Genomic DNA, 288358 nt, shown 5'->3' with positions numbered 1-288358 from the left:
TGCTTTCTGAAAACTAGTATTAAATATTTAGTATTAAATCCACAAAATTAAAAACTAGTATTAAATCCACAAAAAAACCTAATATTGAAAGCTTAGTATTAAATACACAACTACTTTAGAGCCTCCTTTAATTTAACAGTTGAATTGTAGTTTTACTTTAAATAAAATTTATAGGTATTTTCTTCTAATCTGGTGGTAAACTGCATGCTTCAGTAATAAAATCCAAGATTTTTGCCATGCAGACTGCACAGTAAGGGATAATTTCCCCAAAAAGCCATCAACACATTATATGCTAGAATTTAAATGCACATTAAGATCTGTATTATTAAATGCAAGAAACACACAAGATGACAGTTGAACCATTATGTCTCATACAGATACATGTTTACATGAAAACATTAAGACACAGTGCCATTGTAAGATGAATAGGAACACGAATTTGTTTTGCCTTCATGTTTATATGCAAATACAGCACTGCTCAATTATGACAGTGGTTTGACTTGACAACTTGGAAGCCTGCTATGTATCCCACTTCAAGTCACTGACCCCCAAAAATCATCCCCTTCAGCTTAATTACAGGACTTAGTGATTGATTTCAACCTCCACTTGTTACAAAGCGCTCACAAAATCCTTCTCCTACTGATAAAGTGGGCTGTATTTTTTAATACTGCACATTTCTGCACTGCTCTTTTCTAGAGGGTCATTTTCTGTTTTCATGCAAAAAATGTCTTTCCAAAGACTAAGCTTTCAACAACTGTGCTATCTTAACAACAGGCTATCTTTATTTGTCAGCTCATCACAAAACATTCTGTGAATATAGCTACTGTATGCTATATGATTTTTACAGTACTTGCTAAAACCTGCAATAGCCATTTGTATCAAGAAACACCACTATCAGACTGTCAAATAAGTATTACTTGCCATGGAAAGAATTCTTGTTTCCAAATCCAGCACTTTAATCTGATGATTATTTGTGTCTGCGACATACATCAAGCGGCCATTTTCTTCAACACACAAACCTCCTGGTTCATTAAATGTGGACTGCGTAAAGCTGGAACCAATGACGTTGCTTGCTTCTCCCGTGCCTGCCAGTGTAGCACAGTTCTTCATCTTGGGATCTACAATCTTAATCTAGGAGAAAAACAGCAAAAAAAACTTCTCTGAAAAAAAAACCACCAGGATTTAGTTTTGCATTATCTTATGCCCCACATTTTCAGAAGCCAGCATTAACTTTCAGTACCAACAGTGTGTCCTAGAAGCTAAATTATCATACTTTATCAAATGACATGTCCCATCACCTTGCCCCCAGTTCCCTGCTGGACTCTGCTTCTTCTTTGGTCTTCACTGAGTGCTCCCTTTCATAATATCGAAAGCAAATAATCCCCTGCTATAAAAGTACGCTGAATGGCGCGTTCTTCCAAGGTGTATTGCCTTTCTGGAATCATTTCCACAAGAGTAAGAACATAACAAAACTGGCATGCTATTTTTTAACCCCTAAAAATAGGTGATTTTTTTCCTTAAAACAATAGCAAAAAAGTTAATAATGCTTTATACAACACCTGAAACAAAAATTCATTTGCCATGTCGTTTTCAATAAGCATTCAGGGTTACATACTTTATTCTTCAAATTAAACCAGATCACTTTTCTTTCAATGCATTTAATGAATATACAGTTAACCTGTCATGGTTTAAGGACACAACCTTCTAAGCATGAAAGCTTATACAACACAGCAGAACAATCATGCAAAACAATCTCAATTATCTCAGAGTTCCACGGAGGCAACCCACAACACATCTTCTCAAAACTTGGCTGGCTTTCTTAAGGGAAAAGCAAGTCCTCTTGTTCTGGTTTTATCAAACCTGCAGTATTCCTGACTAAGCACTTCTAGTTCTTTTCCTCTAGGTCAGCATCTTCAGGAGGAGGTATGTAAAGGGTCTTTGGTCCAAACTGTAACTTGAAATTCACCTTCCCCAAGAGACCATCATATCAATACAAAAGCATGTGACAGCAAAATGATGGTAAAGAGAGGAACCCACAAGTGAAGGAAGAAAAGAAAAAGAACCCCCAAAGCAACTCATATTCACATTGTATGAGGCATTTCTGCCCATGGCAGGGGGTTGGAACTAGATGATCTTAAGGTCCTTTCCAACCGAAACCATTCCATGATTCTATGACTTGTTTCCTCAGCTTAACTGAACCAAGCACAATCTTTGTATGTTCCTAAAATAATCCTTTGTACTGTTAAAAACACGAGCTCCTATATGCTTACCTTATGATTGTAGGAATCTGCCACATACAACAGTTTTCTTTTCTTGTCCCATGTTACTCCTAAGGGATGCTGCAGCTTTGCATTTATGCCTGCTCCATCCACATCACCAAAGGCAAACAAATTCTAAAAGAGCGTTATTTTATTAAATTAATACAGTTGCTTACTCAACATTGACATGATTTAAATGATTGTAATTAAATGGAAATTCACTGACTTAAAAAAAAAATATCAAGACAACTTCAAAACAAGGATACTGAAAGCTGGGAAGTGTGGATGCTAACCATGAAAATGGAAACTCTCACATTTAAATTTGCAGTATGAATGCAGCTGGCTTTAGTGACCACACAATGCTGAACTGAGCTGGCTGTTTAAAAATAAGTGATTTGTTATCTGAGGAGCATCAATCTGCACTACAACCTGAGTGTCACAACTGGCACACATTTGCATTCCAAGCAGTGAAGTTAAGAAATTGATGGCCATGGAAACTGATGTACCCTCTCACCCCAAAAGTGGGTCCTCCAGGTCAGGCTTGAGGAATATTAGTAGGGCAGTGTAGGGAAGTTTGAAGTGATTACCAATGGATCTCTCTCTCCTCCTACAAGGTGCTTCACTGCTCCATCTTTCAGGGAGATGGTTCGCACAGTGCTGCTCTCGCTGTCTGCTACAAAAAGGCAGTTCCATGGTTCCTCAGAAGCCAGAGAGAGACCAGAAGGCTGTGCAAAGCCTGCCTTATGTGGGTATGCGTTGTTTCTGTTCTCCTCATTCCCACTTCCAGCGAATCGAAGGCAGACTCCTTTCTTTAAATCACTAGAGGAAAACAGTACCCAAGATCAGGAATGAGTCTGAACTACTTCAGACGTTATGCATAAACAGAAGCTACAGGACAAGCACTTGTGAGTTATGAAACCAACTTTACTGCAGCACAGGGAATTATTCAGTGCCTTTCTGCTAACTTGTATTTCATCTCAGTATATCATTCCTCACTAGATAATTCAGCAAATGCAATGAAAAGTACCATTCAATTATATGAATGTATTCTACCAAGTCATAGTTTCATAGCAAAAGTAGCATCTTTAATTCCATCTAGCAGATGTGGGGAAAAAACAGGCAGACTTTAAAGGCCACACAACTTTTAAGTCTAAACAGAAGCAGCAAGCTTCAAGCTACACACAGTCAAGAAAAATTACTTTTAATTTGATTATCTCTCTCTTTGGGATTTGAAAGCCGTTTATCAAGACAAACAGCAGCTTCACCTGTCTCTTATTAGTTGCTTACCTTCCTTTTGGTAGTTTTCCATCTTCCAGCATCAGTGCCCATATCTGGTGAGTGCCTGCCATTGCTATCCATAAAACATCATCTTCCTGGGTCCCTGAAACTTTAAAATGGATGTGTAAAAATAGAGAAAAAAAACCCAACAAACACTTTGGGAATGCTTTGTAAGACAAATCAACAAATCAATCCTGCTATCCCCTCTACTCCAGCTCTCCTTTTCCCATGGGAAAGATTAAAAAAACCACCCTCAACCAAAAAAACAGAGCAAGAGAAGGAGAGAAAATGTCATTCTATCACAAATTCTACTTTATTTCTGCTCTCTTTCCAAGATATAAAAATAATATTTTTAATATCCCTACCTACAGACAATACTTCAAATGGGATTTGCTCTTCACAACATTTTGCTATTGAGTCCATGTTTCACCTACGATTTTTGGATTCATACTAGCCAACAAATATGTACTTATCTTTGCTAAGCATGGTTTGGGCAGTGGGGGATGTATGTTTTGGGTTTTTTTACTATGTTAGTCAGAAAATTAGATATTCCAAAAAGCTACTGGCAGTTGTTTACAGGCTTGGAGAGAAATAACTGTGGCAGTACATTACATACAGAGTACATAATGTTTTTAAGATAAGGGTAACTGATGCTTGTGCATCATGTAGATTTACGCTCTGGAGCACAACTGCTGCTGTCTATTCAAACATTAGATGTGATGTGGGCAATTACTCATTTCCCCTTCCACTGTCCATCCAGTTTCCAAGTTGTTCTCCCTATGCACATGTACAGGTATTACCACAAATAAAAGACACAGATCTGCGCAACAGTGACCTTTTATCAAGAAGTGTTCAACTATGCTTCAAGCAGCTATTTTTTTCAACTCAAAGTATAAAAGTAGTATTCACCAATCCAAATCTATAAATTACATGAAGCTTGCCCAGATAATACTTCACAAATGATACAAAAGGAAAGTGAAGAACATTGTAAGTGCTCTATAGCTTTAAACACAACACATTCCAGTATAAGGAAGAATACATGAAGACAAATTGTGAAAGAGCATTAAAAACCAAGAAACCCCAAAGAAATTTACTTATCTTAGCCTCTTCTGAAAAGGAACAGAAAGTTGACATTTAAAAACTGCATTAAAATGCGGACACTTATCTTTCTAAGTGTAGACAGTGTATTAGCCTACACACACTGTATACAATTGCCTGGTCTAGTCAGAGACAAGATACGTTCATTTCTGAATAAATGTATCAGGTATTGGAATAACTATTAGCCACTCAAAAGAAAAACACCTTCAAATTGCTCACAGAAACTTTATTCACGTGAACTTTTAAAACATCTCATAGGCATTTATGCAAATAATCTAGTGGATACCTCCCCCCCCCCCACCCTATTTTGGGAGCTTCAAAATAAAAGCAATTCTATGTAATACACTTGCCAGCGTTTTAAACCTGAGAAGTTAGTCCAAATCAATCTTCCTAAAATGAAATTACCACCATTCCCCCAACAGAGATCCTGCTGTTTTTCTTTTAATCCTAAACCTTTCTCACTTCACACACTGCAAGAGGGGAAAAAACCATCCTTCTTTCTCCAGAATTAATTTCCTCATACTGTGAGCTCTCTTCAGAATAGTACTGGTATGATTTTAACACTGTTTATCTTTAGCCCTTTCTATTCCCTGGATCAAGACACAAGTTTCTAAGACTGTGGACAAAGGAACCTGTTGACTCTCTCCTGCACCTATACGTGGCTCCATTTTTTATGTAAACTAGAGCTCCAAGAATAAAACTCCAACTTCCAAAGCATCTAAAAGTTTTTTGTTGAGCAGAAAGGTTTGCAAAATGAGTTGGAAAACACACATTTTATGAGTCAGTCACCACAGATGTTACTGAAGTCCTGGGGATGCCAAAACCAACCCAATAAAAAAACAAAACCAAAACACGCACCCCCTCACAGTACCACCTTTTATTAGAGGCTGTTTCTAAGAGATCTAAATTGAGAAGATGGCCTACGAAATCATTTCACTACTTCCTATATAGTACATGTTCAACTTCAACATTTTATGTCTCCATGATGCACGCCTTGCACTCTTCAGATGCTACTATTTCAAGCATCACAGAATGAACAATGCTAAAATCACTAGTCAATTCAGAAAGTGAGTTTTTAAACTTGCTATGCTGTTCAGTTCATTATGAGGGATGTCAAAAAGTGCTTTGTTAATTATTTAATATTCACTTCACCCACCAAAGAAACAAAGGAGTAAGGCCTGAACTGAGCACTTTAGAAAGATCTATTCTATTCATCTATCCGAGTCTCTAATTCCATCCACTGAAAACTCCCTTGTGACAGCTATATGTTGAAAAATGGAAAAGGTTTCTTACTTTAGTTCTGCACACTAAAAAGCTTAAATATGAGGCATAGCAAGAAAGTATCAATATTAATTCCAAACTTTACTGAAAATGGAAGATCAATAGAGAGAAAATTATTTCTTCAACTAGAGAACAAGGCAGTAAAAATAAGAGCTCCATAACCATAACAGATTTTAATGCAACTTAAGTATTTTCTTCTGGCTGGCCATTAGAACAAAGAGAACAGATGCAAACATGGAAACAGCACAAGCGTAGTGACTTGTGGGAAATATGTCAGGACTTTAATAAAAAAAATTATACAAACCCCCAAAAAAATGCCTGTAGTTCCACAGCTAAGGTATTTTATCACGCAATGGGCCTGACACTACAGAGTTTAATGCGCTATGTTCTGAAGCATAAGACAGAAAATCCTCTTCTTTCAGGATACAACACTTCGAGGACATGCCACCACTGTCATCCTTGCACTGTTCTCACAGGAGAAGTGGGCCAGCATCCTAAAATTATGCTAGTGCCATCATTATCATAACTCCTTATCATCCTTGAATGGAAAGAATTTATTTTTAAAGAATTTATTATAAAACAACATAAAAGAACAAAGCAATTATTTTACATTCATTCAATTAAGCATCACATTCCAAACTATCTTGAGCTGTTTCAAAAATCCAGTGTAGTTTCTCCTTATTAGGGTATGTGCTTTCTTATCTTTAGTGCTGCCCCTATCAAAGTATGGCTTGCAAATGTGACATACTTATGTTATAAAGATTCACTAATAATGAACTAGGCCTTCCATATTATACAACACTTCAGTTATTACACAACAATTCAGTCCTTCAGTCTATGTATCTGTTGTAAGACTTAACAGACCTATACACAACTTTAAACAGTTCATTAACACTGCTGACTGTTAACTGTGAGTCAATCTGGACACACAGAAAAGAGTTTATTTCATAACAGCCAAAGGCAGTATCTGTTCGAAGAGATTCCATTCCCAGGACTATCCACTCTTCCAGCTTCCCTGGCTGGGGACTGCATGCTTACTTCCAGTCTGGGAATTAAAAGCCTGGGAATCAGTTAGATTTTGCGGTTGGCACCACTGACATTTTCTAAATAGACTGATGTTTGAAAATATTATTCTTGTCTACTAACTATAAAAAAAAAAATAACAAGGAAGAAGTCTGTTGGTACACTCATCCTCTGCAAAATCACAAGTGGCAAAAAGGGCTCCACAAAACACCTTCCAGTTTACAGACAGGCACACTGCCTATGTGAATTTGTGAGTGCAAGTCGCGCCTACGCTACAAATCTGACTGACAGAACAACTACAGAATTGTTCTTCAGTGAGACAGAGATAGCAAAGCCCCAAAGGAATGCTTGAGCGTTGTCAGTTTGGACTGTTACAAGTACACATCATCCTTTTTGGAGGAGTAAAAATTCATTTTCTTCTTTTTCCTGCACTCCCTCTTTCACATAGTGTTCCATCATGCAAACAGCATTACCCTTTATGAAACAAAATGCTTCTGGAGTTTTCCTCCTGAGTTAACATACCTGTCTTCTCATCAGGGGAAATCCCCGGACACAGTAGATGCCAAGGGGATGTCATACAATGGGAAGTAACAGGGAGCTAAAAACGGTTACTGTAATTAAATATTTTCTCTTTCTAACTCTGGCCTTCTGACTGTAATGTCAGTAAATACTTCAGAAAAAATCCAAAGTAGAAATGACAGTATCTGTTAACATGAAAGAATGGATTTAGATTATTTAGTGTTGGGATACATCACTGTAAGTACAGACAAAGCTAAGTCTGGTTATGCATTTTATTCATTCCTACTTAAGCACAGCAAACATGTACACATGAGGGTACTTCAATACTGCAGTCTCCCATGATCCCCAACACACACATTCCGTATTCAAAAGCTCTTCCAGCATCAAACGAGAACAGTTAAAAACTGTGTCTCATTCTGAGCCCTGCATGTCTCTGTAAGACTTGTAAAGGATGTTTATTGACAGCAGCCCTGCATCTGGAATTTTGCATTAAAACCAGTATCTGATACCTCAACTAATATTCAGAATCCTGATTTGTACTTTTAACTTATCATGAGCACAGATTTAATTCACAGAACAAGACCTACAGACTGTGGAACAAAGAGAATGAGAAATCATGATTTCAAGTACAAATAACATAACTGAGGACAGTTTCAAGTTATGGACTTCAAAATGTTACTAAGTTTGACATCTGTTAAGATGGTAACTGCTAATTCAAATGTTTTTTTTTTACTGCAGAAAGTAATCATCACCATCCATTCTGTCAAGATGTAGAGAAGTCCAATTTACTAGAAGAGTAATCTGTCAAACTAAATTGTGTGGGATTACTGTTGGATATTCAGTCACAACTCTCATTACATCCTTATGTTAAGACTTTAGTCTTCATATGTTTCTGTCAAAGGCATGTTTGTAGTAAATTACTAACATAAATAACTAATTTCTTGACCTAATCCTATAGCAAACATGTGAAATAATAATAACTTCTGTTGCTATTGCTATTTGGAAAGACAATAAACTCCTTCATTGCTCAGCTTTCGCTTAGAATTACAGAATTTGAGCATCCAGTCAACAGTTTAACAAGAACAAGGTTCCTGTAGAGATAAAATCTGTTGGGCTGATTGCACAAAAAGCTACTAGTTCTGAAAGTTTATCCCTCCTCAGTTTTCTCTCAAATGTTTAAAGCAAAAAATGCCAGGTTAGGAGCAGTAATGAAAGCTGCTGAGGGTTCACAGAACCCATACCTAGATTGCGCTAGCACATGTGGAAACTTCAGTCACATTTATTTGTCCCTCTCCATGATTCTGCCCACAGTATGAAGATGGTTGACCCACTCAGACAGCATCTAGAATTAAACAGTGTGCTTCAGAAGTCCTCCCAGAGCAAGACTGGGTAATGTCTTGCTTCACTGCAGTCCTTTGCTGTAACTTCTTAATGTCACATTACTCAAAAGACTTTTTCTCCTCAAACAGTTCTCACACAGGAATAAAATAATCAGTTTTTCATTTTACTTCAGGCCTATCGTCAATGAAGAAGATACTTTTTCTTTGAAATGCCAAATATTTAAAATAAAAATAATTACCATTTACAAATAAATTTAAGATCTAGTTCACTACGAGAAGTCAGGCCATGCTGTTTCATGTCAGTTATGTCTCTAACACAATTTTCTGTGGAAGTGAACTTCAAGGGAGATGCAGCCCAAAGCTGAATGGGGTATTTCTGAGTTCATACTTTGCATAGGAAACTTCTAAAGAGATGCAAAGGCTTTTTGCATTCAAATTCTCTATATTGCTATACCATGCAGCCATATTACACAGCACACATTTAGAGTAACTCAAAGTTTTGAGCTGGCCACAAAAAAATGATACATAACTAATCTCTGATGATTACAAGAGCAGTTCTTTAATTTTCAGCTATTACCAAGGAAAATTCCTTTCACAGGATAGTGAAGGCCAGAGCCTCAATGCCAGAATGAGACCAACCCAGACGGTGAAAGAAAGGCAACATGTAGAAAGCATACTCTTAAGATACAGACAGTTCAGACATAAACAGTTCATATATGGTGTGAGCTCATCCAGGAGGTGGGAACTGCTTATTGCTGAAGTAATTATTGCTTTATTCCTTTGCAAAATTGAGGAAGAATCACCATAAGTAATTCAGAAAAAGAAGTGTTTTCCTCTGGAATGCGGTGGTACCAAATAACCCTCAAGCAGAGACACTCGGAGAGAAAAAAATAATCTTACATACTTTTGCCTTTTAAGGGCTATAAAAATTGTAGCAGTATGATAAGATACAGTACTTTCATTTAAATAATAACTATGTAAAACCTAAATTGACGTAAAAATTTCCAACACGTTTACTGAAAGCATGGTCAACACTGTTCTTGGGAGTTGCTATAAATAGATTACAATCATGCAATTTAAGACCAGATTTTGGAATGTGGATCACACAGTTGTGTCACCAAGAGCAGGCCATTGTCCTGTTCCTACCAGCAAGAATGCAGCTATCAAGAACATTTCACGCTCAGATCAACTGTGCATTTAAATATCACTTGCTTTCAACACCCACTGAATAAAAATAGAAAGGGACAACAGAGAAAGCTAAAAAAGCAGAGAGTAATTTAATGATGTATTTTTAAGCTGCTGGCCCTCCCCTGTATTTCCTGCACAATCTGTATCAGTGCAAACTTCAGCACCAACTTCAACAAATCCACAGAGTTCATTCAAGAATTTTAAAAGTGAAGGGTAAAACGCAAGCTCAGTGGCCACAACTAAAGAAATAAATAACAAGGAAGAATACTGTCTGCCTGAATCCTAGCATGTGTTTTATCTCCATTAACTCCCCTACCTTAAAGAGACTTGTGCCAACTTTCTTTTAAAGGGTAATTCACAGTCACTTAACCTCTTTGCCTCAGACTTCAGCATCTGTATAAAATGGGGAAACAAAAGCCTATTATCTCATGGAAATAATATAAGGATGCTTAAAAGCATGCTACTTAGTAGTATCTGTTCTGCATATTAACTTATATGTGCCTTCATAAACTTTTTCCCCTTCAATATTTTTAATTTCACAACAAACTATAAATTCACATTTTAAAATGTCTCCTCCCTGGAGATATTCAAAGCTGTCTGGAGACAACGCTGGAGACTAATGTGCTCTGGGTGACCCTGCTTGAGCAGGGAGGTTGTACCAGATGATCCCCAGCCTCAACCATTTTGTGATACTGTAACACATAGTCTAAACTGTGTTAGGAGCAAATACAAGAAATGTCAAGAAATATAAATGATACTGAATTTTCTCTTAAGAGGTAACCTTTCCCTTTGAGACTTTGAGGAAGGTAGTATGAACTGTTCAAGACTACCTAGTGTAGTACATAAACAGCTTAAACATTTAAACTCCTTTTTTTCTCCCCTTCATGTTCTGGATAGCATGGCTTTTGGATGTTGAAAGGAAACTCACAAAAGCATCACTTGTTTAAAATGTATAAAATCCATACATCTATCTTCTGAAAAGAAAAATATGCTTCTTGTACACTGTGTAAACTACACAGCTCTAAGGAAAACAGGAAAGTATAGTGTTATTTCCCATATGCCACACCAGTTAACACAGAAGTCAAACTTACTGCAATAACACACCTGTGTTGCTGAAGTGTCCACTACACTTTGTAACTTGCACAGAGACACATATAAACACATGTAAAAAATGTGTGCTATGTGGATCTGAACCAAAGCAATTTCTGAAACTCTCATCAATTATTTCATCCATCCATATGCACACACAGACAACTGGCATGCCAGTTTTAGCATATGACAGCAGGGTATCTACTTGTAAGCCAGCACACTGAGAATCACCAACAGAAGGCTGGGTGTGTGCCCAGGAGAGTGAAGATTTCCTATAAAACTGAAGATTTTCTACATTTACTGAACAACTAATGCATACTATCCATAGTATAAGGGATAGTAACAGAAGACGCTACTAGGTTCAAGCAATCTGCAGTAACAACACAACTTTGACAAACTCTGCTGCAGTGTTGACAAACTATTTTGATGGCTGGCAAAACACTTAAAGAAGGCACTGCAGCTCATGACAGGATGTATGCTGTAAGACAAATCCATTGCAGATTACAAAACACAGCTTTGGCTCCTCATACTCTGCAACACACTCCTGTCAGCATTTTAATCAGTATAATCCCCTGTTTTGACATATCTCTCTGGTTATAGTTTTTTAAGGAATTTTATATAGCTAATACAGATATTTACATTTTTCCTTGCTTATTTTACCCACACAAAACCATATTAAAAAAAGTCTTAAAAAGAATCTGGGAACACACAACCCAGCCCCATTTCATCTCTTTGGCCTATTACCCTCTCAAAAAAGGAATTTACATTGATTTAATCTCTTTGTAAGTGACAGGTTATATTTTGTAGAGCTCTAAATAGACAATTCACTGGTAGGTTATTGGAAAAGATTTTACTGGTCTGAAGAGAGTGTGTTCAGAAGATCAGATTTTTACGTAAATGCTGATAAAAATTCAGTAGTGTTGAAGAGTGCAGATGACTAATCCTCTACAGGTGAATCATTCAGTGATTACTATGCTCATGTTGATAACAATCCTATCAATTAACATTTAACAAGCAGAGCTCTCAAAAACAGAAAGTATCAACAGAAATTAAACTACTGGCAAAAGCAGAAGAAAGCATCATGAAAAGTAAAATTACAGGCTATTTTGAATAGTTCTGTTAACCAGTTGAGGTTTCTGAAGCACTGATGAGTTACTCGTTTCCTCCTTTGCTGATCTGCGAAAGAGCTCTGCATAACATCTCATAGAAATCAGCTTGCTGGTTCAAGACACCCTGAAAACTATACCAGCTAGTCAAACAACAGTCTACTGGCTGACAAAAGGAAAATCAGATTGGATAAAATTCAGGTAAACTCATGCCTTCATTAATACCAACCCACATCCAGTGAAATTCAGGTACTCCTACTTCCTCTTGCAAGTAGAAATCCATATGCTCAACACAAATTGTAAGGGTCATTGGCAAAGAATTTGGGATAAAGTGCCCTTTGTAAAATTTAATTTATTTTCATTTCACTTTTATGTGGAAGACATGTTATTAAAAGTTTTAAATCTAAAAATTAATGACAGATGCTTATTTAAGTAGTCAAGGCTGCTGGTGGCACAATGCCTATACTGACAAGCTATATGAGAAGACATCTGTATCAGCTAGCCTCATGTTTCCTTAAACTTGAGTGTGTTTTCCTCTCTTATAACTGACCCAAGATTATAACAAATGCTTCCAGGTCAGTAAAATATTCTCATTTACTGATTTTGCAAAGCATTTCTAATTTAAAACTATTTAACTTAAATCATGATACTTCCCCAACCCATTATCTGCGATTCGAGAAATCCCAATTTTGGAAGTCAATTTTTATGTTTGAAATAGTGACCTAAGGGTTTTATTTCACACTAAAGCACTGCACTGTCATTGTTCAAAACTGATGTCTGCAACCCCTGATTTATAGTTAAATGGAAACATGAAAAAAGAAAGAATCAACTCACAGTTAGTTGAAACATGGCAGTTATGTGATGTCAAGCTCAGGTGTGTGCTATGTGAATCAGGAAAGCAAGCTACTTAAACCTTCAGAAGCTGATTCTTGCATCCCATTATGCAAGATTTCACTCCTACCATTGATGCTTGCAAGGTTTTTTTTGAGGTATTCCTCTCCTACCTGATTGACTCTATCATCATCTTGAATCTAATGATTTTATGTCACCTAAACAGGAATAAACAGAGGCCTCGAACTAAAATTACTTTTATTTCCTAAACTCAAATATTTACAAGTGGTCAAACATGTCTGTATAGTCAAGGAAAGGAACTTCTAGACAATGCTCACTTCCTGTAAAATGTAGCTGCTTAAGTGATCCTGGCATAAAAAGCACTGGCTTAACAAAAGCAATCACAATTTCCTCCTGTATTTGGACCCAGTAACCATATAGCTCACTACAAAAGAATTTTTCTGCCATCAAGTAACAGCTCATGTTCCTTCAGGATCCAAAGTAGAACTGCAAGTCTTACTTGCAAATGAAACCAGTGTTTTTCAGACTCAGTTGTAAGGTGAATTTTTACTTTTTCCTATCTCAGATTATTACCAAAACAGGTAAATATTTAGCAAACAGACATGCATGTGTAAATATGAGATGTTAACAGCTCAAGTGATACAGTACTTGAATTTCCAAAGACCACATCCCATGGAGAGCTGATAGGCTGTTCTTCTCCTTTTGCTCCACCTTCCTTATCGACACCTTGTATCCCAATGCCTGCTACAGTGGTCACCATCTCTAACTCCAGGTCAATCTACAAGGAACAAAATTACACGCACTGAATGTACAAAATTAACTTGACAGAAGTTACAATTTGAGCTAGATGTCAAAACCAGAGATTTTGCTGACAAATAAAAAAAAATCCTAACAAATGTAGGAAGATAATGAATTTTACCACAATGCTAGCTGATGGGGGCAGGAAGCAGCAGGAAAACCAGAAGCCTGGAATTCTCTTCAACAAAAATTAACACTGTTTTGTCAAGGTTTGCCCCGCAGTTGCAGAAGCAAGCACCAAAATTTTCTAAAGAAATACTCAGACGATGGATGTGGATGTTTTAATTTAAACTTCTATAGGACTATGACACAGAAATTCAGATACTGTAACAGTATCTCCTATCTCATTTAATTTGTACAAAGCAAATTATTTTTACAGTTCATTTCATGCCTTAGGGGAAAAAAGATTTAATTCCTGCAGCTTAAATCCCTTTATTTTTCTTTCCCTTTTGCTTATTTTCGAAGTGACTTCCAATAGTGCTCATGCATTTATCATGATGATCATGTAAAAAAGGAGTCTTTCACACACAGAATCTTCTAACTTTTGTAGCAGTAAATGCACTTTCTGCAAGGCCCATGGCTTGCACAAGCATTTGAATGCATGGCCTATTGCTGTTTATTCTATTAAGTCACGGATACCCTCATGGCACATTTAGATGAAAGGGAAAAGCTAATTATCACCAAAAATGCAGATGCGGTATGATACTGATCTTCAGATGTTTCTGTGCTGTCTTTGCTACCTGCAACAGTTCATATCCTGTGGTCACCATGCTACAGTGATGAGTGTCTGTAAGATGAGGACGCTGGAGCAAACTGCTCATTTTTAATACACAATGTTTCTCTAGCAACTGGGAGCCTTGGTCATTTTCAGAATAAAACCTGGTAGCCAACTCCAATGAATACTTTACAAGGAGCTAGTGGACAAGTGCTTTGGAAGTGAAACACACAATGAGCCTGCTTAACAGTACAAAGGCACTTCAAACTGAGTAAGGATGTACCTCCTCTGATCATTATCAGACACATTAGTGAGGATCTTCTCAGAGCAGAAGATCTTCTGAGATGAATAAAATACTTTTCATAATAAGGTAATATTACATTGCTTCAACAAATTTAACTTCTTATTACTCTAAAATTGACCTAACCAAATGTAATATCCAATGACTATATACAGAAAGTATCATTCCTACATCCTAAATCAAGCTAAAATAAGTGTTTAATAAAACAAAAATTCCACATGCAGACAATTCTGGTATTACAGCAGTTACCTGTATGTACTTTAGAGACCCAAACAGCTAATTGAAGTTTAGATACTCAGTGAACCACAGTAGTACAATAACTTTAGATAAGAATCAGATACTACTGGAAGTGAAATAAAAACTATTTTGTTGTAGTACTAAGAATAGATGTTTCTCGTAACAGGAAAGCAAGAGTCACTAGGAAAAACAAAATCAAATATGTTGCAGCAAGTAATGTATACCATCTTCATTTGGAAGGAAGCACAAAAGTATATGTAGCCTTTAAACAACAAACTGCACAGCAGCATTTATTTATAAGATACTGTGCTGAATTTCCTTCCCAATGTTGAGGGAATTCAAAGAGTAAATAATCAGAGTAAGTAATTTAGTGTAAATATTCACCTCTGTAAGTAGAATAAGGGATGAGAGATTAAATTTTGAATTTCCTTGCAGAAAATTTACCTTTCTAATGAGGTGATTTTCTGTATCAGCTACATAAATAATATCTTTTTTTATAGCAATCCCTTGTGGCGAGTTGAAAGCTGCCTCTGAAAATCTTCCATCTCTTCTTCCACTGTCTGGACCTATAAATGAAACAAAGCAAACTCAAATGTAATTTTATAAAAAATAAAACAAAACAACCAACCAACCAAACCCAAAGTTTATACATTTAAACTTGTAAAAAAATTACACATTCTAAGAGGTGCTTTCACAGCATCATGTACAGTTCACATTACTCGCCCACTGCAGGAGAGGATCAGGTTTGAGATAATCTTAGGAACCTGAATGTGCACAAGCCCATGGGACCTGATGAAATCCATCCAGGGGTCCTGAAGGAGCTGGGAAATGAAGTTGCAAAGCGCTGGCCACCATATTTGAAAAATCATGGCAGTCAGGTGAAGTTCCCAATGACTGGAAAAAGGGAAATATAACCCCCATTTTCAAGAAGGGGAAAATGGATGACCCAGGGAATTATAGACCAGTCAGTCTCACCTCTGTGCCTGGCAAAATCTTGGAGCAGATTCTCCTGGAAGGCATGCTAAGGCACAACAAAAACAGCAAGGTGCTTGGTGACAGCCAGCATGGCTTCACTAAGGGGAAATCGTGCCTGACCAATTTAGTGGCCTTCTATGATGGGGCTACAGGACTGATGGACAGGGGTAGAGCAGTTGATGTCATCTACCTGGACTTGTGTAAAGCGTTTGACACTGTCCCACACAACATCCTTGTCTATAAATTGGAGAGACATCAATTTGATGGATGGACCACTCGGTGGATAAAGAACTGGCTGGATGGCCACACACAAAGAGTTGTGGTCAATGGCTCAATGTCTGCCTGGAGACCAGTAACGAGTGGTGTCCCTCAGGGATCGGGGTTGGGACCGATCTTGCTCAATATCTTTGTCAGCAACACGGACAGTGTGATTGAGTGCGCCCTCAGTAAGTTTGCTGATGACACCAAGCTGTGTGGAGCAGTTCATGTGCCGGGGGAAGGAATGCCATCCAGAGGAACCTTGATATGCTTGTGAGTTGGGCCGATGCCAACCTCATGAAGTTCAACCAAGCCAAGTGCAAGGTCCTGCACCTGGTTCGGGGCAATCCCAGGCACAGCTACAGGTTGGGTGGAGAAGAGATTCAGAGCAGCCCTGCAGAGAAGGACTTGGGGGTGTTGGTTGATGAGAAAATGAACATGAGCCGGCTTCAGTGTGTGCTCACATCCCAGAAAGCCAACCATATCCTGGGCTGCATCAAAAGAGCATGACCAAAAGGAGCCAAAAGAGAAGTCTTGAGAGGGGTTTAAGTTGTTCCTGTTCTCTTGCACTAAAGGATAATAGCAACAACACAAGACAGAAGAACTACCTCTTTTTTCATTCCCAACTACATCAAATCAAGTCAGCAGGGAAAACTTTAATTTCCCAAACTCAACTCATTTTCAGTGGTTTAGATTTTGGTGTTATCATAAATGAAACTAATATTTGATTAGCAGCATTTTCTCATTAGCAACAATTAGGAAAAAGATACGATGGAACAGACTACATAAAAGAATAGTAAGAATGATGGAGTGACAGTGTTCTACACAGAACCGTCAAGAAATAGAAAGGACCTTGACCTGAATATAACAGTATGAAGTTAAGCACTGTGTATCAGCGGGAGTAACACTTAAAGTGCATTAGCAGTATGTCTCAGCAGAAGACATTTAGGTATTGAGTTATGTGTGCATCATGATTTATGATGCAAATATACTAATTTCAACCTTTGTGCTTGCCCACATTTGTTACTGTATTATCAACTTTGTTACATTATTTTCTGCCCACTGAATCATTTAACTGAGTCACTGAAATAAACTTCCAGAACCTACTGTCAGAAGACAATTTAGACCTTAACAGACACAAAGGACTGAGGTACTGGCGTGGTCAGATTCCAGCAGTTACTCTTCTAAGCGTCAGGGTGCACACCCCCAGGGAAGGGAAAAGTACAGAGTGCCACATGAAGCGGGGGTACCAGTTCAGAGGTTAGGATACTTCCCTCTGAACTGCTATTTCATGACTATCCCAGAACACTAAAGGGTAGCTTGTTGCTGGAGACTTATCTCACATATGAAACAGAAACCAAATTCTCTCACTTTTGTCATAGAAATCCTGTTGGTACTTCCCATAGGAGAAGGGTATTAAGACTAACGCCTTTATCAGGTTAACTTGGGTAACTCCTCTGCTTATCCAATACACTGTTACTTCAAATAGAAAGAGATTTTATTCCTTTCTTTAAGCAGCAGTGCTACTGGTTATTTTTATGAGGTTTTCAGTATGCTGCCACAGAACAGGCATTAGTCAATACCAAACTCAGTAATATAAGACCTATCAGATCCTGATTCTGAGACATAAATGAATCACTGTTGTCAATTATCTGGGGATTCAACCACTTCCTACATTTGTCTGTTATGGTTGTTCATAACTGGACTGTCCTGACAGCTATGTAGTTGGTGCATTAAGATGTAACTTCTACCACTGTAATAGATTCTGAAAAGGAACAAATCTGAATGTTTCATTTCTGAAAGAGTAAAGCGTACGAAGAATGTAAAGTAGATAGTAATATTATAAAATCAGTTAAAGAGATTAAGTTTTTAAAGCTGAAATGTTACCAATATAAACTTGGTAACAAATGTAGCTAAATGCAAATACTTCCACTATTTTCATACTTGTTTCTATGTTACACCTCAGTTTTGGTGACAAAACAGGTCTTGTCACATACGCTAAAGCAACTTCATTTTCAGGTGCCTATGTATTAGCGCAGTGTCACTGCCCTTAGTAATTCTCCCTTCCTCCAAAATCCTATACAGGAATGCTCTTCATTTAAAGAAAAACAACAACCAACCTAAAAACACACACCAAAAACTTCCCCACACACCACCACCACCACAACTGAGCATTCATGTCCTCTACTGGAAAGGGACACATTACTCTTCTCTTTTCCCTACCTTGCTGCTGGTTGTGGATGTATGTCACTCTAAACCCACCTGCAACACTTTCATAAGAATACAAAATGTATTTTTTGTAATTCATATTATGCTATATATGTAATTATACTAGTAGGCCCAGCAAACATCCTCTACTCCTAAACTAAAATTACTGTGAGAAACGTATACACCCTTACCTCCAATAGTGTGTAGAATTTGTCCATTTTTTCGAGTAACCAATATCCTATGATGTCCAGTATCTGCTATGACCAGCCTTTCTCCCGAATGATCCACGGTCACTTTGCCAGGAAACAGCAGGGGAGAAGGTGGGAGTGAGTCTCTATATAGCTTTATTCCAATCTTGTTATCTTTGATTTGTCTTCTTTCCTTGTAGAATTTCAGTGTTACAGAAGTAAATAAAAACAATTTCTCTCTGTGTCCCTCTCCAACAAGTGAAAAGAGCATATTTCCACGAGGTCCCAAAATAACCAGAGTTGGCCAGCAGGACACTTCAAGTTCATGCCACAGGGTTGCATCTGCATCATTTACTACAGGGTGGACAATATTGTACCTCAGAATGGCACTTTTAATGTTATCCAGAACTTTTTCATTTGGGAATTTTGCCGAATGGACTCCAACAATAATAAGACCATCTGAAAGGAAAAATAAAGTCGTGCACTGAAACATAGAATCATAGAATCATAGAATCGTTAAGGCTGGAAAGGACCTTAAGATCATCTAGTTCCAACCCCCCTGCCGTGGGCAGGGACACCTTACGCTAAATCGTATCACCCAAGGCCTCATCCAACCTGGTCTTGAACACTGCCAGGGATGGAGCATTCACAACATATTTGTAGTTGAATAAAAAGTAAAACTGAAGCACAGTTATCTCACAATGTGACTGATTGCTTTCCAGAATAAAAGGGTTTGAACAAACAAAAAGCAATTACATCTCAGTAGGACTATAAATAGCTGTGTAGACAAAATACTGAAACTCAGAAATAACATCTCAGTAAAATGACTGAACTTTAGGACCATTACTTCCCCAGCTGGTTGACATTTAATGTCAGAAATTGTTCTTAGTTCTGAACCTCTACTTACTAAGGTAGAAAATACTTTCAAAATAATTATGAGAAGGTTGTAGCAGTTAACATACTTTGGGGTTTTTCAGATGTTTATGACATCTCTTTGCCTTTCGATGCCTATATACAACTACGGTGTTTTAGAAAATGAATTCTTTTCCACAGTTAACTAGGAATCACAAATGTAACACTGAACTCTGAAGCCCAGAGTTACCCTGGTGTATCTAACTCAAACAATAACAAAAATGCATAGGCTTCTGAAAGCATATTTTCTATTTCAAATAGCAGCATTGACAGCTGTGACAAAATGATAAATAGCACTTGGTAGAAACCTGGAAGGCTTGAATCTTTTCCTTTAAAACACAATTAAAAAAGCAGCAAAAGAGGATTAAATCATTGACTTTTGCACCTCCCCTTAAAATGTTTAACTTACTTCTATATGTGGTTAATAAAGACAATGAAGAGTTTAGATTTTCCAATATCAGGGTAACAGCACTTAAAATCCTGGTATGAAGGCGTTCCATACGCATGAAGTAATGTAAGTCTGCTTCTATACACTGCATACATATTAGCAATCCTTTGCTTATTTTCTTAGTTTTATGAAATTTGAACACAGAAATAAAAATCTATGGCTCAGACTTGAGCTGCTTTTCCCTTGTAATGAGAAATAAATCTGCTTCCACCCCAATGTAAACAATTATGTAAGCAGCCCCAGATTTTCCACTCCCCCTTCCTACCCCACAGAAAAAGAATTAAGAGCCTTTCTTCAGTCACAAGACATTTTTCAGTACCTTCTAGGAGCTAAAAAAGAGGAAAATAAACAAAACCAAAACCCACTACAACCTTTTTCAGGGCTTTAAATTATGTTTTACTAGCATAATCTCCACCAAATGAAGTAAACTGTGCATATGACATCAATACCATACTTTCTCACTTTGTACTTGAAGAACACTACTAGCTGTAAGCATAGTTATAGTAGAAGTAACTTGTCAATTCTACCTGAACTAAGAATTTACCTTCTAAGTAAGGAAGGTAACAATAGTAACCATGAAGTTGTAGAAAGATGCAGTACAATCATTTTAAACCAGAACTGTCAATCTAGTGGAAATGCTTAGACATTAACCTTACTACTTATCCAAATATTACTCATGTTTCTGGAAAATGCAAGCATTTTGTAACCACAAATAACAATTGGCATATTTCTATTTCTTTGTGCAAGTAAAAGTTTCAAATTTTCATGTGATCTTTTTTGTTATTTGGAGGAGAGGACTGAAATTAAATGGGAAGGGAAAATGTCCCTAGAGTTGATACCCAAATTGAGTTATATTTTACCATAGTGTAAGAAATTGTATAGTCTATAACATCATTTAGCACTTGTAAACACTTTTATCAGTACCATTCAAGTATCTGTGGTGTTTCCTTCCTTCACACAGTCACAAATGTCTATAGGTGGATTTCTTACAGTACTGCATTTTTCAGTCATACAAGTAATTCCAGAAAACAAAGACTTGGAGTCCATACAAAGTGGCATGGAGGAGGAACAGCCATTATCCAATCTGATCCAATTCTCATGATGCTTATACTCTGAAATATGACTGTAGAACCTTGAAGAACTTCATAAGGTTCTTAGACTAATTTGTGCTCATACACATACTCACTGCAATTGAAAATGTTGTATTGTGCTACAACAGACAAAATAGATTTGGCTGAACAGCTATTACATTTAGATAAGCAGGATATAATTCGGTTATAACGGATAAAGGCAGATATGCAATGCGCATCTCTAAGTAAGCAAGTTTTGTCACTTTGTGCTTACTCTAATATTGTTATATTTATCCTGAACAGCAGCCAACAGAAACAGCCTTCCTGAAAGGACACTCATCTGGAGAAGACTAGTTTTAAAATAAATGTTTTCTCAGAAAGGTTTTAAGAAGACTTGGGAGTAAGTTTCAGTTACCTGAATTTTTAGAAGGCAACTTTTCTCTCATTCAAATATAACCATTTCTTACAACAGGAAAATAGTCTAACCAGAACACAAACTGAATATTTGCAATCACCTTGCTAACACATTTATTTCGCATCTTCTAGCTTCATACAGTTCCTAGCATATTACCCCTCCTTCCCAGTTTTCATCTCTTCATTCTTCCAGTTGCAACTGTAGATACCAAAATCTAGTAATTAGTGCTCTCAGAACGAAAGCCACACACAAACTTTTTCAGCTTGCATAATTCAACTTTCTCCTTATCAAATAATTTTATTTATTTAGCATTCTAGCATTTTAATTTTTAATCCATCAGAAGTGTGCTTTTCTTTCTGCGATAACTCACCTATCTAATACATTTTATTCATTTGGCATCAACTGTTATGTGTCGCACACGTCATTCTAAACTGGAAATTTACGTATCAGATCACTACTGTTATTTGGCATTTACTACCTGATCCATTAAAGGGCTTCACTGTTTAGAAAACTTCAAGCAAATACGTCAAAATAAAATGCTTTTGTAAAACAGTCCTCTAAAAGCTCTGCAATTAAGACTAAGTGGAGTTTGACACTGCAAGAATAGTGAAACCAGTCCTGTGACCAGAGAGTGCCCGAACCAGGGCCCAAAAACTTACAATTGCAAATAATTGCATCCACGGACATGGTTTGGAACAGAATGTTGTATTTACCTTTATGCTTGTCTCCTATCTTTAAAGTAGAGGTGCAATCTGGCCAGCTGGACATCTCTGTTCTACCCTCAGCTCTGCTTTTGTGTCAGAAATGGAAGAAAGGCAATTATTACAGGTCTTAAACAGTTGTATTATTTAAGCTCAGATGAGTTTGTTTCCTTCCAGAAAACCTAACTTAATCTCAAGTTGGCTTTTTATTCAGTTACAAATAAATGGAAAATTATTTTTCTCTTTTAGCTCTCCTCCCCAACCATAAAACAGTGTTAATGGAGAAGAACATAAACTTCAATGTGACAATAGGATAAACTGCTGCACAATAAAAGACTTAACTGAATATAAGAATTTCACAGATATAGAATTATAAGACCATTATATAGTCTTTATCAATCCTATATGCACAGCATGTTGCAGTATCAGATAGATGAAGTTGTAGTATCATGAACTGCTGTACTTCAAAGAGCAGGTCAAATATTTAAACTGTAACAGGATCAGCAGCGGCATTTGTATTTGTCCTTCAACAACACCATTAAAACTAGAAAGGGAATTCTATACCGAACACCTGAACAGGACAAACAAGTTATAACATCCTCTACTGAAGAAAGCTCTTCTGGAAACTGATGGATGATAAGCTGAGATGCAAGAATATGCACACCATTTAAAACACTTTATTCAAAGGATTATAACAGAGCACAACACTGGATTTAGGCCAAGCTATTTCTGAATATTAAAAAGTACTCCCTCTTATAGAAGTCATTTCTGGACTGCTGATAACATGAACTGAATATGCACTGGAGTTTAAAATAACTTCCTGAATGCCACTTGAAAAACAAGAATAGCACCACTGAAGATAGCAGCGAGAACATATCTGATAAAGATGCTAGGTGACATTTAATCCTATGGAAAGCAGTCTTCATTTTGAAGCAATCTCCTGAAGTTCCAGACAACAGAACTATGTGCATATGTACAATGACATATATATATACACACACACATATATATAATGGTTTAGGATCACCCTAAAAATAGAGCTTCTTGTGTTCAGACTTCTCATGTCTGATGATCACACTTGAAATGTCAACATATTCCACATAAGAGGGTATTTGAACAGCATGAAAAACAATGTAATCAGAGTATCAGAAATGAACATACACAATGTACAATCAAAAAATGATATTACATCAGTATTGAGGTTTGTTCTTAGTTATGCAGCAAATAAAGGCAACATTCCTTTAGATAGTCAAACAGGCCAAATGCATTATGAGATAGATGCTTTGTCAGATGCTTGTTTTCATTCTGACTAACATTGTGTGATAGGTCAGAACCCACTGCCACTTCTATAGCATGGTAAATATATACATGAAATGGGTAAATAAATGCCATATTTACAGATCTGAAGTTCAGGAAAGCTGCAGTTTCACTATATATTTCATTGACTCGCTGCTTCCAAAATAAATCATCTTTTGATGAGCCAAAATCAGTTTTATTATCACAAAAAGGTGGTTAAGATTTCAGAACTAACCCAACCAAAAGTGAAGGGACTTCCATTAAATAAAGAACAGAATAAAATAGAATGAAACTCCAGAATAAGGCTGAAGACATTCTTAAAATACTTCCTGTTATGTCCAATATCCTCTCTACTTTTGTTTTATTCTTTCAACTTTCATCTTTCTCGAGTTTCTCAAGCCAACAACTCTTCCCTCCTTTCTCCTAGTAACTGGCAAATGATGTTTACCTTTGGTGTAGAAGATGCATGTTAATATAATACCACCTGCTGAAGTATTTTCCTATTGCTTAAAACCCCACAACTCTTACTACCTTGATGTATTTATGCATATTACTGTAATGTTAAAATTCACATACTTAGCACAGCAAAGAAAGATTAAATAATCCTGAAATTGCTGAGAATCAAAACATGAAAAGAGCAGAAAACAATCAAAAGGGAGATCTATAGTGAAAAAAAAACAATGTACCTTTTTGTTTTAACCTTCAAGCACCTTAATCTCTTCCTGAATCCAACTACTATCCTCTGTTTCCTAATGGATTAAATTAAAGATTAATGTTCCACACACCTGCTCTTCTTTCCTATTACCTCCACCTTCATCCCAAGTATCTTTTTTTTCTCACTCTGGTTCCTGTAGGAACAGGATAGCTCAAATGCAAGAAGAATTTATCACCTATCAGCAAAGTACTTTCCTCAAGTAATAACTCCTGTGACAGGAAGTTTAATACAAGTCAAACAAAAAAAAAATGTGTCTCCAAGTGGAGCTTCAGTTCAGTTCACAGTGCTACAGCCTCTTCTGCACCAGGAAAGAGATGCTCAAACACTTTAAAGAGAAAGCTTGTGGGGACAGGTTGTTATGAGTATTTTGTTATCAACTGATTTAAAAAAACAGGTTAAGGATATGACAGCTATACTAATACAGTAACACTATGCTACAAATTGTTTGTAATTTAATGATATTCTTTATGATGTGATCAATATCATCTTCTGAAATCTACACCTTCTTCCCAGCACAGCTGGTATCCACTGTAGTCTATTTATAATTTGCAAATCACCTTCTACTTAAAAATGCCTCCCTCCCAAAAAAATGCCATGAGTTTTCCTTATTAAAGTTTCGTATATCTGAAACATTATACCTGATCTCCAGTTTCTCCAAAGCAAACAGCTAAGCTTTCCAAGGCAGAAAATTTAGTTTGAGTCTTCTGTCAAGCACTATGTAATCCTACAGCACATAAGTGAACTACTTAAAGAACTTGAAATTTCAAAGACATTTTAATTTCTTTTTCTAGTGAAAGAAGGCAGCAATAATAAATGCTGCCAAAATTAAAACCAATCAGAAACACCAATGGAGGATCAGAAATTTAACTGCATATATATGTTATATTTAATACAGTATTTTTAGTCTGAAAGCAACACTGTTCATCTCACTGTTCAGTCTATTAAAATATCCAAGATAAGCAAGCAGCTGACACATTCTGTGTAAGACCACAGCTTATCTCTGTCAAGTCATCATGATGACAACAGACTGCATTCTAATTACCCTATATTTTTATTCACTCAAAGAGAGAGATAAGATTTCATTTCAGATGTGACTTTCGAAAGCTTAATTCCCTCTCCAGAACACAGGACTACTAATAATACATAACTTGATGCCAATGCAAAAAAAACTCTTTCTAAACCAAGCTTACATATTTTGTTATTTCCGTTAGAATGGAAAAAACCTCTAAGTGATCTTAACTGCATCCATTCTGCCATCTATATTCTTCTCAGAGTTAGTCCTTAAGTCAAGTGCAGAGGGTTATATACTCGTATTAACTTTGAACCCACATCTTACATCCTTGTGTAGCTTTTTGCGAAGAGCCTTATTTATGAGGATATCAGATTTGGGGGTTGAGCACATATCCTGTTTCTTTAATTATACAGACACAACAGATACCTTATTTAACCCCATTTAAAAATGTAATGGGAGTACACACAGTCACCTTTTTTAGGCTACTTAAAAGATTAGAAGACATTTTTAGGCACCCCTGAAATTTTGCCAGCTGTTCAGTAACCAGCAACAAAGTGACTCAGCTACTCCACCGTCAACAGTGCCAGGAAATTCTATTCCAAGCAAGCCAAAGCACTTTTACCTTTATCAGAGAACTGGCGCTCTAATGCGTGGAGATCGGGCAGCAGGTGCAAGCAGTTGATGCAGCAATAAGTAAAGAAATCCAACACCACAACTTTTCCACAAAGGTCTTTGTGAAGAGAGATAGGACCTTCAGTATTTAACCATTGTAGATCTGGAATTCAGGGAACAGTGATAGCCAGTTAGGGGAAGGGTAGGGAAAGGCAGACAATTATAGCGAATTTGCACACCACCACACAACACTCCTGGTGCACTTAACCTTAGAGAAATGAAAAAGTTCAACATCCCTTTCTACACAGGTAGAAAAGCAAACCAAAGGTCCTATATTTATCCAACTCATCTGTATGTTCCATGATTCTTCATAGAGTAGTTTGAGCTGGAAAGGACCTTAAGCTCAACCAGTTCCAACCCCCTGCCATGGGCAGGGATACCTTCCACTAGACCAGGTTGCTCCAAGCCCCATGAACACTGCCAGGGATGGGGCAGCCACACCTTCTCTGGGCAACCTGTGACAGTGTCTCACCACCCTCATAGTGAAGAATTAGAAGTTTTACTATTAATGAGATTTAATGTAATACATTAAATGTATTAAATGTATAAAATTAATGTAATTAATGAAAGTGCAGTGTATATATTTTAATAGATACCTTTAAAGTGAAAGAACATGCAAGCCTCAGAACCATTTTTATATATTTAAAAACATGATCTATTTTATTTAACCCCTAATAATGTCATATGGGTAACAATTATTTAAAACCCACATAAATGGTAGTAAACTGAAGAACTGTTAAACTCTTAGTTATTTTCCAACATGTTTGTAAAGGACTCCAGAAAGAGATGACTGAAATATTTTTGTGGTTACAGTTTTGATCTTGATTTTCAAAGTCTGAGGTGACAGGTATAAATGAATCCCTTTACATGGGAAGAAATACAGCCTTTTCAGATACACCTGGCAGCAATCTGGATCATTTATTTTAACCACTTGATCTGAAGCATGAAACCATTCTTTTCTCACAGGTAACTGCTATTACTCTGATCGCATTAGAAACTGATCTCAACCAAAGAAATAAATATCCTGTAATACAGTCTGCCATTTTTATCACTTAACACTTCTGAAAATAAAGGGCATAGGGAAAGACAGATGTGATGTAAGCCAAAGCTGAACTAAATTTCTGAAGGCCTATTTAAAAAAAATGTATGCTGGCTAATCTAAAAACCCTCAAAACTTTCACTCTGACAGTTTCAGCACATGAAGTTCTTACTGTCCCAGGAGAGGTTATTGCTGATGAAGCCAGCAGGAGGCTTGTTTTCAGTTTCACTAGGAGGAGGATTGAGCTCTATCTCCGTATGTTTATAAACAGAAACGGATGCACACACTTTCAGATTTAGTGGCTGTAACAATTAGCAATTATATGCATTACTTCCACGGTATTAGGGTTCTGCTGCTTACATTTTAAAAGAGTGGGGTATTTATTTTCTGGCATTGTTCCTCTTTTCACTAAAATTAAAATACCTTTCATGAAATATACTGAAAGTAAAAAGCATCGACTACCTATGTGAGCTCTTTTCAGAGGAGAAAATAAGCTTTGGCAGAACACAGAAAGTGAAACAGTGCAAAATACAAAAGTGAAAATTCAACCCGGAGGTCCAAATCTAGACAGAAAGCATTCATTTTGCTCTAATGTTTACAAGTCAGAATTTGTTCCCATGACACAAGCTTACCCTCTGAGATCTATGCTTTGCAGACAGATGTGAGCAGAGCTGCAGAGAGCCTCACTGAGGTTAAAAGAACCTGAGCAGGACTTGCAAGATCTTACAAGACTTAACCTCTGATTTCATATTTAGCAGAAGAAAAGATACAGAAATGTGTGAAAGGGAAATGGGCACAACTGTGAAGGATGACATCTCAAGAACAGTTTGTGTTAACAGGGACACAAAACCTGACAAGCACAGGTAAGTCATGGGGAGAGAGAGCTGGGAAACCCAACTGGCTGCAGTGAGACCAAGGGAACTCGAGATAAGGCTGTGAGAGTTGATAAGGTTCTTGCTATGACCAGAGAAGACAGATATCAACATACTGTCCAGAAGGCTTTATTAAAAAAGAAAAAGGAATGTAAATTAACAAAACTAGCAGAGGTTTAGAAGAGAGACTTTAAAGAACAGGTTTTTGCAAACAGTAACAGGGGGAGCATGTATAAAGGGATTCTTTTTTCTCGTCCTCTGCTCCTGGTGCTTTCAGGAGTGACATTTCCTGTAACCAGAAGTGCCTTAAAAAAAAAAAAAAAAAAACCAACAAAGTGGCTAACGGGGCCGTAATTAAACGGCCCTCACAAGCAGCGGGACTTGACAGAAAACGGCCACACGGTGAGCACCAGAACTCAGCCACCTCTGCTGAGGGGCCCTGCAGCCGAACCGCGCTCCGCCGCGGGGCCTGCCCTGCCACCCACCTCCGCCGAGCTCGGGCACCGTCAGGTCCCGCTCCCGGCTGTCCATCTTCTTCAGGTACTGGTAGACCAAGTTTTCCTTCTCCTGGGAAGTGTCGGCGTCCAGCAGGGCGTACTCCAGTTGGGTCTGGGCGGGCAAAAGCCCCGCCAGCCCCTCCGCCGCCATGACAGCTTCTGGGCGAGCCCAGACCGGTCGCTGTTTACCAGCCTGCTATTTCACCGCCGCATATTCGTCACGTCTCTCAAAGCCAGAGACGGAAGTTGTAAATAATAATAATAATAATAATACAATAATAAAACCTAAGCACAAACAAGCAATACCTCGTTTATTAAAGTGGGACCTTCTCATTCATGGCGTGTTCTTACATAGCTTTGATGTTCACAGAAGCATATTCGTGAAGAGAATCCCCAGCGGTGATTCCAGCTCCGCAGATTCCACACAGCCCGCTTTTCCCTCCCTGTTCCTTTTTTTATTTGTAAGTGGAATAGCTATGAAGATCGAGGAATATCGCGACAAATTCCAAGCAAGGCACCAATAATTTAAACTGTGGGATTTTTTTTTTTAGAGGGAGGTTATTATGAAATATGAGGAAGGCTGAGCGACAGTACCCGTGACGAAGCTGCGGAAGCGAATGTGTTGCCGCGGCGGGAAGGGTTGAGGAGGTGCGGCCGCCCGCGATCCCGGTAGCGGCGGGAAGCTGAGGGGAGGCGGCGGGAGGCGGCAGCTGCCCTAGGTACCCACGGGAGACTCCGGGCAGGCGGCAGCCACTCGCGGTGGGACCTCAGTGCAGGAGGGGAGAGCAGCCCGACCGGCAGGCGGTGTTGGCCTTCTCCGTCCTGTGACTCCCGACAGTGATCCTGCAGCTGAACGCTTCGTCGTTTCCGTTTAAAATCACCCCTCTTCGGGGAGCGAGGTGGCACTCAGGGAGCGGGTCTGGAGGGGCTTCACCTTCCTAGGGCCGGGCCTGGCTGGGCGCTTACGTGGGGGACGCTGAGGAAAATGGCTCACCCTGCGAATCGTGCTGTATCTTATTTAAGCTTCTGTTTAAAAGGAGTAATTTCAAGTACTCAAAGAGACGCTCATTAAATGATTTTTAGGATTCGCCATGCTTCAGTCCCATCACGGACTGCTGTGTGGTTTGTTCCATTTTCAAAATGAATTTAGGTGCTTTTCTTAAGATAGTGAAGAGGGGACAGAAGAGAAAACATATTAGTGGAGGGAATGGTACATTTGTGAACTGTTGCTTAAAAGAAAGGAAAATAATTCCTGTGTTGCCATGTCTGATGATACCTCACTGGAAGCAGACATTTGGGAGTACAAATCCATTAGGAAGGAAAAGCATCCGAGTAATGCCGAAAGCATCTCTACACCTGTGCAGACAGTAAGTGATGGCAAGTGCAGGCCAAAAAGGAAAACAAATAGAAAAAGAAAAAAGACTGTAGAAAAAACTGATACCCTTCAGAAGACCGAGCAGGTATCAAGGCCAAATGAGGATGCAGATCCATGTAAAGATGACAGTAGTGTGCACTCCCAGGAAAGCACGAGCAGCCTCACGGACCACAGCTCACAAAATGCAAAGCCTGTTTATGATGGATACTGCCCAAGCTGCCAGATGCCTTTTTCTTTGCTATTGGTCCAGACACCTCGATGGCACGTTGCTGAGTGTTTGGATACTCCAGGATCCAATGAAAAAGGTATGCACAGAGTAAGAAAAAAGCTTCAGGGAAAAGTTAAAAGGCTTCTCACGTAATGTTGCTGTAAAACTTGCGTTTGTGTATTTAGTTCAAAGTCTGAGAGGGTTGTTGGTATGGTGTTCAGAATGTTGTTACTGATCATTTATCAGTACTTTTTTTGCATGAGATTCTCTGTTGTTTGTGAAGAACATGGAAGTCAGACATGAATATCTCACATCATAACCTAATCTCTGTAGAGTAGTGACAAAGATGGTTGTTCAGCAAGCTCAGGTTTGAATAGTTTATGTAAGAAATTGAAGGTGCATACCATTTCAATTACTAAGTCAGTGCCAGCAAAACCTCTCCTTCAGTTAAGAGGGTTCTACTTCTGCCTGTGAATTTCTTTCTTTTTAGGTATAAATCTTAATATCCTCTATCCATGTTGCTGTATAATTTGTCCAGTTGTGTATGGATGGTTGGAAGCTGAAACCTGTCTGTTATGCTAATTTACTGGTCTATTTACCAGTATATTGCTAAAATATATATTTTAGTATATTTTAGAAATTTTGTACAGAATTATACATGATCATTCCTGTATCATATGACAACACAATTTTGTTCTGAGTTCTGTTCAAGAGGAATAAAACTGATGCATTCCAGTTGCTAGTTTCCTGTGGGGAAATACCAGGTCCAAACAGATACAGGTATCCAATTTAAGTGTAGATGAGGCCCTCAATGATATGGTTAAGTAGTGGTGTTGGTAGTCTCTGGAGTAAATGGTTGGAGTTAATGATCTTAAAGGTCTTTTCCAACCTGGTTGATTTATATGATTCTATGTTCTTAGCAACCTTGTAGCTTTTGAAACAGCATCCAGCCTGGAAACTTGAGTAAGGGCTCTTTTAGGTAACAGAATCACCTTGCTTTTTATATCTTCGTAAGTTTCATTGAAGTTTCTTCAAGAATGAAGAGAACTTAAATTCACTTCAGTGTGAGAACTTTAATCCTGATTTTGGCAGCAGTTTAAGATAAGGCAGATGGTTAACACCTCTTTTCCATCTCTTACTCCCATAATTAACAGATGTAAAATCCCTCTGATTGACTGACATATTCACCTTAAAATCCTCTCACAATAGGCCAGCAAACTCTCAACAAAAAAGGCCTAGGGAATAGCGACAGATATTTTGCTGAATACTTTTTTCACTGAAGTAAAACCATGAGCTTTTTTTTTTTCTTTAATGTGTGAACCAGCAGGCAATTTGAAATTGAATTTCAGGCTGACTCAGGACCAAGATTTGGTTTATTTTGAAACATGTCTACTGGCCTTTTCTGGTGCTACTACTCTGAGCTTATTGCTTGCATATGGGACAATTCAAAACTAGAAGCCATATGATTACATTAGCACAATATTGAAACAGGGTTAGGTATTCATATTGTTAGAGGGCTGTATTAATTCAGGCATAGTGCTGTATTAACAGCAGCTGTTTGGTTTTAGGTTGGAAGCATTCTCCCTTCTACCCAGCTCAGGGCAGGAGGTCATTACTTGTGCATTCTGTTCTCCTATAGCTGCATTTATAAGAATCAGCTTTAAAATTGTCTCATGTGATTTTTAATTTTAATAATTATGCCAACTATAGTTGCAAAGATACTAAAATTACTTCTCTGTGTAACTCTTTTCGTAGAGTGTCCTGATGGTTTACTGTGCAATTCCACCATTCCATCTCACTACAAGCGTTACAGCCATTTTCTACTTGCAGCAAGCAGGGCCGGAGATTATCTTGTAAACTCTTTGTCAGACACTTTGGAGAGGAAGATGACATGTTCTGCTGCTCCAAAGCTCAGCTGCTCCCCAGGTCAAGTAGAGCAAATCTCACAGAGTGAGAAACCGTCTAAGAACATGAAAAATACCCCAAATGATGACTGTACGTTGAGGGTTCAGAGTTCACCACAAATAAAGTCTCTAAATTTAATCAGTGAAAGTACTTCCTCTTTTGCACGTGTTCAGACCCCTCAAGAGCCATTTCAGCATACAGAGACAACAGATAATAGTTGTGATTTTGAATTTTATGACTTTGTATCCGCTCAGGAAAGTGGAACAGGAGAGGATCTGTGTAGTGAGAAAGACACAAGTCAGCTCAGTTTACTACAATCAAAAGCAGACTTCAGTGAATGTGAAATTTCTTATTCTCCACTGAGCACTTTTGAGGAAAGTGAAGAGGAAACTGAGGAAGAGAAGGTGAAAATATCACAAAAGAAATTATTCAGAGATTGTAACTCTGAAGATGAAGACTGTAATTCTATGATGTTTAAAACATTTGATGGACTTCTCTTACAGCAGAAGCCTCAGTATGAGCATACCAAACCAAGACATTCTGTAATTAAAAACAAACACTGTGAGGAAGTTAAGCCATTGGACCATCTAGATCATGGTGTAAAAACTGTTTCTCAGAGTCACAAGAACAGGAAGTTTTGTAATTCAACATGTGTAGATAATCAGAATCAGCAAGAGGCACTAGCCAGTGGATCCTCTTCTCCTTTTAACTGGGAGGAGTCTGAAGAGCCTGAATTGATTTCCTCTGCTGCTAAATCAGGTGATACAGAGTCAGAAGATACTGGTACTTGTGCTTTGGATTCTGCATACCTGAGTTTTACTGAAACGTCGCCACTGCTAGCCAGAGAAGGTGCTAGGTCTCTTCTGACTCAGAAGAGTAATGCTTTGAGGGAGTCAAGTAACATTTTAACTAATGCAGATAAAATGCCTTCCAATGCAGTTGAAAAAACCTCTTGCCAGGAGAGTTTGCAGTCAGTAGTGAAGAAGGAAAGAAACTTTAATACAGCTGCTGTGTGCTTTCCTAGCCCCAATTCTAAAACAGTAACATCTCTTTCTTTAGCAAGTACAAATGCCAAATCCAGTCCTGCCAAAGAACTCAAACAAATGGACATTGGTGTTTTTTTTGGGTTAAAACCCAAAGTAAAAGAGGAAAGCAAAGAAGAAATGTGTTTGAGTGAGGGAAAGCAGATACCAATTTCAGTAACTCCCAATGGAAAGAGGCCTAGACAGGCAAAAAGGAAAGCTGAAGGGTCTGTGGAAGATGTAGAAACAGTTACTGGAAGTTCAACAACAAATGGAGCCTTTGCAGGTGTAAGTTCTGGTGGCCAGCAAAGGTGGAATAAAAAATTTAAAGTATTATCTACTGCAGGTGAAGAAACAAGAAAAAAGCACTGCCCTTTCTACAAGAAGATTCCAGGTGAGAGAGAGCTGTTGGTTTTTGTAGAGGTTAATTTTGGCTTGAGTGTTGAGTTGTTTTTTTTTCTAAATTTAGACTTCCGTATTCTACACTCTTCATAACCATTTAGATTGCAACTCATAATGAACTTTCTTTCCTCCATCTGAGTTGATAAAATCTGGCATAGGTGCAGATCTCCAGAAGAAGGTGTTTGCAGTTAGCAATGGCTGAAAACAGTGAAATAGTTATCTCACCAAAATGAGTTCAAGGATTGACTTCTGAATGTTTTTGCGATAGCAAAAAGCAGTTTGGAAAGATGGATCTACTTTCTTAAATAATTTTGAATATATAATATTCACTCCTAATGCCTGAATTTAATCTTTCGCATTGCTTCAGTTGTTCCTGAAAACAGGGCTGTCAATAGCAATTATTTCCTTACACTAACTTAAGAGAATGGAGTTCAATTTTGTAGTTGAAATTCAGTAGTGTTAGAAATATGATTTACTACAACTGTGAAAGCAAAGAAATGAAAACCAAGCAGACAAGTTTAGTTAAGGAAACAGAGAAGAATTTATCAGAATCCTCTCAAGCAGTTACATAAATTACATGCTGATGGATCAGTGACTTAAAGAGCTTCAAATTCTCACAGTTCTGTTTACCACCAAAGGATTGTCTTAGTCATAGGGAGATACTTGAGGAAGCCAAATAGAAATATATTAGTGATCCCAAGTGCAAAGCTGCTTCTTGAAAACTGATATGCAAGTCTTTCTGGGGCTACACCAGTATCATGGCTCCTACAGGCTTAGAGGATTTTCCGTATATAACTTTCAGGAGCGTGCTCCTATGCCTACAATGCAATTTTAAAGTTCTTTTGTTATAAACGGTATTATCTTTGATCTGAATTTTGTTGCTCCATTTGAAGTCTATTTGACTGTGTTTTCTCTGTTGCTAAGGGTACATATTTATCCCAATGGCATAGGATAGTTCAGCCTCCCTGAGGTTGGTACCTCTCAAACACTTGGGCATTTTTTGGTTTGTGATTTTTAATTAGCAGACTGCTATGTTGTTTTTGGAGTTGCAAATCCGTGAAGCTCTAACCTCAAGTAAGTAGAGCTTTTGCTAGTTCTAGAAGATCTAGAAAAATTATGTTACATAAAATGAAAAAATATTTGAGCGCCGCCAGATGAATTAGTTCCATGTGCTATTTGGTGGGCTTAAGAAGGTGTGAAAGGACCATCTGTCAGTATGTTTGCATTCAAAACAAATATATTTGCAGAGAAAAGGTCTGTCTTCTATCCAGCTCTCTTTATGCAGCATCTTTAATAAACAACCTCACTGAAAGCATACAATGGCAAATCAGTCACGTTTCATCTCAGCAGATAGATTGGAAGCCCCCACATTGCCTGCTTCATAATTACATTGGTCGATGGGAAACTGAACATGAGCCACTTCAGTGTGTGCTCACAGCTCAGAAACCAGCAGTGTCCTGGGCTGCATCAAACGAAGCATGACCAGCAGGTCAAAGGAGGTGATCCTGCCCTTCTGTTCCTGTGAGACCCCACTTGGAATACTGTGTGTACTTCTGGTGTTCTCAGCATAAGAAGGACATGGAGCTGTTGGAGCAAGTCCAGAGAAGGGCCATGAGGATGATCAGGGGGCTGGAGCACCTCCTGTATGAAGACAGGCTGAGAAAGTTGGGGCTGTTCAGCCTGGAGAAGAGAAGCTGCGTGGAGACCTCATAGCAGCCTCCCAGTATCTGAAGGGGGCCTATAGGGATGCTGGAGAGGGACTCTTCATTGGGGACTGTAGTGACAGGACAAGGGATAACGGGTTAAAACTTAAACAGGGGAAGTTTAGATTGGATATAAGGAGGAAGTTCTTTACTGTGAGGGTGGTGAGCCACTGGGATGGGTTGCCCAGGGAAGTTGTAAATGCTTTGTCCCTGGCAGTGTTCAAGGCCAGGATGGACAGAGCCTTGGGTGACATGGTTTAGTGTGAGGTGTCCCTTCCCATGGCAGGGGGGTTGGAAATGGATCATGTTAGGTTGGAAATAGATGATGTTAAGATTCTTTCCAACCCAAACCATTCTATGATTCTACATGCTAACACGTTTTAAGAGGATTATTAAATGTGGAGTAATTGAATGATTGCAATTTGATTGCAAAATGTATTTTGTTAACCTGCAGTTACCTATTTTATTTTGTGTGAAGGTACTGGTATTAGATTTTAATCTACATGAACTTTCAGAAATACTAGTAGAATGCGGGTAAATATGTTTCATTTTCTTCAGCAGTTGCCATCTGTGTAGGGTGCCAGCTGAACAACAGGTATTTGGGAGGCTTGTGAAAGTCTGTGTGTGGACACTTTGTTAAATTTTTATTTAGTCAGTGAAAATCTTTTTTGTGACTGACTCATACACAAACCATGCTCATGCTTAAATGGCTTCCTCAAGTGCGTGCAATGTAGCTGTGTTACCTTTTCATTTGGAAGAAAAAGAAAAAAATAACATGTAGTTAGAAACTAGTTCTGAACTGTGCAAGTTTGCTGACTGGCTTCACTTCCCATTTTGCTTTAGGAACTGGTTTTACAGTTGATGCCTTCCAGTATGGAGAAATTGAAGGCTGCACAGCTTATTTCCTTACTCATTTTCACTCCGATCACTATTGTGGGCTGACAAAAAACTTCATGTTTCCAATCTACTGTAACAAGGTAAGATTTTCCAAGATTACTGGGTATTATGAAATCCCTATGCAACTATAAGCACTTTTATACTGGTGAAAGTAAACGGGTCAGAGGTTCCTGTGTGTCCTGTGCTTCAGGCTGCTGAATGGCCAAGACTGCTGTTAGCTGTCATATGTCCAACCAACTCTTCTTTAGTTTTAACATGGTAGGGCACCTTGCCTCATCAGCCTATCCAGAACACGGATCAAAAAACTGTTTCTGATTTACTTTGGAAGTCTCCTGGAATGCTTGTGTTCTGTGTTGCCCTTCCAGTAGGTGTTGGGGTGACCGCAGTCCTCTGCGATAAGATCCAGGGCCTGTGACATGGAAACTTCTGTTTAAAGAAGGCTTTACCCAGCCCCTCTTTTTGACTTGGCAGTCTGTAACAGATGTTATTCTCCCTTGTTTGCCTCCTTTCTGATTCCAGTCCATAACCTGTTGGTGGGCTTTTAAAATTTTCCTTTTTTTAAGACAAGCTTTCTTTCAGTTTGCTTTTTGAGAGGTGAAATGCTGCTGAAAGGCTTGATTATACCCAGGATCTCATAGCTTCTCATAGTTTCTCTGTAAGCCAAACAGTCTGGCTTTGAGAGCTTTTGTTTCTAAAATAAACAAAGGCTTTTTTTAGATTTTGCTCCTATTCCATATTAAATCCTTTCCCTGTTGCAGATAACTGGCAATCTGGTGAAGAGCAAACTTCGAGTCAAAGAGGAGTACGTCCACATACTGCCAATGGACACGGAATGTGTAGTGGATGGGATCAAAGTGGTGCTGCTCGATGCCAATCAGTATGTATTATTTCATTTGTTGTGCAATATTTGTATGTATAGAATATTAAAGAGCCATACAGGCAGTTTATATTTTTAGGATTTTTAGGGTTTAGGGGATTTGGAAAAATAAGGGTGAAAATACTTCACATTTCTGAGTTGACTTACTAACATGCATTTTCACTTCAGAAATGAATTAGGCATGTAGGAGCCTAAATTTCTTGCAAGTAATTAGCTTCTGAAAGAGGTGAACTTTGAAGGAGAATAGGCTTTTTTGATCATTTTAGTTTAACTTCATTTTGTTTGCTTGTAATGAGTACCTAGTATTAACCACACATAGCTCCATAACCGTTAAGTTTGTTGAGAGGTTGAATGATTTTTCTAGTGGTCTGCATGCTTTAATTTTTGGTCTCTACTTGGAAGCATCCTACATTTGATTATCAGATAGGTTTCTGTAGCTTCAACTGAATATAGTGAAATCCTCAGCAAAAGAAAAATGAGGTACTTTGGAATCCCAGGAGAGACAAAACCTAACCAGCATTTTGAAAATTGAACTTTAAAGGTAAACGTGTTTAAATCTGGAGCAAAATTTCTCCTGGATTTGGTGATAAAGGGTGAGATTTTTGTCCATTATGCTGGTAGTGTGTGGTTCAGTAGCACCAGACTTACAGCTCTGTGCTGTTGCTGTGCTGCCTTTTGGCACCTTATTTGCCTATGGGTTAGGGGAAGAGTCCTTTCCCTAAAGTATATATTGTCACACAGGACTGCATCACGGCTTATTGTATGATTTGTTTATAGTTAGAGAGATAAGATTCCATGAAGTCCTTTGTAAACTGTTTCTTGGAATTGCGGAAGCCTTGTTGCTTATGTAATTTGGACACTTCTCATTTTTCCTGTTTGTGTCTCTGATCCTCTGCTTCAATTTAAAAGGCATATAAACCCTAGGTACAAAGTTCAGCTTCTTGGAGCGGTCACCAGTTCTGTCATTTGAGCGCTGATTCATGCCATTTTTTTTGAGATTTCATTTATCCTTTACAGATGATTCATGTTCAGAATAGTCCCACTCTGGTTTTCCAGTCTGAACTCTTGCCCTTCAGACAGCTTTGGCAAGGAACTGCAAAAGGTGCAGTGGATGCACTGTGACCAGTAACAAAATTGCATTTATAACCAGGGAATTCTGAATGGTGGATAGTGTTTAAAATCTGCAGATAGAATTTAAAAGGAAATGGTTCAGGAAGTCCTGCACTGAAGATGTATCTGCAACAATACAATTCTCTTTCTCCTGAATAAGAATGCTCTTTGCCCTTTGAATCAAGTATAGAACCTCAGGGATTGCAACAGAGGCTGCATCTTTGTTGTACTTAGAAGACAGAGGATCCCAAAAGGGCAGTTAGTGCTTGATTACTGTTGGTGTGATTTTTCCTTTTTTCCATTTCAGCTGAGAACTCAAGTCCAGCTTATCTATGGCCATAAGATTAACTTCAGAATTCCTTTAGAAACCAGAAACTTCTAGTTAAATTAGGCTGCATAGTAGGTGTAATTTAAAATGCTGTTCTGCACAGCTTCCTGCTAGTGAATGTAGTGTGGTATATTTCTCATGGTGGTTTATCAGTCTAGACAACTAATACAATTTGTATGGGTTTTTTTTGTCTGTTACAGTTGTCCAGGTGCAACAATGATCCTTTTCTGCCTACCCAGTGGAACTGTTATTCTGCACACAGGAGACTTCAGGGCAGATCCATCTATGGAGCGCTATCGTGCTTTGAGTGATCAGCAGGTTCACACCCTTTACCTTGATACCACGTAAGTTGTGTTGAATTCCTAGGTTTTGTTGTTTTTTTTTTTCAGTATAACCCTCTTTTCAATTTAATAAGACTTTATATGAACCAAATAAATGTAAGTGTAAATGACTGACATAACTGTTTTAACCTTTGTTAGCTCTATTTAGTGTTGAATAAAATGAGGGTTTTATTTAAAGTCCTTGTATGTCTAGCTTGTTCATCTGTTATGCTGTTATATGAGAGAATAGAAGTGGGTAGTAGAAAAGATGTTAAAGCATTTACTGAAATGACATTGAGTGGTATAAATTCTGGGTGGCAAAACTCAGAGCTGAACATTTCGTGTATGAAATACGAGGTTCATGGAGCACTGTTTTTATGTGGATTCAACTCCATTGTGAAAAAGAGTGTGGGGGAATTCAAGTGAAAGAATGCCAAATGATTCAATCAGTTGTCCAAGTTTTCATTAGACCTTTCTCTGACTCATATATATATATAAAATTGTTTTTCTGTGCATGGTGACTAAAGCCCAGCTGCAGACTTTCATTTCAGCTCCATATGTTTCTGCCAATGAATAATGCCTTATGGTATGGTTTGTGTGCATGACAAAAAATAGGCATGAGGATGTAATTAGTAAGTGATACAAATATCTAACTTGAAAGAGCAGTTGGTATTTATAGAGAAAAAAACTGCAGAATTGAGTGTCAGTGGCAGACAAGTGAATAGTTATAAAGACTGATACACTCAATGTGGATTTTATTGCAGCAATTTCATCTGAGCTCCTCAGTTTCTAATAAATAGATTGCACGTAGACTGAAATGCTGTAGAAGGTAACATCTTTCTCATTACTTTGTTACTGTATGCATACCGTTTTCAGAACCTTCTTGGTGAATTCACATCGTTTATTTTGTGTAATGAAGTGGTGTTTCTTGTTTCCATGCTCCAGATACTGTAGTCCCGAATACACTTTTCCTTCTCAACAAGAGGTTATCCAGTTTGCTGTTAATACTGCCTTTGAGACAGTGACTTTAAACCCACGTACTCTAGTTGTCTGTGGCACCTATTCCATTGGAAAAGAAAAAGTTTTTTTAGGTATGTAAAAAAGTGTACTGGATCCAAAAACTAAATATCTAAGTGTTAAAAGATATTTTCTTGAAGATATAAAGGGTCTTTTAGTCGTGATGATCAGGTATTGTGTAAAGGCATTAAATATATTTAATAATCCTACTGCTAGTATTTTAGTTTTCTAATCAGTAAGTTTTAGCTTTCTGAAAGAAATCTTTCTGCCATGTTTACAGCCCCCCTTGAATATACACAAGGCCAGTCTGGAACCTATTTGATCGTGAAGAGAAAAATGCTAATGGAAATTAAATAATAATAATAAAAAAAAAAACAGAAAACGAGGTCTTTATGACACTTCTGTTGTTAATAATTTCATGTAGTCAAGAAAAAGCAAAAGGATATAATTATTCTTAAACTTCTGTTTTGATAACAGTTTCTCCTTCTAGTTTTCTATTACATATTTTCCTGTTTATTTAGAGTCATCAGTTTAATGAAAAACATTTTAACAAAGCATTCCCTAAACCAAAGCACATATTTTCTGATTTAATGAAAACCTTGTGTACTATGCTTCTCTTGGTTACAGAATTACAGAATCATAGAATCATAGAATGGTTTGGGTTGCAAAGGACAGTAAGATAATCTAGTTCCAAGCACCCCTGCCGTGAGCAGGGATGCCTCACCCTAGACCTTGTCACCCAAGGCTCTGTCCAGCCTGGCCTTGAACACTGCCAGGGATGGAGCATTCACAACTTCTCTGGGCAACCCATTCCAGTGCCTCACCACCCTTGCAGTAAAGAACCTCCTTTTTATATCCAATCTAAACTTCCCCTGTTTTAGTTTAAACCCATCACCCCGTATCCTGTCACTACAGTCCCTGATGAAGAGTCCCTCTCCAGCATCCATTAGGAACCAGCATGATTGCCCAAGTGTGTACTCAAGAGCAGGCAGGTATTTTTCAGTAGTAAAAGTGATCCAGTGATCCAAGCAAAAAAGTTAACTCTTGCAATTTTCTATATCTGATTTCTTCCCAATTAATCTCAAAGCAATTGCTGAAGTTCTGGGCACAAAAGCAAGCATGTCCCGTGACAAGTACAAAACACTGCAGTGCTTGGAGTCAGCGACTGTGAATTCCCTCATCAGTGTGGACTGGGATGGAACTTTGCTTCATATCCTTCCCATGATGCAAATTAATTTTAAGGTAAGTTCAGAACATATACTCTGTGGATTATCCTGGTGGTTAATCTTATTCTTGGTTCCTCTCAACCAGTGTTGTTTGGTGCTTCACAACCTCTTGTCAGATTGTATTTATTTAGCAGAGTTTTGACATGTAGCAATACATTGAAAATGAAATACAATTAAACATTAATAACTGTCTCCAAACATGATGCACAGAAAGTGTAATTTCACTTCAGTGAGGTGTTTGTACAAGATAAGACGAGGGTTGTTCAAAGGCTTGCTCTTTGCGGGCCTTTTTGAAGTAGATTTATGTAATGACTGCAGGATCTGTCCTATTAGCAATTAATATGTTGTCACATGGAGTCCCTGTTTTCAGCCTGTCTTTTACATGGTATGATGTAGGAAAAGACTAAAAGGATTTTCTGCCTGTCAGTCTCTGTTTCGAGGCAGCCTCTGAACATGGCCACCTTTGTCTGGTGTTTCATAAAGGAATAAGGTTCTTCATGTTCTTCTCAGTTCAATTTCCATGTATTTATAATCATATTTTCATCTTCTAAAGGAATAATTCTCTCTTCTTATCCTAGAATGACAGAATGCTTTGGGTTAGAAAGGATCTTAACATCATCTGTTTCCAACCCCCTGCCATGGGCAGGGATGCCTCTCACTAGACCATGCCAGCCAAGGCTCTATCCAACCTGGCCTCGAACACTGATAGGGATGGAGCATTTACCACTTCTTTGTGCAGCCTGTTCCAGTCCCTCACCACCCTCACTGTGAAGAACTTCTTTCCTTATAGGAAAGTATTTCTTCCTTTTTCTTCTAAACGAGTAATTCTCTCTCCTTCTGTGCTGATGGTTCACATGGGACTAAGGATACTTGAAAATCGGTGTAAACTTACACATAAACAAATGCACACATTGAGTGAGTTGAAGGACACTTCATATAAACACACATGCTTTAGCTTTTTCTACACACAGTCTTCTCTGATATTTGTAGCAAGAGCAAGTAAATCAGTTTATTTTAAGGCATTGTTTCATGTAAGTTGACTTCAAATGCACATTTCAGTTGAGATTTGAGACAGCGGCTTTTTGGTGAGATTTTTTTGTGGGAATTTCTTCCCACAAAAGTAAGTAAGTAGTTAGGAAAGGTGACTAATTCCTGGGGGGGGGGGGGAGTTTTTCTGTAAACTGCAAAATACAGAATGGCATTAAGGCAAAGCAGGAGGCTGGAGATTAAAGGTAACCTGAAAGAAAAACAATGGTTGCTTACACCTTATGGACTTGGATTAATTTTCCTGCTTTGCTTCAGGCCTGCTGTGCCATCTCAAGCAAATCCTTCAGAGCAAGATGGTATTTAGCTGCAGGACTAGTCAATGTCAGAGCTGACCTAAAAAGGAGAAAAAGAGGCTTTATGATTTGGATGGGAGCTGCAGGAGATGGAACTTAATATCTTAATGTTTTAACATTGTTCTATAATCTTTTCCATGGTGGGGCAGAAAATGAGTAATGGCAACGTGTATGGATTTATTTTTAACTTGTTGTCTTAAACAGGAATATATTTGAGTTTCTTCTGCAGATTTTGGGTTTACGTGATTCTGCTGTCATGTGTTCCACCACATATGATGTACTCACATAGCTGGGCTTTTATGCAGAGGGTGTGATTATGCCATGAGGATGTCTGGACAGCCTGGCTTCTCAGAGGCAATTTTGTCATGCAGGGTCTTATGTCAGAGAATAGGAGGCTGTAGACAAACCTAGAGCATGCTGGAGGTGATACCTGGACCACAGAAAGGGCCAGGAAAGACTAAAAGGCACAGTCATCTAGTGGACAATGTGGAGAATGTTGAATGCTTAAAGATGAGTTCCTATCTTACTTCTACTCAGCATCAGTAAATAGGGATGCAGAAAAGGCAATATTTTTAAGAATACATTATCTGATCTCTTGCAATCTCATTCTAGTTAAGGAATGAGGAATGATATCCTGTCTGTACAGACCATGTAATTTTTGGTGCCAGTTCCATGGAATCCAGCAGTTCCATGGAACTGGCTGGATTACACCGGGTGTTTTTTCTTGAATTACTGGCTTATTACTGGGAAAGGCAGAATTTTTTAGTGATCCTCATTAGTAAATGCCAATAGCTTCATTATCCTCTGGGTCTCTCCTACCTCTTCTGTTTTATTTGATCCCATAGCCCTCTTCAAAACCACAATTTACTTCTTAATTTGGGCTAATTTCCTGTCTGTGTAGATTTGCAGCCGAAACTACAAATCCATTAAATCCTTATGGGAAGATTCTCCATCAAAAGCTCAGATTCAGTCCTTATTTAGTAAACTGAGTACATCTGTGATCCTGTAGAATGCAAATAGCCAACCCCTGATGGTATATTATATTCTCCCCCAGAAGCCACAGTTTTATGCCCTGTTTTTCTTTGTCATGCTCTTTACAAATGGAAATCCCCCCAAACCTGTCTGTGTTCCATGTTTGACAGTTCTAATAACTACAAACATGATTGTACCAACATTGAGGTGAGGTTTTCAGAGATGCCTGTGATTGAAATGCACAAATCAATTTTTTATGGCATTGAAATTGCATCCTTAACATATATGTTGCACACTCAATTTATAGCAAAATGTGAAAGCAGATCAGCATTGGTTAATATAATAATCATAGTATTTGAAGTGCTGTATTTAGATTTCATTAGAGCAAGGGGAGCAAATACTTCAGTTATTACCTGAAGTTATGTTAATCTTCCAAAAATGAAGTGTGAAGGAGAATTTGACTGCTGCAGTTGCATCTGTCATCTAGTGAGGGCTGAACATTTTCAGTGTATTGGGAGTCGTGGCAGACAGCCACAATTCCTGCTGCTGAATGAAACGCATTGTGGTTGGGTCTTTTTTGGTTTATGTGCCTGGTTGGATGGATTCTTTATGTTGCTACTGGATGTTGTACTGAAGGTGCCATCAAATGTGGCAGTGTTACAGGCAGTGTTCTGCTTCCCTGCTTAAGTTTTCAAGTGTCTGGCAGGTCAGTGACATGGTTTAGGGGTGGTCTTGGCAGTGCTGGGGTAATGGTTGGACTTGATGACCTTAAAGAACTTTTTCACCCTAGTTGGTTCTATGATTCTGTGACTCTATCACAGGCTGCCTATCCCCACCTTTTGTTAACCAGTCTTTATTTTGTATTCCTCTTCTGCCTGCTGATATAAAGTTTATGATTTTGAGTTCTGTAATCTTGTAGGGCTTTCAGATGGAGGCTGTGCCTTTAAGGTTTTGTACAGGACACATGCAACTGATTTTCTCTTTTTATAATAATACTGAAATAATACTGTTTGAAATAATACTGACCTCACTTTATCCAGGAATAGGACTGTGCATTCCTTATGCTTCTCTTTCATCCTTTTCCAATCCTAGCTTAACATTGAAGGCTAACTTAACCAATTTGGAAACTTTAAAGTCCACTTTTTTTTAGAGGTAGTTTTGTTCTTACACTGAATGGAGATGTGGTAAAACATGGTTGAGTGTTCAGAGCCATGCACTGCATTCAACTAATGCACAGCTTGCTGTGATTTTTTGGGGTAGCTTAATTAACTCTGAGCACTTCTGGGCATAAGCAGATGTCAGGATCTCTGTGGTGCTTTAACTAGATGGTTCTGCACTGAAGCAGACTTTCACCATCTTTTATCACCACTCAGCTGCCAGAGTGCTGACCTCCAGTTGAGAGGAAGAAATGCACAATCTGTAAGAGGATGTTATTATGCCTTACATATTCTGATCTGTAATACATGGCTGTTAACATGGGCTTATTCAGATGAAGCAGTTGAGATCCTAAGGTACAAGGTGCTCTGCAGGTGTAAGCATTTATCACTAATAATTCCAAAGTAGATGACATTTATGTTAAAACAAGAAAATAAAGTTTAGCCTGAAGTCTCTCTATCATGAAATTTCCAACCTTTAGACTAAAGAGCTATTTAATGGCATTCAGTTTATGCTGTGTTCTGTTCACAGGGCTTGCGAGATCACTTAAGTAAGTTTTCTGAGAATTTTGATCACATTCTGGCTTTCAAACCTACTGGATGGACCTACTCTGATTCATGCCTTTCTCTGGTGGATATCAAACCTCAGACAAGAGGAAACATCACCATATATGGTATAAGTGTGGTAAAGATTCACTTTGTGTGGCTGCTTTTTGTATTTTTATTCTGGAAGCTCCAACTGTTCTTTGTAATCAATGCTTTTTCTGATAACTCCTTAGGAAATTGAAAAGATGGTCTCTCCAGGAGAGAGCCATAAATGGATTAATAGAGAATGCAGTAAATGTAGCTTTTTACATATATTTTGCTCCTGTCCTTCTCATGCAGATAAAGGTTATCTGACATAGGTAGAGACTTTCAGGTGTAAAGTCTTGGTCTGGCTGATGCTGGTGGCAGTGCAGTTCCAGAGCCAAGATTTCATTTGTGGGAGGCTGTGGGTCTTCCTCTCAAGATCACCCACCTCTCGGTGAGTGGAGTTAAATGACAGTCATTTAACTAAGTGCATTTGGTGTCGCTCAGTTTGCACTGATAAACAACTCAGTAACTTAATGCAGGGTAGGTTTTCCAGAAGGAAAATCTGAGGTTTCATTTTACTTCAGCTATAAACTTTAAATCTCAAATAGGAATTAATATATATATATATTATCTAAAGTATTTCTTAGCTGGAAATCTTGCAACAGTATTCTGGCAAGGAGCTAAGCAGACTGACAGATTGCTGTGTTATGTTTCATTTCAGGGATTCCTTACAGTGAGCACAGCAGTTACCTGGAAATGAAGCGATTTGTGCAATGGCTGAAGCCACAGAAAATCATCCCCACTGTAAATGTTGGTGACTGGAGAGCAAGAAGCTTGATGCAGAAGTATTTTAGAGACTGGATGGTTGAGGACAGTGGGCATGAATAGATATAAGGAAGAATGTGTATTTCAGAGGAGGTGGGCTGGAGTGGGAGCTGTGAGTTCCTGTGTGTTTTATTTAACTCTTTTTTCCATGGAGCTTTCTTTAGGGAGGATGAAGCTGCCATTCTTCTGAGAAAGCTGAATTTGCATTAAAAAAGAGAAACGCACTTTGCTTCCTCATGTACCTACTACTTATTTTTAATATAACTTCATAACTTTTTTACAACTACATTTTTCAGGTTAGTTTTATTTTACTCTCTTCTCCCAATTCTTCATTTTCCTCACATTTTGGAAATGCTCAGATGAAAATGCTTGGGAAGAAACCACCTCCAGGTTAATCATTCCTGGAAAGGTGTGATTGTAATAAATGAGACTGTATTAAGCTTATGCCACATGCTGTCAGTTCAGGCTTCAGAGAAGCTGGTTTCATGAGGCAGAACTAGCTATTGCAATTCAAATCTTGTAAACAAACTGTACCTTGTGGAAGGACTGGCTCAGCTTTTGCAGCGTATGTACTTCAGAGAATGCTGAAAGATACTGGTACCTACTCAAGATTTTCTGATCTTATTTAATAAAAGAACTCCCATGAAGCTTGTGTGTTCTTTCTGAGTGAAATGCATTTCTTTTCAGTTGCTACTCTTGAGAAGCCTGTCCTGTGGTATCTGGTGGAAGTACTGTATGTGTCGCTCTTGCATCCTGGTAGTACTAGTTCTCAGCACGTGCTCCAAGCACAGACAAGGTTCTTCTCTGTGTAAGTGCCAGTGGTGCATTTGGGTTTGCAGGGCTGCATACACAGGTTTGTTCCTCACATTCTAAAGAAACAAGAAAGGTAAATACCAGTTTGGCAGCAGAAAGGTAAGTTTCACTTTGTCTTTTTTTTCCTCCTAAATCCTACCAGATAATCAGTGCAACTCCTTCTGTATCTTATCAGTATTTATGATGCTGAAGTATGTGGTTGCTTGAAGGCATACTAGTGTAATTTGAAACACTAAATAACTGCCCCAAACTTCCAGGACTTAGAAAAGTTCCATCATGCATAAAGTCATCCCCAGCCCCCAGGAGCAGTTCATCCAAAGTCTACAATGCCATTTTTTGTTGGGAAAACATTTCTTTCATGGTCAGTGTGAGTCTAAACAGTTCCTTTTCTCTGCATGATGAGCTCTGTAATGTGAAGTCTCTTTGGGGTTTTTCTATCTTCTCAGAGAAAGAGCTGCGAAACTCTGATGGGAAAAAGTTCTTACACTGATTCATAATTCTTCCAGTGCATTCGCTCAGCTATGGCATTGTTAAATGCTTCTGTTTAAATTAAGCAGTTAAAGGAATCTGAAGTTTTTCTTTTCCATAAGGCATTATACTAGTTAGCTGTCACAAGAACTGTTGGCTGTCGTGGACTGGCATGCTAATTCCTAGGATTCCACTCTTTTTTGGAAGAGATTTGTGAAAAACTATCTTTTACAGCCCTTGCAAATACCAAACCTGAATTAATGCCTTGTATGAGTCGGAGCAAATTTGGGGATTATGTTTGGCAGGCAAAAGCTTTTAGCAGTTGAATCATTAAGGAGTTATGGGGGGGTCTGGCCTTCCAAGTCTTTATCCTGACTAACTTTGCACTGAGTATGAGGGCCTGGAATAAGCACCTTGAAGTCAAAACCTTAATCACAGCTCTGGTATCAGCTTGCTTCCTTCCATAGGTGTATTTTCAAGAATGAGTATTCCTGCAGGGGGTGAGCATGTGTATGGGATCCCAATGTGCTGCTGCTGTTGCTGGTTTAGTAGGTAGGTGCAGGACACCTGCTGCCTCTATGGCTCTTTACTTTGTGCTGTTGGTTTCTATCCTGTTACTACCCTTGAAGGGTTGGTTGGTTTTTTATTTCTTCTAAAAGCAAACTTATTTCTGCAGCTAACCACAGAAATGATGTATCTTGGCAGACACTGACATTGGCATCTGCTGGAGTGACCCAGTTAATCCTGCCCTGATGTGGAGCAGATGGTGATAGGCTTACTTCAGCCAGCAAAGCAGAATGGCTTTTATGCTGAGGTCTGTTTCCAGTTGCCTGCTCTGCTGTAGGTATTCCTGCATGAGTCCGCTGGTTCCTTTCATTCTTCCCTCCTTCTGGTTTGTATTTGCACTTCTACCAGCTGTTTTTTTTTCTGTGGGCAGGCTTAAATTCTGCAGCTTCATGTTAGGAGATCTCCATGTTACCCAGGAACTTGGCCTCCTTTGTGTGGAAAAAGTCTTTTCAGAATCCAAACCCAGGAAGATATTACTATTTTTGTTTTCTTTATTGTAAAGGAAGAAGCTCAGTAACATGATTAGATTGCTTAGATTGCCTAGGATGACATGTAAACAGATGTGGAAAACGATTTAACTGAACAAGGAGTTTGTGTGCAGATCTGTAGCAGAACCTTTCCTGTTCACTTGCCTGGGCTGTTCCAAGGGAGGGCTCTCTGATCACAGAAGGTTAAGCCTTTTAGGGAACACAGATCTATGATCTTAGAACCATAGAATGGCTTAAGTTGGAAAGGACCTTAAAGCTCATCCAGTTCCAACCCCCTGCCACAGGCAGGAACAGCTTCCACTAAAGCATGTTGCTCCAAGCCCCGTCCAGGGATGGGGCAGCCACAGCTTCTCTGGGCAACCTGTGCCAGCACCCCAGCACCCTCACAGGGAAGAATTCCCAACCAATATCTAGTCTAAATCTCCCCTCTTTCTGTTTAAACCCACTCCCTATCACTGTTCTGTCCCTGCAGGCCCTTGTCCAAAGCCCCTCTCCAGGTTTCTTGTAGCGCCTTTAGGCACTGGAGCTGCTCTAAGGTCTTCCTGGAGTCTTCTCTTCTCCAGGCTGAATCGGCCCAGCTCTCTCAGCCTGATTCCAGGGCAGAGCTGCTCCAGCCCTCAGACCATCTTCTTTGCTAAAGCAGGTCCTAAAGCAGGATGCAGTACTCTACACGGATAAATCCGATTTCAGCATTACTGCTCAGGTGTAATTAACTGGGACCTGGGGAGTGACTCCGCTTTTCCTAAGGAATGAATATTTTTTCAGTCTTGGCACTGTTGGCACTATAGCTGCATGTGTGAAAGCATTTGTGACTTTGATTCAGCAGAGTGGCTCTAACTACAGCAAAAGTACCATTTTTGTCAGTCAATAGACAGGAATTACTGGTCTCTCTTCAGAGAATCAGAATAGTTTGGGTTGGAAGGGACCTTCAAAGGTCATCTAGTCCAATCCCCTTGCAATGAGCAGGGACGTTTTGAGATAGATCAGATTGCTCAGAACCACATCCAGCCTGGCCTTGAAAGCGGACTAGACCAGAGGTCTTTGGACAGCGGGCTCAGGAGTCAGTCTGTGTCCTTACCTTCACATCAAACGGGAGTCACATACTGACAAAAATAATACCAGGTTTTACTAAAGCAAGATGGGCCTCTGAACATCCGAGTTTGTCTGGTGCTGACAGAGTCGGGGCAGAAGGCAAATGAAAGGGGCAGCTGTAACACTCGCTTGATCAGTGCACAGAACGGTTTTCAAAGCCAACCACTCCAAAGAATCACTTTGTATTTCCCATCAGGGCTCCTGCTCTGATTACATATCGCCCCAATAGGCAGATAAATGAGCTAAAAGCAACCCCACTTGAAAAGGGGGGGGGGAATATGGGGAGAGGAGGAAAGCAGCTCACTCGCTGTGCTGATTCAGGCAGTGGGTTTCAGGCTGACTGCAGTAAGTGAAAGCAGCTTCTTGCACCCATGGCCTGCAATCACCCCTGAGGAGGCTTCTGGGAAGGGATCTTCAAGGTGTTGGGCATCTTTTTAAACCGTGATGTGAAGTAAGGATTGACAGTAGCTTGGAGTGGAGAAAGGAGCTGAGATGTCATGGGGATGGTTAAAGTATTTATCTGATCTCATCAAACCCATCTACTACATGCTTCATAAAGGCTGCTGAGATAAACTGCCATTCAAGTTTAAGAGCGTGTGATTTCAGATGCACCCTTCAAGCACTCAGAGTCTGATTTTTACTGAGCCTGTGTTTTGAATTTGACAACTGTTTCAGGGGATTACGTGGGAGACCTGTTACCATGTCAGGGTGAAGACGCAGTGTTTTGCATCTTTTGCAATGCCTTGCTGTATTTTTCTGTCTGGTGAGTTTCTTTGGTAGGGGAAAAACAGGGGAGTTCTGAGAACAAGAGAATGCAACCCAAACTTTCCCATCCTCCCTTAGCTACAGCATTCATTTCAGCAAGTGGAGTCAATAGCGGAGATTCATTTCAGAACCAGAACAAGAACGTATCTTGTGGGGCGAGACCAGGCTGCTTCATGTCTTTAGGATTTACAATAAGGTGATGCAATCTGAAATTCTATTCAACAGCCACCATTCCAACTCACCTGTGTTTGCAGAACTCTCAGGGTGTGTAAACCACACAGTATCTAGGGGGAAATAGGACAGGGATCAATGAAACCCACAGGAGCCTCGGCAGAGCTGCAGCCACAGAGCAGAGCCCTGCCCCGCCTGAATGCCGCCTCCATTTCCCCTCTGCTCTGAACCTTTACCCACTGCTGTACAACAGCACCTTGTTATCAAACCTCCAGCAAATGCTTTGGCAGGGAAGAAGCTTTTCCACTCTGTCACATCTGCGCTGGTATCTCAGAGCAGATAGTGACTTGTTTGTGCCAGTTTCCAATGGGTACTTACATAAACCAAACAGTTTTTAAAGGCTCTAAGCTTTCCCATTTGGCATTTGAATTTAACTTTATTCTCCTCCCCTTCTGTACATTGTACTGGTTGTTAAGGATGGAAGAGGAAAAAGTTCACTGTCTCAGGGAAGAAGATACCAACAGGGCACCCGAGGTAAAGGTGACACGAGGACACAAAGGTGAAAGGGTGACTTTGGAGCTGAGTTCCGCAAGATCAGAGCTGGCTGTGAGGTTCTCCATGTCCTGACTCTGCTGCTGCCCACCCCTCCCTGCTGCCCATCACCTTCCTCCGTGTACAGAGAGTGATTTCAGTGAACTGTTGTAAGAAACAAGATTTATTTCTTCTGATCCCTCCAGTCATCTGTCACCAAGCAGAGCTCTCCCCAAAAGCAGCACTGGCAGCAGCAAGATCTAACCCACTTGTCAGCTCCTCTTTTAGAGAAGAGATGGATTGAGGCATTTATCACAGCAGAGCTTCCTCAATCAGAGAAAGACGGGTTTGGATTTCACTCCTTACTGAAGCTGTGGTGGTTGCTTGGCTCTTGGCCCGCTCTTGGTCGCGTCTATTGCCTGTGCAACAGAGGCAGAGCTGAAATTCAGCTATTCGTGCTGCTACCCAGCGACCGAATGGGGAACTGAGCTCTGCAGCACAGCAGGTGCCTGGTTTTGATCCAGCACCTTCATGGTCAGCCACAGCACAGCTCATTCCTCCCATGTGCTACTTACTGGTGCTTGTCTGATGCTGGATTTTAGGGAGGGGTTTGTGTTTTAGGTGGTTTTGTGTGTATGCGTTATTTCTCCTGTTCTCAGGTTCATTGAAGACAGGCCTGCACCACATCATTGTGATTCCAGGTAAATGTTGTATAGAGCTGAGCTACAACAGAACAGGGCTCCCAGGAAAGCCTGTCTCCATCTCTAGCTATTTGGCTGATCCAACTTTAATGCTGCTGAAAGAGGCAGCAGCATCTTTGGTGTTCATGGCAGCAGCTGCTTCAGAGTTTCAGCCTACAATTACAAACTGTATAATTATCTACAGCACTGCCTGGGATTATGTGTGCTTAAAACTACTATGCAGCAGCAGTTTGTCTGGCACGATTAGTGTTGATGGCCTCTGTTGCTGGAAGTGGCAGGACCAGAGGTGGAGCTGTCTTGTGGGCTGCTCATCTGCTCGCTGGCCACCGAGGAACTGCTTGGTGGGCTTTGGTCTTGCTTCTTATTTTCTTTAATCAGCTTGGCTAACAGCATTTCCTTGCCATGATGGAAGAACTAAACCAAACTGGGCAGGGGAGTAGTAGGAGAGCTAAGCTCTGGTCTCATGCAGAGGGGTTGCTTGCTTTGTTGGCAGAGGTTGTTGAATTCTTCATAGCAGAGACCCCTGGACTGGCAGCCTGCAACTAGGGCTCTGGATCAGCACTTGGATGATGGTAACTCCAGTCATTCAGCATTTTAAAACATGAGCGCTGCTGATGGTCGTGGTCTCAGGACCCCCAGCAACTGCTTAACTTCTGCACCCTCTACTGTTGATCCCTGGGAAACAAACCGAAACATCTCAGCACAGCTCTGGTCATGCTGTCAGCTCCCCAGACCTGAAGGTAGACAGTCCTGTGGTTAAGGCTTTCTGCTGAGGTATCACTACACTGATCTGCACTGCCAAGGTGAGCACTGAGGAATTTCCCTTGTAAGTATTAGTATGTCCACTAATGAGACCTGAAATGCTGAATAAGATTTCCATAGCCCCTGCTCAGTGCAGCCCTCCATAAGCAGCACCAGTTCGGAATGAGCCAGTTCCCTGCAGGGGAACTGAGAGCATCACCTAATGTTCTCTTGTGGTGGTGCTGTCTCAAGGGTGACAGGGTGAGACACGTTCCTGCAGGACATGCAGGATGGCTCCAAACGGGCACATCAGTATCCTTCCATATAATGGGACTACAGCCCCCTGCATACAGGTCTGATGGAGGTGTTTTCAGCAGATGTTCTGAAAGGGAAAGCAATCCACAGTGTTGAATGTGATGCTGGAGATTGCATGCATTGATAAAAGAGAGCGTGATGTGCGTGTGCATCTGAAATCACTTCCTGAATTTTACTGAGTGTGTGCAAGGAAATTTATGAGGTCACCAGAAAATATGGGGGAAAACATAGACTAAGTGTCCCCAGATCACCACGCATGTGGTGTGCAAGGTGACATCACTCTCCTTCATTGCAGCTACTCCTCTATTAACTCCACTTGCTGGAAGTCCAGCTGTGAAAGACATCTGGTTGGGTACCCCAGGCTGGAGGGACTCTGAGTAACACATTGCATCCAGACACTGCACTACACAGAGCGTGTCTCTGGCTCAGTTCAGAATGGACACGGACACAGACAGCATGGATAACCTTTACTGGCTAGAGTTGTCCTGCAGCAGGACCTGTGCTCTCTTGGTCAGTACATGACTCCAACCCCAGTTCTTGATAGTGTGGCCCTTGAGAGGAAGTGCTGAGGTTGTGTCATCTCGTTTGTGCCTCCTGTACAATGGGCTTTTTATTTTTCTTAACTTCAATGACCTCACACCAATTTGGAGACTTCTCTTACCATCACTTTCTCTGTTCAGGAACAGAGTGAAAGTGTTGGAACTTTCCTGCTGGAGAAGAGTGCTAGAGTGGCAGAGAGAACAAGATTCATATCTGGGAATTCAGGGGGGAAATTCAGCACCAGTAATGAGTGACTGCAGCATGGGAATGTGCCACGAATTAACAGTCAGGGAAACAACCTAAAGGCACTGGCTGTATTCAGTAGCAGGTACTAAAGGAGTTAGTGAGGAGCATGTTAACTGTGAGCAAATCATGTAATCCGCATTGCAGGCAGTTGGGTTTTGTCTCTTGTATACCCAGTCTGCAGATGTTGAGCGATTCCAGGTGGTGTGTGTTGCAGCCAGCAATGGCCCTTGCTCCTAAGCAGGTTACTTTGGGGTCAGCAGTGCAAGGATTCAGGATCCGCAGCCTTCTTCCAGCTCTGTTATTACACAGATTCACTAGTCTGTGGATTCAGTGAATTTCAGCTCATAACAATTTAATCATCTGTGTCAAGAACCTCCACCACCCAAGAGACTGGCTAAGAAAAGATTCTGATGCCACATAGCATTCTGCAATGAGAAGCTGCAATGTCACCTATTTCTTTAAGAGCGTATGCTGACAGGACACATTTAAAATGCCTGAAGGTGATCTAAAACATTACCAGCTACCCCTCAGACAGCATGGGTTTAAAGACATTCCCTTCAGGTCTTCCAGGACCAAACGTGAGCACCGGGTAATACATGGATGTAGGCATCTCCCTTGGCTGTTGCTTTTAGAAGCAGCCCACAATTTAACAGAATTTGCTCATTTGAAGAAAGGTGACATTTTCACATGGGGACAAATGTGACAGAGGGAGACTGATCTTGGTTTTTCAGGGTAGCACCTTAAAAAGGGCTGTTTGGTGGTTCAGCTCCAGGTACTGGGAAGTTACAGGCAGTCTTTAGAGGGCAAGGAGGGGCTGTGTCAGGAGAAAGCCACGTATCTGCAGAATACAATGTGTTGTAAAGTCTTAATGCATGTGGGCAGACACCCTCCCACAATTTACTGTACCAATGTCATTTCCACATTGTAAGTGCTATGAATCAGCCAATATGTGACATCAATCTGCATTTATTACTGTGCAAACTGACATAATGACCAGTTATGGGCTAACACATCAGGGACTGTTTAGTGAAGTACAGAAGTAACCCCCCAGTTTTCTGAAGCACCCTGGAATTATCCTGAGTGTGCTGTAAATCCTAATGTCCAACAGGCACATTCTTCCATGGCTGAGAGGTGCAGCATGCATTGCTCAACACCTCCAGCAGCAGTGCCACGTGCAGGTTCCATGGCAGTGGATCTCCTCCTACCATCATGTACGGTTCACAGCTTCTTCTCTAGGTCACCTCTTTCCGGCAATGTTTCTTCATGAAGTTCCAGGAACCTGCTTCACAGCTGCCTCACCTCCTTTGTTCACCCATAACCGGGAACACAAGGTGTTTGTCTTGCAGTTCTGTGGCATATGACCACTTACTTTCAGGAAGTCTTGGGAAAAATGCTGAAAGAATGAGAAACTGAACATGAGCCGGCTTCAGTGTGCGCTCGCTGCCCAGAAAGCCAACCCTATCCTGGGCTGCATCAAAAGGAGCGTGACCAGCAGGTCGAAGGAGGTGATCCTGCCCCTCTACTCTGCTCTCATGAGACCTCACCTGGAGTATTGTGTGCAGTTCTGGTGTCCTCAACATAAAAAGGACATGGAACTGTTGGAACAAGTCCAGGGGAGGGCCACGAGGATGATCAGGGGACTGGAGCACCTCCTGTATGAAGACAGGCTGAGGAAGTTGGGGCTGTTCAGCCTGGAGAAGAGAAGGCTGCAGGGAGACCTCATAGCAGCCTTCCAGTATCTGAAGGGGGCCTACAGGGATGTTGGGGAGGGACTCTTCATCAGGGACTGTAGTGACAGGACAATGGGTAACGGGTTAAAACTTAAACAGGGGAAGTTTAGGTTGGATATAAGGAGGAAGTTCTTTACTGTGAGGGTGGTAAGGCACTGGAATGAGTTGTCCAGGGAGGTTTTGAATGCTCCATCCCTGGTGGTGTTCAAGGCCAGGTTGGACAGAGCCCTGGGTGCCATGGTTTAGTGTGAGGTGTCCCTGCCCATGGCAGGGGGTTGGAACTTGATGATCTTAAGGCCCTTTCCAACCCTAACTGTTCTATGATTCTAATGTAGTCTATTTGGCCTAAAAAAAAAAGGAATCAGAAGAAACACCTTCTAGAATGAAGATTTCTCTGGAGACAGTGGAAGTCCCCATTCCCTGTGCCCACTGCAAACAGGGCAAGAGAAAAATCCTCTGGTGTAAATATTAGTAAAATCTTCCTGATTACACAGAGAGACGAGTCGGAACAGCGCAGGAAGGTTTGTACTTTCCTTTTCTAAAGTTCAAAAGGCTTAGGCAAGCCTTGGGCAGGAAAGGGTGAGGGTGCATATTCTTGAACTAGATGATCTGTGATTTCAGGATTCGGGTCTAGAGTCTATCCTGGCAGAATGACACAGTTACAGAGCTGGGAGAAGCCCTGTATGGTGACAGCCCGGCATCCCATCCCTCAGAGACTCCTTAGCCAGAAATGGATTTGTTGTGCTCAAAGAGATGGTGCAGAGTGATGGAATCCCACAGCAGCTTTGGAGAAGAGCTTCCAGGGAATGTCTTTTCTTCCATTTTCAGCCTCTGTAGCTCCAGAACTGGGGTTTCCCTCTGTCTTTATGCAGAATTCAGGCCTTTGAACACCACTGAAACAGAAATAGGAAAAGGTGATGCTTTCCCACCTTGAGAAATAAGCACGTCCCAAACACTCTTATCTCAAAAGCAGAAGAGACAGGCTGTGGAAACATGCAGGCTGGAAATTAAGCTTTTGAATAGGAGCTGAGTCAGAAGAGATTGTATAAATATTTATGTTGGTTCATTTTGAGTTACTGATGCTGATTTCATCTTTCGTTACATAAAATTTTATAATGATTGTTTAAAAGTCCAGACTGGATTTTAAAAGCGATATACAAAGCATATTTGTCAAATTTACTACTGGAGTAAGTTTGCTCTAATGATGATTTTAGTGAGTCTAGTTTCTTACTGTAGTAGCTGGCTTGGCCTAATTCAATTGGAAGCTGGACAAATACCTCCTTTGGGTCAAATCCACCTTAATCAGATCTCTCAGTATCAATAATCCTATGCCTGGTAAACCCATTAGTTATTTTGTTGTGTCTGGCAAGATAAAACTCTCTGTATTCAAAACCAGTGATTGAGTTTGTTCCACATCACTGTATATTAATGCAATCTACCTCACGGGGGGGTTGGAAATATAAGATCCTTAAGGTCCCTTCCAACCCCAACTATTCTGTGATTCTATAATAGAGGTATGTAAATACACCTGCACACAAACATGTATGTACAAATGTGTACATATCCGTATAGAGAACAGGTATGTGTCCTGCCTACACACCTCATCACTTCTGTAAGCAACAGAGGTCACTGTAGTACAGAACAAAGCTTCCCTTTTGGCATCCACTTAAAGGCACCCCTGCAGGCAGGTCCATATCAAGCACCAACACCTTTTAAGTGTGGTATTAGCTGAAAATCAGTCATGTTTCTATGACAGCAATGGAAGCAAGATGTATTCACAAATAAATGTTTGCAGAAAATGTCCTTGTTTGGGAAACAAATGAGCACTTGGTCTGGAAATGCTGTGGTACCAGTGACATCCCTGTGGTACTTGGTGGCATCAAAACTCTTCCAGTGAGCTCTGTTTGCACTGGGATGAGTGCACATGCCTTTGTATGCATCATTTCTCTCTCTCTTTTTCCCAGCTGTCTTTACCAGTAACACTTTCACAGAGCAGGCCAGCCCTCCTCTCTCCCAAATCCATTCATTTATTCATCACTTAGGGCTTGTTTTGGTTGCCAATGAACCCAAAGGTGTTCCAGACACATTCTTCTTCTCCAACCAGCTCCTTCTCCTGTCATTCCTTGAATGTATTTTTGTGGCTGTAACATAAGAGGGGCATAACACAAAAGGAGGCCCCACTGAATCACTGCACCACACTTTTTTCACCAGCCAACAGTACAGCTCTCAGCTTGCCTTTGCCTTTCTGTAGCTATGGGAAAACATGGCTTTGTTCCAAATGGAGGTTGTTTCCACGCCCCTAACTCATCAGGAGTTTGGTATAAAACAATGTAATTCAGTGTAAAGAGGTGAGCAGAGGTGTGAACCAGCACTTACTATTGAAGTACAAAGTACACATAATGCAGAGGTTTCATAAATGATTTGACACTCAGGTTTTTTCATGTAACTCAGTTGCATGCTAACATGAAATACAAACCGAACACATAGCATCCATGTCACCAAAATAAGTTATTGGGACATAAAATGAAAATGAAATCCACATTCCAAGTTCTTTGTACTTCAGCAACAGAAGATGTCTGGCAGCTTTAGAAGACAGAGATTATCTCCATATTCTATGTATCACATTCTTCTCCCTGATATGTTGCCTTAAACTTTGGCACTTACTTAATCATTGAGGTCTTTTTTCAGGAACATGAGCAGCCTTTAACATGGAAGATATCTGAATGTGGAATCCTACAAACAGTAAGTTTCACCTAAAAAAAAGAGAGATTTTTATAGCTTGTTACATCTGGTCAACATCTGTGCTACTACCTGACTTGTATTTTAACCAGCTAAGTGAAAATGCCCTATTCAGACAGATGAGTGTTTTTTCATTGCTGAGACTGGCTTTCTTCTCTTTAGATGGCAACAGCATCTGATAACCTCAACTTTCTCAGCAAATTCAAATATGAATGAGTTCAGGTGTGGGTCAGAGAACCTGGATACTGAAATACGAGTCCAACTGAGAGGCACATAGGTATTAACATGTAGTAGATCACAGTGGTATTAAAGCACCCCTTAGAAATCTCCCACACTCTTCCAAAAGGTGGTATCACACAAGCAGATGTGTAGTGCTTGATAACCGACAGGGGGTAAGAGTCTATGGCTCTGCCCTCAGTACCCAAAACCACTACAAGCAACAGCATTGCATTGTTTATTTCCCAAAGTTTGCAAATCACAGGCCTCAGGCAAAAAAAAAAAACCAAGTAACTTTAATTTACTAATTGCTCAGTAGCACCTCTGGGGATTGCTCAGACTCCTTGAGATCAAGTCCTCAGACACAGCAGTGCTGACCCTGCACTCCCCAAATAGCCCAGGAATGAGTGACGCTACATCAGAATGATGCTGGTGAGCTATTTGGTACTGAAGTTGTTCATGCCAAACTTAGAGTAAAGTGGTTTGATTGGAGCCACTAGAAATGCAAAAGACAACTTCCTTTCTCATTTGGCTTGATTCATTTGACTCTCACCTTCAGGTTAGTTAAGCCTACCTCCTTTCTTGTGGACCTGCTGATGAAGAAGTAAGCCTCCTCCACGTTCTGGGGTTGCAGATCATTCACAGCCACTATATGGTCTCCGTGGTTAAACAAGCAACCCACTTGGTGAGGACCAGTCCACTGGGAGACACTAGGGCATTTGGAGAACAGACAATAAAGGAAATATATGGGGTACCCAGTCACTGCTAACAGAATGGCAATGGATGAACAGGACTGCGTTTATGGTACTGCCCTCTGGAAATAACACACAGGTTCAACGACTTTGCAACTTTATGATCTGTTTCTAGCTGAAACCAAGCTGCTTCATCCATCCCAACAGCTTCTCCTAAACCAGCGCATGACACTGACACTGCAGCACGTTAACAAGTGAGACTGGTGCTAGCAAGTTCATCAGTGAAAGTCAGGGATTGCAGTCCAAAAGACTTGCTGTAGATGTTTTAGCCCAATGTTTGCCTGAGATGGTTTCTGAAGTCATTCCAAAAGAACGAAATTAAAACTTATTAACATATGTTTTATCTATGATATAACTGCAAGAGATCCATTGCTGTCCTGATGGGACCTTTTTGAGACCTCACTTAAAGTATTGTGTACAGTTCTGGTGTCCTCAACATAGAAGGGACATGGAACTGTTGGAACAAGTCCAGAGAAGGGCCACGAGGATGATCAGGGGACTGGAGCACCTCCTGTATGAAGACAGGCTGAGAAAGTTGGGGCTGTTCAGCCTGGAGAAGAGAAGGCTGCGTGGAGACCTCACAGCAGCCTTCCAATGTCTGAAGGGGGCTATAGGGATGCTGGAGAGGGACTCTTCATTAGGGACTGTAGTGACAGGACAAGGGGTAACGGGTTAAAACTTAAACAGGGGAAGTTTAGATTGGATAGAAGGAGGAAATTCTTTCCTGTGAGGGTGGTGAGGCACTGGAATGGGTTGCCCAGGGAAGCTGTGAATGCTCCATCCCTGGCAGTGTTCAAGGCCAGGTTGGACAGAGCCTTGGGTGAGGTGGTTTAGTGTGAGGTGTCCCTGCCCATGGCAGGGGGGTTGGAACTGAATGATCTTAAGGTCCTTTCCAACCCTAACTATTCTATGATTCTATGGAAATTCCAGTTTCTCTTCCCTGCTGTTCTCTGACAGACTCTCCATGAGAGAGAGAGCTACTTAGGATTAACTGACCTGACAGCCACTCATTCACATCTGACAGGCACCACCACAAGACATCCAGAACTCACCATATTTGTCCTGCTGCTTCGGTAAGCTTTAGGTAACTGTCAATATCAGCCAGGGGGACCAAAACATCCAACTTCTGCAGCTGGGTCTCATCTTTAATTTGACTGTGAGGGAAAACATCAGAGACCATAGAAGCACAGGACATCTCAAGTTGGAAGGGATCCATAAGGATCATCAAGTTCAACTCCCTGCTCCTCACAGGACTACCTAAAACTAAATCATATGACTGAAAGTGTCATACAGATGCTCCTTGAACTCTGAAAGGCTTGACATGCTCTACCAGTGCCTCAGCTGAAAACCATGAACATGCCTATGTTCTCTGCAATGAAAACGGAGAAGACACTCACCCGAGCAGTATAGACAACTGAACCACTGACAGTGGTGATGAATTTTGCCTTCTCTGGAGGGTTGGCTGCTGGCTGGTGCTGTTTTCTGGGAATTGTAGGTCTCTGTTTGCTTCCAAGTCTCTTGGACACGTGCTGTCGTGCTGGCATTTGGGAAGAGATGGGAGCCTATCATGTCTGCATGTAAGCTGGCAGCTCTCATCCAGCAACCTACTGAAGAGGCACAGTGATAAAAAATGAAGTGGTTTGACCATTCCAGGCACTCTTGCTGTGTTTGAAGCTGATCAAATAGCCATCAGTGAAGCAAAGAATAACAAGTTCTTGTAGAATATCCAGTGGACAAAATTACAGCTAAATAAAATAAACAGTCCTTCTAAAAATGGACCATAAATCCCAAAATAAACCTTTTCAGTATTTAAAGACTATTCATTAAGCCCGAAAACATTCCAGCTAACAACATGCCTGGATAAAGAAACTGAGTGCAGAGTGTTGGCCTTGGCTGTACTGGCTTCTGAAGGGATTTAACACTGTCCCCTGGGAGATAAGGGGACATAACTCCGACATGCTTGAACTCATTTTAGGTTTATTTGATGAGCCTTACAGTGCCTAGAGCCAGATCCCCTCCGCACCCCAAACAAGACTGGGGTTCATAGCAAAAGCTGGTAGAGTTTGGTATATTTTAACTTGAATGGCATTGACCAGTGAGAGTTTTATAGTAATTCCCTCCAGGGGCTGCCAAAGACACAGAAGAGCTTGAACAGATCTATTGGAATCAACTGGTTCATGTGTCTGCACTTCCGATTGCCTCCCACTATGTGGCATAAGACCTGACTGTCAGTAGGCAGGCTACAGCTAAAAGGTAATGACGAGTCCTCTGGGTCAGGAGGTGTGGTTTTATTGTGAAGGCACACGTCAGTGGACGTTGTAAAGTTTCCTTGTGGCATTAATGCTGTGTTACAAAGTTCAGGTCTGTCTTTGTGACATGCCAAAACACTGTAGTCAGCATCAGACCTGCTCTTTGAAGAGAAACTGGAAGGAAGGAAGGAAACAACCTACTCAGGATCACAGAACTTCCTTCTGCGAAAGCTTGGAGCTTTTCCAGTAAGTTTTTCCAGCTTTTCCCCAAGTCTCTTTCTCTTTTAACCACTAGATAATGCTGCCTGTTTGGAAAGTACCTGTCCAAAGGGTTGCTGGGCCTTAGCTACAGTACCTGAGTGAAGCAGTGGGTTGTTATGTCATGAAAACCCAGGCAAAGTATGAGTCAACAAAAAGTGCTGCATTGTATAGCCAGAGCACATCCAAATGCATGAGTCTGCAACGTGAGTTTCAATTTCACCTTGATGAGTTTGAGTTTCACTCTGGTATTGCCACAAATTCTCAACTTTCTGAACCAAGACCAAAGAAGGATTCACTCAAACAAGATGCAGCCTCTAGATATTGTTATGTAAATACCACAGAGGACAGCTCTATCTGTACCACTTTGTCACTTGATTCACAAACCTTAATGAAGTTGTGACTTACAGTGATTTCATTGGCATATAAATGTTCTCCTGTACTGGGTTCATCTGCACTGCTTTCTCTTGCACATCAAATCCAGCTGTAGGGTCAGGCTTTGATACCTCAGTAGTCCACTGTTTAAAACACATAACATAAGACATTAATATCATTGCTCTGCCTAGAGAGAAAATCTTAATTTCCTTGTTTGGTTCAGAGCTCATGTTGTTTAAACACATCAGCTAATATAGCTTGGCTGTACAGTCCTGGGAGAGAGGCTGGGACTTCTGCAGTGTAGCTTCTCCTGGCCACTAACTACATGGGAAGCCTGGAGGAATGAGCCTCCCAAATCAGGGGCAAAATTTGTTTAAATTACCAGTATGATTTCTCCTGCTCCCTTGTTTCACAGTAAAATGTAGGCACCAAAATATTTTACAGTGTTTTTAAAGCACTGGTTTGTTTTATGCAGCTTTTCTACCAGAAGGCTCCTTTGAAATAAGTCCAGTGTATTTTTTTCTTGTGCAAATGAAATCTCTGTTGCCTTCTTCTTTATCTATGTATTTCTTTTGCAAGGTACTAGTGGCTCCTTATACAAGTTCCTCTTTGGCTCATTAAATGTCTTCCGTCTCCTTGGAGATGCTAACAAACCAACAGAAAAAGCAACTGACAAACTACCTGCGCTAAAATATTGCGGGGACTTTGGTAATAATCTTCTTCATCCAGTTTGATGTCTTCATCTGTATCTGACGACAGCAGATTTTCCTCACACGTTCCCAGAGTTTCATCCTGTTAAAAGAACGGGTTTGTATTTAACAGGTCCAGTTACACAGCTTGTTTAAGATGTATTTTTTTAATCTATCTGGAGAAGTAATAGCACCGGCAAGCATCCACAGAAAACATGGAAAAACATGGTTCTCTTTAAAGTGAGATATGCTCAGAGCCAGTCTGGTTTAGAAACAAGGTTTCTATGTTTGTATTTTTGAGATCCACTGCACACAGACAAAACTGGCTACTGGTATTATCACATTAGTACTTCTCATAGATGGGTTTGTGGTAACCAGGCAATTGAAATGGTTTGTGTGTTCACAACCTGTTGTTTTGTTTCAAAATCAAGTGAGTTGAACACTTCAGGTATGAACCTGCAGGCATTTAAGGTCACTTGAGTTCTAAAGTCTTTGCACCTGGAAAAAAAAACTGTGGAAAACCTAGACGTGGATCATGATGCATTTGTCCTTTTTAAGCACCTTTTAATTGCTATCAAGTAAAGAGTGAATTTGGGACTTCCTTGACTAATGAGAAGTCTAATAGCTCATACTTCTCCATGCACTAGAACATACACTGGAGGCCTGCAGATCTGACACGGAATCCTTTGTGTCCTGACTGATTCTGCTTTCATAGATACTTGAAATTCTAAGTTTGTGGCAATTTGGTAAATCAAGAAGAAATTAATCCCTCCACCACATTTACCTTTCTAAGTCACAAAGATAAATGATTGATTTTCATATCTCCTGGTTGACTTCACTGTAGTGAAGACTGGTAATTAGTATTTAGCTGCCTCCCAATGCAATTCTTCACGCCATGTCTGTGATTCAACCCCTTTTTATCTCTTCACTTACATTCTTGGTTTCCATGGTGATCGCTTTAATAATTGCTAAATATGCCACAGAATATATTACTGTTTTCAAGGTAAATGAAACTAATTACTCTCTTACATGTAAAGAGAGGAAACTGGCATCGAATAGATATTAAAGATTATGAAGGTATTTTTGTTCCTTGTTGGTATAAACAACATACAAAGCAACTCATGCAGTAGGAGTCAGAGCAAACCTGCAAAGATCCTTCAAGAAGTGCATAACAAAACCACAGCAGGAGCAAAGCTGGCTCTGCAGTCATGATCCAAAGTCATGAATGAGTTTCCTAGTGGCTTTTCAGGGGCTATGGATCAATCAAACAAGTAACACTTCAGGAGAAGGGGGAAGAGGAGGTGATTTTATGAAGTCTTGAGATCCTCCAGCTCCTAGGAAATCTCAGAGAGCTGACAGCATTCATCAGCTTCCCAAACTGAGCCTTCAATCACGGACAGTAGCTATCTTTTGCTAAATGCTTAGTGTTTCTCCTTGGTACCATTGCAGATTACAGGGAAAGTGGGAAGAAGGTTAAGCTGCAGCAGCACTGCATTGCCACGAAGCAGTTTATGGACATCCCTGTTCCTCCAGGTTTTACCACCAGAGAAGTGCAGTTAACTTCAGTGTATAGTTATTATCAATTGAACAGCTAAACAAGACATTTATGCCTCTGTTGAACCATGATCTGTTGGAACAAGTCCAGGGGAGGGCCACGAGGATGATCAGGGGACTGGAGCACCTCCCGTATGAAGACAGGCTGAGGAAGTTGGGGCTGTTCAGCCTGGAGAAGAGAAGGTTGTGTGGAGACCTCACAGCAGCCTTCCAGTATCTGAAGGGGGCCTATAGGGATGCTGGGGAGGGACTCTTCATCAGGGACTGTAGTGACAGGACAAGGGGTAACGGGTTAAAACTTAAAGGGGAAGTTTAGATTGGATGTAAGGAGGAAGTTCTTTACTGCAAGGGTGGTGAGGCACTGGAATGGGTTGCCCAGGGAGGTTGTGAATGCTCCATCCCTGGCAGTGTTCAAGACCAGGTTGGACAAAGCCTTGGGTGAGGTGGTTTAGTGTGAGGTGTCCCTGCCCATGGCAGGGGGGTTGGAAATAGATGATCTTAAGGTCCTTTCCAACCTGAACTATTCTATGATTCTATCATTCTATGATGTGGACTTACATTAGAGAGAAAGTAGACTATGGAGAAAAATTGCTGTAGCACAAGATGGACATGATACCTGGATAACAACTGAGTAATTGTTAACTATAGGCTCCTCAGGGAAAGTTACATGTTGCACTTGGGCAGAGGAACTGATCAAAATCTCTGTCTGTGTCTAAAATGTCCTGACAAGGATGCCTAGCTGCCTTCAACACAGTAATGCTCAGTGTAGGGTGATGCAAGTCAGGGCTCCTTACTTTGATGTATTTCAGGTATTTAAAGCTGTGTATCAAAATAGCTGATACTGAATTGCTGAGTCAGATTTGGTTTGGTAGGCCAAAAAGTGAACTGAAAGGGAGGCAGGTCCCCAGGCCTCTGCAGGGTCCTTGCCTGTGTGACTAGACTTGACTGACATTGAAAGGCCTGTGTGTGCATGAGTAATGGCTACTGAACAAGATCTGGGCCTGGATGAGGGAACCACCAGTAAAAAGCAAAACCCATCAGATGCTAGAAATGTGGAGTCATACTTCTGAAAGGAAGTAAATACACGGGATTAATGTAGAAATCAGCTGTCTAGACATCATTGAGCAGAGAATAGATCTGGAGATGTTAGCAGATGCTGAACTTATGAGGCAACTGAAGTATTTTTATCGAATGGACGAATACTTTTGTTTCTTGTTAGCTGCATGGCAAGGTCAGTTATTTTCACACATGCTGAAACAGAAAGACGAGCTTCCTGCTATTGCCTCTGCTTCAGGCTAAAAAGGTAAAATGCAGATTCCTTGTATTTTAACCCTCATGGTCAGTCCGTCTTGTGTCTAGACAGCTGCATGTAATACATATAATACACGCTCTCTGAGGCATCGTAAGTATGAGGAGAATTAACGAATGAGACAGAAAAAGCATGCATAAGGAAGAGACAGAAAGACAACCTTGCTTTGCATCCAGAGGAGCAATACTTAAAGTCAGACTAAGGGTCAACCCTATGCATTTCAGAGCTCAGACTCACAGTTGAATTATTGCAGGTTCATAAAGCACTGTGTATCAGCTTAGCTTTGCTAACAGCCCATGGCATTCCAATGTTGTTTCAACTATTTTCACTTCTTTACACTAAATTTAGCTGTATTATCTCATACATGCTGCCAGCCCATATACATGAATGGTGACTGCAGCACGCGAGTTACCACACTGTTAGCTATGAGAGTAGAAATTCTCTAGATCATAGCCCAATGCATAAACTGCCAATAAATATTTGGGTTTAAACTTGGCTGCCAAACTGCATTCTGGTGTGGTAGACCTTTGGTTGTGCCTTCTGTTCTGTTGACTCTGCTGCGAAGGGAGGGGATGGGTGAGAACCACCTGATTGCTGCAGGACTTCGCTCAGGAAACGCAGGTCAGAACGTTCAGGCAGTAATACATTCATCACTGTGCCTTTTTGGATCATCCCTGCCAGATATGGAAGCTACATTACCTGAAATCATATTAATGCTGACAGAAGGTCAGCCCTGAGGTGTGCCTTGATTTAACAAGTCTGTGTTCTGTAGTTCAGCAGTTCAGTTTGATTGATTGAATTGCTACTGCAGAAAGAAAGCATTTGGGAAGATTGTGGCACGGAGGAGAAATGCAATGGAAGGAGCAAATCCTCAAGCAGAGCAACCTGAGAGTTTTTAAACAAGTTCTGAGAAAGTTATTTTCACTGCTAAACAAGACAACAGGCAAAATATTTAGGAACCTCTCACGGTGAAAACCAATTCAGTGTGCTGGGAAAGTATCATCTATAGCTACGGATACTCAGGCGAGACAAGAGCCGACAGTCACTTCCACAGACTGAAGAAGTAAAGAGCTGTTCAATTCGTTCTGCTCACCAGACTTGGAAAAATTCCTCTTGCTGAGTCACACTGAGCCTGATGAGGGCCAGGATCTGAGTTAGGCCTGTTCTTGTCTTCTGAGGAACCATTCTCCTATATACAAAAGGAAAGAAGTTGACTCCTAAAGGTACACTGGATGTGCTTCACCTGCTCTCAGCTTCCTCTAGCTAGGCCATGTGCATACAGCTTTGTGACTAGAGAAAACCCAACAATTCCTTGGCTGCTGTTCAGCCTGTCACCAGAGGATGAGGACTGCAATTGCTTTGGGACAGAAGCAATGCTTTCCTTCCTGTCTATTTAAATACTGAGGGGGAAGATCTGATCTGGAAGGCACAGAGAAACTGAATCTGAACTCCCCTCTAAGTGTTACAGCCTGAAGAGAGAGACAGAGAAAAGCACAGTCACAAAACAGGAGGAACGTGGCTAGCAGCTGCCAAAACAATCATCACACAGCTTTGCCAAGGCATGTCAAAGCGAATCTTCAGGGGCTTATTTCATGCCTGCTAATCTTTGCCAGTCAGTTGAGACAGCAAGCGAGTATCATTTCTCATCACCATCAACACCTGCCTTTACTTACATGCAGACTTTCCTCAAGAGTCTTTCCTTTCTGGGCCCTTTCTGACGTTATCATCTAGCTCCTACTCAGGAACCTCATCAGAGAGCAGAACAGACCACCTGGGCACCCACGGCACAAGCTCTGAAGAACTTGTGGTGGAAAAAGTCAACTACACAACTCAAATATCACAGTCACCCCTCAGAACAAGCTCATTATAAGCATGGCTCATCTGTTTACCTTCTGGTAGCTCTGCCTTTCTAGGAAACTGGTCGTATCTATAGAATTTAAGAACAGTGGCAAAGAGGAAGGCCGGCTTCTGACTTCTGAATTTGGAAGACCTTGGCTCTAGAAGTAAGATAACAGCAGTGTAAAAAGACAGGTACCTGTTGGGCATGGGCTACAATATACCAACACATCCCACCAGTCCAAATCTTTACTTCTAATGGCTCAGAGTGCTTGTCTACGTGACATTTTTCAGTCAATAGATTTGCTCTGCTTGCACTTTGAGCTGACTGAAAGCTGCAGGGATGTAAGTAGCTTAGTGCTGAGTCTGAATAGCAGGCCTGGCTGGCTGACAAGGTGAAGAAACTTGAGACTGATCTTGAACTAATAATAGGGCTTCAGCTGGTTCATAACACAGACAGAGTAGATGTGGGTTGGCTTGTAAAACCAACATAAATATAACTAAAAAGCATGCAGTAAGATAGCCCACAGACTTGCATTCTGACTCATCAAGGTGCAATTCACTGCGGCATAATGTCAATCATCTCCTAATTTCCGTGTAGCTTACTCTTCAAAGAGATTCTTTCAATGTCAAATCAATCCCAGCAGACAGACTGTGCAGCACCTGCTTAATGCATAAAATCAGGGTACAGGATTTATATGGAAAACGAATTTCTGATTAAGCAAGGCAAGGGCCAACTTGCAAAGCCAAAATCAGGTTTCTAATGACATTACAAACTTCCTTCTTTCTAAAACCAAGTGCAGAAACGTGTCACCTGAGGGCAGCATCCACCTCTTTTGGCCTCCTTGCAGACTGAAGATATCACAGTGACCCAGTCCTCTGTTTCCTGCCTGTAGTTTGGAACAATAGAAGTGAAAACCTATTCACAGGTAAAACACAAGGAAAGCTTATTTGCCTACCTACTTCTTCCTATGGGGCCGAAAACAAGGCTTCCTGAAACCAACGGGGAAAATGTGCACTTCCCTTTCAAAAGAGAGTGCTGGGTTTGACTTCAGAGAGATGCAGCCCAATATTGGGAGCTAAAAGGTATTCAGGAGGGAGTAGTATGTGTGTGTGCACGAGACATGGAGATGGGGAGGTGGGATGGTGCTTTCTGCTTCATTTTCTGTGTGTAATGCTGCCCTGTTGAGTCCTGCCTTAAACACAGCTAGGAAGGCTTGGGAATGCATTTGGGCTAGCAGGATGAGAAACATGCCACGAAAGGACCCGGGAAGCCCTGTTTCATGCTTGTGGTGGATTTAGCTGGATTAATTCCAGACCACTTCCCACCAGTCATAGGCTGTGAGAGCAGTGCCCTGGGGGAAAGCATGAGGTGGCATGCTGAGGTGGCACACAGGTATGTGTTTGCCTTCGGCACTTACCAGCATTTCATACATCAGCTGCTCTTCCGCGTGAGGGCAGAAACCCCTCTGACACGCCTGTGGCTGGGAAACTGAAGAGGAAAAGCAGGAAGCAGCAGCAGAGGAGCCCTGTGCCAAATGTCTTCCATCACCTAACCAAGCTTTGGCTGATCACCTCGACAGCAGCAGTTTCTGCCCCTGCTGAGGACTGGACTGCAGCCTGGGAAAGCAGGGAGCACACCATCCTGCTGCAGTAAAGGTCCCAGGCATTCCTCTTAGGATCTGTTTTCACTTGGGGGAATTTTCCAGTAATTTATCCACAAGGAGCAGAAGCTTTCCTAACTCCCAGCAGCCACTGAGTGAGAAGACAAAGCTCTCTGCTCTTCCTTGACCCTTAATAGTACAGTTTGATGTGGCACTGCCACACTGATGTGCTGCCACCATCCCCATGCTCCTGCTACTTCCTTGTGTTGGACATTGTAAGCGTGGGAATGATACAGGAAAGAGCAGTTTCCCATTTAATGAACCATTGATCAACCATCCCAGAGCTAAGCAGTCACTAGCTAAGACACAAGAAGGGGTGGAAGCGGCTGGAAAGGAGCTGGACCTTGCCTTGGGCCAGCGGCTCAGTGTTACATTATCTTAACTGTAATGTCTGTATTTGCACATCTTTCTATGCCTACCGGCTGCTCCCAATGAGGTAGTAACACCTGTTTCCAGTGCTGATGGACATCACCTGCTCAGGAAGGCATTTAAACATCTTCCTCACCATCTCCATCATTTTGGATTTGCTGATGCCAACTTCAATATTTATGATTCTGTTAAGAGAACCATATAGAACATCTTATATAACTATACATACATAGACAAAAACATACACATATGTGTGTATGTGCGTATATTACTCTAAGCACAGCATAATATGGTGGGTTCTGCATGGGAAAAGGTAAACAAAAAAATATCCTTAAAGTAATAAGCACACACAATCAAAAGACATGGTCATTCAGTGAAGAGAGCTTCCAAGCAGAAGAATAAAATTGACTTTAGCAAAGACTTGTGTCCAGACTTTGGATCTATAAAAGGGGCTGTTGGTCTAACACAGTCTTGAAAAGAAATGGTAGTAAGAAAAACTGCTGGCAGATGTCTTTGAACCACTGCAGAACAATACATTTGATTTGAAATGAATTGTGTATTAACAGTGTTTCAATGGAGGGGAAGAGGAACAGAATGTTCCTCTTAACGGGTCCTTAAATGTAAGCACTACTTCCATTAACTCCCAAGAAGTTAAATGAGTAAAAATAACAACAACAATGCTGATGGTAATAATGTAACCACATCACACTGAGCAAATTGGAATTTCTTTGAAAGCTTCACAATGTAAATCCTTTTAATGGAAACAGCACAATAGCAATGGGAGTACAGTGACCTCCATGCCTAACAGTTCCAAAAGCCTGGAGTATTAAGCTCCAGGTCTAACTGGTAAAATCCTTAACTTTACATTTCCCTTTACATTTACTGTTTCCTTTCCAAGTATTTCATACCATATGTAACATGGTGAAGGGTGCTAGTACAAGACCAATGACACCCAGCCTTGCTGCAGTGCGCACAGTGCTGAGGGGGAATGAATGTTCCGTTGATACCCTGGAGGGAAGGAATGCCATCCAGAGGGACCTTGACACACTTGTAAGTGTGGGCTGATGCCAACCTCATGAAGTTTAACCATGCCAAGTGCAAGGTCCTACACCTGGGTTGGAGCAATCCCAGGCACAGCTACAGGTTGGGCAGAGAAGAGATTCAGAGCAGCCCTGCGGAGAAGGACTTGGGGGTGTTGGTCAATGAGAAAATGAACATGAGCCAGCTTCAGTGTGCGCTTGCAGCCCAGAAAGCGCATCAAAAGGAGCTGCATCAAAAGGAGCGTGACCAGCAGGTTGAAGGAGGTGATCCTGCCCCTCTACTCTGCTCTTGTGAGACCTCACCTGGAGTATTGTGTGCAGTTCTGGTGTCCTCAACATAAAAAGGACATGGAACTGTTGGAACAAGTCCAGAGGAGGGCCACGAGGATGATCAGGGGACTGGAGCACCTCCCGTATGGAGACAGGCTGAGGAAGTTGGGGCTGTTCAGCCTGGAGAAGAGAAGCTGCGTGGAGACCTCATAGCAGCCTTCCAGTATCTGAAGGGGGCCTATAGGGATGCTGGGGAGGGACTCTTCATTAGGGACTGTAGTGGCAGGACAAGGGGTAACGGGTTAAAACTTAAACAGGGGAAGTTTGGATAGAAGGAGGAAGTTGTTTACTGTGAGGGTGGTGAGGCACTGGAATGGGTTGCCCAGGGAAGCTGTGAATGCTCCATCCCTGGCAGTGTTCAAGGCCAGGTTGGACAGAGCCTTGGGTGACATGGTTTAGTGTGAGGTGTCCCTGCCCATGGCAGGGGGCTTGGAACTAGATGATCTTAAGGCCCTTTCCAACCCTAACTACTCTATGATTCGAAATTTCTAACCCAAACAGGCAAAGCAGAGCAATTTCTTGGTGGGGTAAGAGCAGCCAGCATCAGCCCAAAGGTCTATGTGAAAGCTAGAAAGCCTCTGCATAACTTGCAAAATACTTTGTAAAGCCATAAGGTTTTATATATATATGTGTGTGTGTATGTGTATAAATATGTATATAAAGGTTGCACACCCCGGTTCAGAGTGGCATAGCCCATCCTTACTTGCATGTGAGTGCATAACACTGTCCTCACAGGAGATAAAATATCTTCTGTTATAGGAATCCTTTGGGATCACAGAGCCAGGATGTCTGCTTTGCACATACCACATCACCACAATCACTCACACAAATGTATCATGTTTCATCAAAGCAATCTAGGATTTCTACTTCTATATATACCATACACTGTAAGTTGCACCCAAAGCCTGTAAAAGCCAAAAGGACACTCTTCTGGACTTCAGTGGGATTTGGATCAATAACCTCTATCAGCAACAAGTGTCTGTACAATCAATGCCCATTTAAGAGTGTTGATACATGAAAAAGTGATGCATTTAGTTACATACTGATCAACATCTATGGAGCCTTTTATGTTCTGGCCTTTCAGATACTTCAGAATGTAATTGCCCTTGCTGGATTTGGACAAGATGAAAAAACGCCTTTTCCAGGAATTCTGTCAAAGAGAAAGTAATTTGTGTCTTGTTAGATTCCAGGATAGCAAAAATAACAGATGCTTGCTGAGAGATTGCTGGAATATGACTAATCTGTGCTAGTTTACCTGTGAGCTGAAAAGTTGAAGAGGTGGTGATTTGATGAGGAATCCGTGCTTGCACACTCCACCTTCAGGGCAAAATGTATTTGGAGTTCTCACTAACCAAAGGGAAATGAACAGCACCATTACCTATTTTGTTGGCAATTAACCTCTTACAAAGACCTGGAAATTGTTGCTGAGCACTGGGCTTCTGTGCTTAAATGCACATAAACTACATTACAATTAGAGAAGACAAACAGAAGTCAAGGCTATAAAATATAAGGCCAGACCAGGCTTCCCTGATGTCAGTGTTACTGCTGGCCACTGTCCCAGACTGTAAACAAGTGATAGTGACAATGTAGGGAAGATATCATGGAAGGTATCATGAGCCTCTGTCTTATTTAACTGGTCTTACTTAACTTCTGGAGTCTGGTCTTACTTAACTTCATAATTAGGGATCTGAAAGACAGTAAGCAGCCCCTAATGAAATCTGTAGGTGGCATTCACTTTGGACAGGTTGCAGACACAGCTAAGGATAGATCATCTTACATTGTAAATCATGTTGTGACAACAGGAAAAGTCTTTAAAAGTAAAATATGAGGGGGGGTGGGAAATGCCTGAATGTATCCATGTGTACTCTGTAGCCAGTTGTAGGTTTAGGATTCGTGTTTTCCAATCACTGATCAAAATCTCGTTTTTATTAATGCACCTTAACTTCCAGTGAAAGGACTGGCAGTATCATTCAATTTTTTAAGCTATAAACCATGTATGGGAAATAAAGATTTCTGAAGAATCCAGTGCCTGAAAGGCGCAGAGACAACCTCATTTTAGAACTTTCAGTAAGAGAAGATACATAATATGGATAAGTTCTAGGAAATACAACATGACCAAACTTTGTAGTGGTGCAAGAAACACTTGGTTTTGAAATCCCATTTACTACTGACTTCAGTGGAGGTTAAGGCTTCATCACCAGTGTACCTTCCAGTTCCCAGTGAATGTGATAGGGACAATAGAAACTTCTGCTATAAAGGGGAATACTGTATTTAGGCCAGATTCTTTAAGGAAGGAAGCAGAGGGCAGAATTAATACACAGTGTAAGTCCAGGTGAGGTCTCCATATTTTCAGTATGCTGTTTTCACCTGTTTTTCACCTACTGTTTACCACAAAATCCTTGGCAGGCAGAGGGCAAAGAGAATGGTACCATATGCTGATAAGAACGGATTGAAACCTGATTCAACCTTACCACCAACAAACCTTAGGAAACAACATTTTGTACCTGCAGAATTTCTTTTAGCTGTAGAAGCCATCCTGATCGTTTCTTCCACCCGATAGTAAGCAGAGCAAGAACATTGAAGCTAATTCCTTTGGCTTTACCTGCTGCTGAGCAGCACTTCACTGCATGCACGCTTGCCTAAGAAAATAACAAATACCTCACGAGTGGGTGTTTTTTTCATAGTGATGATAAAACTATGTAAAATAAGCACAGAAAATCTATAAAAAGCTATATAATATAAATAATAAACTATATAATCTATAATAAATGATATAAATAATTTCATATAAGCATAATACATCATAGTATTTTATATTACAAAGTAAATTATACCTTTTATGCTCCAATATTATATTCACTTTGTTACAATATAATTATAAAATTACAAACAATAAGACATTATAAATTTCTATAAGCCAAAGATGGTTTGCCTAGGACATGGTGTGACCTGTCAGGAGAACCTCATTTTGCCCCTTCCTCTGCACTAGATGGAACACCTATAACCTGGGAACATCACATCCCATTTATGTTGCTGACTCTGTCTTAGCAGTGTGATCAGCCCTGTATAAAATAAGTACATCTTCGCCTAAAGAACTGAAAATCTATCCAGAAAATCTAGTCATAGTACCATGGTAATTATAATAATTTGCAAGTCTGTAGCATTCTTAATGCAATGCCCTCTGAGTAATTTATAAACAGCGATGAAATAAACTTCACAGCTTTCAAAGAGGTGGATTAATATTGTGATTTTTCAGAGGGGTGAACAGAACGTATCTGGTTTTATTTACACCAGTTTAGTTTTGCAGTGTCTCCTCCAGTATTACCAGGGAAATGGGAATCTCACTGTAAACCTGAGAAGATAAATAACCTGCTCATTGGCACAGCCAGGCTCTGACAGAGATGAGAACAGAGGCTGGCAGAGAGGCAGAAAGCACTGATGTCTTTCCATGGATTTCTCCAAAGTTTTGTTAAATCACCCTTTAACAAAACATGTAGGCAGTGGTCTTAGGATTTGGTAAGTGCTCTAGAGATGGAAGTATTTAGAAGGTAAATGGTGAGTTTGGTTAATGGGCTTCCATTAGGTTTTTTATTGGAGCTAATTTGCCTTTTGTCATTTTCCTTTGGGAAGAACAATGGATGTCAGGATAAGAGAGCCAGACCTCCAAAGCACTGCTATTTCTTTGCAATGCATTTGTGAGCTCTGCGCTCCTTCCCATCAACTGCACACACACATCACTACATTTTGCACACTGGAGAGTTTTTTATTATCTCACAATTCCTTCTTTGTCCATCTAAAATCAGATCTAGTTTCTCTCATACATCTCCAATGGGTAACAGCATGTCTGTAACATCGTTTAGGAAACTTAAGTTTCCATTTGCCTTATCTCAAAGCTCTCATTTATTGCAAAATCAAATCCTTTCCTGTTAGTAACTTGGTTTGAAGTTGTTTGTTAGCTGCAATGAGGTTACAATCTCCAGCATGCAGAGCCTCTTCTGGGAAAATGTGAAGGGCTGTAAGCGCTGTTCTCTCATCCTCTGCTGAGCTCCCTGGCTGGACTGAGAGATCTAAGGGGTTTCTTTTGTTTCTGTTTCTTCAGTAATTGCCTCCATGGTGCCAGAACTAAACATGGTATGGTCAGGAGTGGTGGTCAGAAAGGGCTGGCTATTTTCTGGCCTCGCTCATCTGACATGGGGTTGATGACACACAAATTTCTACCTCTGACACACAACTAAAGCTATAGCCTTCCTCATCGCATTAGGCAATACCATGCTGTAGATGAGAATGACCCACTGCAAACTTAGGTCCACTGCAGATCTCTGCACAGCATTTCTACCTGTATTCTTTTGTGGGTTTTTGGTTCGGTGGTTTCAGGGAAACCTTTGTGATTTGCCTTTTAGGGGGAAACTTCTGTTGTACAAATTTACTGCTAGGGTTTTCATCTCTTTCCTCCCCCCCAAAAAAGGACAAAAAAGTGTCTTCCAAACCTAAAATTAACTGCACACCAAGTCAGACTGTTAGTGTCAACAGTGGCATTGCAATGAAAGACAATGTAATACTCTTCTCTACACGACCAACAGAGTCACTGTGACAGGCAAACTAAGCAAATCTTGCAAAACAATGTCCCAAGAGCCTATGATAGGAAGAAAGTCTCTTCTAGGTCTCAGCAAAGGTCAAGATTTACAGGGAGAAAGAGAGAAACCCACGAGGTTATAGCTGTGCTATCTCACTCTGCATTTTGGAAACAAGTTTTTAGTTGCTGCATTTAATTGCCTTTTCAATGGAAAGCAACATTTTAAACAGCTTATGTCTAAATCAGAAGAGTCAACTCCAATTCTATGACTATTCCCCCTCACACTTTTGTGTGCCTGGCATTAGGAGATTCGATCGCTTTCAACCCTTTGAAATGCAATGAGGCACTTCAGTTAAAATGCAAATAAAATGCTTCAAATTATTAAGATGTAGGCTATTATAAAGCCTCCAAAATATAATACCATGATAAGGAAAACAAACTGTGGTAATACTTACAGGTAAAATGTCTTTATGGGGCAGAAGGTCTTAGAATACACCTTTAAGCATTTCCAAATTCCTTGTATTGCCTCCTGGAGCAAAGCAGGTGTGTCCTTGCCCTGCATTGTGACAGCGTTCTTATAGTCCATGTGCAAATACAAACACCCTGAAATTTGACCCACAGGGAAATTTCTGCCATTGCCATGGGAAGCAAATTAAAGGCTGTTCTGAAAGGGGAAGTCCAAAAGATTAATATTCACTTAGAAGCAATGACAAAATACAGACATTTGAGGCAGCTATAAACATCGCCCATGCAGAAAAAAAGCCTGGAGACAGCTCGTATTTGTTGTTTCAGCTTTCTGAAGTCCCTTCATTTCCCCTGAGTTGTATCTAAAACATAGTATCCACCCATGACTGAAAGATAAAGCAACAGTTAGACCCTAAAAGATCATAAAGTACAATAAAATGTAACCAAGTTCAGATTTAAAGAACATCATTTACTGGAACACAAAACAGTGAAGCTACTTCTTATGCTACTTACATAACTGTAAAGGCATTTTATGCTTGGTGCAAGAGTAAGTGCTGGTAGGTCAGGATATTTCCTTTAAAGCACTTTCATCTTTTACTTTCTTCATGGTTTACCCACTGTAAAACTTACCTTAGAATCATAGAATCAGAATAGTTAGGGTTGGAAAGGTCCTTAAGATCATTCAGTTGCAACCCCCCTGCCATGGGCAGGGACACCTCACACTAAACCATGTCACCCAAGGCTTTGTTCAACCTGCCCTTGGACACCACCAGGGACTGAGTATTCACAACTTCCCTGGGGAACTCATTCCAGTGCCTCACCACCCTCACAGTAAAGAACTTCTTCCTTATATCCAATCTTAACTTCCCCTGTTTAAGTTTTAACCCGTTACCCCTTGTCCTATCACTACAGTGCCTAATGATGAGTCCCTCCCCAATATCCTTATAAACTCCCTGCAGATACTGGAATGCTGCTATGAGGTCTCCACGCAGCCTTCTCCTCTTGAAACATGTCAAAGCTCTTCTGCATTCCTGGCTGAGAAAGGCATTGGGATGTATTGTGTCTGGTTTTCACTTCACCAGAGAGAGTGACAAACATGCAGATATTAACAGGATTTTTTAAAAAGGCCTTTATTGATTTCATGCTCAAGACATCCATAAAACAATCACTGCTTTTAATTCAAAGAACTGTAGATTTGACTTAGGAAAATATAAATATGCCTCACTATGTCACAGTATTTGTAAGAAAATAAACTTAATCATTTGGTAACTTGGCTTTAACAATATGCACTTACTTTCGAAGAAGATTGCAAAGAATACATTAACCAGGAAAAGGGAGAACAACTGATCATTTATCAGTTTAACCATCATTAAACTTACTTTTTTTGAGCTAGCTACCAATTTTAAAGAGTATATAAAAAGTAGGAATACCAATATCACCGATATAGCCCCAAAATACAAAATCAAGACCCTAAAAAGGCACTTCTAGTTTCTGCTTCAAGTAAGTATTTCAAGTGTTGGCAAAATTCCTCACAAATAGAAGCTATACCTGAATATCCGTTTGTTACTGGAACATATAATTCTATCATTTCAACATTAAATGTTAATGCTTTATATCAAATCTGTGGCATTAACTTTCTGTTGGTTCAAACCTTCTGAATCAACAAGCAGACATTTTTATTTCTGCAAGCAGAAACACTGCAGTACCACTGTTTCAGGCTGCTTTATCAGTTAGCTGTCATTTGCAAGGCAGAAATCTTTACAATGGCACGTTCATAAGGCATCACCCAATTACAGTTTGCCAATCATTTCCAAGGAGTTTAATTCTGAATTTTCTACTATATTTTCATACTATTCAGGTAAATCATTGACAAAACCCCATTTTTTGTTTATTCATTTATGCTAGAGTGACAACTAAATAAATTGACTTCCAGAAGCACAGAACAACCATTAGTCTTCATTAATAGTGCTCATGTAAGGGAAATTAATGTAATAGACTAAGAAGCATCCTTTTAAATAGCTACAAACTGTTTCATCATTGGACATACCCATAATATGATGGTCTCTGGAAATTTCCAAGGAAGTTATGGTTCCATGAGTTCACAGTGAATGAAAAGAGAGTCTCACAATTTAATTTGTTTCTTCTTAATTTACAATCTGTTTCCTGGAATAAACCTTTACGGGTCAGGTAGCTTACTCCCAGAATGTCATCAGTAGCCATAAATCATGACAACCATACTAAGGGAAATTAAGATACAGTCATTAGTATTAGCTGTCAGGTTGGCCCACAGCATTTATTTCTTCCTTAAAGTCTTGCATATTGGCCAGCCATCAGATACCCCATCTTATACAATATAAAAATCTAGTGTAATTACATTTCTGTTATTAAAAATGTATTACTCCAGTTTATAATCAAATCTCCACCCAAAACCATATCCTGATTTTTCATCACTGGCTGCATTAAAGTACACTTTCAGAAGTAAAGTTCCTTGGTGAGCATAGAGACCACACAGGGAATCTGCTTCTTCTCACTGAAGCGTGGATCATCAGACTGTGATTCAAAATTGGTGGCAACCACATAGTTGACCCGTGTGAGGATCTGCATGATCTCAAGTTGTTTTCCATGCTCATTTAGCACAGAGCACAGGGACTGCACAAACCAGGAGCCTCTTCCAGGATTCCTCCAGGAGTAATAACCTTACAGGAAAGACAGACAAGAAAGTATATTTTTCCTCTTTTTTTTCTTACTATATTGAAGATATGAAATGCCAGAGAATATCTGAAGAATGGAATGGCAGAGAATATGTCTAATTTGTGTGAAAGACTGGGCAAAGAGTGATAATGCACACACAGAAAGATTAAATCTTATCATTTGTGTCACATATCCTATTTCATTAAACTGGAGAATAATGTGTATTAGCTCTCCTAACCTCACACTACTAAAGTACCGATCTATATTTTTGCATTTGGGAAACTGCCCTGCCCATGGCAAGGGAGTTGGTACTAGATGATCTTAAGGTCCTTTCCCAACCCAAACCATCCTATGATTCTATGCTTTTCCTCTCCAAGTTTCATGCTGTAACTATTTCTCTTCCTGCCTCAATCAAGTATTCAACATACTCACTAAACTGGGACATGGACAGGCATGATTCCCAAAAAACTGTATTGCCTCCTCCATTTGTCTACGTCTTCTCACCTTCTCAGATTGGGGCTTTCTCCTGTTTCCATGACAGCTAGTGTAAAAAGTAGTGCATACAACACAGTGGCCTAACATACAGTAGGCCTTAGTGTTTTGTCCATCGATGTACAAGACGTTATGAATAAGGGTAAGTTTAGCATCAAATCAATGTGAGTGATGAGTTGTTAGGCTTCTACCCCCACCCTGACCCGCTTTTCTTTACCTGGCACTGTGGAATACGCAAACAGAAAATCTGCTTCTACTGGAATTTTGTATCTTGGATTGGCATCTGTCTCCAGAGTGTCATTTGCAGGGCCAGAGTCAGTTTGTATGCCTTCATCAAATTCAGAGCCTCTGCATGCCTGACAGCAGTGAAGGCAAAGAGAACTTGTCCAATAAGGTGAAACAAGGTGTTATAAAACTGAGTATTCGTTAACATTTTTTAATGTATATAGTTTTAAACAGTACTTTGCATGTATTAGAAGCAGAAATTAAATTCCATGGGATGTCTCATTGTCCAGTGATAAAATTACTAGCCTGCCCATTTTAAAATATACATCCCTGAAGGGAGGGAATAGTGTTGCAGGCTCTGGATTTCAGTGGATTGTCAAAGTGCCAAGTCAGCATTAGTTTACTATATAAGATTATTATATATAATAGTCAGCAATTAACAAGTGTAATTAGCACATCATTAACAAGTGCAATGTATAACCACATTCTGTACTCAGCTCTGTCTGCAGAGAGGGAGTTTATCTTTCTGCTTTGCAGCTCATGTATTACCAAGCACAAAGAGACACCATGTACAAAATTACAGTGACAATATATTCTTTACATCTGTGAATGCTGTATATAAATTATCTTTTAAAAACAAACCAATCTCCCAACTTCTCTCAACACGGTTTTTCACAAAACCGCCACTACAATTCAGTAAGTTAACACATATTGCAGAGCAAACAACCAACATATCATGTTTTCTCCACTGCAGCAGTAGGATACTGTATTTACCTTAGGGCTATTACCTGAATGAAGAATAATTTGGGTTTGCCTATAAGGCTTTTACACTTGTCTCCTCTGAATAGCGCAGTCAAACTCTTGATAGCCATGGGTCCATCAGTGCCATAGATGAGGCCTTCTTCTCCATGGCTTAGCAGGATACAGGCAAAACAAGCGGCATCACTGTGATTCTCCTCAGCAGCTACAAATCAAATACTTCTTAGCCAAAAGGAAGCAACATTCTAAATAAAAATTATATTTAGCAAACACATTTTTCTGAGACTAAATATACACTGGGCCTCTACTAGAAGGCACAAGAGGGAATGGATAAAAATGACACAACCTACTTTTTAGTACTGTGATGTGTATCTTGAATACATAAATGCATCCTTCACTTGACTCCAAGTCTAGCCCACTGGAGTCAACAGGCTGGATTCTGTATCTATTATGACAAGGCTCTTCACTTAATACAAAGGACAGATGCTTCAGATTCCTAATATAACAAGAAAACTGTATTTCTGAATTGATGTTGGAAGAAGAGGTGGGGAATTAAGTCTAATCCATTCAGAAACCAAATCCTTCTATACAGAAAATAGCATGTAACAGGGCTCAAGCAATCTGTTTTAATTTGACTTGCTTTGAGCAGGGGGTAGATTCAGTCACTTCCAAAGGTCTTTTCCACTCTAAATTATTCTATGATTCTAATTTTTTACCTTGCTTCAGTAATTTTTCCATATCACCCCGGCTTCGGTCATTGTATGTGCAAACCTCAAACCCCAAGTTCTGAAAACTCTTAGCTAAATCTCCAGCATCTTTATCAGTGCCATTGCGTGTACCCATTCCTGGCAGAAAACAAAGAGTATGGTTGATTGCACATTACACAATTCAAAATTAATCACATGCTCGAAGGTACATTTTTAGGTTTATAATTAATAAAACTAACCGGTGTCATGGTGACATGATTTTAAAACAATCCTTTTAACAACATTCTCAGCACTGAGAACAAACTGTGAGGTTTGTTTTCATGCAAGGTTCAGCGTTAACACGGATCTTATCCTGAAAAATGTTGGCATGTCTCCAGCATCTTGCAACACTGGACCACTATGGATGATTCTGTCTCCTTTTGGTTATGCAGTGTAACTGAGAAACAGCGGAAAAGAGCACCTATAATACCCATCTAAAAGAAACTGATATAAATTCTTTGGAATAAACACTTGATTTAGTGTGTATGCCAAGTATATAGGAAAAGACCTATAAGTTGACTATAACACAAGTATCTGTTTTGAAACTCTACATGGTCTGAAAAGTTAAATGCAGGAGTGTGGACAGAGCACAGCTACAGCTTTTAGTTTCTGTAGGTCATAGCTGTAGCTCAGGGACAGAGGAGTTATAATATGGGTCACAGATGCCAAAGTTCAAATTTTAACAACACAGCCTTAACCTCTGGGACAAAGGGTTAGTTTGAAGTTGGTAGAGCAAGGTGACATGCCCTTTGAAACATGAGCTGCAAAGAGCTGCTTTAATACGAGTGAGAAAGAACAGGAATAAATTGTAGGAATAACTGTTTCTCAAAAAAGACAAATATAATCATTAAAATTCCATGTCCTAAAAAGAAAATGCTTACTGATTAACTAAAGTATAAGAATTCTAAGGTCTGTAATGACTATCATCAGAAGAAGAGCAATACCTGTTTTGTCTTCAAAATTTTTGTTGTTTATAATAATACATTTGCCAACTTTCTTGTAGTCCATATTATACTGGAATGTGGGTGTAACAATTCGGTACTGATTACTGAGAGAGGACTTTGGCTGTTCTTCTTCTCCATTCTTCTTTTTCCTGGGTGAACCAAATGGAACTACTGTTAGGGCCCAGTCACATGCGGTGTGCCTATTTACCTTAATTCAAATCATCCAGGCAGCCCCACCCAATGTTTTTTCTTCTCTGGTATTTGTTTTCTTCCTTCATATTTTAAATAGAGGCGCAAAGATCGTGTGATTTCTATGAAGCGATTACTGTATGCGGTTGGATACTGATGATGGTAAAGTGACTCTAAGTGCACTGCAGCCAACAGTAATATATGCAGATCCTGACCCACAGATAAAACAAATACCTAAATATGAAGTCAGGCTGGTGATAGCCTTTTGCAAACTATGGTTCTGGACGTATTTTACTTTTACTATAAATAATTCATGGAAGGACAAAAAAATCTCCCTTAATAACTATTTTAAATACAAGAAGATTACCCGATGGAGTGATAGGATTTGTTTACTAAATCATCATCACCCGTAAGTTCTCTGAAGATAAGGCCAAGCATTAGGCAGTTCCTACTGACAAAGGTTATAGATGTGGACAGGCCATGCATTAATTTGATCTGCCAAACAGCAGTCTGATCCTATGCAAAAAACCAAGCACATTTGAATGTAATTATCAATACCTGAACCTCACTTAAAACCAAACAGGAAACCCACAACAAAACAAAACAGGCATTTATAGTTCTCTGTTAATGACTACATACTGACCATTGCAGCCAGCATGTGCATCTGAAGTATAAGCACAAGGAACTCAGCAGTACTTCCTTTTAGAGGTGGGTATTCTGGTCCAAGCAGGTGGTTTCAGATATTGGTAAGATTTCCTCCAGCAGAACTGAAGCCAGTGAGAGCCTATGAAGGCTCTGATTCAACCTCAGAACTATGAACAAACTTTGGAGCAAGCCCAGTTAGAAACAATGCTCACAGAAGGCCAGAAGAGGTTATCAGAACCTCTCTTATTTGGTCCAGCATCCTGCTTCCAATAGTATTTATTGATGATGTCTGAGAGCAAAACATAACCTGTTTTCACAGCACAAATAACTGTATAACACAGTTCGTTATTAACAAAACTAGATTTTCCCCATAATCTCAATTAATTTAAGTACTTTCACTATTCCCACTCTTACATCTTTCTAAAGAATTACTAAGCTATTTGGTTCAATAATAGCCTGTAGACATGAGATCGCTGCCAACTGATTAAATGTTTTTAGTAATCTACTCTCTTACCTTCCTGATTTAACAACTGCTATCTTTTAGCATAAGTGCCCCCTTTTTTATTACTAAAGGACAAACCTATTTGGAAACTATAACAAACCCTGTCTGGATGATTCACTGTGTTTAAATGCTAATACGACTCAATTTTACAACAGCTTCTTCTTCTTTTTGAGTGTCATCATGTTTTATTATAAAAGGCCAAATTAAATAGCTGCACCTGGCAGGCTTTCTCTATGCTCTTTCTACATGTGACCATCCTAATATCCTCTCTTCTCCTAGACTTCTCTTAGAGATGACAAAACATGATATTGAATTAAACTTACTTGAGGATTCCGTCTGATACTCTGGTACATTCTTTTCCTGGCAAATGACAAGTATTGGTATTCTCTTTGCATACTGCTTCTTGAGGGCTCTGGGAGCCATAATTAAATATGCTTTGCCTCAAGAAGAGATTTTAACCTTTTTAAAGAATTATCCACAACTGTATGATGTTAATATTACATTTGACTTTCAAAGAGATCTTGGATTCTTATTTTAGCCTAAAATTCCCCCTGGTCCTAGATCACTTCGACAGCTCTTTGGCAAAGAGAGAAAAAGTAATTTCAGAACAACAAATAACCGTTCAGGTCGATGAAGAGGCTAATTTCCTCAGTCCACACTGGAATCAGGTTTCTGCAGGTTTATCTGGCTTCAGTGATTTCCTGAACAAAGCTATGCCTAACAGGGGCTGTTACACACAATAGGATATTTTCAAGGTGATTGTACACAAACTTCTGTTTATGTCCAACCCATGAGCAGTTGTGAACACTTGGGACAGATCCACATGAGCAGTACTCTATCATGTTTGCACTGTCTGCTCTCCTAAAATGCTGGAAGTGATCTAATTCTAGTCCAGAAATCACGCAGCCACATTACCCTATAAAAAGCCTCAATGTAAACAGAAGCTAGGTTAAGGGGCATAGTAACATAGCCACACAACTTCTCTGAAATCACCTCACTTCTGAGTTCAATAGTTCGCACTCATTCATACAGAAATACTTGGGAGTTTCAGAGATGTGACTATTACTGCTGCTATTCCCAAAGTACACAAATTAGATTCTGCACAAAGTAGAATCTTTATCCCGCTCAATGTCAAGTGTCACAGAGAACCCTCATCAGTAGCACACATTCCCTATTCCTTTATAGAGGATAGTATGGTTTTGTTCTAATGATTCCTTCCAAGCTGAACAGGCTAACAAGATACTAAGCAACGACAGCATGCTTTGTAGGGCTATGCCCATCATTTCTTTACTGGCAGACAACAAACAGTTCCAGGAATCTTTTAGTACCTATCCAAACTGAATAAATAAGGAAGCAAAGATTGTGGAGTATAAATATCCTGAGCCTGCAGTCCAGGGAGAAATTGTTTTTTGAAGATTCTATTTTCTGTGCCAACATGGAGCAATAGGGGAATTGCCCGACTTGACCTGCACTAAACTGACAGCGTAAGAGCCAACGTTTCAGTTTCAACAAGCTAAATCAGACCTTGTAATAATGACTAATAAACATGTAATACTGAGTCCTTAAGGGGAATGCCCTGTCACTGACAGGTTGTTTTATGACTGAAAGCCTCAAGCTTCCTTGATAAATTTTTGTTTTCTAAGCTTTGAACTAGACACATGCTAAATATTTACCGCTGTAGTTCTTACTAACCCTTCTAATCAATGTTTTCTGATGGGGTTTTCACAGGTTAGTTATGTGCTGTTATAAAATGTTTTAAGCTATTTCCCCTCAGTTTTATCTCATTCTGCTTCTCTGACATCCAGTGTCTTTAGCTTCCCTCTTTTGGGATTCAAACTTGTCCAGACTAAATAGAAACTTGAATTTTAAGACTGTTTACTCTTTCTTCAGCTTTTAATTACAACTGTGCCGTAATTTCTCACTCCACTAGTGGTCACTGATTTTTCCCTGAGACAGAAATACTGTTCTGGCCAGTGCTCTCATGTATTCCATGTTCTCTCCCTCCAATCAAGGGTTCAGGAAAACTGAAACTCCACCCTGGCACCCTGAGAGCCTGACTCATTTTCACCCTTAATTTGTTTCTAAATCTAGGCTTTAGGTTTGACAACTGAAAGCAGTGTCTCTTAGAAGCTGAGATTTCCTCTCCTTTGGCTTCCTTTCTACTGCAATCTTTCTGCATTTTCTTCGCTACCATGTATTAATATGACATACCAACAAAGTAAGAATCCATGTGCAGGAGAATGGCTTCCTTGAGTGTTGCAGCCTCTTACCATCTTTCCCACCTGCTATAGCCAGGCTCCTGGGCTCAGCTCTACCAGTCCTCCAGCGTAACGTGTTTCAGTGAAAGCCAGATGCTTAACTTAAGTGTAGTGTGATATATTTCCACAGGGAGAGTCTTCACTTTCCATCACATCACGTAATGTCAGTTGTGTAGTCTGGTATTGCCTAATTTGCTCAAGGTGTAAAGGCCAGTGACTGTAAAAGACCCTTCTGCTCTAAGAAAGCTGGTCTGCTCTAACTATATGGACTCCACTTGGAACAGCACCAGCACAACACGAGGAAAGTTCTCAAGAACTGTTAACACCACTTCATTTACTAAACCTCAGCATTAAGAATGATTAAAAATAGGATGATAATAATTGACAGACAAGAGAACTCTTCTGAAAACATGAGCTGCTTGGCCTAAGAAGCAATGTGACACCAGCACACAGAAAGAAGAAACAGCTCTCCCTGGAGAAGAAGTCACTTCAATAGCCTTATGGACAGAGGATTAGATGAACAGAGACAAGTTTCACAATCATTGCTTCCCAGTCACACAATGGAAGGAGTTTTCTGCTTGCTTTTTTCCCTATTTGTTCACTTTTCTAAGAGGAAATTAATGTGTTAATAAAAATGAACTCTAAAAACAGTATTACAGAGAGATATCCTGGCTTTGAAAACAGCTATAGTATCCTTCTCTTCCAGGAAAGTTGGGGATTTTTGTTGCTGTAAGCCGATGTAAAATAAAAAACGTCAAATAATCTGTGTAAACAGATTAAAAATTAAGTCTACAATAACGATACTATTCAATTTCAGGAAGTTGACTTTAGCGGTAGGTGGGAAAGGCTAAACTAATTACGTTCATTTCTATGTGAAGTACACACACACAAGAGAACACTTTCTCTATGAACTTCAGTAGGTTTGGGCTTTACTTGACAGTGAATATCACAAAACATTGTGACAGTTTTTTACTCTTTCATGCTTCTTTAATACAATATGTATCAGTTTTGAATGACTGATAACAGGTTTCTGTTAAAATCTGCCTTAAAAAACATGCTACCTTTACAGAACACACCATCTCAGGATCCTTTCTGAAGTCCCCACGCTTTTTAGCATCTTCTCAGGTAATCAACCAACATCCACCAGAACTTTCATACACGTAACATTGTGGGATGCAATAGATCTTAAAAATGCAATGCTCTTTATTCCATTACAAACAGCTGAGATGATTCCTGCATGGCTTTTACATTTGGGGACCTCTTTAAAAGCTTCATCTGAATAAATTCCCCATCGAATTACAGTACTGTGGAGTAAGTGAACATAATACATTAGTTTTAAGATCTCTAAAGACACTTACGTAGCCTATATTGCTGATTTAATTTGATGCAGTTTGTGTGGTTCTATGCCGCTATTTCTGTCTAAAAAACCGCATTTCTGCCATTACTGCATGCACAGTATAAATGATATTTGCGACTGCTGCCCATCACAAAGCACCACCAAACTATGTGTAGTATAACTGAGTGTGCCAGAGACTACTTCAGTTATTCTTCCAAACGAAATTAACAAGAAACAGAATTCATAAATTAGACAAACCAAGGCTCAATATTTTGTCTGTTTCTACCTTAAACTCAGTAATTAGTGGCTATTCATACGGCTGATGCTTTCTGATGATCATACATTAATATGCCTTACTCCTACATAACCTTGCCTTCAAACTGCCAGCGTTAATACTTTTATCCAGTCTAATTTCACCGTATTTAGTACACCTCTAATTACTGTACACTCTCCCCTCTTTGAATTTTTTTCTCTTGAAACCTATTGGCAATAACAAGCCAAAGACACTTGTAAAACATGACTAGAGCTTTTTAGATCTTAAGTTCTTTAAGGCAGACTCTTTGTTCTTTGTCAGATCCGTTTTGGTAGACTGTCACACAGATTTAGAGCTGCATGCAAATAATAGATTATCCTGTTGCCTCTTCCCATTAATATTTCATCATATTGGCAGAGCAGCAACATTTCTGGACAAGAAGAATGTGTTACTACTTGAATAGTCTTTTATAAAAATTAATATTCCTTTACTGTTAAAAATCAGAAAGCAGAAATTACACAGGATAAGGACTAACCATAAGGGCTGGAACAAACAGGATCATAGAATGATTTGAGTTGGAAGTGACCTTAAAGCTCATCCAGTTCCAACCCCCCTGCCTTGGGCAGGGGTACCTTCTGCTAGACCAGGTTGCTCCAAGCCCCATCGACCCTGGCCTTGAACACTGTCAGGTACGGGGCAGCTACAACTTCCTGTGAAAACTCTAAGGAATGTTTTACTACATTTGCTGCATTTAAACACGGATAAATACTAAAACTGTATTACGGTGCATTTGATGGTGTGATCCTGGGTCACAGGCCAAGAAGGTATCATGCTAGAATACTAAGTGAAGCCAGCAGTAAACATTAACAGGAGCCACTGCAGAAGATACTGGCCTCTGGGAGATGTCAACTGTTTCCAACCTGTTACACACTATGGGTTCAGAAAACTTTTCTTCTCAATACATTCCAATGGCAGATGCAATTTCCATTTCTCTCTTTTCAGACAGATAACACCTTACCAAGGACTTTTTTGAAAGCAGTTAAATATAATCGTGAATCAAAAAAACACACACTATCCCTCACAATCTCTGTTTAAACAAAGGTTACTTGGGCTTCCAAAGTACATGCCAGTAGAGAAACTTAAAACCAGCTTAAAAAGCTGAAGGGAAAATCTCCTCAGGAAAAAGGGACAATACTAATTATGCAGGAGGAAGTTCAAGTAAATACTGCATGCTTTCACTTTCCCTATTGAAAGTATCAGCAAATGACTGTTGACTTTGACAGACTAGCACAAACAAAGTATCTGGTCTTTAGAAGGCTATTTTTATATATGCCCCAGATAAATGTCAAAAGAAAATGTTTAAAAAAATTCTAATATTAAAGTCAGAATCTCTTCAACATAATAGAAAGTCTTCGTTTAGAAGAGAGAAGAAAAACGGTCTTACAAAACTGAACATAAAAGTCCCCCCAAAAGCATCTAAACATTACTTCACCTATACTGCTAACTATGGCAAAGAGATGTCTTATACAAAGGCATGAAAACTGACAGCTGCAATTTAGAACAACAAACATGAACAGCACAAAAAAAAAACCAAAACCCTGGAACACTAAAACACAAACCCAATCAAATGGTACTAGATTTCTGTTCCCTCTAATAACCTTGTTTTGCCTGTTGAAGTAATTGTAAATTATAGTGAAACATGGCAAACTGAGAATATTGGAGTCTAAAGTTCATATTCACCAATGACACATAAAGTCTATGCAACCCTTTCATCTTCATGTACTACTCTGCTGAAGTGCCTAAGCCTTGAAAGTTTCTTCTTGGAAAGGGGTAGGATAAAGAGAAATGGCAAGTGTGTTTGCTCAAACATCACAGCCCTGAAGGAACGCACCCTGCTTTCAGCCTGGGAGGCAGCCCTACTAAAAGCAACAGGACCAGTCAGGCAGTAAAATTATCCCCATTTGCACTGCTCTCAAGATCAGGGCCGTAATAATTATTTAGCCTCCAGCTTCTTTTTGAACTGCCAATTAGTGCATGGCTTCTTAGGACATCTTTGGAATTAGATGTTCTGCTGCTTAAACGAAGCCAGTTTAAAAGTCACCAAAGGCAAAGCCTTTTGCCTGAATGACCCTGAAACTAGGAAGCTAATGAAGACTGTACCTCTTGTTTCTTTGGAAACCGAGGTTCCAAGCCCTCCTTGTAACTGTAAACACACTAATTTTGAAAGGAAAATATTGCTGTAGCAGTCTTGAAAGAAAGGAGTTAGATAAACAATGTGATTATTTCCTTGAACTTATAAAGCTAATAACGGAGCTGTGAGGTACCCAAGCTATCATTAACAAATTCTTTGCTCAAGACAGGGCTGAGTTCATTCATCCAATAAAATAGTATCATATTAAAAGTCTGGTTTTATTCTTACTATAACATACCTAGCAGTACTGTTACAGATTTTGTACAAAAATTGCAAATTAAAATGCTTTTTTTTCAAGAAACCCTGGCATTTTCCTACGTTTCCTGTAGCATGCTGCATCACCTCCAGCAATAGAACACAAGCTATAAAAGTAGTTATTAAACTATTCATTCATTGTTCATCAATTAACTTGATGAACAAGTTAATTAAACAAACCAAAACGCTCAGCTGGGGGGATAGGTTCTGTTATCTGCTAAGAGCCACTTAGTTGTGCTCTAGGTGGAGACCTGAGTGTGAATCCTGATTCTGCTACTGAATAGCTTTAGCAAAGTAACTCGGTATCTCTTGGTTTTAGCTTATCCATTATGAAATGGAGCCTAAACAAACTTATTTCATAAAAGAACTGCAGATCTCATGGCTTCTTTCCAGGGGGGATAGCAGGGTACAGTAAACTAGAGAATGAATTTAAAATCCACTGTTTTGTACATACCTACTATGTTCACATCCAGAGCATGGGAGGTAGCTTACTGCCATCTGCCTCCTAAGTGGTTGAAACAAAGGCACTCTTATTGTTCACTATGGAGGTTTACAGTGGATCTCAGTTCAGACACAAATTCCTATCTTTGGTTACTGCATATTAGCTTCCCTGAAGAGATAAAACTGCTCATGCCTACACATGATTATTTAAATTGAACTGCAAAAATGACAGGGTAGCAGTTCACAGAATACAGCATTCCCCCAAAGTATACATAGCCCTAAAGGCCTCTGAGGCCTTGGCGTAACAGTCAAGATACCACAGCTGATCACACTGCAGTTACTCACCTGCACTATAGCAATGGCTATCAGTATGTTCCTTTGAAAATATAATCTAAAGTGTATTAGCTTGAATCACAACAAGGCTCCACCTACCACAAAGCTTCACAACTGCAACAGTCTCGGAGATGAACAAAATCAGCTAGTGAACTGCAAGATGCTAACTGCAGTAACTGACTCACCGAAGTATGAGCACACCTTTCATTTGATCTCTTGCAAAGCAAGCCACAAACCCTTATTCAGTAGTTTCTACAAACCTGCAGCTTCTGTTTAATCTACAGAACGTCTTTTAGATTGATACTCAACTTTTTTTAAAAACATCCATGTATAGATCCATTGGATCCATTTATGAATTCTTTGCTTACAAAAAGTGCTTCCTCCTATCTTCTGGTTTTCCATCACCTATATATTTGTATAATATACTACGTATTCATACTACCTACAATAACAGCAAATTATCTTTCAACTTTTATTTAGAGAAACTAAATGCATTTTAAATCCCTCATTGTATGACATTTTTTAGACCCTGAGCTACTCTTACAGCTTTTTTTGTCCCTTCTCCAATTCAGAGGGAGACTCTTCTTTAAGAACTTGGAAAACAAATAAACCCAGTCCAGGGCAACTGTAAACTCACTCTGTAATGAAAAGAGCAGAGCTGTTTGAAGGAGTAAGCTTCAGACTGCAACTTCTGACACTGTATATTTTATATATGTATCTCTGGAGTTCTGATAGTTAACATCTGCCTCCTTCTTCTAACCACGTTTAAATGATGGTCTTCACATAATTCAAATCAAAACCATGGCTATAATTTTATTATATACAAATGAAGCAGAGGAAGCACGCTGGGGCTGAGCCAGCGGCACTTTGTAAACAGTTTCAACACAGACTATTACATCTAATATTGTTCACATTTTGCAACTGTTAAAAAAGAAACAGGCAACAGTATCCTAGTCTTTGTGCACATAGTTCATATATAATTTACAGCTTACATAACAATTTTGAGGTGTGACACCTGCAGCAGAGAAAACACCAGTAAAGTTTTAAATTCTCAACCATCAATCTGTAATTAATCTTCAGCTTCCCAATCAGCTGTGTGATACTTGCTGTGCAGGCCTCATAATGTTGTATGTGAGATAATATTCAAGTAACAAAGAAAAGGTAAAACTTTACAAATAAAGCATATTGCTTGCTGAAAGGTTTTCTCCTTATTTCTAGAAAACCTGCACGTACACACCTGCCATGGGTGTTCTGGAAACTGAAATCCTACGTAGTATAATGAGCACAGGCAACTGCCTGTTCGGGAGGGGAGCGTGGGAAGAAAAGGTGAAGCCTCTCTTATCTATCATAGGTACTAAGAGCAATTAACAGGTACATACATTGCTATACGGAACGCTTGGAAAATGACAAAAAAAAACCCAATCCTCCCCTCCTAAACCCTATTTCTCAGAGAACTCTCTGGCCAGGACTGGCAGTTGCAAAATGTCACTACAATTATAATTAGCTTGATATAAACACTGACACTAAAATTCTCAGGGTATTCATTCATGAGCTTTCCAAACAGGTGGCAGAGAAGGAAGGAGATCAGGAACATTCTACAGTACCTTGGCTCATCATCAAATGGTACTCCACACTGCATCTGCAAACAGCTTCAGCTTGTCCTCAAGAACAAGTCTAATCCTCTGTGCTAATGCTAGGAGCCCACCATGCTCAGGGTTACATTGGAGAGAGAAACAGGATGGATGCTCTCTGTGTTCAGGCCCAAACATTTGCATGTGTCAGCAGTGGGTCACGCTGGACTTTTCTATGGGGCTATTCAAACCCTCACACCCATCACCCTGCAAGCTGAGGTCATGCAGGCCTGATCTACCTTTGCTGACAAGCAGAAAACACTCCTGTCGCTCTGATTCTATCGCTGTTCCTATGTAAGAGTGTAGGAAAACACAGCTGATCCTGAGAGCAAGGTGGGACAGAAGACTTCATTTTGTAGTATGTCTGTCTTCTTTCTCTTAAAACCTGATCCACCATTATTATTCTGATATTAGCACACTGATTATTTCTAAGAAAATGCTGCAAATTAACATGCAGTTTCCAAAACTTCTTTGTATTCTGATTCGCCGATCCATTTCCTATGTATTTATTATTTATTTAAACAGGTTTGGTTTATTATAAATCCAGTTTAATTTGGTTTTGAATCTTTTGAAAGCTTAAAAATGACACTACATAATAGCTTTCCTCCAAATTTTGTATGACAGCCCAGCGTTTGCTGCAATGAGGGGAATAAATTCCTACACTAAGAGGAAATTAGGATACTTGACTCACTGTTTTGATTGCTACGGATACAGTTCATTGATAACCCAGTGTTTGTTGTGCTTTATGAGATAAAAGCCTCTAAGGAGGCTGGAAACAAACACTGACTGTGAATTAGAGAGTTCTTACACTTTAGACGGGATACTGGGGAATTTCCTATGTGGCACATCCAGTAAATGTCCCAGGTAAAGTACAAGCCCTGACCAGATTTTCACTAATTAATACTCCCGTAGTGTTTTCCAGAAGTTGAGCTCCAGACCTAACAAATAATCAAACCAATTTCCCCAAGTCGAGTCTGTTTTGAACAAGACAGTAATCTCTCCATTTCCTTATTTCAGCCAATGAGCCTTTTGTTGCATTTTTTTCTCCCTGTCCAGTTGAAGAGGGGAGTGACAGAGCGGGATTGGTGGGTACCTAGCATCCAGGCCCAGTGTTTTCAAATGGCAAAAAAAATAGGGAATGGACAACTCGGGAAAACGTGTGCATCTTCATCACTGTGAAACTGTTCTTCATAAAATTCTACCTGCAAAGGAGCTTCTTACAAACCAAATAAAAATAAGCTGTTGGTAATCAAAAGTGGATAGAAGCAATCCCCCTCAAAAGACAGAAGAACAACAGAAGAACAAAGCTGACACAAAGACAACTTGCCACACTTGTTACAGCTCCAAAGCTGAGGTTCAGCTGAGGCTGAATCTCAATAATGAACATTTATTCATTGAAGGACAAGGCTATTTTGAGAAATATACCTATACTGAGACAAGGGACATGAAGTTGAAGTAGACGGCTTTGGTAACATCCGTGCTTCCCTACTTTGCTGCCCTGTAACCAAAATAAATACCATACAAATGAAAAGAAACCTTTATATCTGTAAATCTTTTTGACCTGAATGCTAGTTTACAAACATGGTAGGTATCATAACTATTGCACTACTGAAGGCAAGATGCACACTGATGTTTCCAGCAAGCTTTCAGATTCATTAAAATGAAAAGTCTCAAACTTTATAGTGGCTTGAGTTGGCAGAAATAAATACTTTAGAGATATTTTGGGTTTGCAGTGTTAAACAGATGAACTACTCTTGGTGACTATATGTCAGTGTACCCTATGCACTTCTCAAATTCCTTAGTGGGATTTTCTTACAATATATTTCATGTTTCTGCATTAAGGACACTACAGAATCACACAGTTTCAACTGTAACTAGATATTAGTAAGAATTCCTAAATATATATGTAAATTATGTTTTCTGCTTCCAGATGAGAGAGGAATATTGCCCATAAAACAAAACGTTAGGGCTGGAGTAGGTAAAAGTAAACAGAGGACAAATGGTTCTATACAATTAAATTAGAATAAAACTGGTACCTATACTACTAATAACCACCTTCTTCTGCATTGTACTTCTTCACTGAAGCCCACAAACAGTCATGACTATTGACAGCGCAAGCATGAGTCTACCTTGGGAATTTTCAGATACAGCTTTAAAAAGAAAGAAAATACAACTTTCATTAGGAAATCTCTGCTCTACTTAATATGGTGGAAGCACAATTGTTTCATGTTACGTTTTCTGGATGCAAAAATAGGCTTGCTGCTATCAATCCCCAAGACGAATCAGTCTCACCTCTGTGCCTGGCAAAATCTTGGAGCAGATTCTCCCGGAAGGCATGCTAAGGCACATGAAAAACAGAAAGATGCTTGGTAACAGCCAGTATGGCTTCACGAAGGGGAAATCCTGACTGACCAATTTGGTGGCCTTCTATGATGGGGCTATGGAACTGACGAACATGGGCAAAGCAGCTGACGTCATCTACTCGGATTTGTGCAAAGTGTTGGACACTGTCCCGCATGACATCCTTGTCTCTAAATTGGAGAGACATCAATTTGATAGGTGGACCACTCAGTGGATAAAGAACTGGCTGGATGGCTGCATTCAATGGCTCAGCCTCCAGCTGGAGACCAGTAACGAGTGGTGTCCCTCAGGGATCGGTGTTAGGACCAGTCTTGTTCAACACCATTGTTGGTGACATGGACAGTGGGATTGAGTGCACCCTCAGTAAGTTTGCTGATAACACCAAGCTGTGTGGTTCAGTTGTGTCGTGGTTTAAACTCCCACCAACGCTGGAGGGAAGGAATGCATCCAGAAGGACCTTGAGGTTGTAAGGAGGGCCGATGCCAACCTCATGAAGTTTACCCATGACAAGTGCAAGGTCCTACAAATGGGTCAGAACACTCCCAGGCACAGCTACAGGTTGGGCAGAGAAGAGATTCAGAGCAGCCCTGCGGAGAAGGACCTGGGGGTGTTGGTTGATGAGAAAATGAACATGAGCCAGCTTCAGTGTGCGCTCACAGCCCAGAAAGCCAACTGTATCCTGGGCTGCATCAAAAGGAGCGTGACCAGCAGGTTGAAGGAGGTGATCCTGCCCCTCTATTCTGCTATTGTGAGACCTCACCTAGAGCATTGTGTGCAGTTCTGGTGTCCTCAACATAAAAAGGACATGGAACTGTTAGAACAAGTCCAGAGGAGGCCACGAGGATGATCAGGGGACTGGAGCACCTCCCGTATGAAGACAGGCTGAGAAAGTTGGGGCTGTTCAGCCTGGAGAAGAGAAGGCTGCATGGAGACCTCATAGCAGCCTTCCAGTATCTGAAGGGGGCCTACAAGGATGCTGGGGAGGAATTCTTCATTAGGGACTGTAGTGATAAGACAAGGCGTAACAAGTTCAAACTTAAACAGGGGAAGTTTAGATTTGCTATAAGGAGGAAATTCTTTACTGTGAGGGTGGTGAGGTACTGGAATGGGTTGTCCAATGAAGTTGTGAATGCTTCATCCTTGGAGGTGTTCAAGGGCAGGCTGGACAAAGCCTTGGGTGACATGGTTTAGTGTGAGGTGTCCCTGCCCATGGCAGGGGGGTTGGAACTAGATGATCTTAAGGAACTAGATGAGTTAAGGTCCTTTCCAACCCTAACTATTCTATGATTCCATGGTTCTATGACACCAAATGACGATATGATATCATTCTGTGGAGAAGTATTTTCAAAGCCTTAAAGCATACAGAGCGCAGAAAAGAAAAAAAAAAATCTATGGGAAAAATTCTATTTGTTTCTATCGCATAAAGACTTAAAATACATGTTTGAAATCCTCAGCTCAAGCTTCATTTAACCATGTTCTGAAACGTGGTTGTGCACAAGCTTGCCACAGTGTATCCTGCTTTCTTAAACAGAACTTTTTGCTCAACTGCAACTTACCCTAATTTCTGCCCACTTCTTTTTTTTGCAATAAACAAAATTGATACCCTCCTGCCATCTAGTGGCCACAAACCCCCCGAACCAAACACCACCGGCGGATGTTCATTCAAAACTGACTTCTTTCAACTCCTTTCCCCACCACCACTAACTAAATACTATCACTTTTTCAAAGCAAAGGAAATACGTACAAGTTAATTCCCCTTAACTGTGGTGCAGCCAAAAGAACCTATCCGCTCCGTGGCTTGTTCTGAGCCTCGTGGCCTCGATTCTAAAGCAGGCCCACACTCTTCTGAGAGAAATGTGCTGCAGTGAATAAGATTCTCACCTATTTCTACTTACTGCTCTCGCAAGATGAATCTCCAGTCACAGCCAGAGAATGGGAATTCACCATTTCAAAGCCTTGAAGAAAGACCAGCAGTTTCCGCTAGCTTCCAATTCTGAGCTGTGAAGCTGGTGGAAACTGCTGGCCTTTCTGCGAGGGCTTCAATTTAGTTTCTCACTGCTCTGGGTTTCTTTTTTAATACAAAACCTAAGCTGAATCTTCTCAGTTACCTCATATTTCATCTAAACAATTTTTTACTTCTAAAGAAAAATGTTTCAAACTTATCTTCAAGGAGTTCCCAAAAGATGAATGCCTCAAACTGATGATGCACAGTCAAATTATTTGGCAAATGTCTTACATAAAAAAGTGATAGAAATGCTGATTATTGCCTTTCCTTCAGGAATGATTAACTTTGAGTTGCCTAATTTAATAGCAGTATTAGCATATCACCTCTTATAAAGAAGACCAATTCAGATATTAAAACACACATTTTATAGTTTAAAAAGAATCCTTTGAAAAATGTTTGGCAAGATTTAAAACCAAATGTACATTATGTATTTTGCATGACATAGATCTGCTAAAATTAATAATACACACACACATCATAAAACATATTTAAGGAATGAGAAAATTAGACAGAGAAAGCAAAGTGGCTTGCTTAACAGCACATCAAAAGTCTTCTAACACTAAAGCATCTTCACTCCTTGCAGATTTGTTACCCCTATTAGACTCATATAATAAGCAGCAAAAATGAAATTATATTCTCCATGTACTTTCTCTAACTCATACTGTTTACTTGAACGTGCATGTCCAGTAGCGATAAAAATCAAAACCTCTTTGTAAATACCACAGTCTTTGTAGTAAATGCCTCTAATAAAATCCTTCTAAATCTATGAAGTTCACAGTGTTAAGTAGTAACTTCATAGAATCACAAAATGATCTGGGTTGGAAAGGAACTTAAAGACCATTTAGCTCCAACTCCCCTGCCACAGGCAGGGACACCTTCCACTAGAGCAGGTTGCTCCAAGCCCCGTCCAGCCTGTTCCTGAACACCGCGAGGGCTGGGGCATTTCCTCACATTCAATAGTATTTGTACAATCTGCACTTTCATTCTTCATCTTCTGCATTTTCAGTCACATTTATCTAGCATTTTCAGGAGTACAGACAAGCAGTACATAATTTTTGCTTCCTATACAATTAATGAAAAAAAAGCTTATACTTCAGTGAGATGACTATGTTTTAAAATAAAAGGCTTTTTAATTTATTCTGTAATGGGTTGCATCTCTAGACTCTGTGAGGCTTCTTTGTGCTACAACCTAGATGGCACATCCAGGCTTTAAACTAACTTAAATAGTCAGCAGGGGATTCCAGTGTGCAGGAGATGAGCTGAGCTGAATGCAGTAAAATAGATAATTAATGGCATATTTAATTCCCAGCTCCACCAAAGGGCAGTGTTTAAGATGAGGGACCATAATTGACGCTAAATGAACTAAGTGATCTCTTGACTACCAAATAAAGCTTATGGGAGATACTATAAGGTACAGATCTATACATTAAACCTACACAGTATAAACCATCTCCCTATCTGAACCACTGATGACATTGTGGACATGGCAAACTGAACACCAAAATCCCACTGAGGAGTAGCATGACAGCTGATATAATAACAGGAATTAATGTAGTAACTTACTTTGCAAAAAGTGAGAATCTGCTACTTCTGTCTGGCCTTGCATCGACTACATCTTCACGAACTTCATCACCTCCATCTTCTATAGAGTGATCAACATGCTGATTCCCAGACATCTACAGATAAAAGTACAGATTTCTGACCCTGTATTATCATGACATTGCACATGCCTAGCTGCCTGCTTACGGTTACCAAAAGTAATTTCTCTCACACATACCACTCTCAAAAATGCAGGTAAGAACAAAAGTAAAAACAATTTTATGGTAAAGATCTTATGACTAACTCCCAGGGAATTTTTCGGTGGTCTGGAAAGAACTATGCTGGGAAGAAAGCAAAGACAACTAACAACAAAATAGTTGTAACAGCAATTCTACCTAGTACTAAGACACCCAGAGAGCTCCTGTTGTTTCATTTGCACACAGTCAAATGCATGTAACAGAAAAAGCCCTGTATTATCCTCTCTGGATGGAATCTTAGGTTTTCATTTCTCTGTTTTATCTATACCAACCCTAAATGATTAGTTAATACATGTGTAGACCTGTTAGGCAGAAAAAAAGTTGTGTTTCTTGGAAATTAAAAGGTATTTTCATTGCATTCTTACACAACTTGCTATATTTCAACCAGTGGGGACTTTCTGACTGTTACTCCAGTAAGTTTGGAACATCTTCACTCATCTCAAAAGCAACATAGGGCACTGCTAAACAAGGCTAAGCTGGCCTAATGACTTCTTCCTGATGAAAAAAAAGTCCGTTTCCTCTTCTTACATGTATTCTGTTGCCCACTGAGGAAGTATATTTAGATCACTGACCCAGCAGAAAAGTACAAGAAGAAAGGAGTTATTTCTCTGATGGGGGCAAAGATCTGCACCAGCTCAGCACTGGGTGAGAAGGCAGTGTGGGACCCCATGCACATGGTGGGATGTGCTGAGCCACCTTGTCCAACTCCAGCCTTGGGCTTCAGGAAGAAAAGCAGCAGCGATTTCTGCCTCTTCCCCATACTTAGGCAGATTAAAATTGCCTTTATAATCTATTTACTCAGAAGAGTTTACACCTAGCTTGAAAACCATCCTGCTGACCCTGCCAGGCCCAGCTGCTGCATGGCTGCCAGCACCACCCCAGCCAGGCCATTAATGGAGGTTCCCGAGAGTAACAGCAGTTCCCAAAAGCTGGAATCTAGATTCTGCTTTGTCAAACTAATGCGCTTTTTTATCCTCTTTTAAAATATAAGAATCAAGGAGCTCACAGGCCGCAGGTGGGCAGTGAAGCAGCCGACAAGCACGGGTGGCTGCCTCAGGATAGCAGCCCCAAACCAAGGCGGGCGAGCGCAGGACGCCAGCTCCTCCAACTACCAACTACACACATCCCAGCTCCCACCGCGAGTACTCCTGCCCTCCGTCAGGAAACGGCGGTGTAGGCACCGCGGCCACCTGAAGGGCCCAAGTGTGTGGTGCTGAGGGAGAGCCCCTTCCTCCCACCCCTACCTCCGCACCTGGGCGCCAAAGAACAGGGAGCAGCGGGCGCCAAAGAACGGGGAGCAGCGGGCGCCAGAAAACGGGGAGCAGCGGGCGCCAGAAAACGGGGAGCAGCGGGCCCCAAAGAACGGGGAGCAGCGGGCCCCAAAGAACGGGGAGCAGCGGGCCCCAAAGAACGGGGAGCAGCGGGCCCCAAAGAACGGGGAGCAGCGGGCCCCGAGGCTGCGCAGCAGGGGCCAGGAGCGGAACAGGCGCCGGGCAGCGGGAGGGCGGCTGAAGGGAAGGCGGGAAGGCGGCAGGCCGGGCCGGGGACCCAGGGGAGCCGAGCGGGGTGCCTGAGGCGAGCAGGGAGCGCGGCCGGCGGATCGCGGAGGGGCAGGCGGCTGGGAAAGGGCCGGGGCTTGCCTTGGCGCGGGCGTCCGGCGAGGCAGAGGGGAATCGAAAGTGGCGTGGCCGCTCCCCGCAAGCCGGCAGTGGGGCGAGTTCTGCCGGCCCGGGCCTGCCCCAAAAGAGCCGCGTCTTCCGCCCACTAGTGGCCGGGGGGGCGCTGCGGGCTGGGCAGTGGGCAGTGGGGAGGGTGCCCCGGCCCTCCTCGCTCTGCTGGTAATGACGGCTTCATCACAGCGGAAAGGAAATTGCCCTTTTCTAATGTCTGTGCTCTGTCACACCTCCGCCAAAGAAGAGCCTTAAGTTTCATGGTGACACGAGATTGTCTGGATCTAAGGAAATTTTTTCCCTTCTATAAACTTCTGTGGCATTTCCTTATCTTTCCAATTATTCGGTGTGTTGCATCTCTGCTAATGACGATCTCCTACTGCGCAGCTGTTGCATCAGGCCCAGCAGTCCAGTACATGGACAGCAGATTGGCACAGTCTTGCTAATTACTTCTGGATGCGGGCTCCAATCCTGCAAAATCATACACCTACCCAGCAGTGTGTGGTGTTTAACATTCACTACCTGAAGAGATTTACATCAAAGCGACATTTTCCAGTGTAACTGCCTCATAATTGGCACAAAACACAGGCATGGTAACAGCCTTTTGCTTCACAACCGGTCACTGCTCCAATGTGATGGAGGAGCATCTGACCGGCGCAGTGGCCCTTACTGTGTGTCTGCATGCTGGGGGTGGTGTCTGCTTCATGGAGTTATGCCTGTAGCTCCTGGTTTGAGACGTAGCCAAAGTTTTCTTCTGAAAATCGAGCTAACAAAAAAACAAAAATCCCATAGTTCCCTCATGCCATCTGTTAGCTGCTTCTTTTCAAGGTTTCCAAAGCCATAATGGATCGTAATGGGCAACAGAGACACTAGAAATGTATAGATCTTCAAGTAAATGAGTGGAGAGAAGAGGAGGGAGACCGCCATCACCAGCAAGGACTGGCAGTGTCACCAGAACTTCAGAACATCCAATTGTGCTTTCCTGATGGTGCGTATGGGGTATTACCTAGGAAATTCTGAAGCTATTTGCCTTTTATATCTTGATGAAAATCTTTATCCATTGCCATCTGGCCCCCACAGCTGAATTAGCAGACCTAGAAATGGCTTTTTTCTAGAAGTCATTGTATTCCTATTGAAAAAGTGGTATCTGCTAATGCTTGCCAGTTTTTGAGAGTTTACTAGTTGAACTGTGCATGGGGAATTTCTTACTCAAACTGTTGATGAGCCCCTGTTTCTATTTGCTTTTCATGTTGGTTGCTGGCATTCACAAAGAAAGGTTGATTCCTCAGTGTTCTGTGATAGCTTTCTTAACTACATGCTACGTTAAACAATTTTAATGGAGTATAAGGTGCTAGATCTTTCAGAAAACCTTGCTTGTTTTCAGTGATGAGTAAGGGAGAAATTAAAAAGATAGTAGAAGGAAGTATCTTGCTTCAGGCATAGAGTGATTGCTACCTGGGGAAGGGTCAGGAAGGAAAAAGTTCTGATGTATAATACTGAACAGCTGGCTGTATGCATTGCTGGGCAGGGGGAAGAACCAGTAATGTGATACCTATAGCATCAGCATGCCTTTTCTTATCCCTGGAGACGCACTCTACTCCCTAAAAACATTAATAATGAAGCGTTTGACTGGATATTTGCATTGTAGAAAATAAGTGTTTAACTACCACCTAAGCAGCTGCCGGATGACAATGGAGCATGCCACTGGGAAATTGGAAGGTAGAAGGCAGGTACAAATTAGAAGGCTTGAGGCAAGTAAATAGTACCTGTCTGGAATAATAACTGTGTGCTGTGTTCTGCACAGCATCTGTGAAAACAAGGATGGGGTTCTGCTGAGGCCTGGGAGTCAAGTGTGGGGATACTTGAGCAACTCCTTCCTAAATGGCAGTTTTTACAATTTGATATATTTTTCAAGAAAGGATGAATGGTTTTGATATGGTGTGGGAATATGGAGGCTGTGGGGTGTGATTTGGCACAGCACAACTGCATGAAATTCAGTAGAATAATGCAACTCAGCTTGGTGTATGTGTTCAGGCAGGATCTGTCTGTAATCAGGCAGAGGTGATCTGTTGCACATGCCATGTTTTATGAGTTTTAAGCCTGAATCTTTTTTAGCTTGGTTACATGATAAATAGGCATATTTGGACACTGGAGGTCTCATAGTATACACATAGACTGTGCTATGCATGCTTTGCACACATTTCTTCAAGCTTTCAGCTGAAGCTGTAGCACATCCTCACTAGTTCTTTCTCTGCTCTATAACAGTGATGCCACCTTGGCCTGTTGGTTCTTTTTTCCATTTCTCTCTATTTGCTCTCACTTTCTCTTGCTCTATTAGAAGCATTTGCAAACCCCCCACAACTCTAAAGTCTTCCTCACCCTGAAAGTGTAAGCACAAATCCTTTTGTTCATGAAACGTAAACAGCTATTGGTTTACGCAAAAATGTGTAAAGCTATGGTACAAGTTTGGAAGGCAGTCCATTAGAGGTTTCTCTTTAAGCCTTGGGAGATCCTGGTGTTGATAAATCTTTTCCACCTTTCTTTCTGTATTTTTGAAAGCTGGATTTGCTGCTATGCCTGATTTGATTAGCGTGGAGAAGCTGAATGATACAAAAGGCCTTACTCCAGATAAGTAATTAACCAAGTGGTTAGGAGAAGGTTGTGACGAGGCTGGTCTTGTGTTTGAACTATTGCAGGCAGCTTTTGACAGTGAGTAACACCCCCAGTTTTTGTAGGGGTGCAGCACCTTTTTGTCTGCAAAGAGAGGGAAGATAGGGTTGCCATAATTTGTGATATCTGGTTCCCAATATTCAGGGGCTGGAAGGGCACAGCCGCTATTCAGGAGTGACAGAGGTGGCCCTGGCTTGAATGTCTGGTAAGAGGTTACTTTGTGTAACTAATGTCTGCTTTTTATATTCAGATTCAGGATGGAAACATGCTTCTATGCAGTTAATTCAATGAATTTAAGGAGGTTGGAGAGGTAACAATCTTTCTTTCTACTAATTTGCACTTTCAAGGTACTGTCTCCTTGTACTTTACTCATAACTGCAGTACTTTTAAACCACATTGATTAAGGTTCTACTGTTAAATAAAGCCTTTTAAGATTTTCATTGATATCAAAAAGCCTTTATGGGGCCTTACTAAAGGAGGAAAAAAGCCACAGTGAGCTTTTAACTGAAGAGAAAATGTCTTGCTAAGGTTTGTCAAGATAACAAACTTGTGCTGGTTTTGTGATTTAATTCCTTGCATGATCAAAATGCAGTATCTACTTTGTAATGAAAGAATACAATACTTGTTTTTCAATAAACTCTCTTTTCTGTTAGCAGCTCAGTTTTAATCCAGGGTGGTGAAGAGCAGACCATGCAACAAGACAGGTGTGAGGAGCTCAGAAATGGGGAAATCTTCAATAGACTTCAGCAGAACCAGTGCACAATGGATGTGAGGGAAGTAGCATGATTGGGAAAGACAATAACTGTACAGGGCATTGTGGCTTTACTGAACTTCTCTTCTTGAACATAGTTTAACTTAGGAGAAGCAGGAGAACTTGGAAAATATGTTTGCTGACTTCCAGCCAAGCTGGTAATATATGTTGCTGAAAAGAAATAAACAGGCTTTGTATATCTTGAAATGAAGCAAGTTTTATCTGTGAAATAGCGGGTTTCTAGGTGTCTCACAGGCCTCTTCTCAGGGACTTCTGGTATGCTCTGCAGGTGCACAGTGCATATGGGCTATATACATTCATGCTCCAGGCTGGAGTCCTGTCCAGGTAATTGGTGTTCAGGTAACTTCTGGATGAATGATTTGTTCCCTAGTTGCCAAGTCTTTGTTTTTTTGTGTAGTTCAGGGATGTCCTGCTTTCAGCACCTCTCAGAACTCATTCCAGGAGTGCCTCTCAAGCAATGTAATGTCTCTGCTGGGACAGGAGCAGGTCATGCATCTTTTTTCTTGCCAAAGTTTGAGACAAGGGCTCAGATAGACATGGGTTCAGATAGCATGAAGATGACTAGGACTGTCTAGAAAATAAAAAATATGGTGACTCTTGGAGTAGATGAATACGAGGAAGCAGCAGCTGGTATTGTGCCCACTTTTAAATAAGGAGGAGATAGCCTGGCCACTGTGACCCTAACACAGGTCACTTGCATAAACAGAATGGAAATCTGGGATAACATGGAAAGCTGTGTGAGAAAGGAACAGGAAGACTTCCAAACTATTTTGGTTCACAGGTGTGAGCAGAGTAAATATTGTTGTGATGTAACTTGGTCAACATAAAATTGCTCCTGATCCCAAAAGGAATAACACGAGGCAACTCAGCAGTTAATTTAATACAAGAAAGTGTGTCCTGTGAATATTTTTTAGTTTAATGAAAATACTTCTGTTTCTATACTGATATTAATTACTTACTTTGAAAGGACTCCAGTGTTTTCAGGACTTTGTGCCATACCCGTTGCTCTTCAGATTAGAGACTCTATTTTCAGCACACCAGTTGCTGACAATGTGTTGTGCCAGTACATTGTCAGCATTCACTAAAAGTAGTAATAATAAGCTAAGCTGCGTATCTCTGTGGAGAGATGAATAGGAGGCTCTCTAAGCATACCCAGAAGGTTTAGACAAAAAATATTTCCATAGAACTGTTTGTAATTTATAGAAAAGATAAGTGCTTAGCAATATCCCAGGACTGCTGCAGGCACGGGAAGTTATTCAGATGCATGGATGACTAAGTAGACTTTTGCTTGGATTGAGATCACTCTTAGCTGTGTCCCAGGGTTATGGAACCCTCCAGGTGTTGTGATTAGGTAAGATGTACATATCAAAACTGAACCAAATAGCTGGTAGATTTAACAGCTTTTTTTTGTTCAGAGCAGACTTTACAAACCTAATAACTTGCTTGAATGCTACTATCAGGCATTATAATTTCTTATCATTATTTGGCTAAGGAAGTCTTATATTCCTGTGCCAGCCTGCTCTTTGTGAACACTGTTAAACTGTTGCTTTGTTCATTGAATTCAAAAGTAAATGGCTCTTTTCTGAAGTTTTTCCTGTAGGAGACAGATGTTTGGATTTGTACCCATCATGTTTAGAACTCTGTGATAAGAGGCCCTGTCCATTTCACTATGCATCCTCTTACATGTGGAGATGAAGTGATAGGTTGATGAAACAGAAAAACATGAGAAATGAGTGTGCTCTGCTCTGCTGCCTGAAACATACAAGGTGAATATGAGCTGGCACCAAGGTAAATAAAACAATGAGTTGGCTGGCGCAATGGCTGTGTACTACTTCTAGATCCAGCAAAGGGCCGGGAATTTCCAAACCCACCTCTGGCCTGTGTCTCTGGTGTTACCTCCTCCTAATATGAGGCTGTTCCTAAACACAGACTAGTCCTCCATGAGGTCATTTGCTGTGTATCAGGGTGAGGAGAGACTATCATAAATTGCTGCTGCTGCTGTATAGACTTTTCTCTTCATCCTGGGCTTATGACAACGGACTTTACAGCAAAACTGAAATACTAGATGATCAGACTCTATCGTTCACATGGACGTGATTTGTTTCTGTGAGTTCATTCTTCTATTTAGAGAAAGATCCTGCTACCCTCCCTTACGCACTGACACAGTTGCCAAAATAACCGCTCTTACTAACTGGCAGCTTTAAAAGCCAGCCTGCAGCTGACTTTGAAACAGAAGGTCAGCAAACGGAGCAACAGACTTCAATTCAGAGCTTTAATGGGAGCCATTGACCACAGCAAAAGGCCCTGACTGGAGTGTCTAGAGTGTGCTTTGCACAGGCCAAAAAGTCACTTTCATACTCTTTGAACCTTTTGTATAAACCTATATATTTTTCACTCTCTGGATTTCAAGATGAATGTGCAGCCGTGTGCTAGATGTGGCTATGGGGTTTACCCTGCTGAGAAGATTAACTGTATAGATCAGGTCAGTTCTTTTCTTTATTATTTTGGACTATAATAAATGCTCAGATTGGCACTTTTAACACAGTGCAAATCTCTTGGTTTTAAAAGTTCTTTACTCATGACTGGGTTCAGAGCTGAGTTAATAATAAGCATATATTTGAAGAAACATTAAATGAATGTTAAGGATCAATACTGAGATTTAAAACACAACAGAATAATAATGAAATACAAATCATGTTTGTTTGATTTCTGTTTTGTGGTATTTCCAGACATGGCACAAAGCCTGTTTTCACTGTGAAATATGCAAGATGATGTTAACAGTAAACAACTTTGTTAGCCATGAGAAAAAGCCTTACTGTCAAGCGTAAGTGTGTTTCCTTTTCTCTTTTTTAAAGCAAAGATTTTAAATGCCAAGTCATTTTAATGTAATAGAAGATCACCATTTGGACTCAGCCTGGTCCCATGTGTGGTATGAAATTATGTCTTGTTAGTGCCTTTGTGCATATCTTTGGATTTTGTGAATCACAGATGATGGGAAACTCTTGTTACTGGATATAAAGCTTTTTCATTTGCCCAGTGTGTTATAAAATACCAAATTAAATTCCATTTCAGTATTGTGGGAAGAAAATAAACCCAACTATAACATTCAGTGCTTTCCAAATCAGCAGTTAAGAGTTAACAGAGTTCAGCTCTCATCAGGAAAATGTATAAAAAAATGCAGATTTTGGAGTTGGTTGGTTCTAGGAAGTTTTTATTTTATAATGATCAATTCCTGTCAAATTTGTCAGCAGAAAAAAGGAGAGATGACAGTTGTTTTTTATTCTATTATTCTCTTTTGTTATTAGAAACACAGCATTGATATGACGATCATTAAAATTAATTTTGCTCTAGGCACCTACTCTATGGAATAATAACTTAGATGTAATCTGAGATGTACGTATGAGTGGGGGGAAAGTTATGTATAGGGGGTGGAGGCTGGTGTTGTGTTTTTGAGTGCTCAGAGAGAACCTTTCTGGTGCGCTGTCTCGTACATTCCTGATCTCCTTTTACACTTTCTTTTTTTAGGCATAATCCAAAAAACAATGCATTCACAAGTGTATTTGAATCACCAATAAATACGAATACCAAAAAGCTGTCAGAAGTGGTAAATGAGGTAAGAAGCTTGAGGGCCAAGAGTATTTAGCTTTGTTTTACATTTTGATATCGCATACCTGTCTTGTTTCAGAAATATAAACATGTATTCTTTACTTACCCTGCTCTATTCTTTTAAAACAGTAAGATCTCAACCCAGGTTTGAATCATCATGTTTTTCAATGCATTCACTCATGAGAAAGGTTAGATCTGAATTTGCTTCCACTTTCAGAAAGGAAACTGAATAGCAGTTTCTCACCTGCCATATCTGATAATCTACACGGAAGCATTGTTCACATAAACTGCACAGAGCTAAATAAACCGAGTAACTAAATGTAAACTCAGTAACTCAATCAGGGGGGTTTACACTGCAATTGGACACAAGAATGACCGACTTGCTTTATAATCTCTTCTGAAACTGATGCTTCAGGTCCTGAAACAGAAAATAAATTCTTTCTCAGTGGGACGTAGGCAAAAGTTCTCCTAAATACTTTGTCAGGTATTTCTGGCAAACTTGAGATAAGAAAACACCCAAGTCCAGGGACCTTTGCATGGTTCTACTGGAAACGTTTTGCTGAAGAGTTGAGGATGGAGCCGCTTTCCCAGCACTTTTAACTGCGTCCTCTCAAAGGCTGCTGTGGCCCGGCAGACCTCTAGGGGTGCTCAAAGTCTTCTTTCTGTTCAGATGCCATTCTTTTCTGCTTTGCATTGTTTTCCTCCGGTTAAATTTGTTTCAAACTTACATTTCTTAGATTTTCATGGAATGAGAAATACAGAGGCAGCCAATAATTGATAGCTGTCTCGCTTCTGTGTGTAATACTAGTTTCTTGAATGTCATGTCTCTCTAATAGTCCTATTAATTGCATGACTAGTAGGCAAACCAATGTGTTTTGATGTGATTAGCCATATTAAAACAGAAGAAGAAAGTTGTATTTCTTAGATTACAGCATGCTGAATTCTGATTCTGTATCAGCTGTAGAAACTTGATGTACGCTAATAGCCTTTATCAGACTCTACCTGCTTTCATTCTTGTATTCTTATGCATCAGTTTTTGCAGTATCATGGGCAGCAGCTATTTCAACAGTGACTATCGCACTTACTTTAAACTGTGTGTGACAGATCTGCTCAGGAATGAGTCTGGGATTACTTCAGGTTCTATTTCTGGTTTTAGGCAGTGCTATGAGACTCTGATACTTCCAGTGCATGTGAATATACACGCCAGACAAATTATAGCTCAAAGATCACTTTCCCTTATTTTTTACACCTAAAGCACCTTCTGTCCTTTTCAATCACATAATGAGGTTCTGCTCCAGAGATAAAATTGCTAAGGGTAGTAAAGGAGCTGATTCTGCAGTACTTACTTAAAGGGAGTACTTCTATAGAAATTGTGAGTGCAGGAAAACTTTTTCATTGGCAAATGTGTAAAATAATCCTAACTTGGGAAAAAGTTGGGGGGGGGGGGGAAGGGAAGTGCGGGTCAAATATATTATTCCTAACATGAATGTTCTCACCTGAGTCTTATGTGGAGACACTGACTTGAATGCAGACATAAAAATTCAGCTTGCTCCCTCTACACAGAATTTCTGTGTGAGCAGACAAATGTGAGGAGATTCATCTCTCTGTACCTCTGTACTTCGTTTAAAAATGGGAATAATGTTACACGTGCTCAATGATTTTTCTGTCCAGTCAGTTTAGATTTTGCACTCTTCAAGACAGGGACTGCTATTTTTTGCCTCTGTAGAGTGAGCTGTATAACAGAGATGTGATTTCAGTTGGATTTCTGTATGCTGTCATGATAAAAGTAGCAGTAGGAAAATGATGACCCAGGACTAAATATAGTAGTCATTTACATTTACACAGTCATGATACTTTGTGGACACTGTGCAGGGAAATAAGAGATTAGAATATTGCCTGACAGGTAATACTTCTTTCATGTAATGCTGCATTGATATGTTCTACTTAAAATTTCTTAGGGATTTCAATCCTTATAGATTATTTCCCCCTGAATTATTATCTAAAGACTGAAGTACTCTTTCAGAGCTTCATGCCAGATTTCAGGTGTAATATGCTGCTCTTTTACAGATGTGCAGCTCCAATAATAGTAGGAATCTTAGAAGTTGGGTGTGGATTAGTTTTGATCATAGGGCTAAATGCAGTCTTCTCTTCTGTGAAAACTCCTTTGCCAAGAATAGGTGGCATGGAGGAAGTACTTTAGTAGTCTTTGCATGGCATAGGGCTGCAGGCTATGCAGCCTTTTTGTATATAACCAGGATGTAAGTGGTGTTGATCTAAAGAGGGAGAAGGTGGAAAAGATGGAGAATTTTGCAAGCTCTCAGAAGATGGTTGGTATTTTCTTGTGGGCTGTGAAGATTTGGTTGATAGGTGTGCTTGTCATAGACCCTTGGTTTCTGCATCAATATTGTATAAAAATGTATCCTCAGGGTGAAATTAGTAGTTGGCATAGGGGCTGCTCTGTAGCATTTGGAGATTGAACACACAGACACAGGTAAACATTGTGACTAGAGTAAATCATCTTAAACTGAGCTGTGTTGATGCTGCCACCCAGGATGTTAGTTCTGTGCAGTCACATTGTTCCTCTGCTTCTCTTCTGTTGATGTTGGAGATTTTTGCAGTGAGGCAAATGAAGGAACTGACATTGCTGAAAGGTAACACAGCAAAAGTCTATTTACTAATTCTCTGAGCTGATTTGTCCCACAGCTGCCTATTTGATGGTGTCAGTGTGTGATAGACAAGAAGGGTTGTCAAGTAGGTCTGAGGAGTTTTGGAAGTACCCTTCCTTTAGGCTGATTTAAGGTGCAGTGAAAACTAGCAGGTACTGAAGTGATTTTGTTGTGGTGGGAATTGCACTGTTTTTGTTGTTTCATCTTGCATTCATTTCCTTTTGTTACTTCATTTCATGCAGACTCCATAACACTGTGGACTAAAAGACCTTGTATGCCTCCCTTCTTCTTGTTCTCCTGAGGGGTGTATGTTATTCTCTACTAACAAACTACTAATACCAAGGGTTTTTTTTGTTTTTTTTTTAGACAAAATATCGAGAAGGACAAGAATACAAATCAGTCTTTCAATGGGATGCAAGATCCAGAGAAATTGAAGCTGTCTGTAAAGCCCAACAGCTGGCCACCCAGGTAAGGAATATTCCTCAAGTCTCCAAGCCACTAGCCTGCAGGAGACCAAGGATGAGCTCTGGCAAACTTGATTTTTAGGGTTTTAATCGTACCATTTCAATGGTAAAACCAACATTGCTTCTTACTTTTCAAGGCAGCATAGCTCAGTTATAGCTTAGGGTGCAAGAATCAGAATACAAGGAAGGAATAGTGTATCTATATAGTTAGCTGTTTGGGCTACTGCATGTCCAGCCATACTCAATGTGTCTTCTTTCTACTGGCACTGAGGCTTCACAACAAGTGATCTGATTCCCAGGGGAAGTTATTTGAGTCTTACTCCAGGATCCTAGATCCTGACATCTTGATGTCAGTTCTTGTTATACAAGTTCTGCCCTGGCAATTCTGAAGGTAATGTGGAGTGTAGGTCATGTGCTGTATGTCTTCACAGAGTAAATGTCACTTCCACAGCACTGTGTGTGGTTTATTTTATTCTGTCAGATCAGCTGTTTGTGTATGAAAACAAAGGTAAAGTTTGGGAGTTATTTAATTTTTGTCTTGTAGAATGCTTACTATGCTGCCTATGCGGAAGGAAAATCATGGTACTCTGGAACCATCCCAGATCCTGATATGGTCCAGATAACACAGGCACAGAAGGCTCTGAGTGATGTAAGTAGGGAGATGTTTGGAATAGCTTTATTTTCATGGTCTGTCATATTCTGAAGACCTACCAGTGCATCAAAGCACGTGTTTACTTCTGTCAATAATGATATTTAACCATGTAAGTGATTAAAGTCACGTAACAGCGCTATTAGCCATCCTGGAAATCATACATTTAAATATTTGTGTAAGTGAGAACCACTTCAGCTACTGACCAATGATATCTGAGGTGACCTGATCTTGAAGTCAGTGCTGTTTACATCAGTAGAACAGAACTCATGATGGAAAACATGTTATTTTCTATAGAGTAGACCTTTCATTGTCTGTATTTCCATGGCTGAAGAAAATAACTTCTGAATTATGACTGATCGTCTATGCCCATACAGTGGGTTAGTGACTCAGCCAACAAGAGCCAGTTAGCAGTGGATAATTGTTATGACTGGGGAATGTTTTCTGTAGTATGTAGGAAGTATTTCTACCTAAAAAGGCAGAAGTTAATTTGTTTGCCTTTAAATAAAGTGATACCTACTTTTAGAAAGCAGGCATTTAAAGAGGAATCATGTTGAACTACAGTGGGTTTTCTGTAACAATTAAACAAAAAATGTTCGTTTTCTAGTTTCAATACACAGAAGAATATGAGCCGCGGAGAGGCAAAGGCAGCTTTCCGGCTATGATCACTCCAGGTTATAAGGTTGCTAAGAGAGCCACCCAGCTAAGCAGTAATGTAAGTCACGGGTTTTTCAATCCTATTTTAGACAGCCAAATTTGGAGAATCCTGGGTTTAGTCCATTTACTTCAGACAGTAGGTTCTGTGATGAATATTCATTGCACTAGCAAACTACTTGGCTTTGGGAAGACAATCATATAGTATAAATGACATACATTATAGGTATTTCCTGAAAGATGTAGCAACTTTTGTTGTGCTTGTGATTGTGAATCACTCCAAAATATTTATTTAATTCATTACCTCCTTTATTTTCACGTTATGGCTTTATTAATCTATTTATTTTGTTCTGATTTTTTCACTTTATTATTTGAAGTTCAGTACCTGTAATATTGAATTGAATTCATATACAAGCTATTTGAAATATATGCACAGAAAATTGCTTACTTAGAAAACTAACAATTCAACTGTAAAAGATCAAGTAAAAATGAATCCTGTAGAAGTGATTTTAAAGTATTGCATTGTTTTCTTCAAACACTGTCTGCATTGTCATTGCAGTATGATCTTAGATGGTGCATTAATGACTATTCTCATGATATTTAATCAGATTTATGGCTCACATAAATCTAGTATTACTTGAAAATTTGATTAGCTGGGTCCATTTTTGTCTGCTTCTGGCATTGACTTCGAGGAGATAGGGCCTGAAATATAGTGATAGCTTGAATGTGCACTGGGAAGTGTCATGACTGCTGTTGCTTGTTTTCTCTTGAAGCCTTCTGATAGGAAATACTTTTTGTTTGTAGTATGTATTTTTTATGTTTTCTCCCTCAGGTAGAATATAAGCGGGGACATGAAGAGAGAGTTTCGAAGTTCACCTCTGTTGTAGACACTCCAGATATACTTCATGCAAAGGTTGCAGGACAGCTTTCAAGTGATGTAAGTAAAACAAAATAGGTTGACCTGGTTTTGACTCTCAAGTGCCTCTTAGGATGTTTATAAATCACTTAAAAATATGACCATAAACTAAAGTAAAATACTAATATTTTAAAGGCAAACTCATTTTACCACTAAGCATTTAATGTTTCCAGTTTTAAAGCCCTTATTCACTTCTAAGGACTATCTGGCTGTCAGAATTGAAGGCAGAGAACTAGTCTGTTCTATACCCAGCAACTGGGTGCTATGCGAAGTAGTGGAAGATGTCTGACTCTAATATAAATAAAGCAGGCATCTTGCAGACAACTTCAGATTTTCTTTAAACAGCTGTGATCCATCCTACACTCTGAATGAGACACAGAGATCCTGCAGAAGATACACAGTCATATCGTTAAAGACTACATTGTAAAGATTCAGGCTTCATGATTCATCTTCCTTCTGGCAGGTGACAGCCACTGAATGCTTGACTTTGCAACTTTAAGAATTGATTATGTGTGCAATCAAGGTACATTTGATCTAACTGCTACTGAACTGTCTTGAATTTTTACAGTTGAAATACACAGAAGACTTTGAAGAACGAAAAGGAAAAGGCAGCTTTCCTGCTATGATCACTCCAGCTTACCAGATAGCCAAGAGAGCAAATGAATTAGCCAGTGATGTAAGTGTCCAAAGCAAAGTCTCTTTTGGGGAAGAAAAGAATTGTCCCACAAATTTTATATTAGAATGGTTATCAGCAGAAATTCCATGAGCATTGTGGAGTTACGCTGGCAGTGCACTTCATGCACAAATTTTCAAGTGATTATCTTTTCAGGGACAAAAAGGCATTTTATTTGTGAATCAACACTTTGGATTTTTGTGGGCAAAAGTGTCCCCTTTACCCTGCCTCCTGTTGCATACAACTGAGAAGGAAGACAATTAGAGTTAGATGGAGGTCTTTGATTTCATTCCGCCCAAGTCAGTATGAGTTAGAGGGGCTAAAGTGCAGCTCTAATTTACACAGCCACAATATTTCTAGGTGATGTTGCATCAGGGGAAAGCTGTGTTTCAGAGATCTGCTTTGCTGTGAATTTCCATGCTCCCAGTGGATCTTTGCAGTTCATTCTCCTGTTCCTTCTTTTGTGCTGTTGCAGGATGAGGCTTTTATGAATTCAAGAAACTAGCTTCTTGAATATGTACACATACATACATGCATACATTTGACATAGGTATAGATTTATAAAACATAGCTTTCTATTCCACTCATTTTGCTCTCCTTACTGTTTGTGGGTTTTTTTAACTCCTTGCTGTTCTGATCTTTATTGGCTTTCTGTTCCGCTCCAAACATGGCAAAACTACAGCACCTCTATATGCTTTAAAAAGCATTGTGAAAGGTCATCAAATGTACAGTTAATTGGGTTTTGTCATTGGTGACTGAAAGGAAAGCCCTTTTTGCTGTAGAAGATGATAACATATAGTGCTAACTCGGTGGAAGTGAATTTAAAACATTATTAAGAGTCCTTGAGGAAAAAAAGAGGAGATCTGTAATTTTGAAGGCAAATACAACTGCCTCTAAAACACTTAAATGTTTTTGTTTGCCTTTGATCTGTGGATTTGTGTCAGTAAAAACACATGGTGATTAAAGGGCAGCATCACGTTACAGGCATTATTTTGACCTTAGCAAAGGTAGTGCAAATCTTTGTCTAAACTTGAAGGTTGATTGCTTAAAATTCCCTTGATCATTGGGGAAATCAGAATCTTTCAGAAACAAGTCCAGTTATTAATGGCATTCAGATGACCCTTTGGTCAAAGAAGTGTTCTGTGGTAACTGTGATTTACATTACAATCAGTTCTATTTTCTTTGCTGGAGCATCAGGAATTAGCTGCTGACAAGCAGGTGGTACTGAACACACTAAGCTAATGGTTTGGGTTGAAATGGCAAGTCCCATGTTCCTAGTGCATTATTAAAAAGTACACTGCTATTTTTGGTTTTATATTTTCAAGTGACATATCTGACTTCTGTGGATTGGTGGCAGTGGGAATTCTGATGATCCTTTATTGCACGTGGTTGATTATTAATCATTATGCAACATTTGCGTACGAGAGTAAACTCATTTTCTTTTCTTTTTTTCCTTTTAGGTAAAATATCATCAAAGATATGAAAAAGAGATCAAGGGAAAAGCCACCCATACAGCTGGAACGGATGCTACTATTGCAAGGGAACACATAGATCAATATGGCCAGGTATGCAACATCTGAGGGATACCCACGCTGATGTTGACCATTGCTGAAGACTCTAGAAACTACAGCGAGACCTATTTTCACTTTGCATTTCTGTATGAAAATGTAAGGTCTGAAAGGAAGGCATGGTGTGCAACAGCACCGTGCTCTGAATGTGTGATGTATTTTGCCACTGGGATTTACAAGATGAGACTGCAGGGTGCATACACTGTCACTGCATGATCCTTATGGTAGGGTCATTCAAAAAGGTAAGCCCTACCTTGGCAAATTTTATCTGTGTACATGTATGCACTGTACATTTCTATTGTGGTATTGTTACATCTCACACTGAAATGTGTTTACTTGTGGAAGATGTCCAATTCCATGTGAAAGAAAATGTAAATTCAGTTAGGAGAAAAACTGAAAGGGCAGTGAAATGATAGGTAGCAAGTTAGTAGATGGATGAGCATCTTTTCCCTTGCAAGTGTTTTTAGAAATCTTAGAAACTTTGCAGCTCTAAATATGTGAGAATAGGGCTGAAGATCATACATGTCCTCTTAGATTTCAGAGCATCTGAAAAAATAGTCTTGGGTGCTTGACAAGTTGTAGTTCTGTATTTGTGGAACCAATTACGCTTTAGTTCTGTTTTGGTCTGTGGCATTCGTTTTGCCTTTGTTGCATTTTTAAGGGAATTAAATTATTTTTGTGGTCTCCCAAAATGCATTCAATTAAATTAGGAAAATAGTACAGCTAAATAGTACTGAATACAGCTGAAGGGAATTTGAAAGGAATTGAATAGTGGTTTTGTATAAACAAAACTATATGGTTAGTCTCAGGTTTTTCATTCTTACTCTTCATGAGACCCACATATTTTGGAGAAATGAATGAAAAGGACTATATTGTCCTAAGATATTCGGTATTTTATGTTTCTTCCCTTGTGTCCAAACCTGTATCTTGTAATGTGTGAAAATCAAACCATTCTTGAGGAATATGCGTTTGAAATATGTAGCAATGAAGCCTTCTATCTTTTGAACTACTACAAGTTTTAGTAAGAATAAACAAGTAAAATTAATTTAAAAAAGCACCAGTTGCATTTTCAAGCGTTATAGAATGCTCCTCTCTTTAGAATTAAGGGTTCTTTTTCTTTGAAAGTATCTTTGAAAATTCAGTCACAGACTTCAGATTTTATTTGAGTTTTAATCTGCATAGATTGGATTTTGATATTCTTATTCAAATAAAATAGAGCCACTGAAATTAATGGATCTTTCTGAGTGAAGCATGACTTAACACAGGTAAAGGGGTTAGATTTCTAACTGTCAAGATCGTAGGGGCACATCTTACCAATGTATATATGACATGAGACAATTTAAGGAACATTACTATAAAGTTTCCTGTGTGCTGGGCACCTGTTTTGTTCATGTTTTAAAATCTTAGAAGTGGCTAAAATTAATTCTCTGGAACTTTGAAAATACTATTTTGTGATATGAGCAGTACTAGAAAGGATTTGAGAAAGAAGAGAAAGAAAATGTCAAGCTGCTGTGAAGAATTCAGACTCATGAATGGCATTTTAAGAAACTAACTCAGCTCATTAGTGATGGCTATTTTTTATTTTCTATGTCTGTTTATAGAATAATTTAGATGTGATAACTGTAATTGCACCACACTGGTCACAATACATGACCTATCTTACCATGTAACATTGATGGTGGATAAAGTGACCTACAGTGGGTTTTTTTTGCATTGAGAAGTCACAAGAGAGATACCCCAGATATTTATAGTCCTTTCTATCTGTGCTCTCCATGACATTCTTGGCATGCCACACATTCTTTTTTTCATTTAAACTAGCTGTTTACGACAAAGGATTTACAAAAGGTTTCAGAGAAGACACATTACACTGTATCTTACTTGTTTGTATACTTACCCTATTCTCCCCAGATCTTGACATAGAAAGCTTTAGGACGGTCATTAGGTATTACCATTTTAAAAAAAGCTTCAGTTTTTTGTTATTAAATTATCAAATTGTCAAACATAAAATAATCTATTGATGGATTTAAGAGTATTAATTCAGCAATAATTGTTTTTTTTTTTAAATCAAGCAAATGGAATTTTGTGACTTTGTTCCCTAAGGTGTTTTGCTCCCACTTTAATAGCTAGATATTTCTGCTTCATTAATGAATCCTTTGTCAAAATATATCACTGCACTAGAGGAATAGTGTTTTTGATCAGCTGTGATGTGAGATATGGCTATGGAGAGATCAAGAGCCTTCTGTTCACATCACAATGAAAGGCTGACCTTATGCTAAATTCGGAAAGTTTAAGCAAATTTTCTGGCTGTCTAAACACTTAGGTGTGTTTAGAGTTTTACAAGGAAATGTATTGATGAAGAGAACGGATAGCAGATACCATCTCTGTATGAACTGTGTATTACTGTATACTTGAATGCTATCTTGACCTCATCTAATTGCTACCTGAATTTGTCTTGCAATGCAACACAAGTAATGTTGCAGGCACAGTTAATCTAATGGGTGATTTAATTTTCTTTTTCATAAAAAAGGAAAGTAAAATTGAGGCAATGAACTTTCCTTCTAACAAGGACTGTGGGGCTTATGAAATCACCCATGGCCTCACCTGCTCGTGTATGATGAGTAAACACTCATACATTTTTCTATACATTTCTGCTCATGTATGATGAATAAACACTCATGCATTTTTCTATATATAATCTTCAGGATTATATGGATGAGTTTGAAGAACGCAGAGGGAAAGGAAGCTTTCCTGCTATGATCACTCCAGCTTATCAAAATGCCAAGAAAGCAAATGAATTGGCAAGTGATGTAAGTGTGAAACCTGAATCAATACAATTCATAAACAATTAAAAACAGCAGTTTGTCAGAGCAGTGCCTGGAAGGAGAATGCTAAAATTACACTTGAGAAGTAAACAACAATGACATTTCACTGCATTGCTGGGAACTGGATGCCTCAAGGGATTAATAATATCCATTAATACAAGAGGACACAGCTCCAACTTGCATGAGGGGAGAGATGGATGTAGCAACTAATGGGGATCCCTACTGTTAGGTTAACCCTCCTGGCAAATCTGCACCTGTATTATTAATGAAACCTTCAACTGCCTTAATCATCCTGTGGACTACTGTGGTATTCCCAGTAGTGAATAAATGGAGGATGAATGAGCTGAACTGGTTTTGATATTTTGATGTATCATGCCTCTAGCACAAAACAGGTCATATGGAGAAAAAGAAACCATAGAGTATGACACTGTCACTTCACAAGACTGAGCTTATTTCTAGGCTGGGGATTTTCAGTTCTGGGTGCTAAGCTAAAGAATTGGCAAGGAAGGTGGTGATGTGTGATTCTTGCATGCAGCCCATGGATTAAAGAGCCTCAGTCCTATTTGTGGTGTCCATCGTGTGCAGTGACAAAAATTGGGTCAGTCTGTAGGTCACTACATTGTGGCTGCTGTGAAGGGTTCCTGCTAGTGACAACCTTTGTAGTATGGACAGTTATCCCCTGTGGGGCTGTCTGGGCTGATGGGCTGAGGCTGTTTTCTGTTTAGTCTTTCGGCATGTACTAGCCTGTACTAGACACTAGCGGTAAATAGCTTCAATCAGTCACTAGCCAAGAATCGACTAGTTATTTGTTCAAGCTATAAACCACTAGTGCTGTTCAATCTATGTAAAAATTGGATTCTAAAAATTGCTGTCTAGTGAAGTGTCTTGATAGGGATTGTTGGGGCTGTGACTTTATATGAGGTTTATTTCAGGAACAACTTGCAGTGTTTCAGCTTAGCAAGTTCAATTTGCTTATCAAGGCCCACCTCATGAAGCCAGTCTAAATAGCAATGGTGAAAAGGTAGACATCTATTTTATAATTTTTCCTACTTTTTTTTTTTTTTAGATAAAATACAAGAAAGATCTTTCCAAGATGAAAGGTGCAGCTCACTTTCACTCCCTAACAGCTGAAGACAACTTAGCCCTTAAGCAAGCCCAAAGTGTTAACAAGCTTGTCAGTGAGGTAAGGGGTTCAGTCGATCTGTTAACAAGTTAATGCAGCTCATACAAACATTTGTGTCTGATAGGTAAGTACTACAAATATTGTTCTTATTGCCCTGAATGTAACAAACATGATTTGTGTGTAACTCAGTAACAGGAAAGAAAGGTGTAAAAGCAGATCTTCAGGTGCTGTTATCTGACACTTCCAATGTTTTGTATGGAAGTATGGGGAAACTAACCTCAGAAAAGTAATCCTAATTCTGGCTACATTAAGAATATAAATTGAAAAAAAACCACCCTGAATTGTGCTCTTAATGTCCTGTGAAGCTATAAACATAAATGCTTTAGGATAACTTGGGTGTGTTAGGGTGCTTAGAGCATTTCAAAGAAGGTTCTACTGGTAATCAGGAAGTAACACCAACTCAGCCAAAATTTGTACCATTCTGTTAATGCAGGTTTCTCTTTTATTCCCTCATGTGAAAGACTGTGAATTACTCCTAATGCATTCTTCTGCTTGGCAAGAGAAGATTGCTAGGGAATTCTCAGTAGATTCTGAATTATTAATTTATTTATAGTGTCATATCAGCTATAAAGATATTAATAAATGTGAGTTTCTAGAGATTTTCCCATGGCAGTTTAAAAACTTATACTCTTGAGATGTCAAAATATAAAACCTTCAATAATGAAAAACCCCTGGAAGCAGGACTGGAAGGGGCCTCCTGGGCCAGTGATTCCTGGCTCCTGCTGTTTCGGCACAGTATCATATAATCCTTTTCTTCTAATTTCTAGCCTGCATTTATTCCTGTCCACTTTATTACTACTGTGCTTTGTGCCAGCATTGCCCTTTAGTTTAAAAAGTTCTGCATGCATGATTGCCTTTCTGAGATGTTTACAAACGGATATAATTTTCTTCTCTCTGCCTTTATTTTCCTAGACTAAGCAAGCCAAATTCTCCTCCTCTCTCACAGTCTTTCATTGCAGCTGTTAGAGGCTGAGTGCATGTTCCTTAAACAGGAATGACTGTAAGAGTACATAAGTTCTTGATGAGGTCTTGCTGGATCCTGGTACATAGCACATGCACTTTCCAGTGCCTGCTCAAAAGTCTCCTCTTGCTTCAGCCTTGGACTACATTTACCTTTTTGATGGCTGTGTTACTTTGTCATCTTACCATCTGTCTGTGGTCAGCCTACAGATGAACAGTTTTCTCCTTCATAGTCCTTCCAGGTGATGAGCTCTTAGAGCTGAAATTTTTATGATTCCCCCCTACATGCATTAAGCTCTACATTGCTGAATTTAGTCATATTTCCATTACCACCCCCTTTAATATCACCCTCAACATTCCTACTTCGGAGTAAGGTACTTAATAGAAATATTAAACCAGTTCTGTATTTAAACTTACTCTGGAGAATTCTGCTGGTAAGCTTCCCCCTGGTCAATCCTTCATGGTGGAAAACACCCATTGCTTTTTTTGCTTTCATTTACTCCACACTCACCGTAAAATTCCTTCATAGATCCTTAGTTTTGTTAATGATTTTCCTCATGACACTGTCTCATACACTTTGCTAAGGTCCAAATGGATGAAATTTATTGCGTACCTTTTGCCTATAAAGCAAGAACTGAGTATATGAAAATCATATTAATTTTTATCATATGCCATCTCATGAAAGCCATGTATCAAAATCTCTGAACAGTGGGTCTGGCTGATGAAAAGTGTGTGTACGAACTTGACAGAGCATGTTAAGGTTTTACTGTATCTACCCCTTGTGCATTTTTGTCACTAAGGTGGAGTATAAGAAGGATCTTGAAAACAACAGAGGCTACAGCATGAACTACTGTGATACTCCACAATTCAAGAATGTGAGCAAGATCTCAAAATTCACCAGTGATGTAAGTTTCCAGTACCTCATGTTATCCTGACAGATAACTGGGGCTCATTTATGTAGGATTATGAAAAGAAGTATTGCAATATATGGAAGAGAGGCTGCTAATCTAGGGAAGTAGCTGCCAGTTGTTACTATTATCTATTCTAATTATTACTCATTTAATTTTGTATACCCATTTCCTGACTGGAAAGGTAAGCAGAAGATTCTTTACCAGAGTTAATGTCAGAGAGGAACATGTTTACTGTGTGGAAGTAATCAATGTTAATAATTGCACCACATGATACTCAAGTATAATTTTAACACTGCTTCCTACCGTTCTCTGAAATCTAGGAGGAGTAAATCTTTTGCCACATGCATGAGATGGTTGAGTGGTTTATCTAGTCAAATTCCTTACTCTGGGCTTCATGAAAGCTGCACCAAAACGGTCCAGTTTTGGTAGATGTTTATAATTTCATTTGTTAATGTACAAATAATGCTTCCATGCAATTTAATTCTAGTATCTGTTTCTGATGAAAAAAATATGCAGCAATAGAATGTGGAGGTATCTCCTTTATGTGGCATCCAGGTGATATGAAGAGCATGTAAGTGGCATCTTGTGAAATAGGAAACTCATAGAGGGTTTTAAGTTTTGTTTATTAAAGTACCAAGGTTGTGGTGGACTCATAAGTTTCTGTAATGGTGCAACACTAGTAGACCACAGCTGTAATCATTTGTTTCACTGCTGTAACATACGGAAACTCATATTAAAAATAGGTATATTTTAACAAAGTATTTTTGTTGTGTTTTGTACAGCTTAAATACAAAGAAACCTACCAGAACCAGATGAAAGGTCATTATGTGGGTATTGGCATGGACAGGCGAATGCTACATGCCATGAAGGTTGGCAGCTTGGCAAGCAATGTAAGTCTTTATTAATCATGCTTGTATAGCTGTTGCTTTCTTATCTTTTTTTTTTTTCCAGTATTAAGTTGATAAAAACTTTAGATCATATTGTATTGAGGATCTAAAGGATAGGTATGTTGAGAAAAGGAGAAATTGTAGAAACCTTTTTGTACTGATTTATAGCTCACTGTGTGGAAGAAGTTAAAATAAGCAAATTCAGTTATCTGGCAACATACTGCGCTCCTTCAGTTTTCTTTGACATCAGTAGGATGCTGAAGGTTTCTTGCCACCACCCCCAGGGTCAGACCTCTGATGAAAAAACAGTCTTTAATGAAGATTTCTGGATTCCAATTTAATTTACTGGGTTAGTCAAGAAGCTATTTCATTACATACCATTCCTTCAAGTATATTATTTACAAATCTGTAAGAAGCTTGAGAACTAAGCAGAAAGATAAAAGAAATGTGTCATAGGTGGAAGTTAAGTTAATGCTCCCACTGTTGGCATTGGATTAATTGAGGAGCTGAAAAAGAATCAATTAGTGGCTAAACTATGCAAATAATTTCATTTTCTTTGTCACTCATGACATTGAACTTACTTTGTTTTCTGCATTTAATATTAATATTATTGTTTCTCCTTTCCTCTTGACTGATAATTATTCACGCAAATGACAGCTTAAAAAAGATGATTTTTTTTTTTTCTCCCTGTGTTTCAGATAGCCTATAAGTCTGATTACAAGCATGATGGTGTTGACTACAATTACCCAGCTACTCTCACTCCTTCGTATCAGACAACAAGGAAGTTGGTCCCTTTGAAAGATGTAAATAATATTTTCCTATGACTTGCATGGCTCATCCTGTCCCTGTAGGAGAGCTTGTGATAGATTGCATGTGTCAAATGATGATTTAATCATGGGAGCAAACAGCTAGTGATAACAAAGTTAAAGCAAAAAAAGTGCAGGGAGTCAGGGGAGCTCAGAGGAATAGAAAGTGCTGCCACCTCCTGTCATTGGCTTCAGTTCAACACAGGTTGTACACTGATGTGAAATGAGTGAGCTCTGACCTATCCCTAGTTTGTGTTGCAAAACATCTCACCATCCTGGACAGCTTCATCGGCAGCATCAAGCAATGAAAGGATGAGGAGACTTAAATAGGCTTCTTGTCCTTTGTGAGTTCCCTGAAGATAGGTGTTCCGCTTTGAAGGGGAACTAATTGGTCACATACAAATGGGAGCAAATTGGTCACATAACCTTCCTTATACCTGTGATCTGTGTGAGAGAGGTGCCCTCTGTGCTTGGGGTTGAGTTACTGATGGAACAATATGAAGAAATTTATGTACTGCTGTGGTTATATGAGCTCTACAGCCTGATAAAGATAAAAATAGTCCAAGTGATGGTTAAGAATATTGGTTTTATAGGAATGCTTTTGAGGACCATCTGAAACTGCAACTTTTAAAGAATTAGTTGTTTTGAAGGAGAGGGGTTATAAATGAGGTTCATTTTCAAAGTGAGATATAAACTGTAATCTTAGACTAGGAAATTTTTAGAACATTAACTCACATCTCATCCAAGAGATCCTGATGTTTTCCTCACCTCAACTTAGTTATGGTTTAAGTCATGATTTATCTAGAATATTAGCTAATAAACCTTTGTCTACTCATTCTCTCATTTTCTGGTCTGGCCATTTCTTCCTTTATTAAATCTTTTTATTTTATCTTAAATTAGGTAAACTACAGGCAAAGCATAGACAAGCTGAAGTACAGCTCTGTTGCCAGCACTCCACAAATCGCTCAAGCCAAAATAAATGCGCAGCAGCTCAGTGATGTAAGTTCTGTCATCATTAACCACCATTGTTTGTTACAATTATGAGATAATTCTATTTCATATCTCTTGTAGCATTCATGTGTTTTTATTCTTGATAGTTCATCTACAGATTTACAACCAAAACAAGGATAAAAATTGAGTTAAATCCTTTCAAAAAATGTGGGAAGCATATCAGTAGACGTAATATTTTCCTCCATTTTGATATTTGTATTAGTTTTTCTTCTGTGTATTTATTGATGCATGTTTTTGATATTTTCTACTTACAGATAATCAGTAACTATTCTATTTATAGAATATTTAATCTACTTCCTACTACCTAAGTAAAAGTTACAATTGCCTTATTGCCCTCATATTTATGTCAGCCATATCTACGAGTGTATCTACAACATAGCACTAATAGCCTGAAATTTAAGGGCAGTTAATTAATCTAACTCATATTTTGGGTAAGTTAAAAATAACTGAGTTTGTTGTTGACTTTTTCAATATATGGCAGCTGAACTACCGAGCCCAGTATGAGAAGACAAAAACAAACTACACTCTACCTCAGGATGTACCTCAGTTAGTCAAAGCGAAAGCGAATGCCGAGTTATACAGTGAGGTAAGTCACGTGGTGTGGAAGTATTGTTACTCATGATGCTGTTAATAGAAATGAATGTAGAAATGATGATACTATTTCTGGAAGCATTTATCATTTATCTTTGGTCTTCACTAAACAGCATGAAGTGTGGTATAGATATTCTGGTGTAGGTAGAGATACTATCTCAAGTACAGTGAAACCACTAGACTTTTTCAGACAATTTGACTTTGTTTAGTAAATCAGTGTTCACTTCACAACTTCACAATACCACTGAGGTGGTATTTATATGAAGAAGCAATATTTGCGTAGTTATGATAACTTGAAGCTTACTGAAGTCAATGGGAAGAAACACAGTGACTTCAGTGAACTTGGATCAAGCTCACTCTTGCTGCCATTCAGAATTCATGACAATATACATTGATTTACTTTGACACCTGGGTGTTAAAATCAAGAACTTACAGGAAAAGTTTAAATTCTATTTCATTTTTAAAGTTTTTTTTTTCAGGCCTCCATTGTTGTCGGTAGTTTTGGAGGGAAAAAAGCTCAACAAGACAAAGGAGTGCAAAACCTCCAGTCTTATTACTGGTGTGACTGTTATTTTTGAAAGTTTCATAATTTCTCGTGGTTGTGAGTTGGCATTACTGCAAGTATTCATAACTGTTTTTCCCCTAAGTTTTATTTGAGTTGCATTAGTGGAGTCTTATGGAGCAACACTCTGTGGCTGTAATGTGCTGGGATGCATGCTCATTGTTAGATGCTAGTAACATGTTGCTGTCTTTCTTTTCTCAGATTAAGTACAAAGAAGGCTGGGAGAAGAGTAAAGGCCAGGGTTTTGTAATGAAACTTGATTCTCTGCCTCTACTTGCTGCCAAAGCTTCAAGGGATCTTGCCAGTGATGTATGTTATATTTAATTACCTAGGAATTATTCTTTATATAAGTTGTTATAGAACAGGGAAATAGAGCTTAACTCATTTCATCTGAATTTTAAAGTCCTACATTTGGCTGTCCATCTTTCTCAATGGCTGGTGAACAGTTGGAAACTTGCTCAGACTGCTATGAAACTTCACTCTCTGAAAATCGTTTTTTCTAAATACAAGTGTACAGAAGGAAACAAAACAAACCCCTTTAGTAAAATTCAGTGTTTTGAATTGTTTAAAGCCTCAAAAATGATGTTATCATCACCTGCAAAGGGAATGCATATTTCTTTAGTTTGCTGCTTTAACATAAATACATGTATCTAAAAAAATTTCCAAACACTTTTTAAACAACTTATCTCATGCCTGTGGAGAGGCAAAAAAAAGAATAAACTTCTTCTGCCAGTGGGAAGTGTTTGGCAATGATGGTGATTCCAAAATCCCACCTCATTAAGAAAATAAAATTTTTCATTCCTTGCTTGTTTTTACTTGATTGATTCTTTATCTTTTGCTTTAAAAAACAAATAATTTAGCTAATCAGCTTATAAGTATATCCACCTCATAGGAATGAGCCTGAAGGAATTAAGTTAAAGGCAACATAAACGAGACCAACCTTGCACTTTGGGAGTTTCTTAGAAAGCCTGGGAAATCTGAAGTGACAGCGTGAGAATCAGACTAAATCATTCTAAATTTTGACCATCCAAAATGCCAGTGAAAACCATATTACTTATCTTTTAGGTAATTGGAAGCATTCTTTGACTGAAACTATTTTTTTTTTTTACAGATTAAATATAAAGAAGAATATGAAAAAACAAAAGGAAAAGCAATTGGAGCCAAAGATTCGAGACTTTTACACTCTCTGAAGGTGGCCAAGATGAGTAGTGAGGTAAATTATTTATTTCTCCGAGTCAGAAGGTGTTATTCATAATTGTGAATCTTTCAGCAACAATATGCAATCTACCACTGTTACTGCTTTCACTATAGGAAATTCTTGGAAACTTTTAACAAGACAAAGGTTGGTTTCCTTCCTCTGTCTGTGGCTCTGCAATGCTTGCACAGTATTTTTGTTCTCATAGGGAATTTTGAGCTGGTGCTGTCCTTATTTTGGGGCAGGAAAATAGCATCCTATAAAACCCCTAGTATAAACACTTCTACGTGGAACTTTAAAGCAGATTAAAGTTTTTTTAAAAGTCATATGTACTATAATAGAGAAGATGTTTCCAGAGTTTGCCATCTGTTTTGTGGATCCCTTATAGGACTCAAACAAAAGTGGAAATTTAAGATAGCTTTGACTTTGCAGTGCAGTGGTGCAGACAACTTGTTTTCATTTCTTCTATTTCTAGATTGCCTACAAAAAGGATTTTGAGGAGAGTAAGACCCATTTCCATCTGCCTATGGATATGATAAACCTGAGACATGCTAAGAAGGCCCAGGAGCTTGCTAGTGACTTAGATTATAGAAAGAGACTGCATGAATACACAGTGGTTCCAGAAGACATGAAGACAAAATGGGCAAAGAAGGCCTATGGTCTCCAAAGTGATGTAAGATGATGTATACTCAGCTTGACTGAGTTAAGTTAATTATAAGCAGCATGAATGTTTATAGACTTTTTAAGTTTGACATTAATTCTCATTCATACAATGCTGTTTGATTACACGATGACTTATTTTATATGTCTTTGCAATGCCTTTGAAACTGGAAAGGGTGCAAATGTTCACATGCAAAAATTTTACATGTGTTCCACATGCCAATAAATGTCATTTTCCTCTACAGCTTCGATATAGGTCAGATCTGATGTGGATGAAAGGAGCTGGGTGTATCACAGAAGGAAGTCTTAATATACAACAAGCCAAAAAAGCAGGAGATTTGGTCAGTGAGGTAAGAAAAGTACTCAGGCTTCTGTCTGTTGTTTACTCAAAGGTTTACGTGCACTTATTCCACTAGATTATGTGGAATAGGTAAGTAATTCCTAATATGGAAAACCTGAGAAATGGAAGAACTGATGGATGTCATTTAGTTTTTCGACGGTTTAGGAGATCCTAGGTTAGAGGTTAAAAATATGTTTCCCATTATATGATTATTGTGTCAAGTTTGTGAGGCAGAAGAGCCCATAATTGTGCTTCCACTTCTATTCATTCACCTGCTCATTTTGCAGAGTGGCGTTGGAAGGATTTAGAGTTTCTATGACATATGCTACAGGAAGTGCATAGAGTTTTAAGGAGCAGTGTTGAAAAATCGGATGTTTGTTAGCCATGTGTGGAGTTTCCTTGCTTTTTGGCAAATAAAGGATATGACTTTATTGGCAGCTTCAGCTTGTGCTACTTTTCATTGCTTTCACTTGGTTTTGCACTGCCGTTAGCCTTCTGGAAGTACACTTCCTCAGCTGCTTAGCTATGGTTCAATCATCTCACTAGAGCTAGGAAAACTAGAGGACATATAGAAGAATACATTAGGGGAAGTTTGACAAGAAGGATAAAATTCCACTTAAGGCTGGGGGAAGGAACAGAAGCCAGTTAGTTACTGGAGATCACACTCTTTAATACATTGGGTCTCTGACATCCTCTCACTACTCCTGCGAGGGGAAAAAATACATCTGAGAAACAGAAGAAGAGCAGCTACTCTCAGATCTACTGTCTTGCTAGGGATAGACTGACATCTGCTGCTGTCGTGTGCTGTGGTAATAATCACTTCCACAAATATTTAATCCATAATGATCTGCCTTTTCATTCTAGTGCTGCATAAGGCCAAGAGATGGCTGACAGTCACCTGAACTGGAGACTGGTGGATAGTATTTTAGAGATCTCTATTGCCATGCAGAGCCTGGCATTTTGTCATTTCTTTGCAGAATGTCACTATATTGTGTTCCATGCAATGTGACAAAACATGCTGTTTTTAATCTGCCTCCCTTCCTTCCAGGTTCCTAAAATAAAGGGATGAGCACCTCTTTGAAGTGCTGCATGCTTTTTTAACTTCTATTTTGTGTTCCCATAGCAGAGACACAGCATAAATTGATCTGTTCACCCATCAGTTCAAACAGAAGGATTTCTCTACTGAAATGCCAGATAATGAAAAAATGCATTTACGCCCTTCCTAGGTGGAATGCCCCACTTCATGGTTGAACTGTTAGAATCAGAATTTGACTAAAGTATACAAGAAATATGCTTGGTCTCCCCTATCATACTGTGGTCTTGAAATAAGGTGCTGAATTTCCTTCTACTGTCTCAAAGACAGAGAAATATTTAGCTTGCTCTCAAATGAGTGATACAAAAGACTGAGGCAGAGGCACTGATACAAAACAGGCCTGATCCAAAGCCTGATGAAGTTAGTGGAAGTTTTCCATTCACTTATGTGTGTTTCAAATATAAAACAAAAAGTAAGATGGAATAAAGGTAAGGGCAATCTTGTTTACCAAAGTAGAAACATTAGTCTCTATGCAAATTTGTCCATTCAAATAAATCTTATATAGGTATTGGTGCCAGAAGATGAATGAAGCACAATGTGTCTTCCCCACATCCAAGACTTGAGCCTTGTGGAGTCCTCTCACAGCCGTTGCTCCCAGGAAGGCTTGACTGCAGTGTCTGCACTGAGCTCTGCTTTGAAAAGAGCTGGGAGATGGGGGAAGATTCTGAATTTAAGTCACCTTCAGGACACTGGAATTGCCCCTTCTAATTTAATTGATACCTCAGAAGTATGTTAGCAACTTAAAAATACCTCAGTAACATGTTCAGTGATTTTGATAACACATGCATATGCTTCAGAGGTCTCACATAAGAAAACAAGATGGCAGTATTGATTCTGTAGCTTATGAGCTCTCTTGGGTCCTGTCTTGCCACACCAGGTTTGTGAAGGACACTCACTGGTTGGTGTGCAACCTAGATCTTGTAAGAAATTTAGCTTGTACATCTGGCACCAAAGAGTGTCCATGCTTGCAGTGTCAGCAACAGTACATTTGCAATATTCTTGCACTACCCTTCTCACCTTGGAAATACTAGTAGCTATATACAGTAATATAACAGTACAATATATATAAAGTATACAATACTGGGTAGTATTTGGAATCTTATGTTGTTGATACCTTGCTAAAATTGTCTTGGAATTTACAGGGGAACTTTGGCTCTATCAGTCATGTATTTTTTGAAAGCGCTACATTTTTCTTGGGAATGTAAATATTGTCGAAACTTTTGTGTAATCTGCTGTAATTTGATGCAGAAAAAGTACAGACAGAAGGCTGATGCTCTGAAGTTCACCAGTGTGGCTGACAGTTCTCAGATCAAGCATGCCAAGAAAAGCCAGGAACTGCAAAGTGATGTGAGTCCTTGACTGAATTTGTCTCTTTGCAAGTATCTTATAATGTGGTCATTCCTGAGATACAAACACTGGGGTGGTGGGTGGAAGAAAATGTGAAATTTCTTGGATTTATTTTCAAGAGTTTTTATTTCTTTGATGAATTCTCTCATTAAATTCTCTGAACTAGAACAATAACAACAAAAGTCAAATGCCAGTGGGAGTGGAAATAGACAAGCAAGGCTTCTCATGAATGATGTCAAAGGCTGGGGATGCCTCTACAAGGCAGTCTTGGTGATAGGCTGAATTTAAGTATGGCTGAAATGCATTCATGAAGAGGATACCTGGCTATTCCTGAGGCATTAATGTTATCTGCATGAAAACTGGTTATCCATGAAGTAGCAAAAGTGAGGATGGAAGCTGTAGGAGAATCACAGTATTCCTAACTGATCCTCAGGCAATGCTTCAAAGCAAGGTAGACATTAGCTCAGGGACTGATGCACATTCATCCCAGGCTCTGTGTTTCTCTCCACTGAGGGCCCTGTCAGACTACCTCAGGTTATATCAGCCTTGTTAGACAACACATTCTTCAGCTGTGGCTGTTAACGTGCTTTACTTATTTTACTGAAGTACTTTACTTTTTGATTCTGTAATTCTATGATTTAGTAGAATGCTCAAATAGCCATATTTTCCCAACTGAGTGCCTTCAGAATACTCCCTATTCTTTCTTGGGGTGGGCCACACTGGCAGGTGGGATAGGATAGGATATTTCAGTATGAAGGGACCTACAATGGTCAGACGTGCAACTGCCTGACCACTTCAGGGCTGAGATGGTACTTCAGAGCTCCCTGGCAGGACTTAGATGACAGGAACTGACTTGTAAGTTTCCAAAAGGAGAGGAACCTGTTGTTATAATTGCTGACCAACTAATTTTGGAACAGTAGTGACTTGACAGGCCTTTTTAAAGTTACATTTCATATGTTGTACCTTGAAATGAAGATGCTGTCAGCTTCTCAGCTGTTATGTGAATGAAACATTACTGCTTCTTGAGTGGTCTTTTTCAGACAGCTACCATGTTTCCTTTTTTTGATCTTCTACATCAGTAAAAACACAGCACTTAGTTGGGTGAGCATTGTGTGTCTCAAATATGACACCAGATTGAATCAGAGGAGAACACTGGTCTCCTGACTCCCATTATTTATCTCCTGTGTACTGGACAACACTGCCTTTCTTTGTGTGTGTGGAAGTCTGAATAGTAGCCATGGATTTAGATCTTTATAGTAGGGACATTTCTTACCCCCCTTTCTTTGTGATGTAAGAAATACAACGCTTTGTGAAATGGGCATCTTTTTGCAGCTTTTCAACAGCTCCTCCAACAGCTTCATGGGCTTCTGAAACAGTAGTTTATTTCTCTGTTGATGTTGCTCTGGGATATAAAATGGAGATGTTTGCTGCTTGGATCATAAAAAGGTCCTTGATATTTTCATTCAAAGTTGGAACGTTAGTCCTCACTGGAGTATTATGTCAGCAATTACATTTAGGTCACAAACTTTTTCTGCAGATTCAGTTGCATGGTGTTCTTCATTTCATGCCTAAAATTCACTATTTCTGTGCCCTATTAAAGACTACCCAAAAAGTAGCTGCAGTTTAATATTGGATGAAAGTATTCTTGCATACATTTTGTACAGACTATGAATTGCTGACAGCTTTATAGTCCATTAAGTAGCTAACTTTAGGAAAGAGAATTAAAGTATCCTGATACATATTTTGTTTCACTGCTTCCATGAATAATTGGTCAACCCGACTCTGTGGGTCAGCTTTTAAATTCATATTTGCAAAAAAAGTCATGATGCTAAAGTCACCAAATAAATTAACCCTAACAAATCCCATAATATTTGGGGTGTTTTAATCAATATTCCTTCAGTATTAAATGTGGACTACTGCTTGTTAAACCATGCTTTGCTTTCTGTGGACAGGTTGCCTACAGGTCAGGAAAAGAGCAATATCTTCATCAGTACACCATCAGCAAAGATGATCCCGTCTTTCTGCTGGCCAAAGCAAATGCTGCCAATATCAGTGAGGTACTGTGTAAGATATAGATTTGGTTTAACTCCTGTGAATAGTTACAGCTGCTGTTGTAATGTTTGTTCTGTTGGTGAAAGTTAGATTTTTTTTTCTCTGTAAAGATCCAAATGTTTTAGCTATAAAAACTTTATATCTAAATTTAATTACTTTCTCTTAATTAAATACTAGTCACATCTGCTGTTCTGAAGACTTGTCACCTTTGGAGTTTGAAGCTGTGTATTTTCCACATGCTTCCAGATGAATGGCATACTGACAATTTCACTGGAAGCAGTGAGATAATGGGGTTACAGTACCCACAGTATCCAGTTACATTATGTCAGTGAAGACACCATATCTCTTCTTTAAATATATGGTTGCTGGACATGGAGTGCTTGCTGGTCTGATGTTATTTGGGAGCTTTCACTGTGACTATAGAACAAACAGAATATATTGATAGTAATAAAGAGTCTGTGTTATTGTCATCTCTTTAGAAACTCTACAAGAGTAGCTGGGAGAAGCAGAAGGAAAAAGGATTCATGCTTCATCTGGATGCTTTGTCATTCTTGACAGCTAAGGCAAAGAGGGATCTGGCAAGTGATGTGAGTATGGACTCCATCAGCCTTCTTTCTTTACAGGACAGCTGACAATCCAGGTTGCTACCAGAGTGTTGGGATGTGTCACATATGTCTCAGTGCCCTAAGCCACCCTCAATTGATTTGTGCTAAGAAGCAATGGAGGAGTTGACTGGGTGATTGGCATTCTGTAATTAGTCAGAAGGCTTGCTGTGAGCAATTCAGTTTTCCCCCGCATGCTGACTGTGGTTTTCTATTCTCATTTTGACCTGAGGGTGAATTTTAGAACTCAAAATGAAGTGGAAATCTCCTGTGAAACATCATAACTTAGTACATCTATGCTTGGCCAGAAAATTCCCAAATGAACTTTCTGACCTCAGTGCTTAGAGAATGTTGTTTTTCCTAGAAAGAAACAAAAAGAAAAGAGTTCTTAAAGCTTTTTGTGAACATATTATTATTGAGAAAGGGTTTATTCTTTACAAACACTTACTAATTTCTAAATCATTACAGTTCTTTTTTACAAACGGACTTCTTAGTTGCTTGTGTCAAGGACTGAGCATGTCACAGTACTGATAGACCATTGCTTTACTACTAGCAGAGCTGTCAGTTTGGCAACTTAGATCAATAACTTGTGGTCTATTTTTTTTCTTCACAGATTAAATATAAGGAAGGTTATGAGAAGATGAAGGGTAAGCTGATTGGAGTAAAGGCTGTGGAGGAAGATTCACAGATGGCTCATTCCCTTCAAATGTCAAAGTTGCAGAGTGATCTGGAGTACAGGAAGGGATTTGAGGACACAAAGAATCAGTTCCATGTCTCCATGGATATGGTTAACCTTGTCCATGCCAAAAAGGCTCAGAATCTGGCCACAGATAAAGGGTACAGGACAGCTCTCCATCACTACACAGCCCTGCCTACTGACATGAAAGTGGCATGGGCCAAATGGGCCTATGGATTGCAGAGTGATGTAAGTCCTGCTCTTAATATATTTCAGTGGTCCTTCATTCAACCCATGCAGACACTTAGGGCTGAGTTTATTCAGATATTTATGCTTGTAATGCCACAATATTTATGCACCTAATATTTCAACTATTAAGCAGTTAATATTAAACTGGTAAATATTAACCATGTATTTGCTCAAAAGATATATGTAGTGCAAAAGGTGTGCAGTTTTGAGGAGAATTATGATCCTGTTTTATGATCATGGCTTCTTAGAATCATAGAATCGTTAGGGTTGGAAAGGACCTTAAGATCATCTAGTTCCAACCCCCCTGCCGTGGGCAGGGACACCTTACGCTTCTTCAAAGTCTACTTCAAATGTTAATAAAACAGTAGGGTTTGTATATGATGTACATTAATTTTTTTTACCTAATATGCAGGGTGGTTAAATAATGTATAGTGATAAAATTGGTGATAAAATTTCATACAGGTTACATGTTCAGCTGTAACCATCAGCTAAACTGTCTAATACTGTAAATGGTTACTGTAAGTTAGACCTTACATTCTGAGGTTTTAAGTTAGAACATTTCAAGGAGACTAAGTTAGGTATCTGTACAGGTCTTGTTGAGGTATAACCACTGAAAACCATCTGGCTTCTTTGAGAAAGGTGGCTCTAGTACTTGTATAAGATTTTTGGAATTCAGTAGACTGTTGGTAGGAGAGATTTCGTGAGGAAAATGAGAAATACTCCTGTACACTTCCTCCTTGGAAACACATGGAAAGTGAAAAACTAGATGCTTTCCCTCCGGTTTAACAAAATGATAGGGATTGGGAAATACTAAATATCATTTTCTTCTCATTGCAAATCATTAATGATGTTTTAAACAGTGCACTGTGCACAATAAAACTGAAGTTTTTGCCACATGAGGTTAAAAATTACAAATGACAGTAAAGTGTAGACCACTTCTAAAAACTACCTTGTGCAGCATACTGCACAAGAGCTGGCAAGTCCTGATACTTATATTTCATTCTGAATTTTATTTTTTGCTTCCCTTGCAACTGTACAATAGTGAATAAAACAAAAGCAGGCACTAATTTGACTTGGTTGTTGTCCCTGAGATGTCTGAATCCTTTAATGGCATTTTAAGTGTATGAACACCAACAATAGTGTTTTTTCTTTTTCTTTGTCAGAACCGATACAGAGCAGATTTGAACTGGATGAAAGGAGCTGGATGGATAGCCACTGGGTCATTAAATGTGGAGCAGGCTAAGAAGGCAAGAGAACTCATTAGTGAGGTGAGATTTCATGACAGCATGTAACAGAATTTGCTGCATAATGCGTGCAAAATGTCTGTATAAAATTAAAATAATTTCCACTCAAAGGGGAAAGAAAAAGGCACAGCACATGAAAGCCCTCAAAACCAGGGATAGGACTGGTAATTAGAGGGAAACCAGATACCAAACACACACCAGTAGGAGTCCATATAGCCTTTGCAAAAACAAAGTAGGTGACAAATGATATTATGAATAATAATGGCAATCAAACAGTGCTCAATTGCTACCCACTAGCCTACCTTTTTAATGAAGCAAAACAGTAGAGATGATGAAAAGATCCAGTCATTGGACCCAGGACCTTCTTTTGTAACAGATACACATTCCTTCTTGTTCCTTTTTCATATATATTCATGCTAGCTATTGATATTCGTATAGATATCTCTGTCTGTAGCTATCTATCGGCCCAAGTAGTTTTGATCCTTATTTCTCCTTATAACTAATATGACTTATAGGATAAGGCAAACTCTAGAATCCTTCGTACCAGTCCCATGAGACTTTCTAAGGGCTGATGGAAATGGTTAAAAGGTCCATAGTATTCTGTTTCTGTTGTCTTATAGGAAGTCCTACTGTCTGAATGCGCTGCCGTAGGAGACTGAATCCTGTGATTTTTTAGATAACCATGGGTAATGCAGGAATCATCTGTCCATTCACTCAGTGAGAATAACAGTATAGCCACTAGTGTAGTGGCTTGGAAAATGTGGTCATCCTTTCACATCTGCTGATTGCAAACACAATTTTTTTTCCCATGTAATCACATACAGTGAAGAATGATGGGGTTTTTAGGCACAATAAATTTGATTCTCAGCTAGTGTCAAGCAAGGTAGATTCATAAAAGCTAGTACAGCAATGCTGGCTGGAATAGTAACTCTGAATCTGTAGAGGTATACGATTTTGATGTTATAGTAGTGAAAACTTCCAGGTAGAAATATGACCTGCTAGGTTGTCCATCTTAACCTTTTTGTGAGTACCAAATAATTTTAGATGGCTACGAGCCTCCTCCTTTCTTACATACACACAGTGATTAGCACTTGTAGTACTGCTAAAAAGCAATTGCCAGAATATATCTAAGAGTTTTGTGTAGACATGTTCTGGTCAACTCTTGTTTGTCTCTAAATCTGATCAGAATTAAGAATAAACCACTTTTGTCCCCAGTTAAACTTAGAAGGATTGCTCATTTTTAAGGGATTGCTTTCTGAAATGAAACATTGCTCATAAGCTTGTAATGCCTTGGAAGAGTTAATGTGGTTTATGGGTATTTTGAGTTCCCAAAGAATCAAGATGTTACCTCAGATAGATAATCTTCTGTGGATCATAGCTCAATGTAAAGGGTGACATGCCCTTAGACTCAAACACTGAGATAGAAACAATTTCCAGAAGACTCATGAACACATTTATTGACTTGGGAGTTCATCACAGGCATTGGGAAAATTCAGTATGCGCTATTTGGAGAAGAGATAAGAGTATTGATGGGTTTAGGACAGCTAACGCAGGAAGGGAAGCATTTAGAGACCTGGCCATGTAGAAAAAGTGACATTTTGCCATCAAACAGCCTTCATCTTAATTATGTACAAGATCTCTCAGAAACTACTATGGGTCCTTTCAAGCAAGCAGAATTAATATAATTATCTAGAAGATATACCAAAACAATTAGGCATAGTGTTAATGGCTGCACAGATTTGCTGTAAATGTAAGGAGGAAACCTAAACCCTGGAACAGTAAATTAAATGGTTGCCATTATTAACGCACTACAAATGTATATGATCACTTGCTTAAAGAAACTGTCAATAAAAAATATAGTCAGTCATACCGTATTTGAAATAATCTGAAAAAGATTTTAAAATCCTGAGTTCTGGAGTACTTAGGTAGGCAAAATCCAATTTTGAAATGTTTTCCTTATATTTAGGGAGAAATACTTTAATATTAATCGGCAAAAGGTTATTGTTAAATTGAAACAAATATTAATCTGAAGGTACCTAGGACATAAAGATGAGGAAAGAGGAATAATAATTATGTTCACAAATTCACTCTAATCTCCAGCAACCTATGATTTTTCTCTTTCAAATAGCATGAAAGAGCAGCACAAAATTCACAGCTTTGATCTTTTTCTGCTCAACAGAAGAAGTACCGTCAGCATCCATATGCTTTGAAGTTTACCAGTATTAAAGACACTCCTGAGATGATCCAGGCTAGAATTAGTTATAACCAGGCTGTGGATGTAAGTTATAATGTATATACATTATGATTATAAGAGTGGTATCCTCTTTGAACGACCCGATTGAAGCACTGGCTTTCTCTCTCTTTCTTTCTCTGAGATTATCCTTGGGAACCATGAAACTTCTGTGTTCTGGTGCGGTGCATCTCACAAAAAGCATGCTTCTAACTTGGAATGGGGAGTCGTAGAGATGCCAGTAAAATGAATGGGAGTTTCATGTAAAAAAAGGGCTTTCTGTCCAATTGGCTTTTTTTTCCAGAAGTAAAATTTAAAAGTAAGACTGACCTTTGGCTCTTCAGAGTCTTTTGGTCTCTTGAAATTCATTGAGGAAGAACACATTTGGGGTCCTTTCCCCTTTTCAAACAGATCTTTCAGATTTCAGTTTCTGCATGTTCTTTCAAAACAAAATGTAAGGCAGCATGACAAGGAAATAAAAATAAATAATTTCAAGCTGTCATCCTGCTGAGAGAGAAATCCAGGAGGGGAAACCTGAAAGGGAAGAATTGAGGCTGTTTGGTGTTTAAACATGTTTATTTTTAATAGAAGAGCGATTTAAAAATATTGTAGACTTAACTGGGATAATGCAGAAGTGAATAGTAAGCAAAAGTCACTCAAAAAAGACAAGTTTCAAACATGAGAGGATGTTTTATTTTGAAAATAGATATTTTTAAAGTGAAGAAGAAGATGAAAGACTTTGTGTAAAACACATGCTATTGTAATACTTACAGTGTCTATGCCTTTGGTGTAATTAATAAGATCCAAAAGGCTTACATCTCAGGCAGGATAAATATAAGTCATTTTGTTCTGCTGTGCCACAGTCAAAATCAGTCTGCTGCTCTACTTCACACATGGAGTTCTCATTAATTTTCCTCTTCTAGAGTTGTAATAGAAGTGGGTCTACTTGCTAAAGAAAGTGGCAGCAGGGTGAAATGGAGAGTTTCATTGTGATTTCAAACCTTCACACAGAAATTACAGCCTGGGAATGGCAAATCAGGTGGTCAAGACATGGGTCATATCTAAGGGCAAATCAAATGGTGGTGAAGTGTGCTCATCTGAAATTATGGTGTCAGTGTAAGAAGAAACTAAACTGGGAAAGAGAGATAATGTGAAAGAGGTGAACCGTGCATAGCCAGTTTAGGGGAAGTTCCAGTTAACTGCGTAGAACTCCTCTCATCTGTCTGCAGACATCCAAAAGCTAGCTAGTCCTGGGCCAACCCTATATTCTTCCTCCAAGAACTGATATGAATAGCTCATATAAACACCTGTTTTATGATGGGATCACTCACCATTCTGAGTATTTTTATTCTCCTGCTGTTGACTGTTGAGCACCCCCTTGCAACTAGCTCTGGAACTAAATTTGGAGTACTTGCACAGCTAATTACCATTATATTTATCTGCTAAAAATTAACAACTTTGGAGAGATGTGTTTGGGGAACTTCAACTCCCCATGTTTCTGTGGAATTTCAGAGTTTTCGTAGGCCACTTATGGCTGTACATCCTTAACAGCTGTTGTTTATGCTCCTTCTCCCTATTCACGTATGTTGGAAGTCTTATCAAATTAGTATTCATATATCTGAATTTTCCTATCTATTGGTTTATACACTCAAAGGAGTCCCTCTCTAGCAGACTCTAGCTGATAGGTGAATCAGACTCAAAGCGTTTTGAATACTTTTTGACTGATAAATTTGCCTTTATCTGTTAATGCTGCTGTCACTTTTTTTTAGTCTTTGCTTTCCATAGACCTATTTGTCAATGTTTTTGTCTGTGAACAATATGCATGTGTAGTAAGTACTTGCTACTGAAATTCATCTCTACTTGCAGAGGCTGTACAAGGAGCATGGAGAGAGTGTTAAGCATCGGTATACACCCACAACAGATCTTCCTGAAATCCTTCAGGCCAAATTAAATGCTATGAATATCAGTGAGGTATAAATCTGACCTTTAATATTTTAAAGGGAAGTGAAAAAGTTGATAGTGCTTTGCTGTTAGTCTTTCACAGGAAACCAAACTAAGTTTCTTTCCTTTCCCTAGTATATGATCATTCTATGGTCTAAAGTTTTCTGAAGTAATATGAGAAATCAAACTTCTCTTAGATTAAGAACAAATCTTAATTTTTATAATGGACATTTTTAATGTGACTATTCCTGTTGTATATTGATCGTTTATGTTAGCCCTCTGTGTTGGAGTAGAATGAAACTAATGTGGTAACATTGCTAGGATAGCAATAGCATTGCTGTATCAACCGTCTGAACAGCAACTCTTCTTTATATCCGTTCTGTATTTCCTAGATTCACTATAAGGAGTCCTGGCAAAAGATGAAAGACGGTGGCTATCAACTGAAACTTGATGCCATTCCCTTCCAGGCAGCAAAGGCTTCGGGTGAAATCATAAGTGATGTACGTGAACTTACTGCTGATATTGTCCAGTAGGATATGTCAGTCACTCCAGACTGTTTCTGCCCTGCTGAGTGACACTTGATGGAAACAGCATGTCCTGATAACTCTACATCTGGGAGACATGTGGCCTTGGTCTAGTTAGTTGTGCTTTTGAAGGTGCAACCACAATGAAGCGTTACTGGTAACTAAGCAAAGGAAGGTTTGCAAAAGCAAACATCCCCTAGCAAAAGTTGACTAACTTATCTGCTGTGACTGGACAATCACAGGGATTTTTCAGGGGCTGTCAGCCACTGTTAACTAGGCAAGCTTTGGAAGAGATTGCTTATTCAGGAAGTTCTACTCTTCAGGGTTTGTCTTGAGTGTCCTTTAAAGGTTGTAGAGATATACAGATAAGTATAGGAGACCAGTTAGTTGTTCTGACTTTGCTAGAGAGCTGATGGGGAGAGGCTCCTCGGAGGTTGATTCTGAGGTTGAACCTGTACCAGGTTCTTGTCTTCCACCACCTGTGTAACAGCAGGTATCTAACCCAAGCTGTTTGTAAGTGTTCATTGTGGTTTTTGTGTGTTTTTTCTCTCAATAGGATAAGGTATTAAAATGTTTGCACAGGTGATGTCCTCCAAGTATCCACTAAAGGTCCATTCAGATTTATTATCATATTGGGTATAGCCAGAATTTATTGTCCATAGCTCTCTTTCTATAACATGAAAACCCTTTTATTCAGGTTTTAACAATCTGACTAATACTTCTATTCACATTTCTATTCTTATTTCCTTTGTAGCACAAGTATAAGGAGGCATTTCAGAAAATGAAAGGACAGATGCTTGGCTCACGTGGCCTGGAAGGTGATATTCATATTGCTCATTCAGTCCATGCAGCATCGTTGCAGAGTGATGTAAGTATAAGAAAGAAGATGTGGGCATTTTAGAACTGGCTTCCTAATAGTAAGTAGTTCCTCATGGAAGATGCACTAAGCTCTGTGGAATAGCTTACTATTTAAGAATTAGGGCTTTCTTCCCCAGTTTCCAGATATGTTGGTATGATATTCTTGGCATTGTTTTACATTATTTAAAATTCCATGAATTTGAAAATAAGATTGTGCATTCCTGCACAAAGTCCTCCTGCATAACAGTAATGCCTAGCACAGAATATTGTACTGAAAGTGTCACTCAGAGGCTGATCTAACTGAGAGTTAGTAGTGTGTTTTGTACAGAAGTAAATTAGATTTGGTAGAGATACGAAGTTATTCAGTAACTACTTTCATTTTACTGTTTTCCTGAAAGACAGAAGGATGAATAAGTTTATGGAATTTCAAGTTGGGAAATTTTTGATAGGGAAATGGTTCCCACTTGGTCTTGGTATATGCTAAGAATTACATTATTTGTTCATTGTCTGTAAGAATTGTGACTGTTCGGTGCATTTTGAACACTTGTGGCTTGATCAGAAAGCAGTGAAATATTTGTCTGACTTTAAACACATAAATAAGCTAAGAACTACATATCTTACCATAATTGTCCATAGTAAGCCTGATTGTGGATATAGATGGGAGAGTGTTTGTGGATTTCAGTGAGTGAGTGCTGAGCTTGTACTGGGATTCTCTTGTGTGATGGTACGTTTAGTCATACAGGTAGCGCTAAGCGTCTGAAGAATTCATCCATCTGTCAGGTTATTCTAAATCAGTTTGATGATCATCAATAACTCTGGATGTTCATTATCTGGATGAACAGCCTGAACATCTCAAATTTGCATAATCTGATAGGGAAATGTCATGTGAAAAAAGTTCTTTGAAGATTTTTACCTTTCTTTTCCTGAACAGAGACAGAATGGGGAAAAACCAACCACTAAAAATCACATTTAAAACTATGAAATGAAGCTGGCTGAATCAATGGGAACCAACAAATAATTTGATTGAGGATTCGTGCTAATTGTAATATAAATATGGCTGTTTGCATTTATCCTCAGGCAGTAGCTTCACCTTTTTCTTGTGCTTTCGAGAAATGCAGTGGATTAAAATTTCATTTATGAGCTTGGTAGTTCTATAGAGTTAATGTATTCAGTTTTAACAAAAAAATAGAATGATAGCTTAATTGACTATAATGTAGATGGCTACTATTTTGATTAAGAATAGACTGCTACATATTCTAAGTATTGATCATTCACAGTATAGTTAAACAAGTTGGGAACTTACCTTTAGAAAGAATAATTTATACTGGATAATGGAAGAAATATGGAGAATGTGTCTTCTAATCAAAACCTGAATTGTAATTACCATGCTGTGCTATCTGTGTGATCTGGTTTTAATTTGATAGGTGAAATATAAGCAAGGTTTTGAGGATACAAAGACTCACTTCCACCTGCCACTGGATATGATAAACTTGGTACATGCCAAGAAAGCCCAGTCTTTGGTCAGTGAACAAGAATACAGACAGCTGCTACACCAGTACACTTCTTTGACTGATGATGTGAGGTTGCGGTGTGCCAAGAATGCATACAAACTACAGAGTGAGGTAATCGCAAAGTATCCCAGCAATATTTCCCTGTTGGTTTTGATGCAAGAAAGTTCTGTTCCAAATCAAGAGAGCTGACAGTATGTATTTGAGCAGCAGCTGAGGGATAAACAATGGCTGTTCCCCCTTGATTACATTCAGGAATGAGACATCTATCTTACTGGGCAGTTGGTACAGTATGTGTGTACGCTATACCAAGAGGTAAAGCATAGTAATCTTAGATGATCTGGCAGAGAAGTGTTTGCAAGTGAGGATGATTGCACTGTTGGTAACATACTCTTTTTAAGATCTTGCTAACCACACAGACTGGTTGCCATCTAGTATCTGAGTTGGTTTGCATCTGGGTGATATTCATGTGTACTTCCACAAGGAAGATGCCTATTGTTAAAAATCTGATCTTTAAGACATTTATAAGCTCTGCCCCAAAACATAACCACTGAAATTCTAAGAAGGATGAGTTTAGCTCCCTACATAATCTTGAGTAAATTAACTGGATAATGCCTTACAAATTCAAGGGTAGGCTGTGTCTGTAGGCACAGCCCTGAGCAAAGGGCTTTTAATAGATTACATTGCCTCTGGAGACCTCAGGAGGGGCTGTATCTGGCTCCAAAATCCTACCGTATATCAATTTAACACTTTCAGCCAGCAATCTTAAAGATGTCAGACTGTGTTCAAAAAGTATAAACATCAATTGCCAGTTGTGCTGCCCTAACTTTGATGAAAACACATGTAATCAGAGATTCTGGGGCAGGTTTCCATCCGTGCCTTTCTTTGAGTTGGGAGTGAAATGTTGGTTGGCAGCAACACAACTCAAGAGTGCAGAATGTGCTCTCTCTGGTGCTAATAGCTGAAATTAGACAAGAGACCACCTTTAGTATTGTTCTCTCTTTCCATTTCATGAAGAGTATTTCCTGTATGCAGCACCATGATGTCTTTGAGTCTAGAGATTAGACCTGGATGGAAGGGTAGCTGGTTCTCAATAAAAAGAAGGCATAGTCCTTTTCCATTATAAGTAGATAGCTGAACCAAAACACCTCATTAACTAAAGCTAGTTCTTCCCACAGTAAGCAGTAGCAGTTTCCACGTATCCATCAAGTAGGCAAATCTGTGCTTTCCTAGTTATTTGGTCTGTATAGTTCTTTCTAAGCAGAAAATCCCCCTCCACACACTTATCATCATCAAATGAAATAATATTTGTCCTAATGTATCTACTAGTAACCTCTTGGTAACTTTTGAAAAAGTATTTACAAGGAGTCCCTGCTGGGTTTGGTGGTCTGGAAAACATTTTAACGAAGTCTGTATAGTGGCTTATAGTGGTATTTTTCCTTAATGTTCCCTAATTATATTTGACTATTTGGAGCTATTAAACCTGAGGCTATTTTGCCTGCAATTCCACGTACTAAAAGGTTTCCAGCTTTTATTTAAAAGTCTTTTCATATACTTTTCTAAACTGGTCTTACATATATTTATAAATAAATAATACCTATGATTTAGATGTTATATATGAAGAAAATTCATGTATCTAGGAAAAGGTTTTTCAAAGTTACAAATGAAAGTTAGGAGTCCAAGTATCATTCAGTGTTCATGAGACTTAGTAGTCCTCAGAATCTTGCCTCTGTACTGTAGAACACACACAGACACACAAAGAAAGACAAGAACATAAGGTAATGCATATGAACTCTCTGGTAGATACTAATTTTAAATGGATTTATTTGAATAGTGTATATATTTGGATGAATAAATATAGGGCATCTCAAATGCAAACTTGTAATTACTTCTGCTTGGTTTTCCTTAGAATTTATACCGGTCTGACTTGAACTTTATGCGAGGAGTTGGATGTATTACTCCAGGGGCTCTAGAGATTGAAGGAAAGAAGAAAGCTTCTGAACTCATCAGTGAGGTAACAAAAGAGGGGTTTGATTTCCCCACTACAAACAAGAATTTGCCAGATGTCTTTCTATTAAACTGGGCTGGCAAAGTGACTCAATGGATAATGCTAGGCTCCCTCCCCTTACGTTTGATCATTCTGTGCGTGTCCTAACTGCAGATGGGTGAATCTGAAGGAGTTCAAGGCTTTGCAGACTTTGCTAATTGTTTTCATAAATCTTTTCTCCTGTGTTTCAGACTCAGGAGGTTGTTATTTTATGTTATTTATTTTAGAATTGATTTTGTTTTTTTCAACTAAAAATCAGGCTGTGCCTATGTAAGTACCTTGTACTGTTTCTCTAAAATTAGGCTGACCTGTGGAGGACCCAATGTATTAATTACACTGTCCTCAGTTCTGCTGCTGCTTTACAGTCTTAGTCTGGTTTTCACTTGCTGCTTTTGTGTACTATTGTTTTCAATATTGGTTTTGCAGTGATCTTGCAGTTATTTTGCTCGCAATTCTGACATAGGACCACAGGCCAGGTGCAACCTTGTTTGTTTCCCAAAAAAGTTCAGCAGGCTTGTGCAGCACCTTCTCTCTGAGCGGGTTTGCCTTTACTGCAATTCCACTAGACAGGGTTAATGACACCAAGGAGTGAAATAACCTCATTACTGTATTAAGCATAGCAGCACTTTGTTTTTTTTACACCTTGTTTCTTACGTACTTTTCATTTCCCCTGTGAGACTTGAATGCACCAAATTGAGAGTAGCAAAAGATAAATTAGTTTGATGGTCAATAGACACATACCCTTTCCAAGTAAAGTTTCAGGCACAAGAAGGAATACTAGACCACTGGTGTTGGAAAAATCCCTTAACTGACAAGACACTTTAGTTATTCTGTTCCTTTTTCTTTGTGTGTGAACTCAGAGTAAATATCGTCAGCAGCCACATTCCTTCAAGTACACATCGGTGACAGACTCTCCTGGCCTCCTTCATGCAAAATTCAGCAATATGATTGCTAATGAGGTAGGTTCTCCTAATGTGAGTGAGAAAATATGCCTTTCAAAATGCAGCAAGCTAGGGATGGAGGAGTGGGAAAGAGACAACCCTGTTCTGAAAGCAAAATGCATCAAAAAGAAAGCAAGCATCACTGATTTGTGCTTTTTCACAGTCAGATCATGTTTTATTATTTCCAAACATTTAATACCATTTTCAACTCAATCTCTTTTAAAAAGCTAAAATAGTACCCATACAATAGAGTTCCATTGTCAGGTTTTGTAAGTGAAACAGAGCCTCAAAAGATCAGCTCTTTGAGGTGTTCTTGAGGGAGCTCATTTGCATAGTATAGTCCACTTTAAGGGGCTCCTAAAAAAAATAATCGCTTTTCTAATTTGGGAAAAATGCAAGACAAAGCCCACAGGCAAGTTATCAAAATCATCTATAACAACATGAAGAAAAATCCAAGCTAGAAAATATGGCCAGTCCAACAAAAATGCCTACCTTTTTATTTAACACACATTCATGATTTGCTTAATGTTCATAGGTCTACTTTGGGCCTGCTGGCAGCATAACAGTGCAAGGCTAACATGATTTATGTCTAAAAATTAATATCAAAGTTTTCTCTGTCCAGAAGAAAACCCCATTGCAATTGCAGTGGTATATTCTTAGCTGTTTTTTGTGCTGGTTGACTATAGTTGTCATAATCATAAACAACTTACATCCTGCTGTTACATTAGTGAAACAATAAAGAAAATGAATTGCAATTGCCTTTTTGATCTCTTTCCTAGCGCCTGTATAAAGCGGCGGGAGAGGACAGTCAACATCACTATACACCAACACTGGGTCTGCCTGAGTTTACACGGGCAAGAATAAATGCAGCCAACCTCAGTGATGTAAGAATTTGTTCTGTATTTCTTACATTTCTTGGGATGGAGATGAACTGTACAGTGGCAGGAAAGATGGATATAAGTAGAGGACTTCTTAGGTCTATTCTGTTCTTTCTTTTCTTGATTTGATTATAATGATATCTGTCTCCATTAGCATATATAAGGTTGTGAGTAAATTACACCTACATAAAGAACGAGACATGTTTTGTCTGCGTTAGTAGGATTTCCCAAAGATAATTTAAAAAAACCCTTTGATTATGAAGAATGCGACTGTAATGCAGAATAACAAATGAAAGAGGGTTCCTTTATTTGTTCCTTTGTGCATTTGAAAGTGAAACAGCAATCTACATGTGCCTTTCCTACTTTAGGCAAAATACAGAGAATCTTGGCATAATCTGCGTGCTCAAGGCTACAAGCTGACAACGGAAGCACTCCCGTTCCAGACTGCCAGGGCCTCCAGAGAAATTGCCAGTGATGTGAGTTGAATGATTCAACCTTCCTTCTTGCCTAATTCTTGTTAACTTCATGTAAAACAATGTCTAAAGGAGATTTTACTGAATTAAAGCAACTCCATAACCATGTGAGACAAGTGTGAGACAGAATATATTACTAATGAATGAGATTCTTTGTGTGAATTAAAAAAAATAAAGAGGAGGAAGAATTGCCTCTAATCGGGAACCAAGGTCGGTTAAACATCTTCCAGTGGGAAATAGCTAGTGAATTAAAGTATTTGCAGACAGACAAATCAGAGGGATTCTGCTCCTTTCCAGGTTTTCAGCTCCTCATGTTATTAAGTGCCCACTAATTCTGTCCACCCTGCTTTGAGCTTATTTTAAGAAGTGCTTAGTGCTCCTGAATTGAAATAAAGGTAGAAGAAGCTGAGTGTTCTTTGAACGTCTGAAAATCAGGAGCTGCCTGTCTGGTTAGGAAGTGAAAATCAGGGAATGCTCCTATAAATATTTGTTCCCTTAATTTAGGAAATAGAGGAAGCAAATCTTATACTTAAAAATATCTTCTTGTCTGGATTGTTGTTTGCAAACCCCTCAGACATGGCGGTATCCATTTCTCAGAAAGCCTAAGTTCATCCCTTCCCCAGAAGAAATTTAATAAATTCTAGGAAAAACTGACAACTGAGCTAAATTTGGTAAAAGAATTCTTCATTTTATGTAGTATTTAGTTGCATATTTAATCTCTAATGTGATAAAATATGGATATATTGCATGTATATTTGGTTTATGAAGCAACTGTTTCTAGCTGTCATTTATAATGTATACTTAACCATATTTTGCAGAGTGCTTTTGGTTACAGCTTCAGATCTGCTCTAAAGGGTACAAGTCCATAATAGAATTACATCCACTTACAACAGATCTGAATTTGGTCCTTCATCTTGGAAGCACTTTATAAACATTAGCTACTGTAATTTAATCCCCACAACTCTCTTGTGTGGTAGATAAGTGTTATTATCCCATTTCAACTACATTATGAACTCTTCAGGGCCCAGGCCTTCCCTTTAAAGTTCCAAGCACCCTGTTGATGCTGTATAAATAATCATTATCATCATCATCACTATTTCACAGAGAGGATAAATGCAAGATCATAGGGAGAGTCATAGTCCCAGCTAAGATGAGAATGAGGGGTTGCTGGTGCTTATTCTTGTGCTCAGATCACCATCTTAGGCTTCTCAACATAGTTATTGATCCAGGAAAACTGAATTTACTCTTTAAAATAGCTGGGTAGCATTTGCAAATGTGAAGGCTACAGAGTGCATGATGTTTCTCTTTGGTATAGATTTTTTATTCTGCCTTGTGTTTGTTTTTCTTATGTTCTCATTCCTAGTGATAGGAATAAAACTCTGAGAGATAATAAAAGTACATGAACTGAGGTTAAACATGATCAATGCTTTGGGCATATTCAGAGAGTGTATTGAGGTGTGTTTAATGTTGCAACTACTGTGGTATTTAAATTGAGAGCAATGAGAGATTCAAAGACTTAATTTCTAGTGCTGCATACTTTGGCTGTTTTTACAGACAGCATAGATGATTCAATGACTTATCCTAATTTAGTTACAGCAGCCAGTCTAAGTTTGGCACTGTTTTACTTTTACCCTTTTTTATTTTTAGTACCAGTATAAACACAACTTTGTGATGGAGAGGGGAAAGCACATTGGTGCCAGAAGTGTTCTGGACGACATCAGGTTGCTGCATTGCCTCCATGCTGCCAAATTACAGAGTGAACAGGAGTATAAGAAGAGGTCCCAAGAAGTGTGGTCTCAGTACCATCTGCCCATGGACATGGTGAACCTTGTCCATGCCAGGAAAGCCCAGGCCTTAGCGAGTGATCAAGATTACAGACAGAGACTCCATGAATTTACAGCAGTCCCAGAAGACATGAAGATGAAGTGGGCCAAAAGAGCCCACATGCTACAGAGTGAGGTAAAGACTAACCCTTCTCTTAATAGCAAATTGAATTTAGGAGTAACACAGCTTTGAGTGACCTGCACGGATGATTGTGAATTGACATTGGGCAATGTGTTTAGAAAGACTGTTTGTAAACTTATGTATGTATGTGTAGTAGCAAGATACCTGATTGTTCCTCACATATGGAATATATGTGAATTAGAAGTTTCTGTGTTATGAACATAACAGAAAATCACTGTAGTCCATGTTACTTATTCTAAAGCTGAGGGATCTACACAATCATCTCTCAGCTGTTTGGATCACGGCCAGTCAGTGGTTTGACAGCCAATGCTCTATATGCAGAATTCTTGGAGCAGAAGGTCAAATGCTCAGAGGTTGATTTGGGATGTGTTAGAAAGTCATTTTGCAAGCAGAAATATCCATATCAAATAACCAGTTCCCCAGATGTGTTTGCAAAAATTGCTCATGAAAATGTAAGTTTGAGGCCCTCAGTGATACAGTTTAGTGGTGGTCTTGGCATGCGGTAATGGTTAGACTTGATGATCTTAAAGGCCTTTTCCAACCTGGCTGATGCTATGATTCTGTGATAAATTCAGACAAACTTTGATGACAGAAATGATGGAATCTTAGCATGGGCCACATCTATGCTCATTTTGCCTTAGGCCCTTTGTTCAGGGACAAGCCATTGGCTATACGTGCTTTTAAACCGATGTAGATGTTGAGTGCATGCATAAAGCTGCATAGATGCAGACAGCTGTATTGTGACAGTTTAGGGTCCAGGGTCATGAGCTGCTCTGTAGCAGGAAGCTCTGCCTAAAGAGGGACAGGGTAGGAGGTAAGAACCTCAGCACTTGGCTCTTTGCCTTTAGACCCCACAGGTTAGAAATCCAGAGAAATTATAAAGGTAGTTTTGTCTGATACCCCAGTATGTAATAATGAACAACATGCTTGAGCTAGCCGGCTGTTATGTCTTTTTGCATATAGGGCAAAAAAAAAAACCCTGAAAAAACAGATGATTGGATTAAAGTCACACAGTCAGCCACTGTCACTCTGAAGGAGAAGTCAGAATTGTTGGGAGTGTGGGTGCTTTACTGGCTTTCACCTTTTATTGGGTCTGCCTTGCTTTCTTTACTGGATTAGGAGGTAGAGCAAGCCTTTCATGTGAGTAAAGAAAGAGTAATGTGTCCTCCTAGAAATGGGGTTAATGAGGAAGTGTACACCAGATAAAATAATTAGTATTCCTGACTTGAACTCACCTCAGAAAATTATTTCAAAAGGGATTCTTTTACGCCCAGTACAAACAGGTTATTACAGCTTTGAGTCATACTAATTCACTCGTGGGGCCTTCTCTTGTAACTTGCATGTGATACATTATTTAATTCCTGGTGGAATGAACAAATGCAAACAGTTTGGCTTTCCTACGTGATATGTGCATGGCAAATGAAAACCCACAAGATGTTAATAGGAATCAGGGAGTCTTTTTAAGAAACCTTAATAGCTGTGGATACAAAGCTGATGGCTAACGATTTTCATTTTTAACAGCACCGCTATAAATCAGACCTGAACTTCATGAAAGGAGTTGGTTGGATGGCTCTAAGATCTCCGCACATAGAAAGTGTAAAGAAGGCTGGAGAGCTCATCAGCGAGGTAACTGATAAATCTTTCATGGGATAGCACGTCTGTAGGAATTGTTTACCATCAAGGCTCCTCGTTACATGACACTTACGAATGTAGCTTATCATTGCCTTTTGATGTGGGAGCCTGTTTATACAAGGTGTAAGTTACCAAGAAGCAGTATGGGAGATGCAAGTCCACTGTGTGACACCTGCTGAATATTTTCCATTCCGAATGAAATGCAGGAGTATAAACAAACTATGTAGTAATAAATAAATGCAGTAAACTCCATGATGAAATTCTAAGCAGGTGGTTACGGAAGTGATATAGAAAGATATAGCATTGACAACCACACTGAAGGGACATTTGCCTGTTCAGTATCATACATTAATGGAGAAAAATTATGAGCTGTCAAAAGTGTAGTGTTCAAAAGCTTTTTGCATGTGAATTTTCAGTGGGAAGTCCTTCTTGCACACACAGAAAAGGAAGTTTAGTGCCTGGGCACCACAGCAAGGATATGGTGATATGCCCATTCCCTAGCTGAAAGAGCAACTGAGACTATAGCAGAACAGTATGTTTTTAATACTGTGGCTTAAGGAAGGTGGCTTTTATGTGTTACTCCAGTTATCACATGCTTGGAATTGTGATATATCATTAACAGAAATGTTCTGTGTTTTATTTTTTCTTTGTTCATGTTGCCTCCTCTCCCTCTCAGATAAAGTACCGTCAGAAGCCAGAAAGTTTGAAGTTCACTGCTGTGGTTGACTCTCCAGATTTGATTCATGCTAAAAACAGCTACCTCCAGTGCAGTGATGTAGGTTTCATTTTACTATAGGTGATCTTAACTTTTGTTGTACTATAGTGCATAAAAGAATTGATCTCAACATTACCTCCAGTATCAGTTGCATTTAATGACTTTTGACTCCACAGAGACTGTACAAGGCTGGAGACTCTGAAGCTATGCACAGGTACACCCTGCCTCCTGACCATCCAGATTTTATCCGAGCCCGCCAGAATGCCCTTCACCTCAGTGATGTAAGTAAGCCTTTTGCATCATGGAGTTGACTTGGTACACTTGCTAGGGAATTGAAACTTCCATGTATATGTAGAAGCCAGGCTCTCTGAGCCTGACAAAAACTAGAAAAGCCAGAGGCTGTGGACAGCCAACATGTTGCTAGGTTTGGGCTGGAAGGATCAGGAAATCTGATGATGTTTATTTTGAGAGCTAGTTCTACTTTACAGGGCAGGAAACTATTATTAAGGATTTCAGTCCTTCAGTATAGGTCTGCTTAGTTACAAATTTAAATCTCTTCACGTATGTTTGGATGGGGGAGAAGAGAGAATCCTCTTTCCTTGACTGTATAATCTACCTGTACAACACTGTGTTGAACTGATCCTTTAGGCACACTTGTCATCAACCTGGATGCAACTGAATCAGTGAGTGGAATTGGTTTAAAGGGATTTTGTTTCCATGTTAATCCAGACAGAGGCACTCGGTCTGTTCCTAATCTACTGTTCCCAGATTAAATACTTTTGTCTTTAACTGCAGGGTCACAGTGATAAGAAGCTTTGAGTTCCTAGTTTGGTGATAGGTGCTCTATTGGTGAAAGAAACAAGTACGATTCACATTCTTTGAAGTGGTAGAGAAGAAGGTAAAAAAGGCAAAGGGGTGATTGCACACAGATGAAAGGTCAGCTCTAGACCTGTTAGCAGGGTGTGCAGTAATGCTTGCATTGCTTCTGCCCAGGCTAACTTGCAGGATTTCTGGCATCTCAGTTTACCTTCAAATTTACCACCACCTAGCACTAAATTCACGAGTGAAACAGAAGAATATATTTTAAAATGTGAGGTGGATTTTGTGCTTGTTTTCATGTGGTCACAAAACTCAGAGAGGGTGAATCAAACACTGAAAACGAATAAAGTGACAGCCAATAGTGTCAGTTCAGGTATCATGGCTGTGTAGCAGGACCTGCAAACTGGAAACTATTTTAAGAAAGCTACTGATGGGAGAAGAAGGAAATCTAGAGCAAATTCTCTTCAGGATGTAAATGTATTTCACATCCTCAAAGTCACATTAAATATGTTAGAACTGGCTGTTGCTCCATATGAGTTAATGAAGCCACATGTGGCTGGGGATAGAGACAGGGATCATTTGAAAAGCTTGAAATAACTGGTATTGAAATTATGATGCCATGAAACCCAAGACATTGCAAGTGGATGCATCAAAAGAGAGAATAAGGGCAATAGCAATGCAATATTGATGTGACTGATGCATCACAGATTCTAATAGAAATTAAATCACATCAAAAACAACCCCATTCAAGTACAAAAGGAAACCCTGGTGGCACTTTTCAGATGAGGCATTTTTATCATTATGGTGAATAGAAAAGAATTTGAAGTGTTATAGAAGTGGATCAAAACCTTGGAGATAGTACTGATGACTCTTGATACAAATAAGCCCAGTAGGATAAAACATTTATTATTGCCGTTATGGGACTGCATTTAGGAAACTGCAGGGGGAAATGACTCTTTTGTTTCTTTCTTTTCAACACAGAAATTGTATAAAACATCTTGGGAACAGACAAGGGCATCTGGCTATGATTTTAGGATTGACGCCATCCCATTCCAGACAGCAAAGGCTTCAAGAGAGATCGCTAGTGATGTAAGCATCGTTCTGTTTTAAACACTTCCCAACCCTCTTCCCATGCCACCCCCACCCTGTAAAAAGGAGTGAATTCTGATTTAAGTGAACTTTGTTCTGGTTTGGAAAATTGGTGGTGATCCAGTGAATCCAAATGCCAGTTATGTGCAATGATTTCCAACTAAAGGCCCCCATTAATAATAATAATAATAATAATAATAATAATAATAATAATAATAATAATAATAAAATAAACCAGGCTGCTCTGTTTCACTTCAAAGAGTTATTCTTAAGAAGGAGGCATATTATGATGTAGTTAAATAAAATAGGTACTAGGCTATGAATAAAGCATTGTCTAGAATAAGTGGGTCACCTTCGAACACAGAAGACCACAGTTGGCAAAAAAACTTGAAGATGAAGGAGCTGTTGCTTGAGCTGTGTACTGGGTGCACCCGAGAGTGCAACAGTAAGAAGACCTCTTGTTGCTTTTGAGAGGTGAGTATTTTGGGGTCCCTAAGTCTTTGTACTCCTTTAAAGATTATCACAAAGGGCGTTCTTCCAAAGTGTCTTGTTAGATTAGGAGACGTAGTTTGTTAGCAAACCAGCCCTTGATGCTTGGGCACTATAGGATCTAGGGGAGGGTAAGTTATTTCATTACAGAACGTGAAGGCATTCTGAATGTGAAAATGAGATTTTTCTCTGCACTTCCTGCAGTACAAATACAGAGAAGCCTTCCTGAGAGACAGAGGCCAGCGGATTGGATTCCTCAGTGCAAATGATGATCCCAAAATCAGGCATGTCCTCAGAGTGGGGAAACTCCAGAGTGACAACCAATACAGGAGTGGATATGCCCAAAACATGACACAGTTCCAGAGTCACCTCAACCAGCCAGGATTCCTCCATGCTATGAGAAGCCAGCAGCTTGCAAGCAATGTTAACTACAAGCAGCCTTTTCACCAATACACTTGTGATCCTGAGCAGCTAAATGTGAAGCATGCAAAGCAGGCCTACAGGTTGCAGAGTGATGTAAGTATAGCTGAATGACACTGCCTTTCCAAGTGTTAAGAGCTGTCTGTGGTAATGTGCTTTGCAGACCTTACCTATCAACAAAATCACATTCTTGAAAGAACTACAGGCTGCTGAAAATGAATATTCTATTTATTGTAGACTCTTTATATACTCTTTCTTGAATACAGTGTGTGGTTTGATTAGAGCCAAAGAAAGTAATACACACTGGTGTATGTTTCATTCTCTCAGGTAAAATACAAGTCTGACTTGAACTGGCTCAGAGGCATTGGCTGGACTCCCCCAGGTTCTCACAAAGTCGAAATGGCAAGAAGAGCTGCCGAGTTGGCATACCTTCGGGAAATGGCATTGCAGGGTTCTTCTGCCCAGTATCGATACGGAGTTGTAAGTAGAGTAAACTGTTCTTCTCACAAATCCCAACAGCTCTGCTCTCTAGATAGCAGACAGGCACAGAGCCTGTTGAGTCCTCGTGAATGCTTCCCGAAGTCTACAGTTCTCCCTATTATTTCAACAGAATATGTATATTTCCCACACAAAGCTTTGTGGCTTTGTGTGCACCTTAATTTGAAGGAACCTCTCAAGAGAATTCAGTACTTTCATGGCTGAGCAGCTCCTGTAGGCACTAGGAAGTGCCACGGGATAGGATTTACTTATACTATGGGATGTGTTTCCCCTAACTTGTAAATGTCAGCTCTCTAAGTGTTCTGGTACCTCCACAGCAAGCAGAAATAGAGGTGGAAGGGACTTCCTGTAAAATTCTCCTTCTCTTTTCCTAGTCTCAGCAAGACACCATGTATTGCTTTGTGTATTGCCGTGTAATCTCCACTGGCAGCTGCATGGACAGACTCAGTGTAGACTCCTGACAGTATAATGTGTGCTGTACAGCTGTATATCTGTGGGAGGCTCTCTGCAAAGGAGGAATACTCCAGCCTCCTCCATGTCTGTCCAGCTCAAGATGCAAGAAATTACAAGCCATGATCTTCCAGGTTTTCCTTCTCCCTACCTCCACAGGGATAACTCCCAATAACCAGCATTCCAGCACAAGAGAGCCAAAGTCCATATAAGGACCCTGTAGCCCCTGCAGTTAGGAAAGATTAAGTAACAATAAAAGAGAATATCAGCACTTGTAAATACTCATTTCATTTAAGTTTTAACTTTGGCAACAAGTCAAACGGTAATCCAGGCCAAGAGAAACACAACATATTCATGATTTACATTCCCATCTGAAAAGTTACGCAGGAAATAAGTTACTGCTATGATTGACTAATGCAAGCAATGGGGACTGCAGGCAAATATCTTCTTAAGCCCCAGGTATGATAATGATCTGATCATCCCAGGGGAATCTACAGGTCTGCAATCCACCAGGAGCTCAGGTGTTTGCTTGGTTTAGGGCTCAAAGGAGAAATTAAGACTTGAGCACGTTCAGTCCTGTGAGATGTGTAGTATTTAACTTCCATGAGCATCTCCGTTTTGTGCACTTCTCTGCTGTAGAGGTTTGCTCAGTGCAGAGCAGTGATTTAGATTTTGCTCGTTTGTTTGCCAGTTACGGTAATTTTTAATACACGAATATTTTAATGGAATAATAGATAATCCTTTTGCTGTCGACTGGCTGTCCTCACAATTCATTCAATTCATTTGGGTTTCATTTTACAGGACCAGCTGGGGACAGAAGGATCTCAGCAGGCCACAGTCAACCCTGATGCTTCAGAAATTCTGCAATTCAAGAGAAGAAGAATGCAACTGTATTAGAAGTAAACAGAAACATGACATAACACAAATAGATTTTTATCTTGTCCTGCAAATCCTGTAGTTTTACTAGTTTTCTGGGAAGCACAATAAATGGTGTCTAAAAACTTCTTGTTTTAAAAAACAACCTGAACATTGCAATTTGTAACTGAGCATTTTATTTTTGTGTGGATACTCAGTGATTTATCACTGTATGTATTACAGAATCTGATATTTATTTGAAGCTGTAAATGAAACTAATACTAGGTGACTGGCAGGCTCAGCTTTGTACTACAGATGGATTAACCTGATTGGTAGAATATAAAATAATTTGTAATGAATAAATCAGATGAACCTCATTCCATACTTGTAGTAATTTGAGATTTTTATATTCCTGGTTTATTGGCACCTTTGACCTAAGAGAATACAAGAGCATGATTCAGGTGGCTTAACAGATAAACAAGAGAAGGGCCAGTGAAAGCAAAGTGATCATTGACTAACCAAGGGCAGGCCTTTGTGGACATCAGAGAATTTGTTCTTGATTAACTGGATGTATTCAGGTCACAATTAGTTCTTCAGTCTTTTTCAAATCTTCCAAAGCAAAAAATCAGAATGAATTTGTTAGAAATTCTCACCATAGGGGTAGCTATTGATAAATTAGGGAGCTGCTATGGGCAGGTTGTAAACCCTGGAATTCAGATGAAAAGGACTCTTCACAAATGCATCTAGTCTTTATATCCTGATTTAGAATTGTAGAATCATAGAATGGTTTGGGCTGGAAGGGACCTTCAAAGGTCACCTCGTCCAACCCCACCTGCAATGAGCAGGGACATCTTCAACTGTATCAGGTTAATAGACTTAATTCCCTGTTTTTCAAATTTCTCTGCAGAATCATTGGGCAAAAATGACACTGTTTGACTTGCAAAACTTATGAAACCCCAAGAATTATCCAATAGCTTTACAACCATACCTTTAAATGGGATTTAATACCCTCTAGGTCTCACTGTGTTTGAAGTTAAGCACACATATACCACTGTAGATCTGTAGCATATTAAGTAATGATCCTCTAATCAGGAATAAAGTGGGTAATCCTAGTACTGATTTTTTGTTTTTCTTTTCAATCTGGAATGAATCACTGATGGAATTTGTGTTTTTTTGCCCTACAGAAATGCGTATAAAAATAATTCTCCTGCCTAATGCTCCGTCCTCAGATAGTTCCAATGGCTGCAGTCTTGCAGACATAGGCACAAGACGATTTTAAAGCATGTGAAAAATGGTACTGGCTTTAGTATCGATCACACACCAATAGCTTTGAGGTGTTGGGGTCCAATGAGTGCAGGAAAAGCACACCTTAGACAGGAGGGACATGAGGGGAAAAAAGAATGTCTGGCAGCAGCTGAGCCTGCAGACTTTTTAAGGCTTAAAAAGCAGAACTGGAAACACTGGGAACTGCAGCTCTGATTGATTTGGGGAGGAACTGGAGTTGGTTTACTTTCTGCTCTGTTTTGCTATGAAACACGTGCTTATTTCAAAGCCCCCAACATAAAACTGCCACTGACATTCTAGCAAACTCTCTAAGGCTGCTTTCAAGATGGTGCTGAGGGATGCCCCATGAGAAAATATCAATAGCGTTTTTGGTCGAAGAGGAGATGTTTGGGGAAACAGTGAAAATAAGTAAATGTCTCAAGCTTACCATGTGTCATTCCGAAGCTGTCTCCTAATGAAGTGACCTGGACTCAGTCTGAATTGTGGATTTAATCCAACTGAGAAATGTTGTCACCTGGGTATAAACTCCTGGCTTGTTTTTTAACCCACAGCCCTCACCCCAGCTCACAAGGCCATATACGTAGTAGAAGCCATCTTCTACACAAGTCAGTGGGCCTCCGGAGTCTCCCTGATGAGAAGAAACACACACGTTCAAAACCTGAAGGAAAATGTTAACCAAAATAAGAATATTCCTCTCTCATCATAACACTTTGAAACTGCAATAATGCTTTTTCCCTATCAGATGTACCACCAGATGCTGCTCAGTGCCTGAGTAGGCTTGCAGTTCCGGAACCAGGTCAAATGATGCCAGACTTTTTGGGTGTAACTTCTTGTTTGTTCAAGTCTGTGACATACATCTGACCAGGTCACGTGAAATTTCCCAGGCATGAAAGTACAAGGCATTCAAGAGCCTGAGCTCAGAAAGATAAATGGCCTAAATAAAAATACTTGATCTCTCCCACACCCCTCAGCATAACTTTATTCTGAGCTGGTTGGTCTCATTGTTTAATTGGTGATTTCAGTTGCAAAGTATGCTTACAGTGGCAATTTGTACTTTAGGAAGCATTGTTCAAACTCTTCCCTATCTTTAAGCAGTATAAATATGAACTTGCTTCACATTTACACTGATTGTAATGAGAAGAAATACCAATCCTGACTTTCCTTGCAAGTCTTAGCCGTGATAGTGAAAATCAGATTTTGCTCATGGTAGAGGCCATAATAAAACAGAGAGGAAAAAAGACAAGTTTCCAGGTTATGACAAAGTGCCTTCAAAGCCAAACTTTCCAGGCAAGTCTCTAACTTCCATAGATCTGCCTGTGGCTGACAGTGACAACATTAGCTCTAGGGATTTACATCTCAAACTGTACTGAAGAAAAGATGATGGCTGTTGAAATACGCTGATGGGAGAAACAGATGCATATGCAGCACCCTGCCAAAGGTATTACTGTGCACAGCCTGACTATTTACACAAAAAATTAATGTTCAAATACAGAAAAAGTAACAGACCTGACAAGAATCAGCTCCCGGTCTCTGAAAGTTTCCTGCACAAAACATGCTTTCATCCAGTCTCTGATCATATGCTCTGGGTGCATTGCATTTCCTCTGCGAAATCAGCTTGACGTTGACATCTAACAGCTGATGGGATAAGTCATCTATGGATGTGCACCAAAAAAATGGAGTCACCTTCCTCCCAATCCTGTTATGTATTGTCTTTGTTCAAAACACGAGCTTGCTTCCCATTGGGATGGGAAGGGGGAGAAGCAGGGGAGGAAGCATGTGCTAGCCTGAGAAGGAAAGACGTATATGTCTGAAATGGTATGGGTTAGAGTTGGAGCCTGGAAGCTTTGCTCAGGACACAGAGTTGCTACCTGAGTAGAAGTAAGGTCAGGTATTCAGAATTTGGCTCCCATCATCTCTACCAATGTAATCCTGCATTTCAGAGGTGCTGGCTGTCTGCAGCTCCCACGGGTCCCAGAGTGGGACTGCGAGCGGCTCAGCACTTCTCAGCCTGCTGCCATTAGATGTTTTAACGCACGAGCTAATGAAACAGATGAAAACTGAAAATCATGCAATATTTAAGGGCAACGATTAATTACAGTGAATCTAAAGACATAACTTGACATCTAAAGGCAATAGCCAAGATTTCAAAGCACTACATCTGTAGATAATTAAGGGTGGTTTATAAGTTTGGTTCTGCTTGAGTTTCGGGAAATATTCCATTTCTGCAGTGATTTCCTGCAATGCTAATAATAGATCTGCTCAAAGGAGCCATCTAGTTTGAAGACGTACAGGGTACCTGAGACTCTTTGTTGGGGAAAGAGAAAAATAAAATTCCCTGTACCTTTTTTAAGAGAGACTTTTTATTTGGAATTTTTAAAACATGTCCATTAAATTCTGTTGGTGCATTCTGATCAAATGAACACGCTTGTCTCTTGTGGACTTCAATGAGAGCTACATCAGAAGGGAGAATTTGGTCCTATGTATCGTATCGGGCTGAATCAGTCACAAAGCACTAGGACACCTACTGCAGCCTCAGTGACACATTTTCCTTCTGCTGCTTTACAGCAACACATCAATCAGAACATGAGAAAATGCATTTTTCAGAAAATTGCCATTATCTTTTTTTTTAAGCATAGTAATTTCTCCCCTTAGGATTTACCACGGTCAGGAAAGGTTTGGGACAGAGCTGGTTGAACTTGAAAAGCTTTGGATTTTCTTTTTCTTCCTTATTTTTCAGCACATCTGAAGATCCAGATGCTGCTTCTGAAAAGCTTTTGCTGACCCAATGGGCTGGAAAACTGTATGAAAGTTCCCATCTTTCTTAGTCCTGTCTTGAAACACACAAACTCTATATCCAATAGCCTCTCTCTTGGTATCTCTTTGCTTCTGTTGCTGGCTTCAGGTGAAACCATGACATGGTGTGTCAGGTGGCAAGCAAAAAACACTGCGTGAGGGATTTTTGCAGAGCTCTGAAAGGTTTGGTTGGTCTTAGCAGTTGGGGATTTCTGCTAATGAGTGGTTTCCATGGCAGGGTTTAGCCATCCTTAGATGAACGAATTCATCTAATTCATCATGTCTTCAGACATGAATTCCATGTCTTGGTTTCACTAAGTGTCTAGGTCCACATTTGGGTCTGGCAATTGCTACTGAAAGAACCAGCCTGTCTTGCTATGGAATAGACCACAGATACCTTTCTCTGTGGCACCCCATCCTGAAACGAAGCAGTCAGTCCCATCGGGAAAGCGAACGTAAGGCAGACACACTGTTTTCACATACTTCGTTTCCACTGCACAGTGACCATCAACTGGCTTCAGCTTAAGTAGTGCTGGAGAGAAGAGAAACAGCGACTTTTATTTATTTGGAGCTAATTTTAATCCCAAACCATCATACCAGGCTGTGACATGACCCCAGGCAAAGCTGCATGTACCTGACAGTGCTATTTACACTCCATGCTGGACCTATCCCTGTTGTTTTGCTCCTCCCACTTCTGCCTGCCCATCAAGAGTCACATCCCAAAAATTCAAATGGGTCTAAGCCACAGTTTGGCCTAATTGTTTGCAGGATATAGCCTCAATGAGAATTTTACATTGACGTCAGTTGGGGAGAGGTGCTTTGAACCACTGACATTGGAGGTGTGTATTCAATAAAAAGGATTTACCAATATCATTGTGTGGGACATCATTCTTCGTTCTGTAGTTGTAATGTTTGATGATCTTCTCCACATCAAATATTTGCTCTTGAGGCTCTCTCTTCTTGAGGTTCTGCTTTCCAAGTGCTACTTGGAGATATTTTGCTGATTGCCTGAAATAGAAAATAAATCACATTCAGTCATGGTCTATCAGTGGTGGTGAAAACCTGCACCTTTAGCAGCTGCAAGTCAAGATATTCCTTCCTGTTGTAGAGCATGTATAGATTTCTCAAGATCGTTGTAGGAGGGCTTAGTCAGGGAAGTGATGGTGTTGGACAATACATGTGCTCTTAACACATTTCAATCAGGAAAACAAAGTGATTTAAAACTGCATGATGTGGTTTCTTTGCATTTTAGGGCAGAGTAGCAGTAGGCACACATGTATGACTGTGGCTGTGATGATCAGTGGCTGCTCATATAGCCCGGAGAGTACGATTGCATATATGCAGTTTGGACATACTTAAAATCATCTGTGCTGGAATGATCTCCAGAGTGTGATTTACCAGTCTTCAGTGTGGTAGTTTCCAACCTATTCAACAAAAACGTTGAAGGAAATTTCATATTCTAAGGTAGCTGGCACATAGACAATTGGAAGCAAAATGCATATTTAGGCTGTTCTGGAGATCTTAATTATGATGCAATATGTGATGTTGTTTATGGTATCCTACTATCTCCTGAAGTTTTCATAGAGACTTTCTTTTATACCTTGTGAAACCTGGTTACTTTCCTCCTTTTTTCCTCTCACACAACTATTTTAGCTCATTCTAGTTGAGTGGGGGATAAGTTTAATTTGTTATTCCAGTAAGCACCATTTTCAAGTAGATGCATCTATTTTCAGCTATGTGTTCATTTATTCACATATACGTTTTCCTTTCTATTTGATTCCCAGCAATCATTTGGACTGCAAACAAATTGAATTCCAAACTGTCTTTAATAACCATCCTGATTTTTATATATTTATCTACCCTAGGCACATGACATGCACTTACTCAACGCAGTGCCCAGCAGTAAGAACCCAGCATGCTTTGATCAGCACTCCACCACAGAAATGTTCACCACTAGGTGAAGACTTCCTCTGCAGAGATGCTATCCAGGGATGTTTGCCAGCTGTGGTCTTAGTCCCACCATAGATCCTCTGAAGCATCCTTGGAATTTCTGGTTGTCCACATGTTTTGAACATTTCATTTGGGTCTATTGGGCTGTCTACTGACTGTAGGCTTTCTTCAGCTGCGTTGGAAGAGACAGTAGATACATAATGCAGAGAATATCGACTGGAGGAGTTAAGTAACAGGGAGTCACCTGCTGCTCTGGATCATGTACACTACTGCAAACAGCTCACTTCTAATTCCTTACCTATTCCTGAGCAGGGTGAAACATCGCAGAAGTCCCATTCCACTTTGTGATTTTTTCTGATGTAGCACCAGGGTTTTTCATCCTCGTCGGGATTCCTGAAGGGAACAGTTCAGACCATCAGCCAGCAGGAATGGGGAAATCCCCATGAAACCAGGGAAGGAGCTGAGAATTCTTAAGGGATCAGCCTTCTATTCTCATATGAGAACCAGACTTCCAAAGGTACTCTTTCTTAAGATTTTACAAAGAAGATTCTTGAGGTAAGAGAGTGAGGCTTTTGCCATTTTACTGTCCCTAGACCTATCTTAACCCTAAGAAAAATGGGGAATGAGGGCTGCTTCTGGAAACCTTTCATCAGTGACTTAGGGAATGCACCTCTGACATCCTGGTGTTTTGTAGACTGACATTGTCTTGAAAGATGTGAGATCATAACACTATCGGTTTGCCAAATTCATGAGCAGTTCATCCTCAGTGCCTGTGCTGGCTTTGGCTGAGATAGAGTTTGTTTTCTCCATAGAACCTGGTACAGGGCTGGTGCTTTGGATTTGTGCTAAAACAGAGTTGATGACACAGGGATGGTTTCATGCTGCGCAGTGCTTACTTACACAGAGTCAAGGTGTTCAGCATGTAAACTGGGGGGAAGAGGAAAAGAGGGACATTGGGAGTGATGGTGTTTGTCTTCCCAAGTAACCATTCTATGTGATGGAGCCCTGCTGTCCTGGAGATGGCTGATCACCTGCCTGCCCATGGGAAGTGGTGACTGAATTCCTTGTTTTGCTCTGCTTGTGTGCACGGCTTTTACTTTTCCTAATAAACTGTCTTTACCTCAACCCATGAGTTTTCTCACTTTTACTCTTCTGATACTCTCCCTTATGCTGTCGGTGGGGGTGTGAGTGAGCAGCTCTGTGGGGCTGAGTTGTCAGCTGGGATTAAACCATGACAGTGCTCTCTTTGATACAGACTTCTAAGGTTGCTTCTTCAAAATATTACCTGCAGAAGTTATGGTCACCAATGCCATAAAAGTCAGCATCCTCCATAAAGGCATTAATAGGGTGGTCCAAGAGAAGATGTGAATTCCAGTGCAGACACATCTTGCCATTCGCTGCTTGGTTCACTCTTCCTCTGTAATTGAAGGAGTTCTCTTCATAACAGTCATACAGTCCTGTAGGAAGACAATACCAAAGTTATAATTGCTTTCGTGTTGCTCCGTGCCCGAAGCAGTCCCTCTTTGTTCCCTTCCTTGCACTACATTCATTTTATAGAGGAGAAGGACCTACTGGGTCATGTAATGGTACCTTTTAACCTACAGAAGCCAGAAATAAGGCTAATCTCCCATATCTGTCCAGCTTGAAGCTTGATTGACTTCAAATGACTGAAACGCTTTTGCATGGTAAAGACCTAGCAGCTAAGAGGTGTCTTAATGCCAAAGCAGAATCTCTTTGCCAGTGGCCTGGCAAGAAATGGTATCACAGCAGGGTTAGACAGAAGTGGGCACAGAGCTGCTACCATGCTAGGGCAGTGGATACGCTTGGTTGATATGCTGGAGGAAAGGAATGCCATCCAGAGGGACCTTAACATGCTTGTGAGGTGGGCTGATGCCAACCTTATGAAGTTTAACCATGCCAAGTGCAAGGTCCTACACCTGGGTCGGAGCAATCCCAGGCACAGCTCCAGGTTGGGCAGAGAAGAGATTCAGAGCAGCCCTGCAGAGAAGGACTTGGGGGTGTTGGTTGATGACAAAATGAACATGAGCCAGCTTCAGTGTGCGCTCCCAGCCCAGAAAGCCAACTGTATCCTGGGCTGCATCAAAAGGAGCGTGACCAGCAGGTCAAAGGAGGTGATCCTGCCCCTCTACTCTGCTCTTGTGAGACCTCACTTGGAGTATTGTGTGCAGTTCTGGTGTCCTCAACATAAAAAGGACAAGGAACTGTTGGAACAAGTCCAGAGAAGGGCCACGAGGATGATCAGGGGACTGGAGCACCTCCTGTATGAAGACAGGCTGAGAAAGTTGGGGCTGTTCAGTCTGGAGAAGAGAAGGCTCGTGGAGACCTCATAGCAGCCTTCCAATATCTGAAGGGGGCCTATAGGGATGCTGGGGAGGGACTCTTCATTAGGAACAGTAGTGATAGGACAAGGGGTAACAGGTTCAAACTTAAGCAGGGGAAGTTTAGATTTGCTATAAGGAGGAAATTCTTTACTGTGAGGGTGGTGAAGCACTGGAATGGGTTGTCCAAGGAAGTTGTGAATGCTCCATCCTTGGCAGTGTTCAAGGGCAGGCTGGACAGAGGCAGGGAATTAGAACTAGATGATCTTATGGCCCTTTCCAACACTAACTATTCTATGATTCTATGTGCAAAAAGAAGGTTGTCAGGTTGTGAACCTGACCTGTAAGTGAGGTGGAGGTAAAAGTCACCTGTGATGTGGAGTTTGAAGGACAATCAATTTTTAAAAGAGAAAACCCAAATCCTCCTTCTTGGAAACATGTGTGGGCTGTGGTGCCCATGGTACAGTGCCAAAAGGCTCTTCATGAAGGCTGGGATGCCTTTGGCAGCCCTTCCATATATTAGTGGCTGTCTCCTCAGCATGGGGAGTCAGACAACTGGGAATGAATCTTCACTACATCATCTTTTGATTGTTTAAGGAAAGCCTGATGTTCCTTCCCCATGGGACATATGCCACCTCTGGGAAACGTGTGCTCACTCATCATACAGCAGTGAGACCTTGCTGAAGCACACACCAGTACTGGAACTGCTTTGATTCCCTCTGCCAGTGGTGACTGCAGAAGCCAACCTCTTGCTCCATCTCTCTCCCCAGGGAGTTGGGTGCCCGTGTGTAGTCAGTGATGGCATCAGTTATTTTGGCTTAGGGTCTGTCCAGAGGCTTCACACCTTACGCTGTGCCCCGGTGCTGTGACGTACCGACCTCGCAGAACCTCCCTCTGAAAGGTGCCGGGCACTCGCAGGTGAACTTGGATCTGATCCTGTGCCGAACGCAGACACCTCCGTTTTTGCAAGGGTTTGGCCTGCATGGTGAAGATGCTGTCAATGGGGAAGACACAGAACAGCCCTGTCACTGTGCTGAGTGCCATACAGCCGCTCACATGCCTGATGGAAAGTGGGGAGAGCTCCCACTTAGCCTGTTGGCTTTGAGTTCTTATGAGCTCCTAAAGAACACTTATCACCAGGCAGGTTACCAATGACTGAACCACCCACTGTGCATCAAGCATCACTCATCACTGACCAGCCCAAGGATGGGACCTGTAGCAGACTCAGGCTGGATGACGAGGGCAGGACCACACTATGCAGTGGGTTGTATGTGATTTTCTACCACAGACAAGCAGTGATGAGGTGACCTCCCCGTGCTGTCCCCACCATGATCCACTTGGATTGGGCTGAGTGCCTACCTCGTTGGCAGTCAGGTTTCTTGTAGGGATGATTGCAACTGCACTTAAAGTAAGGTGGAGTTAATGTAAGCAGGCAGTCTCCTCTGTGGCACCTCTTCTCCAGGCACATGTCCTCCACTGTGGAAAACAAAAAGACATGAGGTGCTTCATCAGCATTTGTGTGTGCACAAGAGCTTGGCCCATGTGGGCTTGGGATTTCTCTTCATTTTCTCAGTATCAGTGGCAAAGAACCTGGAGACCCAAAGAAGTGGTAAATGCTCCATCACTGGTGGTATTCAAGGCCAGGTTGGACAGACCCTTGGGTGAGATGGTTTAGTGTGTGATGTCCCTGCCCAAGGCAGGGGTTTGGAACTGGATGATCTTACGGTCCTTTCCAACCGAAACCATTCTATGATACTATGACTAACAAGCAGCTCCTTACTGACCACCTGTTAGGAGATGGAATGCTTTCTGCACACCTAAAATCTGGATACTGATTTAGACAGACCTAGGTCTAGACAGGGAGCTAAGTGTGAGACTTATAAACATGACTGGGGTGGGCTGTCAAAACCCTCAGCCCAGCAAACAGTGGGTTTATAAAGCCTTGTGTTTGCTCCCATTGACAGAGATGTAACAGTAACATCAGGTGCCAAAATCAGGAGTGTAAGTTAGCAAAGGAACACTTACCTCTCTCACACGTGTTCCCAGCATATGGCTTGGGGCAGAGACAGCTGAAGCTGCTCCCTCTGTTTTCACACGTACCGTTGTTCTTGCAGGGGTTGGAGGAGCATGGGTCTGCTGGGGGAAGGATGGGGACCTTTTAGTTTACTTCCAGCTGCTCCACCTCCATCACCTGATTTCTCTTGCATTTTCTGACCACAGAAGGCTGCCTTCCTAGGCACAGCAGACTGTGTAACACACTGTGTTTATGCATCAGCTCTGCAACCACAGGAGCAGCTATGGGCTGCTGCAGAGCTTACTGCAAGTTGTAACAGCTCACAGCTTTGGGTCTGGACATCCCCAACTCCCTTCTCTATGTCTATGATGGAGCTGTAATGGGGCAAGTTCTTTCCTTAGCCCAGGGGCAGATTTGCCTCTATGGCAGCAGAAGAAACAGATGCCTGAAGAGCCAGAGCTGTGCCTGGGCATCTCTTTTCATGCACTTGTTGTGGAGGTATCTGGGTTTGTCATTGCTCTGTTTGTAAGGCAGCACTAAATTTTCCCTAGAAAAGCCATCCACCACCATGATGCTCTGTAATAGCCCTGGGTAGCTGCTGCTTCAAGGGAGCAGGCACCTGATGAGAGGCTCTTGAATGCTATTCCTTAGAACTGTGTTCAACCTCTCTATTTCAGGCTGTCAGGAGCAATTTGCACTGGGGACAAGCCACGTACCGGCTCTGCTCTCTTTGTACCAGGGGGTAACCCAGGGTATGTTACAAGCAACTTCCCTGTTGTGTTCCCTGAGGAATCTCAAGGACCCTTTCCTGCTCTCCTGAAGTTTGGCAAAACAGAAAAAGAAAAAAGACTGCAACTGAGAGAAGAAAAAAAAAGAAAAAAAAAGAAAGAAACCTGCTCTACATTTGGTTCTCATCATAAATACAGAACATACATCCCATGAAAACAGCAATTACATCTTACAGTGTCTATAGACAAATAAGCCTGTGCTTTTTTTTTGTAGTAGCAATCAGAAATGTTCTGCATGATCAGAATCCATCCTGTGAAACCCAGAGATAAAACACAGGCTCCTTACAAGAGAAATACAAAGGAGAACACAGCAAACGATCCTCCTAACTCATCCCTTTGATGCAGGCATTTCGAGAGCAGGCTGGCAGCCGAGGCCTGCCACACTCCCACTGCAAGCACAGGGCTGGGATTGTACCGCTCCCTGCCCACCCCTCAGAGGTACCTTTTCTAGTATCGCTGTAGCCAAAATATGCCTCAAACCAGTCAGGGTCCTCTGAGTGCTGCTGCTGGTTAAAGAGGTCCTGCTCCAATTCAAGGTACTCATCATCGTACTCATAGTCATCAGCCTCGTCTGCAGGATGGGGTGAGATGAGAGAGGAAGAACAGAGGAATTAGGACTGCTAGAAGGAAAGAAGGTATGAAAGAGGTCATTTCCTGGGATGGACACAGCCCTTTTCTCCTTTGGCTCATCTGGGATGTTAGTCGGTCCAGAGCTTGCATCATCTTGAGGACCAAAGGTATGCCGTTCAGCTCTTCCTCGGTATGGGCAGAGCTCACTCAGCTCCCAGCATGGCCACCCCTGAGCACTGCTGGCCCCAGCTCTGCTCTCACAGCCAGGGAAGATGCTGATGGCTGCTACCAGCACAGTGAGAAAAGGGGATTTACATTCCTACAAGAAGAAGGGTTTTCCCTTGTTCAGCTACTTTGATCACCATCAGCATCACCGCTGCTGCAGCACAAGGCAAGACCCTCACCAACACGCAGGTACCTGCTGCGTGTGGGGACACAGAAACCCATTTTGGGGGAAATTGGAAGGGATTGAGGGCCCAAGGTACCTGCACACCTGTGTAGCTCCCTATACACACAGCCTCATCTGTGGAGTGAGGGCCTGGCACAGCAGACCTATGCTAAGAAGTCCATCCTCTCCTCAGCCAAGCCAATAGACAGCATCCTCTTGGGAGCCTGGCACCAGTGGGACACACTGCTTTGCCAGCGCATATTTGGGGGGGTTGGATGATTAAAGTGGGCTGGCAGCTCCTTGCACAGGTAGGGCTGCTGCCGAGGGAAGCCACGCTGGTGTTTCAAAGACAAGCTATGGTAATGAGCAAAGCTAAGCTCCGTACAGAGGCATTTTAAAAAGCTCTCCCCTAGGGCCGGACCGATGGCCCCATGGATAATGCTCTGCCTTGAACTGATTATCAACTGCATTATCTTAGTTTTCTCTCCTCATTCATTCGCTTGCAGCCTTTATCTTTATTCTTTCTTTGCTTCTGAAAAAAAAAAGAAAGAAATTCCACTTTTGTACAATGGGTGTTTTATACTTCATATTAAAATAGAACTGTCTTTTTTTCCTTCTTTTTTTCCTACATGCCAACTCTCACCAAAAAAAAAAAAAAAAGGAGGAAAGTTTCACCTCATTTATTGCTACGTTAAGTCAAGACTCCTTTTCCTCAGCTCATTATTTCCACAGGAGCCGAGTCTCGACAATGTGCAAGTGTTGCGGAAGTGTGTGCCTTGCTGAGGAACAGAAGGATCTCGCTGGAAGATAAGGACATTGTCTACAGTGAACAAAATTAAATTTAATGTGAGGTAGTTGAGAAAGGAAAACAAAAAGAGGGTTTTGCCTGAAATGCAGCCTGCGAGCTCACCGTGTCGGAGGGGAGACTTTGCGAGCAGACTTGAGTTTGAGGGGATTGTCTGAAGGAGGCTGATTTTGTTTCCCTGTTTGTTTTCAAAATCTCAGTGGGAAACGTTGCCTTTTATTCCACAGACGCTTTAAAGAAGTGTTCTGAGGGATGGGGGAGCCCTTTTAATAGGAAAATATACCTGCTAAAAGTTGTGAAGGATGAACAGGGGAGTTACGGCTGCCAGAAGCAGAATGCAAACATGCCCAGCATGATTTACAGAGGCTGGTGAGGACTCTCTGGAGTTGACGCAGGAAAAACAAGAGTTCCAAATGAGCTCAAATAGCCAAGCCACTGTAGAAGCATCTAACATGATTTTTAAACCAACTCTTCAGTGTAAATATGGTGTTGAGAAATGAGAATACTGTCACTTCAGTTTGTTACACTGGCATCATATCTTAGCAATCTTTTAATGTTAATAATTAATCATTTATTAACAACACCTATGAAATTACCTGTTGGCCCCATTATGGACTATTTTAAGTACATCTCAATGGCAAACCCCAAGTTGGCAAAGATGCAATTCATGTTTTGCAGGACGTCTGCTTCTGACAGCTCTGCAAGTTGGAGGAGCACAAAACCCTATTCACACTGACAGGGAGATGACCCCCAGACAGTTATGGAACAGGAAAATGCACATCTGAGGCCAGTGTGGTACCTGTCAGCTCTTGAGGAGGGCACTTTGGGTTGTCTAACAACCCCCTCATGGGCTGGCAGTTACCACTGCAAGAAATGTTATGACCAGGCTGTGCAGTTAAAGGTGCATACAGAAAGGGCTTGAAAAACATCAGCAAATGCTTTTGGGTACCCTGGTTTTCCCATATGAATAGTGGGAGTTGGGAAGCTGAGCTGCCTGGTCGTCAGACCAGCCAAGGTGATGAGTGTGCTGCCGAGCTGAGAACATCCCTACTTCCCCCATCTCTTCTTATGAAACTATGAAGCAGAAGGTGCTTCTATGGGTCACGAGTGATGTTTCCCATCTCCCAGCTACTCCTTGCCCTCCCCAGCTGCGTGAAGCAATGAAAAACAAAGAACAGAAAACCCTGACCTGGGTACATGACATCAGACTAAAAGATGTCGTCTTATTTATCACTGCTTCGGCACTAAATAACTATTTGGCTTCTACAACTCTTATTTAAGAAGTGCTCCCATTCCATTTTTTTTTAATTATTCATAACAAGCTATAGGTTTAGTAAAGGAAAAACAACACTTTTTTGTATCTGAGCACATAATTAATGCACAAAGTCTTATACACTGGTTGATTTAAACATATTACTAAATCAGAGTGTTCACTCTTTGTAAGTGCTGGAAAACCTTAACATACTTTAAAAAAGCAGTGATCTGACATTTGTCACTGAAATGTGACTATTACACGAAATTAAATTAGACATCCTGCATGCAAATTTTCAAAGAATAGCTTTCCTCTGTGTAGTACAAAAAAATCCCCCCATAATTGATAGGCAGAGATTGACTTTTAAAGCTTCAAATCAGCTTTGAGGTCTGGGTGATCTTTTAAACTGCTCAAGCTTTCATCTGCAGTTTTTCACATTGCCAAGAACTGTCAATCAAGCAATGGATTTCTGATCAATATCCCCTTGTTCATTAGCTTACATGGGCTCTCTGTTTCAGAAAGAACAGATATCCCAACGCCAGCAGTCACACTGTTTTCAAAACCTTCACTGGATCAAGTCATGACTAATGTTCCGAGTGAGAAAGTGATGCATTAGGATGCCATCGAGTGACCTGAATTGCGAGGTAACTTTGTTGGACTGCAGATGTCAAGATGAGTGATGTGCAAAGTTAAAACCTATTGCCAACACACATCAAGAGCGCCAGAAAGTACCCGGCGTTTATTCAAGCTCTCTGAACCTCTGGGGATTGACTGAAATGTGGCCTAATTTAAGCAGGATGAGTTTTCCTGCCACCTTTCTAAATACTTTTTGTCTCCAGCTCTGAGAATAATGCAGTGTTATTTTTATGGGGCTGAAATCCGGACTGTATTTTAAATAACGAGATGTCCCCCATTTACTTTTATAGAGACAAGACCTCACATATTTCCTCTCTTCCATACACGCTATAACTGGGAGTATCTGTACCTCCAGAAAGAAGTTGTGAAAGAGAGACCAGTTAACAACAAAGCCTTTTACATAGTTTTATGGCTGTTACTTAAAAGCGGTTTTGCAGCACCTTTTCCTTGGAGGGTCAGGAGCTGGGCGAAGGTGGATGATGACGCTGAAGGAGTCGGGAATTGCAGAAGGATGGGGAATGAAGAGGGCAGGGGCAGTGGAGAGACAGAGGTAAGGACCATAAAGCCTTATAATGAAAGTTATAATAACCATAAGGGAGGGAATGAATTAAGAGACCATGAAAGGGGTACTCCATCATCAAAAGGCAAATCAGTTTGCACAAGGCCTGCGGGTAAAGCCTGAAGCCAAGCACACAGCTCTGTGGCCAGATACTTGCAGAAGCCAAATGCTCGGGTGCACAAAGAATGTGGAAATTTATGTTCCATACACATCCTCTTAGACGAGCAACATTGATCTGGGGAAAGCAGCAGTGCTGTATGAACTACAAGTCTGCTGGACCTTGCAGGTTTGACCTGGAAGCCAAAATGCCACTGGAATGAACAGTAGAAAATGAGTATATTAATGTAATGTAACATAATTTTGTTGGGAAAATGAGCATATTAATAAAATACTTTATTAGCTATAAATTATAAATTCAGATCTAAGAGCCACTGAAATAAAGAAAAGGAGAAGCAGAACTTATCTGCAAGAATACTAAACATATAAATAAAACCATAATCTTCTATGTGGACCAAGCAGTCTGCAAAAGGATGTGCAAATCCTGATACAATCTACACATCCACACATAACATTCATCACAGCTTTACCTTTATCAACATCTTAATGCTGCATAGCCCTTAATGATTTTTTACTTGCCTGAGCTTGTAAACACCTTTTGAACCTTCCTGCACTTAGCACAAAACATTGTGGAAATAAGTTGCACAGTTTGTTGTACGCTGCAAGGGAAAGTTAGCCTTCATTTATATGGCCTTCAGTTCTCATGCACAGCTAGACTCTTTGCTTATGTGAGGTTTGTAGGCCAGCATCATGATGCACCATGCATCCCCAGAGCTATGCTGAGCAAATGGAGCCACAGAATGCAGCCACGGGATTGTAGTGATAGGACAAGAGGTAATGGGTTCAAACTTAAACAGGGGAAATTCAGGTTAGATATAAGGAAGAAGTTCTTTACTGTGAGGGTGGTGAGGTGCTGGAATGGGTTGCCCAAAGACACGGTAAATGCTTCATCCCTGGCAGTGTTTAAGGTCACGTTGGACAGAGCCTTGGGTGACATGGTCTAGTGTGAGTTGTCCCTGCCATGGCAGGGGGTTGGAAATAGATGATGTTAAGATCCTTTCCAACACAAACCATTCTATGATTCTATGAACAGTGGAAAAGTCCTGGCTTGGAACAGAGCTGTACAGTCTAGGAGTACCCCATGATCAGCTGCAAAGTGGTACTGCTGCTGTGCTTCTGGTTTGGGCTCCAGTGTGCCAGACATGCTCCTGCCTGGGATCCAGTGCAGGTACCTGTCCCCTGGACCAGCACAGAGCACATGCAGAGGTCTGAATATTACTCACTGTATTACTCATCCAAAGTCAAACACACTTTCTACTTGATCACAGGCCTCATTTTAAGCTCAGCAAAGCCGTGCATGAAGTTAATAAGATTCAGCACTGGGCACTAGAAAAGGCTCTTTGAAAGACCAGGTCACCAGTCCCTCAGTTTGGTATGCAGGTTACAATGAAGTCAAAACCACTTACCATTCAGCAGGTCAGCCAGGGAGAATAAATGGGCCGCCTGCTTGAGATAGAAAAGGGCAAAGAGTCAGTTTCTGAAAAAACAAAAGCCAGCACAACGCTTGGTTTAAGGCACAAAGATTCTGTTCGCCCCAGAGCCGGACATCCATTACCCACTTCGGAGCTAATTGGGCTGGATTTTCAAAGGATTAGCAAAATGTCTTCAAATGCCCCCTGCTCCCAACAGCCCACATGGGGGCTCTGCCTTTTCTGAGCATCCAGTCCAAGTGGCTGGGCTGGTGTGTTTGGGGGAAAGCCTATCCTGAATGAGTTCGGTTGCCTCTTTGCTCACTAAGTGACCATGCACTGGCTGCTTGTCTAATGTGTCTGAGATACCAACAGGCCACTCTAAAGCTGGCTGCCGAAGCTCAGACAGGTAGAGAGGAGGTCAGGCAGTGCAGCAGAGCCCTGGGAGCCTGTGCTGATGCAGCCAGTGGGATCTGGACCTCTGAACTGGAAGGCTGTCAACAACGTTTGAATTGAGAACAGTTCTGCCATTTCCCATTAGGAAATGCCATGTTCCCGACCTCCAGCGTGGAGCTCCAGCCTTTCCTGTTGGGCTCATGATCAAGGGCGAGCAACAAAAGGGAACAGAAGAAGGAAAACAGCTCTCAGGCTTTGAAGAGTGTGAGTGAGGTTTGTCTGAAAGGAGACACACTGACTCCACACCGGGATGCATCCCCTGCGTGACAATTTCAGCTTGCTTTCCCTCTTGCTCTAAACCCCAGCTATGGACAGGATTACCTGCCTGTGACGAGAATACATGTGCTAACAGCAGGTGTAAAGAAGGAGAATTGGAGCTGCTGTTCATCATCTCTCACACGATTTGTCAGAAGAGAATGTATTTCCAAACAACTGAACACATGCTATAAAGACAACATACATGCACACACACACAGTTACTATATGCACCTACATATTGCCACAGGTACAATTAACTAAATCTACACCCTGTTTCGTTATGCATTATATATAGAAATGACATATAGAAGAATAACATTCTCAGCTAACATCGATTGCAACTAAGAACGAATGAATCAGAAGCAATGAGTAAAAAACAGGACCTAAATCTCAGAATTTATATTTGTGAATATTACCTGGAATATATAAATGAGATTTTGCTTCAGGCACGTTTGTTTCCCTCTTGTGTTTGAGCCAGGGAGAACAGACACTCCAGCTCTCCCCTTCCCACTGACTTTAATGAGCAATGTCCCCTGCACTGTTCAGCAGAGCCCCTTTCCAGGTGCACTTAAGTGAGCCACACACATCCATAACTAAATCCTTTGCAGCTGGGAGGACACACACATTCACACAATTGCCCCTCCTGAATGAGCACGGAGATGATGGTAAATGAGAAGGCTGTAAAAGCTCTGCCCTTGGTGTATATGTTTCCTAAGTGCAGGTCAGATCCTTTGCCAGACCCCGTATAAAGAAAAGGTTTAATTGCTCCATTTACAATTAGTGGTAGTGTTCATCCATATACACAGACCAAAACAGACCCAGCAACAGTGCTCCTTTCTGCTGGAGGATTCATGAAACTAAGAACAAGGAAGCAGCAATGGGAGCAAGATGAAGCAAGAAACATTTTGTCTCCCATGCCAGCTGTCTGCAGTGCCCTGTTGTGTTGATGGGGTTGGAAAGGGGTTCTGGGAACAGAAGGGTTTGACTTCAGCAAGGTTGCCCCTGCACTCGGGGCAGCCCTTGGCACCTCATGGGGATGCTAGAGGGTTTCAGCCCAGGCTGAGTGAGGTGAAGGATGTGACCGCATCTTGCTCCTCCGTGCCTCAGTTTCCCCCAGCTGTAGAGCAGAGATGACACTCACACAATGGCCAAGACTTTGCTCACACACCAAGGGAAGGAGAAAGATCAGAGACCTTGCACTTTGCTACACTACTTTCTTTTCCAGGTTACCCACCTGCCCCTCCCATAGCATCCAGGCACTCCTCCATGGACAGAGCTGACTGTGGAAGGGCAGATACCCTAAACTCTTGCAATGACTGCTGCCTGGGAAATGTGCAGGTTTCCTGTAATATCCCTGAAAGCAGGCAGTGGCTTGTAGTCTGGGGTGGATGAGCCCCAAACTTTGGTTCCTGCCTTTGGGTGAAAGCCTCCATCTGCTGCCACAGTAGAAATGTTTCTGGGAACAAAAGATCCTGGAGCAGAGAATCCAAGAGTTAAGCTCAATCTCTGCCATAAGACTCCAGTGTCCCTGGAACTCCCTGGAGCTTTTCCCCTTCATGAGCCTGTCAGATGCTTCAGCAGCAGATACACAAAATCTCAGGCAAAGCTGACTTCGTGGTGTGGACACTTTTCCCCTCCCTTCTGAGCTCTACTGCATCACTCACCAGACTGCACTGGTTTTGAAGCATTGATCCCCCGCTAGCCAGTGCAAGGCCAGATTTTAGCCTTTTGCTTCCCTTTCCATGGTGGAGTGCAGTAGAGGAGGGACAAGCGCTCACCTCCTTCCCTCTTTCGTGCTTGAGCTCACCCTTTCCTCCTTGCCATAAGGGGATGCAGGATATGGGATGCAGAAGGCAGTTAGGAGACTGCACAGGTTAGGGGGCTGCAGAGTGAGGGTGCAGGAGGGGTGAAGGCAGGGCATCCTGCCTGCCGTGCCGTATTTACTCGTGGCCAGCAGAGGAGGATCTTGTCCTTCCGACGAGGTGCAGCACGGAGCCCAACGAAGAGTAGGATTCAAACAAAAGGGGTTGGGAGAAGGAATTAAGGCTGCGGGGCTGGTTTCACCAAACAGCCTCCTTGCTGCAGCTCGACACCGATACTCTGTGTGCTCTCTCAAGAGGGAATAAACTTGCTGGATCCTCTATGTAGCGGGTCCGCAGGGATGGGGGATGAAAATGGAAGAATTTGTGGAGAGGGATTTTAAATGTTATTACTTTAGGCTCATAAAAAAGAAACTGTGCAGAAAAAGAGAGAAAAATCCTGAGAGAGACATTTGATATGGGCACCAGTGCATTGCTGAGTGTGGAGCTGGTTGCGTTTATAGGGCTCTTAGAAAAACGTGGTGGAAGAAATGGCTGAAATTCAAAATACCCTAATTTCACCTGACCTCTGTTGTCTATCATCATCATCATAATGATTAGCACTTCAGTAAAACTTCACTTCTCTGAAGAACCATCCAAACTTTGCTAATTAGGCTTTGTTCCAAGGTTAAATGCTGCAGATACATGATACTCTCCATTTTTCCATTTCAATTCAATAAGAAAGAGAGACTAATGAAATGTAACGGATTTCAAACAGTAACGTCAGCACCATGAGCTTTCTTGGTCTCAGGACAGAATCCTACAGCTCTTTCTCAGACAAAAAATGTCCACTTAATTCTTTCTGAATAAATCCAGGAAGATTTGACCCCAAATCCAAGGGAAATCATTTACAGCTGCCAAGGGCATTCTGCAGTTGAACTGTTTAGTGTGTCTCGGGTACATTCGCTACTCCTTATTACAATCAAAATGAATAATTAAACCACAAAAGCAGGTGGAGAAACAGGCAGCACAAAGGCAACAACCCAGGGTTAGGCTGCACATTTACATGTGTGCAAACCAGAAGCAACTCCAGAGAAAACCTTGTAGCTACTCAAGCTGGCACGACAGGCTAGCAACGAGGATGAGAACTGCATCTGCACATACACACAGTCTGCAACAAAGCACTACAGGAGTCCAGATATTAAACCTCATTGGTAGAAACTGGCCTATTGACTTAATTGCACTAAGCTGGGCAAATTCTCCTGCAACTCACCACCAAGTGACCTCCATGGCAGAAAAACAAGTATCGCCCCTTTCATGTGCTCCTCTGTGCAGCCACAGTTTTGCAGCTGAGAAGGAGGTGGGATGGGGAAGAACTGGAGGACGAGGATGGATATTTGATCAACTTCCATCTGCAACTGACATAAGGCATGAAGGAGCCATGAGGGCAGACACAACTACTGCCTTTTCGCAGTGAACCCCTTGATCCTGCTGACAGCTCTCAGTGGGAACCTTTGTCTGGGCTTCTCGCCAAAGGAGGAGGGAATCGACAGTTCTGATGCTCTTACAGTCGGCCAGATTTTTGCCTGCAACCATCTTGGGTAGTGACAGTCTTTGAACTTCAAGGGAAAGTGGCTTTTCCAGCAACGGCATTGTATTTCTCAGCCAAGGCCATGGTTGCAGTATAATGAAAGCAGGGCGTATTATCATCTGGAGCACACATGCAACACATGTTGTATTTTTAGCCTGGGAAACCATTCTCTGAAAGGATTCCACCAGAATCTCTGAGCTCTTCACCTCTCTGCTAGCAAGACATCTCCTGCCTCCACACTGAACTGCAACATGTGAGTCCGAGTGAGTGACACATTCATTAGACGGGTCCCAGGGCACCCAGAGAGGTTTACATTTAAAGTCTTCATTTTGATGATTATTTAGTTGTGAACCTTTCCCATGGTAACACCCGATACAAAAGCCACAGGGATCCAGGAAGAAAGCAAGAGCCCTCGGAGGTGCTGCTGAAACCAGCTTGGTTCCCTGCACAGGAGTTACCTGCTCCTGTTTTCCAAGAGATCAAAGTTTCCAAACTAATCTTTGCACTGTGAGAGATGGGCTGGTAGCAGCTGGCTGTTTCTAAAGCTGCTCACTGGTGGATGAGGTGTGCTTGTGCTCCCAGGTGGAAAACGGGGTCAGCCTCAGATGCCACAGCAAGGGGAAGCTACAAGATCTGTTTCACAGGGGCTGCAGGAGCCAGCTTGTCACACTAACAAGTGAGCTGCGCTATCAAACGCTTTTGCAGCCAGTGCTGGGAATGCAGGTTATACTGCTAGACTTGAAGCTTATGCAAAGTCATTAAGTCCTTTTAGTTACAGGGGATATCAACCTGCACGCTTCAGGGCATAAGCAGATTGCCTTCAGGGGTCAGCGAGGAACATCTCCCTCTCTGAGTGCGTGGTGCAAAATTAGCTGGGAGCACTCCCAAGGCTTTGTTGCTTTCCTGCTGCATCAGGCAAATTTAGGCGAGCCCTGCAGAGGGGCATCACACCTGATGGGCCACAGACCGAGACAGGCTTGACAGCACCCACTAATCTTTGCAGTGATTGCTCTATGACACAGCACAGCATAAAGCCCTCGTGTGAGTGGTGCAGTGCTGGAGAGAGGGTGAAGGGAGCAGGAGTAGGAGTTTCCCATGGGAAAAGAGCCATCAGCAGGTGGAAAAAGATGTCAGATTGAGTAGATTTTGGGGCACCCTAAAATGTTGGTCTCCAAGCAGCTGAGGCAGGGAGAGACCTGTACTGCTAAGTTTTCTATCTGCTGTGAGCCAGTTAGGAGATAGGCACTGATAGTAAGTTTCCTTTGTGATTGTTTGACCTTAATGTGACACATTAACCCTTCCCTTTCCACCAGTAAGTGCTCTTGGTTGTTGGACTGGTCTTGGTTAGTGACTTCAAAATGCTTTTCATCACAACTTAGTGGACATCAGCTTTCTCAAGTTCCAAAATATTAATTGAAGAGCCACTTAGCTACTGTGCCCCCTCCGTGTCTTTCTCTCTGCTGCTAGGGGTGTTGAGTTTGCAGGGAACTCTGATACAAGGTAAAAGCCTGAACTGATTTTTTTGCCTCCTCCAAGAATGAACTGAAGCACTTTAGAGCATATTTAAATGTCAGCTGCAGCTGGGCATATGAACAGTTCCATCACCACCGTGTTGTGCGATTTAGCCCAGCCTTGTCCAATTGCGGAGTTCTCTAGCCCAAAACTTCACAACATTTAAGCCATTTAAATGTGTGTGTATTTCAGAAAAGCTGCTTCAATGCAAGTTTGGTTAAGGGAAGATACAAAGCTGAATTGCACAATCTGCTGCAGCAGAGCTCTTTGGATTTCTTCTTGGCTAAATAAGGAACACTTAACAATACAATACCTTATGGCAGGCAGACTTCTACCATATTATCTTACTGAGCAGAATTGTAATTAAAAGCAGGAAATAACCTAACCCAACCTGAGAAGACCTGTCACGTCTGAAGTCGATCTTTGGCACAGTTGCATCATATATGATAAAATATAGGACCAAAACCTGTTCTCATTAGCACCCATCATGCAGCTTTATGTCTTTTATGGACATAGTCCAGATTCATGCAGGTGAAATCAGTTTCTCTTCAGGTAATACGAAAGAATCAAACAGAAATATTTGCCTTAGGGTCCTGCTCCAGACCTGCCAGATCCATGAATGTTCAAGTGCTTTCCTGTTCTATTTTGTCTGACTTGATAGGAGCTATCACCTAAATCTGTGTTCGACTTGTGCTATATTTCACCAATAACAGTTATTAATCAGAGTGTTACTTATAAGAACTCCCCAAACCAGATTCAGATAAAAATGACAATGATGAAGATGCATAGCTCTGGGAAAGGATGGAAAAAAGAATTTAAGGGTGTTTTCCATGGTTTCAGCAAAGTGCAAATCTGTTCTTTTTTCATTCAAACTATTTCAGAGTAAACTTTTTCTTTGGAACAAATCATTAACGCAAAAACATCCTCTCATAACATGTTTGTTATGCAATGGTCACGTCATGGCTACTCATTCCCCTCTTTTTTTTTATTCCTGGGATCCACTCCAAGTGCTAAGCCAGAAAACCTTGTTATATGAATTATGAAGAAAAACCATGTTTTATTAAAAACTAGCCTGCTGAATATTCTGCCACGCTGCTTTTCAGTGACAGCAGAATTGCTTTTGCATTTTAGCAATGTTAATGAATTTTCAGGGGTGAGGTGGAGGGGGGATATGCTCTACATTTTCCACAGCAATATTTAGAGCAAAGTCAGATTAGGATCGTCAAAGCTAATGAATCAATCTAACTCTTAGGTATAGTTAGGAACAATCTGTGCAAGGCTTTGTGTTGTCTAAAACTGCACCTGCATCTTCCTCACTGAGTGTGAATTAACACAACCAGCTCATTATGAGCTTATTTATATTAGATTGGGTTCCCACAATGTCTGTAAAACTGGCGCTGAGCTACCTAGAACTGATCCCCTCAGTAAGTGGCCATATGTACTGGTGGATTAAGTGTGCCATATCCACTGCTGTCATCAGATAGATAGACCTGATTAATTAATAAAATGATTAATAAATACCCTATTGTGTGTTGAAAAATCCCTGATCAAAAATTCACGGAGTTCTTAAAAAAAGATTTATAACACTTTAAACCCCCTCACTACACATTTTTCCCAAAGAATTCAACTTAAAAATACCAGTATCTGAAATTTTGCACTGCATTTCAGCAAATACAAACCTGCATGCATATAGACTATCATTAAGAAAGCAGGGGTTTGAAAGAACCTCAAATTCCTTTGTGGGAAACCTACTTGATTGCAGTGCTTGGAGGAACAAAAGAAATGTTTTGAAAACTGAGTTTTAGCTTTGTTTTGGTTGCAAGTCATTCTTTCAGTCTTCTTTAAAGAAGAGATGAATAGATTTGAGAAAGTATATAAAGGCCATCTCTAGCTGCGTTGAGTATTTTGCTGTTAACCTTTCTTCCATGTCAGTAGCAATGATAATTCAGCCATCCAAAAGTTACGGCTGTGGTAAATTTTACCTTGGACAAAATAGCTTGCAAAACTTCCAAGTCAACACATACCCTGACCTGTTTAATCTGATCTCAAGTCCCTTCAGCTTGAAGATGAGCAGCCCAGTGGTTTGGAGCATCTCTCACTGCCCAAGACTGGGGAAGCGACAGCATTCCCCGCTGCACACCCCTGGGTGCAGGGTGTCCACCGAACACACCCAGACAGGATATTCCTTGTCAATGTAGATATCTGCTCCTAAACCCCATGGAGCTTCTCTCTTGTGCAGCCTTTACTTGGGCACCTCAGTATCCTGCAATACCAGTACACAGATAAATGCTCCAGCTGCCCAGGAAGGGGTCAGCAAGAAACAGAGCTGGCACATAGCAAGAAAAGTAATTCAGAAACATACTCACGCAGAAATGCGTGTTCCCTAGGAGAATGACCAGTGGAAGAACATGAAGGGTCAGAGCACTGCTAACCATCCTTATTGCTTGTTTCTTTCTTGAAACTCCCCTTTTCTTCTTGCCTACGTCTCTTTCAGACAAGCCACAACCATTCAAGGGTGAGCTAATTCAGTGCAAATAATTAACCGTGCTTCAAATATTGTTTAATGTTCAACAGATTACCCTGATCAAATAAGTGCAGCCTGACCAGATAATCACTGCATTAACTGCTGGTAAGTGCTTCAAATCAAGGGGGTTGGAATTAGATGATCTTAAGGTCTTTTCCAACCCTAACTATTCTATGATTCTATGATAATAGCATAAATTGACAATAAACCAAAGTATTTTCCTTGTAATAGAATCATTTTGACTATAACTGTCTGTTGAAAAAAAACATGAATTAGACTAACTGAAAAAAAATAATTAAGATCTACTTATAAAAATATAAGGTTTTAAAAAGTGTGGGTTTTATTATTTTCTATATTTCAGACACTGAGGTTCATGCTCTCAAGCATTTATTCACACATGTGAGAACCTGGAATCTCTTTTCAGTAAAAGCTGAAATTCTTGAGTAACTCCCAGCCTCCAGAAGCTGAAGCATTTCTAATAACAGCAGCAATTGAGGAGATCACAATATTATTGCAAGTATAAACAGCCCTCTATTGCGGAAATGCTGACAAACTTTCACTGATCAGATCCTGTTTGTGCTTCATGTTATGAAAGCAAGTGAAAAGACATTCTTTCTCCCAGATAGTTTAGAGCCCGAGTAGAAGAAGGAGGAGGGTGATAGAAATACAGTGTCCTCACATCACAGCCCAAATTCACATGGAACTCCCTAGCAATATGCTTTCTCTGCGGTTATAAAACGGTTAAATAGGATAGTGCTAAACACATTAAACACAACCAGGAGAAAAATGAATATGGTTGTTTGCTAAGAAGGACCTAAATAGCATACAGGAAATAAAATGGATGGGTGGCGTGTCCACAGGGTGAAATATGAGGAAGAAAAGAGTGAAATCAGAAGGGCTTCCTCATTTCCTATCCAGGCTGCGATATTCTTGTGAAAAGGATAAGATGTGAGCACTTGATCACAGACTCTGTAATAAACGCTGAAATTTGGATGCCAGGGAACCTCACTTCTGATAATTTCTCACTTTGGAGCCTGAGCATCCTAAGGGATTTCATACATCACAAAATACACAAAGAATTTAAGTATACAAATTATGCCACACGTGCATAATTGAAGCAGGTGCCTACAAGCAAAATGTGTTTGAGGCTTAGTATGTTGGTGGCCACACATACAAGTATAAGAGATTCCAGATTCTTTAAGGAGTTAGAAAGACAGCAAGATAAAAGGAGTTAGATAACACACGACTTTATGTAACGTGTCCTTGAGTAAGCTGATTTGCACTGAATTTTAATGGAGCCCTGATTCATCAAATCTCAAACGGAATTAAGGTATGGACTGGATCCTAATAACATCATGCTTTATATCCATGAAAGATAAATTAAAGGATGCAAAACTGCTATTGACAAACATTGATTATATGTACTTTGAAGGACTTTGAAGTTGTGCCAGATGCGTCTTGTCAGCCTCCAAAGTTTTCTTTTAAATCTCATTGCATAAGGCTTTTACTTTTTAATTATTTTTTTCCCTCAGCCTCTTTGATCAGGAAAAAAAATGTAGATCATATTTGCGCGATGCTATTTCCTATGCATTTTATTTAGACATGCCCTTGTGCACAGCTCATATGTAAAAAGTGTTACAGGGCACATAGTCATCTTGCCCTCTTATCCTGGGTGCTGTTTAACGCTTAATTTACCTTCTCAAGCTGCTAAGTGAAATCTCACCATATGCAGAGGGGCAGCACAAAGCTTGTACCTTTTTGTGTCACATCAATCTACATAATTAGACGCAAGCAATAAGGTTGCTGTTCTCTCTTTTTACCCAGAAGAATTTTGACCAGTGAGAATGTTCTGTGGATCCATTTCATTCTGCTCCTGTGTGTGGCAAAGAGGTCCTCATGTCAGACCCTGTGGAAAGGCAAACCTGCTTGCAACTTCTGCTGATTTCAGAAGATGGACTAAAATTTAAGTAAGTAAAAGTCCTTCTTCCTCTTCCATATGTGTAAGAAATGTGTTGCCAGTAGGGAGCTTCAAGAGACTGAAAAGAAGCTTTGGAGCCATTTCGAGTCTTATTAGCAAAGGTGGTGTAGAATTTGGGTGCAGATGTTCTCTTTTTGGGAATGAACCCAATCCCTACATCTCCAAGCCCATCCTAGTGATGATGGCTTGCTCATCAGATACAAAGCACTTCTTTGTGACAGTACAAGTGCCTTCAAGCAATAAATACATAGGAAAAAATAGATAAGAACCATCAAATCTTTTTAAATTGAGAATGAATAGATGAAAACAAATGGATCAGAACTGTGGTGGATGTGGTGGGTTCTGCATAGCCATCTATGCTACCTTGAACAAATCATTTACTCTCAATATTCCTTCATTCCCACCTGAAGAGTGTGGGTAGTAACATCCCATCTCTCACTATGTGTTGCCTGTTTAGATAATAAGCTCTTCTCGGTATTTTTTCCTGTATTAACGAGCAGCTCCAGGCACAAGAGGTGCTCTGTTTTAACTGTGATGTCTACTATAAAAGAAAGAAGAGAATAACCTAAATGACCATAATCTCAATGATTTATTTGGGATTACTACTAAGTATTGCTCTCTGTAATGCTCGAGTAGTTTTGGTTGCCAAAATAAACAGTGGAATCATTACTTTGTTCTTTCTTTTCACCTAAAGGGGAATTTCCACAGGAAAAAATATTTCCCTTGAACATTTTTATGCCCCTGTGCACAACACCAGAAAGCATTTCAAGCCCATCCTGGCTGATAACTCTTCTCCATCCTCCAACACTAATGAATATTCTGTGCTCAGTCTTACCTACGTGGGTGTGGTGTGTGTGGATTATTACGGTGTCAGATAAGCTAATGGCAGATCTAGTTATTAACACCACAGCTGTGAGTGAAGAGAGAAAATTCCTTAGGTAAAATAAACCCAAAACTATCTATTATGCAAATTCAACACAAGCAGTGGTTCTAGAAATACTTGCTGGCATCAACCAACAGCAGTGTGCCCACAAGAGCATGAGCCAGGCTCTTCAAGGGTCAGGGCATCTTTCCTCAGACTCAACGGCAATGCCATAGAATATGCAAAGATTGATGCTTTGACTTTGGCCTTTTCCACTGCTACCATTTTGTGGCTTTCTTTAATGAACCTAATAACTCAAAAGCCCTATACAGGTTCACGCTTCCTTTTTAGTGTTCCCTCCTCTTCCATTAAACACGAGCCTTTTACAAATGGCAAATGAAAATAAGAAAGCAGAAGCCCTATTATTCCTCTTTATACAGAAGGACCGGAGTTGAGTGAGAGTATAGGGAATTGACTTTTAATATAAATTGGGGGAAGGGGGGGCAGGGGGGAGGGTTATTCTCTCTGTGAAATTCATCTTGGTGCAGAAAGCCAGCATGAGGTCTAGACACCACTTAAAACAACATTTAAAGGGTTGCGGTTGCATTTTGTTTCATAATTCTCTCTAGCAGCACATTCCCAGTGATGGTTGCAATTCTTGGGCTCAGATCAAAAGCACAGTAAAAATTTAGACAAGCAAGCAAACAAACAAACAAAAACCAGAGTAAGTGCAGCAGCAGAAAGTTCTGTTGGACGTGCAAAAGGGCTTTTCCCTCGTCCCCACCGCTATAACCCAGAAATAACTCTTCAAAGGCTTTATGCAAGCTCAAAGCTGGTGCAAGAAGAGGCTCAGCTAGTTAGGGAGGGAGGCAATCCCGCTCCAGCAGTACACACCAGGGCCAGCAACCTCTCTCTGACGCTGATTTGATACCAGACTTTTCCTCAGAAGGTGCATAAACACCACTGAGCCCTTGAAGAACAACCTACCATGGTGCAGCTTTGTTCCTGTCCTCAGTCAAAGACTGATGTATGCCCTGGCCAAAAGGCTTCTGTCCCCTCCTGGCCTCTTGGGTGTTCTTTTAAATCTTTCCTATAACAGCTCCAGATATTCTTGTTAGCTGTGCAGCTTCCTGAGCCTGGTTTTGTGTCTTGGAGCTGCCTGCTAAAAGCATTAAAATTGTAAAGTGCTGGACAAAGGAAGACAGTTTTGCTTTCAAGCTGAAAAACATGCATCAAAGCCCCTGTATTAAATTTACAGAGTATTAAAAACAAACAAAATCTGACCGTAGGGTAACATCATTTTGGGAAAGATGCAACGGCCTACCTCAAAGTCTGCATTTAATGTGCACGGCTCTCACTTAACCTGCCTAGGCTATAAATCCCAAGGGCCAAATTCTGTCCAATCATCCTAAAACAGATATGTTTTTACATTGCAAAAGGTAGAGCTAATATAGTCTCTCTGTTCCAGTTACCAAATGCATCTTCCACAGGCTCTGTTTGTCCTTCTCTAGACAAAGTGCAGAGCAGGGAATATTATTCTGAGGAAAAACGTACAAGCTGTAACCCCATAAGGTACTCTCTGATGGGGGAGTTAGCTAGAGGTGGGAGCAGGGAGTAGCTCTCAGAGGAGAGCTGGCAGTAGCAGACGGTACCATCCTGCTGCTTTGTGGGAAAAGTTATGCTTTAGGGAAGATGCAGCATTTGGCTTTTAACCCCATGGCAGCAATAAGAGAGCAGGAAGGAAAGGAGATGCTGTAAAAGCAAAGACCAAGCGGTGCTGCTGGACCTGAAAGATCCTAATGCTAAGGCCTAGCACTGCACCAATGAGGCTTTTCTTCACTAGAGGGTGAGGAGCAGCAGCACAGTGGGGTGGCCAGCCTCAGCAGGCAGCAGCTTGCACAGAGGTGCATGGACCTGCCCTGAACTGGTGGGCCAGGCATCAAACAGCAACTGGAAAGCCAACACAGCCTGGTGCCACTTCAGCCAGCATCCATGTCTCTTTATTCCTCTCACACTGCAGTGTAGAGGACACCACCCACCCTTACTAATTTATCTTCACAATCCCCAAACAAGCTGAATGTAATGAGCATTAGAGTAACTACTTTTTTTTTCCCCCGTTGAAGAAGCAAAACCATAATGAAGTCTGACCCCCCTGCTATTCTGAGGTAAGCACAAACTAGGAAATGTGGTTTTTAAAAACCCCCTTGCTTCCAAAACATGCCATTAAAAAAAAAAATTAATGTAAATTTTGATGAATTTTTTCCCTATTCACTGTAGTGTTTTTATTTTGAAGCAGAATCACACATTGTTCAGTGGGACAGTGAGATTTCATCTGTTTCCAGGAGGAAAATCAAACAGGAGATCTTACAGTAATACATATACCAGATACCTGGTGATTTTTTTGGCAGAAGAATTTAGTAAATGAATAATAAATGAATTGTCTAAATGACTCAAATAACAGAGAAAACTTCAAGTGTATCGATTCACAAATCTAAGTACAGCTCTGCAGCTCTGATAGAGCCAACAACTCTTACTTGAATAGGAACTATACAACTACTTTACTCTCTTTAGATCTTTACTTTTCCTTGTGTAGGCTATGAAAAAGAATATGCAAAAGATTTCCAATTTTTGTTTATTTACTAATGCTCATTACTACACACAGAGTTAGCCATCTGAGTGGCCAGCTGAAAGGATGCTCAACCAAAGCAGCACATAGTTGTAGCCACTGCCTCACCTGGAGGTCCTGAAACCTGTAAGATATCTATTACTTATGTCATGTTTACCTTGGCTTCATTTTTAACTTGGCTGGCCTAACATGATGAGCAGGGCCAATCTGGTTGAGCATAAAAACATTGATTTCATTTCAAGCACAGCTTTCTCAGGTTAGAATTCCTCTTTTTGCTCCATCATCTCAATCTATACTTCGACCCTGGATTTTCCTTCTGAAAAGGATTTTTTCTATGGACACCAACCCAGTATTCAAGCTTATTTTTTACATAGTTGAAATCAAACAAGTGTGTAATTTAAGTCTCTGAGATTTGTAACAGAAGCAGCACAGCACTCTTTGCACTTTTCTTCATGTAGCAGTGGCAACCACAAATAAAATTGATTATGGTTTTTATAAGATTGCCTGGGATAGGAAAGTTGTCTCTTGAGCAGCAATGCTAAATGTGAGCTCCACATCGATAACTGTGGGACTAATAGCTTGTAAATTAGTCACTGGAATGATGAGCAGATCCTAATGGATTGTGTCCTGCTCCCCCTGAATTCCCCCTTACTTTCCTGTGAAGATCCCAGCCCCTGTTCCTTCCATTTAGTTCATTGCATTCAGCACTATTTGCCTGGTTCCCTCAAGTCCTCTTTAACCAGCTCCTTTTGGACTAAGCTGCTCTCAAATCTCTGGTCCATTTTCCACTCTCTGCTCATCTCATTGCAGTCAAACCAGTCATCTTGCAGGCTTTATAGTTCCACCAACAGTGGGTACCCAGAGCTAGAAACAGGCAAAGTGATGGGAGCGAGATGCTCACAAACCCAGAGTGTCTCTGAACCCACACCACCAGCACAGCCTTCAGAGAACCAGACAGAGAATGGAGAGACCTGGCACTGCGAAAAATCAGCGTCTGGGGTTCACAAAGGGAAACGCAGTTGCTGTCCAGGGAGGCTTTCCTCATTAACAGCCAACAACTGCATCAACTCACTGGAAAGCCAGCATGGTTTTGCTGCTTCAGAGTCCTTATCCAAAACCTGAATATTTTTGAGGTTGGGAAGCTTTGGTATGAGCTTTGGTACCATCACAGTGTTTCACAGCGTTTCACAGCAGCCGCAGTCAAATTCCCTAACCCTTGGTTGTAACATGGACGTTCCCGGTTGGCAATCTTCCTGTGATGCATAACAAAATGCAAAGAGGTAGGAATCACCATGCTTCTATGAAATGCTTCAGAAAAAGGAATATCAATGAATCCTTTTGGCTGTTAAGACCTTCCTGAGAAGTTGACATTTTGTGTGGAAAGCAGCACTTTTCTTTCAGCGTGCTTACAGACGGGCACCTAGTGTTTCACTGCAAATTTTGAGCGTTGAGGGGTTGTGTGTGTGTGTGTGTGCGTGTGTGTAGTGTCAGCATAGTTCAGTGTTTACATTCAAAGCAATTATAGCGATGTTATAATCATCCTTAAGGCAGGTATTGCAAAACTGAATGATTTATTGCAAAACTTGATTCAAACGTGCTCCAAAGTGGAACCGATTCATGAACAGCCTGAGCTCGGCTCTGTAATGGCATCCTGAAGCCAGCAAAGCAATATGTTTACATTATTTTAGAGTCTGTAGCTTGTGCTTAGAGTACACCACTTTAACAACATGTATTTATTTCCTCTTTTCCCCTTATCATGGTGCCTCCAATATGCACAAAGGTTTCTCCATTCTGACACCCATTCCCAGACATCCTCTTTGGCTACCCTGACACCCTCTGTGCACAACCCTCACTATGCAGCACACAGCTCTAGTACAGCACCTCAATTCCTCTCCTCTGGGCCCCTCTTTCTGCTTCTCACACAGCGACCTGAAACTGCCTGGCTTGCTGGGATAGCTTGAGGAATGACTAAGTGGAAACAACAGCTTCATTTCACTTCTCCAGCTCCCAGAGGAAGCCTGTCATATATTGTTCTAGCCAGTACCAGCGCTCACCTGTGCGCTTAATCAAGTGGGACACAAAAAGTCCAAGCAAGTGACCCCCATGATGGAAGAGCCATGCACAGGATGTTCTGAGCAAGGAGGATCCTAGCAGCGGGAGAAGGTGGAAAACCCAGATATCCTGGCCCCTCAAGCTGCTCCTGAAGCTAAGGTTCCCATGGGAGAGCTGCCCAACTCCTGGTGTCACATCCAACAAGGGGTCTGAGAGGTAGACATTGCACATAAGCCCCCTTCACTCTGCATGGCTTTGGGACTGTCCCTCCAGCAGCCCGCCCCATACACTTGGTGCCGAAATAAATTCCCAGGTAAGGAAGAAGCATGTGTGAAGTTACCCCTTCCCTTTCCTCTTTTACCCTTCCCTCCACAAGCAGAGGTGCCCACTTTATGGCCTCATTCACAAACATTTTGCCTCGAGTAATTTTCATACACAGAAACAGCATCATTGAATTTTGCTTAGTTAAGGCAAGACGGCTCATGTCAGAAAATGTTTGCTAGATTGGGTCTCATTTTGTAACATTTCCCCTCAAAGGATCATTCAATGATGCATCTTAGAATCAGATTCCAGAGAGGGAACTATAAGAAACATCAATAAAAAAAGAAACTGTGAGGAAACTAAATATAGAACAGGCCAATATGAATTAAACAACATCCTAGAAATCTTCACACAATAATTGATTTGCTCATTTGTACTTCTTTCTATTCTTTAATCTTTCAGCAGGGCTTCAATCCTCCCCCCATTGCTTTTTTAATATTCTCTGTTCATCTGTTGTCTACAATATTGTTTCTGATCTCTCTCATCCCATCAATCATCTATAAAAAGAGACTAGTCCACACACTCTGGTCTCCAATCCTAATGACTGTAAAGAACTAATCACCTAAACTGAGTGATGTTCATTGTTGTAAGTGTCTCTTTGATTTATTAAACATCTCCATATAAATTCCTGCATGTTTTGCAAGTTGTTTCCTAGAACCTGTATGAAAGCACTTTGAAATCCTAAAACTGGCTGCTTATGGGGTTTTTGGTTCACCTAATAAATGAATTCTTGTAATGAAATATGAGCTTTTACTTCACTGAAAGGACCACTCAATTCCAAATTCAGGTCAGATGCTCAAGTCTGAACTTCCCCTAAATACACAGCAAACTTACAAAGACCACTCATATACACTTCATATCAATATGAAAGTACTGTATGCATCACTTCAGCACATCTGCTTGCTGATGAAGAGCTACAGGCATTATGCAAATACTCCTAATGATGGCATTTTCCCTAGCTGTCACTTTCACATGCTGTTGCAAGCTCTTAGTTGAGCATGGAGACTTCAATCTGACTAAATAAAGTTTAACAACTGACATAAGATCGAATTCTGTCCTAGTCAAAACGATGCGTTCAGTACCACGCCATCAGTGTGCAACTGCTCCTCACAGCGCTAAGGTGTCATTTATTTGAGTGCTGAAGTCAGCCTCTTTGACCATACATCAATGGTGAAGCAACCAAATCCTCAAAAAAGGATATGGGTGCCACCAAATTTGGGGATTCTCAAAAGGCTACAAGATCCAGGTTCTGCCAGTCATGTCAAGGGCTCTCTCCCTATCCGTCCTGGTCTCTCTTGAAAGAAAATATACTAAAGATGGAGCAGAATTCAACACGCACAAGGTATGTCTGAAGATGGTACGAGGCTTTTGAAAGAAAATATCATCAGCATGTGATATTCTCATGAGCTAATTGTGACAACAGGAGCTAGATAAGATATTACATGGACACAACTGTTGGTAGAACCACACTCAGGACAACACTCAAAATAGAGGACCAGTATTACCAGCAACCCCTCTCTGGGTCTGCCTTAAGACTTGTGCTACTCATGCTTTTCCAATGGCACCTTAGGGTGCAGGACTAGAAAGAAACGGTATAAAAAGGTATGAATAATGCCGTTCTGGGAAAGATTTTTTTGCCAATGAGAAGTTTACAAATTCCTTCCCCATTTCCCATGCTGGACTGCACAGAACAGAGTACCTGCTAAAGATGAATGCGTATTCCTTAATGTTCACCACAGTCTTTACAGCATTCCCTGCTACTGAACCAGCTACTGTTACAGGTGGGTGAGTTTCATGCATTGCTTGCCTTAGCGCCTCATACTAAGTAAAAAAAAAGATGTTAATAATCTTATTATTACAGAAACATCATGGAAACTCATAAATACAGATTCGACTGTTAACATCACAAATCTGTGAAAACGTTTTTTTTTTTAGCACACTATGGGCATAGTTATGCTGGCAGGCAAAAGAAGAGGGGAAAAATTATATGCAATTTATTCTATAAATTTACCCACTTTTCCTGTTTACAAAATCTGCATTAATACCTTACAGCTTTTGTGTTCTGCAGCCATTAACAAAACATTCTCCTACAGCCCTCTGGTAAGGGTGGATTAAGCTGGGTTGGTAAGTCTTGGTTTGGTGTATAGAGCTCATTGCTTTCCTTTTCACTGCCTGATCAGCCAATTGTTGACACTTTGAATGAGATTTTATTTCCTTGCATTCACTTTAACATTCAAAATCTGCTTTCTGCGCATAGCTTTGGATCTTAAGCAGACATCAATGTTTTTGTGATTGTAGTTGTCAGCTAGAGTAGCCACAGAAAGTGCATATGTTCAGAAAGGGCTGCAACATAGAAATACAGCAGAAGAGGGGTCTTCTCTCTCACACACTTTTTTGGAAGGAAAGTGAGGAAATGATGTTTGGAAAAAAAATGTGATTTCACCCCCCAGAATAACTGAAAAATAAATACAGATAAAGTTGATCTAGATTTCTGTTCAAGCAAACAATCATGGAACTGATTAGTGAGGTTTAAAACCTCCTCATCATTTGTACTTACAATGTTGCTGTAAAAAGGTATTTCTATTGATGTCAGGTAAGAGAACTCCATTACCGAGTTATAATAACATAAATGAATAATAGCCGTCCTCAACACTGGTGTCGGCATCTTTACCATAGATGCTGATTTGGACTAGGTGATTTCCCAGCTCTCAGGAAGGGGAGACTCATTCCCATTCCAAGAGGCTATTACTCAGAGGGCCACCACACAAATGGACGGAGATTAGGAACATGTGACAGTCTTTGCATAGGTGAACAGCTCTACAAAAAGGATTGCAGAGAGAAATGTTATTAAAGAGCTTATGAAGCAGTGCTCAGGCAGGATAGAAGCTTTATATTGTCAGGAAGAAAGCACTATTGGAAGGTTGAAAACACAAAGAATTTAACTCCCAAGCAAGTCCAACCAAAACATTTACTTAGAGTTGTATCACACCACTCTGCAGTTGTATTAGTACCATATACTTCAAATACCTGCTGATCATAGAATCAGTCCAGAAATTTGGTATCAGGGGATTCACTGAGAAAGGATCTGTGATTTTTCTCTGTGCAGCAATACTGACAACTTAAAGTCTATTATCTCACAACCTATCCCAAGGTTAAAACAGAGTTTTTTCTCTCTTCTCAAACAAATGATTCCCAAATCTCTGTTGGATAAATATAGTAATGATTTAACCTGCTTTACAGTCTATTGAGCTTTAAACATGCCAGCTCATCTAAGAGCAGATATTACAAATTCTACAGGTCTGGTTTGGGAGAAAATCCTACATCTTGAAGAAAAGAAACAAAGACTACGCTTTTCTGATTGGTGAGGAGTTTCTTTGCTTTGGTTTTGCTTTTCCCAGGAAGATGGTTGCTGCTCAAGAGGCACTGAGCAGTAAAGGCGGCTGGAAGTTGTTAGTCTTGGTGGAGGTGAGCTGTATGGTTAGAGGGCAGAGAGAGAGAGGTCAGAGGTATAGAAGATCAATAAATTATTGTACAGGAATTGCCACAGAGGACACCTCATTCCTACTTTGTGTGTGCACTTATAAATACCCGTCCGTATCACCAATCCCTGGCTCAGCTGAAAAAGGTTCTGTATCTTTGACGTGAGGCAAGATCTCCATCCCCGCAGTTCTACTGAGATTACTCAGCTGTGAACAGATAACTCGATACAAAGAAGAGGAAGAAAAAGCAAGGAAAAAAAGTAGAAGCAGACAATTTCATAGAGCCCAAACCAGACAAGACTCTCTCTGATGACCAAGGGAAAAGCTTTGATAAACGGTAGGGCAGCTCCTCAAATCCAGGTCTCTGAAAGTGGGGGTGGAACACTGCAGGAAATAATGTGAGAGTCCCTGCTGTGGGAGTCAAGGGAGACAGGGAAAATAGTTCAGGTAATAAAAAAAAATGTTAATATTACAAGAGTGGAATGCATCTGAGTATAATTCCAGACTTTTAAGTTCGGTTTTCAAATCTTAGGGAAAGAAAGAGGCAGCCCGCTGCCATCTCACTGGTTTGTCACATTGGGTTTAAGGTGTGGAATAAATCAAAACTTTTTTTTCGGAACGTGGTACAAAGAAGCGCATTAATAATACATGAAAAATGTTCATCACGTTGGCGTGCATCCGTGGAAGCACTGTTTTAAAGAAGCTATGAACAACACATGAAAAGATTTGACCCAGGTTTCACTTCTGAGGTGTCGGGGTGGGGGCAAGGTGAGCATTCCTCTTACCCACTGATGTGCTATGCCCGTGACTTGCCTCTTGGGTAGAGAAGTTGGGTTCCCAAAGCAGGGATGATTCTTTTTTCCCCCCACAAGCAAGTGAGGAAGTTTGAATCCTCTGAGCCACCTCCTCTAAGTGCATTCAAGAGGAACAGAGAGAGTTAACTGGTAGCTGCAATGCCTTTTCTTCCTCTGCATGCTGAATGTTTAAATGTCTAAAGACTCAAATGACTGCTGCTCTCAGCAAACATCAGTGTGCTCCGCTCCATACACTGTGTTGCAGAGGACTGGGACACATGCAATGCCTGCATCCTGTGCCTTTCTGAATGGTTTTGCTTTCCCTTCGCTTCCAGTTACGTGCTGGAATAAGAGTTGTTCTGACTAAAAGCACACGACTGCTATTTATGGAAGAGCATAGCTGCAATAGATATTTGTTTCTAAGCTAGCTGAACCTATCAGCAATCATAGTGTATGAGAGATGAAAGGGAAGAGAATATAAACACAAAAATGACATTTATGATTTGGATTGTGGTAGCACCCAAATGTTCCACACAAAAATGAGCTATAGGCACCCTTTCCCCATACGGTGTTAGAGTGACAAGAGGTATTTGGGTGCCACCACCTCTGTGGGGCTGTTCATGAGGGAACCACTCTGGAGACCTTTTACTGCAGGAATGCAAGAGCTTTGTTTCTACCAGCTCTTCTGTGAGATCAAGCACAGTCAAACTGGAAAATTTATATAGTGGATAGAGAGAGAAGGGGAAAAAAGGATGGTCACTCGACTGTGTCACGCAACACAGCAGTCTGTTACCCCCTGCTCTCCCACACATGTTGGAGGACTCTTCAGCTGTGCCTGGGCAAGTGCAGAAGGAAGGACTGTGCTCTTCATCATGTTCTATGGGGTGGAAGAACTGCAGCTGATGGGACCTCAACATGGCATTTTGCAGGTGTTTCATTCCTCTCTTCCCATGCACTGCTGCTCCACTCCTTCCCTCTGCCTCTGAGGAGCCCAGAGGTAAGCATGGTTGTTGTCAGACCGTGTCACAAGCCACACATGGGGATATGGCCAAGGGACCTCTTTGCAGTTACCTTCTGGTGGCCACCACCTCTCCATGGAGCGAGGAGAGCAATCCTCAGCAAACCCAGAATCCTAAGCAAGGAGTGGCTCAGCACCCAAAATTACCCTGTCTTTACCTGATGGACCCTCATGTTCAGGTGGAAGGGATGAGAAAAAGGGAATTCACCACTCCAGCAGGCAGTCATTGCACTCCTTATATATGCCTTAAGACTGTTGTCACCATCTTCATTCGTAGTTTTGTGAACTACTTTTAACTTATTTAATAGACTTTCACAATAGGAAAAAAAGACCCTAAGGAAAGAGAATAAAAAATGTTACTTTTCTAAGACCTTGCCTGGCAAATTTCAGCTCAGAAACCCCAGAGAATGCAGAAGAGATTAATGAAAATGCTGAGAATCACCATAATAATTCCAACTACCCGCACCAGTGTCAGCAGGCTCAGCAGGGCCTGTCATTAGAAAGCCCCCTTTTAAAATGAGTGTCCTTCCTATTAGTTAAATTATCCAGACTGTGGTGAAGAATATTCCAAGGTGACAGAAATGGGGACAGTGCAGACTGCTAAAAATGAAAATCAGATAATTGCTCATAAATTACTTCTGGGGTCTTTCAAGATCTTTCAGTCTTGCTGACTGAAAGGCAAGTCATTTGGAATGCAATAATTAAAATAAAAGCTTCAACATACAGGAGATGTAGTTGGAAGGAAGATATTAAGAGATCCATTGTACCTGCATAAATTATCAGCTGGATTTCAATAGCATCCTGAATTCACTCTTTAAAAATGTAAGTACGGATGACAGCCTTGGCATGGAGACCAACCCTGGTTTTGGTCCCCAGTCTCCTCCCTGGACTTAACACATTTCTGCCAGGGGGGTAGAAAAGACACGGATATTATTGTCCTTCTTCATGCTTTCTCCCCACTGCTATGTCTCTTTAACACTCAAAGACATCCACCCTTGACACAGGGGACTAATGGATCTTCAAGGGTAGCACAGCAGCTCTCAGGTCCCTTTGTATCTTCAGCCTCTCCAGAGGAGGGAGACTGCCCTAACTCACATGGGTTGAAGGGATAAACCAAAAGTTCTTCCCTTGGGATGGTACCTTGGGGCCTCAACAGGAAATATTTTTAAACAGGAGGTCTTTTCTCCTAATTTGCCACATCTGAGAGCAGAATTAATGTCACTTGGTGCTCTGCACAGCCACCTCCATATTAGTTTTTTCAGTAGTTTTAGATGAAAGCTTCTCAGAGGCAGAAGGGGTCCTCTGGTGAGCTGAGGGTCAAGACATAGTCACCTCTTCGGCTGTATTCTCTCTTCTTTTTCTGATCATCCCACACAGCTACCAACTGTTTGGAGCTCCAGAAAACATCTGTTAAAAATCCCTTTGACATTCATTTACCGCTGACCACGTTTGGTCTAAAAACATTAAGAAACTATTTCACCCCTCTTGGCTTTTATTGGACTACACGGAGATGTTTTTTTCAGACTTTTCTTTTTAAAGCCAGACTGTATTTTGTTGGTTGCCCAGAGGATTTCATGCATGGGCTACCCTATAAATAAGACTTATTATTCCCCAGTGGCAAATGTGGTTTCTTTCTGAGAAGCTGTGTAATAGCTCAAGGGGGAGAAACAGGAATTTTCTGATGGTGTTAAGTTTCACAATTAAACACAATTAAATAGTTCTCTCTATAAGAGGGATAGCTAACCAATTTTTAAATGACCTTTAGTTTCATATTGAAGCCAGCAAGTCCTCTGCCCATCAGATACAGCTTGGCAGCAAGAAGGTGAGGACATGAGCCACCAACTTGTGATGCTCTGTGGTTCCCCAGAGATAAATGTGGTTCTCCCAGCCAAATTTATAGCTAGAAGGAGGTAAGAGAAGCTGTAAAGTCTACTACTGGGCTGGCAATGTTATACTGATCCAGTAAGGACAAGGACCAGCAGGTTGAAAGAGCCTGTGTTGTTCAAGGCAAAGCAGGAGGCAAGCATGCGGGACAGTGACTCTGCAGCATGAATGACACCATCTTTTTGGGGGAAGGGAAATAGAAGATTTCTCTCTTCAAGGCTGATTCCCTGCATTTTTTGCCAAAACTGAATTAACTCCATGAACATAGGGCAAATGTACATATATTACAGGGCTTCTTTCATGAATAAAGGATGCCAGGTCACCTAACCTCCATCCAAACGAGCAGTGCAGGAAGGCAGAGAAGTGAAGGTAATTTGAATTCAGAAATCAGCAAATATCACACAAATTCACATGGTTTTCACCAATCTGTCCCCTGCCCTAGCACTGCCAGCATCTCCTCTAGCCATCTCTCATAGACCTTGCATGGCAGAGATGCTGCAGCCTCCTGGCACAGCCTCTTCTAGCACCTATCTTGCTGCAATGACACAATGCCGGATTTACACGCAAAGGAAGGGACATGGATGACTTTTCTACTTATGACATAGATATGATGCTTTTCCCCAGTCCCATCACCTAAAGCTCTCTTTGTACCTGGTGGTTTAGTATACGGTCAAAATTTCCATTAGAATGAGTCTTGACTGTTCTTCCTGCTCTTTAAGCTTGAGAAATTCTTTGCATAGGATTCAGAGCATGCAGGTGAGAGTGTTCCTGCAGGCTGACCTTTCTATAATCTGTAATTGTCAGTGGCCATGGTTTCAGCTTTATCTGGAAACTTATAGGGAAAAATGTCTCCTGGAACAACGAGAAAAAGGTGGATAAAAAACCTGTGCAATTTTCAGGATGTCTGAGAAGGATGGCAATTCCTCAGTGAATGCCTGAAATAAGCAGTCAAGCCCAAATAAAGAGCTCATGCTCCTGTTTTATGACTAGATCTTAGTTTTACATTGAAGTCAGCTATACTAAGTGGTACCTGGGCCCTTCAGAGTTAAGCCACAAAAGGCATCATGGGGCTGATGCTCAGAGGCACCACTGACGTCTGTGTCTCCAGGACATGTACCCACCAAAGGGGACTAGCTAAATGCATCTAGATGGACTGTGTGTTGCTATTATATATGAAGTATGTGCGTGCAGCCCAGTGGATATCAGGTTTATTTGTACACAGGGGAACTTTTAGTCTTTCAGTGCAGAAACCCACCAGAGAGCCAAAGGATATCAGGCTGCAGAGTTGGTATTTTATGATAGGTCTCAGTTCCAGCACTGCCAGTCTGACATGCTCCTCTTAAATTTCCCTGTTCCTTTACCACACTCTTTCTATATAATCACCATTAAAAAAAAATTCACATGAAAAGTGTTCAAAAGTGAAAGAGGTTGGACAAAAACTGCCAACTGGGCTAAAAATATTAAGCAAATCATTTCCATGAAGTAACAGATTTCTAGTGCTGCTTAGCTGGGACTTTGAACAGCTTGCTGCACTCACAAGAGAGTGCTTTCTTAGTTTATGTTGTACATCAGCTTCATGTAGAGCAGTTGTTTGCTTCAGCAAATGAGGAACACACATTTTCTGATGGAGACTGCCTACCTCAAGGACAAACTAAATGCAGATCTGCAGCTCGGAGAGCATTAACTTTTTGTGCAATTTAGCTAACAAATGTAAAAATATGTACTCGAGGACTTTCTTCAAGCTGGAGCAGACACATACTGAGAAAAGACCATGAAAATGGAATGAGGTTGAGTCTGAACTCAAAGCTGAGTACTTGAACACGCATTAGCCCAGGTCTGACCTCCATTCTTATGCACTTTTTTTGAGAGGCAGACCTTTGCATTCATCTCTCTACTCAGACACAGCTTTGTTTTCCTCCCCCAATGGCAGGAACTCTTTATGTAAGCATCCATCTGCCTAAATCTCTGTATCTAACTCAGACATACAGTAAAAACAAGGTAGTCCTGTTTACCCTCTGCACTGCCTCTGCCCAATCGACCAGGATTCATCCCTACACCCAAATGAACTGGGCCACATTTTTGGTGAAGTAACAGTGAAGATAGAAAAGGGAAGAGGGAGTGAGTGAGGCTGCCAAACACAGCTGCGGCAAGTGACACTGGGACACACAGCAGAGAGGGGACAAGTACTTGTGGGATGGAGCAAATTATGCAGTTTGTTTACTCTGCAGTGATGAAACAGAAAGGTCAGTTTCTATACACCCTGGCTTATAGGCTGGTATATATGATTCATATATATGTATTTTAAGTCTTCTATATCTTTGCAGCTCAGGCTGCCACTCGCTTCTAGTCTTCTAACAAGCAGGCTTTTGAACAGCGTTCATGCTCACTTTTTAAGTTCCAAAAGAAGCATCTCTTGCTGTAGAGGCTGCTGCTAATGAGAGATGAGGCAAAGTGAGGAGACAGCTCTGCTCTAGGTCATCTCTGTGCTGTGCCATCCTGCGCTGTGTGAGCAGATGATAGCAATGCTCTCCACCACTCCGGCTGCACTGCGTGGGTCAGAGTCCGTGTTAGCACACAAGTAACCATTAACCTGGCCTTTGCTGCTGGCTTCCAGAAACATTTCTGAGCATTCACCTCTCGTTCTGCAAATAACAGTTGCATTCAAGGAAATGTCAGTGAGCAACAAGATAGGGCTCACTAGAATAGGAGTCACGGAAAAGCAAGGTCATGGCAACACAGACTTCACTCCAGTCTGGGCAAACAAAGCAGCTCTGTCTCACTGGCTTGATCTGTGTGATGGGGGATGCAGAAGAACTGCCAGAGCAATGGCACATCTGCACTTCAACTCACAGCCACAGGACTGGGCTGTGGACACAAGGTCGCTCTGCTCTTCCCACCACTGGGCACATACTTGACATTTGAGTGGCATGACCTGCACGTTGGTCTGGCCTGTGCCAGGAAGACCCCTTGAAATAGGTGCTCGGCATCTCTTAGCCTTTGGTCCTTTGGGATTTTATTCACGAAGCAGGGAAGTAAATCCTCTCTCCAGCCACATGCACTTCACACTCAACACTAGAGATGTGAAATATTGAGGTCTGAAAGAAGGTAACTTAGTATGTATACAAATGGGTATCTCCCCATTTTATGATTCACAAAATACAGGATTGAGAACTGTGTGTGCACAGTATTATTAGTGGCTGCAGCACACTTGTCTGGCCAAGCTTGTTGGCCAGCAGAAGTGGCAGCTACCTGCAAATCACTGCTGCTGTCAGTACCATGTAAGAACGCCTCAAACCCTGCCTCAGTTCCACTGACACTTCATAATCCCTGGCCAGTAGGAGCCAGCACAGGCATAGAGAGTCCTGGTATCTCTCCTCCTCTTTACAGCTCCTTTATAAGAAACCTCCCCACACAAGGAACATCAGTTTATCAGAAGATAAAACCATGTTTTATCATGTTGTATCAGTGATACAACAGCATCTTATGGAGAAATTCCCACACCTTTGGAGGACAACAGTAACAGACGAAAGACTTTAACTTAGACCTGGTCTGGCTTTGATTTCCTGTGTCCCTCAAAATAAAAAGCGATGTCTACACAGTCTCACAAAGACCTGAAAAACAGAGGAAGGAAAGCTGATTCTTGCTCGGTTAAACGTTTCTAAAAGCTAACCAGTGTTCTCCACCCACTGTCTCTTTCCCAGCAGACAGCTTCAGGAGCTAGGCAACTCACTGCTTGGTGAAATGGTTGTACAAAACATTGAGCAGAAGTCCTTCTCATTTGCAGCTCTCCTACCTTCAGCACCACTACAGCAGGGATCAGTTTCATCTGCAGTACAGGGCTGTGTAGTTTATACATCCTCCTGTCTTATAATTCCCAAGCTGCACTGTGCAAGCAAGGAAGCAATAAAAGACATGGTGCATAGACAAGACTTACAGACTGCACTCAGTCCTGATGCTGTAAAAAGCACCTAGCTGAAACAAAGATCTAAGTTTCACATCACTCATTTAACTTCCAAACACCATATCCTAAGTTTTACAGTGATGGGCACTACAGAAAACACAATGAGAAATTGATGGGTAATTATGGTTGTGGTTTTGACTTTTACCATCATCTAAAACTGTAGTAAAGTCAGAAGACATAGGTTTATGCTTCTGGAGATAGGTGTTTAAATCTAGTTTGTGTCATAAGTGATCTGAATGGAATGGTCACAGCTTGATGCCTAACCAGGCTTAGATAAGTCACTTTGATTTAGAATTAGATGGGGCTTTATGTACCAGAACACATGTACTGCACTATTTGATACAAATGAATGTGACCGTTTTGGGGAAAAGAAAACAATAATAATAAGGGAATAAGGAAAAACAATAATCAGAGAAAACCAATAATAATAAGGGAATAAGATAATAGTAAGGGAATAAAGGAAAAATTGAATAAAGGGAATAAACAATAATAATAAGGGAATAATAAGAAAACAATAATAGGGGAAAAAGGAATAAGGGAACAAGATACTTCATTTCAGACAGAAGGTTGTAGACAGTGATGTGTGTGGAATGCTCCCTGGGCAGATGCCTGTAACCTGCCTGTGCCTCAGCCTGTAGCCCCTTGCACCAGCTTTGAGAGCTGCACTTTGTGAAGCACTGCTTGATTTGGGAGGAAAGGAAGAGGCAGACAGAAGCAGCTGGTGACATAAAATGTTAGCAGAACAAACCAGATAGACATTTTAAGTAGCGTGCACATATAGATCACAGGGGAACTCTGAAATGCATGATTAAGTATTGAAGTGGCCATCGCACACTCCGTAACCCCTGACTGCTACAGAAACCCACGCAGGCAGGAACCGCTCAGGTTGCAGCACCCCTTGATGTCCAGATACATGACAAAAGTGTGAATCATCACACAGCAAGAGACCGGACAGGTCAGACCTGGTCCAGAAATGGGGTCAGTAGCAAGCATCAAGCATCCATCCCCTGCTGACTGCGATGGCCGTCTGTGCTTCCTCCCAGGGTAGAGGTGACAGTGAGACTTGTCCCTGCCAGCACAGGTGGCCTTGGCTCACCCCCATCAGCCTGTGTAGCCCCACAGGACACCTCTGCTCCTGGGTAGCAATGCCCACATGGGGTTGTGTATGGGGCCGACACTGCTGGAAGCACGGGAAGGCAACGCAGGGTGTGATGGGGTGAGATATAACTACATGGGAGCACCCCCGAGTATGAAGTCCTTGCATGGGGCTGGCTGTCCCCCATGTCCCCGCAGCATGCGAGCCACGAGAGGGCACTGAAACACAACCCAAGCGCTGCAATGTGCCGAGCAGGGGGCTCCTGCCTGTCCCCCCATCCTCTATCAGAGCTTCGGATAAAATGCCAGAACAAAGGACCGATACAAGGATAGATTCATTGCTGCATGTTTCAACTGCCCATTATGAGGTCTGAAACAAAAGTGGGGCTCATAAATACCCTACAATGAAATGCTTCATGCGTCGGGAGCTCACGCGACAAAATACGACTTTCTGCTGTAGTTGTTTGTGAGGCTACAACAATAATTATATTGAAATTCATTTTTAATTAAACTGTTTGCTGGGCTCTGGGAATCTGCATTGGCATTTATGTAGTGTCCATCACTGCGGTATCAGTGTGCTTTATCTGCACAATCAGTTAAGCTTAGTATATTTTAATTGAAAGTCTTTCAGCTGTTACTTCCCCCTTCAGATTATCATTCATATTATAGCTGCATTTCATGCTTATCCTATCCTGAGTGATTACAAGAATTATTCTGCCATTATTTTTCATTCTTCCCTGCTTCCCCCTCACTTTCACAATCCCTTTTTAACATAAACTCTCGCTGTTATGAGGGAATTTGGTGCAAATCAGTTCACAGGGTTTTTTTTTCCTTTAAACTATAAGCCAGATGTAAGAAACCCCCAACATGAAAAACGTGCAGCACTGAAAGACTGTCAGTCTTCAGAACTGAAAATGCACCGCTGATATATATTAAAATGCTACTGGAATATGCAAGATGCAAATACTGAAATAATTTTAATAAAATATGCCCTTAAAATTTACAAGAGACAACCTCATCAAAAAAGGAGTGAAAAGAGGACCCGTTACTGTCTTTTTTTTTACACAACATATTTTCTCTTACTTCATGTAAACTAAGTTTCTTTCAAAATTTATGTTACGCATTCTTAGCTCACCTTACCATAAAACCAGGAGAAAAAAACAAAACCAAACCAAAACAACCCAAGAAATTCACAGCTTTCTTGTATGAAAGAAAAATGTTAAAATTAAAAATGACAAGAGAGATTTTGATTTGCATTTGTCCAATAATGCCAGTATATTAACATAGTGAAAAAACAAGTTCTGCAGATGGTTATATCAATGCTCTCCTGTGAATGCATTTTTTGCTGAAATCCCTGCAGGTATGTATTTTTGATATATATTTTTAAATCTCTGATATTCACCGTCTCTCATCTCACCTATATGACACCATGTACAGTGTAAAAATTAGTGCTGAAAACTCCTATCCCAAAGAGCTTGCATCTCTGTTAAAAAGAAAAGAGACAGGACATAGAGGGAAGCTCAGAGGAAGGAACAGCATCGGAGTTGGGTTTTACTTCAGTGGGAAGCATCACGTAAGTAAGAACAATTTGTGAATAAGATTTCGCAGGACAACAGTCCACATCCAATGCTGGCAATAAGCTAATGGGTTATTTCCACATCTCGCTACCACAAGCCTAAGTAACATCCACCGCTTTCAGCCTGAACAAGGCATTTATTTCAGCTTCTGAGAGCTAAATTCTTCCCGACTATCAGAGCATCGTTCTAGCACTCAGCATAGACCTGCAGCTTCCCTTAGCATCTGCAAGGGCCCTGGGAGTGAAGCTTGTACTGAATAACCCAGACACTCTCTCAGTGGGATTACAGGGAGTTGTGCCATTTGTTTGTCAGACCTTTAGACTTTGGGTTTCTACTAACATCTAAGTCCACATCACTTGTGAGTGTGTGTGTGTGCCAGTATGGTAGGGGAAAAAAAAAAATCCTTCTCTAAGAATCCGTATTGCCTGGTGATGTTTTTCCAAGGAAAAAGTAGGTTTTTGTCTTGGTTTGTGCTATATTTCGGAAAGCTCATACCAAGGCAAAACCACATCGGGGACACATCTTTGTGGCTTCAGTGTATGATGTGGAAATTTCTTTCTTATGCTTCCACAGAGCTGATTTGCATCCACAGTGTATCTCAAAATGTATAAGCATATAAGGAAAATGCTTGCATGTATCAGAACAGTGTATTCTATATGATTCTGTTCTATATCTGTATATGTATGTGCATGCATGGAAATTCTGCCTGCTGCAGAGGGGGAAGAACACACTGAAACTGCATCCCAGTTGAATTTGGTAAATTCCTGGTTACAGTAAGGAGAGCAGAGATTTCTCTGCCTCCTGGGCAGATGACCGATCTGTGGCACACTCGATATATTCCATCCTTAAATCTCCCCCAGCCCATGAAAGCCTTTGCAAGTATTTCTTATTGTATCTCACGGTGCAGGTAGAGCTCATCTCTTGAATGATTTCCTCTCACTGCACGACCCAGGGAAGCAAACCTGACATCAGCACACCCATCTACACACACTTTCCTTTGGCACCACTGGGAAACACACGGAGCAATATTCTGCCTGCAGGGAGCAAACACCAGCCCAGCAGCGCTAGAGATGCACGCTTTCCGTCAGGAAAAAGGGGGGGAAATACATATTCAGATTCTATGGGAATATTACTCTTTCTCCCCTCCTTTTTTTCCTCCCTCTTTTAAATGTCAGACTCCTACACGGTGCCTTTGAAAGTCTGAACAGTTAGTTAGATCAGTCTGGAAGCAAAACAAACCGCAGTGCAGTTCACCTTTTGCAGAACTTTCCGAGAGACAGCGTGCATTGCAGAGCGGTGACTATTCAGTGTTTAGCTCTCTGGGGCTGGGGTGTAGACCTGAAATTCAAAACATTTCTTTCTTGTACATCTGTGTTGAATCAGGGCTTATTTCTGATGAAGGTGGCTGAATCTTTAATATTAAATTCTTCTTTGAATTGATCACTGTTGCGCTTAGGGACATCAGATGGAAATGGATAGTCCTGCTCTAGCGTTGCTCACTCTGCTTAGGATCCAAGTTAAGTAGGTTGGAAGGTTTCTGATTTTTCCTTCAGCTGTGTTTTGCCTGAGGTACAGCCTGTGACAACAGAGCCCAGACTCTTTGACCTACTCGTGGCATTTTCTTGCATTGCATGTGCTGGGAGATGCTCAGGCTGCTGCTCTTTCCCTTATCCTCAATGAGAAGTTCATCTCCTCCACCTCTCCCTGCTCAGGGAAGGCTGCGTGCTGGAGCATCCCAGGTTGATGGTATATGGGCACAGCCAAGATAAGGCTTCCCAGGCAATAAAATGCTATGGGAAATACTGGGCTGGTTTTGAACCCTGAGCTTTAAAAGAAAGTTGCTTCTGCTCCAGCTTGATGCAAGGTCTGAGCCAAATCAGCCACCCCACCACTTAAATACTGGGAAGAGTGAGGGATGCAGTGCAATCACCCCATCACTTGTTGATGGGGGGGTCTGTAAGCAGCCAAACCCACCCAAATGAGTCAAAGAGTGGGGGGATAGAGGAGAAGCACGTTACCAGGTGCATTAAGGACTCAAACAAGAGGAGCTCGTCTTTCCCTGTCCTGCATTCCCAAGAGCAGCATCAAGCTGAGTCTGAACTAGCAGTCAGTAGTCCTCCAAAGTTGACACTCATGCAAAACCACTGCTTGCCAGAGACATCACCCCAGCACCATCAGCCCTGGCACTTCTGGGGGCGCACAAATGGACACTGCTGTAATATAGAAAAGTACCTAATGAGCAGCAGTGGATCTGAAGGGCCCAGGTAGTGACGTGTGTCTGAGGCAGGCAATGCTGCCAGCTCACGCACCATACACAAAGGCTGTGGGAAGTGCCCAGCATGATCCCCAAGTGCTGTTTGCTAGCTGCTAAATGTGGGTTTGTGGCATATCCAGGAACCAGCAGGACACGCTCTGGGCAGCAGGTTCACAAGGTCCACAATGGGAAAAGAGAGAAGACAGCAATACTGCATGTCTGGTGTGGCCAAGGGAAGGCACAGGGCAGGAAAAGGCCCTACCTCCCAAGCTAAGTGAAAGCGCTCCATTTATGAGTAATTAAAGAGGGCTTGACAGTGGTTTGGATTCTCCAAGACCTGTCACTGAACAACTGCAGATCTTATTCCCCTGGACCAGAGCTGCCACAGCAGCTGCTTGCCAAAGCCGCAGTGGGGGAACAGGAACACCTTTCCCCTTCTGTCTGACCTCCATGGCCAGGGTTGGTTTGCGGTTAGAGCTTGTGACACAAATTCAGATGTGGTGAAAGCTAAGAGGTTGATGAGCCAACATTAATTGTGTTCACATCATGTTTCAGCAACTGAGCTTATGGTTAGAGAGGTGAGGGCATAGGTAGAGGCTGGCAGCAAATATGCTGGGGAGTAAAGCTGCCTTCTGGCAGGACCACTTACAGTGCCTGGCATGGTGAGACATTGGTATGGTGGGAGGTGAGTGACAGGGACATAAATCACATCCGCACAACACTAGTGAGCACTACATACTGCAAGTCATCTCTGGCAGTGCTGCTTGCCTGGAGGTGGTGGCTGAGCCCACCTCCCCAGTATTTTCAGACTGTTCTATGGTGTTTGCACATGCTGAGATAATGAAGAATTGCAATATTCGTTATTTTAAAGGGATGCATCATAAGCCTTATCAACCTCAAAAATATTGTGATTTATCTATCTGCAGTCACTGGATTTGCACACCCCATGTCAAATTCTGTTACTCCCTGTCATCATCCATCATGTTAGAGGAATGGCCAAGGACACCCTCTTCTTAGCCCCCAAGACTAATTCTGTGGCAGCTTAATATTTCCCCTTAACTCTTAGCTCACCAGAAAGCATCCCTTCAGCTCTGAATTAAAGGCATGACAACAGCACTAGAAAGAAGGGTCCTTCTGTAACAACTGTGACTTCAGAATAGGTGGTCTTTTCTTCTCAATATTAGCAACACAGAAAGACTCTCGCTACCAAACTCAACCCTGTGTACAGCCCGTGTATAACCTTTTAAACGGCTTTTGCTGTAAAACACAAGTCTGTGTTTGCTGTAACAGAAGCATTTCATTCCTCACAGTAGAATAAAAGAGTTTGCTGAAAGAGAAAGGGCACTGCAAGTCCCTGCTTTGTGCTCTGAATTCTTTTCCAGCATCTTCCTTTTAATACATAGCAAAAGGGGGGAAAAGAAGAAAAAACTAACACATTAAAAAAAAAAAAGTGTTTTAGAGTGTTTTCCCAAGAAATATCACACACTGAATTGAAACACCTTATCTACAAGGAGGTCCTGGTGGCAAGTGCAGAAGCAACAGAGGAAAAAAATCAATACAGCCTGCAGAGATTAAAAACATACTGGAAAAACATAAGAAAAATGCAACAATTAATGCCAGTTGTACATATAATACGTGAAAACAAAGCAGAGAGGCATTAGTGTCTACACACAGATCTATTGGATAGGTAATGCTTTTATCTCAACTTGAAAATGGAAGCTTTATTAGACTGCTTCCCATCAGGAGGCATCATACCATGAACAGTGTAAAGCTCTAACTAGCTAAAAGCCTCTTTCCCCTACACCTTCCGTCCCAATCATTTTGCATACGGGTGAAATTCAAATGGCTCAACCTCAGGCTGCAGCGGTGTCAAACAGGGGTTCAGATTTACCAGGCTAGATGAAACCACACACCGCCCCCCTCCAGCAGAAGGCATGAACCAGCCCACCAAGATGCTTAGTGATAGGTGGGGTTATTTGGTCTGTGGTTTAAAAAGCCCCTCCATGAAGCTGCTGCTAGAGACTGTCTTATTGTTACACTGTGTTATGCTGTATCATCCATTATTATACACCTGATTTTAATACAATGTCTTTCACAGGTTTTAGTTGTGAAGGGTTTCATATTAAAGAAAGATGCTCACACAGAAACATTAAGCAAATATTTAAGGTGTGGCTCAGTGCAAAGATTCCTCTAAATTCCCTCCAGCAGCTTTGCATCCATACAACAATCAGAGAAAATGTTACCAATGTACCCTGCATCTTGAGTGTAAAGCTCAGGGAAAAGCACCATATCTAACAGCTGGCTCTTACTCCAATGCCTAATATTAAAACACATTATGAAAACTAAGTAGATTATTAGTTTTCTGGATTAGGAACAATAAATAGGAATACTCCCTTCTCATAGACCCAGACCATCAACACAAACCTCGATAAAAGTACACAGGACTCACAGTAGGGCTATAGATGAGGGTAAGCATTGGACAGCTTGGCAATACTGGAAGAACAGAACTTTAACCTTCCTTTTGTGACCATCCCATCACAATAAATTAAGGATAAAACCTTTCTTTTTAAACCCTAGAAAGAATTACGGTTTACTCATCCCCTTCCTGACACCAGTGAGCGCAGAGGCAGGTAGTCACACAAGTGCCAGTGGCTTGGACACTTGGTCCTACTTCAAGGCAGTAAAAGAGCTGACTAAACCATGAGAAAGTCCTCCAAGTGCAGGGACACGAAGGACTAAAACATAAAGCATTCAGGCCTCTAACTTGCATTTGGTACAGTCTGAATACAACCACCACACTCTCAGCATTGCACAGGGATCAGCAACTTAGCAGGATCTTTAATGGAATCCTGCGCAGGACAGACACAAACCGGGACAATACACATAGCGCTATGGTTATACGCTGCTGCGAAGGGAGGGAATTTCATGGAGTTAGCTGTTTCACATGGATTTCATGAACAGTTCTCAGAGCTAAGCTCCTATTTTGTCCTTGCTTTTTGTGGCAAGGGCACCTCATGATTTGGCCAGGCTCCCATTTTAGCATCGTATAAATCCAAAAGGATAAAGATCATACTTGGGCACTGGTGTTCCCACTACGGACAGGCTGCTTGCCAGCAAGGATAAACAAAAGTACTTTTCATTTATTAGTTACTAGATTTCATTCAGACTCCCAGAGTGTCGATTCTTTTACTTTGGACCATATCCCATGCTTCCACTGTAGCCAGTTGTAAGATTCTCCTGACCACGTTGAGAGCAGATTCATTTGAAAAGCGTTTTAAAGGCTCGGCTCTGCTATTCTTACACAAGAAAGTGTAAAGTGACTTCAGTGGGTAATTTCTGAGGATGACTTTGTACAGGCCAAATTTGCAAGATCTTAATGAGCCTTAAATAAGACCAATAGCTTTTTTTTTTAGTAATGTTGTCTGCTCTCAGCAATAAGTAATAAACATTCAAAACACCCCATGAGGCAAGAAGTCATAGCTGGCCCTACTTTAAGACACATAAGCTGCAGAAAAGCTATTAAGGTTTCATTGTGAGCCAACGCTGGAGCCAGCATTCCGAATGCAAGCAGTCCTGGCTCTTAACACACATATGAACCTGTTAGTGCTAAGGTTCAACTTTGTCCTGTCAGATGTCTTGAGTGTTTACTCAATCCAGATGGCCTGAGGAAATAAAGGAGATTAAAAAGAGTCTGTTTCAGCCTTACACTTCCCAAAGCCCTCTGCAGAGTATTGAGTTGCTACAGATAACGCATGCACATGAGGGCAACGGTGCAACCATTTATGAACAGGCTGTAGACTTCATCTAACTTGTCCTCAGCAAAGCTTAGAAGCTTTTAACACTTCCATGCCCATAAGGAAGAGGAACGTGACATCCTGCCTTCTCTGGTCAGTTTTACAAATGCTGCCTAACCTCTGGGTTTTCAACTGTACAGAAAATGGGAAACTTTTTCACTGACATCTCCAAGAGCCCTTGGTGACACTTCCCAAAATGGGGAGGATGGTGGGGGACTGGGGATCCCAGCATCTTTGTGGGGCACAGAAAGGACACAGACTCTGAAGTGATGGAGAAGCAGGAAGTGGAAGCAGTTGAGCTCAGAGACTCCCCATCCACACCGTGGATACACCCTTGTACAGACAGCCTTGACTAGAGGCAGTAAGACATGGGTTTGCTTAGTCTAGCGCAAAAGGAAAAAGGCAGAGAGGGCAAAATCTAACTCATATGAATGACTGTTATGAAAAAAGGATGAGTAACGACCCTCTGTGTTCACTAGGGTGTTAAAGACAAGTTGAGTTTGAGCCATCAGCCCCCCTGGAGCAGCAGTAAGCTGTAGGGTGCCATTGATGGAGCTGTGAGGGAAGAAATTAGAAATAAGTCAGGAAGGGTCTAGAGTGCTCAGTCCAATCTCAGTGAGGGAGGACTAAACAGCCTCCTGAGGCTGCCCCACAGAGTAGGTGGGGGGATGAAATTAGCCCAGCTGCTCTTTATTTCGGGTGCAGAAGGAGAGATGGGGAACTTTGCAGCCACAGTCTGTCGTAGAGCACCTGGCCATGCTCTGCGCTGGCCTTCAGGAGCATGGCATTCAGATAAGTGCTCTTCAGCAGACAGCAGTAGCACACAGGACCAGATGCTGTTGTGCTTGTGGGTACAGCAGTATGGGGTGCATAAACACCAGGAAGGCACTCAGGGTGCTGGAAGAGTGAGGAAGATAACAGATAACTCCTGCATGGTGCACAGGCCAGGCAAGGAGGTCATCTTTGTAGTAAAGATGGGAGGGATCTTGATCTTTTGCTTTCAATAGCTACCCTTTACTTGTAAGCCCCTCTCAGATCTCCTTCCTTATGACTCTTCATTTCAATCTGATGAAACATTTCCCTTTTTGTAAGGAAAAGGCATCAAGTTGCGAGCTTCACACAGAATGAGAGGAGAGAAGCATGCTCAGGGTAAGGGGTTGCAGCTTGGGGAAGCCCAGATCACTGCTATTACAGACTTGGATGGGTCTCCTGCATGCTCCCCACTTCAACTCACTACTTGTAAGTCAAAGATGAAACTTCTTTTCTTCCAGCCATTTGTCTGGGAAGATGTAGGGTTACTGCACATCCAGCAAGAGGTGGCCCAGGCCACAGCAGAGATGCTGGCACTTCACCATTGTACAAACAATAGCACCTCTGAGAAGCAAGCCTTTGCTTTGTGTATTTACTCCGTTTCTTGTTCAAGCTTTGTAAGGGAACTGAGGCACTTAGGCTGGTTACTAAAATAAAGAACTGCTATAAAAAGAGATCAGCTCTTGCAAGGAAATCCAAGCCACAGAAGCAGGAACAAAGATCCATTGAAAGGCAGTGTTAAATAAATACAAATTAATTTCTCATAGTTCCAAGTCCTTCAGTCAATACACGCCTGTTCTCATTATTATTCAATAACATTTAGCTAATATATTTGGATTTGCAAGGCCAACATTTTCAAACATTTTTCTAAATTAGCACAAATCTTCTGCTTCGTCTTTTCTTCATCTACTGTCAGCAGAGCAAATAATCAGAGAACAAATAGATGCATACTCCGCTTATAAATTCTTCTTGCCAAAGACTTAACCTCTAGAGACTTGACTTCACATTTGCTTTCCTGTAGAATTTAACAAAGTTAGTCAAGTGCGATTTGTTGTGTGTTTATTTCTTTTTAAAGGACTGCAAAGCTCAGAAATGTCTAGCTCCAGTGATTAAAGGAGGAAGGGGGATTTTCTTAATAAAGCCTAAGTGGAGAGATATTAGAATGCCAGAAATACTTATTAGCATCTTCCACCTGCAGGTAAATGCTCATAAAATTTCATCTTTTGTCAAGGCTGAGGTCATATCTCACTTACACAAAGTCAAAAAACAAGGAGACAAATCCTAGCCTTGGATAACCCTGCATCTTCCTGGCTGAGCTTTGGGTACAGTAGGTCAAATATCAAATTTCATTATGGAGTAACATGCAAAACACCTGCATGATGTGGTCCTACCCTGGGGCACAGACAGCCTCACATGATTTTGTATCATCAAAAGCATGTCCTTTCCCCTCTTGTTAGAGGCAGAGGGATGGGCTCTGGCTGAACCATTTGCTGCTTTGGGTGCGAGAAGGAGGCATCTGCATTTCAATAGATACTTGTCAAGGTTGACAACATCTGGAGAGCTACGCGTTATAACGCTGTCCTCAGTTACCACAGCCCTACTGTACGTCGCTCTATTGCGAGCACGCACATCATTTGGAGACCTTTAAAGCATATGGCAACAGGGGCCCAAATGCCACAAAGGGGGAAGAAGCAGAGGACACAGCCAGCTTCTTGAACACTGTTTTATATTCTTTTTTATGAATCAGCCTTTCTGGTCTTGAATGATAACAATTGGAGGTTTCGGACATCAAAGGTAATTTGATTTCTGAAAGAAAACTAACTGTGATAGACTACCTGAATGCATTTCAAGTCAGCAACATCAGGGAAGTTCTTCAGTTCCTGCACTGACATTTACCCTGTACAGGTAAAAAGTCAGAAACTGACAGTCCTGCTCTGTTCACTGCGGAGGAGTTAAGGCATCCAACACTGGTTGAAGTCAGCAGAGCAAAGGGGAGAACGTCCCTTCTGTCTGCATTTAGCAAGAAATAGTAGACACTTATCAAGTGATAAAGTATTATTAGATTTAATGGAAAAGATTTATTTATAGAAAATATCTGCTACAGATCTGGCCTTCTACACTCTCTGTTCATGGTCCTAGCAAGAGCTGTATATAAGTATTATTCTCCAACCCAAAGAGACTGACATTAGCAACCATCCCAATCTAACATGCGACTTCGCATCAAACAGGATTCATCCAGTACTTCAGTGTTTTCCAAGAAAGAAGTATGCCCTGGAAGCAGAATTAGTGCCTCTTTCTGCTGGCCTCTGACCTGGTACTGGAAGAAACTTCAGGATGGTATGATGACATCCCAGATAAATGAACCCTCTGAATTTCACTCAAACCAGAGCCACTACAATGGACACCACCACGATTTGCTGTCAAGTTAGAGCCCAATGGGATCAGATACCACTTTCTTCTATGAAAATGGAAAGTGCTTTGTTCAAACCAGCATTAAAACCTGTGTTGGGTGAAACCAGTATCTGAAAGCAGTGTCCCAGCCAGTAGCTGCAGCCAGTTGCACTTTGCGCAATTAGAGCAGGACAGCTAAGTCTCCTCTGGAAGTACATCCTAGTACCAATCACTCAGTGCAAGCTGCCTGACTACCTATCTTTCTCTCCATCTCTATTTCTTTCATCTTCCCACCCACCCACCTCTTCTAACCCTCTTATGCCCTGCCTTCTTTCCTACCCCTTGCTTTTGTGCTCCTCTTCCATCACTACATTTCAACACTCAGTTTATTCCCTTTCAGTTCCACTCAGGGACAAATGAAAGTTCATTAACAACATGCCTAAAGGCTGCCTCAAATATGGCTTATCTCAAGTGGTCCATTCACCCTGGGCCATTAAGTAATGTTTACATAAACACAACAAGTTCACTCCCTGTAAGATATCCAAGGTAAGAATAGAGATACTGCCTACTCAGTGCATGTCCACATCCATGGACAGTAAAGTTCCATAGGGAAAGGCTGTCCTGTGGGTAAGCTCATGAGGGCAGGACAAGCACGGCAAACTGCTTTGCTTTTTGCACTTTTTACCTTCCTATGTCTGACTGAAGGGAAGCGCTTGGACTGCATGGCTTTCCAACAGTGGAAAAACCTAATTCACATTATTAGCTTCAAGAACCTCACCCTGTGTTTCAGGTAAATTCGGAAGATATTCAATCTAGTTGTAATCAACACACAACTTTGAAGCCAGGCCCATTTCCACTGGCCCCAGCAAGTCTGGAATCAGACTGACACATTTGAAATAACATCTTTAAGAGCCTGTACTAAGTGAGCCTGTTCTGAATATTACCCCAACCTATATGGAATATAGAACCCAGTCTATATGGAATTACTGGGCTGCTGTTACTTCACTGAGCATCCATGTATGACCAAAAGAATCACTTTATGATTCAAGTTCCCCAACTACTCACAGTAGATAGAGGTACCACTAAACCTAAGAGACAGCTGCAGATGACACAGAATAGACAGACCCAAGTTAAATGCTTTTCCTTCAAGGATTAAAATCACTTGTCCTCAATTCTTTTAAATGCAAGAATTTGGGATTATTTTTTTTAATGGCATTATTGGCCTACTTCATTCTTATAGGAAAAAAAAAAAATCTTCGAAACAAAGCCAAGTTAAAATAACCTGCTGTAAGCTTCAAGTACGAAAACCACCAGAGGCTCAGTCAGCTGCTCACAAGGAGTTAAGCTTGCTTGGGAGAAATTGGCTAAGCATCTTCCAAAATAAATAAATATATCATAAAAACCAAGCAAATAAAAAGTTTGTCTGTCTTAATCTTCTGTGTTATCACTGTGTTTGCTCAGAAAGCGGCTGTAATTTAAATAATGTGAAAAATATTTCCTTTGTCCTTCTGGACAAAAAGCCTTTTTTTAGCTCATTGTACACTGGAAAAATCTCGACTATAAGTTGCTTTGTAATTTAGTTCTGTTGTACACCTTGACTCACAGGTGTAATTAAAAACTCATTATAGTCATGCAACAAGCAAATCAGAGCAGCCCCGAGAGGAGCCGAGCCGTGAGAGCCTCTATTTATGAAATCATAGTTAATGTAGTCTTATCTCTACACTGAAAAAAACATCTGTTTAACATACTGTAAACAAAAATATTAAGGTTCCCCGGCCTTTTTGTCAGAATGACTTCTGACATGATCTGCAACGCATGCAATTAAAGTGCAGCAGAACTGCCTAATTTCTATGGAAACAACTACAAAAGCATTGTACGTTTGCTCCTGGTTGATACTTTCAGCTCTGGAGTGAGAAAACAAAGACTCGTATGAGGGGAACAGGAGGGATTTAAGGGGGGCTTGGTCAACAATCTGCAGCCTCTTATTCTTTTTGTGTCTCATCCCAAACAAAATAGATTTGGCAATATTTTCTTGCTATGATTTTGTTTTGAGACTACAGGGAAAAACTGTGTTGCCTGAAGTGTTAATGAGCTCAAATTAAAAGACAGCATAAACCAACCACTACCAGCACCCTAACAGAGTAATAAGCACATTTGCATAATCCACTCCTTCCCATGCATTTATAGATAACCATGTCTTATATCCAGAATATGAGATGCAGTTTGTGCTACCATGAGAATAAAATCAGGAATATAAGCACTTTGTGATTTAAGAAGTTAGACTAAAATAACACAATGAGACCAACAGAAATTGGCCATCAGCCACTGCCAGTTTCATTTTAGGAAAGTCAAACACGAAGTTAAAATCTTTTCCGCTGCCCCTGTGAAAACACTTTCCCCACCACTATAGTGAATTTAAGATCTGTGGATAGACACAAAGCTCAGTGCTGGAATCAGGATGGACACTGATGAGCAGTGCCATATTCAAATACTGCTCTTCCCAGGAGGAGGATGGATCCAAGCAACACGACAGTGTTGTGAAACCCAAGGTCTTCCACTTGCCAGCAGGAATCACACCAGCATAGGCAGTGGTACTGCACAGTCAGGTTTCCTGGGGAGCTTCATAGACCAGAGTGAGAAATTGCACCTGGATCCACGTGTGCATCAAAAACCAGAATGAGGGTCAGTGCTAGAGCTGGCAATGCTCTGACCAGGTCAGCTCTGGAGCTGCTGCCACTGCAAGAGTCCAGCACTGCCAGTGCACCCTCAGCCCTGCAGCACCTGGTGCTGCTGTCACAGGCAGAGCTGGCTGGACCTCTATCAGGAGCCTGCACCAGCTAGGCTAGCCTGGGCCAGCTGCCATGCAAGCCTGGTGTGTGGGCCTTTCTTCCAGCCTATATGCTGTGATTACCCTCTTGCTCCAGTTTTGTGCCTTTGTTAGTTCAGAGAGGCTCACTGCAACTACACGTCCACGGCGAATTAGCTTCTCCTTACAGGCAGAGGTCTATTTCCCCAGCTTACTGTGACCAGGCTTTTGTAAGGGTGGAAGTTAAATAATGCAATAATCATATTTTTGTGCAAACAGATAATTGCCAATGATTGCATGTTGATAAAGCACAAGATGCAGATGAGCAGCATCCCAAGAACCTGAGTAAATTAGATCAGAAAAGGCTTCACAGCAAGGACATTGCTGAAGTCAAAGAAAAGAACTGAGACATCTGACACTGCCTGGTATTTTCAGTTCCATTTTCCACTTGGAGACAGTATTGGGTTGCCTGTAGGGTTTCCCCTTGCTAAAGACTCTCTTTTGGTATGTTAAAATGCCAGCATACAAAAGGGAAACCTCACCCATGCAAAATCTAGAAGCAATCAGTCAAATGGTACTTCTGGTTCCTTCAGAAGGGCCTGATATGGTAAATGTATGAGGTACATAATTGCTTGCCTGGGCAAAAAGGACTCCTTGAACTCCAACTTTCATGATCATGAAATGCTGTATTACATAACTAGAACAGGAAACCAAAACCAACACAGGGTGAGGCAGCAGCGCGTATGAGTTCATTGGGATCATGTCCAATTGTAACATTCCCAAAACCCAAAGGCAGTAGGCATGCTGTGCTATCAAAGCTCTTCACAAAAAATCCTTTACTAAGTGCATTCAAAGCTAAGGCTGAAACTGGGGCTGCTGAAGTAAATGAGAAACTTCTGACATATGTAATGGCAATAGATGGACCTGCCCTGTGCAAAGTACCCATGTTAACGGTCCTCTGCACAGGGACCTGAGGTCAACTTTCAACATCTGCTCCTGTTGTGTACTGGTGCATTTGGCATCTAAATTCAGACAGAAGCAATTGATAGTTATTGGCTCTGGAGGTCTCATGCCTGACCCACCTCCAGCAGCACAATTCATGCTCATTTCCAAGTGGGCAAGTTGGTAAACAGACAGTATGTGGGTTGCTTGATATTATATGATTACAGTTAACAGCAAAATATACCTGGTTAAGAAAAATTACAGGACATTCCAGTTTACAAGTGCTGTTTTTCCTTTGAAAACACTTCTGACTCCAGCTACATAACCCAGTCATGTCCCTGCTCTTCTTAATATCACAGTTGAGTGAAAAGGGAAGGATTTCCTCTGATGTTTAGTTGAGCCAAAAAAACCCAAAACAACCTCAGAGCTGATTTTACCACCCTTTCGCAACCACCAAGTATCAGAAGGGACTGTCTGAGATTACAACAGAAGCACAAAGAAATTAATTTGGTGTTGACACTTCACAGTGCTTTTGAGATTGTAAATCAGAGGCTGCTTGGCAGGTAACAAACACCACCTCCCTTAAACACAGGAACACAGCAGCAGAGGAGACCTTTCTGAGTCATCAAGCACAATCCCCCACTATCATAGATTGCAGCATCTAATATCCCTGCTTCCTTAATAGCCCTCATTATCACAGCAGCTAAGCATCTGGCAAAGTACACAACACTGGCACTGCCCTCCCACAATGATCTGAGCCTGTGTGCGTGCTAAGAGGAAAGAGATATTCATTCCTACATTTTGATATATGCTGTGAACTTCTGAAAACAGACAATAGTCACTTAGAGCCCAATGGAAACCTGGGCAGGAAAAATCTTTGAAATATTTCTCAGATAGCTGAGACAGACAGAAATAAAGCAAATTATTCTATCCCACTCTTATAGCCGGAAGTATCAGAGTATACTTAGGCAACACATTATTTCCATGTGAAAACTTAGTCCTGGACATTAAAAAGAACAAGTAAATCTTTCTAACCTTAAAAAAAAGTCTGTGTACCCAGCTTCGGTGGGCACAAGACAGTGTCAAGTGGAACACGTATTCCCTGAGATAATAAATCTCATAACGGAAATCAAAGCCAAGTTGAACTGCACATTAGGCATTAAGCGTCTCAAACTGCTCATCTTGCTAAACCTTCATAATAAAATAACATTACAGTCTATAATTACATGCAGTAGTGATGCCACAGGAGTAAAGCTTTCCTGAGCTTAATTTTCCAGGCTTTGCAACAGGTGTGAACTAGTGTGAGGCTTAAAAGGCATTCACAGACAGGATCCAAACCTGGGTGCAAATAGGACCATCATACATGTCAAACCAGACAGACAGTATGAGCTCTTTATCAGAGTTGCTAAGCAAGCACTGGGAAGGAAAGTTCCCAAAAGCCACCCAGATTTATTGACTGCCTGTTGCATCTATGGTGGTGTTTGACAGGTCTGAACAGGGGGACATAGAAAGGCTGAGAGACTTTCTGTACTGCTGCTTCTGACAAACTGTGAAGCACAGCAGGTAAAACTGGGAGATGAAGAAAGAGTTCAAAAATACAAGTTTTACTTCTAGGAGTTATTTCTGTTCCTATGGAGAAAGGTAGCCCATGCTCAACTGCTTGGGACAAACCATCTCCTGGAAAGTGCCTCTTTTAGTCAGTGCCTGCAGAAGGACCCTAGAGGATCTGGGCAAGATTCTCAACTTTAAGATCACTAAACTTTGATTAAATCAGTCCTTTTGCTCAGCTTTTCCTTCACCTTCTTTTGGAACTTCTAACACATGGGACACTCCACTGCTGCAAAATCAATATAAGATTTTGAAATAGCATCAAAAAGCTCATGGAACAAATTGTTCAGGAACAAACACAGTCAAATGTTTAATTTCATTATCTGACTAACACAACATTCTGAGGATTATGGCAACATTTGTTTTTTCTTCTTCCACTGACCTGAAATATTTAATTTCAAATAAAGACATGCCAAAATCAGAATGAAATTAGATCAATGTTATACTAAGCTGAAATAAAATGATGTTTTTTGGCCTTTTTTGGTCAGAGAAGACCAGCACTTGGAAGAAAAGTTTTTCCCATTCATGGATTTTGTAATAGCATCACCATCCCATTAAAATGACTTTCAGAATTGTCTTTCAAGGCCTATAACTGGGAGATGCTAAAGCTTTAGACATTTCTGCAGACTTTTACTTTCATTATACTCATGGATCAAAATTTAACCCTGAAGTACCACTTGAAATGAAGTACCTTTAAGCATGACATTAGCCAACTTTAACCTCAGATGATGTGGTTTTTTTTTTAACCAGACTTGGTCCAAAAAAATTCCTCTTATAAATAGACTCCACTTGACAGAGCTAAATGATGGTAGGAATAGATTCTGATTGTCTGAGTTAAGAGTGCAATAATTACACAGAAAACAACAGGTCTCATTCACCATTTGGGTGTTTTCTGCATATACTGCAGAATTCTTACGTACCAAACCTCTGCTTGAGGAATAGGTGCAGAATAAGCAGCTGATCCAAAGGATGGCAGAGATCTGTTTTCAAATCAGAAGAGATAATTTCATCCTGCACAGCTAAGGTTGATGGGAAGTCACCATAACAAAGAACAGGCATCAGACCTAAAGGTTCTGGGGTTGAACCCAGGCTACAGGGTTGAAGGAGCTATCCCTGCCTTTTCCTCCAGCAAAACCAGGGCAGTATTACTAATCTGCCTCCTTCAATCTGTTCAGGAGTTGTGTCAGCAAGAAGGAAGAAATTACATTTTCTGTATTTAGGCTATCTGCAAGGCTGAAGTTAATAATTTCTTGTTTGGAAAAAAAAATCAGACAGATGCAGTTTCATTAATTGTTCATCCAGGGTACATTGGAAGCTGTATCTCTTATGTATTCACAGAGATACATTATATAGCATCTTTGCGAGGCTTTGAAAGCTTTACATGCTAATCACTCAAATGCTTAAGTCCTTATGAATCTGTTCGGATGCAAAGAATATCTATGTATATACATATAGTACATATGTGGATGTTTTTAGTACTGATTAGATTCACCATGCCTCAGTTACTTTACACTGGTTGCTATTTTTCCTCATATTGCACAAAAGGTACAAGCTGGTGTATCTCAGCTGGATTAGAATCATAGCACTTGCCTTGGTTCTTTGGTCTGCCCAGTAATGACTAAAGGAGCAGGAGGACAAAATCCTGACCTTAAAAAGTCCATTATAAAAAACATCCATTGACTTCAAAAGAGCCAGGATTTCAACTCTTTCCTGTGGTGCTCAGGTATTGCCACAAACACCTTCAGACATATCCAGGGACCTAGGTCTCCTGATAGCAACTATTTACAGACAAGCAAGAACTGTAAGGGTCACATAAATAGCAACAGGGGAGTGAAAAGGTCATGGCTTTCCTACAGATACTCTATCCATTACCAGGCACACGGCGATAGGTCAATCACGGGGTCCTCTGAGCCATATTGGAGCTGCATCTAGGTGTAGGCACAGCTTCCTCACAAACCCTAGCTGAGTTGGAAGAAGTACCCATTGTAGCATCTCTATAAATGCTTTTGTATAATAGGATGACTATGAGAAGCAAGTCTGCCTACAGACTTCTCTGATACACTCTTGTTCCCTACTCTTCAGATGCTTTTGACAGACACCAGTGCAAACAGATTCTTGAGGTGTGGGGTTAATTGTTCTCCCTTTCCTGTTTATATAAGTATTCTGCAGACTGAGAATTGCTGCCTTCAGAAATACACAAACCAAGTAAAAGTTTCATATCGCCACTCGTGGATAACTTCAGAGCCTGAATCATCTGGTTTGCAGCAATTAAAACAAAGGATGCTTGTTCTAATGCATTGTTTTCACAGTAGAAAGCTCAATCTGCCTTCAGCTGTCTTTACCAACTAGGAATTCAGGAAGAAAGAGGCTATTAAAGTTTCCTCTACCCAGTTTAAATGTGGCACAACACACAATCCCAGCCAACTTTTCAGACTAAACATCTTAGTAAATTCTTCCTGACAATAGTTAGTGACAAGCATGTCAAAACCAACAAACTCAGTCACATATAAGGCTTATCAATAATTTAGTCTTTCCCCCCCCACGAGAGACTGTGTGTTTTGCAATAATGAAATATACGATTTTAAAAATAAATAATAGGCTGTTGTCAGGCCGATTGTAGCTAGAAGTTATGAATTTGATTGATTGAACATTTGACTTCATTCTCTCTAGCAAGATCAAAGCGAAACTCTTCCATTTGCCCAAGGCCACTTGCAATTTATTTAGAGATTGTGTTCATATCCCAGCAGGTAGCAATATTGGACTGAGGTACACAGAAAATCAGCTCTTTGAGGTTTTTTCTGAGTCCAAGGGATGCAACAAATGAGATTTTTTTTTTTTTTAGTTCATTAAATCATTAACCACTTAATCACTAAAAACCACAACATGAGTTGCATTTTCCCTTAGCTAGGTGTAACAAGGAAGCAGTTATGGTGTTGAAAACCCTCTCTTTTAACATCATGCCTTTGTCAAATATGACAAGCCTGTATTTTTTTATTTGTATGGCTATTTGCTCCCTCCCCCCGTTCTTGGTTTAATTAGCATGGCAGGAGGCAATGACACCCAAAAGTGACAAGCATATGAATTGGATGAGAAATCCTTCTAAGAGTAACATGGAAAAGAGACATACACATGCATAAAAGCATACAGAAGATGTTTCTATAGCAAATATTGGAAATACCCTAGTTTAAAAGGCCCAAAACAAGTCAGGCTAGACTAATACCTCCCCCCGTCTCTGGGTAGCACTCACGTGCTTACTACAGACATTTGTGAGGCTTTCTTGCCAAAAAAAGCATCTTTCTTTAGCTGTCCTGTATTTGTCCTACATAAGATTTGGGGATTAGCAGCATTAAAAGAAACAAAATCCAAACCCAACCAGGAAGGGTCAGTGTAGGTGGCCAAGCAGCAGCTTGTTGGCAGCAATGCACACGCATGCAAATCAGCAGCAGCTGCATGTGTGGGACCTCAGCAGGGGCTGCCAGAAACAAAGAGCCAGCAGCCCCAGAAAGCCGGCACAGACATAAGGATGAAGGACTTCCAGGAGTCAGGTGAACCTGCCTCAGAACAAGAGAGCAGGTTTGCATGAACCATAGCAGATCCAACCTGGGTGATTGCTAGCTGAGGAGGAGTGTAGCACTAAGTGTTCAGGATTCCTGGTTCAAGTCTGCAACGAATCGTGCCTCTTGTGGCCTTAATGCCTTTTGCCAATGAACAAGACCTGCATCTCCCATTCAAGCGGCAGAAAGACACCTCTTGATATGGTGACAACTTGGATAAGGTCTAGATTCAAAGCTCTGGTTAAGTGCCACTTCAATGGACTTGGTCTACACTAATGCATGGTCTACACTAGAGCATGGGTTGGGAGCAGAGACCTAAGCATCCAGAGGTCAATGAGCAGCAGTACTAGGGTCTTCTCCGGAGGGCTTGGCACTACCTAGCTAAAGGGCAGGGGGTCTCCAAGGCAGCTGACATCTTGTACTGTCTACAACAGTGCTCCTTGGATGCCTGAACCCCAGCTAACAGAAGCAAAATCCAGGAACTGGGGACACAAGTACTAGTCTGGGGTTTTTAATAAAAGATTTACTTGTAGAAGTGATCTCTCAGTGAGAGCTGGGAACACAACCAGACAGTCCAAACCCTCCTGTTTCGGTTCTCCTGCTTTTTAGGGAGAACAAAGTTTTTCCATCTGTGGAGAAATACAACTAACCAAGTAAGACTAGTTACAGAGGGGCTACTCCAGACTGGGTGAGAATGTGACATCAGGGTTCATCAGGGAAGTGACAGCTATTATCAGCTCCTGCTATCTGGAAAAAGAGTTAAAGAAAAGCTGAGCAAACACAGAGATGTCGAGGGGTTTTCACATGCAGTATTTTTAATACAAGTATGAAGCTAAAAGGAAAGAATAAAGAGCAACTGTTTCCCCAAAATAAACAAGCTTCATTAGCTTCCCATAACAGACCAATAAATGTCCAAGAGACCAGTTAAGTAACACTTCAAGACAGGGAAAGAAAATGTTTTCTGAAGAATACACAGGCTCTACACAAGTACAGCTCCTTACAGTGAACACCAGTCACTAGAGGGCATTTATGTCCATGAAGCTGTCAGACCCAATTTTTTCACTGAAGGTATGATTAGATAATGAGGCTTGACAGTTCTTAGAGTTCAGCTAAACAGCTGAGCATAATCATGTGGAAGCAAACACATAAGCACAATTAGCAGAGTTCTTCGCAGACTTTCAGAAACACTTTAGTGAAGGTTCAGCTCCCCCCCAGGAGGAAGAGATAAAAGCAGAGATTCAATCTGCCTACAAAAATTACCTGAAGGGATGACCAGACCCTCATTCTGAAACAGAAGCCTAATGTGAAGAACAGGAATAGTCTTTCAGACTTCAAGGGTTACGAAATGGTCAATGCGGACACCTTATCAGGTAGGAAGTTCATCAGGAGCTTACAGACATGTTTCAGGGTGGTATGACTTGGATATAAAAGGAATCAAAGACCACTGGCACCCTCCGGGGCATATGAAGAAACTATGTACGTTTGCACTAATTAATTGAAAGCTAGAAAACAACATTGTTTTGCCATCAAAAACATTTTCTCTAAACACTGCCTTCCCACCATTAAGATTTATCATGTTTTGTTTCTCAACTTTGCTGATTTCAGAGACAGATTGCAAAGAGGTGTGAAACACAGGCTGATCTATACCAACACAGATGGTGAAATAAGTATTGTAAGTCAGAGGTTAAGACACAGAACTGCAGGGATTAATTCAGAAAGTGAACCTTAAAGTAGTGGTCAGGGCAGATGCTGTCCTTTAAAGACAGGTAAACTGATAACTGCCTCAGAGAAAGTGATGGAGTGACTGAGCATACCCTAACGGAAGACTCCATTTTTTTTGTTTATGCCAGAAATAGAATTGCTAAGGTTAACAAAAACATTAAATTATGTCCTGAACGCACCAAAAGTCTTGAACTGATGGTTTAAATTAGCTCTCACTTTTCTCAAACTTGGCCATTATTTGTTCCGCTATGTGAATAAATACTCTGAGAAGGGACAAAGAAATTAGCCACTGAATCATGAAGCAAATCTGAGCAAGCAACATGTAGCCTTCAAAGTCACTTCCCAGCTCATGAACAGAATAATTAAGGCTTGTTAATGCCAACCAATTAGCATTATTGTTGTCCTGATGGTCTAAGAACACAAGCAAGACAGTAGTAGTAAGTTACTATAAGGTAGTTACCTTATAGTAAAACAAATTATTTTACCTCTCTTCCCTTGTAGACCTTGCTTATATGCTTAGACAGTCATAGCTACAGTATGGAAGGTAAAGTTCACTATGTGAAAGTGTGATTACCAAACATGAGATAGATTAACGGCAACATCTGCTTTCTAGCTGGCTTACTAAAAACCTTTAGTTACTGTCACAAACTGTGCCTTATTGATAACACTTGTCATCCAGAGGGACCTTGACATGCTTGTGAGGTGGGCTGATGCCAACCTCATGAAGTTTAACCATGCCAAGTGCAAGGTCCTACACCTGGGTTGGAGCAATCCCAGGCACAGCTGCAGGTTGGGCAGAGAAGAGATTCAGAGCAGCCCTGTGGAGAAGGACTTGGGGGTGTTGGTTGATGAGAAAATGAACATGAGCCGGCTTCAGTGTGCGCTTGCAGCCCAGAAAGCCAACCGCATCCTGGGCTGCATCAAAAGGAGCGTGACCAGCAGGTCAAAGGAGGTGATCCTGCCCCTTTACTCTGCTCTTGTAAGACCTCACTTGGAGTAGTACTGTGTACAGTTCTGGTGTCCTCAACATAAAAAGGACATGGAACTGTTGGAACAAGTCCAGAGGAGGGCCACGAGGATGATCAGGGGACTGGAGCACCTCCTGTATGAAGACAGGCTGAGAAAGTTGGGGCTGTTCAGCCTGGAGAAGAGAAGGCTGCATGGAGACCTCATAGCAGCCTTCCAGTATCTGAAGGGGGCCTATAGGGATGCTGGGGAGGGACTCTTCATTAGGGACTGTAGTGCTAGGGCAAGGGGTAGCGGGTACAAACTTAAACAGGGGGAGTTTAGTTTGGATATGAGGAGGAAATTCTTTCCTGTTTAGGGTGGTGAGGCACTGGGATGGGTTGCCCAGGGAAGCTGTGAATGCTCCATCCCTGGTGGTGTTCAAGGCCAGGTTGGACGAGGCCTTGGGTGAGATGGTTTAGTGTGAGGTGTCCCTGCCCATGGCAGGGGAGTTTGAACTAGATGATCTTAAGGTCCTTTCCAACCCTAACGATTCTATGACTCTATAACATGATGTCATGCTCCCCAGCTGGGTAGTTATGCTGCCTGTCAATCCAGCTGTCTGTACATATTCCATGACCAAGGTGAAGGAAGGAAAGTTTAAGGTTCTGGATTCCCTTCCTGGTTCTGAAGCTATCAGGGCAGAGAGGAGAAGATTTTATCATCATTAACAGATGAAACTACACAAAGGCTGTCCAGCATACATTGTCCAGGAAGGTGTATGCAAGTGTAAAACAGAACTGAAATCAATGAGACAACTTCAATCCAGTAAATAAATTATAGGCTTAAGGCCTGATGAAGTTCCTGCATAAAAAGGGTAGTTTAAAGTTTTGTAACTGAGAAAAAAGAAAGAAGTCACAATGCACATCAGTGAGGTGGAAGAATGTTCTGGTTATCTACATTGGCAGGGAAATGGTAAGTAATGAAAATCACTCACATTCTCTGCCTACTGCCAGCAGTGACAAGCTAAAACTGGCACATAGTGATAGGCCAAAAAGTGCTGCATATATTGGCAGCTCTTACTTTTCACGAATTTAGTTTTAGGGAATTTGGCTTTCTTCACCAGTCTCCTGTTACTTTGGTACTACAGCATCAGCATGGTGGGGTCCTGGCATAAGTTGCCAGGCATTTAAAAAATGAATAAATATAATTGGTTGTAGCTGTATTAGTAAGGCTAATTCAGAGTAGCTATTTGTGTTTACCCTGTGGCAACAGCTGGACTTGCTCAAACAGTCATCTTAAGCATGGTGAGACAACTTGGAGCTAGCTCCAGTAAGAAAATAGAGTCTTGGAACCATGACTTCTTAATTCTTAACTATCTAATGAAGGTAGCAGCCCAGAGTTAAGCCTACAGGGAACACTGCCCACCTGAGAGCATGAACCACAAAAACCAGGGCTGTGATTAGGGAAAAAATCCTTCATTATGAGGGTGCTGAGACACTGGCACAGGGTGCCCAGAGAAGCTGTGCCTGCCCCATCCCTGGCAGTGCTCAAGACCAGGTTGGATGGGGCTTGGAGCAACCTGCTCTAGTGGAAGGTGTCCCTGCACAAACCATACTGTGATTCTATGAAAGGTGTAGGAGACCAAAGTAAAAATCAGTAAAGTGCAGCAAGCATTTCAGAAGAGTACTTTATTTATGTAACTACTGCAGGAGGAGCTTCTCATCAAGCTTGCTTACCCTTCCCATCCGCAGACCCAAGTATCTTACCTGTTCTCACCCTACATACCTGCATAGTTTGCTTTCCGTGTCACTCAGCTGCTGGAGCTGTGCCTCCCAAGAGCATTTACTGATGTGATAGTGTAAAACTTCATTAATGGGTGCAAATCAGAGCCACATATAAAGCTCCCTTGAAGGAAGCTGTGTGTGTATAACAGAGCCAAATTTCCCCCTTAACACCCATAAAATGCCCTGGAACATTCAGATAAAAGGCTTTACAGAAGTTGACAGAGTGATAATTAAAGCTGACTGCTCCTATTTCAGCCTAAGCCATCCTGACCTTAAGTTCAGGCATGGAAAAGCTGGTAGTCAAGGCATACCTAGACAGATGCTGTGCTAACCGTGAAGCTACAGCCACATACAACAGCAGAGCCCACAGAGGAATTCAAGCATTTCTCATTCCACTACATTGTGGAACTTAAAGCATGTGGGGCTGGAAAACCAACCACCATGCTTGTTGTGCTGAAGACCTGAAAGGTCAGCAACAAATCACCACATAGGACACAGCTCCTGTCTCTCCACTTTGGTTTTGTTTTCCAGAGCACACTGAAAAGAAATCAGTGAACCTACAAATGTGCTGATATGACCTCTCACATTGTTCCCTTGGGCTTAGACACCAGTGCTGCTATGGAGCCGCTCTGCTCTGGCATGGCATTATGGCATTGACATGCAAATGAGCAAAGCCAATGGAATATCTCCCAATCCTTATGAATGCCTGATTTTTGCTATTTTTATATGTTGTATTTATTTTTTTGATGCTTTCATAGTCCCCCAGAATAACTCAAATGTATTCCTACTTCTACTGCTACAATATTTTTTCCCCCAGAAGACTTAAAGCCTCAGTGTGTGTTTGTTTATATATACATATAGATGTGTGTAAATTCAGCTTACTTTAGGAACAGGAATATTTTAAGCATTTCAACCACAAAAAGGAAGCATATGATGATTCTTTGAAATTCCTCAGTGTAAAACAACTGCAGCTGCCCCTGTGTTGCTTTAAAATAGTCAGAAAATCTGAGACTTAACACCCAGCAATGATTATTCAGCTCCCATGAACTGACAATGTGCGCACCATTCAGGAGAAAAAAAACCTAGCATTTCCCCCTTCCTCTTTTGGCTCATCAGAGACAAGCGAAAAACTCAACAACTAAAACCCCGACTGAAACTTTTACTGCAAAATTGTTCCAGAAATGCACTTTTCGCATAGTTTAATTGTCTGGGTTTAGATCCCCCAGAGTCAAATACAACTCCCCTGACTCCTTCTAGCAGACAGCCAAAAGGAAAACACTGAAATCTTCAGTGGGCTTAACTTACAATAAAGACACAGAGCGGGGCTTACCCAATCTTCCAAGTACTCAAATCCCGAGTTCCGGCTAATGTTGGAGAAGGCACTGAAGCCCAGGGTACAGTTACCTTGGAGCTGTACAATGGACAGCTGCGTCTTTTGCACATAAGCTACAGGAGAATCAGGAACACCTTCAACTAGTATGACTGAGTCAAAAAACTCACCCCCAAATTAGACATCAGGGGACATTAGGAATAAGGAAAGCAATATCAAGGCTCTTCTGCTGAAAAGCTTTGCTCCCTTTGACATGCCATAGATGTAGATTGCTTTAAGATATGCTGAACACTGCTGGGTGCTGTTTCGAAGAGAAATGACATTCGTACCCTCCCAGATGCTTGCTAAGTGACATTTCTAGTTTCCTCCACTTATTCCTTCCCAAATAGTAATTTATTCTTTTTTTACACTTGGCTTTGTTATCAGAAGTGAAACCTGGCAAACACTGTAAGGAACTGTGGGTCTGATTCCTTACATGACCTATTCCTCTGCACAAAGCTAAGGAAGCCTTAGAATTTGGCCAGCAAAAGGCCCTCATGACTAAGACATATTTTAAGGCTTTTCTTTTCCTGCATTTGTTCTTTTTTAAGGGTATATAGGAATAGATATTAAAGCATTCAGAATAGCTGAAAATGCAGCCATTGCTTAGTAATAGCATTTATTCTAACATTCTTGTCTATATATAGGATCTTGAGGCTCACATTCAGGGGGAGGGTTTGTTTTGTTTGAACCACAGGCTGTGGTGCAGTGGTCCAGACAGTGCTATTTTTATTCAGCTTAGGAAAAAACAGGAGACAAGTGTTTGCATCTCCAAACATCTTCAATAAACCCATGGTGTATTGCTAATACCAGGCCTCTGTGAATCTCATCCCCAGGCCCAGTATTGGTTTACAACAAGCTGACAGCCTATGATTCCTCCAGAGGGTGAGAACAGACAAAAATGGGGTAGGTGGGGTAAAGAGGAAGGGGCTGTTACAATGCAGAGGATGCTCTACCAGGCACAAATTGGCTTGAAAGAGCAGGAACGTAAACAACGCACCACCCTTGGCAATGAGCAAGTTAACAAACAAAAATACCCCGGGACTTTTTGTAACAGTGCCTGATAAATATCATAACAACCCTAGATTTCATTTCAATGCTAGAAATGAATTTGGATCCGAAAACAAAGGATAAACATATTTCTTCTGACATTTAATGTTGTCTGATGACATGTGATTTCATTGCTCTTTCTTCATGATGTAATTTTTGTAAGTGATACCAGTTGTCATCGAACATCATAAAAGCCAGACTTGCCTCAAGTCATCAATATTTATTGTTCCCTTATAACCAAGCCTGTTTTGAGTTTGGTGCGCATGGCTTTAATTGTTTAATGGAAGGCTTAAACCCAGCCCTTCCCAGTATAAAACACCAGGCTGAGATGGATCTGCTGACATGATGCAATTGAGATATTCTGGCAGCTGGTGCAGCAAACACCCTTTAAGGAAAAATAGAGGGAAGAGAGTGGGATCTGTCTGGATGACAGGATTAGTAACAGGATACTGAGCCTTTTGCCTCTGGGCCAGTCATTCAAATCCTCTCTGGATGAGGAGCACCCGTCACACCCCTGCACCACAGGGTCATTGAGCCCCCTTGGGCTGGGCAGGCAGCATTACATGGGGCATTAACTCACACCATGGTTCATGGGTGAAGCCAGGAGAGGCCAGTGGGAAAGAAACCTGCCCTGGAAGTGTGAACGTGTCAAGAGGTGAGAACAGCCAGAGCAACTGGTACGCTTATGATGCTAGGGGAGACGCATCGGCCAGCTCCCAGAAAGAGCAGGCCCTCCAAGCAAACCCTTGCTCTTTCAGAGGTCTCAAATCCTGTATGTGATGAGGTCATTGTGAACAAAACCAACAAAAATCCCTCAAACAAACCCCACGTCCTCTCTTCACTAGTTCTTCCACCATTCCACTTAAACCCTATATATTGTAGGAAATTGTGCTCCATCCCTCAGGGGCTCTGCAAGGGATGCTGACTTGGAGGCGCATCTCATCCTATGGACACCTATAGCACCAGCCTCCCACAGACCCATCCTGTCTGCGTTTTGTTCTCTCCCTTCAAGAGATTTCTAAGTCTCTGTGCCACTCTCCTTTTGTCAAAGGGAAGCAGTTTAACTTCACAGCTCTTCCAGGCTTGACTGGAAGAAAAACTTTTGGCTACATGCAGTTTCTAAAATACAAAAATGAACAGCAAAAACCCACTTAAGAGAGATAGGAACTAGAGCAGTGGAAGTTTGACAAGGAAAGGGATGTAACAGAGAAAGCAAAGACGACAGTTTTGGAAGGAGCACTCTGAGCTTGAGTGTCTCTGGAGAGCTGTATAAAATTCACTAGAGCAGCTGAAAGGAGGGAATAAAATTCACCTGACTTGTCAGAATATTGCTCACAAAGCCCTGCTAATTTGGCTGTTAAAGCACACAGACACACATATGCACAGGCTCAGATGGAGGCACTTCTGTTCACTTCCTACATTTAGTTTAGCTGAGTGGTTTTTCACAGAAACATAGAATGGTTTGGGTTGGAAAGGACCTTAAGATCACACAGTTCCGACCCCCTGCCAGGGGCAACGACACCTTCCACTAGACCAGGTTGCTCTAAATCCCATCCAGCCTGGCCTTTACTTCATTTAACATTTTTTGCCCACACAGCTTGTAGAAGGAGCCTGTAGCAGCTTCAGCTCATGTTCTATATTACCCCCCAGGATACCAGTACTAGAACACCAAACCACAGAGCAGCACAGGTGATGCACGACTTGGATATGCCTCAGACGGCACATCTGAAAAAAAGATACTCGTACATGGTTTTATTTATTTGTTATTTTCCATTTATCCACCCTGGGTCCTTCACACACATTCATTAAGGAGAACTCACAGCTTGTTTATGGGGTGCTTTGCTACATCTGCTCATTGCATTTCACACACAGGTAAACCAAGTGGAGCAACAGCTTTGGGTGCTCAAGATGTTTCCTTTAGAGGAAGCTTTTGGGGGAACAGAGGTGCTGCAACAGTCACCCAGCTACCATTTTCCTAGCTTTGCTCAGAGTGCTTCTATGCTAGTAGGAGCTAATTAAGCCACTGTATTGCTCATCATTGGCTGTCCACCCATTTCTGTAGCTGTAAACTACATCAGGAGTGTGATAGAGGAAGTTTGTATTGGGTTGAATTGGGGACCACAGAGAGAGGCCCCTACCAAGAACCAATTGTGCTAATGTCAGCGTACTAATGGGGTACAGAATACACACCGCTCAACTCAGACACAGTCAGCCTGCTGTCTCCTGCTGGTGCAGACACATCCACACCAGTTGCTTTCACCGGCACAGGGCTGCTTGCACAAGGGAGGGAAATTCAATGGGGTTGCCATTGTCAAGTACTGAAAGAAAGCACTAGATATGATTCAGGGGCTCTATACTTTTATTGATCTCTACCAGGGTTTTGGTAGGCAGCAATAGTCTACTACAGCCCTACAAAGGATACCACCTTAAAGCAGAGAGCACATCACAGTCACTCTACTGTAAGGCCCTTTGCAAGACCTTTCTGCATAGTAGGAACAACAGAACAAGCAAGTCCAACATAAGAAAGAGAAAACATTCTTCACTAGACCATCTCAAAATACAACCTAGCATGATTTCAGCAAAGCCTACAGCAGGAAGGCCTAAACCCACCACCACTGAGCCCTAACCCTCTTACCTTCAGAAAGGATGCCCCTGTGAAGCCTTTCTCCAGCAGCAACAGCTTGCTTTTCTCTCAAGCTCTCCTATATGCCTTCTCTGGAACCGTGCCTAATCCTAGATGAGCAGCACCTGCCTGAGGGTGGGAACCACCCCAGCTGGGGTCTGTATCAATTCACTGGCTGATGGTTTATGAGGAGATGACTCAGGATAATTAGCTATGGTTGTCCCTTTTGCTCATCAGGATGGTCTTTGATTGTTTCCATTTGTTTCATGCTAGGTATATTGCACTGCTGGGGAAAAATCTGTCTCTATCCCAATTCTGTGATAGGTGCTTGCATCTAAGAAACTAACAGGTAGATGAGGCCTGAGTGCAGAAGTGGTGATACTAGCACTTTTAGGACACCAACCTAACATAAAGCTTTTACTCAGCTTAGAACTTAGGTGCAGTAAACTTGCATCTGCTTTCAAAACCCATACAGCAACTCCTCCATCTACTCTCCTTTTCAGGTTTTGATCAAGAAGCCAGTGTTTTTCTCACTAAGTCCTGTTGCAGAAGGTAAGGCAAACCATATATTTATGCTCCTGACACTTCAGATCTGCATGCTTTTAATAGAAAGGACTTAGTAAAGGGCATGGCCTTTGCTAGGTCACCTAGTCCAGAAGGTAGGGTAGTGATACAAGTTTTTTTTAAATATTAAAAACCTTAAATATGGTTCCCAAGAGGAATGGCACTTTTGTTACAAATGATTTTGAATTTTGGCTAAAATCTCTGTTTTCCATTTCATTGCCAAGCAGATCTATTAACCTATTGGAGAGAAAAATGGGCCCTTCCTTGAGCATAGGATTTTTCATCTAGTTTTCAGGCTTCTCTCTGTTGTCTGTGCAGCTCTGTTACTTTGGAGAATGCTCTTTCCATGACACTGGTGGAGAAACAACTTAGTAAATAACATGGAAGCAGACCAGATGAGGAGCTCGAAATGTGGGATAGCCTACAATGTCAGATTTTGTAAAAGCATGATTAGAGGATGATGTAAATACTGGCTCCTCTTTAATGCAGTGTATTGGTCTGTCCTAATGCCACCATTCAGTCTGGTTCTAATTCAGTATTTTTAATGATGGAAGCTCATGTGGATTTCTGGTAGCTCTTGAAACATTGTCCAGTAGAGACCATATCTGGTGATCTCTCATTTGTTAGAAAGATCTGGGTACCATCTGCTCAGAATAATGTCTTGAGATTTGGGTGAGGGTTATATGATGTAAGGACTCCTTGGTTTGGTCTGTGAAGATTAATAATGTAGGGACTGGGATATTACAGTACACAGAAGAAAGCAACATTGGCTGCTTTTACTTGCCAATGGAATCCATGTTTTTGTTACTGTAAGGAAATGGCTACACTGGAGGAAATGTAAGGAGATGCTGTGTATTACCCTGCACCCCCACAGGTGCGCTCAGTCACTTGGAGTGAGGGTGTATGGCAAATCTTCTTTTTGTAAAAAGAGAAGAAGGAAACTCATGCTTACATAAACAGATGCAAAAAACACCCTCTGGCAGGTGCAGAGAAACCTGTTTTCAAGTAGGTTTTTCATGTCTTTAAGCAGTATTAGCTGTCACCTGTGTGTGAGGATACAGGTTGCAGAATCCACGGGGAGCTGATGCAACGCCTTGGGATGATAATTGGCCTTTACAAGACGCTTGCTTGAAAATGTATTTGCCCAATGTTGGTTTAATATTCCTTGCTTAAGAGAGCCTGGGTATGAGCAAAGACAGTGGTGTTTAATAGGGCTAACAAGTTGTTCCAACATACTTCTTACTGGAGTACAGTACAACGTGCCATGGAGAAGGCAGGGCTGTGCCGTGTGTTCACAAGCAAACAGCCCCTTCTTCTGCCCCATGCCTGCAGTCTGGGGCTGAGCTAGGGCTCATTTAGCTCCTGATCCAGCAATGCTTTTGAAGCTGGGTCCTGTGAGCCAATTCCCAGCTGAACACTGGAAAGTTTAGTTTGTATTGGCAGATGCTGGCTCCAAAAGGTAAACCGTGTGCCGTGCCTGCTTTAATAAAACAGACCTGTCCGTATGCACGTAACCCTCCCAGCTTCTTCAGATCCTTTCAGTTCCTTGGATGACACTGGCTGAAAGCCAGACCTCCACTGCCCAATGAGCCTGTGGCTAAACCCACAGGAGAGGCTGAAGCACCTCATAGTGTTGATAAAGCTGGTTCTGCTGAAAAATCCAGAATTTGATCTTTATCCAAAACATCATTGAGCTGGGCCAAAAATACCATTAGCTATTTCCATCCTTATTCCTAATACACACACAATGAAAAGAAGTGAAATATGATGTTAAGGAAAAGGTGCTTTTTTCACCCATAAGAAAGGATCTACTCTGGGCAATTCTCGTTCTTAAATCATACGCATCTTCTGTTTGAGGATTTGATCCTACAGAGCCCTATGGTGGGGTTTGTCACTATCACTGGCTGTCAAATTTTAATTATCTAATGAAATAAAAACTCCCAAAACCCCCAATTCTTCCTTAATCTTAAAGCCATTTCTAACATGCAGTTTGTCATTCTGTTTGGAAAGACACGGCGCCAGACATGAGCTTGGGAGCCTTCAGTTCTGGCCAGCATGCCCAGAGGACCACAGATGTGGTTTATAGACTCTTTCTGTGTCCTGCCAGGACACAAATCACCATCACATTGCACCATCAGCAATTTCCAAGCAGCCACACAGGGTGATTAGAGCTTTTGCAGCCTGGTATTAGTGACTGCCACTGTGACCCAGAGCAGGTGCACCTGCAGCAATGCAACCACTTATTCAGGGGCACAAATGTAGATTTCTAGGTGCATGGCAGAGATGAGTCCATGAATGCTCCTCCATGCTAAATGCATCCACTGAGATGAAGAAGAAGAAGAAAAGGACAGCAATGCACACAGCTGAAGATGAGGACAAATCAAAACAAGTCAGTGACATCAGTGTTGAACAGAGTAATGTTTCCAGGCATTTCAAGTCAGTCTGTGTGTGTGGAACTAAGTGGTACGTCCTCTTAGGAAGGGTGCAGGACAGAGTTTTTTATGTGCACATGGCTTAACACTAATCATTAATAATCTCCTTTGGTTTTTCACACAAAGGTGTGCAGAATTCCAGCTAAATACACTTTATGGCAATGACCACATTGGATAAACAATATACAGTGTAGTGTTCCTGTAAATTCCTTGCCTTCTTGTCAGTAGTCCAAAGAGGGGGGAAAAAAAGGCTTCCGTGAAGAGAAGTAGGAGACACTGACCTTCCTGCAAGTAATTCTTTCTTCTTCTTCATTTTACCCCTCCATTTTCCAACAGTAGGACTAGTTTAGAAAGCGGTTGTTTGGGAATGGAGGTGCTGCATTTTGCTTTGGGGTTTTTTTTTAAGTAATGTCTATGTAATTCCACAATTAGCCTACAGCAAAAATTAGCCCTTCATGTAGATTCATGCACAAAAAAAATGCACTGTTTTTTTGCTGTGGCTGTAGTAAACATTTCTAAAACAGACGTAGCCTGAGGTGAAGCTATTCTTGTCCTTGTGTTTGGAAAGGAAGGGATAAAAAAAAAATTACTAAATGAATCATTCCTGAGTGGATTAGAACTGTAAATGGTTGTTAAAAACACAATGTCTGATCATGTGGGCAGATGGTGCATCCTACTCTATAATGTTGCTACCTGGCAAAATGAAGTCAAATTTAATTGACAGGCTTTTTCAAAACCATAGTAATGTACCTTACAATGAGTGAGTTGATGGTGTAGCCCTTATTCTTGGGAGTCATATTTACTCACTGAAGTAGTCTACTGGCTTCACCTTTTACAAGCTTTAAACTGGGGGGAAAATAAAGAATACCCATGGATAAGTTTTTATCTTTGTTAAGATGACACGTTCTCTTCACCCATTCAAGAAATATCATCCTCTCTTATCGCCCTCTCAAGGTCTTCAAGTACCTGCATGGGGAAGAGATTTCTGATGGAAGAAGGGTCTTTAATCTAGCAGAAAAAGGCATAATGATATCCAGTGATTGAAAGCTGAAGTTAGACAAATTCAAACTATCTTATCTAGGAGCTTGGTAGATTCCCTATCACTTTTGAAGTCTTTAAGAAGATATCCAGTCTTGATGTAAAAGATATGCTCCAGATCAAACAGAAGTTATGGGTTTGATGCGAAAATTATTGGGTGAGGTTCTGCAGTCTCTATTATGCAGGAGGTCAGGCAAGGGAATCATAATAGTCCCTTCTGGCTTTAAAATCTGTGAAGCCCAAACACGACTTCAATAAGGAAAAAGCAAGCCACCCTGACGACCTCTTCTGCCCACAGAACTTTAATTTTGGAAACAGAGGCTGGTTAAAGCAGTTCATCAGCCTTACCTGGACTCTGCTTAGCAGCGTATTCATAACACCTCAGGTTCTTTCAAAGACAGAAATTTGAAAACAGTCTAGTTTCTCTTTAATAAAAGCACCTGGAAAGTGGTGACTGGTTTCTCTGCAAGCACACAGCTATTTCTTTTCAAAATACAGCAACTTTATTATTTTAGGTTTTCACAGCAAGTCTTTTGCGTTGTTTCTCATCATTTTCAGCATCTATTTATTTGATGCTCCTTATGACATATTCCTGCAAATGAAGAGGAATTGAACTAATTAGGTAAGATTCCTATTTTTCATGACATTCATATAACTGCTAAGTGGGGAATAATTAATGTTGTATAGAAATATTCTTTTTCGTGCTTTTCTACTGTGTAACTAAGTTAAGAAGCAGCTTTCAAATTCAGTCCCAACAATACCAGGTTTCACAGCTTTTTCGCGAGTCCCGGATAATTTTCCTTTAATTGCCAACTCTGGGAATCGTGTGAAAAGATGAAAATCTCAGCATTTCTTTTCAAAATAATAATCACTCATGGTGGTTGCCAGTAAAATTTGAAAACGTGATACTCACTCTTCAGCACACACCTAAGCAAATAGCTGAGTAAATAAACACCTCCATTTCCTTTTCCCTTATGATTTTAAAGCAAATCCCCTGATTCTGGAATTTAAACATTTAGAGTTGGCAGTTCCCAGGTGTATTGAGACTGAACTTCTCCCACTTGGAAGAGAAAGCCAGCTGGGGGACAAAGGGCCACCTCAGTTTGTACGGCTTAAAAATCCACTTTTTTGTTCTAACTGACCCCCCAGAATTACATTGCCAACAAAAAGAAAGACCGGAACACAAGATGAACACTTAGAGATGCTGATGGCAAGGACTTGTGTGGCTTCTCCTGATAGCACCTTTCCCTTCTGTAGCAGTTTGGAGAGTGGCCACTTGTGATGGGTGAGAATGCCGAAACCCTACCACGACGCTGCCCCTTTCCCACAACACTGGTGGTAAATATCACTTCAGTGGCAGCCAGATGTTTCCTGCACCAGTGGTGTTAAGGGGGCTAAAAGCAGTTTTCTGCAACACAAAGATGTTTTATTTGCACAGGGCTACTGCCACTCAGTGCATTTAAAGAGTAAAAGTGCGGATGGGCAGCAAGGAGAGCAGAAACTCAGGGCTTAAATGTGCTTAGGTGACCATGTAGACCTGCTCACGCTGGCAGCAGCAGAGTCCACAAATGGGCTGTGGGGCAGAAGGCATGTGAAAAATGGCCCTAATATGTAAAAACCTCTATAAAATCTCCAGTCCTTCAGGAGAAATGGAAATTCCACAGGCTCTCCAACTCTTTTTTGTGTCTTCTCACTCCAAACTGTCACAAGGTGTCAGTGTTTTCAGACACTCCTGCTATGGCTGAGCAAACAGCCTCTCCGCACTGTCTGGCTGACTTGCAATGGCATAGAATTAATCCATAAAGTTCAACCATAATGTTCACAGGAGAGTGGCTATACCATGGGGAAACTCAGCACAGGAACCGTGTCTGAGTTTCAGCCTCCAGCAGCTGGATCAAGGCACAGCCTCGGATTCTCCTTGGCCCCTTGGGGTAATTCTAAAGCACCTAGAACTCAACCTGAGTTGGGTGATGCTTATTTGAAACTTGGTGTTGGCATGGAAGTCCTCGGAGCATAAATGCAGCAGGGTAAACCAAGAGGAGGAAATGTGGCAAAGCAGCACAGAACTTTGTCCTTCCATGTGTGGTTTGACATGTGCTACAGGATTGACTTTTTGGGGGGATCCTAGAGACTCAGAGGCAGACCATGCTCTTGTCACAACCTCCCCATGCTGGCAGCATGACAGACAGAGGGACGCTGTAAGGACCCAATGTCATCTGTTCTTCCCAGCAAATAAAGAATGTATAATTTCATATCCACTGTTGACTTTGCTATTCTTGAGCATGGGGGTTATAGAAAATGGTGAAGCCTTGTGCTGAGAGCCCTGGACCTTATTCTCCCAGTGGCTCATAATTCCTACAAATAAGAAAGCCCACTTGTAAAATTTAAGAAGAGCACCTTAACATGAAAGGCATCTACATTTACAGAGCTATCTTCACTATACAACCAATGTACAGCTTGTAAAATTGATATGGTATCCTACTTTGGAAGCTTTGAATTACCCTGTTAGGGTGTCACTCATTACCATCATCTAAATAAGATTAATAATATCCTACTAAGCAACTCGTAGACTCCACTGTGTGGATAGCACTTATGTCTCCTTGTCCCACCAGACCTTCTTGATGGCATTCAGTGATCCCTGCAATGGGGACAAATGCTGCTGTATAAGAGCTTTTTCTTATCTTCCTTATGGGAGATTTGTCCTTCTCAAGACACAAGTGTTTTTTTTTAACAGAGACCTTTGGGAAGTCTGCCTGTGAAGCTGTGAAAATCAGCATCATTTCATCACTTGGAGATGTGTTGCTGGGAAAAATACCTGGTCCCATTGCATAGAAAACTCCCAGGAAAAATAAATAGGTTACAGCAATGTTTGTGACTTGGCCAAATCCATTTGATTTCAGCCTTTCGTGTTAATTCCAATGTATTTATTTCAGAGAGATGCTCTGAGTTACATGTTTCCATATGAGAGGACAGCTGATTTATGCTGTGGTCATTTGCCACCAAGCTGTCCTGCTGCCTCGTAAGCCACACCCTTTGCTGCCATCCCAAGCTTTGGATTTGATTTCCCTCAAGAAAGAAGCTTGTGCTCGCATTCCCCATCCACCTGTGTTGCCTCAATACAGCATTGTATGTTTCCTGCCTTTTTATTTCCCCTCCCCCTTGTGTTGTGTGTCCCCCCCCCCCCCCCCGAGTTTGCTCTCATTGAGTGTCGCGAAGGAGAAAAATGAGAGGAAAAAAGCCCACCTCCTACTAAGAGGACTAAGACCTGGGGAGCCAGCGAAGAGGAGAGGCCGCTGCCTCTAAAGTTCAGAAATGAAAAAAACGACTCGTTCTTTTGAGCTCGCTGTTCCCTGATGTGACACTGTGATCAGTATCAAATGCTTGGTGGCAAGGATTTTTGTCAAGCTTTCCCAGCTAAAATAGATTTAACCTACCAGTTGCTCTTTGTGGGTTTAACAATGTGCGTGACAATAAAGGGCTGCTGCCGCTGCATTGTTAATGCATGAATAGTCCTGGTTCTCTGTATTTACTATTGTGCGCCGCAGATTTCCAGGAAGGAGTGTTTGGCTCTGGCTATTGATACAGGTCCTGTTTTGCAGAAGGAGCTGAATCAGCCCCTCTGTGATTAGCCAATATGAAGGCACAGTTAGGATTTAATTGAAATTAAGGAAAGCACCTGATTGCCTTTGAACTGCTCGCTGGGCTTTTTCCCCTGCTCAGAGACGATGCGCCAGGGTTTTGCACTTCGCCATCACTGCCTCTGGATGCAAAGAGCTCACCCTGCAGGCAGGAAACTCACAAAATGCCAAAATCAAGGCAAAAATCCATTCCTTGACAGCTGTTTGTGATTTGCTGTTGGCTGGGGCTGGCCACCAGTGTGATGGGCAACAGTAAGAGGCAACAAGAAGGAAACCGAGATGCTCTGGCCTCCTGGAGAAGCATGCTCAGATGGGTCCAAATGAGAGGGGAGCTGTGATTCCCCCTGTAGAAGCTCCTGCTGATTACAGTGCGTGTTGTTTGTGGTGATTTTATGTCACACAACACTACGGGCACCCTGCTGGGACAGGGCTGCCTTGTGTGGAGGAGAATGAAAGGCAGGACTGTGGGGCAGGGTGCTGGCAGCATCCTTATGGGTCCAGCATTGAGTTGACTGACTCTTGCATCATGTTGAGCATGTGTGCCCATCACTCACCCAAAATACTCTCACAGCCTCCATAGGGCAAGGGGGCTGCCCATGAACCTTGACCAACCCCATAAATATCCCCCCAGGAACAAATCTCAGTGATACCTTTGCTTCAGCAAGCCTAAGGAAGTCCTTTTGGCCAGTCTCGAAGGGAGCCAAACCTGGCTCTGCCCTGGACAGCAAGATCCCCCAGTGATATCAGGTGACCTCAAGTTGGCCACCCAGGCAGGAACGGAAAGTAGCTCTCAGGTGCTGGAGAAAGAAGGGAAAACCCCCAAAGGGTCAAACACCCCTCCATCCTGGAAGTGCTCTTTGCCAGTATTTCTCTTGGTGTCATTTCCGTAACAATCAGCCACTTGTTATTAAATCAGAGCTGCTGGGGAAATGGAGTTAAATTAAGGGAGATCAGAGGCAGGAACGGAAGCGACGTCTATATAAATATCTGCCTATATTATATAGAGTACTGTAGTTAATCAGTCCTGAGAACAAAGAGCTTGGCTTGAACTAAGGAACAGCCCCAGCCAAGTGAAGGAGCCCTGCTGTGGTAAGCAAGGAAACAGCGTTATCGACAAGGAAAATGTTTCTAAAGGCCTCTCTCCTACTGAAGGAGTTGAAAAACAAGGGTTTTCAGCCCCTGGGGCAAGCACCGGTCCCCCAGCTCTTTGGGCGAGTGCTCCTCTGAAGGTTAGCTAGAGCGGGAGCCAGATGAGGGGACAGCAGCTTCTCTTAACCGAGGCAAAAAACTTATTGATTATACGTTCAATGAAAGGTCAAAACTCCCTTTGAGGGTCACCACAGTTGCAGTAAAGCTCTTCCCAGCCCCAGCCCCTCTCCCTGTCTGCTGAGTGTTCCATGCCAGTCTCTCCAGGTGGACACCTGGGGTAAAAGTGAGCTGCAAATGAGCTAATCATCATTAATGTGTCGGTAGAACCTGCCAGCCTGACATCCCTCCTAATGGCTGACAAATGTCAGGGTGACTTGTATGCTTTTTTTGTTAATTGAATTGGTTAATTAGGTCCCAGAGGCCTGGCTGCTAATTGTGAGCTGCAGCGGAATACGGGTTTAAAAAGAGAAAAAACCACAAAAATGCCACAAAAAGAAACACCCCCCCAACCCCCAAACCCCCATAAAATCCAATGCAAGGAAGTTAAAACAAAAGGGAGCGACGGGGGGGGGGGGAAATAGCACCCCCCCCACTCACTCCCTCACACACACACAAAACCTCCTTTGTGTTCTTTACAATCTGTACAGTTACCTTCGCTTAATTTCTGACCTGCCACATGCTACTGCCTTCTTGATGTGTTTTTAAAAGGAGGGTTAGAGAAACTCCAAATCTGCCTTTTTTGACAGGAGCATCTGCTCAGTCAGAAACACAGTCATTAATTTCCTGCCAATTAGCAAAAAGAAAAAAAAATAAAGGGGGGGGGGGAGAAAGAGAGAGATGGGATAAAAAAAAGAAGAGAGGGGGAAAAAAAACCCTCCAGATTTGCATCTTAATTTGTTACTTTGTAAAGATGTTGGGTTTTTTTAAAAGTTAAATACTCCCTCCGGTTTGCCAGTCATAGAAAGTGATGAGATGATAGCAACTTCCCACCAAGAAAAGGCAATTAATCATTATATTTTGCACTTCTGTAGCAGCTTTCATCCCCTGATCTCAAAGCGCTTTGTGAAATTATTGTATTAAGTCTCCTGCCAAGCCCCGGTGAGGGTGGCAGTGTACCAGCACACTCCTTGGGGCCAAGGTGGTCTTAATCTGCGTCTGCTGAAATGTGTCAAAGACATTAATAAACTTTATAACAAATAATTACTGGTCTACCTGTTTCAGGGAGGGGTAGGCAGAGGCGCAAGGATCACTATCACAGGGAGCAATACAACCTGTGAGCTGGAGGGAACATCTTGAACCACCTTCCTCTAGCCTCAGCATTCCCCCTCCTTCTTTAATAACAGCCTCAACTGGTACCTACATGCAGAAAGATCTCTGGCATTGTAGTAATTAAATGTATTAGAGCTAGAGCTGTTTGTGGACCAGCTCTTCCACTGTGCAGAATACCCCACAGACTGTGAAAACTGCATCCACTCTGTCCTGAAACAAAAAGCTTCGGAATTCAAACATTTCCTTCCAGGCAGAAGTTGAAAAACAAACACCAATGACTTAAAACATCTTTTTCATAGACCATGCTGCTTTGCACTGTGTCTCAGCACTGTAAACTTCTCTGTTCATTTCCACCTCCCTAAAAGAAACTCCATTTTGCTTTAGAAACCAACTCTGAAAGAAATTGGGGTATTTTTGTTGGTGAGGTTTGGCTTTTATATTTTTAATCAGATACTTCCTTCTGGAACTGGTTTGTACGATTTTAAAACAACCTGTCAGAATCCATCCATTTCCAAAGGAAAGGTAGAAAGGTCCAATTCACATTGAATGGCCATCACTCTTACAGTAGACTCTTCCTGAACGGGCACGGACATGGAAGTCTTAGGTACTTGCTTGCTTACACATGTATTGTTGGGAATTTTGCTTCCTTCATGTAACAGAGGGATCCCATTGACACCCCAGAAAGTGGAAAGCCAGGGGGTCGATCCCTGGTGTTATTTCCGCTGCGGACTTGTTGCAGCAGCACGAGCCAGTTTGCCTCAGTTTCCCTTTTCTCCCCTGGGCCAGGGACATGTGGCACCACTGAGGTCCCTCCCTGCCAGTCGGGCACATTCCCTTGCTCCCCCTTTCTCTCCTCACCTCAGACTCTTATGGGTACCTCAGGGCTGTCAGAAGGGGCAATTTGTGGATGCTGGGGATGGATTCGCAGCCCTCAGGTAAAGATAAGATACACCGATTATCCCACTTGCCTCCCCACCCCCCTTTCCCTTTGGATAGCAAAGTTGCCTTACGAGTTAAAATAAATTGCCTTTCGCTCCCCACTGAAAGCATTTCGACTTTGTCTTGAATCGCGTATTCCAGTAGTCATTATACTTCAGCTGCTTCTTCTTCTTAGCATATGACATATATAGCAGTTCAAAAGTTGCAGCGAGCTGCTGCCAGGTCACATTCAAAGGAAAGTATCTGGGAAGCTGGCAGCTAAAAGTATCTGATAAGTTGGCACTGTTACTGCTCAGCGGGAGGAGGGAGAAGGGGAGGAAGGAAGGGGAGGGGGAGCCAGGCTTGGGGGAGCAGGGAAGGGGAGAGATTCAAAGGGCTTTTGTTTCTGGATCAGATTCTTCCAGACTCTGAAACTTTTGCAGAGATGTTATGTGCCAGGGATTTTTTTTTTCCTCTTCTCTTCCTTCTCTCCGTAGTTTAATGCATTAAAATAACCTATTAAAAGGCCTATATTTGCTTTCAAGCAGACTCTGAAAGGCGCTCAAGATGTCACTATTAAAGAAGGTGCTGTGCTTTGCAGGCGAAGGTCTGTGGCTAGGAAGAATAAAGCAGAACTGATTAGCTGCTCGCACTTTGCCAGCCTTACAAAGGCTGCGGTGTGCCACAAGTTGCTAGAGAACAGATCAGCAGCTTCTAGCCAGCGCACCTGTATACAGGGGTGCGTTACTTCGAAATCCAGCTTGGTTTTGCAAAGCCTGATGCTGGTCTGGCATTCCCATGATGTCCCCATTTTCTTCCCCTCCTGATGTTCTATTTTCCCCCTTTTGTGAGTCATTTGGGAAGAGTCAAAATTGAAACATCACCGAATTCTTTCTGAACCCAGAGAACAAAATACTACCCTGGGAGCCTATGGAGGGTGTTCGATCTGCAGAGGCCACAGGACCCCGGTGTGAACGCTGTGGCTGTTGCCCCAAGAGTCTTGTTCCTGGCTACATAATCAACAATGAGTATTAGAACAAACGGATTGGAAAATGTCAGCAAATGCTGCCAATAACCAAAAATATAAGACACAAAGGTAAAGAAAGGATTGGAGCCCTAATGCTCTGCATAGAAATGATCTACTCTGCATCTTTGAAATTAAAGAATGGAGTTAGTGTCATGCCGTGCATCAATCTGACAATCCACCCCTGAGTAGTCATTGTCATTATACCATGGGTCACATGTGTTACAACTCTATTAATGTGTATGAAGTTACTCCCAGTCTAATACTGGTCTAAGGAAATCAGGCTTAATTAGGTTCTCCTTGTAATTAAATGCAATTTATTCTTATGCTTTGTGTGATGCTTCTGGCTTGCCCATACTATTGTCTGCTGATTATTAGAAATGCATTTATGGAAGGTGCAACAACTGTGTAAGAGCTGTGTTTATAGCAAACATACAATTAGCTATGCTTGTACCATTCCCAGCACAGCAGGGGCTTGGTCCCTGCATGCAGCTTGTGATGGGAGCACTCCACAAATAAATAGTAGGCACTGGCAAGCCTGATCTCATTTGCCTTGGTATGTTAAGGTTTTATCATAAAGAATCAGGCTGAGGCTCTGTGTTCCACATTTATACCTATAATTCTTCCCAAGAAAAGCTCCCACTAGGCCTGACTAGTGACTGACTCACCTTCAGCTCTGCTCTTTCAGAGATTTGCAAGTGATCAACTCAGTGTGTTAAAAACTGGGCCACTGACTTTAACAGAGACTACATCTAGAGCAATAAGATAAGCACGTGTCAGTCCCTGAAGGACTGGGACCCTGTGTAGTTCATGCCTGTGCAACTCAGGTGGAAAATACACTTTTATCCCTTCACAGTTATGGCAACAGCTGCCCAAATACAAGCAAAGGAGCAGGTCCAAGGAGAAACAAGGCTGCAGGGCTCGTACCAAGTGCTGCTTTCCATGCATCCCCTCATCAAAACCTACCAGCTACTGGGTTTTCATACTTTGTTTTCAAGGAAGCATTTTCTGAATGGTCTTTCCATCCCCACTGAAGTCAATAGAATAAGTGGAAAATAACCTAATACCTTCAGTAATTTCAATTTAAATCAATGGTGCTAGGTGCAGAGAGCAAGCCAGGTATCCCCTACTGCTACTTCAAGTATTTTAATAGAGGGAAACACCTTTGCAGGTGAGCTGGCTGAGGGAGGACAAAAGGGAGCAGACTGTGGGAACAGTTGTTTTCCCAACCACCACGTGTGTTCTTGAATAACCTGATTATTCTCATTAGCGCTCCATTCAGGTGGCTACAACTAAATAAAAGAAAACAGAGGCGGGAGTGGGCTCTATTCTCCACATATATGAATATGATGAGGAGTTTAAACAGCTCCCTCCTATTCCTGCTATAAAAAAGTTTTAATCTAGGCCTCTCCATGAATATTGACTGGCTGCATATTGACATGCCACCTGCTGGGGCTGCTTCAGCTATTGATAACCAATGCCATCACGTCTAAAGTTCAAAAACCGACAGGCGGCTTTCATGTTTGTAAACAGTATTGATCTGCATAAATAAGCTTGCCATTAGACTGCTGGATTAAACAAGGAAGAAGGTAGAACATTTGTGAGATTAAATCCGGAAACAGCTAATTGAAAGCTGAGCAATAAACCCAAGCTGTAAACAGCAGCCAATTAATTCAAGCATCTGTAGATCTATGAACAGCCCTTTGCTGCATTCCTGGCCATGTCCCACACTGGTCCCTGTCCCCCCACTTGCCTCCTGTCCTCAGCTCCAGCATCCTGCTGAGCTTTACCTGCTTCCCCTGCACCTATCACCAAGCCCTGCTCTGTGGTCTTCTCTCACCATGCTGCTGCAGAAGGGGCTCTGGGAAATGATTTCTCTCTTCATCAGGGACTGTAGTGATAGGACAAGGAGTGATGGGTTCAAACTGAAACAGAGGAAGTTCAGGTTAGATATAGGGAAGAAGTCCTGTACTGTGAGGGTGGTGAGGCACTGGAATGGGTTGTCCAGGGAGGCTGTGAATGCTCCATCCCTGGCAGTGTTCAAGGCCAGGTCAGACGGAGCCTTGGGTGACATGTTCTAGTGTGAGGTGTCCCTGACCATGGCAGGGGGGTTGGAACGGGATGATCTTAAGGTCCTTTCCAACCCTAACTATCCTATGATTCTATGATTTTGAAGATGTAGGGGCATTTTTTGGGGGGTGAAGAAGTGTGTGGGGAAGCCATCTGTGCTCTCGTTGTGCACTGTGCAGTTGTTACAACAGAAGACCTCATGTAGCTGCCCTATGAGCAGCAATGGTCTGGACCTAGGAGAAGACCCAGGGCTTCCTGTGGCCTAAATATCTCTTCTGCCACTGGCCCCCATCTTGTGGCCTTGGCGTCTCCATTTTGGTGCTTCACTTCGGTGCTTCACTTCAGTTTCCCCAGCTGCAAATAGGGAGAAGACAAGACTTTGGGATACTTGGCATCTTCAATTCAGCCATACTTTCATGAAATAGAAATGTCTACTTCTTACATAAATGTTCTTCCTTGAAACAAAAAAGAAATCCCAATGATCTCAAAAAAAAAAAAACCAAACTACTAAGTGTTAAAGGTTTTCATGGGTTTACTCTTCCCCATCAGTTTGCATCCCCTTCTTCCCTTCCTTCAGTTTTTCTAATGACAAAGTGAGAAAGAGGAAAGAAAGAGAATTAAAGCTCCTGAAGGAAAGACAAGTTTACTGAACTAAAAGCCAACAAATTCAGAAAAACAGATGCAAAAGCTATTTTAATATTCTCCTTGAAAAGATTCCCACATTTTCTGACCAATTCTGTTAGCTACATGTCCTCAATCCATGCCTTATAGAATTACAGTTAGGCTGGCTGCATTACAGATGATTTAATGGTTATTTATACTGATGTGGAGAACTTGTAGGCTCTAGAAGGTAGTGCAGTGTGACTGAATCTATAACCATGTGGGATTTATAAGGCCATTGCCCTCACAGCATTCAAGAAGGATATGCAATCCCCTACCAACTCTGCTTTCAGAAGTGGGGAATTGAGGCACAGAGATACTATGGAAAACCAGGAAACAAACCCAAACATCTGAAAGCCTTGTCCAACAGCATGACCACTGAGCTGTCACTAGCCAGGGTTTTCTCCAGTGAGCAGTGTGAGCTGTCAGCAGATCTGTACTAGTCCCAGGAGCTATTTGCTTGGCTTTTCCTGTCCTGGTGCTCCCTTCACAGTATCATGCTGATGTTATTGAGAAAAACTGAATCCTGCCTTTGTAGATGGACAGATGAACATCTTTCAGAACGGCGGCTGTATCGCTGTGAATGGTCCCAGTGGACCATTACAATTGGCAGATGAATTTACAGACAGAATTACAGGGGATGACAGAAACACCTTAAGCTCACCAAAGGTGGGATTGAGATGATACCAAAACCAAGGCTTCAGCCCAGCCGAGCTGCCACGTGTCACTCCAGGAACATGGTGTGCTCTGCTACATAAAATGCCAGTAGCTTAGAGACTCCAGACATTTTTCAGGCTTAATCTTAAATTACAACAAGATATTCCCTTTGGAGTATTCAATTTACATTGTTTTCTCTCTCATGGGAATAGTACAAGAAAAAATACCTGATGAGTAGCACTGGAAATTAAATGCCTGCCACTCATTGTTCTCAGCAGCCTTCTGATATTATGTCCTGAGTTCTTCACTCTGGACAATGGCAAGATCTAACAATGGCAAGAAAAGAGTGTTGGCACTTTCTAGGGTTGTTGTTGTCTATCAAGTTTATAAGCAAGCTGTTGTCTATCAGGGTTGTTGTCTATCAACTGTGTAAGCATGTAATGTGAAAAAAAGAAGATTGCACAGAAGGATGGGTGGGAGTCCTTTCTTTTAAGCCCAGCATCAGGAATTGTCATTATCACATCAGTAGTTTTAAACTGATGAATGCAGACTTTTAAGAGATCATGGATCACTCCTAAGAGTTTGATTTTTGTAATTTAAGCTTTTCCCTGCCTGCAGAAATCACCTGACTTTATTACGCAATGCCTGTGCTGCCAGCATATCACTGAGTTTGCTGAAACGATGTGAACGAAAACTAAACCAAACCAATTCAACCCAAACCAAAAACTCCTTTATTTTGGAAAGTTAAAAGCTATTAACTACAGAAACCCAGCTTGCAGCACAGTGACAGAATGCTTTATTTGCATAGATGGTGGGCTGTGAGCAGGATGGAGAGAAATGGTGCCATGAAAAGCAACAGAGTGATTCTGGTGGGGTTGCTGGTAATGCCTTCAATGTTTTGAACATGAGTTTTACTGCTGATATTTGTGTGACTCCTGCGTGCACAGGGGAGTGATGCCAGAGCTGCTGCTGTGCACGACTGAACTTCTGGATGTCAGTATGTAAGTTCTGTGTGTGTACCAGTAACTCTGGAGGACACTGTCACAAAATGCAACACTATGGAGCAGTTATCAAAGCTAATGGAAAATAAACAGTAAAAACCACATGTGACTTTTCTCACCATGTGAGTTTGTTTATTCCTCCTTCCCTCTATTCAAGAAAGTATTTGAATTCTTCATAAATCCTTCCCCACAGAGGCTTGGAGAGTCAGTGGTGGGAGCAGGCTGGTTGGTATAAATGATGTGCCTGTTCTGGTCCCCATTCCTTAGAGAGCAAAGATCACATTGAAGATCCTAGCTAGAAATCAGAGGTTCAGCCACTGGTGACCCCTTCTGTCAGCGAGCCTTGCAAACGGTGTCTCCAGGCCACATGGGGTGTGAGTTATTTGCTTAATGAACAGAAACCCACGTGTTGGGTAATTAACTTTTACAAGTCCACGCATTGACAAATCCAATACCAATTGCTGTTGTCAGCAGTGACCAGTTCCTCCTGAATGGCTCTGCCCAAGACCTTTGGCTGGAGGGGCAAGACAGGTCAGGGCTGTGTTTGAGACCTAATAAGCCTAAGCCACTCACTGGCTCTGCTTTGGGCACCCTCGAGGAGTGCTCGGAAAATGCAAGTATAATGCTGAATCATGAGATGATTTTAAAATGACGTCTGAAAGTCCCTAAACCAATGACAAGACCTGGTATTGCTCTGCATGGTCTGAAGGACATTGTACTGGGCAGGAGGGAAGGTGTAGGGGCTAAGCAAGGCACAGACCATTCTCCCTCCCCATTCTCCCTGTAGGTGCTGGGCTCTCTCATATTAAGCAAGAGCCTCATTTCTTTGACACCTCTCCACCTCACTTAGGGTTGAAGGCCACAAACAATACAGGATCAAGAGTAGTAGGGGGCAGCACAACCTTTGAAGGCCCTTCTACTTGGCCTCCCTCCAAGGTTTTATTACTATTTATTACCTCATTATGTTATTATTGGTATTTAATGTTATTATTTTGACACTACAGTTGTATGTCAGACCTCTGTCATGAGCTAAGACCTTAAAGTATTAGATGCTATACAACTCCACGGGAAGAAGGAAGACAGCACTTGTCCCCAGAGCTCATAGCCTAATTATAGTACAGCATCATGGCCTTTTCTCTTCATTCAGAGCCCTCTTTTTACCCTCCTGGATTCAGTTTGTAAATTCAGGTGCAGGGAATGGGGTTTTCTTATAAGAACTCAAGTACCAGTGGTGGCAACCAGGAATGATTTCTCTGGTGTTACCAGTCTGCTGACTGCAATGCCCAGTGGAGCTCAGCCATGTTCACCCATAGCAGAGCAGGACCTCTGAAATCAATCAGTATTCTTACCTCAATAAGGTCAGGCTCAGGATAAGTTGGTTCAGGGAAATTTCAGGCACCTGGTGCTGGGGGAGACAGCAGAGAGTTAAGGATGCTGCTCCTCCCCAAAGGCCATGAGAAATTAATTCCTCTCCAGCTGGAGACTCTTATAAATGGCCTTCAGTCCAAAGAACCAGCTCTGTTTAAATTACAACAATGTATGTGTGACAGTATGTAAGAACCTGCTCAGATCATATGGAAATAACTATTCCTGGAACACCCAGGTCTCTTGACATCACTTCCTTCAGAAATAGATCCAATTACTTCCACTGAGAGACCAAAAAATGGGCAGGGGGAGGATGGGAGGAAAATGAAAGCCCTGTCAGTGGAAGGTCAGAAAACTGCAGGTGGAGAGTGGTTTTTCCTTTTTTTTTTTTCCTTTCTTTTTTCTTTCTTTTTTTTTTTTTTTTTTTTGGAATTGTTTCAATTCTTCAGTGTAGAGGAAGGAAGGATGGTCTGGTGGATAAAGGTAGAGGCACTGTTGACAGTTCAGAGAGCTGGCCCCCGTTCCAGCTCTGTTGCAGACTTCCTGTGCAACCCTGAGCAAGTCATCACCTCCCAGTGCCCTTCCTCCTCTCCTCCAAAATCAGGGTAAAACCATGTTTAGTTGCCTTCCTGGGAAGGACACATGGCTTGGAGCTTCTCCCTCCTCAAGTTTGGAAGGGTCTTGCAGAAAGGGGATGGAAAAAGCACCTGGATCCAACCTGCCATCTGGCACATGCCAGAGCTGCTTGTGCCCTATGATAGGAGGGCTGAGCCAAAGAGCTGAGCTCTTTCTTTCAGCCCAGTGTCATGAGGTTCATCCTGGGCTGTAGGTGCTTGCAAGCAGAGGCGATACGATGTGACTTTGGTTTTGGCACTTGTGCTCAGAAAGATGAAAGATGGATTCAGACAAAATACATGCAGCAAAAAACTATATGCCTGAGCAGTGCTGGGGCACAAAACTTTCTGAACAAGACACGATTCTGTGTACCTCTCCACAAAGTAAATACTACCACATGTGCATTAAAAGGCTCTTATTATTTACAGAGTGCTGACATGAAACCCCCTGAAAGAGTTAGTATTTTGTTAGGTAAACGTTTTTCCCTCTGAGCGTTTTCCTCTTCTGCCTCTCCCCTCCCCCCTGTCCAATAACTTACAGATGTTAGAACAATAAATTGAATGAATAGTTTCCCACACTGGAATGCCTGCATGCCGAAGAATGCAGAAATGATTTCTGGCCAGTTTATGACACTGATCTACAACTACACTGCATATATTCTGTTGCTCTTGTATCAAGTCTTGAGCTGCTCCCTGCCAAGAATTAAGTGCTTGTTCCATAAACCTGGTGTAGATTATCACTTAGCTGTATAGATGTATCTAATAGAATTAAATAGTTTGGCTCCTGACCAGTAACAGATGTGCTACATATAATGCAATAATAATGAGACTGAAAGCACCATGTTATGCCAAGGGAACATTGCGAGATAGCTCACATTTCTTCTGTTGCCCAGTCAAAGCTCTGTGAAAAGTAAATCGAAAGTCCCATGTTTATATGAACAAAACAAGCTTTGGCTTTCCTTCTTTTTTCATTTAAATCTTACAATGGGTTTGTTATCCAGCCCATGCACAAAGGCGAGCACAGGGTCAGCTTTCGTTCCTTTGGAGCAATGGATTTCCTTTACCATAGTTTTATTTTTCACTAAAGTTCTCCTGTAGCCTAAATGGTTATAATGAAATAATGTTGAACCAAGTCATAACTATTGGCCTGGGACATCTGAGCCCATGTAACTTGACCCACTGGGGACAGAGTGGGTTGGGTAGGAGAAGGAAGAGCTTTGTTGTACACATAAGTTGATCTTCTATTTTCTAAAATAAAACTAAAACATCGTTGGGACATAGTGCTGTGATGGACTATGTATTTCCTACAAGATACCACAGTCCTCCTGTTTTCTGTCACAAAGGAAGTTCTCAGTCCTCCAGCAACAAGGTTCTTCCTATCTTCTGCATGGAAGGGAGGAAACCTTTAGGACATGGGATGCCCAAGCTGAGAGCCTTGTCAGCAGCAGGAACAGGAGCACAGCCACCTTCCCACACCACCACTGCCTCCTTTCAGGTCTCAGCAGTGGCTTGAAGATGAGCAGAAGCACTGGTGGTGGGGACGTGACCTGCCCACCAGCTGAATTGAACACGCGTTATCCACCATGGCTTTTGATCAGTGCTACAGATGGGGAAAGAAACCGCCCTGCCTGAAATCAGGACAGCCGTTGTGTGCAAGGTATCTCTGGGAAGCACAGAAAAGGTGTCCAAACAAGCTATTTCTGAGTGCTGGCAATCTGGCTGTGTTGTTTCTGTTCTTCAAGTGTGGGCATGGTTAATGAGAAAGTTGTGAAGGGAAGTGAATTCCCTGAGTACCTGACTGTCTCAGCCTTTCTTGACCCGTGTTGGTCTGGGTACAGATGGAGTGCAGCACAGAGACTGCACTGCACGGGCAGTCCAGGTTACAGATGAATATCAGGGCTCCAAGATGTTATTGTTAGATCTATCAGCTGTCTTTGATGCCCTGAGGTATTGTTGAGTTGCTTTTGATCCTCGGCAAGAATAGATGGGACTGTGCTCTGCTTGCTTTTCCCTTAGCTTTCAGAGAGATCTCAGAAGGTAATTTTGGATAACTGCCCTAATTTATTGACCTTCAGGGAATGCCGCCTGATGTTTCATCAGTGATGTACACAAAATCAGTGGGGGTGATTAATTAATTGATACTTCTTTTGTAATTCACTTGGACAGACAGCTATTATTAGTATTGGACAAGTACCTCTGAATATATTCTGTGACCATCTATTCAAATACAACATGGAAAGGTCAGGCTGTCATAGTGATATTCAAACAAAACCAGTTTCTCCAGCTCTAGTGAGAAGACCACATAGGAGAGTGTTAAGAGGGCTAGTGCTGTAACAGAGAGGGATTAGTCCCTTGAGAGAAGTTGAGTTGGTGCTCATTGATTGCTAGAACTTGGATTCAAGACCTGGAGATGATCCACCCAGACAGACAGATGTAATTACTCTATCTCTCTGCTTTCCCCTTTAGAAGGGAAATGCTCTGGGTGACAGAAATATGAATGTGACCATCCTTTTAAGAAACAGATATGAGAAATTCATGCAAAACTGGATCCCCAGAGTTATGACTGACAACAACACTGGGGCCAGAGCCATGGACCTTCCCACATGCCTGATTAAAGTGCTTGAATTTCCAGGATAAAATGGCTGCAACACATCATACAGACCAAGAACCAATATTCTGTGATGAGAAATTCTGGACCAAGGAACAGACTCAAACTATGCTTACAGACAGTTCCGAGGCACAAGAAGCAGCAGCAGCCAAATTTGGTGGACAAATTATTCACCCAACTCTATTAAAAGCAAAAGAAACAGTTAGAAAATAGCCATCTGGGAAGCAAGGAAAAGCTCATGACAATTATCTTACTGTACATCATCCTTGCAGTAATACTCAGGGAAAATGTGACAATTGATTAAAACTAATAGGAGGTTAAATTAAATGATAATTAGCATTAATCAATAGCAGTGTTGGCATGCCAGCGCATCTCTCCTTTAGGCAATTCACCTCCAATCCCCAATACACCAATAAGGCTGGTGATCTGCGAGCACAGCATGTGCTCCTGCCATCAGCAAAGAAGCAAGTCCCAGCAGCATTGACCTGGAACGTTGGAGGAAAGAGAGCATTTCAATGAAAGACTTGCCATCCATCGCCAGGGATGGCTGCTACGCTACTCCCGCAGCTAATTGCAGCCAACATCAAAGACTAGGGTGCCCTCAAATGATGGAGGCTGGTAATGACAACTCAATGCCCGCCTGCTTTCAAACAGCAGATCACAGAGAGCCTTGCCTTAACATATTATTCTGCTTGTGTTAGGAACGCTTGTTTCTCTTCCTCTCTCCATTTCTTTTCTTGAGTGAGTGTGGTATGTTATCCTGTGGCCAGTGCACAAGTAATAGCCGTCATTGTACAGCCCCTACTAAGGCAGTATGGCTTCTTTGCAAAGGGCAGGTTCAGCCGGGAGGTTGGGGAGGAAGAGTTGGCTCCAGGGGTTTCATGTGCAGACACATGAGTTAGTGAGCTTTTTGCTGTGATCTTAATGTTGAGGGCTAATTTGTGGTTGTGTTTAAGGGGAGATGAAGTGCTACTTTGTCATTCACCCAGAGCCCTGGTTCTGCTTGAATAAATAAAATGCAGGCACTTTAAGGAGCACTTGAACAGCATGTGCACATGTGCCTAATGCCCTGCACACATCCACCAACTCTCCAGCACTCAGCTGCCAACAAATGATAGAGACTCCCAGTCTGAGTAGGAGGATTTAGGACAAGCCACATGTGCTCATTGAACCTCTTAACCATGAGCTGGCAGCTCCCACTGCAGTATTGAAAACCATTTCATCTCAGGAGTCTTAGAGCAAGGTCTTGTTTAAACAGTGTCAATATTGGGATGCCAAATTTGACAGTTCTTGGGAGACTTTTGGCCTCTTGTGCTTCCCCAGGTATCTCCAGTCAAGTCTGGAAGCACAAGCCTGTGTAGAGTGAATACTCACAGGAAAAAGAAAGACGAAAATGTTTTAATGCTGCTCACCTCTTGGGCAGTGCTTTGGGGTGAGCATGGGGAAAAGAAGCACAGCTGGTTTCTCTCCATGTCCATGATCATCCCTGCCGGAAGCAGGTCTGAAGGGCAACATTCTGTGCAGGGCCATTGGAGAGTGTCTCCATTATCAGTTACCTTTATTTTATCACATTAGCAATGAGCAAAAACCACCCAGTTCAACTCAGATAACTTCTTGCCCCCATCCCCTAGGGAACCAGGACCATGAAGACACCCATGTCTTGTGGGACATGGTCTAGTGTGAGGCATCCCTGCCCATAGCAGGGGAGCTGGAACTGGATGATTTTAAGGTCCTTTCCAATCCAAACCATTCTATGATTCTATGAAAGAATCATAGCCTTTCAAAGTTTCATCAGCACAGCTCACAGAAATGCAGTTTTGTACTCAGTGTAAAGAATGCAAGTATCAGCATTTTTATGCCAATGATAGGGAATTTTGTTGATTCTATACTGCAAAACCCTGCTTCAGAATGATTTTCCAGTCTATATGAGGTCGGATGGGAAAAAATCCTGCCTTTAGCTGGTCTTGAAATGCTGTCAGAAATCCTGATGCAAACCACTAGCAGGACAAGATATCCTGCCAAGTGTGGCTCATTCAGACACTTTTAGTCCTTACATGCCTGCCAACTGCCTTAATTTCTGAGAGGCTACCTCATGGTCCTTGTCCTCCAGTGGTCACCCGAAAGCACTCCAAACACAGCCTTGCCATGGTTTTGAGGACCATCTCTAGTTCATCTGCTTCATGTCCATGCCCAACAAGTTACCTCTTTTGGGAATGGACATGCTATGCAATCAGAACTCTGTTGCTTTTTTAAAACACCATTTACCCTAGGTGGATTTGCCAGTGCAATGGTCCTAAAACAATCTTTCAGTGCATTTAAATACCAGAACATTTATGGCTGTAGAAGAAACCAAGTATTGGGATAAATCTCTAGGCAGCACACCTTGGTAGACTCTTCCAAAGGTCTGAATATGTGGAGGAACCAATTCTGATCCAAACCCCAGGGATCTACTTCATCACACTGCAATCATTGAGCCAGTAAGTCATCTGCTAAGAGACTTACAAGCTCCAGCAAAGTCCCATGTCATGCACTCAGCTGCCAGTTCAGAGCTGTCCTGCATCTGGGCTGATCAGAGCACATACACAGCAAGCATGAGCCTCTCTGCAAAAGGCTGCGGTAGACCTACAGAGGCACTGGTCTTGTCTTCACTGCTCCATCAGCATGAAAATGAATGGGCTGTGTAAGTAACAAGATATTTAGATTGCACCCAAGATAATGGGAAGAGGGCAACACGAAACATCTCTCCAGCCTAGAGGAAAACGTGGTTTTCCTTGCTCTGACCACACACATTAAGCATTTTTGATCAGTGCAAAAGCAGGTGGTAAAAGACAGCATAGAAAAACTTGGTCATGCCTCACACGTCCCTTTCCAGATCAATATGTTCTTGTGAAGATATAATCTTCCTGCTGTAATGCTGACAGGTTAATGACAGCATGAGTTATCCACTATCTAAATGCCCACATCAGTACCTGAGTTAGATTAACCCTCAATGGACTTAACTAGTCATGCACATGACTCCATAACCTGTCATCACACCACCCTCACCAGTGACTTTTCCAGCCTTTTATTTATTAAACCATTGTGCTGCAGGCTCTCACCTTCCCCTACTTGTGTGATACCGGGTGTTGAGGGTTGCACTGGTGGCCAGGGAACCCCCCCATCTCCTCCAAGTGGCAGTCTGAGCAGGTCTGTCCATGAGGTGACGTCTCAAACAGGGACACTGCCAGCATAGGCACACCTCTGGGCGGGAAGGATGCTCTTTGCCGTGAGGGGGAATGGAAAAAGTGGAGGTACCTGCTGAGAAATGGATTAAAACCCAATGACCTGTTCCTATAATTCACCAAGCACGTGGCACTTGTACATTTGGAGTGGATCTTTTCTCATTAAATTAAGGTTCAAATCTGTGTCTGTGTTTTTTACTGGGTTTAGGTTTCAAGCACAATCCAGTCCCTCTCTCCCAAAACCCCCAAAAGTCCAGACAGCATGTTGTAATGGTGCAGCAGGTTGGAATAAGGATGAGACATGGCTGGGCAGCATCCCTGTGATCCTGCCTTGGCTTTGGCTCAAAATTTGCAGAGTGAATTACTGCAGCACATAGCTGGGGTCAGGGTCCAGCAGTGTATGCAGTGAGTGGTCTGCACTGTAGTTTGCCTGGGACATGGGGGATTTAGGCTCTAATCCTGCTTCTGGTCTTGACCTCCTGTGTAGGAAAGGCAAAAGGTGCAAAGATTTAAAAGGAGAATTTGAATCTGTTGGTTTAAATTTCAGCAGAATAGCCCTGCCACGCTCCATCAGCTGCCAGAGAAATGCCACTATTGACTTACAGATTGCCTCATTCATAAAGCAGAGACAAACCTACCGAGTTGCCTGGCTGCTGGATCTCTGGACCTGAGGGCATCCCCAGCACTCCTACAACAAAACAGACAAAAAGGGCAAGTTCAGATGGACAGGGTGCAAACATCTGCTCCTCCTGCCTGCTACATTGGGGCTGGAAAGCACTCACAGCGTTGCCTGGGAATATTAGTAGTTTAACACATAACTGAATTAGCGGCGAGAGAAAACAAATCACATGTGACTGAGTCTTCTGACAGAAGCAGCTTTGATGTCCTTCTGGTTGGGCTTGCCTGCTTCTCAGCCCAGCCACCCCCCACCTGCACCCCACCCCACCCTGTCAATAAACTGTTTGTTTAGCCTCGCACAGATTATTCATTTCTTGGCACGGAGCTCTCGGCTCCAGAGAATTAACATTTGGGTTGTATTTACTGGCTAGCAAAGTGCCAGCGATACAGCTGGGATTCGTTGCACAAACTATTTTGATGGGGAGAAATCAATGACAAACTGAGAAGAGGAGGATCAAACAGTGAACCCTTTTGCAGTCGTTGTTTGAAAACATTGTGTTGGTGATATTGGAGTTTCTAAGAGGGGGGCTTGGTGACAAATGGAGTGGAGTGGCCTTCTCCCAGGTCTTCTCACTAACGACAAGCTGACCCCATCTCGGTCCTAGAATAGATTAGTCACAGGATATTTCATTTTAAACACAAGCTCATGGGTTTTTTTCCTGCAGAAGAGGAGACACTCTGGGTGTTTATTGCTATTTTGCTGGAATTTCTTTTTGGTCAGAGAGGGATTTGAAAACTAAATACGTTTCCTGTTGGAGGCCAAGGGCTGTGAGCTGCAAGGAGAAGCATAGCCTTTGGCTTGGTTCAGCAGTAAATAACCACTTGTGTTCCAAAAAGTCATTCGCATTGGCAAAGACTCCCAGCACCTGCAGATAGAAGCGCCCAGGGCAAGTCCAAGCACTTCATTTAGACTGTCCCTTATTATGATCAATCAGACCCCATTCCTCTTAGCCACAGGAAATTCTATGCTTAATCCACAGCATTTTAAAATTAAAAAGGTGGAAAGATGTGCAGTTAAAGACACAGAAAAAGAGACATGGGAGAGGAGAAGGGGTTTTATGTGTTTGCATGAGTAACTTTCTTTTTTCACTTCAACCCTCCACATGACATGCAGGCACAGCAATACTTCATCTCATCAATAGTTTTATCCTCAGAGAAGTCTAGTACTTTGCCTTCACCCCCATTCTACTTGTATGTTTTTTGTGTCTCCTTGTTTTCGGTAATACAGGCACACAGAGAGGAAATTTTATATCTTCGTCTTCCCATTTTTTTCTGTTAAGCTTTTAATGCTGGCTGGGTTAACCAGTTTGGCAAATTAAGCACAAGTGGTGTCAGAACCTGACAGCAGTGTGTTTGTCCTTAGCTCTCCAGCCAGCAAGCTAACATGGCAGGAATATCCTCTCCTGGGCAAAAAAGTAGAGCAAATAGTAAAAATAAAAATCAAAGCAAAAGTCCTTTATAGCCCCAGCACTAAGTGACTTCTCTTCAATGGACCTTGGATCAGGGTAAAATCTGTGAGATGTGCAGATGTGGACCACTGCACGAGCAGGGTTGGCAGTCACATCTGGCTACACTCAGGATATGCTCCTCTTTCCTCACATCCTAATGGAGTTCTGTTTCACACAATGTATTTCCTAGTCCAGGTGTCACTAAACAAATGCTGCTAGCAGTCACTTTGGACTCTGCTATAGCTCCATGTAATCTCGAAGCTCTTGCTGGAAGAGATGTTTTTTGAGCCAACAGGGTGAATTGCTTGCATGTAAAGCCCTGGAGTCTTCACCGTTGCAAGCCTGAACCCTCTTCTCCTCCTCTTAACCACAGAGCCGCAGAATGAATACCGGGTGTGGGCTGCTCTCCATCCCAGATGAAGATCTGACTATCCTGGGACTTTCAGTTCTGGCTGTGCCGGGGACATTTGGAGCATCCCAGTGCTATTTTTACCAGTACTAGGAACACTGAGTTCAGATTTGCACTGCCACCAGCCAAAAAGGAGCTGGTAGTGCCTTTGGGAGTGTGTCTCAAAGTGCTGTCTCAGAACTGTGGTGATTTTTGAGTACCAAAATAATCAGGCTGAAGAGGGGAGCTGTGGCTCTCCAAGATCACATAGTGTCAGGTTGTGTGAAGACAGTTTACAGCACAACGAAATAACATCTGCCTCTCCCACCTCTGGAGATGCTAAAGGTCTTCAGCCTTAGGACCCTAGCCTTAGTCAATCTGCTCTGGATTTCATACTAATGCAGACTTGTCACTGCAAGTGCTCAGTGGTACATGCACTGCATCGCAGCAACAGTTCACTTCAGCAGGCCATCACCATCGGCAATTAGGCTGCAGCAAAGCTCAGTCTCCAACTGAAATGCAATGAAAACACTGGAAAGGCAGCACTGAGTCCCATTCTGGCAGACTCCACAGGTTCTTCTTCAACCAAAGCCAGGTAAGTGCAGGCTGCCACCATCCCTGCTGCTTTGTGGGCGTCAGGGCCACCATCCATCAAAGAAATACCTGAAGAACAGCCCTATGTCAGCACCAGCTACCAGGACAAGGGAAACTATCATCTGCTGCCCAGCAATACAAAAGGTTTCTTTCCTCCTCCTCCACTAAGTACACTGTTAAAGACTGTGACACCTGGAAAAACCTAACAAGAACAAAGGAATTTACAGTCGCATGTTACAGGTCAAGGCATCCAGCATTTCACAACCTTGTGATTCAAGCTAAAAGCTCCTCTCTCTATCTGCTCTTTGCAGATGCAGCTCCCATCCTCACATGAGCGCAATGGGAATGCATAGTAAAAAATGTTAAATGAAGGCCCAGGTTTTGTTTTCTGACCTTCCTGCCATAAAAAAACTGTGGCAAAGACATTAGCAGCAGGGCAGCTTCTTCACAGAGACCTGAAAAATATTCAGGGATGCATTTGTGACCACGAACATCTATATCCCACCATACATTGCCTAAACGCAGCTTATAAATGAAGACAATGCTAAGATCAGTCTAAGAACAGAAAGTAGACCTTGTGGCTTCATTTTAGAGGGGATTAAGAATTTCTTGAAGCAGGAAAGCTTTGAGGGGCTGGGGAGTGGGACAAATGAGGAGCTGGTGCAAACTAAGCAGAAATGACTGAGGGGTGCTTGAGAGCTTCCTTCTCATCTGCATTCAAACCACACCACAGAGTAGAATTGGGATCGGACACCCTGTCCTTGGAGTCTCAAAGCTTAAGGCACAGCAGCTTTGCCTTAACAATGTGAACACAACAAGAGGCAGGGTTCAGTCCCAGGCTTTGTCCTATGTTAACAAACCCTAAAAAGGAGCTTTGACTGGAATAACTAGTGCGAACAAGTTAAGAGCTTTTTGCCTGCTTGGGCAGGAGTGTTTCATTTAAATGTGTAATGAGCATTTGGAAGAGAGAGTACTTCTGTGCTAAGGAATGACCACCATAAACAAACGCTATCAAGATTCCTCTTAAGTGACCCAGAAAGATGAGGTATTCCCAGTACTGCGAGAGCAAAGAAGTGAATTGCAAACCTCCCCTTGAAGTAAGAAAACCTTGTCACCTTTCTACATAGTGAAAAAAGGAGAAGTCTTTAACGTCTCAATTTAAAAACATATATATATATAAAATAAGTCCTACTTACTGATCTTCTAGAGTTCAAAGCAGTGCTGCTCTATGATCTTGTGAAACCATTGTGAAAGTCTCGTGCTGACACTGAATACTGAAGACATGGCTACATCTGGATTTCAGACTGAGAACTGGACTCAAACACAGCCAGGTGAGCAGCTTTTCCATGAAGATGAATCACGAGCTCTCTTGGAGGCACACAACACCTACATAGAATCATAGAATAGTTAGGGTTGGAAAAGACCTTAAGATCACCTAGTTCAAACCCCCCTGCCATGGGCAGGGACACCTCACACTAAACCATCTCACCCAAGGCCTCGTCCAACCTGGTCTTGAACACTGCCAGGGATGGAGCATTCACAACCTCCCTGGGCAACCCATTCCAGTGCCTTACCACCCTAACAGGAAAGAATTTCCTCCTTACATCCAAACTAAACTTCCCTTGTTTAAGTTTTAACCCGTTACCCCTTGTCCTATCACTACAGTCCCTAATGAAGAGTCCCTCCCCAGCATCCCTATAGGCCCCCTTCAGACACTGGAAGGCTGCTATGAGGTCTCCATGCAGCCTTCTCTTCTCCAGGCTGAACAGCCCCAGCTTTCTCAGCCTGTCTTCATACAGGAGGTGCTCCAGTCCCCTGATCATCCTCGTGGCCCTTCTCTGGACTTGTTCCAACAGTTCCATGTCCTTTTTTATGTTGATGACACCAGAACTGCACACAATACTCCAAGTGAGGTCTCACAAGAGCAGAGTAAAGGGGCAGGATCACCTCCTTCAACCTGCTGCTCACGCTCTTGTCTGTCACGTCACCAAAAGTCAGCGCTCCCTCCCAGGATGAGCCTGGACAGGGCACAGGGGTATGGAAGAATCCCAGCACATGGGCTGGGTGGGTGATTACTGGTGGTGATGATGGAATACTTGGTTCTGTGTCTGACACACTTCTAATCACACAGTGGGAGAGGGGCATGGGGGAGCAGCTTGACAAAGTGATTTACTATGGGCACACAAGCCAAATGAATTTCTTTGGCCAAGACCACCTGACCAATACACTAAGCCTCCTCCTCCCTTCCATGGCCTAGGGCAGAACACACTGAAACTCCACTGAAACAACTATGAGCATAGGAAATATTTTTTTTTCTGCAACATTCAATACTGGATCAAACCTAAAACATACATAGATGCTGATCTCTGTGTGTTTGTATATGGATGCAAACACATATATATATATATTGATATGGGTGTGCAGAGAATTAAACATAAGGTTTGATGCATTGGCATGAGGATGCACAAGAGGGGATCAGCAGGTTCCTAAAGCCAAATTAGCCAGTGAACTATTAACTCCCTTTGCCTAAGTCTATCACAACAAAAGAATTGCAGGCTGGTGGCAAGAGCCCATGCTTTCATCCTCCTTACATCTCCAGCACCTCCATCCAATAATTTCCAGTAATGAAAATTCTAGCTGCAGCCAAATAAGAGGCCATCACTGCCATAAAGCAGAGAGGAAGCAGAGCAGGTTCTCACAGTACAGAGTCTGCAGGAACATTTGCCAAAGTCCTCAGAGGAAATGTGCTGGCAACACCCCAAGGATGGAGAATAACTCTATGCTGTACCTGCTTTCCACCTTCCCCTGCAGACACTTACACATGCACAGATGGAAAGAGAGGGGCGGATTTAAAGAAAATTGACACCTCTTGCAAATTAGAGGAGCACAGTCCTATTTTTTGGAGCAGTTAATAATTATGAGAGGTGATAGGGGTGATCACCATGGCATATGCTACCTGTGGCTGGTCTCATCTGGGCTTCTCTGTCCCAGTGTCTCACGATAGCCCCTGCCATTCTGGGCATTGTTTTGCTTCTAGCATGAAATAACAACTATTTCCAGTCACATGTGAGGCAGGAAGCTAGAACGGTACTGGGTGCTGCTCCAGGCATGGTTTGCATGCACCACTTAAAATAAGAAGACAAGCACAAACGCTTTGGATATCTTTGGGATAAACCTTCTGTTTTGGGATCCAAACATCCGGGGAAAGGAGTGAGGTGCCCATCACATAAAAAAATCACTAGTGCAAATCTGGTGTCATATCCCATCTATAAGAACAATCTCTCTCCTCAATATTTGTTTCAGGTCACCTCCAGATCAGGTTTTACTCTAATTTCACACCCTCCTTGCCCCAAACGTTTTAACATGAGATGTAACCCAAAGCCCAAGACAACAAGAGATAGCCAGAAGCAGCCTCCTGGATGGTGAGAGGTGTCATATTTGATTTTCCCAGCTAACAGGAAAGTGAAATATTTAATGTTCCCTTTTGGATCTGATCTTTCCCTCTGTTTCTCTGCCTTTATAAACCACTGCTGCATGGGGAAAAGGCCAACAGGCAAAAATCAATTGTCTTTCACAGTGAAGACACCTATTCAGGAAAGGTGCCCTGTTCTGTAGGAGCCCAAAGGTTTTTTCAAATGCTTCTGGCAGAAGAGTGCAGAATCCTTCCAGGACTGTTCTTTATCTGGTGAGATGGCTCTTTGTACAGTTAGAGGAGAGGAGGCCGTGGCTAAAGTTTCTTCATTTCTTTTCTTTCCAGTGATTTTTCTGCAAGAGGATAGTTAAAGAAAAAAAAGAAAGAAGAGGAACAGAAAAACCCCAAAGCTATGTTGTACTGCTCTAAAGCTTTCTGCAGGTCTTTCTCCAGATTAGGAATTTCCAAGGCAACTCAGTTGCAGAGAGTTGCACGTTGGACATCTATGCTGCATATTGTGTCTGCAAGCACTGATTTGCAGTCTGAAGTGCTGATGTGTCCTTAAATAAGTTTTTACCAGCCTTGTAGATTTTACATGTCCGTGGTCTTTATTTATAGGGGAGGTAGAGTAGTGTGGGAGGGAAAGGAAGGGCAAGGGGAAGCTTTTCCCACTCAGGAAGATTCTCCTCTTTGGTTTAGGGTGCATAGAGGCCAGTGTGAGTCTTTCTCTGGACTTCAGGGAGCTTTGGATCAGGCCCAAGGTACATCATTATCCCATAACAGAATAGAGACACATACTCATTTTTATGAGGGAAAACTATTCTTTCTTTCCAGTGAATGGCTGAGATCTGAACACAGCTGCTATTTTGCTCTGTGCAGTGAATCACTTCTGATTCTTAAGTATTGAAACAGTGACATACATTCCCCCTGCCTAACATGGGGACCTTTCTCCATTATTGTACCATGAGAAGAATACAGTAATTCATGCTGCCTTTATTTTTTTTGAGCTTTATTATTGCTGGGACTCCTTTCACTTCAGCCTAAAAAAGCAGGCAACTGGGGCAAAGAGGAATGCTGACATTATCTTAAAATATGAGATTTCTAAGAAGGAGAGACCTCCACAAGTATTGGAGTATTCAGACAACACTTCCTCAGCTAGTAAGCAGGAAATGCAAAAGTGGATTTATATGAACTAACAAGGAGATGTGACAAAAGCCCCTATTAATCATTAGGTTGTGGTAGGTTTTACTCTAAAGATGAGTTGGGTGTTTTGCTGGCAGAACTGGCTGTACAGAGGAGCTTGCATCCCTTTTCCTCATTCTGGGACATGCCAAGGATTTGACGGCATGTACCTGATAGTTCTTAATATTGCACTGCAAGAAAGAAATGCAGCCACTATAAAGCATTTATGAGAGATAAGCAGGGGTGATCAGAGGTCTGAGAACAGGGAATATGAGGAGAGACAGAAAAAACAAGGCTTATTCATTCTAGAGAAGAGGAGGTTTAAGGGAGATAACCGTAGAAAAATAAGTCTAAGGGGGATCTTTGGAGGTTGTCCAATCCATTCCTCCCTCCTGGAACAATCTCAACAATATCTAAATCACTCCTAATAGATACTGTTTTGACCTGCTCATAGAGATCTCCAGCAGTGCACGGTCTACAAGCTCCCGAGGCAACCCAGCTTACTGTTTCATGAGTGTCACTATTAAAATATTTTCTTATCAGCTTATTCTGAATCATTTTTCTTCTCTATCTTATCATTGATGGTCAATTCCTAGACAAAATAAAACTTTCATTTCTGTTTGCCACTCCTACGTTAAAGGAAATAAGATGACACAATTTTTTCTTGACAAACCTACGCCAGCTGTTATTCCTTTTCTTTTCCCAGGTGCTTCCAAACAGCTAAATTGCATGATGCTTCATGGAGCTTAAAGTATAGATGAGCTTGTCTGTAATTCCCAAGTTCCTCTGTTTTCCCTTCCCGTGCATGAAGATAGGTACCACATTTACCCTTTTCGAGTTTTTTTGTATCTTGCTAGCTTTTCCTGGCTTGTCAAAGATAACCACAGGTATCTAAGATCATTTCAGTCCACTTTCAAAATATTCTAGCTGGTCAGGTTCAGCCAATTATAAAACACGAAGCTTATATAACTTTCTCACGTCTTTCCTTATTCTGTGCTGATCTCCTATCCCTTTTCGATTCCATTTCCAATCCTGTTAGCCTCCTGCTCTCAAATGAACTTTTAAACGAACGCTGATACAAAAAAGGCTTTAAACACTTCACCCCCTTGGTATCAGCTAGTGCTACCTTTCTCTTTTCATCTTGTGATAAGTGTATTTGTAGAACAACTTCTTGTACTCACTCTTCATATATGTAAAAGAGATCTGCAAAGAGAAAAGGAACAAGCTGTTCGTCACAGCCATCAAGGCCAGGGCATGAAATAATGAGCTTCAAGTGAAAGTTAGACATGAGGAAAAGTATTTTACCTGATAGAACAGAGAAGACCAGGAATGCATTGTCTTGGGAGCAAAATTTTCTACCATTGGCAGTCTCCAAGCACAGGCTACACAACTAATTTGTAGCCTCTTCCAGTTTGTGGGCTCCTGGCATAGCTTCCTCACAAGGCTTCACAGACAGCTGGTTTAGCCCAATGCTAGTGGGATTTCTACTGCCTCTTCTTGAGACCCACCCTCCCCAGATACGCTCCACAAAAATGCAGAAGTCCATGAGCTGCACTACGGGAATCCATGGATTGGACAAATGTTTTTCAGGAGCAGAGTCAGGGGCTCCTGCCCGTCTGCTTTTCTGCAGTTTGGTGATCCCCAAATTCCCAGGTACTATAGTTGCATCCTCTATGTTTGCAATGTCTCGGAAGTGAAACAAATGTTGCTGTTTGCAGTTTCATTGCTTCCCTTCACTGAACAGTAGCTCTGAAATTGTCTGTACTTTTTAACACACTTGATAATAATTGTTTCATCTCCCTTACAGACCAATTGATTAGTGTCTAGCCCATTACATCCTCTGTATATTGCTGCAGGTGATGCTGTAGCTGAGCAGAGACAGATCTCCTGAACTGCCTTCTCCTCCTCCAATCTCCAGATCATTTTCCTTTCCTTAAATCTCATCCATCTGGGCTAACTGAATTGATGTTTGGATAATTTGCATATGCAAATCTGAACTAAAGAGAAACCCTCATGGCTACTGCATAGAGGCTTCTGTTAAATGTTATAAATTGAAATGCTTTCCTCCCCAAGCTAAAATAAAAAGTGCCCTGGAGGGTATATTTCTGAAGGGTTTGTGACTAACCTGATTAGTCACCCTAAATTGTGATAGATGGAAGGAAAAAGCAGTTGTCAAACAAGGAGGAAATTCCAATAGAAGAGTAAATTTAAGGATGACAGTGATGATAAATTCTTACAAGCCTTAGAAAAGCTCAGCCTTTTGTGTAGCTCTCATAAGGACCATTGAGTGCTCACTACATAATGGGCTGTTGTTTGGATAACTGTAGGAATGTGGTGATCAGTTTTAAAAATGAAAAAAAAAATAATCACCTCATGTCCAGGCTGATCCGAGTTTATTTTAAGGTATTAAATCCTGAAGCTACATTTTTAAGAACTGCCCTTTCCTGCTGCTCCTGCAGGTGAGCTTGAGAGTGGTAAGCCAGGGGCATGTACTGCAAGAGAGGATAGCACTCATGGTGTAGATGACTGCAGATTAAAGCCAGGTATAAATGTTGAACAGAATTGGGAAAGCTCAGCAAAGTTCCTGCTTCATTTTTGTTACTAATAATTTCTAAACATGACAGATGATTTTCTAATATATACATGTTCTATTTGCAATGGGAACTAGATCAGTGAAGAGCAGAGAAGATGATCACAATGAACTCTTCTGTGTTGATCACTGCTGTATGCCTTCTGTCTGAAGAACATAAAAAATGATCATTTTAAATCCAATGTAAGTAGGCAATCAATTTTCTGGTCTTCTCAGAACAAACTTGATCCTCTGGAACCAGTTTAGCAGGACATGGAGGAAGGGAAACTTAAATATTTTCCCTCCTTTGTCGAGGAATGGCTAGCAATTCTTTAGCTGGCTGAAAGCTGGAGGGAAAACATCAATAAACTTCACTGACATTTTTCAGCATTTCAAATTTTCAAGTATTGCCAAAATTTAACAATTCCTGCCATTTCTAAGGTTAATTTCTAAGATTAATTCACATGGTGAATACAAGGGGCTGATATTGCTAGAACTGGTAGCAATTGATTAGTTTGGGACAAATGCAGAGAAGAGCATGAATAATCTTTTCCGTTTTCTGATTATTTTTTTTGCTTTGGCATTTGAATTCTTACCAGTATATGCGCAGTATTAGCACCTAGGAGCTTCAGTCATGGAACAGAATGGTATTATGCTAAGACTACACATTACAAAAAGGAGGCCCATCCACTGAAGACTCTGCATGGCTGTTATTCAACTTGACCCTTAATGGGTCTGGTTACTTCCTGGCCATGAATTCTGTCAAGTTTCAGCCAATTTTCTTCAGTCCTGAGTCTTTCCCTCAGCAGTTGAAGTCTATATCTCCAGTAATATGATCATTTCTGACTGATGAGGTCAGAAGTAGGGACTTCTCCCATCTATGATAAATAAGCTTTATTTTGAGCAAGTCATGATTTTTTTCCAGACTGTAGAAGCAGAACTGTGGCAAGATGGTAAATGAATGATGCTGTTGCAGGACTTGGAGTTTGTGTTTCTCAATACCTGAACACCTCAACCACCTTCTGTTCCCTCAATAGCTTTTTTTGCCTGATTTGGGACAAAACATATCCTCTATTGTAAAACTGCTAGAGGATGCTCAGAACACAAAAGTTTTGGAGACGACTTGTAATTGACAAAATGCTTTGAGCATCTCTGTGGAGATGAGAAACATTGCTACAGTCCAAACAGTCTTTCTATCATCTTGCTGACTTAACCAGTAGCAGGAAACAGTTTAAATCTTTAAAAAAAAAAAAAAAGCTCATTTTTGTGAGATTTCAAGCTAAATAATGCACCTTTAAGAGTCGTGTGTGCTCTCAGTTATATTTTCTGATAAGCTCATCATATTTTTGGCCATTTGCTGGACACACTGAGAACTCCGAAGGGCTCTTTCAACTAAACCTAGATCTTGGCTAGATGGAATAATTGCTCTATTTCTGGTATTGCATGTGCATTTTTGAATAGAGAATTAAAACAGCATGAACTTCACTGTATCCAAGATTTGAAAATATCCCTCCAGAACAGTAGATTAAATCAGGATTTCCCATACTTCCTGCTAAATGTATCCTTCTCTAATAAAAGCTTTTTTATTTGTTTATTGCCTTAGCTCATTTCCACTAAGAAATGTCTCATTTGTCTAATCATAAATCTTCCTTACTGCAGCGTGAGGATCCTGTGTGTACACGGGTAGAGTATAAGAGAGATTTTTCTCACGTTGAATGTGACAACGTTAAACACAAACTATAAAACAGGATCTGTGGGATTTCCTCTTACTTTCAAGGACTGACATTGATGTCTTTTCCCAGGCAAAATTCCCAGTGAAGCAAAGAGCTTTAGCGAGAAGACCAATGAAAGCCAATGGCATCTTGGCTTATGTGAGAACTCCAACATTGGATACAACAGTAGCCATCCTGGGTAAAACCACATTGCAGATGTTATTTGTAAAAACGTGTACAGTTCTCACCACCAGCATTTCCTTTTTGTTGCTTCTGATCTGAACGGCCAGTCAAAATTCCCTATGATGTTTGCTTTGGGAGGAGGCAGGACCAACAGAGTTGTAAGGAACACTTAAATTCCCAGTCCTCTGAACAGGTGGGGTGTTAAAAGAACAGAGGGTAGCTCATGACCTCAGAACCAAGTCCTTTCCATCAGGAGCTGGCCTGAAAGCCTTTGCTATTTGTGTTGTTAGTAAGCAAAACTATTGGCACTGCTGGGTTTCCTTCTGTTTCCCTTGTTCTTCTATACAGACACACCCCTATCTACTAAACAGTTGCAGTGAGGTTTTCACCCCCAGTTCAAATACTTGTACAGCAGCAGAAGGTCTGTGTTTTGGCTGAATTCCTCTTGTTTCTGTGAACTGGTCCACAGCTGACTTCTTTTAGCTATGTGAAAGGCGTGGTAGTGGTTAAACTCTGTAGCTACAATGAGGTGTGACCCATTTAATGATAATATGAATGATTTCCTCGTCCAATTAGAGTTTCCATTACTTCAAGCACATGACAAAGTTGGGACACAAATGTCATCTAGAGTTTCATTACTGACCAATGCAGGGCCAGGCACGGTGGAAGGCATCAATCTAGTTCCTCATGTACACTGCTAGTTTCTAAATTAACTGTGGCCACATTGGAAGATGACCAGGGCATCACTGCACACAGTTAAGTGGGAACTTAAGTCTGCTCCCTGTGCAGCAGAGAGGAAATTACACTTCTTAAACATACAAGCCATGAATCCTCAATACATAAATACAAAGTGCTTTCAACAAGACAACTTCAGGCTTGGTAGAATGACAACCACATGTTTTTTAAGTCATAGAATACTCCTCTAAACTTTCATGTATCTCTTCTAAACTATGAAACATTCTCCTCCCACAGGGGTAGAGTATAGTTTGAACATGGTGGCAGTTAAAATAGCAGCAATCATGTCTTTGGTAAGTACTCAAGATATAGTCTCATCTTTTTAAAAGTCCGAATCTTGCTTTTGGTAAATGCCTTGATTCCAACATGTTTTTAAGCTTTTCCTTGGAAGATTGTCTGTGTATGGAGAGGGTAGATTGCTGCATGTGCTGACCAGAGGGTTTCATCAGTAGACATAAGACTTCCAGGTAGATCTTTGCCTGAGCAATGCATCCTCTCTACAGAGTGTGCAGAAGATATGATACATCCTCAAACAGTCCTTTGTTATGACAACATGTCACAAAAGCTAATACTGCATTTAGCGGTGCATGCATTAGAAATACGATGGTTGATATGCTAACTGATTCTTTTAATAGACCTTGTTAAACACGTTAATTTCAGAGACCTCAAGCTATCTATCATTAGAGTGAGTCGTCATTTGGTTGGGGTTTCTTCTACTTTTTGAAGACTTAGCAAAGTGAACTAGTTTTTGCCTGTGAGCTTACCCTACAAAATCATTTTCAATAATACCAATCCCTCTGAGAGGATGTCGTGTCCACAGCCCTCCTCTTCAGGACAGTGGGAACTCACAAACAGGTCATCTGCAGCTGTACCTGCAGCCATGATGTGAGATGGGGCAACAGATGCAATGTGCTGGCTTAATCAGGGGAACTGAATCAAGAAAAGGATAAGTACAATTCAGAGAGTTAGGAGTTTGTCAGCAGCTGGAAAAATTGAAAGAGAGAGGAAAACACAGTCTGCTTTCCTTTTTGCAGATGAATGCCACAACTGCCTTCCCCACCCACATCTCGATTTAAAGGCTCCTTCTTGAGGGTCTGTTAATAGCACACAACCTCCACCAAGGTGGAAGCACACCCTTATTTTATCAGCACAGCACTGAATAGGAATGGACCTGTCCTCCCTGATTCCAAAGCTGATGTGTTACTGGAAATGTGGTAGGATGAGTGAAATTGTATCTACTTGAGAGTTTTTGCAGCTAAACTCAAGTGTTGAATTCCTAGTCTGGACAAGTTCTGAGGCAAGAGAAAATCCTTACTGAGAGGAGAAGCCAAGAAATTCAGGACAATTCTCCTTCAGGGGTGACTGTTGGTTGTGTCTAGGGTAAATTATGCCATAAAGAATATACATTATAAGTATAGGATCTCTAGCTTTTCTAGCAATAAGCCAAAGCAAAGTGTTTAGAAATGGAAGCAGGAACAGTCTTTAAACCAAACAAATCAACTGGATCCCAGTACAAACACAGAAGTAGGGTTGGGAGAGAGCATTTACTTCTGGACTCTGGAATTGACAATATGCCCTGAAACTATATAATGAAATGAGAGGAAAAGACACAATTTCCCTGTTACTGCTGACACACAATTAATATAAAACAAGGAGGTTGTTTGGTGTTGGTTCGCAGTGATCCATCCCCACCGACACAATGAGAGCTAATGAACTAAATCTGAAGCCATCAGCATAAGATTTTGACAAATGGGTTGTTTGCCTATTGAGAGGGTAGAAAATGATTATAAATGACAAGCTGGGCTTGTTTTTAGGCATGGACACTCCAGGAGAAGCAGCATTATGGCCTCAGTTGGCTGTTCTCTGTGTAAATGATTTCACACTTCTGCTACTGAATCAATTGGGTGTTTCTCCATTTAAGAATTGCTGAAATAAAATATCTCCTGCTCCACAGTCAAGGCACGTTCTTGGCTTCCAGGTTTTAAAGGTTTAAACATATCTGGGGTTTGTATTTAAAAATGAAGTGTGTCTCGGTGTTGTGCTCACTCACAATTCAGGATTCACGGGATAGTGAAAATGTTAAGCAAATTATTAATAGACATGGTGGAAACACAGAATATTGCACTATAAAACTGAAAAAGAAATAATTGTTTTTCCTGTCTTTTTGTTCCAAGGGAAAACGAAGAGATGTTTACTAAAGTATTTTGGCTAAAGAAGTCCAGAGGCCAAACTAAGGTTAAGGCTCTGGCATATTCTACAGATCATATAATAGTCAAATGTAAATTAAATTCTGAAATCTCTTATTCCAGCATTTCTCCCAAAGAAGATAATGACCTACATAGACATCTCACAACCTAACTTTGCTTCTTGTTTCTCTGGTCTGCCAGTTCTTGGGCAGAGACTCTGTAACAGCTTAAATTCCCCAATGAGGTAGAAAATGTTATAGAAAGAGAAGGAATGAGAAGAGTTTTGGCTGATTTGCTGCTCCCCATTGCTCAGTTCTGCACATATCTGTGCCATTATAAACATAATGAATAATAAATCCAAGCTCATTTTTAGGGCTGCATCCATTGCAAAGTATAAATACACAAAGGCAAAAGATTTCTTCTTGGAAAGTCAGCAAGAGGGAGTTTTATGTAATTCTTATGAGACTTAATGAAATGCTGAAGATGAAACAATTCCTATTTTGCCTTCATGGAAGCAGACTTAAGTGAAATGGTACCTTTCATTCCTCTTTACAGAAGGAGGTTCAGAGCATCAGCAGGTGGGCAGGTTTAAATCAGCAAAGTGCAAACCTCACAAAGACTGGTGTCTAGGCTCAGTGCAGGGAAGCCACATGAAGTTACAAAGCTCTGAACTGCCTATCATGAAGCAAGGAGGTGTCCTACTGCCTTGCCTAACCTTCGAACTCCCAGGGGTTGAATTCCAGTTTGGGACTCTTCTGGGTTGTGTTAGGGGTTGGAACTAGATGATCTGGGGGTCAGAACTAGATGATCTTAGGGTCCTTTCCAACCCTAACTATTATATAATTCTATGATTTGGTAAGGTCAATCTATAGCTCTAACTCCAGGTGTGGGGTTGTATACATCATTCTGGCAACATGGGGAGGCTGTGGAGCCTCAACTACCACATTGATCTCCATCTCTGCTGAAGAAAAGTTGGTGGGCTCCATGGGATCAAAGTTCAAGCCAGATCAAAAATGTGGAGTGGCACCTGGACCATTTTTACCCTACTTGAAGTTTCCAGAGAACTAAATGTTTTAGTTTGGTAAACCTCCAAAAGCATTTTTGGGTAAAAAAATAATTATTCTGGTTCATCAAAGAGTAAAAAAAGGTGTGTGTGTGTGGTGGAGTCTTACCAACTGCATCCAGGTTGATGGTAAGACCCCATGCAATACTCACCCAGCAGCGCCATAGAAGTCAGTCACTAAAACCATGCTCTTCCCCTTCACAGGGGTCTTCTCTCTGAGATTTGCTTTGTGATTTAAGTCTGATTTCCAGTGAAACAGTTAATGATTAAATATACGCTTCAATATTAGAATCAATTAACTAATGCAATCCCTTTAATATTATATTACCTCTTGGACTTTTCAGAGTCTCACTGTTTCTGCCTTTACAATGGGTTGTTTATTATTCTCCCTGAACTGACTTTTCTGTACAGATTTAGGGCAGTTTCATTTTTTCCCTTTTCCAAGGAAAAAAACCTATTCTATTTCTCTTGAGTATGGAAAACATGACAATTGCCCGAATCCCATTGAAGTCTGTTTGCCTAGTTATTCTCAGATTCCGTTGCAAATCTTACTGTTAATGCTTAACTTCCCTGTACTGGCACCCATCACTGTGTTTTCTTCATGGTCTCAAAGCACTCTGCATTATTTTCAATTCTTCATGCAAGGAAATAGAAGAGAGAAAAGACTTCAAAAGAGATCCACCTTTCCTGTACTCTAGTCCTGATTTCCGCTCAGCACTTTGGCCCATGAGTTTCCTATCATTGGCAATTCTTTTCCTATCTGCTTATCAGGGAGGCTTATCATCTGCAGATACTCTTCCCTAATTTATTAGAGGATGCCTTTCTAAAACTTCTGTGCCTGTTTGCTCTGGGTTAAATTAAACAGAACCAGGCAGGGCTTTACAAGCAGTTATACAGGGGGAGGAGGATCTTGGGAAGAGGAAGTCCTCATGATGTTGTTGAGATCCATGCTGGCTACCAAATGGTCATGCACATATTAGAAATCTTTCTAAAAAACCTTTCTAAGTAGCCATGCACTCTGCAAGCCACAGGTGAAACAGGCCTGGAGAAGACATATGCTGATCCTCCAGCAGCACCTCTAAAGCAGTATGCTGAGATGCATAAGGAGTATCCTTCTTTACAATTACTAGTTGGTACTCCGTCTCTGGCAAGTATTTTGGTGTTTGTTTCGAGCCATCTGACATGCAAGCCAAGAAGTACTGGCTTGGCTTAGTTTTAGGTAGTACAAGTCCAAATGTATTTACTATTATGTCATTTGTGGGAGAATTAGGGGAATAACCCACTAAAAATGTTTATCAAGACTTTTACACGTTCCAGAAGTCCAGTGAGTTTGATTGGAGTTTTCCCCCTCCCTACAGCAAGTTCTTGAAACACTGGTGTCACCCAGAAGAACAGAGGTGGAAACCTCTTGGCTTGACCCTCAGACATAATCCCGCAGTCCCCAGGCCAAACTCTATCCTGACAAAGATAAAATGGAGGAGAGAATTTTTTCCTACAAACTTCAGGCTGTTTCCTACCCTTGTCTATTGTCTCAGGTTATGACGCAGGGTCCATTTTCTTACCCCCTCTTTCAGCCACTCAAATCAGGCAAAGCAAAGCGCACAATGAAACGTTAGCATCTTTTCAGATCAGCGGTTCTGAGCCCCCTTGAGAAATCCATAAAGGCCCTCCCTGGAGTATTTAGCAGATAATGCTCCTTCTTTCCGCCTGCAGTGTTTTGAGAAATGTAGCCCATAAAATGTGTCTGACATTGTACAGCGAGCCCAGCTTCCCTGCGAACACCACGGCCTCCTCGGGACGAACACGGTTCCCATTGTTAGCCCTGACTTGCTGAATGCGGCGAGGCCAGATGAGATTTCTATGCACAGCAATAGCACATGACTTGGAAGGGAAGTTCTCAAGCAAAGTATATTTGATCAGTCATAAAAACCTTCCTGGAGATACATGCTGGACTCTGTGTGTGTGTATTATAGCTGGCACTGTTAACATTACCTATTGCTAAGGTTGCATGACACCTTCCCATACAAGACCTGGTTCAGTCCCTTATAACCTACTTGTTCAGACTTTAACAATTTGGGCTGATTTTTTTTTTCCATGCAGAATAGTTGCTTCAGGAAGAATATATACTGGAAATTTCTGCCAAGACAGACTGGCCCTTTTTTTAGAGTGACTTTACAGGAAAATACATTATTTTTGCCCCTGTTAAATCTTACAAGGATTTTATTGAAAAACTTTTTACCTCATTGCTTTGGTATTTGTAGGGAAGATTTCTGTTCTAGATATGCCTTTTTCAATATTGTTGTTAACCCTCTCTTCCTCCCCTTTACACTTGGGCCAAATTGAGAGCATATTAAAAAAGAGCAATCTCTTCAGACATGCTAGAGATTGGCAAAGGATGTCTTGGAGGTTGTACAGGATTTTCCCTATAAAGATATCAGCTGAGATGTTCCTACATATGAAGGCAGAGAGCTGGGAAGTACAAAGTTCCCCTTTCTGCTGCCTCAGAAAGGGAAGTGTCCAGAGGAGAGGTAGAGAGGTGCTTTGGAAGAAACTGCAGCTTTCAGTCATAGAAAGCCCCCTCTGCTCCTTCTCTGCTCCATCTCTGGGATAGAGGACATCCACCTCCATAGCAGAGGGGTTTAGCCACCCACTCATGAGCGTATGCCCCTCACCCATCTTCTGTTCTCAAACCGGAACACGCAGAAGAGTAAGATGAGCTCACAAGGGTCAGGGCTAGCCTTTGGTTCACCTCCCATCCATTACTTCACTTCCCCCCTTATCTCAAGTCCATAACCTTTATCAGCAACGGAACGAATTGCATGAGAAAGTTCAGGGGATGGCAGGAACATCTGGGCCACATACTGTACATGCCACTGTAAGTTAACCTCTCACACGCTGTCGGATGCTGTGCGAAAGTATGTCAGGGACACAGCTGTGCACAGGGCTTCACACACATGCACGGATCCAGCGGGTAGAAGCTACCTCAGGGTGGAAGAAGCAGGGAAAAGAGAGAGAAAAGAAGGAGGGAGAAGGGGATGCGAGGCAGGAAATGGGAGGAAGGCAAGACACGATAAATTTATTTGGCTAAGGGATGAAGCATCACAGCCAGTCGATGCAACAAATCCTTGGAGAAACCTCCCTTGCACACCCTACATGGAGTGCACTGGTGTTACTCTTTATGAGCCAGATTTGGTTAAAATGGAGGCAAAAGTGGCAAAATGCAGTGGGAAACGGGAAGCAGGGAAGGGAAGGTGCAAAGGGAAAGAGACTCTCAGAGCACTGAATTTTTGCAGGCTCTCTCCGACCCACATAATCAGCAGGGCTCAAGCTGACAGCAGGGGATTTAAACACTTATAGGGGGAGCTCAGCTGGGTGTCTCAAGGGAAGAAGGGCTGGGAAATACACTTCTGTAGAAAAGACAGAGAGAGAGAAAGGAGCTGTTAAGCAGCGAGAGAGACATCTGCAGCATAGCTGTTCATTTGGTTACTCTCTGCTCTGAGCTGCCCATGGGAATGAATGAGAAAATGTCTTCAGCATCCTAATTCTCTCAAGAAGAAGCAAATGGGAGGGTTCCAGTGAGAGAGCACAGGTTGGACAGCTTGGGACACCCACAGCCGAAATCTCGGGCTGATCTCAGGTACCAGAGATGCCACCTTGCAGGAAGGGACAGTTCGCAGCTCTGCAAACTGATTGAAGAGGCTGCCCACAGGCCAATACCCCTGCTTAAGCTTTCCATGTCTATATGGGCCAACAAGTGGCATACAAGGCCAGGAGGAATGCAGAGGGAAAACAGCTCCTCAGGGCGAACTCTGAAACAAGGCCACTCATGAAACAGTGGGCTACTGCAGTTCATCACTGGGATGAGAAATGGTCCATCTTCCAGCTCACTGCCAGATGACATGAGGCCTTTCAGCAGCAGAGCTCCATAGCAAAACTGTCATGTGAATTTTGACAGATAGTGATCATTTAGTTAAATACAGGATTAATGACCTAATCAATAAATAGGCATGCAGACATGTTCTGAGCAAATGGACATGTCTGCAAAGAGAAAGTACTTTCAGAACCTCTGAAAACTGCATCCCCCATGAAACTGAACCCTGCTTGAAGGTACATGCCCAGTACTCCTGGCAGCAGTGCCCAGTACTCCTGGCAGCAGTGGCAATGGGGGATGGTTATCCTGCCGTTGTCCTGCCCACTACCATTTACTTACTATTCAGTATCCTCTTCATTTTGATTTCTTGCGGAGTCACTTCCTTTGCAAAAACCAGTCAAGTTAAAGAACAGGTAAAGGATGAAGATAGTAATCTTATGATACTTTTCCAACAAATAATTTCTTATTTTGGAAAATTTTGGGCTTTATGGATCCCCACATATTCAAATATGCATACAATTTAAAACATATTAAAAACAATTTAGAGATTTTATTATCCTCTTAAGAAGTCTTTAAAGATACAAGCCTTCACAAGAATGCATATTCATATGTGGTTTTCAGGATCCACCATGCAAGTGGATCCAGGCATAGGATTTTTCTTACGTTCCTCTGCTGCAATAGCAGTATACAACTGCTCATATGTGCTATAAATGCAAACTTTGAAACAGCACTAAACAAAGACAGCAACAGCAGAATTTATCCACACACATGCACATGCACAATCAATTTCCTGCTTGCAAAGCAAATGAATGCTTTATTACTTGTCCTTTCTGCAGCTGAAATAACTGCACAATGCTCATTAAAACTGACTTTTCCTACCTAGGGTGTTTTAAAGCAACAAAATGAAAGCACATAACGACCACAACCTGTTATAGGGGAACAGCAGCAGCGTTTGGAAACGTGGCTGAGATGTGCAGTAGGCCTAGAGTGCATACACAGGATGAATTTGCTTAAATCTTCTTGCCAACAGGACTTCCACCTGCTTAAAGCACCATGAATCAGGCCCCAGCACTCCACCATGCACCAGCTCTGACCTAATCCAGGCTTTGCTGACTTCCTTTTGGGCTCAGTCCCTCACTACTGCTATGAGGGTGTTTTGCCTGTCAGTGGGGTCAGCAAGTTTTAATGCCACAAGATGGAAAGTAATCCATTTAACGAAAACAACACATTTTTATAGCTTCTGGAATCACTTCCTTGCAAAAACAACAGAGTGAAGGAGCAGGAGGGGGCAGACCTGAAACATTTTTCAAACAATGGACCTTTTCTTTCAACAGGGCTGTAGGAGTTTTTAAGACCCCAAATCTTCCAAGACTCTGTATCTCAAAATACATTTGAATCTATTACATGCTAGTTAGGATTTATATTTTCTATTTGCTTACACTGTTTGCAGTGGTGCCTACTGGTGCAATGTGAATGCATCAGGTGCAGACTCCCATTCCCCATCAGGAGAGCCCCAAAAGGCATCACCATGGCCTTGGCACTGCTGGTGCACAGTCCTGTTTCAAGGCTTAGGTTAGGTTGGGGTAATCATGAGAGATTACCGTTATTGCTGTTACCACTGGCTTTAAAATCAGTTACTCCAAAACTGCATGACAGGTAAGAGATTTGGAATAACGCACTCTTATTCTGGGATATAGGAGCATGCACACAAGGAGTTAATTCATCGGTAGTTAATCTGGAATGATGCCACATGTAGGCAACTCCTCTTTCCAAGACTGTGACAAATATGGGGGAGAGGGGAGAAGAGACTGTAAAGTATCTTTGATTCCCTTTTCCCCTACTCCCTGTACTCTGCAACAGCTCTATCCAGCCCTTCATGCAAGTGAAAGGGAGCTCTAATAGCAGCTGTTTCCTCCACTACCCAATGTGCTCTGCAAAAGAGACTGTAATTACATTGCCTGGCAATCTGGGGTGAGAAGGAGGGATAATGTGGAGATCTTGGAGCAAAAAACCTGCAGTGACTGGGGAGGTTACAGGGCAGCCTTTGCAAGAGGCATGCTCAGGGGCTGCTTCCCACTGCCGGAGTGCTACAGGGAGGGCCCTACCTAAAAGCTGCCTCTGATTTTCCAGCTGGGTGGTGGCTCCTGGCATATTGCTTGAAATGGCCACTGAAGCCTGTGCCTGGAGAAGGACCAAGCCAGTTGCTCGAGGGAGAGCTTTTTCCCAGTGTCTGAAGCATGCTGGGCTCATATGCTGCTGGACAGTGGTGCTTGGGAGGCTGGTTTTATTCCTCCCCTGCCCTGCCTGCTTTGGAAGAGTCCCAGGACGAAACAAAACTGCTGGTGTACAGGCAGCCCGCTCTATCTCTGTTTACAAGTCCAGGGGGTGCTTTTGTGCAAAGCTACCTACCTCCCTGCAAGGGAAGTCTGCTCATACAATGGGAACCTAACAGACTGCATCTGTTTTGTCTTAGTCTAAAGCATTCCTTTCTGGTGCTAACTGGGAACAATTTAGCTGGAATTTCCAATTGAAATGAGCTTTTTAACTTCTATATTGACGATTTAAGTTGTTCTCAGGCAGGGGATCTGCCGTGTATTTTACAAATAAGCCAAGCCAAATCTTGATGTTTTTACAAGGTTTTGCTCAGACCAAATATATTTTTCTGAAGTGCTGCTCTTTTACTCAAACATGGATTTCAGTACAATGCCACAGAGAGTACCTGGTAACGGCCCATGCTGCAAGAATTGGGATTTCTTTCACCTTGAAGAGGTCGAGGAGGTAAAGGAATAGTCCTGGAAAATCCTGCTTGAGGAAACTGTCTAGATGCATTTGCAGTTACGTACAGCACAGCCCACACAAAGAGCAGAAACTGTAGGGTCATTTATATGAGAACAACCAGACTGAAGGACCAGACAGACCTGTGACTGAAAGGGAGTCCCATGCTCTGTGAATGCACACACATAACAGGACAGGATTTCGCCTTCCCCTGTAGCACTCACTGGTTGCAGCATGCCCATCCAGGGTATTGTGTCTAGTAGCGCCCCTTGATCCTTCCCTCCATGTTTTCATCTAATCCCCTTTTCTGACCCATCTCCCCTCAACATACCCTGCAGCAGTGAGCTCCTCAATTTAAACACATACTGCAAACATGTTCATGTGCCCCACAGCCTAGCCCACCACCCAAAGACCAGAGCAAATGAACACAATACAAACCAATTTGTATGTGACAGGCAATGAATGGACACAGCAAAAGGAAGTGATGCTACTGGCTATGGCACAGCTGATTTAGAATTGAACCCAGATCTCGAAAGTCCATCCCAGGCTTAAAGTTATCTGGAATGCATCAGTCTTGGTAAAAAAAAGGATATATATAGCAGTGTTGTAAGAATATGTATGTCAAAAGCTTGGAGGTGCTTGGGGACAGGTAACTTAGAAAAATAATATGAGGTTGGAAAAAAAGATAAAAGCTCCTGTGCAGGAGAGGAACAAGGGTAGAAAATGGACTGCAGAGACAAGAGGAGTAAAGAAAAAAGGGGAGGGAGGCCTTCTATTAGGTGATTAGAAAAGTTTCAGAGGCTCCTCATGACACTAAGCCTGCAAGTATAAATCTGGTCATCCTCTCTGAAAAGTCTCCACTTGTTCATTACGGATCCCTGTGTCCGGGGCTTGGAAAAGCTATTCCTTGAAACTAGAGAAACCACACGGTTTGAAGGGCTTCCTTCACCTTGCTCTGCAATACTTCTCTGGTCCTGCAAATACTGTTATCAGTGATATGGACAAGGGGGTTGAGTGCACCCTCAGTAGACTTGCAGGTGACACCAAGTGGGGTGGGAGTGTTGATCTGTGAAGGATAGGAAGGCTCTGCAGAAGGATCTGGACAGGGTGGATCGATGGGCTGTGGCCAGTGGTATGAGGTTCAACAAGGCAAAGTGCTGGGTCATGCACTTGGGCCACAACAACCCCATGCAGTACTGCAGGACTGGGGAAGAGTGGCTGCAAAGACACCTGAGGGTGTTGGTTGACAGATGCTGAACGTGAGCCAGCTTGTGCCCATATGACCAAGAAGGCCAACAGCATCCCGGCCTGTATCAGAAATAATGTGGCCAGAAGGGCCAGGGCGGTGATCATCCCACTGTATTGGGCACTAGTGAGGCAGCAGTCTTGAACCCTGTGTTCAGTTCTGGGGCCCTCACTACAAGAAAGATGTTGAGGTCTTGGAGTGTGTCCAAAGAAGGGCAATGAAGCTGGTGAAGGGTCTAGAGAACAAGTATGATGAAGAGTGGCTGGGGTTATTTAGTCTGGAGAAAAGGAGGTTCAGGAGGTACTCTATCACTCTGTACAACTACCTGAAATGAGGATGGAGAGAGGAGGTGAATGGTCTCTTCTCCCAAGTTGCACGCGATAGAACAAGAGCAAATGGGCTAAAATTGCACCGGGGAGGTTTAAACTGCATATTAGGCAATTTCTTCACTGAAAGGGTTGTCAAGCATTGGAACAGGCTGCCCAGAGAAGTGGTGGAGTCAAGTGGCAGTTAGCAACATGGTTTAAATGGTAGACTTGGCAGTGTTAGGTTAATGGTTGGACTTCACTATCTTAAAGATCTTTTTCAACCTAAATGATTCTACGAACCTTACTTTTTTTTCCTCCCTGCTACATGAGGAATAAGGCTGCTGCTGTGTCCTGTCTTCAGCTCAGATTGTTTGCAAGTGGGATCTCTGCTTGAGAGTAGTGGGCCCAAAGGGTCATGTCCCCCCCCAAGTCTTACTCTGGGACCTTGCTCCAATGAATTCTGCAGCTGTGCCAGAAAGTCACAGGCTCCTGCCTAATTCGCTACCCACATGTGCAGGGAGAAAAAAAGAACCACTTCCCCTTGCCAAAAAAATTAAATAAGTCGTAGGCATCAATCACTCCCTAACATGCACATTTTTATTCTCAAACAGCTTCATTTAGAGTGTTTTAATATAGAACAGCCTGACAGAAACAATGCCTCCTAAATAGCTGTATGGGACTCTTTAGTCAATAGTACATACAGTAAATATTTATTATAACGTAACACAGGTTCTGCTTGTTTCTGTTTGTTTTTGCTTTTTATACTTTGCATTTGATGTGAGTGGGAGACACACCAAATATTGTAAATATTTATAAAGTATTCAGATTTGATATTATTTGCTCAGGTACAAATGGCTCCAGTTACTAGACTGTCACAAATGAGAAAACCACAAATACAGAGCAGCACTGAATGAAAACACAGTGGAAACATGACATAACCACATCTACGGACTGCAGTAAACATTCCTCACAAGAAGGAACTAAATAAAGGTGCAAATATCTTTTTTAAAGAGCTGTTTTGGCAGATATTTTAGAGACATCAATTTAGTGACAGGGGTTTGTTCCCCACCTTCTAAGGGTCACAAAAATACCTTAAGTCTAAACTTATGTGCAATTAGCTTTTGGCTGTTTTGTTTTCAAAGAAAACCTCAACCTGGAGAGTGCAGATAGATGGATAAGATGAGGCAGGTTCTGTTTTTAAGACATTCCGTCTTGCTTTGCAAAATAAACATCCCTTTGGATAGCTCACCAGAGGAGTCATGGGTTTTGTTATTTGTGTAAGACAGACCATGGGGAGGAGCATAGATCTGCTGTCATTCCCAAGTCAGGTGTGGGGGCATTACTAGACATGTCCTGCTAGGGAGCAGTATATGGCTACCTTGGAGATTTATTCCATTTCTGATGTCTGTAAATGCTTTACCATTTCAGGTGAAACCTCTCTATTTTGGGGATGAATCAGATATCTAACACTGAGCTCTCTTGTGCAATGCCAGCTTGTTAGTGCTAAGAGATCCCTCCTCTCCCATCCCCTTGGGGCAAGCCCAGCATCATTGCCTCCTGGCTTACCACTGTCTGCCCCACAGCATTGGTCTCCAAACAAGTTGACCCCAGCAAAGCCCTCATCCACCACCACACAGTGGGAGACAGCAGGTTCATGCAGGCATTTTGCTGTCTCTGCTCAGCGGGGAGTATTCCCTCTTCTCCCCACCCCAACACAGCAGCACTGAAATCCAGCACTGCAGGCCTGTTGTGGTGTTGGTTTCCCAATCCATCACAATTATTTTTGTCCACAGTTTTCATCAGCCACGATTCAAAGGGATTTTTCTAAGGCTGGTGGATGGGTCAGTTTGGGTCGCAACCAAGGAACTGAACTGCTGGCAAGGTTTCAGGTTGGTTTGTGTTTTATCCTGAGCTAGTTGCCCAGTGCTAATTTCTCTTTTAAACTTGCTACAATCAATATTTTTTCCTCACCAATAACACTTGGTATATCACCTATTTCCATTGAATAACCCCTCTGGATAAAGCATGGTGAAGTAAATACCAGAGACAAACACAGAAAACATCTGGAGTATGTTTTTCTCTTCAGCCGATCCATCATTTCAAAATGTACTTTAGGCTGAACTGGTAGCCCAAAACAGGACTAAGTTTTGATCATTTTTTTCCTCCTTTTTTTATTATTCTTTATTATAATAAAGTTCTCTTTTTCCCCTCACTAGAAACTCTTGTTTTACAGTTTTCCCCATGACACAATAACAGCAATGTATTACTTGCATGGCCTGTAGATCAAGGTCGTTGGCATTTCTCTTTTTTCAGATGTATCCCTTACAAGGTCCAAAAGGGAAGTTAATAACAGCATTAAATCCACCTGTGAATGGTCATTTAAATGCCACATTTAAATTAACGATAGGTAATCTACACCTTCCCAAAATCCAAAGGGTAGGTTTGCTTTCTCCCCTGCCAAACTATGGGCTAGGTACTAAAAATAAAGTGAAATAACACTCAGGTGCTAAACAGATTATGACTCACAGCTGGAGGCAAAGAAATTGCAACTCTATCCCAATTACACTAATTTAATTGGGTGTTAAAAAAATCCTGGGTTCCCAACAGTAGTAGCCAAGTCAAGGTTGTAGACATCTAACAGGCAAGGGGGGCATCTCTAATTTTTCTATTGTTTTAAAAGGCTCTTTTGGTGCTGGGAGAAATCCCTGCCCAGGCATGAGTTCTTTCATGTGAAATTAATACTTACCAATGATGTTTCTCTAAGCAGCAGAGCAATGCCTCTTCTTGTGGAGGTGAACTCGCAGCCCTTGCGTTGCTGCTCCCCATGTGGACAGAGGCTCTGTGCTAGAAGAGAAGATGCCGGGATACCCCCAGTTTACCCCCTCAATCCTCCAGGTCCCTATGCTGAAACCAACCCCTGGTATGAGGAACAACGGCTTTTGTCAAGCTTTGCCACCTTTGGGCACAGTAACATAGATCTTTTCCTCATCCAGCTCAGAAAATTGTGACGGCACTGGGCAGGGTCCTAACACACAAAGCAGGCATGCTCACCTGTGTTGGAGAACACACATATTCATCCCCAGCCTATCCTACAAGTCTCCAGAGGGCGATGAGCCTTGTCAGAGGGGCCATGAGGACCTTTAAACCCACCCAGTGTGTGGGCACTGTGTGTTGTTGTGGCCGGAGATGGCAGCGCATAACCCCGCTGGCCTGGGGAGCTCGGGAGCAGAGAACTGAAGGCAGGATCTGCTCTCCTGCTGGGCGGAAGAAAAGGGAATTACTTCCTCCCTGGGAATACCCTCCTGAGGCTTTTTCCTTCCCCTTTGGTAAAGATGAAAGGAACACGGTCCACCTCCTGCGCAGAAGAGTTCCCGTTCTTCTTCTCTCCCTCTCCTTCCCCTCGGCCTCCCGAAAGCAAAGAGCTGCTGGCAAGAGGAGTCAGTAAGTAAATGGCAAAGGCTGTGGTGAGAGGGACTTGGCTTTGCCAAGCACTCAGAGGAAGGCTGATAGAGGGATCAGCCACCACAGCAACCCGTGGGGAGTCACGTCCTTGATGCACACCTCCCCATGTGCCTGTCCATGATGGGGCATCACCCCTGGAGCCCCCATGAGCATTAACCACATTGGCCTTGGAGGGGATGGAGTATGTTTAAGGGATTTCCTCTCAAAATATAGTAAGCAAAGGTTGCTCTGGCCTCACACATTTGGCACCAAGGGAGTGTGTTTCTCTTTGCCTTTGGTTCCTGCAGATTGAAGCTCCTCATCGCCTGCAACAGCATGGCTGCGCCACTGCCTCAGCTGCAGAGTCCTTTTACACAGTCTCCTCTCTGTGATCTGCGCATCCAAGGGAAGCCTTCACTCACCAGTCGAAGTTGAAGCTTGTGCTGTGACAATTGCCATTGTGCCAGATGCTTCTCATTCAGTCTGGGGTTTGGATTTAGTGAAAGGCAGCAGCGCAAAATAACATTAATTCTTTTAGAATATAAATAGCATCGATCAGACTTTCTGTATCTCTATCTAAGGGGAATAAATAGCTTCAGGCCAAATACTTTAAAAATCTGCAGATAAGAATTACTTTAAGAAAGAAAAACAAACCATGATACAGCTAACAAATGATTTATAAAGGGGCTGTCAGTACAGAAACTGAGTTACAGAAGTGAAGGCTCATGGAGACCTACGAATCCATCTCCCGACACTTCTGGCTTGTCCCTTACACTGGCGTGTGGCACTGAGGACAGTTTGGGGTGTCCCCACGCAGCCTTGGACCTTTCAGGCAGCTTTTTCCCCTTGGAGCCTCATCTCTCTCCATTTCCCCCTGTTAATTACTCTGAGATTCGGCTTCCGGACAGCAGCCGCGGTCCAGCACCCGAGGAGCATCACCACCTCCCTTCCTTCCAACACGCTGGCGTTTCCTTAGCGGCTGCTTTCCAGTAGGCTCACCGCGCACCGGGACGGGAGCGAATGGGCCGGGAAGAGCGCACCGAGAGCGCACCGGGAGCGCACCGAGAGCCGCTGTCCGCGAACGAGTCCGGGTCCGGGCGACGGAAGGTGGCAGTGCAGCATAACACAGCAGCCGCCGGCGGCTCTTGTGGAAGCCGAGCGTCTGCCCAGATAAAGTACCGCACTTACCATTTGTTTATAATTCCGAGGTTCAGGCTAAGGAGTCTAACCGTATAAAAACGCCTTTTTTTCTCCTTTTTTTCTTGGGCTTTTTTTTTTTTTTTTTAAATGCTAAAATTAAGGGGAAAGCCGGAAAATCATTGAAGAAAACACAAACGAGAAATACAAATCTAGATGTGGTCTGTTTTATGCACACACACACACAAAACCTAAACAGGGAACCTTTCGTCGACGCGAGCTGGAAATTTAAGAATTCCAGCATATTGTCTTAGTCTCCTCACATAGCTCTACATGTGAAATATATTTTTTCTGGACAACTACCCTAAAAAGATATTCTAAAAATAAAAGTAAAAATTTTCCATAGGCTACTTTCATATTAATAGATTCCTTCCAGGTTTGTCTTCCTTTACAAAGCTTATTCAGTATTTCCCCCAAATGCACTGTTACAGCATCCTTATCCTTTCTTTCACAAATAAGGGACAGTCCACTTTCAGGGTCATGAAGAAAAACGTTCTTGACTCTGTTTGCTTCCCACTGTGAGCCAATTAAATACACGACCCACTAGAAAGAGGACGATTTTTCAGTAGGTTTTAAATTCCTAAAACTAAAACAACTCCAGTGGTCAAAAAAATCCTTATCCTTCACCAGAAAAGAGTAAATAAAATCTGGCTTTTGCTTTGTGCTTTGTTTGCAGCATTCAATATTTATAAAATCTGCTTTAAAAACAAAACAAAACAAACAAAAAAAAACAACAAAAAAAAACCAACCCTGGGGGACATTAACTTTCTAAACTTAAAACCATATATATTTATATATAAAATAATTGTTTTCCCACATTTTCCATTGTTTGATCTATGAGATATCATGAGGATAATAATTTAGGGCCTCATCCCATTAGTCTTTCCTCAGAGGAATGCTATTCTTCAGCAGATTATTCTTTTTCTGGGCCTGAGATATTTACCAGGCTGAGCATTTCAGGGACAGAGGGGTTGGAGTCAGGCTCAGCATCCCCTGAGCCCCTTAATGGGGGGGGGGTGGGGTGGGGGTGTCCCTGAGTCCAGCTGGGCATTACAAGCCGGATTCTGCAGTCTGTCCTCAGGCAAGGCTCCCACCAGAGACACTGGGGTTTCATTTACAGCATCTGTGGGATTTTGGCCTGAGAAAAGGGAACAGATTCTGACTCAGGACTGCTGTGTTCATTGGGGCAGACGCTGGAGTAAACGCTCACAGCTTCCCCAACCTGCTGCAGGAGCCTTAGCCCTGAGTCATTCGGGAGCAGGATCCCAGTTCCTGAAACATACACGGCACAGCTTAGCATTAAAGACACCCTCCAGAACATTTAAAAATGAAAAGTATTAAACATAACTTTTAAAGGAAATTGTAAGCTTACATAAAAGTGCTTCACGGGGTGGGGGGGGAGAAGAAAAAAAGGTCTTAAGTGCAGATGTTTCTCCAAAGCCTAATGTAAGTCACTTTTGCTTTAGAAATTGAACCCTCTTGGCTAGAGATCTTTTTTTGTTTTAGCCCTTTTTATACAGTTTCTTGGAAAAATACAGGCTGCAGAAGGGAGGAGAAAGCATCAAGAAATATCATGGGGGGGGGAGGGAAGACTGACGATAAAATACTAAATGCATATTCTTCTATTTATGTATTTGATAATGAGACAGAAATGCCCTTGGCACTCCGTAAACAAAGCTCCATAACCAGGAGGGAAGGGCAGAATAATGCATAGCTACATTTTTGATTATAAACTATTTCAAGCATTATTAGCATGCAATCCTTTTAGATTTTTGGAGTGTTTCATTTTATTTTAAGCTAATGTTTACCACTCTTCAGTAATGTTGCTGTCTTACCTAATAGCTGGGTTTGCAGATTTACAGAAGATTGCTCCTCTGGAAGCTCCTCTCCTACCAGAAGTTCCCTAGAAGAGAACTGATAGTTGGTTTACCTATAATACCCTTAAGGAAATTTTTAGCTTTGTGTCAATAGAACAAAATGTTTCTATAAACATGTTTTACAACATCAGGCTAAATGGAGGGGTTATTCACCGCGACGAGTTGGCAATGCAATCCAGAGCTCCGTAACTTTCAGAAAAGGAGATAGAAAAAGTTCACATTCGTAATTAAAATAGATCTCTTTTTCCCTCTGCTTTTAAAGATGCTTTTGTGCATTTTAAAGTGTAATTCCCTCATGATAACAAAAAGTGTTTGTGCGCAATGTTTGTGGTGTCAGATGGTATAACTCTATCGTATGATTTAAAATTAAACAATATAATTACCATCTGGCAACCAATATTTAAAGCTGAAGTAACCATTTTTTCAGGCGTTACTTAAACTGCATTTAAAAATACAAATGAAAGCTATATTTTTCCTGTACATTCATTTCAAAACCTTGGAGCTGGCGTGTTTCTGTCTTTTTTAACAAAAAAGAAACCAAACTATTTCTGTTCGAGAAATATGTGTTTAGGATCCCCCAAAAAACAAGCTTTTCTACAGCTGTGCATGAATACTGCTGTACTGTGACTGTGAGTGGAGAGCTGCAGGAGAAGGTGGAATATCTTCAGTTTGATTTTAAAACCGAGTTTCGCCCTGTGTTCTGATCACCGGATATGTTGATGAGAGCAGGGGATGACTGCTAACCATTGGGAATGAGCATTTCTTCAGTCATCCGATTCAGTGTGTTTAACAGTTTCTAAAATTAACACCGAGCACTATAAAAAACCCACTCACTTGTGTTACACGATGCATGTAGGCATCTGGTTTCTTTGAATGTGGCTCATTACCAAAATTTAACACAGCTTTATCTCAGTCCTTCTCTGTCTATTCCATTAATTAACCAAGTCATCATTATCTGTTAGTTACAACCAATTTTTCCTGGATTATGGATATGTTGAATTTTACATATTTATTTTTAGCAGTGCATCACATCTAAGGGAAGAGAGATAAGCAGGATACGGAATTTCTCCTCTCAGCTGCAATCCATTTCTGAAGCTTAGACTACAGAAAACAAAGGCATTTTATGTCCATGAATCTAGCACAGGCAAAGTAGGAGACAGAAAGGTATTTTACTTCAAAATATCTGCATGAATTCTGACACTGAATTTCAGCTGGGTCGCAGAAATGCTCATTCTTCTATTTTCTTGGTTAGTATTATGTTTAAGTCATTGCTGTTTGTTTTTTCTCTCTCTTTAATAAAATGTCATTTTTCCCATTCATTTCTGAGCAGTTTTATTTTGTTAAAATAAATGAATACAAATCCTTCACTGTGGTGAGAGGCAGAACTTTTTCTGCCCTTTTTCTTGAGTCATTTCAATCTATAAAGTACATCGATAAGCAAAGCAAAAGCCAGCAGAGAGACGGTCCCTGTCAGCAAGGCAGAAAGGCAGCGCTCCCAACCCTGCCTTGCTCCACAGTGTGCATGCAGCTCTGTCCCTAGCGCAGCTCCCTAAGCTGAAACCACATTATTTATTTCCAATGATCATCTTACATGGTAATTTGGGGTAGACAAACATTGCTAAAAACATCTCATTAAGGGCTGAGAGGAAAACAGTTTTTATAGGGGGTACAAAAAAAGACAATAAAGGGACATTCTCACAATTCTTCTAGATGCTTGAAGACTAAGACATTTTTGTTTTATTTTGTTAAGCTTTTCTCCAATGTTCAGATTTTTCCAGCCCAAGCAAACAATTTTATTTCTATTTTGCATTTTTTACTGCCTCATTGTGCCTATAAGTGTTGAGTTTCAGGGATTCCATACTAATAAAAATATCAGCCGGAGACATCAGCACTGTTTTGCAAAATTCTTTTCATAATGGACTAAAATCTTCTGATGCAGACATTAAAATCAAGAAAGTTAAATTGTGTCAAGCGATGCCATTTGCATTACCTAATGGGAAAGAATTAGTGCACTCACTAAAAAGATCTCAACTCAAGAAACTTCCTTGATAACTGCAGTGAGAAATAATCGACAGAGAATATTTTATCTGCCCAACATCTCTTCTACCTGCTCATAGTTAGAAGGTGTATGCCAAGCTGGTACGAAGCATTGCTATCTCTTAAAACACTGTGGAGCTATAATCTTTTCAGTGAACGTGTGAATCATAAGTCTGTATTACCACGAGTGCATTTAATTGCATGAAGAGGGTATTTCCCAGTGTTTGCTTAAATCTTAGTAAAACACCTCTCTGCTCATCGCTTGTCACTCAAGATCATAGTAGGGAATGAACAGCAAGCAGGAGCACAAGAAAGGAATATCGCTGGGAAGGGGTCTGGGGTGGAAAATTGCTGGCAATGTTTTCTTGTGGTTTAATTTCTCATTCCCCAAAGTACTATTCTCATTTTAAGTTGCTGAACTGAAGTCAGAGGCCAGAGAAGCTTTTGAGCCATGGGTGGGAAGAAGGGGTTTCTCCTGGTCATCAACATGTCATTGGTCATCTGACACTTCACACTGTAGCCTGACTGGGTTGTGGGGCTGGGGTGCTGCTGGCCTGAGGCCAAAAGAGATGAGCTTTGTGTCAATGGTCCCCACTGGGTCACTACAGGGTGCCTATAGCACCTGGCCCTGCAAGGCGGGTACCTACAAAACAGGGGCTTTCGTGACTCACACAGCATGCAGGACCCCTCGCTCCTCAGCCCCAGACTTATGACAAAGACACCACAGGGACACTGAGTCAGGACATGGCAAAGCCCATGCCAGCCCCAGACCACATCCTCACTGCGCTGGATCCAGGGGAGGGAGGCAAAGCATGTGGCTGTGTGCCGAGCCAGGAAAAGAAACGCGGGCTCCCACAGCCGCTGCCTCACATGCGCCAAGTAAGGGATGCTATTCCCTTTTTCATTACACGGGTTTCTTAATAAAACCTGAAAGAGGATTTTTTTTCCAGAAAATGAACCCCGGGGGCCCAATCAGTGAAATACATTAACCTTTCAACTGTCAGCCCCCCTCCCCTGAAATTAAGCAATAGCAGCCCTTGAAACGGCTAAATTACCTTCTTATTTTTTGATTGTGTAATGATGGTCCAACAAAAAAGGAGCAACTCAGGACTTGTAAATATTCAATGAAGAAATATATTGTAGTTCTTATAAAGGGAATACCCACAGCTTTCTTCACATGGACTTAAATCAGGCAGAAACTACAGCGATAGGCATAAAATGAAATAACGGATGCACTATTTCTAGTGGGATTTACATCACCATTTGGTCTAATTATTCCTGATATTTCACCCATCATATTAGAAGCTTCTTCAGGGAAAGAAATAACAGTTTGTCTCCTTGAGAACAAAGAACAAAGTGTCTCTTTGCTCTCAAGAAGCTCAGATATCATTATGAAGAGAAAGAATCTGTCCATTATCAAGAAATCCCACTAGAAATCTTGAATATCTTACCAAATAATTCCTGAGCATACTAAAAATACCATCAAGTAAAAGAAGCAGAAACTATGGGACCTTGTAAAATTAATAAATAAAGGAAGGATCATGGATGCTCCATGACACACTCATTTATTTTTTTTTGCATGCAGAATGGTATTAATCCCAAACCCAAACTGTGCCTGGCATGTACAGTTAATCTAAGCAAGATAGCCACCACTCCTTTATATTTCTTGTTCAGCAGGGCACACTTTCAGCTGTATCTGTGGTGCTGGATTAACTGGTGGGAATGCATTTGCATACATTTGCACGGTGAGTAATTCACCATGAGTGATTATGCATGGGACCAACTCACCGGATGTATGAACTTTTTTAGATTGGATTTCATGAGGACTGGATGGTAAGCCTTAGGAGGAATTTAATACGGATCTAGGACCATACACAGCTTTCAGGAACGTAATTTCTTAGGACATACATAAGAGTTCTTTGTTCTGGATCTTGTATTTAGTACTGCAGTATCTAGCAAAAAGCATTTTAAATGAGCCTACAGGAGCCATGGGGTTCTGGTGCACTAATTTGGCAACTTCCTAAACAGAATCTTGCTGGGTCAGTTTGTGAACTGGGAATATCCCTGGGTCTGAGGGAAAGAGCAAGCGTTTCCTATCATGCTGCCATGATCCTGCACTTCTACAGGCAGTTGCACTTTGAAAATGAAAGAAAATAAAACATCAGCATGCAGAGATGAGAGGGCTCAAAATATCAGTTTTGTGGAGAACATATTTTGCCTTTTTCATAAAATAAAGGAGCTTTTCCAAATCTTTCCATAGGTCTTTTTCATTCCCTGAACACAGACATACACTGTTCAGTCACTGCCAAAGGGGATATTGAACATATTTGACCTTCTATGTAGATGTAGTTTAAATACACTCAGCTTTATTGCTTGTGAAAATCATTGGTCCTTGAAAGTAGATTTCTTAAGTTTAGCAGCAGTGGCACGATTTATACTGATACATGGTAGTGAACATCTGGGAAACTCCACCAGTTAATCAGGGGCAAAGCATGCAACAGCAGATCTCTGTTTCATTGTGTGTGGGAGTGGGGTTCTGCCCCAGTAAGGGGTTTCACAGCAGCATGCTGTTATGTTATGAAGAATTAAATACTCCCTCGGATAGTTTGCACAGCTCCTGCTGAAATCGGTAACAAATCTGCTCTGATCTGTGAGAGAGCATAACATGGAGCTTGGATGTGGGCTTTCTGTGGTTACGGTGGTCCTAAAAAGCATCTGTGAAGGACTGAGCATCTCAAGGAACTAGCTGCCCTTGCCTTCTATTGAAAGCAATTGCAAGTGGGATGCATGCCCTAAGATTTGATGTTAGTGAAAGCTGAGCATAGTCCCAGATTGCAAAATCAGGCCAGAATGATGAAAACATTTGTCTATGTGCTACCCTTTTATTTTCTTTGGCATGCTCTAAGTAACCTATGACCTTTTCTTTCCCCATGTAAAGCTGCTTTTTGTCTAAATGGAAACAGAATGTGAAAATGATGACAAAGAGATTTTTTGAAACAAACATGATAGCAAAATAACAAAAGCAAATGAACTTTCACTGAAATCTAGTACCCTATCAAACTTACATGTGTATGAAAAGAGCCAGTTTCAGAATTACGAGAGAATTTTATACAAAGAAAGGTGATTGGCTGAGAAATATTTCTGCACTTCCATGGGGTGAAAAGGAGCTGTGCCAGGCCATGGTGGGGACATACAGACACAGCGCGCATTTTGCTTAGGTAGGCTAAACTGTGTCTCTGGAAAGTGCTGGTCATTGCCACCAAGAAACTCTTGTTGCATTAATAATCATCAGGCCAAAGAAACTAAAGCATTAAGAACACAAAGCTGTTTCCTGGGATCTCTCCAAAGCTCTACCTGCCATACACACGTCAAGAAGGATAGAAACCAAATTCTTTCCAATTCAGTCAAGGCAGTTTTAGAAGGAGAGTTGAAATGTTCACAACTGGTTTGAGGTGTAAGACACCATCTTATGAGAAGCAAAAGACTGGTAACATTTTCCTGTGGGTAACGCACAGAGAAGCACTGTCTCCAGTGCTGGGCATGGAGAAGGCCATGGGATTTCCCCTACTGTGTGCACTGCTCCACTAGGAGTCACAGTTCATCAGCTGCCAAGCAGAAACTCAGCACTTCCAGTCATGAAATCTCTTCCCAGGACATGAAGATGATGATTCTTCCCCTTTCCCCACAAGGAAATATAATTCCTGCTTCTTCAGTTGATAGCTTCTACTCCAAAGTCAACTTCCCCTAATGCTGCCTCAGTCACCCCTGCTTCCACTCCTTGCACTCTCCCCTCCTTA

The 288358-nt window shown here is 41.3% G+C and overlaps 6 protein-coding genes across 13 annotated transcripts in view; 2 read left to right on the top strand and 4 right to left on the bottom strand.

The window, feature by feature from the left end:
• Positions 1 to 28593, bottom strand: part of NHLRC2 (NHL repeat containing 2) — a 38444-nt gene extending 9851 nt beyond the window's left edge. The window contains exons 1-9 of the mRNA XM_062607909.1: positions 28350 to 28593; positions 25904 to 26056; positions 18716 to 19171; positions 15528 to 15649; positions 13681 to 13810; positions 3546 to 3645; positions 2846 to 3077; positions 2271 to 2393; positions 922 to 1131 (exon numbers count right to left, since the gene is read on the bottom strand). Coding sequence (XP_062463893.1) covers positions 922 to 1131; positions 2271 to 2393; positions 2846 to 3077; positions 3546 to 3645; positions 13681 to 13810; positions 15528 to 15649; positions 18716 to 19171; positions 25904 to 26056; positions 28350 to 28512 — 1689 coding nt within the window. The 5' untranslated portion in view covers positions 28513 to 28593. The remainder of the gene's footprint in view (positions 1 to 921; positions 1132 to 2270; positions 2394 to 2845; positions 3078 to 3545; positions 3646 to 13680; positions 13811 to 15527; positions 15650 to 18715; positions 19172 to 25903; positions 26057 to 28349) is intronic.
• Positions 28594 to 29167: 574 nt separating this feature from the next.
• DCLRE1A (DNA cross-link repair 1A) lies at positions 29168 to 46266 on the top strand. 2 transcript variants are annotated; one of them, XM_062607907.1, is made up of 9 exons: positions 29168 to 30041; positions 31700 to 33265; positions 35820 to 35953; positions 36632 to 36750; positions 38389 to 38532; positions 39454 to 39599; positions 40613 to 40767; positions 44750 to 44891; positions 45512 to 46266. In XM_062607907.1, exons 1-9 carry the CDS (start codon positions 29624 to 29626, stop codon positions 45676 to 45678), a joined length of 2991 nt encoding a protein of 996 aa, XP_062463891.1. In that variant the 5' UTR covers positions 29168 to 29623; the 3' UTR covers positions 45679 to 46266. The 2 variants fall into 2 exon arrangements, with proteins under 2 accessions (XP_062463891.1, XP_062463892.1); XM_062607908.1 differs by having other exon boundaries at positions 44750 to 44902; positions 45512 to 45700.
• Positions 46267 to 55373: 9107 nt separating this feature from the next.
• On the bottom strand, positions 55374 to 75549 carry PLEKHS1 (pleckstrin homology domain containing S1). Of its 3 annotated transcripts, none has more exons than XM_062607905.1 (15): positions 75192 to 75549; positions 72668 to 72802; positions 71419 to 71510; positions 71207 to 71313; positions 68844 to 68978; positions 67575 to 67650; positions 66814 to 66921; positions 66018 to 66113; positions 62054 to 62164; positions 61406 to 61515; positions 59888 to 60094; positions 59543 to 59644; positions 58313 to 58448; positions 57448 to 57536; positions 55374 to 55676 (listed from the first exon to the last, which is right to left on the bottom strand). In XM_062607905.1, exons 2-14 carry the CDS (start codon positions 72696 to 72698, stop codon positions 57468 to 57470), a joined length of 1380 nt encoding a protein of 459 aa, XP_062463889.1. In that variant the 5' UTR covers positions 72699 to 72802; positions 75192 to 75549; the 3' UTR covers positions 55374 to 55676; positions 57448 to 57467. The 3 variants fall into 3 exon arrangements, with proteins under 3 accessions (XP_062463889.1, XP_062463888.1, XP_062463890.1); XM_062607904.1 differs by having other exon boundaries at positions 59888 to 60097; positions 75192 to 75547; XM_062607906.1 differs by lacking the exon at positions 66018 to 66113 and having other exon boundaries at positions 59888 to 60097; positions 75192 to 75548.
• A 910-nt stretch (positions 75550 to 76459) lies between these two features.
• CASP7 (caspase 7) lies at positions 76460 to 97134 on the bottom strand. 2 transcript variants are annotated; one of them, XM_062607902.1, is made up of 6 exons: positions 97022 to 97134; positions 81059 to 81207; positions 80085 to 80213; positions 79398 to 79573; positions 78602 to 78740; positions 76460 to 77897 (listed from the first exon to the last, which is right to left on the bottom strand). In XM_062607902.1, exons 1-6 carry the CDS (start codon positions 97132 to 97134, stop codon positions 77674 to 77676), a joined length of 930 nt encoding a protein of 309 aa, XP_062463886.1. In that variant the 3' UTR covers positions 76460 to 77673. The 2 variants fall into 2 exon arrangements, with proteins under 2 accessions (XP_062463886.1, XP_062463887.1); XM_062607903.1 differs by lacking the exon at positions 97022 to 97134 and adding an exon at positions 84606 to 84963.
• Positions 97135 to 104206: 7072 nt separating this feature from the next.
• NRAP (nebulin related anchoring protein) lies at positions 104207 to 153462 on the top strand. 3 transcript variants are annotated; one of them, XM_062607861.1, is made up of 42 exons: positions 104207 to 104848; positions 105096 to 105190; positions 105892 to 105970; positions 109005 to 109106; positions 109647 to 109751; positions 110359 to 110466; positions 111238 to 111342; positions 111890 to 111997; positions 113455 to 113559; positions 116265 to 116369; positions 117451 to 117567; positions 119328 to 119432; positions 120221 to 120328; positions 121024 to 121128; positions 122032 to 122130; positions 122624 to 122728; positions 123497 to 123604; positions 124407 to 124508; positions 124966 to 125163; positions 125396 to 125500; positions 127832 to 127930; positions 129883 to 129987; positions 130462 to 130569; positions 131198 to 131509; positions 132673 to 132777; positions 134933 to 135031; positions 136850 to 136954; positions 137317 to 137424; positions 138203 to 138316; positions 139731 to 139928; positions 141724 to 141828; positions 142722 to 142820; positions 143582 to 143686; positions 144049 to 144156; positions 145801 to 146112; positions 147640 to 147744; positions 148427 to 148525; positions 148642 to 148746; positions 150266 to 150373; positions 151067 to 151378; positions 151610 to 151762; positions 153032 to 153462. In XM_062607861.1, exons 1-42 carry the CDS (start codon positions 104777 to 104779, stop codon positions 153125 to 153127), a joined length of 5196 nt encoding a protein of 1731 aa, XP_062463845.1. In that variant the 5' UTR covers positions 104207 to 104776; the 3' UTR covers positions 153128 to 153462. The 3 variants fall into 3 exon arrangements, with proteins under 3 accessions (XP_062463845.1, XP_062463846.1, XP_062463844.1); XM_062607860.1 differs by having other exon boundaries at positions 104209 to 104848; positions 105892 to 105979; XM_062607862.1 differs by lacking the exon at positions 134933 to 135031 and having other exon boundaries at positions 105892 to 105979.
• HABP2 (hyaluronan binding protein 2) lies at positions 151493 to 218567 on the bottom strand. Of its 2 annotated transcripts, none has more exons than XM_062607895.1 (16): positions 218463 to 218567; positions 201031 to 201114; positions 177972 to 178125; positions 169987 to 170026; positions 164696 to 164824; positions 163477 to 163587; positions 162811 to 162927; positions 162326 to 162445; positions 160398 to 160569; positions 159411 to 159505; positions 159047 to 159284; positions 158028 to 158170; positions 157560 to 157694; positions 155876 to 156021; positions 154797 to 154997; positions 151493 to 152456 (listed from the first exon to the last, which is right to left on the bottom strand). In XM_062607895.1, the coding sequence occupies exons 3-15, from the start codon at positions 178038 to 178040 to the stop codon at positions 154821 to 154823; spliced, it is 1692 nt and encodes a 563-aa protein (XP_062463879.1). In that variant the 5' UTR covers positions 178041 to 178125; positions 201031 to 201114; positions 218463 to 218567; the 3' UTR covers positions 151493 to 152456; positions 154797 to 154820. The 2 variants fall into 2 exon arrangements, with proteins under 2 accessions (XP_062463879.1, XP_062463880.1); XM_062607896.1 differs by lacking the exon at positions 151493 to 152456 and adding an exon at positions 152503 to 153091 and having other exon boundaries at positions 169987 to 170023; positions 218463 to 218566.
• Positions 218568 to 288358: the final 69791 nt, after the last annotated feature.

Source organism: Pezoporus occidentalis, unplaced genomic scaffold (genome assembly GCF_034315485.1).
Source record: "Pezoporus occidentalis ecotype Australia unplaced genomic scaffold, CSIRO_AGI_Poc_V1 ctg127, whole genome shotgun sequence".
Lineage (NCBI taxonomy): Eukaryota > Metazoa > Chordata > Aves > Psittaciformes > Psittacidae > Pezoporus > Pezoporus occidentalis.
This window is presented reverse-complemented; position numbering and strand designations above follow the sequence as displayed.

Bases quoted from the DNA above. Each gene is read 5' to 3' on its own strand.
- DCLRE1A (XM_062607907.1), top strand. From the start codon at position 29,624: ATGTCTGATGATACCTCACTGGAAGCAGACATTTGGGAGTACAAATCC. The intron at 35,954-36,631 runs GTAAGATTTTCC...TCCCTGTTGCAG, and splicing joins TTCCAATCTACTGTAACAAG to ATAACTGGCAATCTGGTGAA. The intron at 44,892-45,511 runs GTATAAGTGTGG...GTTTCATTTCAG, and splicing joins AGGAAACATCACCATATATG to GGATTCCTTACAGTGAGCAC.
- PLEKHS1 (XM_062607904.1), bottom strand. From the start codon at position 72,698: ATGGCTTCTACAGCTAAAAGAAATTCTGCAG. The intron at 66,922-67,574 runs GTGACACGTTTC...TCTTACTTCTAG, and splicing joins GAGGTGGATGCTGCCCTCAG to AGCCAAGGTCTTCCAAATTC. The intron at 58,449-59,542 runs GTGAGTTCTGGA...CAAATGCCCTAG, and splicing joins GAAGCAGCAGGACAAATATG to TGTCTCCCAGTGGACTGGTC.
- CASP7 (XM_062607902.1), bottom strand. From the start codon at position 97,134: ATGTCTGGGAATCAGCATGTTGATCACTCTATAGAAGATGGAGGTGAT. The intron at 79,574-80,084 runs GTAAAAAATTAG...TTTGATTTGTAG, and splicing joins GGAAAAATTACTGAAGCAAG to CTGCTGAGGAGAATCACAGT. The intron at 78,741-79,397 runs GTAATAGCCCTA...CACTGCTGTCAG, and splicing joins CCAAATTATTCTTCATTCAG to GCATGCAGAGGCTCTGAATT.
- NRAP (XM_062607860.1), top strand. From the start codon at position 104,777: ATGAATGTGCAGCCGTGTGCTAGATGTGGCTATGGGGTTTACCCTGCT. The intron at 105,980-109,004 runs GTAAGAAGCTTG...TTTTTTTTTTAG, and splicing joins TGTCAGAAGTGGTAAATGAG to ACAAAATATCGAGAAGGACA. The intron at 151,763-153,031 runs GTAAGTAGAGTA...TTCATTTTACAG, and splicing joins CCCAGTATCGATACGGAGTT to GACCAGCTGGGGACAGAAGG.
- HABP2 (XM_062607895.1), bottom strand. From the start codon at position 178,040: ATGGTTAGCAGTGCTCTGACCCTTCATGTTCTTCCACTGGTCATTCTC. The intron at 162,928-163,476 runs GTAAGTGTTCCT...TGTTTTCCACAG, and splicing joins TGGGAACACGTGTGAGAGAG to TGGAGGACATGTGCCTGGAG. The intron at 157,695-158,027 runs GTAAATCCTTTT...TCTTCTCTCCAG, and splicing joins TGTCCCACACAATGATATTG to CACTACTTAAGCTGAAGCCA.